Source organism: Enhydra lutris, unplaced genomic scaffold (assembly GCF_002288905.1).
Source record: "Enhydra lutris kenyoni isolate GAN:26980312 unplaced genomic scaffold, ASM228890v2 scaffoldscaffold58, whole genome shotgun sequence".
Lineage (NCBI taxonomy): Eukaryota > Metazoa > Chordata > Mammalia > Carnivora > Mustelidae > Enhydra > Enhydra lutris.
In genome coordinates, this window is record NW_019154142.1 from 19640160 (window position 1) to 19928517 (window position 288358).

Here is a 288358-nt window from a genome sequence, read left to right on the forward strand (position 1 = left end):
GAGACTTCATCTATAAATTTGCTCTATAAATTTGGTGTTGGGAAAATTGGACAGCCACATGCAGAAAAATGAAATTGGACCATTTCCTTATACCACACACGAAAATAGACTCAAAATGGATGAAGGATCTCAATGTGAGAAAGGAATCCATCAAAATCCTTGAGGAGAACACAGGCAGCAACCTCTTCGACCTCAGCCACAGCAACATCTTCCTAGGAACATCGCCAAGGCAAGGGAAGCAAGGACAAAAATGAACTATTGGGATGTCATCAAGATCAAAAGCTTTTGCACAGCAAAGGAAACAGTTAACAAAACCAAAAGACAACTGACAGAATGGGAGAAGATATTTGCAAACGACATATCAGATAAAGGGCTAGTGTCCAAAATCTATAAAGAACTTAGCAAACTCAACACCCAAAGAACAAATAATCCAATCAAGAAATGGGCAGAAGACATGAACAGACATTTCTGCAAAGAAGACATCCAGATGGCCAACAGACACATGAAAAAGTGCTCCACATCACTCAGCATCAGGGAAATACAAATCAAGACCACAATGAGATATCACCTCACACCAGTCAGACTGGCTAAAATTAACAAGTCAGGAAATGACAGATGCTGGCGAGGATGCGGAGAAAGGGGAACCCTCCTACACTGTTGGTGGGAATGCAAGCTGGTGCAACCACTCTGGAAAACAGCTTGGAGGTTCCTCAAAATGTTGAAAATAGAACTACCCTATGACCCAGCAATTGCACTACTGGGTATTTACCCTAAAGATACAAATATAGTGATCCGAAGGGGCACGTGCACCTGAATGTTTATAGCAGCAATGTCTACAATAGCCAAACTATGGAAAGAACCTAGATGTCCATCAACAGATGAATGGATAAAGAAGATGTGGTATATATACACAATGGAATACTATGCAGCTATCAAAAGAAATGAAATCTTGCCATTTGCGATGACATGGATGGAACTAGAGGGTATCATGCTTAGCGAAATAAGTCAATCAGAGAAAGACAACTATCATATGATCTCCCTGATATGAGGAAGTGGAGATGCAACATGGGGGGTTAAGAGGGTAGGAGAAGAATGAATGAAACAAGATGGGATTGGGAGGGAGACAAACCATAAGTGACTCTTAGTCTCACAAAACAAACTGAGGGTTGCTTGGGGGGGAGGGGGTTTGGGAGAGGGGGGTGGGGTTATGGACATTGGGGAGGGTATGTGCTATGGTGAGTGCTGTGAAGTGTGTAAACCTGGTGATTCACAGACCTGTACCCCTGGGGATAAAAATACATTATATGTTTATAAAAAAAAATAAATTTATTAATTTAAAAAAAAGAGAGAGAGAGAGCTAAAAACTTGCTGACTTCTTAAATGACCACTGTGAGAGTTTACAATCCATGGGAGGACCAGATACAAGGTGCTAGAAGTATTTGCTCTCAAGAGCAATGAAGGGTCTGAGATTTTACCCTACTTATAAGCTAAAATTTTAGCCTGACATAATTTCATGAATGCTGGCAGAACATATGGATTCCTGGGTCAGAAACCAAGGATCTATTACTCATGGCTTATGAGGCAGAATATGCTTTATATTCACACTAGTTTTCCTCGCCCCAAAGTGCTACAGGAATGATATAGGGGAGGCCCAAGTGGATACTGCTTTTAATAAACCAATTGAACCATGCTCAAAGCCATTTACTGGAAGATGGGAGATTCGTCGTTTAATCAGTGGCACTTGCAATGGTTTGAGAGAACTGCACTATGACTTTCTCCTTCTGAAGGAAGGCTTCGTAGGTAGTTATGAATGATAAAAGATAATTAGTGCCACCTTTACATGTTTCCTCCACATGGAGAATTGTCTTCTAACTCTTATGAGCTTCTGAACATGGATTAATACCAGATGTTCTCAAGAAATATTGGGGGCAGATCAGGAAACTTGGTTAACCTTCAAAGTAGTGCACAGACACCAAATCTCACTATATTCCAGGCCCTACATTTTTATTAAATAAATTCTTAAGCTACTGTAGAAGTAGCAGGAAAATTTCCCCAAAAAATGAGTGCAAGAGATTATGGGCAAATAATCTGTGACACAAGAGGCTAGAATATGCAATGGGGAAAAGACAGTCTCTTCAACAAATGGTGCTGGGAAAACTGGACAACTACATGCAAAAGAATGAAACTGGATCACTTTCTTAAAACACACACAAAAATAAACTCAAAGTGGATTAAATACCTAAATGTGAAACATAAAACCATGAAACTCCTAGAAGAAACCTTAGGCAGTGATTCTTTGACATCAGCTGTTGAAACATTTTTCTAGATATACCTCCTCACACAAGAAAAACAAAAGCCAATATAAACCATTGAGACTATACCCCCTCCCCCAAAAGAGTTTTTCATGATAAAGGAAACCACCCACAAAATGAAAAGGCAACCTACTAAATGGGAGAAGATGTTTGCAAATGCTATTTCTGATATCAATTAATAACCAAAATGTATAACGAACTAACTCAACTCCAAAAGAACAAATATTTCAACTAAAAAAGTGACAGAGGACTGAAGAGACATTTTGCCAAAAGACATACACAGGTACATGAAAAGGTGCTCAATATCACTAATCCTCAGGGAAATGCAAATCAAAACTATAAGGAATATCACGTAATGCCTATCAGAATGGCTAGAATCAAAAAGACAAGAAACGAGTATTTGTGAGGTTGTGAAGAAAAAGGAACTCTCATGGGCTCTTGGTAGGAATGTAAATTGATCCAGTCATTATGGAAAACAGTAGGAAAGTTTCTGAAAAACTTAAAAATATAAATACCATACGATCCAGTAATCCTACCCGAAGAAAACAGAAACAATTTGAAAAGATATATGTACTCCTATGTTTATTGAAACACTGTTTATAATAGCCAAACTAAGCAAGGAACACAAGTATGCATCAACAGATGAATGAATAAAGAAGGTGTGGTATTGTGTGTGCGTATATACAGATGTGTGTGTGTGAGTACATATACAATGGAATACTACACAGACATGAAAAGGAAAAGAAAAGAGATCTTGCCATTTTTGACAATGTGGTTGGGCCTTGAAGGTATTATGATAAGAGAAATAAGTTAGGGAAAGACAAATTCCATATAATTTTGCTTATTTATACATGGACTCAAAACAAATTAAACAAATGAATAAACAAACAAAACAGAAATAGATTCATAAATAGAGAACTAATGAATAATAGAAAGGACAGGACTGAGGTGATGGGCAAAATGGGTGAAGGGGAGTGAAAGGTACAGGCTTCCAGTTACGGAATGAATAAATCATGGGGATAAAAGGTTGAGAACAAGAAATAGAGTTAGTAGTACTGTAATAACACTGTATGGTGATAGATGGTGGCTACACTTGTGGCAAGCACAGCATAACATGTAAACTTGTCAAATCACTGTGTTATATACCTGAAACTAATGTAATATATGTCAACTACATTCCAATTCAAAAAAGGGTAGTCTAGAAAGAAATATCAGAATATGGTTAATAGTTGTAACAAAGGAACAAAGACAATTCAATTGAAAGAGGATAATCTTTTCAACAAATGGTATAGAAACAATTAAATATTCATATGCAAAAATGAACCTTGATCTATCCTTCACATTTCATACAATTAAATTTACTATATATGTTATACTTTCAATAAAACTGACTGAAATTATATAAGAACAGTATGATGTTCTTTATTTCTTTTACAAAAATATAGCCTGTGCAGATAAATATGTGTAAACACAAGGAATAGTTCAGAAATATACTCAATAAATACGTAATTCTAAGTATAATGTGACTGGAAGTGTTGGTCAAAGGAAATTGGATTTTCTATGAATATTTAACAACATTAATTCAGTGCCTGCTATATGGTAGCACTTTTCAAAGGCTTTATGCATATTAACTCATTTAATTTTCAAAGAAACCATTAAAGGTAGATATTATAATTATCTCTATGTTAAAAGGAAATTAAGGCTCAAGATAAAAAAAAACTTTGATGAGATTACATTTATTGGTAAATTGGTCATTCAAATCCAGGCAGCCTTACTCAGGTGACAGGCTCTTCTTAACTGTGAAGCAAGGTAGCATCTGTGCCACATTTCACTTCCACTCTGAACTACAAAAAATGAAATTCTAAATAGCCTATGGAATAGATAAACTGGTAAGTGGGCAGGAAAAAGACATGCAACAGTGTCTCAAAGTCTCTGAGTGGGCTTTTAAAATAGATTACCAAAAGTAAGTCCTTGAAACATATGAGCAGAAATTATATACAGACTTTATCAACCACTACTGTTGAGACATTTAGGGGCAAAAGAAATGCATTACATCAGAATTTACTGATACTAGTTTTCTTTCTCTTCAAAATCCTCAATTTTCTTTTGGAAACTTTTTTTTTTTTTTTTTAAGATCTCATTTATTTATTTGACAGAGAAAGCATAGAAATAGTGGAAGGACAGAAGGGCAAGCAGACTCTCTCTGAGCACAGAGCCAATGTGGTGTTTGATCCCAGGACCCTAAGATCATGACCTGAGCCAAAGTCAGATGCTTAACCTGACTGGGCCACCCAGATGCCCCTTCTTTTGGAAATTTTTTTATAAAAAATCAGGGTTATTGTGTCTTCAAGAACATAGTACAGTCTTGCTTGGAAGAGTATACATTCATATGTAAGGATTATAGGAGAAAAACAAATTGCTAATCTACGCACATCATCACCATAGTTTATCTATAAACTTTTAAGGAACATGCATCCATGAATTAATAGATATAATGTGTATGGTCGCCTGGATGGCTCAGTCATTAAGTGTCTGCCTCCAGCTCACAGGGATCAAGCCCTACATCGTGCTCCCTGCTCTGCAGGGAGCTTGCTTTCCCCTCTCCCACTCCTCCTGCTTGTGTTCCTTCTCTCACTGTGTCTCCCTTTGTCAAATAAATAAATAAATTTTTTTAAAAAGTAGATATAATGTGTAGAAAAACTAGATGAGCCAGTCTCAAGGACCAGAATCATGACGACAATGAATAGGCAAAGTATTCCCAGTCTAGACATCTGCATATGACATCAGGGTGCAGAGGGGAAATTTATAATGACTTTATCATTATACCCATCAATACCTTTCAGCCAAATACCACTAGGAACATATTTGGAGTTATAATTGCTTTATTGAATCATACAAAAATGGAGGCCTCACAATCATAGAAAAGGAAAGAGTTAGAAAGGACTTAAAGGATTTGGGTTTGTGTTAGGTGATTTAGGGCTGAGGTCAAGGAAAAGAGGCTTTTTCATGGATTCTATCTGGTCAGAAAGAAGCAGTACTATATAATTACATATCTACAAGGAAAGAACAACAGAACTCAGCTAAAGATATAATTGCTCAAAAAGCACCAGTCACTCACAATAGCTAGAATAGGGAATTGCTCGGCATATTTGCAATTTAGACAATGTTCTTGTTTCTGTTTGTGTTCCAACATGATTATAGAGTGGTCTTGTTTTTATCTTAATCAATCACAGTCACAGAGTGGCTTGTCTGAAGTTGTTTTGCCATGAAATAGTTTATGTTTGTCTCCATAGTCTGGCTGTATCCATCAGGACGGTATCGCAAAATGAAACTCTCAGAGCTGATAGTTCAAGATCAGCTCCCAGATGTCAGGGTAGGAGGGATTTTTTTCTTTACCAAGATAAAAGAAGAAGTCAAAGAGAATGATGAACTTGTTATTAAAAGAGAACCCCAGGGGCACCTGGGAGGCTCAGTTGTTAAGCGTCTGCCTTCGGCTCAGGTCATGATCCCAGGGTCCTGGGTTCGAGCTCCACATGGTGCTCCCTGCTTAGCGGGAAGCCTGCTTCTCCCTCTCCCACTCCCCCTGCTTGTGTTTCCTCTCTTGCTGTGTCTCTCTGCCAAATAAATAAATAAATAAATAAATAAAAATCTTTATTAAAAAAATGGTTAAAATGTGTTTAAATAAAAAAGAGAACCCCATACATTTTACTCGAAAACCTATTGAAACTAATAATAAATAATGAACAATCTGATAAACAATAGGTGTCCCAAAAATGATTTTCAATTCCCTAATCATTAAAGAATTACGAAGTCAATAATAAAAGATGACAAAGCAATGGTTTGTGTTTGGGTTCATTCTGTTATTTTTTTCTTCCATGCTATTCCCCTCTCATATATTTTGCTGCTCCTGCACATATGGTTCCTTACCCTGGGATCATTTTATTAACTACAGGAACTCGGTAAGATTTGTTTTTTCAATTGATCAATGTTCAATGCTAGTAAAAAAGCCTCTGTTTTTGTTTCTACAGAGATTTGTAAACTTCTATTATATTTTTAAAATACCTGTACTAATGTTTTTACTTTTTCTAAAGGTATAGCTCTGCATACTTTCACTGTGAAGGTGTTCCAAATTATTTGGGTCACATAGATCTTGCCCCATTCTTGCATTTTCTTTACTTCCCACTTCATGGAGGCAATGAAAGTCATCAAATTCTATTCCTAGTTAGTACAAAGAATTGTCCCCTGATTAGTCCCCAGTATGAAATTATGCCCCATGTACACAGAAAAATGAATATCTTTATTTCCAATTTCCTCAAATCTCCCTAGAGATCAGTAGGTCTTAGATTTTACCATTTATCCACTGAATGTGAACATCCTTATCCAAGATATCTCTTTAAATAACATTTTTGTCAATTTATTATTTTTAGTCTTTATTTTCCAAAGGTTAGTGTAAAATATATATTTCAAAAACCCTGATTTGGTTTCTTCCTTCAATTTTTTCACCAAATAAAAGACTTCATGATAAACTTTGCAACTTACTGTTGCACTGATATTTATAGTTACTTCATTGGCACGTGTGTGTGTGTGTGTGTGTGTGTGTGTGTGTGTGTGTATGCAAACAGAGAGTTTACCTGCATGTTATTTTCTAAGTAAGCTCTTTGGTCTTGTTGCTTATATATTCTTTAAGAAATTGATTGAGTTTCAATCATTATAGATTATCATCATATAGCTTATGTAACTTAAGAATCAAATCATATCTATAACCTGAATTATCACTAGAGGAAGAAGCTGTCACTGTATTCCTTTGAAAATGAAAGCTGATTGCCACACATCAAAATGCAAACAAATCCCACTGAGAACAGGCTGTCGCTAGGAAAGCAGGCAATTTAGGCGAGTAGCTCCGTGTGTGAGTTTGCACGTGCACAGAGGAAGAGAGGAGGGACCTGGTTGAACAACGATCTTACAGCATACATAGCGGAAAGCGACATTTCAAAAATAAATGCTTACCCAATCTAATATTCTTATATTTGTAGTTTTCAATTTGTTGTTTCTGGAAGGATCTGAAAGTACTCAAATCTTCCTGTATATTAATTTATAGAGTTTTTACTCAAGTATTAAATATTTAGAACTTCAGTGTCCAAAGTATCTCAGGAGATCTGTAGTGTATCTGGAATATTATATCTGATAATTTAGGACCTTTTTCCTGTAACATACTACTAAATCTTTGGCATCTTCTGACTCTAGTACTATTTATCCCGGCATTCTTATGATTTTTATCCTTCCATTATATTAAATTGTAAAATTGGGGGAATAAGAAAGATATATAAACCATAACATAGACATAGAATAAGACCATAGAGGCCACTGACATGTTGCAGAAAAGAAACATAAGGCTTTCAAGGTCAATACCTCCCCTGGGCACCTGCTTATAATAGCACTGAAACTAGTGTTGGTCTGATTCAGTGCTAGGCCACTATTCCATACTTTTTATCCCAAATTGGATTGCTGTTAATCAAGTACTACTCAAAATTTATACAGCTATGATATATTAAAATTTTTATCAGAGTAATTTTTTTCTGGGCCATATTTTCCCTTCTTCTTTTTTTGAGAGGTGATAAGATAAGATGCTGCTTTGAAGAAATATGTAACTATTAAAACAACCTGGACCTTTAAAATAACCTCTTTAAGATAAATGTTAATATAATATTTATTTATATCTTATATTAGTATAATACTTTAAAATACTTGACAAGACAATTTCTATCTACCTTTATTGATATAACATGAGGTTCAAAATCACAAGCAGAAATATCCCATCTAGTGATGAACTTAAACATGGGCAAATTATCCCACAGCATCCATCTAAAATTATACAACTCCATTTATTAATGATCAATCTAGTTTTAAACTACCACTTGCATATTTTTATGCTTGTATTTATATAGAACATATGCTTTTATGATAGATATCTTGAGTAAACATTCAATACTTCTGGCAAAGCACCTTACAATAGAATGAACACTTCTGAGGTAGAAATTGCTCATCCAGTAGTTCTTCAATAATTTGGCTTAATAAATTAGTTTTAATTATTACATTACAATATCTCATTTTTTGCTATTTTTTCTTACTTTAAATCATAAACAAATATTCCTCATTCTATTATATACAAAAAATAATTTAGTTGCTGCATCAGATCAGTGTGTCCTGGTTTTCCAAGTGGGTGCTTATGGTCTCTAGGTATTCAGTCTGTGAAATAAATTGTCCATCTGTTGCCCTAATTCATCTGTTATTTCGACTTCAGGAATTATGATTATCTAAAGTGTTCATAAAATTTATTTTTTTGCTTTGATACTTTAAAATTCTCAATCTATTTCTACGTCTAGCTCTTATATATTTTAATTTAAAATGGTTTCTAATGATAATATAATATTCAAGTCAGTTTACAATCAAGTAAATGTTATCTCAAGAAGAATAATCACATCTATAATAGTGTTACTTCACTTCACTGCATGACATGCTACAGAATTATTTGTCCCTTAGATTCACTCATACTTTTCTGAATAACTTTTTGTAACACCAATCATTTCTTTCTTTCTTCCTTCCTTCCTTTCTTTTTCTCTCTCTTTTTTTTTAATAAATCTCCTTTTTCTTGATTTAGTCTATCGTCATGGATTTATGCTTCTATGTGGAATTACTAGTCCTCGGATTAAGTCATTAAAAGATGAATCTGTCATTTCTAAGGGTGAAAAAAATGTGACATTTGAATTTAAAAAAAGAAGCAGGTTAAATATAGGCCAAGGACAAAGCCCATAGAAACATATTCTTTAGCTTTTCCTTAAGACATTTGTCTGATAATAAAGTAAATAATTTCTCATTAAATCTAAGCCATTTAACATATTATTTTTGTGTTTGAAAATTACAGCACTTTTGCTACCAGTTCTGCACTTGAGACTTTTTGCCTTTCTTATATGGGTTGTTTTTGATTATTAATCAGTTTCTGAAGTAACTTACACAGTTTATATAAAACCACCATCATTTTTCTGTGGTGTATTATCTCTTTATACATCACTTTGCATTATCTGGTCTTCCCATTACAACTCTACTCTCCATTTCTTGCCCCATTTCTCCCACTTCAGCTTTTCCTAGTCCCTCTTGATAAAATATTCCCACTTCAACATCCAAAAATTCAATACAATGCCCGTACTCACCACAATTTGTGGTTTTAGAGCAATTTTAAGAAGTCTCAGCACATTATGTATTTCAGCACTGAGATAGCCTTCTTATCAGTCAGACATATTAGACAATGCTAAACACATAGACATCATATTCACTCTATAATTATCCTTATTAGACATTTCATCCAAAAGCAGAGGCAGGTTTATCATGAATCAAATAAAGCTTAAGTTCTTGGGTCTCTAATTAGCACAGCGCCTTCCCAAGGTCTTGGGAAAGGCCCCAGATTTTATATTACTAATATATTTTTTCTTTTTTTAAAGGGCCTCCACCCTGTATGGGCTTCAGGTGCCACAAAACCTAGATCTCTCCCTGCCAAGACAGTATAGTTGATGATTAGACCACCATATTGTTTCTAATATGTAGCTCCCCACATCAACCTTATAAAATCACCAAATCTGATAATTTTCATTATATTTTAGAATGCAAAGCTTGAAGTTTCAGGCCTTAGACCTAGATATCTACTTTGGACCCAACTACTACAAAAAAAGGTTTTTCTTTTCTGTCTGCCAATTGCAAGAGCTGATCTGAATCCTAGCCTGATTCTCAAAACTGTATAGGCAGGGGTGCCTGGGTGGCTCAGTGGGTTGGGCCTCTGCCTTGGGCTCAGGTCATGATCTCAGGTCCTGGAATCGAGCCCCGCATCAGGCTTTCTGCTCAGCGGGAAGCTTGCTTCCCCCTCCCCCTCTGCCTGCCTCTCTGCCTAATTGTGTGCTCTCTCTCTCTCTCTCTCTCTCTCTCTGTCAAATAAATAAAATAAATTTTAAAAAACTTAAAAAAAAACTGTATGGGCAGAACATATTACAAGCAAATTTGACAATCAGGAAGAAATAGATACATTCTAGAGACATATAAACTACCAAAACTGAAACAGGAAAAAAATGGGAAAGCTGAACAGACCCATAACCAGTAAGGAGATTGAAGCAGTCATCAACAATCTTCCAACAAACAAGAGCCCAGGGCCAGACAGCTTCCCAGGGGAATTCTACCAAACATTTAAAGAAGAATTAATGCCTATTCCTCTGAAACTGTTCTAGAAATAGAAATGGAAGTAAAACTTTGAAACTCATTTTATGAAGCCAGCATTGCCTTGATCGCAAAACAAGACAAAGACCAACCCCATCAAAAAGAATGATTTGATGAACACAGATCCTTGATGAACACAGATGCAAAAATTCTCACCAAAATACTAGCCAATAGGATCCAACAGTACATTAAAAGGATTATTCACCAAAACCAAGTGGGATTTATTCCTGGGCTGCAAGGGTGTTTCAACATCCATAGATTATTCAATGTGGTATAATACATTAATAAGAGAAAGAACAAGAACCATATGATGCTCTCAATAGATGCGAAAAATGATTTAACAAAGTACAGCATCCTTCCTTGATCAAAACGCTTCACAGCGTAGGGACAGAGGGTACACACCTCAGTAGCATTAAAGCTGTCTATGAAAAACCCACAGCAAATATCACTCTCAATGGGGAAAAACCAAGAGCTTTTCCCCTTAGGTCAGGAACACAGCGGGGTTGTCCACTATCATCACTGCTATTCAACATAATACTATAAGTCCTAGTCTCAGCAATCAGACAACAAAAAGAAATAAAAAGCTTCCAAATCATCAAAGAAGTAAAACTCTCATTCTTTGAAGATGATATGATACTTTATGTGGAAAACCCAAAAGACTCCACTCCAAAACTGCTGGAACTTGTACAGGAATTCAGGATATAAAAATCAATGCACAGAAATAAGTTGCATTTCTATACACCAACACTAAGACAGAAGAAAGAGAGATTAAGGAGTCAATCCCATTTACAATTGCACCCAAAGCCGTAAGATACCTAGGAATAAACCTAACTAAAGAGGCAAAGAATCTGTACTCAGAAAACTATAAAGTACTCATGAAAGAAATTGAGAGAGGCACAGAGAAATGGAAAAACGTTCCTTGCTTATGGATGGGAAGAACAAATATCGTGAAAATGTCTATGCTACCTAGAGCATTCTACACATTTAATGCAATCCTTATCAAAATACCACCAACTTTTTTTCAAAGAAATGGAACAAATAATCCTAAAATTATATGGAAACAGAAAAGACCCCGAATAGCCAAAGGAATGTTGGAAAAGAAAACCAAAGTTGGCGGCATCATAATCCCAGACTTCAAGATCTATTACAAAGCTGTCATCATCAAGACAGTATGGTACTGGCACAAAAACAGACACATAGGTCAATGGAACAAGATAAAGAGCCCAGAAATAGACCCTCGACTCTATGATCATACTAATCTTTGACAAAGAAGGAAAGAATGCACAATGGAAAAGACAGTCACTTCAATAAATGGTGTTGGGAAAATTAGACAGCCACATGCAGAAGAATGAAACTGGACCATTTCCTTACATCACACACAAAAATAGACTCAAAATGGATGAAAGACCTCAATGTGAGACAGGGATCCATCAAAATCCTTGAGGAAAACACAGGAAGAAACCTTTTGTCTTCAGCTGCAGCAACTTCTTCCTAGAAACATCTCCAAAGGCAAGGGAAGCAAGGGCAAAAATGAACTATTGGGACTTCATCAAGATCAAAGGCTTTTGGGCAGCAAAGGAAATGGTCAAAAAATCAAAAGACAACTGACATAATGGGAGAAGATACTTGCAAATGACACATCAGATAAAGGTCTAATATCCAAAAACTATAAAGAACTTATCAAACTCAACACCCAAAGAACAATTAATCCGATCAAGAAATGGGCAGAAGACATGAATAGACATTTCTTCAAATGGCCAAATGGCCAACAGACACATGAAAAAGTTTTCAACATCACTCAGCATCACGGAAATATAAATCAAAACCACAGCGAGATATCACCTCACACCAGTTAGAATGGCTAAAATTAACAAGTCAGGAAATGACAGATGTTGGTGAGGATGCGGAGAAAGGGGAACCCTCCTACACTGTTGGTGGGAATGAAAGCTAGTGTAGCCTCTCTGGAAAATATAGTATGGAGGATCCTCAAAAAGTTGAAAATAGAGCTACCCTATGACCTAACAATCGCACTACTAGATATTTACCCTAAAGATACAAATGTACTGATCCAAAAGGGCACATGCACCCAAATGTTTATAGCAGCAATGTTCACAATAGCCAAATTATGGAAAGAAACTAGATGTCCATCAACAGATGAATGGATAAAGATGTGGCATGTATATGCAATGGAATACTAAGAAGCCATCAAAAAACCAAAGTCTTGCCATTTGCAATGATGTGATGGAACTAGAGGGTATTATGCTAAGTGAAATAAGTCAATCAGAGAAAGACAATTATCAAATGCTGAGGCCTACTAGAAGAGGGGAGAGGGAGGGATAGGGTGGCTGGGTTATGGACATTGGGGAGGGTATGTGCTATGGTGGGTGCTGTGAATTGTGTAAGACTGATGAATCACAGACCTGTACTCCTGAAACAAATAGTACATTATATGTTAATAAAAATAAAAACTATATGAGCAGGTAATGATATATTAATGAGCATTAACAATATCAAATTTAAAAAAAACTAGCATTGCAGCACACAAATGATGCAAATTAATTTATTATTAGACGAGACAAATTAGGAAAAATAAGGTGATTAGTGAAAAAATCCTATTAAATTAAAAATACTATAAAACTGTAGTACAATATTATACTACAGCTTTGTAGATTTTAAGGATAAGTCTGAAGAAACAAAAGAATGAAAACTGAAAGAACAATTGTAAATAAAATTCTGTAAAATATTTTAGATTTACCTTATTAATGTTTTAAAGGTGAGGATTTTTAAGTTTGCATTTCAACTCAAGAGGTAACAACTTTGTACTATTAATTGAGGCCAGCATCTACTACAATCATTCATTTGAGAAAATCAAAGTTTTCATTAATTTTTTTCATGTAGAAATATGTAAAAATGAAATGATTGAGGATAAAGGACTTATAAAGCAGCATAATCAAAAGACCAATGCTCAGTCTAAAAGAAATGCAGCAAAAATCAGGTCTGATTGTAGGTTGTCAGTCTGAACTGCTAGGTCTCATTAAGATTTCCCTGATGGGATAGAGCCTGCTACTTCCAGGTTTTCTCTCTCTGGGGGAGCCTGAAAGACAGGTGACAGAAAATCAGATCAGACAATCAAAATGTCAGAGGTGCTTGATTCTGCTGCTCTCATGCTGGGCACATAGTAGGCACTCAATAGGCTTTTGGATGATGGATGGCCCAGCTATATTAAGTTAAACATTCAAAGATCAAGGCTAGAATTAAGAATAAGCTTTGGCATAAAGACTTCCAGTGTAAGAATCTTTTAAAGACTTTAAGGTCTTTGTCTTGTTTTAAACTTGATGCTTGCCTCTATCTTAACTTGTACACTCCAAATGCAGTCCCTATTTTATGATTCTGAAGAACATGTCTTTTCTGCCTCTGTAAATGCTGATCAGCACTACAGGAATTTGTTTAATTCTTTAAACATATTAAAATACTAGCACATATTTTTGCTGTTCTTTTAAACCATTTTCAAGATTTATTTAAGAAATTCAGTTTCCTTCTCTGTGAATTCCAAAGCACATGTGTATATGTTTGTGTGTGTTTATGAGACTGTAAGTGTGAGTGCAAGATATTGAGAGCAAGAGGGATTTTCCAACTGGTTTTAGAAATTTGTAGTATCATCTACTTCAGTTTATGTTTTTCATTTCTGCTTATGATTGGTTTAATAATTGTTAAAAATAAGTAGTAGATGTTTTTCTAAAATCTCACAAGGTGATACTCTCAGTATATCCACATACAGAACAAAAATGAGATACTAAGAGGATAAGATGTTCACATTTAAAATGCAGTAAATCTATTTTGTTATTGTTATTTCATTAGTGTAGCTAAAAGGCTAGATAATACAACAATCAATAAAGAATGAAAAAATCTAGAATTTTTCATTACTATAGCTTGTTTTGAGAGAATCATTTGTTTTTTGATCACATTTAAAATGTGAAACACAGGGGCACCTGGGTGGCTCAGTGGTTAAGGCCTCTGCCTTCGGCTCAGGTCATGATCTCAGGGTCCTGGGATCAAGTCCTGCATCGGGCTCTCTGCTCAGCAGGGACCCTTCCTCCTCCTCCTGTCTCTCTCTGCCTGCCTCTCTGCCTACTTGTGATCTGTCTGTCAAATAAATTAAAAAAAAAAAATCTTTGAAAAAAAATTCTTTAAAATGTGAAACACTGAACTTCTATTTCTTTTCTTCCTCATTTCATGTTTTTTATAATTTTTTTATTATTTTATGCTGGTCACCATACAGTACATCATTAGTTTTTGATGTAGTGTTCCATGAATCATTGTTTGCATATAACACCCAGTGCTCCATGCAATATGTGCCCTCCTTAATATACATCACTGGGCTCACCCATCCTCCCAACCCTTTCCTCTCTAAAACCCTCAGTTTGAATCCTGGAGCTCATAGTCTCTCATGGTTTATCTCCCCCTTTGATTCCTACCCCTTCATGATTCCCTTCCTTCTCCTAATGTTCTCGATGCTATTCCTTATGTTCCACAAATAAGTGAAACCATCTGTTAATTTTCTTTCTCTGTATGACTTATTTCACTTAGCATAATCTCCTCCAATTCCATCCATGTTGATGCAAATGTTGGATACTCATCCTTTTTGATAGCTGAGTAATATTCCATTGTATATATGGACCACATCTTCTTTATCCCTTCAACAGAGGAAGGGCACTCTGAAAGGTGGTCTAGAGTTAACAGCTACATACTAAATAAACAGTTAAGGAAAATCTTTTTTTAATTTCTGCACTTATAAAAAAAATAGAAGTAAAACCAAAGTCTGGTAAATGGTCACACATAGGACTGGCTTTCACTAGGGAGGCTCTACAGAACCCAACAACATCAGGCTTGGGGAATAACAGATAAAGCCTAGGTCCCTTTCATCCTCCTCTTCCCCCACAAAATAGTGAGTTTTATAGAAGACTGAAAAGATCTGAGACCCCAAGTGTCAATGCCATCAGTATAATTCTGATAATATCAAATTTTCTGGAAAAGTTCAATCAATGTAATGTCAGGTACAACTGATAAGGATGCAAATTGCTATAACTACTTTGATAAAAGTTTGTAATTACCTATTAACTTGAAATTCATATGCTATTTTTTAATCCTTATTCTGAGTGTAAAAACATTCACCTCTTCTTATTTAACTATCTGTTTATAGTCTATCAAAATTCTTGAGTATATACACCAGGAGGCACAAAAGAAATGTTGATAACTGTTATTTTATAGAAAGAGCAAAAAACTGGAAAAACAAATATTCATCAATCATATGGATTGATGAATACTAATCATATTAGTAATCCAATAATGGATTACTAAATTGTGGTATGTACATACAATAAAACACTTTAAGCAATAACAACAAAATACAAAGTTAATTAAATGTACAGCATGTGTAGATCTCAAAAACATATTAAGTGAATGAACAGATCAAGTCGCAAAGGACATATTTCATTCATATAGAAAGATAGATTGAACCAAATACTTTATCTTTAGCAAAGGTTTAGCAAATGTACAGCTTAGGATAATGGTAGCTTTGGGGGGAATCAATAATGGGATATTTTGTGGGAAAGCACAGCAAGTTTCTAAGGTCCTTGCAAAGATTTTATTGATTACTATGGAGTGTATTTATTTCACTATTTTTATTTAAATTGTACATATTTTAAAAGTTTTATATATTTATTTAAGAGAAAAAGATTGCACAGTGGAGAAGCAGAGGGGGAGGGAAAGAGAATCTTAAGTAGATCCACACTGAGTGCAGGGCCCTGCATGGGGCTTAAATCCCAGGACACTGAGATCATGACCCAAGCTGAAACCAAGAGTTGGATGCTTAATTGACACCTCACTCAAGTGTCCCTAAATTGTACATGTTTAAAAATTTTTGTAGATGTACCATGTCACAGTGAAAATTTAAAAAGTCAGTAAATCAAGGGGCACCTGGGTGGCTCAGAGGGTTAAACACCCAACTCTTGATTTTGGCTCAGGTCATGATCTCGGGGTTGTGAGACTGACCCCAAGTTGGACTCTATGTTGGATGTGAAGCTTGCTTAGGATTCTCTTTCTTCTTCTCCTTCTGCCCATCCCCCACCTCTTTCTTCCTCCCTTAAAAAAAAAAAAGTCTGCAATCAAAAGATGAGGAGTGAAAGGAATATAAAGACAAGTAGGATAAAGAAATATGTCAATGGTTCTGAGTAGAAGAAGAAGGCCCACAAAGTATTTTGTATATTATTAGCAAGTGTATTAATGAAAGAACAAACAAAAAATGAATGAAATAGTATAAAGGGGCAAATATGACAAGAAGACAAAGAAACAAAGGATTGTAAATAAGGAAAGTAGATTAGAAAATATTAAATATGAGAGTGGCTTTTATTTAAACATGGTCGATGGAATGTGTCTGCATCCACTCTTCCTTAAAAGCCCATTGTACTGATAGTAAGCTTAAGTCCATAAAGACCAACAGAGATGGAGGAGAGAAAACACAAAATATTGCATACTAAAGCCTAGGCTCCTCTTTCTCTCTCCATACGTATGTATAGAGAGATGAGAAAGACCAAGAGGCAGACAGATCCATCTATCTACTTATGGTTTGAGAGAGAAGGAGAGAGACACATGTTCAGAGAAATTAGCATTCCTGTGGGAAGTAGACTAAATATGCTTTCAAATACATGGCATCTTGAAACTTTGTCTCCTAGAGGATGTTTCTCATGAAGACAGAAGATAATGTGGCCATGAAAGGAGGAAGTAAGGGAAGGAAACTGTTATCCAACAAAGAGGAAAGATGAAAAGAATCCTCAGGATAATGAGAGAGATTCTAGGATTAGAACCAAGCCTGGAGAAAACCAGTGCTTGACTGGAGCAGAATGTTGGAGGGTTGCTGAAGGATGAATACCCTTCCAGTGAATTGGAGGACAGGTTACTGATACATATAAAGAAAAGTAGGTAAGAAAACAGGAAAATGTAATCACAGTACACTACATGTCTTAAGTTGAATAAAATTCACATAGCCATTATTAATAATTGAAAAAAATGCCACCTAGTAAACTACATAAACAAACTGGCAAAGATGGAAGAGAGTAATACTGGTGTGTGAAGGACGGTTAAAAGAAAGGTAGATTTACCTATTTCACCTTCAGAAGCCTATAGATCCTAAATGGAGTACTATATAAAAACCTAATAATATAGTTAGCCGTACCTGGAGGGAGTGAATAGGATGGAATATCAGGACATGGAAGAACAAGCATTTTATTTTTTACTAAAATAGTATAAACTTATTGCTTCAATAAACCAGAAACCAAAGCAGGGAACCAGTGATGCATAAGAAAACTAGTTTTCATTATAAATCTTACAGAATTATTTGTTTGTTTGTTTGTTTGTTTGTTTTAAAGTGTTACATCAAAGATAAGCTCAAAATGGATGAAAGACCTCAGTGTGAGACAGGAATCCGTCAAAATCCTAGAGGAGAAGTCAGTCAGTAACCTCTTGAACATTAGCCACAGCCACTTCTTTCAAGACACATCTCTAAAAGCAAGGGAAACAAAAGCAAAAATGAACATTTGGGACTTCAGCAAGATAAAATGCTTTTACATAACAAACAGTCAGCAAAACTAAGAGGCAACCCATGGGGGAGAAGATATTTGCAAATGACATTATAGATAAAGGGCTGGTATTCAAGATCTATAAGGAATTTCTCAAACTCAGCACCCAAGAAACAAATAATCTAGTCAATAAATGGGCAGCAGACATAAAGAGACACTTCTCCAAAGAAGACACTTAGCTGACTAGCAGACACATGAAAAAATGTTCACCATCACTAGCCATCAGGAAAATACAAATCAAAACAACAATGAGATACCACCTCACACCAGTTAGAATGGCTAAAATTAACAAGACAGGAAACAGCAAATGTTAGTGAGGATGTGGAGAAAGGTAACCCTCTTACACTGTTGGTAGGAATTAAAGCCAGTACAACCACACCGAAAAGCAGTATGGAGGCTCCTCAAGATGTTAAAAATAGAGCTACACTATGACCCAGCAATTGTACTACTAGGTATTTATCCCAAAGATACAGATGTAGTGAAAAGAAGGGGTATATGGACTCCAATGTTCAGAGCAGCAATGTCTACAATAACCAGACTATGGAAGGAGACAATATATCCTTCAACAGATGAATGGATAAAGAAGATGTGGTTCACATATACAATAGAATATTACTCAGCCATCTGAAAGGATGAATACCCACCATTTACCTCAACATGGATGGAACTGGAGGGGAATATGCTAAGTGAAATAAGTCAAGCAGAGAAAGACAATTATCATATGGTTTCATTCACATGTAGATCATAGGAATAGTCCAGAGGACCCCAGGGGAAGGGAGAGAAAACTGGGAAGAAATCAGAGAGAGAGACAAACTATGAGAGACTCTGGACTCTGGGAAACAAACTGAGGGTTACAGAAGGGAGGAGGGTGGGGGATGATGTAACCAGGTGATGGGTATTAAGGAGGGCATGTGTGGTGATGAGAACTGGGTGTTATAAGCAACTAATGAATCATTGAACATTACATAAAAAACTAATGATGATCAAGCCCCGCATCAGGCTCTCTGTTCAGCATGGAGCCTGCTTCTCCCCCTCTCTCTGCCTGTTCTCTGCCTACTTGTGATCTCTGTCTGTCAAGTAAATAAATAAAATCTTAAAAAAAAAAAAAAAAACTAATGATGCATTATATGTTGGCTAATTGAATGTAATAAAAAAAATTAAAAATAAATTAAAAATAAAAACGTGTTATGTATAGAAGTGAGACAAAAACTAATTTAAGAGCAAAATGAGAAAAGAATGTTAAAGAGGATAAACAAAAGGTAGTGGAAGGAGAATCAAAACTACCATAGCTGTGACTAGGTTATGGATAGTCCTCTTCCTCTGGCTCTGATGTTATTCTTACTTATTTTCTTTTTCCTTCTCTTGGACTCTCTTCCATACCCTTCTCTCCTGTTTATATAATTTTGATTTACTAATTTTCTTTTTGTCTCTTTAATTATCTTTGCCTTTTTTCCCCATTCTCCTAATATCATAGGCTTTTATTTTTTATAAAAATTAACACTTGAAACATGTTTCAATAGCTCCCCCCAAATATTTTAATACCTTTGGATGTGCCTCTTTCATTAACATGGATTCAGAGGTCCTCAATGGATTCAGGGTAAGTATAATATGAGAAACATTATTAAAATCACCAGGAGAGTGAGGCCTGAGTGGCTCAGTTGGTTAAGCATCTGCCTTCGGCTCAGGTCATGATCCCAGGGTCTTGGGATCAAGCCCTACAATGGGCACCTTGCTCAGCAGGGAGTCTGCCTCTCTCTCTGCCTGCCATTCCCCCAGCTTGTGTGGTCTCTTTCTCTCTCTCTCACTCTCCCTTTCTCTCTGGCAAATAAATAAATAAAATATATTTTTTTTAAAAATCACCAGGTGAACATTTTCAAATTATATGTACCCTTAGCTTCCCGTTTGGACAAGAATCCCTAGAGTCTCCAATTGATAAGTATCTACAAATAGTTATAATAGTGTTTTAGAAGATATCTCAGTATGGACTATTTTAGGCTTTATCCTTTTGCTAAATTAAACTTTATGTTCAAGTTATCAAATGCTCTCAGCAGCATAACTGAGAATCCTTTGGACAGCAGGGACAAATGTTCTTCAGTCAGTAATCCAATAATGGGATCCATAAGTTCCTTTCTATTATTGAAACATATAACTTCCATCTTAACTGGGCTTTGAATAATTTAGTTCACAGAAAGCATTATAGCTATCCCTTTGTGCAATGACATCACTGATTTATCCCACACACTTTTAATCATAACAATATATTAAAATAAAAATAATTAATAATTTTAGCAAGGTAGGCCAAAACTACTTTGACTGATAAAAATTAAATAAAATGAAACATGATATCAAATAATAATGTAAAGTACTTTATTTTCAATAAAATATGTAATCTGAAAGAAACGATAAGCTCAAATTTTTCTTCACTATTTTCCAATATGTCTTATAATTTCAAAACTTCATTTGCTGCATATTAGTATTATTGCATGAAATGTTATCTTCGTTTACCATTTGGCAAGTTCATATACATATATTAAGACCCTCCTCTGCATAAAGGCCTTCCCAGTCCTCCAGATGTATTCAGTTTCTCCCCACTGTTTACAATCACAGCATATTTTAAACTTTTTATCAACAGTGTAATAATTTTTTACAAGCTTGAAGACTATACTGGTATAATATGACTCTTGAGGATGATGATCTTATTTTATTTCTTTATCATTGGAATTTGGAAAATCAATATGTTATATTTTTCACATTTTATGGAAAAATTTTTCAGCAGATGAAATTAGAATAGTATTATGAACTGTCATACACACATGACTCATAACCACCAATACTTATAAAGGTACATTTCAGTATTTATATCTAGAAGACAAGACCAGAATACCATTTTCATACCTAAAACAGTTTACAATAATTCCTAAATATCAAAAATCAAATTGGTACTCAAATACCCTCTACTGTCTTTTTTTTAATGTATACCTACAAGTTGTGTGCTTGAACCAGCTCATTCCACCTATTTTTTTTATTTTCAATAATTCTGTGAGCCCAGTGTTATAATTATTACTAACAATTATATAACCATACAATTAAATATATTATATTAAAAATTTAAGACAAGAAATACTAAAAACCTCACTTTCTAATTATATTATTACCTTTTTCTAACACCTATAATTTTGATATTATTTACATCTATTGTATCTGTATGGTGAAAATATAATATGCTATTGTACAATGGTGCATCTTTTATCAAATCTGTCTTCAGTGATGCCATGTTAGTAGCCTGAAATTAACCATAGTGAAAATACATGTGTTCCTGTTCCCAGCTGTGTGCACTGAAAAACTGAGAAACAATGAACAACTCAACCATAATGGAACACTGGTGTCCCGACTGTGATCTGTAATAACAGTTCATTAATAAGAGTCAAAGCTTCTTGGAAAATATCTGACTCCAAATCTGGAATAGAATATGTGTAGGATGAGCCTGAAACATCTTATCATACAAAATAAAATGGAAGCTATTATTACTTGTGGGCTTATATTAAACAAAACAAACTTTAACAGACTACTTAGTCAGAGATGAGGCAATACAAGCATCAAAAATAATAACTGCCATAGATTGAAAGACATCAAATATGCTAGTAACCTTGTATTAATAATCATCATAAAAATACATACTTATCACTTTTACTACATGCTTGGTAACCAATTATTATTCTGAATAATTGGCAAAATGAGAACAATTCAAAGACTTATTCTGCATTTCCTATTTGAACTATACTTCATGATACCTAGAAGAGTGTAAAGAATTCCAGATAATGAATGAGGAAGATGTAAAAGAATTAAAATATCACCATTATTCCACCATTAAAGAAAAAACGGAAGTAGACAATCATCCCTGATGGCAGTTAAAGCCCTTAGGTGAGAGGCTAGCAGTGAATTTTATATGGTTGGATCAAAATGAGAGCATCTAGATATGCTGGTCAAAATTAACCTCACAAAAAAGAGATCTGGTGAGACATCACGTGTCTCTTGTAAAGATGCTCTAAGAAGTACAGAACACCTCTCTGTTATCCTCGTCAAACTTCAGTATTAAAAGATGTGCAAGTGGATGTGAAAATAACAAAATGGAATTTGAAAAATTATTGTCTACAACTTAATGAAATCACATTTAGAACTTGAAGAGGAATAGTCAGGACATTTTAAAATGCTAAAACATTTTAAAAAATCTATTTCTTTAGAAAGTCTAATATTTTTCTTAAGTGATTCTCGAGACAGTAGTGAAAAATTTTAAAGCTAATGGTACGTATTTGAAACATTTTGAAAATTATCTCCTTGTTATTAAATAACTCTTTGAGAACTCCTTGGCAGTGAGGCTTATTAGTTGATTATAATTATATTTTAAAACCCTTTGCAGAGAAAATGTATAATAATTGTTAATATTTCACTTGCTATGCTATAGTCTTAATATATATTTATTATTTCAAACATGAAATATTTATTATAAAGATATAAAACATATTCAATCTATGAAGAATCTAAGGCTTAAAATAAAGATAGTTATAAATAAAACACTGCCTAAAGACATAATAAAAATCTTTATCTTTATCTCTCTGTCTCCTTTTACCCTTCATGTGCACGTGTGGATGCACAAATGTGTGCCCATTATATCTGTCTACCTATGTTTCTATCCATCTATTTAACTATCTAACTCATGCACACGTGTGGATGCACAAATGTGTGCTCATTATATCTGTCTACCTATGTTTCTATCCATCTACTTATTTATCTAACTTTCCTTTAGTTAAAAGATCAAACAAATTTTGCTTTTGAATTTTATTGAATTTCACAAAGTTACATTTTATAAATAAAATTATTTCTTACATGTGAACATAATAACAAATTTCATTTCCATACTGGCATGTATATATATTATTAGGAGATGAATAAAAATAATCCGTTGGTCAGTACAGTTGTTTACATAGTAACTAACAGGACAAACTCCATAAAACTCTACTTGGTAAGTGGCTTCATTTCCTATATGTGGTAGAAAACAGCTGGCTAGCAGAATCAACTTTGCTGCCTACTTGAGGCAGTTCTTTGGGGGGGCTGTAAAGAGATGGGAGGGATAAACTACATGAATGATAAGAATTAATGACAACATTACTGGTCAATACAAAGATATCCCCCTGTATCACTGGCATGGTAAATTATTAAATAAAAAATAAATAACACCTACCATAGGAAGCTAATGGTGTAGATCTTTATAAAGAAACCACCGCTTTAGGTGGTGGTATTTATATAGTCCGTACCTAGAGTGTTCAGTTTTTCCTTTAGAATGCAATGATTAGCCAAAAATGCCTTGATTGAAGGAAAGGAGACTTTAACCTTCATAATGAATAAGCCTCACGTTGCTGCTCTAATGTTCTAAGTCCTCGGTTTATCTTTGTTTCTAGCAGTGTGACTCTAAATCAAGATTAAAAAGCAACTCAACATGAGGTAAAATAAAAAGGAGGTCATTTAATCACCCTGTTAGTTTCAAATGATTATTGATTCTTAGAGGCGATGTCTAATTCTGTCAGAAAATCCATTTCAGTAATGATTACTGCCTCAGTCTTATCTATGATACCAGAGGTTATTAAAAGTGGGAATCTCAAGGGAAGTATACAACTTTAGGCCATTAATATCATATTTAATATTTTTTTATCACAGCTCTGCCCTTTAACCTACAACAGAATCAGAGTATTCATTTAGAAATATGTGCTTTACCACAATTCTAATTATTATATATAAAGGCCTTTGGGAGACAGAAGCATATTGAAATACATGATAGGTAAATATCAAACAATGTTGGACATATTGAATGTCTTATTGTTTCTTATTACCACAAACACACAGCACTCAAGTATTATGCTTAAAAATCTGATATTACTCTATTGTCTTTTGTTCATTCAAATTATTTTAGAGTCATGCATGAAATGCTTCTAGAATCACAGATTTGCTAAATACAGTGAATAGAAATATCCAAACACAGTTCAAAAAGATAACTACAGATGATATATGTGTCTCTAACACAGACATGTAAAGCTAAGATGATGCTTTATTTTAGGTTTGTTAAGGGTAGTGTCACCAAATCGGAGATTTGCTTCTTTGAGTATGTCTCCATATTTGTAGTTGTTTAGTGAAGTTTAGCAGAATAAGAGAAGAGGACATATATGGAGCCTAATCTAAAGAGTGATGTTTCAAATCTGAACTTATTATTTAAATTTCTATTAAAAAATAACTTAGAATAGGTTTAATGAGTGTCAGGAACCTCATGCAGTAAGAATGAAGAAAAGAGAGATCTGAGAGTGGAATTGTTAAATATTTGGTAGCAGATTAGAAAATAATCATATGAAACTGCAAAAGGTACTATCAAATGTTGCTATTAAGTTTTTATTCATTTAGTTTGTATGACCCGATTTCATAGTGGTTACACTGTATTCAGGAAAGACAGATCAATAACAAAATAAATAAGTAAAATATTATGTAAATAGTGTTATCTGAAATGAAAAAAGCAGGAAGGTTGAGTATATACGGATATGAGAATACGACTATTTTAAATAGAATGATCAGGGACAACCTCATTGAGAATGGAATCTTTGAGATGGGAACATTTCGCTATATGTCAGTAACATAAAAATGAAATGGCAATCCAGATAGATCAGATTTACGCAAGTTATAAATCAATGAAATCTTACTCGATGATAGGCATATCTATACGCAAACTTCAAATTTGTTTTCATTTTTCTATTGAATTACAGAAAAGGCATTCTCAAAGATTATACATATGTATTTTTGTATGCATGTATACATATATACATAGACCTATATTTATATTCATATCTATACATATGTATACAAGTTATTTTATTGTAATCTTCACAGCTTGTTTTATTCTTCTAAACAGAAACTGAAAAGGTCACTAAAATTGGCAAAACCCTAACAACTGACAAAGAAAATAAAAGTGAAGATACAAATTACCAATATTAGAGTTGAAATAGGGGGCATCACTACAGACACAGTAGACTTCAAAAAAAGAACAAAACAATATTATAAACAGTTGTACATGCATTAATTTGAAAACTTAGATCAAATGAACCAATTCCTCAAACACAAACTACTTCAACTAGTACAATATGAAACAGAGTACTGAATAGTTCTATAACTAACAATGAAATTGGATTTACAATCTTAAAACCCCCTAAAAGAAGTTGTCAAGCCCAGATGGTTTCACTGGCAAATTCTACCAAAATTAAGATAATGATTAACACCAATTCTACACAATCTCTTACATAAAATATACATAAAATATTATGTAAAATAGATGAAATGTACATAAATGTGGATTACAAATGTAAAAGTAAACTTATGTTTACTTTTACATAGTTATATATGTAAAACTATAAAATTTTTAAGAAAGAAACAGAAAATCTGAATCTAGGACTAGGCAAAGCATACTTTAATTTGACATAAAAACACAATCCACAAACATTTTTAAAGATGATAAATTGGATTTTATTAAAATTTAAAACTTTGTTCTGTGAATGATCCTATTAAAAATGAAAAATAGCCTACACTCTGGAAAAAAATATTTTCAAATCACAACCTGATTAAAAAAAAACTTGTATCTAGAATAGTTTTTTTTTTGTATCTAGAATATTTAAAGAACTCTGAAAACATAACTATAAAACAACAACAATGAAATTAGAACATGGAAAAGAAACATATAAGCAAATATCTCTCCAAAGAAGATATATAGCTGTCAAATAAACACATGAGAAGGTCAACATCTTTAACTATTAGACAAATGCAAAATCAAGTCATACTGAAATATCACTACATGCCTACCTGAACAGTTAAAAATTGACAATACCAAATGCTGGCAATGTTGCAGAAATCAGGCAACGTGATGCTCCCCAGCTTTGTCACCAAGACAGCATGGTACTGGCACAAAGACAGACACACACCAATGGAAGAGAATAGAGAGCCCAGATATGGATCCTGAACTCTGTGGTCAAATAATCTTTGACAAAGCAGGAAAAAATATCCAGTGGAAAAAAAGATAGTCTCTTCAATAAATGGTGCTGGGAAAATTGGACAGCTATGTACAGAAGAATGAAACTCAACCACTCCCTTACACCATGCACTAAGATAAACACAAAATGGATGAAAGACCTCAATGTGAGATAGGAATCCATCAAAATCCTAGAGGAGAACATAGGCAGTAAACTCTTCGACATTGGCCACAGCAACTTCTTTCAAGATACGTCTCTAAAGGCAAAGGAAACAAAAGCAAAAATGGACTTTTAGGACTTCATCAAAATAAAAACCTTCTGCAGAGCAAAGGAAATAGTCAACAAAACAAAGAGGCAACTCACATAATGGGAGAAGACATTTGCAAATGACACTATAAAAAAAGGGCTGATATCCAAGATCTATAAAGAACTCCTCAAACTCAACACACACAAAACAGATAATCACATCAAAAAAAGGGCAGAAGAAATGAACAGACACTTGTCCAATGAAGACATACAAATGGATAACAGACACATGAAAAAATGTTTATCATCATTAGCCATCAGGGAAATCCAAATCAAAAGTACATGCAAATACCATCTTACACCAATTAGAATGGCAAAAATTAACAAGGCAAGAAACAACAAATGTTGGGGAGGATGTAGACAAAGGAGAGCCCTCTTACACTGTTCGTGGGGATGCAAGTTGGTGTAGCCACTTTGGAAAGCATTGTAGAGATTCCTCAAAAAATTAAACATAGAGCTACCTTATGACCTGGAAACCATATTACTGAGTATTTACCCCAAAGATACAGATGTAGTGAAAAGAAGGGCCATATATACCCCAATGTTCATAGCAGCAATGTCCACAATTGCCAAACTGTGGAAAGAGCCAAGATGCCCTTCAACAGAGGAATGGATAAAGAAGATGTGGTACACATATACAATGGAATATTACTCAGCCATCAGAAAAGATGAATACCCAATTTTTGTATCAACATGGACAGGACTGGAAGAGATTATGCTGAGTGAAATAAGTCAAGCAGAGAGAGTCAATTATCATATGGTTTCACTTACTTGTGGAACATAAGGAATAACATGGAAGACATTAGGAGAAGAAAAGGAAAAGTGAAGGGTGGGAAATCAAAGAGAGACTGTGGACCTGGAGAAACAAACTGAAGATTTTAGAGGGGAGAGGGGTGGGGGGTAGGTGAGACTGGTGGTGGGTATTATGGAGGGCATGCATGTATTGCATGGAGCACTGGGTGTTATACATAAACAAGGAATCTTGGAACACTATGTCAAAAACTAATGATGTATTGTATGGTGACTAACATAACACAATAAAAAATAAATTAAAAAAAGAGAAAGGAAAAAAATGTTGCAGAAAACCCGAATCACTAATCTCTTATTGATGTAAATGTAAAATGGTAAAGTGACTTTGGAAAAACAATGTTGAAGTTTCTTATAAAAGTAAACAGGCAACCACCATATGATCTGACAATTGTACTCTTGGGCTTGTATCCCAGATAAATAAAAGTTATGCTAACACAATATTCTATAGATAAACATCCATATTCATTTTATTTAAAATAGTCTACACCTGAAAAAACCCAGATGTTCTTCATGAGATGAGTGGTTAATTTAATAGTGATACATTCATATCATGGACTACCAGTCCACAATAAAAAGGACCAAACTATTGACAAGCATAAGAACCTAGAAGAATATCCAAGGAATTATTTTGAATGAAAAAGTTAAACACAGAAGATTATATGCTATGTTGTTATATTTATAAAACTGTTTTCCAATGACAAAATGATAGAAATGAAAAATGGTCTGTGGTTCTAGGAGTTAAGATGGAGAGGGGTGTGAAAGAAGTGGGCATGGTTATAAAAGGGTAATATGAGGGACCTTTATTCATTTGTCTATTTCAAATGGATTAACTTCTAAAAGTTATTCATTTGGCATAGAATACCAATTTAAAAATTGTTACAAAAATTTAAAATAATTTCACTTTATTAAATTGCATGAGAGAGTAAATTTTCTCTATCAAGTAGATTATTTGTGTACAAAGTGAATTTAAAACATTCCATGAGTGAGAGAATATTTTCTAAGTTGTTCTCAGGGACGGGTAGCTATAAGTAAATCAATTTAGAATCCACAACTTGCTTATTATATCTCCCAAAATCTAATACACCACCTCAAGAATTCTGAAAAGAGTATATTCAAGTCCCCAGATGAATGTAAGTCAGACTTGTAAACTTCCTGAAAATTGACATCATTTCTTAAGTCACACACTAATCCAATGGGAAAGGTGAAAAACTCACTGGCTCAGGGTGCTTAAGCATACCCCCTGAAAGATCAGTGTTAATCATTAACCTATGCTGACCTAGGGGTGAACACTAAGAAACTAAGTTTAAATGTGAAAACAAGGAAAAAAATTGAGTATGGGCATAGGAGGTTGCATGCCATGGGAAATGTAGATTTCACAGAATCAGTCTAGCAAATTCACTGAACAAATAAACAAACAAACAAAAAGAACAATAACAACAAACCCTGAAGAGTGAGAAATAAGATCCCCAAGTTGCTACAATATATCATATAAAATTTCAGTTTTCAACAAAATATTATATGACTGTATGCAAAGAAATGGGGAAAATGACCCATACATAGGAAAGAAGCAGGCAACACAAAATGCTTTTGAGTACTCCAGATGTTCAACTTAGCAAAGATTTCAAAGCAATCATTATATGCAGTGATAGAACAAAAAGAAACTCTTTTTAAGTAATTAAATAACGTTTCAACAAGTCGAGACTATTAAAAAAGAGAGAGAAATTATGAAAAGAAACACAAATGGAAATTCTGGATTTGAAGTTATAATAAATGAAATGAAACTTTCACTCCAGGACTTAATAGGACATGTGAGCTAGCAAAGGAAATAATCAATAATCAATGACCTTGAAGACAGATCAATAGAGTTCATACAATTTGAAAAAGAGAGAAAGAAGATAACTGAAAACTTCCAAAATTTGCCACCAAAAATCAATCTGTGCATCCAAGAAAGTCAAAAACTTCCAAGCAGGATAGATAAAAAGATCCATAAACAGACACATCATAATTAAATTGCTGAAAAGCAAAGAAATAGAGACTACCTTGGAAGAAGGAAGAAAAAAACAACCAAAATCAGGAGGCAATAGATGCAATATTGGGAACACTCAAAGACAAAAACATGTAATCTAAGAATTCTCTATCCAGCAAAATTCTCCTTTAAAAGTGAAGAGTAAATAAGGACATTCTTAGATGAACAAAACCTGTGAATTTTCTGTTAGTAAACCCGTTTTATAAGAAATACTAAAGGAAGTTCTTCAGGCTGGAAAAAGTGACTCCAAATAGTAATTCTAATGTACTTGGATAACAAAGAAATTCAATGTCTTGAAATTTGTTGCTTAATATATTTTCTTAGCTTTTGATTTTTTTTTTTTCGCCTAATTTTCTCTCCTGGCCAAAAGTGTTGAGGGCTCTTTTAAAGACTGAAGATTTTGGTTACATATTGAAAGTGAAAGTAGACAGTGTGTGTGTGTGTGTGTGTGTGTGTGTGTGTGTGTGTGTGTTATGTTAACCAGCCATCTCAGTTTGCCTAGGAAAAAGGGGTTTCCTGAGATGTACAAGTTTTAATGCAAAACCAGAATGATCACAGACAAATGGAGAGTTGGTCATTCCAGATTTTGTGTTTATGTGTGTGTGTGTGTGTGTGTGTGTGTGTTTCAGCTACTTTTACTGAGTCCCATTAAGATGAATATTGTACATGTATATGCCTTTTGTGAACTGGAATTTCTAAGAAACTTGTTGATATGACTTTCTGTATCTTTATTAAATTTAATCAAATGTAATAAATATGTAATAAGTGAGAGTGATAAGACTGGTACTTCCATGTCTTTTCCTTACAGCTTTGGCATTTAAATGAGTTGCAGTAAATTGAAAAAATAAAATCTTTGACCTATCTGATTCATACAGACTCTTCCTAAATGATGTTAAAATAAGCTTTGCAGTGTCATAAATTTAGTCAAATCCATTATCTGTAACCAATGTGATCAAAGGACTGAAGTCCTTAGTCTATATTTGATCATATACTTGAAAATTTAATTTTTGTTAGAAAGTACAATAATCATATGATACAAAAATATAAAATGGCTATTTTATTTTTAACTTTTATCGGATAGAAGTAGAATCTTATGAGACTAAAAGATGTGTTAGATCTAATCTAAAGTGATCATTGCACAAGAGTTCATAATTTATAGAGAATCATAAGCTACTATTCCCTATTTCTAGGGTACACATCAGGCTCACAATTAATCAGAACAGCATGTGTTTGTTCATGTCTGATCCTATTGGACTTTACATTTCCAGTGTATGTTACAAAAATTGCTATTGACTGTGAGAGAGAGAAAAAAAAATCTCAGCTAACAAATGGAATGCATAAGGTCCATTAATGCTAACCAATACCATGTTATATGATGAAGTGGAACAATTATCAAGCACCTGACTCAAAGCTGGCAGATCATTTCACATTGTCAGTTAATTCACTGTCAGCCTTACCTGCTTTTAATCCCTGTCTGGCTCACTTTTAAGATGTTGATCCATTGCAGCAATGAGACATTTCATACTTTATTAAAAATTCCACTAACACACTAGATATTTAATCTCTGCTGTTTTGTTAGAAATCTATTTCTTAAACGTTAATAAAGATGGCATACACTGGAATTCTCAAGAAATGCTTGCCATAATGCATTATTTCTTCATGTTCTTTTTCATTTAAATGCCAAATCTTTCACAATTCTAGCTACCCCATTTAGAAGGAAGACATATTATCTTAATTGTTTATTGGCAAAGGTTCCACAATTTAAGATTACCAAAAATTTTTTTATCTGCTCAACTCACCAAATCTAATAAATGTTATTGAATTTTTTTAAAAAAGGAAGGATATACATTTTGACTATTAAACATGCCTGCAATATTCTTATCCCATTTGGTAAAGTCTTAAAATAAAGAAGGAAGTTAAAGATGGTTGAGGAGGAAAGAGGGGGCAGAACAAGAGAACACATACAGTGGAATATGGCAGACAAATTTTCCTCCAATGTACCAAAAAGAAATTAAGTTTAATAACACCAATACTTCATGCAATAGTATTTTTACACTATGGTTAACGACTTGTTTAGAGAAGGAGGCAGCGGTAACTAGACTGATGTGCATGTATCTAACTCAACAAAGTTTATCTTATATATCTAGGGAAACCACCATTGCACCTGTATCCACTTGCTTGACACACAGGTGTTACAATCTGTATTTACAAGACTGTCTGCCAGCCTGAAGACCCTTTGTTGTGAAGGGTATAAGCCATTGTGATTACAGGCACATAAAATCGAAAGAAAGCCGTTCCCTAATCTTCCTTACTTCCATCTGTTTGGTTGCTACTTCTCAGGTGTAATTTAGACAGGCAGATGTGCAATCTGGGAATCCATCCAAATTCACTTTATTTACTTCCTTTTTAAGGAAAGGGGAGCATTCAATATTGTCTTCAGAAAACAACTCTATCTATACTACTGTTCTCTCCAGTCTGTGGTTATATTTTATTCTCTAGTCATAATGTGGAAGAAGTGTGGGTCCTGAGGCTTTGACATTAATTCTCTATTTCTTCTGTATCTTTTGTCACATCAGACAGTGTTATTCTCTGGTAGGAGTCTCTAGCACTTCCTCCAGAGGAACTTTTTCCATTACGATTGTGGGTCTCTGACTGATGGCAAAGGGCTATAGGAAATTTACATAAAATTCCCTAACATATGCCCCTTCTGCTAACCTAACTGTGAAGGTAGTCAAATCTTTTGCATAGTTGACATAATGGTAAAGATTAGGGCTCTTTTAGTAACCAGAGGCAACTGGATATCCAGAAAACTTGGAGAACAGAATAGTCAATCATTAAAATCCTCATTATGAGGGGCAGAGAAAAGAGAGAGTAGATACAGATTAACTCTTCAGTTACTTGTAGTAACTGGAGACCTATGGTATCAGTCAAAATAGGTTAGGTTATTCTACGGTAACTAAACTAACCCTGAGATCCTGGCTACTCAAAAAGGCAAATGAACAATGCATCTGTCCTTTAAAAAAATTGATCAGAACACTCATATAACCTCATTTAGCAGCAAGTTTGAAACAACTCATGTAATTTTTGTAAAGTATAATTTTCATGAAAAGAGAGGCGAACCAAATATGCACAGTTATTAACAGTCTTCACCACTGACCACATTATTGACTATTAATCTGTAAGTTGATTGATTCTTTCAGTTCTTTATTGTTTCCCATTAGTCACAGGTCCTGTGAAACAAAAATTAAAACTAAAAAAGTTGATTTTATTCTTATTTCTTTATATGTAACCCTTTCAAAATTAGATATGCTTTCCCTAGTTACTAGAACCTTCAGCAAGTCCCAGAGCTACTATCCCTCCACCTAGAAAACACATTTAGATATACAGAACTAGTGGGCAAATACTGTTACCTCAGTTATGAAATATTTAATTTTATTTTCGAAGGACATCGCCATCACTGACTTAGTGATGCCTGATTTACTGAAAATGATGGCAGGGCCATGTTTGGAGAGGTCAGTTGGATGCAGGAAAATGTGGTAGCAGATGGTGACATAGTGTGTGGGAGATGGGGTGGTGTGAGGGGAAAGACACAAATAGAAATAAAAAGATTAACTATAGGTGACAGCTGCTGGTGAGGGAGTTGACAGATTTTTTTTTCTGGTGCCCAAGACTTTCACCACACTTGTTTTAGAATTAGAAAATGTGAAACCAGTGTTGGCACTTTTGATCTGTTCTGGCATCACCCAGAGGTCTTACATTACTGTCATCAATACAGTAAGCCAAGAATTGATTCTTTGAAATAACTGACAATACCAAAGAACTAATGACAACTAAGTGCTCTTGTCCGCTTTGCTCTCATCTTAGTAAACAATTATTAAAGAAAAAACACATATATCAACAGGAAGAAAGCAAATATCAAAAGTTTTATGTTCCATTGAGTTGTATTAAATCATATTATTATAATAACCTATTATTATAAATACCATGAAGAAGCTTATAATGACTCGGAATTGACATTGTTTGGCAGCGACAATATGATCATTGACTTACTATTCATAAATCATCTCAGAACAATGCACATAATAGGCACAAGTGTTTCTTATATATACACACTAAAAAATGTTTGTTGGTTAAGTCAGCATTATCTTTTTTAGATCATAAGCAAGTACATGTTTCTACTGGATCAAATTCAGAGGCATTTTTAAATCAATATTCACTGATTAAGGTGAAATTCTAAAATTTCAGGAAAATAACTTGGATATACAAGTTTACCCAAGTTAAAAAAGCTCCAATACATACATGTAATGTAGAGAGGACAAGTAACACCTCCCAGAAGAAAAGCATAAAGGGAACATAAGCAGAGTAAGATATCAACAAGATTTGCAAAGATTCAAGTTTTTGGGCCCCCCCCCCCCTTTTGTTTGATGTGATGTGCTGATATCTCATAGGGAACTGTTTGGGCAGAGAGTTTTTTGGATTTCCCAGAATAAAAGAAAGTAAAGAGATGTGGCTTAATAATCAAATATTCATTGACAGAGATGAAAGATGCTTATTTGCTGGAAGACAGAAATTCCTGACTATTTCTATCACTCAGTAAAAACCCTAGAAAGCTGGAAAGTTTGGCAAATGAAAATAGGAAAAAAAATGTATAAAGCGAGAGGGGTTGTATGTACGGTGACTGTTGTGGGTTGAAGTCCCTAAGAGTTCTCAGTATTGCTTTATATTCTTATAGCAAGTGTTCTTTCACAAGACAATAGCATTTTTGTTTCACTGTAACTTCATGGAAAAGTACACACACTCTAGGACACTGGGAAAAGACAATAAATACCCAACTCTATACTTTGATTTTAATTACAATAAATTAGGTGACTAAAAAGTTGTGTGGCTAGAAGTGCTCGAGATCAATGGATTCAATTATCCTCAGTGACCGTGCCACATTCTGGAGGTAATCTAAATGCTACAGAATGTGGCTGGATTAGAGATGTGTAAAAACATATTTAATCCTCCAGTATAATGTTCATGTTTATTGTTTTTCAGCAACTCACTGTTCTATGTCTGCTTTATTCAGTGAAGTGTACACTGGAGAGGAGTTAGGCCATCAGTAGAGTAGAGAACTATATTTCAGCAATATTATTCTTAGAAACATTATGACCCAAACTATTACTTTTATAATCATGGCACTTCAAAGTCATTACAATACTTTTATGGTTTTCTATTTTCCACAGTTAGTCCCTTTTAGACAATTATATATTGTATATTTTACATGTAGTTAACCTGGTACCCCTGAGTGCACCACTGTAACAAAGATTCATCTTTCCCTTAAGAACAGACAAATTATATATCCACTCATTGGACCAGACAAACTTACACCTGAGTTTTTAAAGATTAAACATTAAGCATATATTAGAGATATAATTTATAACTAAATACAGAGAAACAGAAGGTATCATGTACTTAGCCTTTCCAACTCTCTGTTAAGTCACACTGTTCTACAGCCTCATGCCGTAACTGCAGTTACCACTCTTGTAGTGACATAGTCACTGATGGTATCTGTATAAGATCTATGACTCTCAGTGCATTGTTGACTCTGTTTGGAATTTCTATCTCGTTTATCACTCTATCCTTATCAGCAAGCATATTGTTTAATTTATCAATTCTCAGTTTTCACATATGAATAATAGGGTATAACAACATGTACTTTATTGGAAAACAGCATGAAGTTGTAGTTAAGAGGGCTGATTCTGAAATCAGACAAACCTAGTTTGTATCTCAGCTATGGCAATTAATAATTATGTGAACCTGTAAATTCCTTAGTGAATCCAGTAAGTTTTGTTTGTTTGTTTGTTTGTTTGATTAACATATAATGTATTATTAGCCCCAGGGGTACAGGTCTGTGAATTGCCAGGTTTACACTTCACAGCATTCACCATAGCACATACCTTCCCCAATGTCCATAACCCAACCACCCTCTCCCTACCCCCTATCCCTGGCATCCAGTAAAAGTTTTATTTCAGATATTATATTTCATTCCAGAATTTCAGTTTGTTCTTTTTGGAGGTTCTTTTTCATAGATTTTATTTCTTATAGAGATCCTAGTCTATCTGTTTCAATATTGGTGTTATTTCAGACTAGTCCATTGATTTATTTTTCTTTTGAGAATGAGTTATGTTGTTATATATACACGTGTTATATATACACATATATATGTAGTCTAGAGATTTTGGAATATATCTGGAAACTAAATGATACATTGTGTAGATTCTGGGTCCTGTTTTATTTCTTTGAGAAGTATTAAGATTTTGCTTGCTTGTTTGTTTTAGCAGTTACTTTGTGGCTGAATTCAAACTTCATACTCTATCTTGTACATAGGCTGCAGCCCTTGAACTTGATGTTCAGTTCTTTATAATTAGCTGCTTGGAGTCTGCCCCATGCATTCTTGGAATAGAGATTAGCTACAAAGTTGGGAAAAGTTTACGTGGAGAATTTTGAACCATCTCTCTGTGGTTTTCTCCTTTGTACAATTTCACTTCTTACATCAGAGCGCGCTGGTACCCCTGATTCCTGTTCCCTAGTTGCTAATGTCATTAAGATTGCCAATTCTACATTCTAGCTGCCTGTCACAACTGCTATCCAGAGACTTCCTTTAGGTAAAAACTGATAAAAATAGGAAAATCAGAACCATTCTCTTCTTCCAAATGTTGATTCTTCTCCAGTTTCTGCTCATATTAGGTCACACTTTAATGCTTTGAGATAGGCTTATATATTTCAGAGTTTATAATTATAATCTGCAGGTTACTCTTCCATTACTTAACATTAAAACTTCCTCCTTAAATTCACTAATAATTATATTCCACATCTTTTTTTTAAAGGTGAATAGTAATCACAACACTTCAGAAAGTCATGGCAATTGTTGATTAAGATGATATATATCAATAACTCAGCACAAGGATTGGTAGAGAGTGTTTGATATGTAGCAATAGCAATTATAATAATTACATATCTGAAGATTAAATGAAGAAATATATATACCAATTCACAGTAGTAAAATATTATATTATCAGGATGAATTAATTAGTTTGAAGATTACTTGTACAATAAATAAAATATTAAATTGAAGATCATATTGCCAGATGTAAGTTTTAGTTAGTGTGCCATATTGTGTTCTTAAAGCACTTTCATTAATCAAAGATTCCGTGTACGTCAATCATCATAATAGCATTTTAAGCTAAATCCTCTGATGTACTTGGTTAACAAATATCATCTTTATTTCTTTATAGTAACAAAACTGAAGTCTAAATTTTAAGTAGAAATTTATCAAGATGATATAAAAAATATTTAAGCCAGTTGAAGAATTTGAAAAGTATTATAAACTTCCCATTCTCTATGTCACTTTTTATTTGTTCTCTTTAACAGCAATTTCAGATTCTAGGAAGCAAAATTCTCTTATTTTTCTGTGCTCAAGAGATGAAGTTGATCACTTTGTATGTTACATTTGCAAGAATTTCCTATTTACAGTGTAACTTATAATGTAACTTATAATGCCCTTGTGAAGAAGTCATTCCATGTGTGTTACTTCATTGTACTAATGGGGATTATCACCTCAGTCTCCTGCATTTTCTTCTGTCACTGGGAATAATGACTACACATAACAAAACTAGAAATTGCATTTGATGGCATGCTTAAATATGAAATAATTGCTAGCTTTATAGTCATCCTGGCTCTAGTTACTGAATTTACCTTGAGAAAAAGAACAGTTTTAGACAGAAATCATTTGACAAGGAATTAGCAATGCTGATTTTTACACACCTGCCTTAGAATTAAAAAGAAAAGCTAAAAAGAAAGAAAGGAAATTGTATCCTTTTGTAGAAATTTTCTGGGGTATACTCTTACTTTGAATTCATTTGGGGTATTCTTTTCTTTGACTTCTCTCAAGGTATTCCAGTTCTTCCTTTATATAAATTGCAACCTTGTTAAATAATACTTAGAAACATTTTAATAATTACAAAAGGATAAAGTGTATGTATGCATGTATATATGTATAAATATATATATGTCATATAATTTGACATTCACATACATAATACAAACACACACAGTCATGTTATACTTACACTTTAGTTCAGGTCCTTTCTAATACATGGCTTGATAATCACAATAGACATAAAATCTTTAGTCAAGGTTTCTAGCTTAGTTAACTATAAGAAGATTATAAGATGGCATCATGGAACCAAGGGGGGAGTATCAGGATTTAGGAGTGTGGGTACAGGAGGGAGAGAAATATTCTCATGTGTGTGGACATATATGTACATGTGTGTGTAATACAAGTAAACCTGGTTTGAAATGCAAACTTCACTATGTAGTAGGTATGTGAACACAAGTTCATTACCTATAAAATGAGGATATTAGTAATTGCCATAGAGGTTTAGGTGATTAAAGAAATGTAAGTGCCCATTTCGATAACTGTGATATATAGTAGATATTCAGTACAGTCACTTTTTTCTATCTAAACTCAGCTCAAGTTCCAGCTTTACTTAAAAGCTTTACCTGCTAGCCTTACTCCTGAGTGATTATCTCAGTGATCAATTTCCTTAATGCCCATGCTTTTTGCAACACTTTCTTAGCATGTGCTACCTATTATTTCCAGTTGCATATTAACATATATCTTTTATACCTCAAGTGAGACTATAAGATATTTAAGATATTGTTCAAGACAGGAATGTATCAATATATTTTTCCATATACCAAGCATTCATCCATAAGTCTGTGTCATACTTAATCAGTTTTTGGAGCACTGATCAAAGAGAACCATAAAATTGCATGAATTTAAAACTTAGAGCAATCATAGAAAACATCTAGATCAGAGGTTTGCAAACAGTTTTTATAAAGAGTCAAATAGAACTATTTTAATCTTGGCAGGCCAGATGATCCTGCCATAACAATTCAACTTCATCTCTATAACATGAAGGCAGCCATAGACACTATGCAAACAAATGCACGCAGCTGTGTTCCAATAAAACTTTATTTACAAAAAAGGCAATGAGCCACAGCTTGTCAATCTCTAATTTGAAAGATTCATTTGATTCTTATGGAAACAGTCTCAGAAAGATATTTTTCCCAAGGAGAAAGCAGTACAAAATGGCAAAATGAGACTTAGAATATCTTTAACAGTATCTAGTTCCCTTTTCAGAAACCCAAAAGCCAAAGGGGTTAGTAAATTAAATGTACAATAACATTTTAGTGTATAAATAACATAAAATTCAACTTAGTATAATGAGGATTTTTTTTTTTAATGTCTTTGGAAATGACTTGTTGTTATGGTGTAGGATTAGGAATATCCAATTTAGTCTTTTTTTTTTTAAGATTTTATTTATTTATTTATTTATTTGACAGAGAGAGAGAGAGATCACAAGTAGGGAGAGAGGCAGGCAGAGAGAGAGAGGGGGAAGCAGGCTCCCCGCCTAGCAGAAAGCCCGATGTGGGGCTTGATCTGAGGACCCTGAGGCCATGACCTGAGCGGAAGGCACAGGCTTAACCCACTGAGCTACCCAGGCGCCCCCAATTTAGTCTTTGATTTATCATATCAGCTGAACTAGAAATACAGTGTAACTTTATTCAGTTACTCATATTTTCCATTCTTTTTACCATAATCATTTGAAAAGTGACTGATCCATTAGTTTACTTAACGTCACAACCTTCTTAAGAGTAAAACATAAATTTGAGACTTAAGTGTCAAAAATACCTCAGAACAGAAAGTAATGAAAGGACGGGATTCCTACATCATTGCAGAATTGGAAAAAACACAGGTGCCTAGTTTCATTGAGCTTCTGAATCAGTGGAATCCATAAAAAATATGAGTGTTTGCATTTACAGGAAATGACTGAAAATAGTCTATTCATATTAAAATAGACTTAAGATTTCTGTGCTAGCATTAAAATTCTTATTCTGTAATGATTTCAGTAGCCTCATACAGCAAAAGGACTGCCTTTGCAGGCTTTGCAGAGCTGTATTAAATCTGCTTTTATAAAATATTTTAAAACTTTAGAGTATACTTTAAAATCAATTGTATTATTGGGCACCTGGGTGGCTCAGTCATTGAGCGCCTGCCTTTGGCTCAGGGCATTAACCAAAGCACCTGCCTTTGGCTCAGGGCAGGTCCTGGGATCAAGCCCCACATCAGGCTCCCTGCTCTGCGGGAAGCCTGCTTCTCTGTCTTTCACTCCTCCTGTTGTGTTCCCTCTCTCGCTGTGTCTCTCTGTCATATAAATAAATAAAATATTTTTAAAAATAAAATAAAATCAATTGTATTATCTTATAGAGAGGTATTTTTAATAGTCTCCTATGGAAAATATTTTACTATATTTAGGCATATAATAGATTTCTTAGACATTTCAAGTCTGTGTTTCAAGGTAACTGCATGATTATTAGTTTATCAGCCTCTTTTACACAATGTATCCCAATAAACAGAGGTCAATAAAAATATAGAGAAAATAGAAATAATTTCAATTTATTTTTTAAAAAATATTTATTATTTTAGAAAGAGAGAGAGCACATGAGAGCAGGGGTCATGGGATGGGGAGTGGGAGATGGAGAGAGAAACCCAAGCAGATTTTAGGCTGAGCATAGAGCCCAACACAGGGCTTGACCTCAGGACTCTGAGATCATGATCTGAGGCAAAACTGGGAGTCAAATGCTTAACCAATTGTGTCACCCAGGTGCCCCTGTATTAATTTCAATTTTTAATTAATCTAAATTACATATATTTTCTTTGAAAACTAGTATTAATATGTGTTAATTGTATTTGACCATGCATAATAGAAGTCTACATTCAGAGTAGTATATTAGGAGAGAAGAGAAGATTCTTTAACAGCTCCTTCCCTTACTGGGTGTGTGGTCTTGGGTGTTGTTTAATTTATTTACTCCTTTTTCCAACTGGGACTAGTATTCTCAGCTATTTCCACAGAGGAGGTTTTGCCTGATACCAATATATGTAAATGGCTTAGCATGGAATCTGACATATTATATGTATTCATAAACATTAAATATAATTATGAGTTCTGGGGATCACCCTGCAAGAGGAACACAGACAAATCCAAGCTCTTTTCTGTCTGCTAGAAAGAGAAAAAACATATGAGGAATTCTGTGCTATTTTCCATTAAAACTAGTCTGTTTTGTTATACAATAAATGTGTGTCAGTCCCTCTTTTAGGTATTTGTGATACATCAGTGAACAAAGCAAATGAAATCCTGATCGCAAATGGCAAACATAATAAGTAACTATACAGTATTTTCAAATGTAATAATATAATATATATGAATATGTATATGTACACATAAATATATGAAAAATATATGAAAAACTAAAGTAAAATAGGGGAATTTAATGATAACTGTGATGCCACAACATATGTGGTGGGATGAGCAACAGGAAAATCAGTTTAAGACTGACTTATTGAGAGTGACTTTGTACAAAGATTTGAAGAAGCTGAGTTACCAATTCAGATGTTTTTGGGAAGGGCAGATTAGATTATAATAAAGAGAATCTACCACGGGGACATTCCTGACATGTTCAAAGATCACCAGGGAGTCCAACATGCCTGTAGCAGAGTGAGTGAGAAGAAGAGTAGTTAGGAAATAAGGTCAGAAAGAAAATGGGAATTGGTATCATAGAGGGCCTTGAGATCATTGTATGAGATTGGAGTCATAGCAGGTTTTGGAACAACATGACATGATCTTTTGATGGTTTAAAGGATCAGTCCCATTGCTGTGTCGATAGGTGATCCTAAGCGAGCATGGGAAGAAACAGACCAGTTAGGAGGCAATGGCAGTGATAAAAGCAAGAGATGATGGTGGCTAAGACTTAGAGAAAAGCAGATTCTATAAATTATTATTTTCTCATAGAATGAATGTGGGCAAAGTGAAGAAAGAAAGGGATCAAGAAAGACTTTTTTTTGACATGAGCAACTGGGGAGGATGAATTTCTGTAAAATGAGATGTAGAATGCTCCCAGTGGATAACAGTGTCAGTAGGAATTCTCTTTAAGCCATGCTAATTTGAGATATGTAATAGGTTTGTGAGAATAGATATCAAGCAGGCAATGGATATAAGAAGCTATAGGTAATGAAAAAAAGACCTTGACTGGAAGTAAATATATAGGAATTATTAACACATAGATAGTATTTAAAGGCATGAAACTGAAAGAAATCACCAGAGAAGGCCAAACACTAAGCATCAGAGCTCACTACCAATAGGCTGAGAGACCAAACAAACAAAGGAAATTGAGAAGAAGTATCCAGTGTAACTCGATGAACATCAATGAACAATAGTACTCCGGAAGCCAAGTAAAGAAAGTATATCGAGGTGAAATGCCAGCAAAGATCAAGTAAATAAGTACTATGACCATTGAAATCAGCAATATGCAAGTCATTCACGAACCAGAAAGGAGAAGCTGGGGTGGATATAATTCAGAGTAGTATTAAGAGACAATAAGGAGAGACAAACTGAAGAGTTTTGTACAAAAAAAGTAAAATAAATGGGTATTGGCTGGTGGAGGAAATAACACCACATTTGTATAATGGTGTGAATGAGATAGTTTACTATGTTGAATGGCATCCCTCCTTCGAAATTCATGTCAACACAGAACATGTGAATGTGACATTATTTGGAAATAGGCTCTTTGCAAATGCAATCAAGTCAGAATGAGCCCTAATTCAACACCTGCTGTCCTTACAAGAAGTTTGGACACACACACAAATAGCCGAGAAGGCCATATGAAGATGGAGATAAAGACTGGAGTGTGTCTACAAGACAAGGAATGCCAAGGATTGTAGGAAACCACCAGAAGCTAGAAAAGGCATCAAATATTTCTCTTCCTAGAGCCTTCGAAGAGAGCACGACCCTACTGATACCTTGATTTCAGATGTCTAACCTCCAAAATTTAGAATGAGTTTCTGCTGTGTAATTTTGTTACAGTAGCCATAAAAAATATAAAAATATAATAGAGAGATTAAAGATTGTGATGAATGAGAAAATTGGTTGTGGAGAGGAATGAGAATATCTCATGTGGTAAAAGGCAGGAAGTAGTATGTGGGTATAGATTCTGGTGAGTAGATTTGGTGGTAAAGATAATTTTAATTTTTTTAAATTAAAAAAAAGGGCCTTAAAAACCTACATTGTAGACTATAAAATACATTAAAAATCACTGATCTAGATTAGCCTTCACATTTTAATATAGAAAATCAAATAGTGGTATCTGACTGCTATTTTTCACCTAGGTATACCATGTCCTTTCTCAAGAGCCTGCCTTTGCTCTCTCTTATTTTGAATGCCCTTACCTTACATATTCACCTATATATTCCAAACCCAATAGAGTATTCACTTCATCAACATTTCCAGGTCCCCTCCTGCTATAAATACATATAAATAATTTCTATTTACTCATTTTTTAAAATTTGCTTAGAAAATACTTCTCACCATTCTTTGTGAACACACATATTTCAACCACTTTTCAAGTTTTTTTGAGACTAGAAACCATATCTTAAAAATCCTGAATCTCCCAGAGCATCCAACAAAATATTTTGTACATAGGTTACATAATAAAATTTTGGTCAGGGTAAAATCAGAAGACATCGTGACCAATTCCTTTTATCAACCTATAAGGAAATTTATCCCTAAGCTCTTAAACACATGGACTAATATATTTTTATTTGAGCTAAAGTGGAGTGATATTTTTATTATACAGTGCTGTCTTCAGCATTTTCTAAACTGTTCTTTGATAAGAATAGAATTTGTATGGTGTTTGTTTAAAAAAAATTTGAAATCATATTTCAGTAAAATAAAACAGTCCACAATTGATGTGAAAATGAAACATTCCGGGGCACCTGGGTGGCTCAGTGGGTTAAGCCTCTGCCTTCGGCTCAGGTCATGATCTCAGGGTACTGGGATCGAGCCCCGCATCAGGCTCTCTGCTCAGTAGGGAGCCTGCTTCCCCTTCTCTCTCTGCCTACCTCTCTGCTTACTTGTGATCTCTCTCTGTCAAATAAATAAATAAAATCTTAAAAAAAAAAAAAAAAAGAAAGAAAATGAAACATTCCAACCACTTAAACAATTGGGTTAACTATTTTTCCTGGTCTTCTCTTCCATTTGGCTCCCTGATTTTCAAAATTCATCTCTGTTTATTATCACCTGCATGTCACGGCTAGTAGAAAAGAAAACAAGTTTGGGGTGAATTTAAAATCTGTCATTTGCTTATTTCCTGAAACCTTTGGCCAGATGTTAGGTAGGGATGTGAGCATTAATGACTACAGTAAGATCAGGGATTGAGAATTTCATTCATCCAAATTCTATTTCTCATTTCCAAGGGTAACTGAAAGTTGAATGAATCATGAAATCACGTTGTCCCATCAGTATATCTAAAATGGTTCCAGTGGATGACAGAGTTAATATTCCGAAGCCGTATCTATGTGCAACTCCAGAATTGACTACTTTACAGTTAAAATGTCCCTTCTGGATCTTTTGAGGACTGAGTTTGAAACATTTGACAGGATCTATCATTTATTCAACTCGAGGTGGTCATTAAAGTGACTAAAAAATAATAGTTTATTGAAAAATATCAACGGAAAATTGTAAAATAGAAATGACCAAAGAGTTATGTATTCTTCTACTTTTAAAGGATTGAAAAATCTTTTAAATATTTCTTGCATTTTAACCTAATACACATTGTTTTTATGTCTCCAAATTGCAAAGACTTGTACAAATATTCAGTTAATCCGAGTACAAATGAGACTCAAAAATAAACAAAACAATTAAAACACTTAAATTTAAAGCAAATTTGCTGGTGCGCCTGGGTGGTTCAGTTGTTAAGCATCTGCCTTCAGCTCAGGTCATGATCCCAGTGTCCTGGGATCTTGCCCTGTGGCGGGCTCTCTGCTCAGTGGGAAGCCTGTCTCTCCCTCTCCCTCTGCCTGCCTCTCTGCCTACTTGTGATCTCTCTCTCTTTAAAATCTTTAAACAAAATTTAAAAAATAAAACAAATTTGCATAAATTTCATTAATTTCTGATACCCTCTATTGTATTTGGGAAAGGAAATCTGAGTTTTTCATAGTAAACATAAACTGTTGATTATTAAATTATCTTATTTTATGGTATTGTTTTTCCAATCTATTTTTTTTAAAGATTTATATATTTATTTATTTATTTATTTGACACAGAGAGAGAGATCACAAGTAGGCAGAGAGGCAGGCAGAGAGAAAGAGGGAAGCATGTTCCCTGCTGAGCAGAGAGCCTGATGTAGGACTCGGTCCCAGGACCCTGAGATCATGACCTGAACTGAAGGCAGAGGCTTAACCCACTGAGCCACCCAAGACCCCCTCTAATCTAATTACAATGACATTTCAAGGTTCCTTGTAAAATGGTTCTAGAGGTGTTTCTTTATTTGATCTTCACAATATTGACATTGTGAATTAGGGCATTTATTATTGTTTTTGTTGTTGTTATATTATTATCATTCTTATTTTAAAGATGAGGAATATTTAGCTCATTTAGTGTTTTATAAAGGCAAAGCATGAACTTGAAGTGCGTAACTCAAAACACTATGCTTTTTCTACTACCCATAGTTAACTTGGTCAGTGATAAACTAAGTATTCTTAGACTTGGGTTCTAATTCTGGTTCAGTCAAAAATTAGGAGCCTGACTGAAGAAATTTTTACAAAATGCTGCAGGTGAGAACACATTCTACCTTGTATAGAATATACCAAAATCTTTTCTCATCTCAAATTGAATGTTCTATACATCATGGGATGCCTGGGTGACTCAGCTGGTTAAGTGTCCAACTCTTGATTTTGGCTCAGGTCATGATCACAGGGTCCTGGGATCAAGCCCCACACTGGGCTCTGTATTCAGGAGGGATTCTGCTTAGAATCCTCTCCCTCTGCCTCTGTCCTTTACCTCCCCACTCCCTGCCCCTCCCCTACCCACCCCCGGCTGATATGTGTGCATGCTCTCTTTCTCTCTAAAATAAATAAATAAATTCCTTTTTAAAAAGAAGAATGTTCTATACATCTTCACATTTATAATTGCATATATGGCTACATGTATATATGCTTATACCAAATATTTAGAGATATGGTTGCAATTCCAGGTTGAATAAAAATAAACATAGTTCTTTATGAATTCTCAAACATTTAAAGCATTAATTGGCATTCTGAATTTCAAACATTAGTTAAATTTTGCAATATTTATTTAATTATATATAAATGTGGATCCATTTTGTCAAGAAAGTTTATTGGTATTTAGTGGAAAAAGTAATTTCCTGAATATATTTTGGAAAAAACAGATATATTTATTATTATTATTTTTAAGTACTATCTTTTTAAGCCTATGTTGGGCTTCTTGTTGGAGTCCTGTGAACTCACAATCCAAGACCCGAGCTCAGATCAAGAGTCAGATGCTTAACTGACTGAGCCACCCAGGCACCCCTAATATATTTGTAGTTTAAAACATCTACCAATAAATGTATAAATCTGTTTTTCAGATTGACATTACTTTTATTATTTTCCTTGGGGGAAGGAAAGAAGATATCACAGCATAAGAAATTATTCCTGATTTTTACTCAATATATTTTTAGTCAAAAAATTAAAGAGTTTGAAACTTTTCTAAAAAGCTGATTAAATAAGGGATCATTTTGGATATCACTGCGGCCTCTGAATAACAAGTGTTAACTAAAAGAATATGGCTGAGGGCAAACATTATTCATTAATTGTTTTTATTCCCTTGATTATAAAATGCTATGAGCCAGAAATACATCATTTTATATACCAATTTATCCACCTACTTGTCTGATCTTAGAATGGTTGTTTAGCCTTGTAGAGCTTAGACATCAGTAAAATGGGATTTTAGTAGTCATATTGCAGGCTATCTAGAAATATTAAACATAACTTATGTAAACTAGATTATAAAATCTTCGGTTGCCCGAACCTCTGCTGTATCATATATATTGGTACTTCAGTTCCTCTAACAGCGTAGCTGTTTCTGAATTGTTAGGAGAACTGAAGAGTCAGAAGGGGACACTGAGTCAATCCAGAATTTAGTAATGGAAAAAAAAAATCTCTTCTATACCTATAGCTGGAAGTGTAAGGAAAACAGATAATGTTACCAGAGGTTAAGAGCAGGGATTACTGGCTGCATCTTTACTCATGAAGGGCAGGCCTGCCTGGAGACTGGTGCAACTATATATATATATATATATATATATATATATATATATATATATATAAAAAACTATCATGTATATAAATTATGCATTCATATATGTATCTATCCATATAAATATTTGACTACATACATACATATATATGCATATATATTACATATGTACATATATGTCCATAAATAATTATATATGTATGAAAATATTGTACAATCGTCTTTTTATATATACAAATATACATATATAAATATATTGCTTACATATATAATTTAAAATATGTTTATAATATATACATATACTGCATATGTACTATAATATGTACAATAATAATGTATAGAAATATACAAATATATATTCTGTATTTATATTTATATATTATATGTATATTTTGTAGAGATGGTTAAGTTTATTAACTTATACCTCTGGAAGGATTATATAAGATGATTTAGTTTTTTATTTCAGTTTTATTTTTTAGGTGAAAAACAGTGAGAGACTCCAAGGGCTAGAAACTCGCCCTGCTCAAAAGGCACTTTGATTGTATCAATGCTGATACTGAGAAAGAGAAAAGGTATAGTGTTATTTTTTAATGCTCTTTAGGTGTGGAAATAACTGGTCCTCCATGGCAATCCTTGTTTGTGTTTTAGCCACATTTCTGTTCAAGAAATTAATTTTCATATTCCATGTATTATGTGTTTATTAAGAGTTTACTGTACTTATTCATTGTCCCAGGGGCATTGGAAACTTTTTTTTTCTCCAGAAAATTCCTCTATTTCTAGAGCCAGTCTCATCACCTTGAATGCTACCTACTAATCCAGTTTACCATCATGCCTTCCCTGAACCATTTCAGCAGTTTTCTCACTAGCTGCCTGTTCCCATTCATGTACCAATTCACTTTAATCTAGGCTCCACAGCAAGCTGCTTTATCCATTTAAATGTAGATCAAATTGTTTCTAAAGTCAGAATCTCCCAATGTCTTAGATATTAAAATAAAAGCTAAAACTCTCACCCTGGCCTACAAGTCTCTTCATGACTTTTCCAACTCCCACCCCTGCTCTTTCTTGGAGCACATATCCTTTCACTCACACTAGGACTCACCATGGCCCAGCCACAGTGCTGCCTTGCTGGTTCTCAAACACGCCAACTGAGTCTTCGCCTCAAGTCCTTTGCTCTTTCAATTCCCTCATGCTGAGATATTTCCTCTGTATATAAAGTAATCATTTACTTTTTCACTTCCTTTAGGTCCCTTCTCAAATGAGATCTTGTCAGAGTAAGTCCTGATCATACCTTTCTATACTCCATTGTCTTGCTAGCTTTCTTCTTCTATCCTCAAGTTCATGAACATTTCCCTCTGTCATCCTCATTCAGTTATTGAGTCCATTTAAGTTTTTATTTAATCTCTCAGTTATAATATTCCCACTGCTTTTTCTTTTTATTATCTTTCCAGTTGTTGAGAGTTTTTATCTTCCCACTTATTTTAAGAGGATCACCCTTAACTTAATGAAGCATGCCTATAATATCTGCTTTAAATTCTTCAATAATTCCAATACCTGTATCAATTCAGGGGTGGTGCATATTTTTGTATTTTCTCTTGAAGATTCAGATGTTCCAGATTCTTCACATGCCAAGCAATTTGGGATTATATCCTAGACACTTTGATATTTTGATTATCAAGACTAAGTGTTGCTTAAATCTTCAGGAAATGATGTGTTTTGTTTTGTTTTAACAGGAAATTCACCTGGTTAATTTCATCAAAACAGATTTTTCCGTTTTCACAAATTTCAATCTACTCTTCTGGGCAGCGTTTCCAAAATCAGTTCCATTTTCAAACCCTTTGTAGTATTCTTCCCATATGTCTTATGTGCATACCATCCTGGTCACCAGTCTGGAACTTGGATAGTGATGTACTTTATAGCAGATTCTTAAGTCTCTGGTATACTATTCAGGGTCAGACCTTGCTAAGGTATTGATTTCCATACTCTGCCACACAGTTCTTCTACCAGTAATATATGCAGAGCCAAGCTGCAGGAGAGAAGGTGGGTGGCACAGGGATAGGGAGATATTTAGCCTACTCTGTGGGAACCACAGATCCACTGGTCAGATAAAATTGTTTATCATACTCAGAGTGTCAGATGTCAAGAGCTGCTTATTATATTATTACATATCCAGCTGTCACCATAGCTCTGGTATTTTCTGGGAGCTTGGGAGTGAAAGAAAAAAAGAAAAACCAATTGCTATATTTCACATTTTTTCTGACCCATAACACTCCTCTTTTATACTTTTTGGTCCAGAAGGAGAGGGCTTAAGATCTCTTTCAGTGCACACTTGGTGTACACAATGTGTTTGTTTTTCTTCTTCTTGTTGTTCTTTTTTGTGTGTTTTTTTAGGATTTTATTTTTTTATTTGACAGAGAATGAGAGAAAGCACAAGTAGGGGGAGTGGGTGAGGGAGAAGCAGGCTCTCCACTGAGCAGGGAGCCTGATGCTGGGCTCCATCCCAGAACCCTGGGATCATGACCTAAGCTGAAGGCAGATGCTTAACTGACTGAGCCACTCAGGTGCAATACACAAAGCGTTTCAATCTGCCTTTGAGTTAATGCAGGCAATAGCAGAGGAAAAGAAAATCTGCACCAGTTTTGTTGGACTTTGAATCTGTCTCTTCTCTAATCTATCTGCTCTTTACTTTTCAGAGTTATCATAAAGCTGCTCCAAGCATTGTGCCCAGGAGTTAGAGTTGCTTTCAGTGAGAGAGACAGGGGAGAAATGGCCTACACTAATAATCTCTGAAATTGGAAATATTCATCCCCTATTAGTATTTATTTTATTTATTATTAGCATTAGTATTTAATAAAATTTCCTTCTTTGTGATTTTATTTAGAAACAATGTTGAACTTATGTCTAAACATACATTTTTTAAAACAGTCAGCTAAAAACTCCATACAGACAATTAGCAAATCAATATGTGCTATCAGTGACTAATCCACAGATTGGGAGTATATGTTGCTTTGAGAAATTCCTGATAACAGTTTGACCATTTGACTACGCTCAGTCAATGAAGACAAACTTTTGGCTCCTTTGTACTCCTTTGTGGGTGCCTGGGTGGCTCAGTAGGTTAAGTGTCTGCCCTTTGGCTCAGGTCTTGATCCTGGGTTCCTGGGATGAGGGAGCCCCGCATCTGGCTCCCCTGCTCCAGTAGGTAGTCTGCTCCACCTTCTTCCTCTGACTTCCCCACTGCATGTGTTCTCTCTTCCTCTTTCTGTCAAGTAAATAAAATCTTAAAAAAAAAAAAAAAAAAAAAAAAAAAAAAAAGAACAACTCCTTTGGATACATAAAATGCCAAGCCTCCAAAAGAAAAGGGAAAAATGTAGTACATGGACATTTAAACATGATTAGCCAACCCTTCAAATAACTCAATTGTTTTTTTCTCTTTTTTCACATTTGAAATATGTGGTAAATAACAAATTAATAATTGGGTCTTAGAGATGTATTTGAAAATCAATACTTTTTAAGCCCTATCTTTGGGTCAATAGGGACTAAAGCCAATATCCTGTACTCCTCTATAATTTCATCTCCATTCCTATGCAACGAGAATTGATACTTAAAATGATAAGCCTGAGGCATTGCAGTTCCTGAATTATCACAGATTCAATTATCTTCAGACTCATGAACTTGTTAAGGTGGGCAAAAAGACTAATACATTTGAGAAGGATTTTAAAATAATAAGGATTGACCTGAAATGATTGGGGAGTTAATTCTTAGTTTTCATGGACTTTTATTAACCATATTAACTGAATTTTTAAGGCATTACTGGTAATCAAGATTTTCCCTACAGATAGTCTTCTGGTTTGGAATTTGCTTAGAATATTGAGGAATACTTTTGAAGAGAAAGAGTGAAAGTTTATTCTTTTGTGATAGTAAGAAATTCCTCTGTGGAAATCTATACCTATGAAAAGTTCAGTAGCTATTTTATTTGTTTTTAACTTAATTAGAAAGAAGAGTATAGCAACTATAGACTTGTCAAAATAACAATATCTGGAAAATAATATTCTTACTTATTAGTATTATCATTTACTAAATGAATGTTATTTATTTCTTCATTTTTTATATCTATAAGCATAGAGATACTTTTAAATTAGGAATTGATTATTAATTAGAATTAATTAGAATCAATTTCATTGAATTTTCCTAATATATATTTAGTTATGCAATCAAATCCCTTTCTTATCTTCATGGATATGTAGAATGAAGATTTCTAAAAATTGTCTATTTACAGGATGATATATTTTATTCCTGAAACAGAGCAAACATACATTATGTAATATGTAAATTGTAGCACAGCTTTTAAATATCAAACTCATAATTAGACATCCTGCTCAGCCAGACTTCATTAATCTTTAATCTTTTAACATACTGTGTGCTTCTTGAACATAAACTATTTCTGGCACAAACTATAAGCAAAGTCATACAGACATTTGTTGAAATAAAAACAAAATGACATGTGAATTATCTGAGAACATTTAAAAACAGAACAAAGCACATTGTTTTAACCTCTGCTTCTATTGATTTTGTCAAACTTTTGTTTACTTTTTGGAGCACACAAGAGGCAGACAGTCATAAAATGCTTGACTGCGTCCTTAAGTTGAGAATGGTTGAGCCACTTGGGACATTTCCACTAAATCAAGAATCAAAACATGCCATGTTTGAAAGAGAATAGTCAGATTTTGCTCAAGAAAGAGATTGATTTGTCTAATAGAAAATACCTGTATGTAAAGCATTTTAAACTTGATTTGACTAATTCCCCATTATGTAGTAAGTGTTCAAATTATTTCCCTCTTCTACTGACTTTTTTTTTTTCTGTAACAGAAAGTTAGAAAAGTCTTTTAAAAATATGCAGAAAGTAGAGTCGTGCTGAGAAAACTCAGTCTGAATGGTGTTTCCTCAGGTAAAGTTTCTGAGGAAAAATCTCATGTAGAACCAATGGGAGATAAAGAAAAGACCTCTATTTACCAATAAAATGTAATTCCCTAGAACAGGGCCATGTAGTTGGCCTAAAAATAGAAGGAACTTAGTGGTTATCTGATAATATGACATGGTATGGGACTCTGGGTGATTGTAGGAAATTCTAAAGGTCACACCAAAAGGTAATTATAGAACTGCAGATAATGCCCTACACCTGATTCAGAGTATTTGATTCTTTGAACTGTATCTGATTTCTCTGAATCAGTAGTTTATTTTCCTCAACTTAATCAAAATTCTTAGTGTTTTCTTTACTGCTCATGGTGATATTCTGGAGTTTGGTTCTTGTTTTTTTGTGGGGAGTTGTGTGTGTGTTTTAATTATTATTTTTGTTTTAGTTTTTCTGCACTTATCTTCACATTTATTAATGTATTTACCCATTTAAGACCTAGCTGATGGGTACATACTTTGTATCACATACTATTATAGGTATATGTAAACAAATTAGCAAAAAATTCTTGCTCATGTGTTAGAAGAAATAAATACTATGGAAAAAGGAAATAAAGTAAAGTAAGGTAATAGAGAATTGTCAGGGCCAGAGGAAAAGAAAACCATTTCAGTGCTTATTAGAGTCCGAGTAGGCCCATTGGAAAGGGGATATTTGAGGACAGACCTTTAGGACAGACCTAAAGGACATTCAGACTAAAAGACCTATAAGAGTTCAGAATGAAGATATCTGAAAGAAGTGCATTCTAAGCAAAGGAGACAGTCAGTAAAGAGGGCCTCAGGTGGGTATGTGCTAAACAGGTTCTAGGAACAGTAAGACAGTCAAAGAGGCAAGGAAGAAAGTAATGCAAGGAGAGGTCAGAGTATTATGAAAAGCCAGGTCATGAAGGGCTACAATCTTCATGGGCTAGGCACATAGGACCATCCTAGGACTGAGGTTCAACCAAGGAAACAGCATTCCTATCCCTACCATGAGACTAACAAGCACTGAGTACAAAGTGATATCAGTCTAATGTTGGGGAAAGGGCAAGAGTTTGGAGAGAGACACCATTTATGGCACAGTTTTACAAGATGACAGAAATTTGAGAGTGAAATTCTTAACAATGAGTAAAACCTTCTGGTAATTCAGCCCTCACCTGACCATTAAGTTCAAAATCCATGAGGCCTGTGGTATATTTCATGCAATAACAATGATAAAAACCAAAACTGGCCCAAGTACTGACTAAATTAATTTAGTCAGTTTAGTTAATTTAGTACAAATGTTGTAACTCTTGGAGGATTTAAAATAACCATTACAAATATGTAAAAAAAGAAATCTAGTATAAATATTGTACAGCATGCATAAACAGATGGGGAATTTCAGCAGATAGTAAATATATGAAAGTCAAATGGAAGTGATATGAATAAAATATATAGTAATAAACACAAGAAACTACTTCAAAGTACTCATCAGTAAGCTCAATATAGCCAAAGAGAAGCTTAATGAACTTAAAATAGGTCAACAGTAATTACAATACATGAAGAAAAAAAAAAAAAGGCACAGGGAAGAAGATGATATATTAGATGTAAAAACTCCAAAGAAAAGACAGAGATTATCAGACTGGATAAAAGAAGCAAACCTAATTTCATGATAGGTACAGGAAATGCATTTTGTATATGAATGCAAAGATAAAAATAAAATAATGGAAAATGATTTATTAAACAAGAGAAGGCTGAAATGATTGTATGATATAAACAAATTGTACTTCACATCAAGGAAAATTATCAGAGAAAAAGGAGAAATTTATATAAATATAAATAACTCACATCAGTAAAATGATACAATGTTTCAAAATGTATGTATATATTAATTTATTTATTGTGTAACAACACAGTTTTGAAAATTATGAAGCAAAAAATTGATAGAAGGAAGTGTGGACAAATTTGCCATTGTATTTTGAGATCTAAATATTCCCTTCTCAGTAATCATTAGAAAAATTAAAGGACATTCAGACTAAATCATACCATGTTATCTAATTGACAATTATAGGACACACAAACTTTATCTAATTGACAATTATAGGACACACAAACTTAGAATAACAAAATATATATTTTCTTAAAGAGCACATAGAATATTCATAAAGATAGAATTATAATTATAAATTATAATTCATAGAATTATAATTTATAATTATAATTTGGGGCCACAAAATAAAACAACATATTTAAAAGATGCAAGAAATACAAAATAAGATTCTTAATGACAATATATGTAATGGAGGAAAAATAGATATCACAAAATACACAAATATTTTTAAATTATATAACATGTTTCTAAATAATTGATGGGGCAATATGAAGACTGAAGTAAATTAAAAATATTTTGATTTAAATAAAAATCAAAACATATCAAAATTTGAGATATAAAGAAATGTATAGCATTAATTACTTATATTAGAAAAGAAGTAAGTCTCAAATCAATGACCTAAGTATTCATTTTAAGAAACTACAAAATGAAGAAAAATTGAACTTAAATAGAAAGAATAAAATAAAACAAATGAAATCAGAAATCAATGAAACTATAAAATAAAATAGAAAATATCAAGAAAACTAAAAGCTGTTTAATTATAAGGACAAAAAAATTAAAAAGACAAATATTTGGCCAGAAGGATCAGGAAAAAAAAAAAAAAAAATAGAGCAACCCAAATTACAAATACTAGAAGGAAACATCTCTACAGATCTTGATATTAAAAATTTATTAAGGGAATATTATAAACATTAGAATAATATATTCTACAACTTAGCAAATTTCTTGAAAGGTTAAACTCCCAAAGTTTAATGAAGAATTGAATTGCACTATCCATTGAATAAAATGAATTTATAGTTAAACTCTTCTAGTCATGAAACATTAGGCACAGAATCTTTGAAAAAAGTCCATACTACTTAACTAATTTTACAGTTATTGTTATATTCAGAGTGAAGCAGAAAGAATGAGAGAGAAAAATGAATAGAACAGAATAGAGGCTCAATATTCATCATGAATATAGATACAAAAATCCTCTATATATTAGAAAATGAAATCTCCTAATAAACTTAAAAAGATAACACATCATGGCCATATCCTGGTAATGCAAGTTTTGTTAAGCTTTTGGAAATCAAAAAAATCTAATTCATTATATAAATAGAATATTTATATATATTCCCACCCAATCACTAGAAATAGGAGAATCATCTTTAACTTGTCAAAGAGAACGTGTCTTCCTCAAAAAACAAAACAAAACATCCTACAGGTAAAATCATACTTAATGTGAAACACTTAATCTGTTCTCATTTTTTCCCAACATTCTACTTATTGGTCAAACGCTGAATTTTTTTCTCATTTAATTCTATCATATTTGCATTAGCCCCTGCTCTATTACTGGAAACTCCAGTCAATCCAATTAGGTAAGAAAGCACAGCAAAATTCATTTGGAAAATAATTAAGATTTTCTCTATTTCGAACACATAATTTTCTAGATATTGGATTCCAAAGAGTCTTTAAAAAGTTTCCAGAAGTAATGAGTGAGTTTAAGAAGATTACATAATATTGAATCATAAATTGAATTCATAAAATCAATGTATGATTAGATGAAGCATGAGAGACTGTGGACTCTGAGAAACAAACCGGAGGTTTTGGAAGGGAGGACAGTGGGGGGATGGGTGAGCCTGGTGGTGGGTTTTAAGGAGGGCACTTATTGCATGGAGCACTGGGTGTGGTGCATAAAAAATGAATCTTGGAACACTGAAAAAAATAAAATAAAATTAAATTAAATTAAATTAAAATTTTATAAAAGTAATATTTTAAATAGCACCAAAACTGAAGACCTTTAATATAAAATCCAACAGAACATATGGTAGAGCTATGTCCTAAAAATGACAAAAATTGAAATCAGAGATCAAATTAAATGGAGATATATACAATATTCATGGATTAGGAAACATGATTTCTTACTATGTCAATTTTTACCAAATTATTTTATACATTCAGCATATTTCCAAGACACATCCCAGTAGGTACTTTATAGATATCATTAAGCTGACTCTAAAATATGCATGGAAAGCAAATTTGCTAGAATAATCAAAAATTTTTTTAAAAAAACGAGGTCTTAGGGTACCTGGGTGGCTCAGTGGGTTAAAGCCTCTGCCTTGGGTTCAAGTCATGATTCCAGGGTCCTGGGATGGAGCCTCACATCCGGCTCTCTGCTCAGCAGGGAGCCTGCTTCCTCCTCTCTCTGCCTGCCTCTCTGCCTACTTGTGATCTCTGTCTGTCAAATAAATAAATAAATAAATAATCTTTAAAAAAAGAATGAGGTCTGTGGATTCACACTGTTTGATTTCAAGGCTTACTATAGAGCTACACTAATTAGTGCTTTGTGGAATTGTTGAAAGAATACACAAATTAGTAGAACAGACTCAAGAATGCAGGGATACACACACAAAAACACACACTCATATTTAACTGATTTCAACACAGATATCAAGTCAATTTAATGAGAGCTGATAAAGTATGTAACAAATGATGCTGAATAAATATCATGAACAACACAATATCCACAAAAAATAAAAAAGGAGAGATCATTTCAAACTATACCTTAAAATCTTATACCATATACGAAAATTCATTCAAAATGGACATAGATCTAACGTGCAACCTAAAATGATAAAACTTTTAGAAGAAAACATGCAAAAACATTGTTTGTTAGATGAAAATTTTTCAAAGAGGATAAAGCATGAATCACAGAATAAAATATGAAAAAATGGATTTTATTAAAATTAAAAACTTTAGCTCTTTATAAGGCACTATAAAGAAAATGAAAAGATAAGACACAGACTGGGAGAAATAGTTGTAAAATATGTATATGATAAAGATCTGGAATCCAAAATACAGTGCTGTTAAAATTAAATAAAGAGGAAACAAACAATACACTTTTAAAAATAGGCAGCATACTTAACCCTACATTTTACTTAAGATTACAAATAGCACATAAACATATGAAATTATGCTCAACATTGTTATTTTTTGGATAATGTGATAAAATTACATACCTATCAGAATGAGTAAATTAAAACAAAAACAAGGAAAAAAACAATATCAAGCGCTTGAAAGAATGTGCAGCAATCAGAATTCTCATACCTACCCAGTGGAAATGCAAAATGTTACAATTAATTTGTAAAAGTGTTAGACAATAATTATAAAAACAAACATATACTTATGACATGATTCAGCAATATCTTCCTTAGATATTTATCCAAGGAAAATGAAAACATATCCGTACAAAAACTTGTATGTGAGTAATCACAGTTACTTTAGTCATAATCATTAATACTCCTAAATTGTTCCAATGACCATTAAGGAGAAAAGATTACAAATCATGGAGACATTCATACTTTGGAATACTACTCAGTAATAAAACGGAATGTGAACGGAACTCAGATACATGTTACAAATGCATTATGAACAAATTTCAAATGCATTATGCTAATTAAGAGAAGACAAACTCAAAAGGCTATTATAGTCTTTGATTCCATTTATATTGGATGATACAAAAAAAAAATCAAAACTATACAAAGAAAAACATCAGTGAATGCCCCTGGCTGGAGTTAGGGGTAGGAGATTAACTACAAAATTTTTCAGGTTGAAGAAAATGTTCTATATCTTGCCTGCGGTGGTGAATATATGACTATAAAATTTGACAAAATTCACAGCACTGAACACTTAAATAGATTATATTTTACTACATACGGGTTATACTTCAAAAAATTCACCTTAAAAAAACTACTGTGATGAAAAATACAGCTGAAACTTGATTACAGACTAGTCAGTGATGAGGATGATGCTGACTGCTGTGGATAAAGACAATGTTGACTATTTTCATCATATTTACAATGATGATTGGGTGCCAGGCACTATGTTGTTTTATAGACATTACCTTAAGAGTTTTTGACAGAATTGGGAGTTATATGTAATAGAACCACTTTTTTCTCCACTGGGAAAATGAGTTTCATATTAGTTAAATAGTAAGCCAAAGCAACACAACTTAAAGGTGTCTGATAGGTCCATTAGATTCTAAAAGACATTGCCCTTTTTTGTTGGCAGTGAGGAAATAGAAAGGAAAAGAGCTAAAGATCTTAGTGAGAATTAAGAACCTGTTCTATTATTAGAAGAGCATGAGAAAGGTGGCAGAAAGATTAGATTCAAAAAAGGAAATATCAGAGTGGCTAATGACTACGGTGAACGTTGAATTGGAATGACAAATCAAAGCCTTAGAGATCAAATAAATGTGACATTATGCTCTTAGGAGGGTTATTAACACTTACACTGAGATTTTGAGGTTGATGGCAAAAGGGGGACTTGCTTTACATTCAACTAAATATATTACAGTTAATTGAGAAATTAGTTTTGTGTATAAATTAATTTCCATATGATTGTATATTATAATATAAAGTCACAAACAGGGTGGTTTCTCAAAAGGAAAAGAAAATATACTGGAACTGAAACACTAATATATATTTCTTGACTACTGGAAAGGAAGGAAGGAAAGAATGGGGGAGGAGGGGAAGGAAGAGAGAGAGAGAGAAGCAAGGGAGAGAAAGAAAAATTAAGCCACCATGGTAGCCTGCAAACTGGAGGAAATATGAGCTTTTTAAAAGTTTAATAAATAAAAAGTTAAGAACGAAAGTGAGTATTTTCATCTTGATCCACAGGGAATTAAGTGCATAAATCTCTACATTTACCTCTGTAGCCTGACCTTAGGAAGCAGAAATAATTGAGAAAGTGCTCACCAAATCTCATTATTAGAGAGCGAAATTACATAGAAAAACCTAATCCTGAAATCCTCATGCAGGTGAAGTCTCCTCGAAGACAAGCTCGTAGTCTACAGGGAGCTGACAAATGGAATTGTGTATGAAATTATCAGTCTCCCAGAGACTCTTGTGTATGCTCACTTTATTGGAACAGCAACAAGAGCGTCCATTTCCTGGCAATGAGAAGTGCCTGAAGAATTTATCTATCATCCAGGAGGAGTGTGAAAAATACCCTGTAATATCTTTTAAAAAATATGTTCATTTGCTAGGAAAGAAAATGGAGGACAGCTGCTACAACTGGTTTGAAATTCATTCTCTAACATGAAATGGAAAGTTGCAGACATTGTACCAGGTTTAAGAAAAAAAATAAAAATCAAGAACCCTTGATCCTGCTGCAGAAAATAAAACACTATGCAAAATAATTTTATTTTTCTTTTTTAGGACATTAGCTTTCTGGAATATGAATAATTCATAAAAGTAATAGTATTCTTAAATGTAAAATGGAGAAGGTGCCAGAATGCTGTGTTGTAATATTAATGCATCTCTACATTTTTAAATGTTAATATTATTGTAAAGTTCTAAATGTTTTACATATGTCATCTCGATGAATTATCTATGATGATGCAGGTTTTATTGCTATCCCTATTTTACAGAAGAAGAAGTGGAGGCAGAAGAGTGTGAACCACATACTCTGGAATCATAAAGAACATTTTTAGAAAATTCCCTACAGAGTTCTATAAAACTCTAGGAAAATTGTGCTTTGGCATGACCTCATCTTTAGCTGTGCTTCCTCAAAAGTGCCCTTTTGCTGGTTTTTTGGAATGACCTACCTGGGCCTATTTAGTTGAGCAAGGATCCATTCTTATTGTTCTGATATTCATGTCCCTCCTTTATCAAAATTTATTTGTTGGTATTCATTCCCTGAGGACCTAGCTAAGTAATTCCTCCTCACAGGCTAATGGAACAATATACTACCTTCCCAGCTAATAGAGCTGCGTTTCAAAAGAGCCATTTTGGAGACATTAACTTATGACATTAACTTATGGAAAAGAATTTATATTCATGAAGAGACTTTTAGGCATCAGCAGCCTCTTACTTAATATCTGAAGTACTTAGAAAGTCATTCTGTACTATTCTGCCTATAATGTACTTAGTGGCAACATCCAAGTCATCTGGGTAAAAGCTGGACTTTTAAACATCGGGACCTCTAGAGCTATTCTAAATTGCCTTATCAAATTATAAAACATCCATGTGATCAGAGGTTACCAATTTCAACAGAATTGTTTACTTTCAGGAGATGGATAGAGATTTTTGTTTGTACTTAGCAGTTGGAAACCTCTGATATACTCAACTCTGTGTGATCTTAAGTGGTGTTGCCATGAGAAATTGTACAACAGTACAGTATATTTTGTTAACTGCAAAATATGCAGAAATCTTCCAACTTTGTCTGAGCAGTCCAGGTTCAGAACTATGCATGTACTGCCATTAATAAAGAAAACATCCTCATATTCTAATGTGATAGCTTACAACATGATCAACCATAGATTTTTCTTTTAATAAAACCTCTGGCTATATACTGCAAATTGTTTAATTATATGACATACTTTTGAATCAAGCAATTGATAGTCACAAAATATAGGTACCAAAATCATAGAAGCTTATTATTCTTGCTTTCAGTATAAGTCTATAAAATCTTGAATAAATTATGCAAATGTTATCATATTATTTTGTCACTAAATAGTTATTAGGTGTTTGTTCACCAAGCAGAATGTTCACATGTCACATTTCAAAAGTGTGAATTTTTACGAAAAGAACTCTCAGAGTTACCTCAATAGCATAATTGAAAATGGATAGTCCCCAATATTTATTTTGACCTTGGAAAATTTGAGTTCAGACAATATATCCAAATTCACATTCTTTCAGTGAAAAACAGATTGAGTTCTGATCTAATGTATTCTGTACTAAAAAGGAGCATTGCATATATGGAGTATTCATATAAAATAGCATTATATCTTAGGGAAATTGTGAGGTGGATGGGACTTGCTTTTGAATCATATGTCCTGTTAATATCCACTTTCTTTTGTTTATTTCCTGAACAACAACTTAAACTGGCTTTTAAGATACACCATATACTTTATTAGGCAGGCCTATCCTGTTGCTTTTCTAATTTTATGTTTATATTATCTTTCATCTCTCTCTCTAGATATATACATATATTGAGAAAGAGATGTAGATATATGGGCTGACCATGCGGCATTACCTCAAGAAGTGGGCATCAGGTACATGTGCCAATATTACTCTGGGAAGGAGTCCTGAAAACTCCTTCCACAGATACAGCTTCCCCAGAAAGAGAAAGCAGTCATCCAAATGGAAACACCTACTAAACCATACAGGACTAGTAAGTCACAGCCCAAAGGGCAAAAGAAGTCAAATACACCCCAGAATGTAGACATGGAAGACGCTGAAGGTGAGAGCTAAATCTCTCACCCCTTCTACCAGAAGATTCTCAGCCGGAGCTAGGAGTTGCTTCAGAGGTCTTTAGAGAAAGCATTGCCCCTATTCACTCTCCTCAGATTCCTTTTCCTTAATGGACTTTAGTGACCTACCTGGAGGGTTCTGTTGACAGGAAGAAGGTGGAGAAGAAAGATTGGAGAAGGGGATCCTTAGCCCCCAGCTGCATTTGTAATCAAAGCCCTTGAGTTCTCACTGAAATAAAGGAAAAAAAAAAAAAAATCCAAGATGGCAAAGAGCTGATTTGGTGAATTATTATGTACAAGGAAAGAATGCTAGAGTTATTTCCTAGAGAAAGGTAACAAAGAACAAATCTTGAATGGGTGTTGGTATAACTAGATGGAGCAACTAGCTTTGGAAAATTTCTTACCTTCCCTAAATTTGTTTTGTCATCTGTAAAAATGAGTCATAGGTTGGCCAGATTTATTTTAGATTCAAATGAATAAATTACATATGCTTTTATACCCACAAAAGTGGGAGCCCCATGCCTGAAACATAGCACACACACAATAAATATCTTTAATTGAATTTCAGTTGAAGAAGCAGGATGTAGAGGGTTAGTGGCTGGTATTGGGCCTGCATAATGAGAAGCAAACAATAGACAGGGAAGTGGAAGATTTGGGTTTTTATGGGAAAGGTCCTGATATCTGAACATCAGTGGTTAATATGAGAAGGCAGAGGGCACAAGCAAATGCAAAAGGTTATGAAATTTTGGTTAGCGTAGAGCTGGAGCTTACAGAGTTCTGTATATTGAATTTTCAAGGGTTTTATGGGAAAAAGATAAGAAAGGGAGGAGAAGCGTAAGATTCTAGATTAATAGCTATTGGGAAATGAGATGAAGAAGCAAGGACTAGGAAATTGATGACGTGGTAGGTATTAGTAGTTTAAGAACTAGACATATAAAGAAGAGATACTTTCATAATTTGGGGAAGTGCACAAAAAGGGATAAGCACTGGCCATAAAACTTTATATCAGTGTCCAAATGTGGCTTCCATACATTCCCCCCTCATACTTTATGAGATTCCTTTCAAGAAGCAACTGATTTTCTTTGTAGGGAAAAAAAAAAAGTTCCTTAAAGAAAAATTAATATCATGGTACTTAAAATCCCTGAGGTTGAGTCTGTGTCCAGTGCTGTGTCTGCTTAATACCCAAATAGGAGCCATATGAGTTCTGTGATAGAAATCAATTATTTTATGATTGAGGAAATTAATATGTTACACTGAAAATATGGGGGTCATATGCAAGCACAGAACAGGCCATACAAATGCTGAGTAACAATGATCTTTACCTGAAGATTATGTATACAATCATTTTAAGAATCTGTTACAGTAGTAACTACATTGAGGGTTTGTTGTTGTTGCTGTTGTTGTTGTTTTTTGACACATAATATTTTATGATTTAAAAAAATATATATTTTATGATTTAAGAGATGCATATGTACTAAACCTGAAGCTGAAAAAAACACTGTGTTTATCAGGTGTTGCTTAATAGCTGAGAACCTTCTAAAATAGGCTTAGAGCTATCTGTGATACATAATCACGGACTTTTAAAAGTTCATAAAAAGTTGTTATGGTTTACTTGGAGATATCATATAATTTACCAAAGTCTCCTGGGCTTGTCGACATCCTAGATACTTTGTGAATGAGACCTTTTTATTCTCCCTTCATTTGTTTAGGTCTTTACCTAATTGATTTTCTGTGCTAATACACTAAAGGTCTGAAGAAGGCAGACAGTGCCTCAGGTGTGACAGATGAAATAAGGTGCTTTTAGTCATTGCTTTTATCCTCTGTGTCTAATGTGTTGGTTACAGCTGTGCAGTTTAACAGCAAAATCAATACATCATTTGCTGCAGGTACCTGAAAGAATTTGGAGGTCCTTCGCTATTTTAACTATTAGATTTCCTCTGGAATTTTTATGTATTCATTCATTCATTCATTCATTCATTCATTCATTCATTCATATGCTTTCTGATACTGAAGGGTTTACAAAGTTAGTGATTTTTTCTTTCTCCCCTCTTGCCTTCTCTGCAAACACTGTCTTTCCCACTAGCTGGTTAAGTTACTTTTCTTTGGGTTTTGGAACATCTGCCAATCTAAATGAATCCTGTAAAGTGTAAAATAAATGTTTAAAAAATCTTTTCCATTTTGTCTAAATCATCTTTGAGCTTAAACATTTAGCATATGTTCTACTGAAAATGGAACCACTTTGTATTGTGCACGGAAGGCAGTATGTGTGGGGGCACTTGGGTAATTTCTCATGTAAATGGATGCTTATATTGCCAGTTTTCCATTTTACATTGGCAATGACATGGTTTCAGCCTGAAACAGGAAAAAAAAAATTCTCCTGATTAGAACATTTTCCCTATTCAATATTCTCTTGCATATATTTATACTCTCTTTTATTATTCTCCAAATGTTTAGTGCATGTTAGTTTTACTTTCATACCTTGAATATAAACTCCTAAGGGGTGGGGAATGTGACCCACCTCTCTCTCACCCTATACAGTTAGCAAAAGCCCAAGATCTGGAATGAGGGCAGTTCGTGCGGCTTTGAAGACTCACATAAAATTTATCAGGCTGATTTACTGTTAGTAGGTTCCTAGAAAAACCTGTTGAGTTTGTTTTTTACCTTTTTTCTTTAAGTGTTGAATTTTCTTTCCTACACCTATCCATGCCATATATAATTTATGAAAGTAGCAGTCTTATGCAAGAATTTTATTTCAAAGTGAACTTGTTATTTTTTAAGTGCATTTTAAAAATGACTAACATGCTTATTTCAAAGAAGGTACATCTTTAGATGAAGTAGATATAATACAGTGGTGCTTAAGAAAACACACAGTTCATCAAGATTTATTCCGTAATTTAGCATGTTATTTGCAATAAACCTAATATTAAGTCTTACCATTTAAAATGTTAACATCTAGAAAGATTAAAGATTTAGAAGTCTCCTCACCCATATTTTTTTAAGAAAAGAAAAAAAGAAAGGACAAATCTTAGGATATGTCATAATATAGTATGTAGGCTAATCTCTTCCTTGGTCTGCATCAGCATATATACAAAGGCCATGTTTATTCATAGTGATAACCCTATAACAAAGTGAGGCCTAAGATTAAAACTAACCCAGTTTAGGCTAGGGCTAATATTAACTCATTTTATATTATTTTGTTAAAACTGCTTTTTAGTTTAATTCTAGCTATACTTCAAAAGTGTAATAATTCACAAATATGTAATTTCTCTCAGTTGACCAGAAAATTCAACTATATATTCTAATTATCAACCTTTCTTTTTCTTTTTTTCTTTCTTTCTTTCTTTCTTTCTTTCATTATTTATTTATTTTGAGAAAGGGAGAGAAAGCGCATGAGTGCAGATGAGGGGCAGAGGCAGAGGGAGAGAGCGAATCTCAAGCAGACTCCCTGCTTAGTATGGAGGCTGATGTGGGGCTTAATCTCATAACCTTATATCATGACCTGAGCCAAAATAAGAGTTTGGCACTTAACCAACTGATCACCCAGGTGCCACGCATTCTTATTATATTTAAAACAAAAACAAAACAAAACAAAAAACAAGTTTTTACAAGTTTTGAAAGTAGTACACCAAATTATCAAAATCATTGATTATTTATTCTTGAATAGGATTTATTGTTACTCTTCTTGGATCTCTATAGAATACTATATTTGGATAGGTAAGTAGTATATGTTCATGTAGTTACACATAAATATATTTATGTCTCAACATATTTACATTAGCAATTATTTACTATTAATTTTCTTTCTCTCATTCAAGATGTCTCCATTAGTCAACAAATGATTTTTCTTTTTTTATATTTTTATAAATATTTTATTTATTTACTTGACAGACAGTGAGAAAGATCACAAGGAGAGGCAGGCGGTGGGGGCAGGGGAAGCAGGCTCCCTGCTGATCAGAGCCCCATGCGGGGCTCCATCCCAGGACCCCGAGATCACGACCTGAGCTGAAGGCAGAGGCTTAACCCACTGAGCCACCCAGGTACCCCTCAAATGATTTTTCTAAGGTGAGGAAAATTTCTTTCCCTGAACATTCTGAGCTAGTCATACAGACAGGTTCAGTTTTATTTGTTAATTATACAAACTTGGGCTTAATTCCTCTGACCTAAGCAAATTAACAGACAGAGGCAGAATCATGCAAAGGTTCTGTCTCTGTAATAAAACAGATTCCTTACTAAAAAATAGAATTAGAATTTTTTCTAAATTTTATTATTGGTTACTTATCATTAAATAGTCAATTTGGTTCAGTTAATTGAGTAAAAGAAGTGACTCTTTATGCCTATTATTTTCATGTCTACTTGTGTTTGATTGTGTTGTTTTGGGCCAGAGAATGAAACTAGATTCCACAGAAACCTGGTTGAAGCTAACTGTAGGACTAAAAGAATAGTGAATCAAAATATGTAATATCACCTAATATAAAAGTGGGAAAAAGACTCAAAGTCCTTCATGTTTTAGCAAAACATACCCATTTAGAGACAATAAAGCCTTGTTACAGAGACGCCATATTAGCATGATCTAGACTGGAGGACACAAGTTATTTCTGGGTAGGAATAGATCTTCCCTTAAGGGGAAAGATTTTTTTACAATGCTTAAATGTAATTATGTTGGTGGGAATCAAACAGCCTCAGGCTGTCTGCATTTGCATTCCAATGGCATAATATTTTCATTGCTGTTCTCAAGCTGCTTTAATCTGTTTCATTGTTTAAATTGGGGAGGTAGAAATTTTATGGTATATTGATGCTTTGGCAATCTTGCCCAAAATTAAATCATCAATCTTCTGAAAAATATGGCCAGGAAAATTGTAGACTTGATGTGGTTGTTAGTCAAGGAAAGTAGGCAATAACCTCATGAAAATCAGAAGTAAAAATATATAAAACCTTAATTCTTTAGGGATATAAAGGCCTAATAGGACATCTATATTCTTCCTCCCTTTCTGGGAAAGACTTACCTAAATAAGATATATATGTATTATGTGTCATCTTTTAGAATTAAATGACTAGCATTTATACAGCCACTACCATGTAATTTCTTCAAGCACACTAGAAGATACAAAGATGAATAAGACTTTAGTCACTATACACTAGGAATTTATAATCTATTGGTAGAGATAGTGTTGAGCACAGATATTAAGAATTTAAGCAATGAAAGGAGCAGACAAGGGACTGAATGGAACCTTATACTGAAAAATGGGCTGCTCAGTGCTAAGATTTCCTTACAGTTCCCAAGAGGCAGCTACTCAACTTTTTTCAGCAACACACTTTATCTAGTGCATTCTTCAACACTGCTCAAAGATGGTCACACAGCCATTTTTTCCTCTGGATGTACCCATGTTTATAATTCTACATGTAAGCTTCATCTTGGTCAAATTGTTTTTACCACCTACTAATATTTTTGTAGCATTCCATGATGTATTTAAAACTGAAATAATAATTTAGAAATAAAGTCCTCCTGGTTTTTATGATATCCAATCATATTCTAATGTGGTATCTCTGTTTCTGAAATCTGTCCTTATTAACCCCTAACAAAGTGTAGTGTTAGTTATTTTTGGTGTTTGCTCTGCTTAGCTCTGTCGTGTCAGGTACGGTGGCATGTTCTCAAAACCTTAATGATTTGTGCTGAACACAAGACCTGGAATTTAGCTTCAGATCAAATTATTTCCAAGTAGGTTTTTTTTCTTTTTTAATGTAGTAGATGTAGCAGGAAAATTGGACCTTAATAGGATATCTATATCTATTCTGAAGAATTCTTGATACTCTATACATCTTTCCAGGAAAGAATAGCTCTGGCTTAAGGTATAACAGAAACATAGCTTCCTCCCCTCCAGCTATAACTATTATATAAAAAGCAGAACCTACTGATTCCACAATGGCATAAAAATCTACCAAAAACCTTGAAAGGCAGGGCAGGTAATTGATTTTTCATTCATTAATTAAAGACATATATTGATTACCTTCTAGGTACCAGCTAGGAGATAAGGGAGCTGGGGCAGAGGAGGGTATAAAAATGGGTCTTGATCTCAATAAATCTGCCTTGAAAGGAGAAGGAGAAAATCAGAGAGTCAATCAGACCAGTATATCTTTTAAGGGAGTCTTTTGTAATCACAATTTAAATCTGACAGAATGGTATATGTGATAGTGCCTTAAGACTATCCTAGTCTGGTTTCACTCTCTGGGGTATGTGTAGGGATCATATTTCTTTGAAACTGCTTTGGGTTACTTCAGTAAGTTTACTAAAGGAGGGTAGAAAACTCAAGACATGTATAGCAAAGCTTCTCCAATTCTACGACAATAAATTAGACTTAAATACATATACACCAATTTGGTATAACTGTGTATTGTTCACTCCCTATTTCTCACAACCAAAAACAAATACAAAAAGCATATTTTAAGTATATCCCTTGAAGAGAGAAGACTTAAAGATATATCGACCTAAGAGAGGATACCTAAAAAGGCAGTTCATAGACTAGCTATGATCTTTGAAAAAAGAAAATGAGTTCTTGAGAGTCTCTAGGCATTTTTAAATAGTCAGCAAATTACATACTTTTTAGACTGTCACACAGTTAGCTTTTTCATTCAAGCACGACTATTCTTTGCCAAGGTGCAGAAGGAAAGCGTGTCTGTTGTCATCTAATTTTTACCTGACTATAGCCAATCAAGTAGCCTATGTCTATTCCCACAGTGCCTTATTGAGATAATGCATTATATAGTATTATACATTCAGTAGAGGAAAAAAATATGGTTTTCACTTTTAGTTTTCAGAGAAGAAAGGGTGAAGAGGCAAAGTCTTATAGGAGCATAGGAAAGTAATGAATTTGATACAGAGAAATCCACTCTCTAATTTGTTTTTGCCATTTTCCATAATAATCCCAATTGCACCTTTCAGAAAGGTGTCTGAGCATTCAGCATATGCTGTCTGAGCATAGGGAATAAGGAAAAAGGAAAAGAGTAAATGTGTGGCAAGAGCTAGATAAAAGTAGGGGCTTATCTTTTGTTCACCATTACTATCCTCTATGGCCATACTCAGTTTCTATGAGCACTGTGCTGTTTCAGGACTTCTGTTGTGCAATTATTTGTAAGATGTCAATAAAAAAACAAAAATTATAGGAGGGCTACTTGCTTCAGTAGATTGTTTTTCAGTAAATAGTTTTTTAGTGAGCTAGATTTACACCATTGCAGACCAATCCAGCTATGGGTTCCAGCAATAGAACCACAAATGAACACAGACATCTGAATATTATCAAGGCACATAGTCATCCTATAAATGGCTCTTTTGTCTAGTTTTTCTATATATTTCTGCTTACATAGAATGTAACTCTAAATTGCCTTTAGTAATGTTGAAATCAGTTGATCTATAAACCGCATGCACTATTTCAGCAAAACCAATTGTGGGAAGCAGTCAGGTCTACTTTAATTTATAAAATGCAGTATTAATATAGTCCTTTGTAATGTGAAAAAGTCAAAGAAAATGAAAATCAACACCAGTTCTTTTTTTTATACATGCAAGCTGTCAAATCAGATAAAATGCTTGAATACCTGTTATTATAAAAGGAAAAGACTAACTAGGTAGTGAGTATGACCCTCTTTAAGAAATTAAAAAATAAAATGGAATAAAGCTCATGTGGAAAACATTTTCAACATGAGTAGTGGTCCTTTTCCTCATATTTTCTGTATTCCCTAGTATTTTGTTGCTCTATCAATTTCACTTGAGGAGGTTAGAACCCATCCCCATAGCTGGAATTGATGAAAATCTATAATATGTCAAATTCTAGGCATACATCAAATGGCAAGTTCCAAAGAGTGACGAATGGTAAATTTTGCAGTGTTTGGCAAGTAAAAGACACAATTTGTATTCTAGCAGTGCTCCCAGTGACTTTCCTCCTGATTTAATCTGAATGTTATTGACCTCTGGAATCTCAATGCAAACAAGATACAGTCATTCCATAATATTTGCAGTCACTTATGCCAAAAAAATTGTGTTAGCTAATATTAAAACAAAGTATAGGATTTCTGAGATAGGGTGTGTCAAATATTATTCAAATTAACAATCCAAGAATGATTAATGGTAGAAATGACATAGCCATATTTAACTTGAGAAATTCCAAGTTGCCCTGTAGCTGCTTAGGGACCATGGTTTTTCTGCTAAAAGTTTTGGTTCTACTAATTCAAAGCATTCTCAGGAGAAAACTCCCACTTTATGTTAATAATAGTCCAGTCAAGCATTACATTAGTCTTTGGATACTTAATACACACCTAACATAAACTAGAAGTTCTGGAATACTAAAATTGTCTTTAGTACCTAAGATCAATATCATTCCCCTGAAAACCTCTCCAGGAAGCAGTATATACTTTGTAATTCAGAGATGTGTGGTTTACTATGTTGATGTCATTGACAGGTTTTTTGGTTTTGGTTTTATTTTTCCCTCAGTTGAACAGTGATTTGGTAAATTCATCAAGATGCAGTACTATACTTGCTTTTCAGGGCATTATGTCACAAAATAACTAGAAATAGTTGTAATACTTTGGTTTAAAAGAACTATCATGTTAACAATGGATAGAGTGCACCCTATGTATATAGCCCCTTTACGATACAGTACTATATTTATTCTTATTCTTTATGATACAGTACTATAGAAGCATAATTCAGGTTATCATCTCTAGTGCTTTCCAGGGTAGAGAAGCACATTATATTAATCTAGTAGTGGATAGATGAAAGCTTTTTGAATACAGCACAGCAAAGCTGTGAATTTGCATTATCACTGATAAGTTCCCAATCTTCTATAAACAAATTGTTTGCAAATGGCCACATTCTTACACCCAAGGGAACATCTGAAACATCTTCATTTTTTTTGATAAAAGTCTGAGATTCTGTTTTAAGCAAAATACCTTTGTAGAAAATACATTCTGTGTGTGTGTGTGTGTTTAGTCAAAACTTTTATCTACTTGAATAATCTATTTTATTTTAAACCAATTATAATGATTTTTTAAAAAGATTTATTTATTTATTTATTTGAGAGAGAGAGAGAGAAAATGAGTAGGAGGGATAAAGGGTGAAGAAAAGAGAAACCCAAGCCGACTCTGTGCTGAGGACAGAGCCCCATGCAGGGCTCAATCTTACCACCCTGGGATCAAGACCTGAGCTGAAACCAAGAGTCAGATGCTAAATTGATTGTGCCACACAGGTGCTCCTATTATGTCTTTTTATCCAATCGAAGACATATATAACCTCTACCTTTCAACCTTGCAAGGAGAAAACTTAGAGCCATAAAGTAGAGTTATTATGATCATCATCATCCAAAGTGATAGAAGGGAGGGATTCCCAATTCTAGCCATATGGAGTAAAAATTTCAAGACTTATCTTCCACCTATAAACTTCTAGAAAACTAGCCAAAAAAAAAAAAAAAAAGAAAGAAAGAAATGACTGTTTTCAGACATTGAATAAAAGGAAACACAGGACTATTATCTTTGAAAAAGGGAAACAAAGAAAGTATGCTATACCTTTAGTCCAATTTTCCTCCTGGGGAAATTTCCAGATCACAGCATAAGAAAGGGGACCGTCCACAGCAATAACAGAGCCCCTTAGATTTACCAGTTAGATCTGTATAGATTTACTGTTAATCTTTGAAAATAATAATTTAAAAAAAACAATCGGTGTACACATAGGGTAAAAATTGACAAGCTGGGTCACAAATAAGTTTAGGAGAAAGAATATTCACCTGAATTCATAGTTCTGGAAATCATTTGCATTTTCACCAGCCAGTGTGGAAAATCATCTTTGAATGAATGAAGCTTTCAGCAGAGACCTCAAAAGACTTACACCCCAGTAGTAGAGTTAAACTTGTCAAAGGTTATAAGAATTATAGACCAATCATACAAAAACCAGAAGAAAAAAAAAGCAAAAGCAAAAAAACAAACAAACAAGCAAACAAAAAAAACCCTTGAAATTATCCACAAAATCTGCAGGTAACTTTTTAATTACTAGGCAGACCAAAGTGCAACATTCTTTAAAGGAATACAGAAATTTAACTCAGCATTATAAAATCATTATGTTCAGTATCCAAACAAAAATTACTAGAAATTACAAAGGAAAAAAAGTAAAACAGGAGGAAATGCAGTTTAAATCCAAAAATAAGAAAGATGGAAAATTATGTTAATGAAGTTCTCATGAATAAATATAATAGGCTTAATGATTTACTAGAAAAGATAAGCTTAGTAAGAAATAAGATATATGAGGTGTGCCTGGGTGGCTCAGTCTTTAAGCATCTACCTTCAGCTCAGGTCATGATCCTAGGGTCCTGGGATCAAGCCCCGCATCAGGTTCCCTGCTCAGTGGTAAGCCTGCTTCTCCCTCTCCCACTACCCCTGCTTCTGTTCCCTCTCTTGCTGTGTCTTTCTCTGTCAAAAAAATAAATAAATAAAATCTTTAAAAAAAAAAAAAGAAATAAGAGATATGAAAATTAAAAATGTCAAAAGATAAAAAAAGTAATATCTAAAATGGAAAACTTGGTGGATAGTGTTAAGATTAGACACTGCAGGAAAAAATATGAAGGATCGAGGTGCTTTATGTTAATATGCTAAGCAGTTTAGCATATGGTAATTGGGATAATAAGATAAGAGGTGTCAGAAAAAATATTTGAAGAAATAAAGAACAAAAAACTTGCAAAATTTGAAGTAAACTATAATCCCGCATAGCCAAGTAACAACATAATCCAATAAAGGTTAACAGAAAGCAAACCATTCTAAATCACAATATAATCAAATCATTAAAACACAGTGATAAAAAGAAAAGCAGCTCAAGAAAAAAAAAAGTGCATCACTTGTAGAAATATTTGAAAAATCACAGACATCTTTGTAAAAAATTATGTAAGCCACAAAACAAAGAAATGGCATCAGAGTGCTGATTTAAAAAGAAGAAGAAAAAAAAGAGGTGTTCTCAATTAAATTTCTGTAATGAGAGGAAATATCTTTCAGAAATTAAATATTTTTTCAGGGGAAAAACAAAGTTTATTTATCACCAGTAATCTTACACTACATTGTCTTAAAGGAAAACTTTAAAACAAAAGAAAATGGATATTAGCCCTTTACTGGATATATTATTTGCAAATATCTTCTTCCATTATATAGAAAAAACTTATATAACTCAACACCAAAAACTCAAATAATGTGATTAAACATGGTCAGAAGACCTACATAAACATTTTCCCAAAGAAGATATACAGATGGTTAACAGACATATGAAAAGATGCTCATCATCACTGATCAGCGAGGAAATGCAAATTAAAACCACAATAACTTATCATTTCACACCTGTCAGAATGGCTGAGTCAAAACGACAAGAAATAATAAGTGTTAACAAGGATGTGGAGAAAAGAAAGTCCTTGTGCACTAGTGGTGGGAATGTAAATTGGTAGAACCACTATAAAAAATAATATGGAGTTTCCTCAAAAAATTAGAAATACCATATGATCCAAAATTCCACTACTGGGTATTTACCCAAATAAAACAAAAATGGTAATTTGAAGATATATCAACGTCTACATTGGTTGCAGCATTATTCAAAATAGCCCAGTCATGGAACCAACCCAAGAGTCTATCAGTAGATGAATGGATAAAGAAGGTATGGGGTGTGTGAGTATGTGTGTATGCTTACATAAATAATATAAATTATTTATACCTGTGTATGTTTACATAAATAATATAATTATATAAATATATAAATATATATATATATATATTTCTCAGCAAAGGGAAAAAAATGAGATCTTGCCATTTGTAACAAAACAGTACATTATGCTAAGTGAAATAAGTTAGAGAGAGAAAGACAAATACCATATGATTTCACTTACATGTGCAATCTAAAAAACAAAACAAATGAATAAGTAGAAACCAAATGAAAAGTGGAATCAAACCTACAAATACAGAGAACAAAGTAATATTGCCAAAGGGGAGGAGGGTGGGATAATGCGCAAAATGGGTAAAGGGAGAAATGGGCAAATGGGTAAATGGAAGAAACAGGATTCTAGTTATGGAATCAATAAGCTGTGGGAATAATTTCAGCACAGGAAATACAATCAATGGTATTATAGTAACATTATATGGTGGCAGGTGGTAGCTACACCTGTGACAAGTGTAACATATAAACAGCATAACATATAAACTTGTTGAATCATTATGCTGAATCACCTAAAATCAATGTAACATTGTCAATTACACTGAAATTAAAAAAAAATCCTTTACAAAAAAAAGCAAAAGAAAATTATTTAACATAAAAACTTGCATTGATATACAAAAAAAGCACCAGAGATGCTAAAATGTAGGTAAACATAAAGTTTCTATTACTTTTTAATTTTTTAAAAAGTTTGTTTAACTATTGCAGATTTTACAACATATGTTGGAGCAAATAGTAAAATTATATGGTTATAAAACATGGAAAGGAGGGGAAACATACTGTTGTAAAAATTTACATAAAGTGTGGAAGAATGTAATGTCATTTGATGGTAGATTGTGACAAGTTAGAAGTGCATATCAATACCCCAAAGTTATTATCAGGAAAAAGAAATAGTTATTACCTACTAGCGATAGCAAATAGGCTATCAATACTGAAGATGAATTAGAATGGTAAATATTATTAGTCAGAAAGAAATTAGAGAGGAAAAAACTTTAAGACCAAATGGAAAGCGAGATTAAAAAAAATCATTATCATTAGCAAATTATTAGATTTGAAGCTAATTTCATTGGTAACAACAATAAATATAAATGGTCTATACATTCCTATAAAGGCAAATAGTAAAACTGGGGGAATAAAGCAAGGACCAAATACATGCTATAGATATTAAATTTAAATATAAATACACAAAAAAAGAAAAATAATGGAACATATATAGCATGATGAAATTATAAAAAATCTGAGATGACCATATTAATATGAGTGACTAGATTTCAGAACAATATATAGTACAGGGTATAAATAGGGAAAATTCATGATGATAAAGTGTCCAATTAATCAATAATAAGAATACACAAATGCAAAAAGCAGAGTTTAAAAGTACATGAAGTAAAACAGACATAGGTGCAAAGAAACTATTTCACCATTCTTGTTGGAGATTTAGCACTACTCTATCATTAATTAATAGATCAAGTGAATAGGAAATAAGTGGCTCTATAAAAGGTGTAATATTATCCACTAAATTCACCTAAGTAACATATCAGAACAAAGTCTTTATAAATGTAAAAATGTCATATCAAATATGTAATACCATTACAATAAAATGAAATGAAAAATCGATAAGAAAATACCCAAATATCCAAATATCTAGAAATTAAATAACATAAGCCTGAAAAATCCGCGAGTTAAAAAAAAAACTGTATAATATTCAAATCTATCAAAAATTAAGCAAAAGATACTAAAATTTGTTAGCCATAATAAAAGCAGTCTATTAAATTCTTTATAAGAAAAGCGTTCTCAAATCAATGATCTAAATTTCCAACTTTAGAAGGTAGAAATGGAAGAGCAAATCAAACTCAAAATAAAGAATAGCAAGGAAATAACTATAAGAGCACAAAGTACTAAAAACTAACAAACATTAGATAAAAATAAATAGACCAAATCAATTTCCTAGGAAACATCAATAAAATCTCTACAGATTCATAAAAATATGTTAAGTTTAAGAATTAAATATAACATAAAAAAAGTAAAAATAAGTGGGCTGATAAAACAGAAAATAAAATATTATTTGCCAATCTAGGAAAGAAAGAAGAGTCAATCACTACAGATCCATGAGACAAAAATAACAAAGTGAATAGTGTGGATGATTTTATGCTGATGGATTTGATATATATAAAGTGTTAGTGAAATAGACAAATTCCTTGTAAGCCATACATTTTCAAAACTGACCTAAAAATCTAAAACATCCAGAAATTTCCTATATCAACTAAAATAGATTAAATACTTAGTTAAAAAAACTTCCAACCCTGGTAAAATGAGACAAAATGATTCTAGAATTTAAATGGAAATGCAAAGAAAGAAACAAAAAGTTGGTGAACTTGCACACCTTGACTTCAAGCACTTTTATAGCACTGCAGCAAACAGGATAGTGTAACACTGCCACAAGGAAACAAATGTAGATGAACAGAGCAGAAGAGAGAATATATACTCATAACCACATTTATATAGTCAATTTTTGACAATGTTCTGAGGAAATGAAAAGAGGAAGTCTAGTCTTCTGAACAAACAGTGCAAGAACAGTTAAGTCATATACAAATAAAGAAGAAAAAAAGAACTTTACTACTACCTAATATCAAACCAATAGTTAATTTGAATAGACCTCTTATTTAAAAGCTAAATAAAATATTACAATCACTACAAAAACACAGGAGAATATATTTACAAACTTTGATCAGGAAAGTTTTTCTAGATAGAGCACAAAATACAAAAGCAAATTTTAAAAAATGGATAAATGTACATTAAAATTATTATCTTCTGTTTTAAAAATCATATCATTAAAAATGAAAAGACAAGATACAAATTGAGAGAATATATTTACAATGCATCTTTCTGACAAAGGACTTATGTTCCGAGTATGTATAGTCAATAATAAGGAGTCAAGCAGTCCAATTAAAAAAAAAGAAAAAAAACGGACAAAAGACTTAAACAGAAACCTCTTTAAAGGGGATGGGAGTGATCAGTAATTGAGGATGATTAAATTAATACTTTAAGCTATCAAGAAAGTGAAAATTAAAATCATAGTGAGACACATTGTCAGAATGACTAAAAATTATTAAAAATTGGCAATACCAAATGATGGACTGAATATGGAGCAAAGTGGAATTCTCATGTACTGCTAAGATATCTGAGGATGTAAAATGTATAAAGTTCTTTGAAAAACATATAGGCAGTTTCTTAAGTATTTAGGTATACACTGATTATATACTGCTCATCTGTTCCATTTTTAGATGTTTACTGAGAAACCTGAATAGGAATGACATGGCAGCTTTATTTTGATAACCTCAAAGTGGAATCTACTTAAATACCCATTATCCATCCATCAACAGGTGGAAGGATAAATATATTGAGATGTATCTGTAGACACAATACTGTTTGGTAATATGAAGGAACGCACTACTCAGAAACTCATACTCATACTCACTACTCATAGAACACTCTACTCATAACAGGAATGAATCTCAAAAACATGCCGAGCGAAAGATATCAAACATACTAGCATACATACCACATGATCTTATTTTAATAATAGTCTAGAAAAGATAAATTGAATATGTAATAACTGAAAACCAGTGGTTGCCTAGGTCAAGTAGTCTTAGAAGAAGGCTGTCTTGTAATTGATACAAGAAAACCTTTTTGGGGAGGATTTTGTTTTACATCTTGACTGGGATGATGACTATATGGGTATATACCTTTGTAAAAATTCATTTAACTGTGCACTAAAGATGTACTTATTATATATATAGTAAATAAATTACACATATAAATTATTGATTTAAAATATAGGGGGGGAAGTTCAATAGAATGCAAAGGTAAAAAAACTGACTTGTTTTTTTTTTCCTAAGTGTCAGTAACTCAGGAGAGATTCAATGCTTAGACCTCAAAGTTAAATAATATAGGAGGGTAACCGTAAGGCCTCTGCAGAATAGAACAATATCCTCGGTAGTTTTCTATTACAGTGCCCTGTCTCATAATTGAAATGAACTTTGCAGTCCAACATAACAGTCATTACTCCTCAAGACTGAGCAAAAATTGCAGTGAAGTTATCTCCAGAAGAACAAGTTTAAAATGAATATATGGTGCCAGGAAGATGGGTCATTGACATAACACCTTACTACCATGTTTACCAGATAAGAGGTTGTCCAGGACAGAGGATACTGTCCAAATATAGGTTAGCTTCAAGATAAGGAAAGAAAGGGAGCAATGAGGCATATATAGATACGTGAAGACATATACAGAGTTGAACTTAGGAAGCAAAATTCTTTTGTGTAGTGGTTGCCAAGGGAGCCCAACCAAAGAGTACTGATGTAAGTGAAGGTTCATGACTTTTTTTTTCTCTGTTTTGTAATATGATGTGTATCCATGTCTAGATTAGTGTACAGCACATAAGAAGCATTTGATATTTGCTGAATAAATAAATTAATTGTTAAAGTAAGGTGGTTATCAAAAGAGTAAATAAGGTAATCAAAATAAAATCCATGTAATATTCAAACTCCTTGTGCAGTTGTCAGGACACATACTGTATCCAATACAGTGTGGCTTCACTGTTATTTTATAATTTTGGCTAAAATCAGCCTAGCAACAACTGAATTGTAAAGTCATTAGTGAATATCATGAAATATTTCAAATATCTCTTTTCAAAGAAGGGGAAGATGTAAGGTCAATTAAAGCAGGACAGTTATAACGAAGGATTTTAACTATGCTTAAAATTGTTCAGTTCCCATCTGTTCACATTATATTTAAGTGCTTTAGGGGAAAACCTGTTTGACCTGAAGTTCAGAGCTAAAACTCAAGTTAAAATAAAAACTGTTCAGTATTAATTACAGTGATTAAAGAAGAGAAAAGTTAGAGAACTATGTACTTGTGATTTAGTCATTCAACTAACTATGTTATGAACGAAAGGCAGTTGTTAAGGCATCTTGATAAAAAATAGGGGGATGGCCTTCCAAAGGTGTATCAGTCTTTGACTTAGTAAGCTGTTCCTCTATTTAGGTCCCTGGCTTTAGTAGGCTCTTGTGACCTGGTGTGCCTTCCTAAACATTTTCTAAGATTCTTTCAGGTGTTCTGGGTCTGGATAGATAACATTGTAGAACAAAGCAACCCACATTCTGACTGGAACCCTTCAGAGGGCTCTGTGAACCTCTACCATAGTCCATACCCTCTGCTGTGAAGCCAACCAGATGCTCCCAACAAGCCCTGCGACCCTGTGGTTGGAATGGTTCCAGAATTATGACTTAGGAAAAAGACTGCCCCTATTGTCCAGTGTGGTACATGTTTCCAAAGACTGCACAAAATTGAACCTCAAGAATAATCCTAACATGCTGATTTGGGGTGACTAAATTGTTTATATGGACAAGGGCCCTGTTAAAACTAGCTTTCTATCTCTTTTCTTCTAGCCTAAGAGAATAAAGATGAAATGTAAAATAAGAAAATTGTAAAGTGACAATATCTAAAAGAAGGTCTAACCGTAGTGAAATATGAGCAGTCTTACTATAAACATGCTGTGCTTATAAATATAATTCCACTAAGGTGGAATTTAGAGGTAAAACTGGTAGACTTAAAATCCGAGTAACTAGATTGAAGCAAAAGTAAGGCATTTGAAATCAAAGCTGGGTAGAATCTCTAAGTAATTAGAAAATATTTGTTTAAATTAGAGACAGAAAACATAGTTTCTCTGAAGATCTAAAGTACAGAATACTCATTGAGCAAGAATGGCTATGCTCTAGAAAATGAATCAATGTATGTGTGTAACCAAGGGGTATTAGAATAGGCACATCTAAAGGTTATTTAATGAGGCATCATGTGATACCTAAATTATTTCAGTGCTTTTAAATATTAAATATTTTAATACTTTAAATATGTCTCTCACTTATTAGACATATAAGAAATACTTGTAACCAAATAGAGCTTATAATTTGTTAGATTTTTATAGTAACAATGCATTAAAATCCTGTAAGAAGAAAGCAAATTAAAAAAAAAAAAAAGAAGAAGAAGAAGAAAGCAAATTCAAAGATATGTAGGACATTTTTGAAACACAAGGCTTGCAAGTAGGAAAGATTTGTACTACCAAAGGCACTACCTGTGCAATGTCAGAGCTTTGAAAATTGACACTGTACTCCTGAACATAAGCCAGTTAGGATTTTTCAACTTTGAATGCCTCAATATACAAAAAACATTTGCAAAATAATATATGGAACACAGAGCATTCAAAGACAATGTGCCTTCTTTGGAAAAGAGAATGCAATCCTTGAAATATTTTATTTTAGAAGTCTTCTATGGAGTAGATTCTGAGAAATATTTAGGTTATGTGTTACATACAAATACATATACATGTGTCTGTGTATGTTTCCATCTTGTGGTTGCTCTTATTTTTTGGAAATATAATAATCCCAGAAGATTCTGAAAAAAAAAAAATTTTTAGATAAGATATTTCATTTGGCTGCCATTTGGCCTAAGATCAGATCAAATTCTAATTCATTCTTTTCTTATTTATATGTTATCAGTGACTGGCTGAAGTAAACATTTTATATGGCTGGATAGTTTCTTGAGCTCATCTTTTTGAATTAAAATTACTGTTACTTGTAATTCAAAATATGGAAAGGGAATAATACATTTTGGGATATTGGCTTTGGAATTATTTTGTGGCTGATAAAATGTGGTGTTTATCTAGAGAACGTACATATCTAGTTCAATTTGGCTATAAGACCAGTTAGCATAGGAACACATTCAATGGGTAGGGTAGATTCTGGGTCCTCTTAAGAAACTAGATCCATATTCATCATAGCATACATTGAATTTAAAACATCTTTTTTTTTTTTTAAGTTTGTTTTTCTTAGTATGTTTCTCTTTTGTGGAAGGTAACTTCTGAGATGTTTCTTGGAAAATATAACCTAAAGGGAAGCATTGTGGGTTAAGATATATGTGAAAGTGTGCTGGGCATACTTAAATTCCAAGTTTGTTAAAAAAAAAAAAAAAAAAACTGCTAGAAAATGCACAAATTATATTCCTCTTCATGGAGTAACTCTTATTTTTAGAAAACATGACATGATTATAAAGAAAGCTATATTGAAGTGACTTTTCTAAGGACAGAAAAATATGACATTTTCAAGATTTGAAGAGTCGATTTTCAATATTTTTAATACGAGTCAAAATATTTGAAATTGAAGAGCCTTCCTTGTGTTTACAAGGAACTTCAGTTGGAACTATTTTCAGGATGAAAAATACTGAGACTGAAGTTGATGATTTACCTTGGCAATTCCATGCTGACATTTGCCTACTAACAAAATTCTATCACCAAAAGGATTACCTGTCGTATCTGCAATAAATAGAATTCTTACCAAAAAAAGATTGAATAAATTAGGTTTTTTTTCTTTTTCTAACTACACATATCGCTTCTATGCACTTTGTGAATTTTTAATTTTTATTATCATTTTATGCTTTTTAAATGGAGCTTCTGCCTAGGAAGAGTTAGTTTCTGGTACCTTTCCTTGTTATCTCATTTGCCTCTCTCTCCCTGAAATCGTGTATGAAACAGCCTCCAAAACACCCCTACTGAGATATACAAATTACCTGTCTACTTGTAGCTTGGAAAACTCAGAGGGAAATGTGCAATGAAACCAAAACTCGTGCTTTTGTTAAAGCAAAAATTGGACAAATAACAGAAATCTAGTTATTTACTATATAAAAATTCCTATTTGACTATGAATTTCTTTAAACTAAATGAAACAACATTTTGTTTCTATGATGCTGAGGCGTATGCTTTTAACATAGATATATATTTATTTAAAGATTGTTTTTCTTTTTAAAGTTTCTACACCTGATAGGACAGCATTTCTTCAGAAGGGGAGGATATTTTTTTGTAATCAGTCAGAATATGAAGATACAAACCCAAGTGATCTCCTACAAAGCATGTTTATTATACAGGCATACTCGATAAATACACAGATGGTTTTTAAACTCTGCTTACTGCTTCAGTAGTATCATCCTTTTGATAGTTAGCTACTAATTTCCATATGTTCTCTTCTTTCTTATTCAAAAAGATGTTCTTCAGGGTCTAGTCAACAAAGGCTTTTGAGCGAATAAAACTCCTATGTCTCTCTCTTGCTTGTTTTGTAAAGGAATAAAACCCTCTTCTTAAAATATCTGTGAAGATAGCATCATTATTGTTAAAGTCAAGAGGAGATCAAATTCCTAGAAATAAATCGGTATTTTCCAAACCTGGATTCATAAAATGATCCATTTGAATTTAGAAAAAGTGACAGAAAGTATTTTTATATTCATTTTTACTTCATCACTTTTTTTAATTTCTATTTTTATTTATGTTGCATAATATTCATGTAATCCATACAATTTTTGTAGGATTCATACAATTACCTTAGAAGGATATACAGAACCAATAATATATTAAAGTGCTCAAAAATGTGCTTCTAGAAACTGAGGTCCAAACTCTCCCTTCATTATCTGTTAAACAAGGCATTTTGGCAAATGTGCTTCTCTGTGACTTATCCTTAAAACAGGGATGTTTTAAAGCAGTACCTGCTTCAAGAGTGATATGGTGATAAAATGCATTAATACTGATAAAGTATATAGAATATTATATAAAATGTTTAGCTCTTATTAAAATATTGTTGAATTTATAAATAAATATAACTGTATTGGAAGGTATACAGCTAGAAATAAAGTAGTATATGATTAAAATTTAGAGGTCATTTAAATATACACATTTCTAATGTAGATACACAGATGTCATGAGAATAGGTCTTAAAATCAATCATCATTTTATGAATGAGCAGAAAAGAAAAATTTAATGTATAAAAAGGTCTCCTGAGGAAAATGTTCCCCTCCTGAAATACGTCATAACAAAAAGTATTTTAATTCTTGAGGATAGACTAATTTGTTTCTGACTCTGTGATCTTGGACAAATTAGTTTAGCAATCTGAAAACCACTTTTCTCATCTAATGTATTGCAAAAGTAATGTTATTTCATAGGCTTGTTGTAAAGATTAAGCAATTTATTACATGTGGGGTGCTGAGTGCACTGCTTGGCACATAATTTGAAAAAAAAAAAAAAAAGGCTGACATGCTCCATCTCACAACTGTGACCCCAACTATGCTACTTATTTCATGTCAAGGCCTATTTCCAACTTCTAAGAGTGAACTGGGAAGGAAAAAACTATCTTCTCATTCCTAGGAATATTAAGCTTTGGTCCTTTGAAGTCCTGAGTATGGGTTATTCCTGTACATCTGCTGGCTTTAGAAATCTTGATATCAGTATCAGGGACCAATATCCCTTTGCCTTAAGAGACACATTTCCCAAGATAAAATAGACCTTGTACTTAGACACCTAGAATGCTCTCAGAAATGTCACTTTCTCCAATGTTTCCTGCAGATAAAGGCATACGTTTAGTTTTTCTTGAGCACAGAAGCAGACTGGGCATCCCTCACCAACACCTGAGTCCTCTTAGAAGATAAGATCTAAAAATTTAATAGCTTTCTTCTCAGCTGTGTGCTATCAACCATAATCTCAGGTCATTCAGCAATTGGGATAGTTATCTATCTATCTATCTATCTATCATCTATCATGTTCCAATATATCATATCTATATCACATAGATATCATATATATTCATATATATGTACACATGCATACACATACAGATTCACATATATGCATTTGCATTTTAATATGAAATTTGTGCATTGAAGAGCCATAGAAGAGGCAGTGGACACAGAAAAATAAGAAAATACTGAAGGGTACTAAAATATACTTCCTTCTTAAAATATATTTTTCCTACACTTGGGCCTGAATATAATAGAAAACTCAAAAGCATCAAATTATTCCTTACTTAAGATATATTTATTTTGGCAGAAAAACTGGTCCAGCAATTAAAAAATTGATGGGTTCTAATTTAAGCATGTTGGGTTTGATATCTGTGGTTATCTAGGTGGCAATGTGCATATCATATCACCAAAAAGCCATATCTTTTTATTGTAAGCAATTCATATACGTTTCATTATTCAGACTATCCTTTAAAAAGACAAACTATCTCAGCTTATTCTTAAGCAAACACTGCATTCAAAATTCCAAACCCTCTAAATATCTACTACGTAAAAAAACTTCAATATTTTACATAGACTTTATTATATATAACAATGAGGAAATTCCAATCCCGAATGCACGTTTCATAGAAAATCGTATCAATTTAACAGAGTGAAAGCTCTATGAAAGGATTCGTCGCAACTTTAGAAATTCACCATTAGTGAGTCCCTGGATAAGTGCTCTATGATGAGGTATGGAGAAATAGAGTGTGAAAGAGCAGAGATATCAACAAGGATAGACCTTAAAAGCAATAATCACTTGATGACTGAAAAGTTTCTCATATTCAAAGGGAATCTAGAAATTTCAGCAAAATCTGAGCTTAAACTAAGAAATGCAGTAAATAATATAGCAAATAGATGGTTCATTTCAAGTTAATAAAATTGTAACACACGTGATGGATAATTGTTTTAAAATTTGAAACTGAGGTAGCCTTTTCCTGATTAAAGAACTCCTTTTCTATTCAAACCTTATTATTTAAAACTTTTTACCTCTTAACCGAATATATTATTTTTAAGTATGTTGGATTTGTATTATTCTAAGACACTGCTAATCAAATATTTTAATCAGCATTAGAATGCAGTATTTACACAGCAAAAAGCAAAACATAAATAATTTAAAACATTAAAATGCAAGATACTTTAGTCTGTGTTGTTTTAAATATATTTCTTCCAGACTTCTTAAATATTTTTTGAGATTTTATTTATTTATTTGACTGAAAGAGAGATCACAAGTAGGCAGAGAGGCAGACGGGCGGGGGGGTGGGGAGTAGACTCCCTGCTGAGCAGAGAGCCCAATGCGGAGCTCCATCCCAGGACCCTGAGATCATGACCTGAACTGAAGACAGAGGCTTTAACCCACTGAGCCACCCAGGCACCCCCAACACTGACTTCTTGAAATCTTGAAGCAACTTCTCTATCTCCATTTCTATCTACATTTCAGGCTTTTATGTAACTAAAGAACTCTTTAAAAACTAAAATTTTACGGTTTTATCACAATCTCTCAAATTATTTAAAGATTTCTTCAAGGAGGGGACACATAGGTGGCTCAGTTTGTTGAGAGTGTCAGACTCTTGGTTTTGGCTCAGGTCATGATAATATGGATGGTGAGATGAAGCCCTGCAGGGAGCTCCTCACTCAGTGACGCTTCTGCTGGAAGATTCTCTTACTTTGCTCCTTCCCCTGTGCATGCTCACATTCTCTCTCTCAAATAAATAAATTAAAAAAAAAAAAAAAATTCTCCAAGGAAGAATAGTAAATATCTTTCTTTCAAAAAGTTTTCAAAACTTAAAAAAAAAAAAAAAAAAAACACTCCTTTTTTTTTTTTTTTCCTAATGAGAAATTGAGATGTTAATTCCTGCCTGGCTTTGTGGTTGAAGACACCTGTGGACACAGAACTACTTTGGCCAGTCCTCCTTTTGTGGCACTCAGGTTGCTGACCCAGTAGGAGTTGGACACTTCTGATTAATGTATCTGTAGAGTTACCACTAACAGCAGCAATGTATTACATTACAGAGCTTTCCAGATTGTAATAGGTTGTTAAGATTTATATCTTCTAAAGATGAGAAAAAGTTCAAGAAGTAAAAAGAACAGCTATCATTTTCATTTTACTTTCAAAGAAACTGGGACTTACTAAAATTATCTGAATTTATTTTTAAGCAACATAATCAGGGAAAGAAAGAAAAAAAAAGGGAAAAAGATTCCCTCTGATTCCTCATTAAGTTTCCTATCTATACCAGAGATAAATCTGTATGCTCTCTACTACATTGGGGCAAATTTTCAAGCTGGCTGATTGGGTTAAATAAGTGGTTTAAGGCTATGAAAGAAGTTTTTCCCTGTGGAATGTAATTGATGTGCTTGGTGGCTGCACTCTCTTGACCTCATTATTACCATTTTCAATAAGGTACATTGACAAACTCTAATGAAATTAATGCTTTCTGTTGAGAAAGAGGGTAGAAGAGAAAGATAAAAAGTATGAGTAGATGTTAAAAAATATTCTAGGATAAATTTAGTTTATCAGAGCTGGAGCAGCATCAGATTCCCATACTGTGTATGAATTTCCAACTCCAAAAAGTGTGAAAAAGGCTTAGAAACTTCATAGATACCTCAATGCCCATGATCCACCCACTTTAGGGTGTGATTTGAAAAGCAAATGGTGTGTTGATGGCATTAAAAAAGGTATAAAAGACATTTTAATGACAGTGTAATCAAAGATTATACACCAGCTGTCACAACCAAGGCAACCATAGTAATTGGGGGTGACCAGAAGGCTTTCCAAAATAAGCTTCTTTTAAAGATTCATTTAAAACTGTCACCAAGGGACTGTTGACATTTTAATTTTTTCTTTAGATTTGGGAGTTGTTATTTTATTTCTTTTTATCTTTTCTTTGCAGAACAGGATAGCTCAATTTATTATCAGTTCTCTCTATAGTGAATGATCAGAGAAGCAAAAAGGAAAATATACTTTTATAATGAATACTTTTATTAAAATTAAGGCCATTTTAAAGACAGGCATTGAAATAATATATCAGTTTGCTTTAACTATCACATATAGTTTGTACATGCATAATTAATACTTATATCATTAATTTTGTTATTAATATTCCTTGATATTCTGGGCTAATAATTCTATGATCAAAAAGCAATTGTTAGTATTAATATATTATCATGTTTAATTGATAATGATGCTTCTTCTTCCAAGAGTTTTGTGTAATAAATGATATGAATATACCTCATTTACAAATGGGTTATCATTGTTTTAATCTTCCTCTTAACCTCTTAATTACGAAAATTAAAGTAATATTTCATTACATCGGTACTTAGTATTTTACAAAACGTTTCCTTTGTGTTTCACATTTTTTTCTTGCAACAGCCCAACAGCATATACAGGATAGGTATTAGCAGCCAAATTTTACAGATGTGGAAACTGAAAATGAGAAAAGTTGATTATTTAGATAACATAACGAAGAAAGAACATAACTGAAACCTAACTTTGGGACATCTTTGTCAATGCATGGTATTGTCAGTCTGTTGTTGTGAGCTAAGTAAATAAGTGAGCAGTGGTATCTCATACTTGTAATTGCATTTCTCTAAAAATTAATGATGTTGAGCATCTTTTCTGCTGCATATTTGCCAGGAGTATGTCTTTTTGGATGAAATGTCTGCTCAGATCTTTGCTTATTTTTTTATTGGGTTGCTTTCTTATTATTGAATTTTGAGAGTTCTTTATATAATCTGTATATACCTCTGTGAGGTATGTGATTTGCAAATATTTTCCTTTAGTCTGCAGCTTATATTTTCATTTTCTTTACAGTATCATTTAAATAGCAGAAGTTTTTAATTTTAATAAAATCCAAATTTTCAATTTATTATTTTAGGCCTTGTACTTTTGGTATTACATCTAATAGATCTTTATCTGACCTAGGGTCACAAAGATTTTCTGCTATACTTTACTATCTTTAAGTCTATGATCCATTTGAATTAATCTGCATATACTATGTGAGATGTGGTTTAAAGTTTTTGTTTCTTTGTTTTGCATATGGAGCTCAATTATTCCCACACCATTTGCTGGAAAAGATTATGCTTTTCTTTCCACTGAATTGCCTTAACACCTCTGCCAAAATCAAACTAATATATTTCTATATGTCCAAATCTGGACTCTGTTCATTTTATCTATGTATCTGTCTTTTCACTAAAATCATACTGTCTTAATTACTGTTAATTTTTTATTAAGTATTGAAATCAGGTAATGTGGATTCTTCAACTTTGTCCCACTTTATCAAAAGTATTTTAGATATTCTTGTTGTTTTGACTTTCCATATAATTTTAAAATCAGCATATCATTATCTACAAAAATAATTGCTAGGGTTTTGACTAGGATGGGTCAATCTCAAAAGAAATGACAGGCTAATGTTGAGTGTTCAAATCCATGAATATATTTTTTTCAATAATTTAAGTCTTCTTTGAGTTCTTCCATCTGTATTTTGTAGTTTTGGGCATACAGATTCTATATATATATTTTGTCAGATTTATGTATAAGTCAGTTTGCCTGCCTGTCTTTCTATCTTTTTTCCTTCCACCTTGTTATGATTGGACTTCTATAATTTATATAGAAAACAGTCATGGCTCAAATATTAAGCCACTTATATTTTACTCTTTGGTCCTACATAAGTGACAATTGTTGCTGTGCCATTTTATCACTTGTTAGAAAAATTAATGACAGCTCATGAAATTGCAAAGCACCAGTTTGAATATGCTTTCTAAACAAGAAGCTATCGTTTATTTCTCATTCAGGGTTAAAATACAATAAATAGTGATATTTCACTTTAAGATTGTGAAACTTTTTTAGCCACTGAAGGCTAGATAGCATCAAGTTACCAATCACCTCTGCTCTAGATTAATATGCCCTATAGAAAAGAGTTCTGAATGGTGAATGCCAAAGAATCTTGTATGTTTACTAAGTAAAGAAAATTCTTGACATTATAGTCAAACATTTATAATTGTGGATATTGTAAGTATTTCATGATTATTTACTACACTCTAAATCACACCTTCCTCTTAATATGTGACCACAAACTTGTTTCAAGTTTAATTATCAATACTTTGAGTCACTCCCAGCTTACAATATACCACCAACATTGACCTTACTTCAGATCCTAGAATTTTCTTTACCTTACACTGGGTTGACCAGAAGTGAAAAATTACTCAAAGAAGGCAAGCCCTACAAAATCCATCAGCTGAGTTCTGTTTATAATTTTTGTCTTTAATATGAAAGTTATTATTAGAAGATGTTGCTTATATTATACTATAACTTTGTCCATTTCCACAAAGCACATATTGGTTTCCAAATGTCCAACAATATAGGATTATTTAAAAAAAAAAAAAGGAAAGGTTGTTACCATTATAGAAATACTAAGCAATCATTGCAAGTGACATAAATGTAAATAAAATTAGACATTGTTATTCATATCACATTACATGATAGGAAAAACATAGCATTGCACAAAAATTCTTGCCAAAAACATTAAGCGTGTATCTAATCAAACAGGTTCTAAATACCAGTTTATAGGAAATACAATAGGGAGAGGAGAATGCTAAATGACTGCAAAAAAATGAAACCAAACAAATTCAGAATGTAGAAAGTTCTATGGTCCAAAGATCAACTTACTTTTCTACAAATAAATAGTGTGCAAAAATAAAGAGATATAAATTTCTAAAAGAGAACATTCCACCCTAAAACAACAGAATACTCATTCTTTTTGAGTGCACATGGAACTTTCTCCAGAATAGACCACATACTGGGTCACAAATAAGGGCTCAACCAATGCCAAAAGATTGAGATTATTCCCTGCATATTCTCAGATCACAGTGCTTTGAAACTGGAACTCAACCACAAAAAGAAGTTTGGAAGGAATTCAAACACTTGGAAGCTAAAGACCACCCTGCTTAAGAATGTTTGGATCAACCAGGAAATCAAAGAAGAACTTAAACAATTCATAGAAACTAATGGGAATGAAGACACTTTGGTCCAAAACCTGTGGGATATGGCAAAGGTGGTCCTAAGGGGGAAATACATAGCCATCCAAGACTCCCTTAAAAAAAAAAAAAAAAAAAAAAATTGAAAAAATTGAAAAACCCAGAACACACCAGCTCTCTTTACACATTAAAGAACTGGAGAATCAACAACAAATTAAGCCAACCTCACACACAAGAAGGGAAATAATCAAGATTAGAGATCAATGAGATAGAAACTAGAGATACAGAAGAACACATCAATGAAACTAGATCAATGAAACTAGAAGCTGGTTTTTTTGAAAGAATCAATAAGATCCATAAACCATTGGCCAAATTAGTCCAAAAGAAAAGAAAGAGGACCCAAATTAATAAAATTATTAATGAAAAGGGAGAGGTCACGACTAACACCAAGAAAATAGAAACAATCATCAGAAATTATTATCAACAGTTACATGCCAATAAGTTAGACAACCTAGATAAAATGGATGCATTCCTGGAAACCTACAAACTTCCAAAACTGAATCAGGAAGAAGTTGACAACTGAATAGACCAATATCTAGTAATGAGATTGAAGCAGTGATCAAAAACCTGCCAAAATGCAAGAGCCCAGGACCTGCCAGATTCCCTGGAGAATTCTACCAAACATTCAAAGAAGAAATAATACCTATTCTCCTGAAGATGTTTCAAAAAATAGAAACAGAAGGAAAGCTTCCAGACTCTTTTAATGAAGCCAGCATTACCCTGATCCCCAAACCAGGCAAAGACCCCACCAAAAAGGAGAATTTCAGACCAATATCCCTGATGAATATGGATGCCATGATTCTCAACAAGATCCTAACTAATAGGACCCAACAGTACATTAAAAAGATTATCCACATGACCAGGTGCGATTTAGCCATGGGATGCAAGTGTGGTTCAACATTTGCAAATCAATCAATGTGATAGAACAAATCAATAAGAGAAAAGAGAAGAACCACATGGTACTCTCAATTGATGCAGAAAAAGTATTTAACAAGATACAGCATCCGTTCCTGATTAAAATCCTTCAAAGTATAGGGATAGAGGGAACATTCCTCAACTTCATAAAATCTATCTATGAAAAACCACAGTGAATATCATCCTCCTTGGGGAAAAGCTGATAGCCTTCCCTTTGAGATCAGGAACACAACAAGGATGTCCACTCTTGCCACTGTTGTTCAATATAGTACTAGAAGTCCTAGCACCAGCGATCAGACAACAAAAAGAAATAAAAGGTATTCAAATTGGCAAAGAAGAAGTCAAACTCTCTCTCTTCACAGATGACATGATACCTTATATGGAAAATCCAAAAGACTCCACCCCCAAATTACAAGAACTCATACAGCAATTCAGTAGTGTGGCAGGATACAAAATCGATGTACTGAAATCAGGTGCTTTCTTATACACTAACAATGAAAATATACAAAAGGAAATTAGAGAATCCATTCCATTTACTATAGCACCAAGAATCATAAAACTCTGGGACTAAAGCTAACCAAAAAGGTAAAGGATCTGTACTCAAGGAACTATAGAACACTCATGGAAGAAATTGAAGAAGACACAAAAAGATGGAAGAGCATTCCATGCTCATGGATCAGAGGAATAAACATTGTTAAAATGTCTATACTGCCTAGAGCAATTTATTCTTTCAATGCCATCCCAATCAAAATTCCACTGGTATTTTTCAAAGAGCTGGAACAAACAATCCTAAAATTTGTATGAAACCAGAAAAGACCATGAATTGCTAAGGAAATGTTCAAAAAGAAAAACAAAACTGGGGGTATCATGTTGCCTGATTTCAAGCTTTACTACAAAGCTGTGATCACCAAGACAGCATGGTACTGGCACAAAAAAAGACACATAGACCAGTGGAACAGGTAGAGAGCCCAGATATGGACCTTCAACTCTATGGTCAAATAATCTTTGACAAAGCAGGAAAAAATATCCAGTGGAAAAAAGACAGTCTCTTCAATAAATGGTGCTGGGAAAATTGGACAGCTATGTGTAAAAGAATGAAACTCGACCATTCTCTTATATCATACACAAAGATAAACTCAAAATAGATTAAAAAACCTCAACGTGAGGCAGGAATCTATCAAAACCCTAGAGGAAAACATAGGCAGTAATCTCTTCGACGTCGGCCACAGCAACTTCTTTCAAGACATGTCTCCAAAGGCAAAGGAAACAAAAGTGAAAATAAACTTTGGGGACTTCATCAAGATCAAAACCTTTTTCACAGCAAAGGAAACAGTCAACAAAACAAAGAAGCAACCCACGGAATGGGAGAAGATATTCACAATTGACACTACAGACAAAGGGCTGATATCCAAGATCTATAAAGAACTCCTCAAACTCAACACACACAAAACAATAATCAAGTCAAAAAATGGGCAGAAGACATGAACAAGACACTTCTCCAAAGAAGACATACAAATGGCTAACAGACACATGAAAATTGTTTATCATCATTAGCCATCAGGAAGATTCAAATCAAAACCACATTGAGATACCACGTTACACCAATTAGAATGGCCAAAATTAACAAGACAATAAACAAGTGTTGGAGAGGATGTGGAGAAAGAGGAACCCTCTTACACTGTTGGTGGGAATGCAAGTTGGTGCAGCCACTTTGGAAAACAGTGTGGAGATTCCTTAAGAAATTAAAAATAGAGCTTCCTTATGACCCTGCAATTGCACTACTGGGTATTTACCCCAAAAATAGAGATGTAGTGAAAAGAAGGGCCGTCTATACCCCAATGTTCATAGCAGCAATGGCCACAGTTGCCAACTGTGGAAAGAACCAAGATGCCCTTCAATGGACGAATGGATAAAGAAGATATGGTCCAAATATACAATGGAGTATTATGTCTCCATCAGAAAGGATGAATACCCAGCTTTTGTATCAACATGGATGGGACTAGAAGAGATTATGCTGAGTGAAATAAGTCAAGCAGAGACAGTCAATTATTATCTGGTTTGACTTACTTGTGGAGCATAGGGAATAACATGGAGGACATTGGGAAATGGAGAGGAGAAGTGAGTTGGGGGAAATCGGAGGGGGAGATAAACCATGAGAGACTGTGGACTCTGAAAAACAAATTGAAGGCTTTGGAGGGGAGAGGAGTCGGGGTGTTGGGTGAGTCTGGTGGTGGGTATTATGGAGGGCACATATTGCTTGGAGCCCCGGGTGTGGTGCATAAACAATGAATTTTGGAACACTGAAAAGAAATAAAATAAAATAAAATAGAAAAATAAAAAAGAAAGCAGTGGCCAAATTAATTTCAAACAAAGCAAACCTGAAAATAAGGAGACTTCTTTTTATAGTTGAGTAATATTCCTGTGTGTGTATGTGTGTGTGTGTGTGTGCGTGTGTGTGCATGTGTGTGCATCACATCTCCTTTATCCATTTGTCAGTTAATGGACCCTTACATTCCTTCCATAATTTAGCTTTTGAAGATAATGCCACTATAAACATCAGGGTGCATGTGCCACTTTGAATTGCTATTTTTAGAGGTAAATGCCCAGTAGTGTGATTCCTGGATAGAGGATAGTTCTATTTCTAATTTTTTGAGGAATCTCCCAACTGTTTTCCACAGTGACTGTATCAGTTTGCATTCCCACCAACAGTGCAAGAGGGTTCCCCTTTCTCCACAGCCTCATTAACACCTGTTTCTTGTGTTTTTAGCCATTCTGACAGGTGTGAGGTGATATCTCACTGCAGTTTTTATCTGTATTTCCCTGATGATCAGTGGTGTTAAGCATCTTTTCATGTGTCTGTTGGCCATCTGTATGTCTTCCTTGGAAAAACATCTATTCATGTCCTTTTCCCATTTTTTAATTGGGTTATTCATTTTGGGGGTGAGTTTCTTCATGTATTTTGGATACTAACACTTTATTAGGTAAGTCATTTGCAAATATCTTCTCATATTCTCTAGGTTGCCTTTAATTTTGTTGATTGTTTCCTCCCCTGTGCAGAAACTTTTTATTTTGATGATGTCCCAATAGTTTATTTTTGCTTTTGTTTCCCTTCCCTCAGGAGACATAATCTAGAAAGAAGCTGCTATGGCTGATGTCTGTGTTCTCCTTTAGGATTCTTATGGTTTCAAGTCTCACAGTTAGGTATTTAGTCCTTGAATTTATTTTTGTGAATGGTATAAGAAAGTTGTCCAGTTTCATTCTTTTGTATGTGCTGTCCTGTTTTCCCAACGTAATTTGTTGAAGAGACTGCCTTTTTCCCATTGGATATTCCTTCCTTCTTTGTCAAAGATTAATTCTTGCCATTTGCAACAATATGGAAGGAACTAGAGAGTATTATGCTAAGCAAAATAAGCCAGTCAGAAAAAGATAAATATCATTTGATTTCATTGATATGTAAGAATTTAAGAAACCAAACAAATGAGCAAATTGAGAGGAAAGGGAGAGAGAAAGACAGGTAGGAAAACCAAGAAACAGTCTTGTAACTATAGAGAACAAACTGTTACCAGAAGGGAGGTGGGTGTGGGGGATGGGTGAAATAGGTTTTAAGGATTAAGGAGTGTAATTGTGATGAGCACAAGGTGTTGTATGGAAGTGTTGAATCACTATATTGTACACCTGAAACTAATATTACACTCCTTAATTAAATAACAGGAGTTTATTTATTTTTTAAGGATTTTATTTATTTATTGGAGAGAGAGTAAGAGCACAGAGAGAGTGGGAGAGGGAGAAGCAGACTCCCCACTGAGCAGGGAGCCCAATGTGGGGTCGATCCCAGGACCCTGGAATGATGACCTGAGCCAAAGGCAATTAACTGGCTGAGCCACCCAGCCATCCCAAATAACTGGAATTTGAATAAAAACTTTTTAAAAAAGGAAAGTTATTAGAGACATGTAATGATACAGGAGTTAATTCTCTTAGAAGAAATAGCAATTCTTAATGTATGTATACCTATCAACATAATGTCAAACTACACGAGGCAAAAACTGATAGAACTACAAGGAGAAATAGATGAATCCCACTTTAGTAGTTGGAAACTTCAGCACCCCTCTCTCAGAAAACCCTTCTCTCAGCACCCTGCAGATAGAAACATGGTTGAACTCAACAACACCATCAGTCAACTGGAAATAATGGACATCTTTAGACTACTTCACCCAACAGCAGAATGCACATTCTTCTCAAGCTCACATGAAACATTTACTAAGACAGACCACATTCTGGGAGATAAAACACACCTTAACAGAATTTAAAAAGTAGAAATCATATGACTACTTTTAGACCACAAAGGAACTAAACTGTACATCAATAACAGAAAGATAACAGGAAAATCCCAAAATACTTGGAGATTAAGTAACACACTTCTAAATAACACATGGGTCAAAGAAAAAATCTCCAGAGAAATTTTAAAATGTGGTTAACCAAATGAAAAGGTAAAGGCAACTTAAAAAAAATTGTGGGATGCAATGAAAGCAGTACTTAGAGGGAAATGTATGACACTGAATGCATATATTAAAAAAGAAGAAGAAAATTAAGTCAGTAATTTAAGCTTCCCTGTTAGGAAACTGCAAAAATAAAAGAAATTAAATCTGAAGTATGCAGAGGAAAGGAAATAATAAGAAAATAGAAATCAATGCAATTGAAAACAGGAACTCAGTAGGGAAAAAAATCAATGACACCAAAAGCTGGTTCTTTGAAAAAATCAATAAAATCAATAAACTTTTAGTCAGACTAACTAAGACAAAGAGAGAGAGGGTTCAAATTACTAATGTCAGAAGTGCAAAATGGGATATCACTACAAATACTTGTTACTTATATTTAATGAAGCTAGAAAAAATATAAAAATCTTTGTTTAATATGAGTGACTGTATGAAAACAAATACATTTCATTAAAATAAAATTGAAGAACTAGTAAACTTCTAGGTAGTATATTTTTTCTTTTTTAAGTTCTTTAATGTATGTATGATTATTTAAAGGAAAGAAAAACTTTTAAAGATTAAAATATCTTCTGAGATGTTTCAACATATATAGGTATATAGCTATGAAAATGAAAACAGAAAATGAAGAGGAGAAAAGGACAAATTATGGCAAATTTTCTATGTTTCCAAAGGGGTAAATTATTAATACTAACTAATTTCACATTCCAATTAATAAAAAAGAAATATATATATATATAAATTTTAATTAATAATATATATTATAATCCCTAGAGCAAACACATGAACAACACCTGTACATACAAAACCTAGAATATAATGATGTCAGGAGAGTAGAAGGAAGGAAATGGAAAATACGTAGCAACAAATACTAATCAAAAGAAAACTATATTGAGTAAAGTGCATGTTTCCAAAAGCTGACTAGAGTTTGAGAATCACTGGTCTATGCAGACAGAGAAGTAAAATGTTTAAGGCATCATTATCCCTTATTTGAATTACTGTCACAGTAGACATTTACATCCAACCTTTCTCTGTTCCAGTCCATGCTATACAGAGCAAGTAGAACATTCTTTTTAAGAATTATAATGGACAGTTACACACCTGCATAAACCCCTTTATGGTTCCATATTGCCATTGCAGTATACATCAATCTGATTTACACTTGTAGAACTACTTTTCAGTCTAGCTGCTTTCCTCGTCTTGAACCACTCTTGCCTCTTTCAGGCTCCAACATCCTGATTTTGTTTGATTCCTTTCAGTTATGAGCTCCAGAATTTCACTGCTTTCATCAACAAATATTAAGACATAATTGTCTCTGTCAGAGAAGTTGCCTTCCGTCTATGGCCACACCACACTGAACGCGCCCAATCTCCTCTGATCTAAGAGAAGCTAAGAAGGGTCGGGCCTGGTTATTACTTGGATGAGAGAAGAGTTGCCTTCCCCTTTCATTCCTGTTTTGCCTTGCTAACTCCAACTTCTACTTCAATTTCACCTTAAAATTAATTACCTTAGCGGGACCTATCCTGGTCCCTAAAACTGGATAATTGTGTTCTCTGGAAGGTAATCACTGTGTACAACTTGAGTGCCTAACTCCTTGAGGGCAGAGAATGTAAATGATTTGGAATTCTACTTCATGAGAGATCTCTCCATTCTCCCCCATTAATGAATGAATTAATAAATAAATTATTCTATTTATTTCAGTGTAGATTCTTGCATGTAGATTTTATATTTTGATTATAGACCAATGGTATTTTACCACGTTGCTCAGATTGTCCCAGCTTTGGCCATTTGGAGCTCTTTCCTTTGGCTTCTATCTATCTATCTATCTATCTATCATTTTGTGCAGGTGTGTTTGTGTGTGTACTTGCGTGTGTATGTATGGGTGAGAGTGTAACAGAGAGAGGGAGAAAGGGGGAAATTTCCTTAATTTTTGGATTTGGGGTACTACAAGATACTCTAGGATCATCTTGTATATGTTCTGCCCCAGTCTTAAAGTAAGCTATTTGCCCAAGGATCCCTTGTTCACCTGAAGAATAGTATTAGAAACCAAGATCTCTTGGAACACTTGGGAGGCTCAGTTGGTTAATCATCTGCCTTTGACTGAGTCCAGCATCCTGCTCCTTGCTCGTCAGGGACCCTGCTTCTCTCTCTCCCTGCCACTTCCTCTGCTTGTGCTCTCTCTCTCTCTCTCTCTAGCTCTCTCCTTGACAAATAAATAAATAAAATCTTTAAAAATAACAAAAACATAACAAATAGCATGGAGGACATGGGGAGTTAGGGGAAGGGAGTTGGGGGAAATTGGAAGGGGAGGTGAACGATGAGAAACTATGGACTCTGAAAAACAATCTGAAGGGTTTGAAGAGGTGGGGGGGGGGGGGGGTTGGGGGAACCAGGTGGTGGGTATTAGAGAGGGCACGGATTGCATGGAGCACTGGGTGTGGTACAAAAACAATGAATACTGTTATGCTGAAAATAAATTAAAAAATGATTATAAAAAAAAGAATAATTTCTTCTCAAATTAAAAAAAAAATCAGCCATAAGAAAAAAAAATAACAAATAACAAAAACAAAAACAAAAACAAAAACGAAACCAAGATCTGGGTGCTAAGTGTACTTGTTGCTACTAGAATGTCATTGCTTCTAGGTCCTCAGCGAGGAAATATATATGCACATATTATCATGTGTATATATGTGTATCTGTAGCTATTTCTGTATGCCATCATCCATATCTGCATTAAGGTAAACACGAATTCATGCTGATGCTTCCAACATCAACCCATTACATAAGAATCATTTAGCTTCCTCCCTTGTTTATGTGTAACTCCCCAATACAAGTTTCATTTACTTAATTGCTCAATAGTTTTTTCAGAATTGTTAACCTTTATCAACTTTATCACTTACAGGATAGTGCTTATGTACAGTTTCTTTTGCCTTTAGTCTTCAGGACTCCACTTATTTCCACAGTTACTTAGGTTGGCACATTCTACCCCACACCCTCTAAGTTTTAGAAGATTTTATTTATTTATTTGACAGACAGAGACCACAAGCAGGCAGAGAGGCAGAGAGAGAGGGGGAAGCAGGTTCTCTGCTGAGCAGAGAGCCTGATGTGGGGCTCCATCCCAGGACCCTAAGATCATGACCCGAGCCGAAGGCAGAGGCTTAACCCACTGAGCCACCCAGGAGCCCCATCCCTCTCAGTTTTAAAGAAGAATTTATTTGGTTAACAAATGTTGATGCCTAACATTTATCCTCAACTCTCTCTTTCTAGATTTAAGAAAGGATTTTTAATGGAAATATGAATCTATTCAAAACATTAATATTATTTAATTTTTATGCAAGTTTTACTTTTGACTAAGAACCATGAAGCTAGATAGGCTGACTTCCTAAAAATCACAATTGGAATTAAAAGCCCTTTTTTAATTCAAAGACATGTACACAACATCCCCAAATGGATAAATATAAAAAATATTTTCACACAATAGATTTGAAAACAGTAGGCACTTTCAGGCAATTTATATAAAAGTCCAATGGCATTTAATTTTTCATTGAAACCATCTGAAGACATAGAGTCATTGAAACAATTCTCTGACCAGTATAATTACAAAAGTGGGGACACCTGATATTTCTTTACTTTCAGATGTATCAAACTACTTGTTAAAAAAAAAACAAAAAACAAAAAAACTTCCCATCTGGTTAAAAGGTTTTATTTGTAATATAAATAAACAATGTGTATACAAGTGTTTATCTTCTTGTTTTTATTTTATTATTTTATTTCATTTAGTTTAACATGTTGCAGAAATTAATGTTGGAGAAAGATGCACTAACATACAACTTTATCTCAGTTATCAACCTCCATGTTTATCTAACATAATTACACAAATGTCTATGTAGAAAGAAATAACAAGCATAGTATTTCCTATTAATTATTAAAAGAGGTAGAGTATTTTGGTAAAGTGATAAAATTTATCCCAAAATGACACTTTCTAAAACTTTGAATCAGCTTCTAAAGCTTGTCATGCATCTACATATAAAAAACAGGGATAATACTCCTGAATTCATGGACATTTTATTAGGATTAGTAAATAATGCCTGCAAAGCTTTTTCCATTGCCTAGATTTAGGCATTAACTAAATACAAAATATCATTGTTTAAAGATACACAGAGAATATTCAGAGAGTGCAGAGGTAGATTTTTTTTTAAGATTTTATTTATTTATTTGACAGAGAGAGAGAGAGATCACAAGTAGAGAGACAGACACAGAGAGAGGGAATCAGGCTCCCTGCTGAGCAGAGGTAGACGCTTGATCCTAGGACCCTGAGATCATGACCTGAGCAGAAGGCAGATGCCTAACCACTGGGCAACCCAGCCGTCCCAGAGGTAGATTTTTAAAAAGACAATGTTATCCTATGTTCCAACGTGTTACTTAATCCTGCCTATCTCTCCAAAGTATAATTTTGAGATACTAGATGCTGTAATACTTATTAATTTGACTTCTGGGCACTATATACTAAATAAGCTGAAATAATGGGCATTAAACTGGAGGCACCTAACAGAAAGAACTTGCAAAGATATGATAACATCTTTGAATTGGTAATTCCATGCTTAAGCAGGCCTTGCCAATGTTTTCTTAAAAGGAAATCCTATAGAGAATACTCTTTATTCCATACAAATTGTATACTTTGTTATTCAGATGGCTAAAACAAAACAAAACAAAACATTTGACTACATAGTCCAGCATCTTCATTAGTTTATGGTTAAGGGTAATTTTTTTTTTCTTTGTGTTCTAGCAATGCCCTCCTGTTCTAAGCCAAGTCAATGGTGGATACATAATAATTTTAAAAATGTACACATGTGTAAGAAGGAAATCTTAAATACTGGTACAAAACTGCAGAGGTGATTAGGAAGCATATCTGTTTGCTCAATCTTTAAATGGCTACTGTGTGTTAGCTATGAAAGATAAGATCATTAAAACAGTAATTAGAAGCTGCTAGGCATACGCATATCATCTGTTTAAGTCAGGAATAGTATCACATGCTGTGTAGAGCAGTACATAGGTATAATTTGTTTAGCCTTTCCCTCAAACAGCCCACTGGCACCTACCACATGCGGGTTTTAGTTTAGATGCGCTAATTGTCTGATCCATTATATTGAAATTCATGGTCTTATTTGAAGAGCTGATGAGAAATCATTATTTAAAGGATATCAAAGTGATGGTAATTGTGTAAAATAATCATTAGAGTCCATGTTTTGACAAGCATATCCTTTTCATCATTATTAATATCTATTTACTTCCTTGGGTTTATTTTTCTTTGTCAGTAGATATATTAATTTTATTCAAGGAAGAAACTAAATCCTCTATCCAAGGTTTTTCCAAAATTCAAATTCAGTACTATTGATGTGTCTTTGTAGCTTTACTGTGATATTTTTGCAGGATGTGAGCAGAATACTAAAATAAGTCTTTAATGTCTATTGCTCTTAATTTTAAATTGGGATCTGGTGTTCTATTTTTCAAACATTTGATGGTATGATGGTATTCTACATAGGAAATGGATTAAGTGGAAAAATAATTCCTAAAATACCATATTAGAAACAGTAACAATAAGATATATGAGGAAAGTAGCATGGTCAAAATCATCAAACTCAAGAACCCACAAGAAACTGTGGCACCCTGCAAAAGAAGTAAACACCTTCATTGTAATTTTTATCATCAGAATAAAATATTTATTAACAGCCTAATATTTATATAGAAATAACAGGAAAGTCCAGGAATATTCAGATACTGATATGGTAAACCAATTATTTTGACCATATCATATTTTAGTAGTTCTAAAATAGATCATAGCCAGGATGATCAGTTTTAAAAACAATTTAAAAAATACCCATGGTATAAGACCTACTTTCCTACTGTGTCAGACAGTTATACAATCTTAAATACAAAATCTAGATACTGCCAAAATTGTGTATACCTAAAAAGTAATATAGAAGTGAGAGAACACATTATTAAGTAAATTCTTAAGCAATAATATAGGAGATAAAAAACAATCTGGGGTAGCTGGGTGGCTCAGAGTGGTAAAGCCTCTGCCTTCGGCTCAGGTCATGATCTCAGGGTCCTGGGATGGAGCCCCACATCAGGCTCTCTGCTCAGCAGGGAACCTACCTCCCCCCCCCTCTGCCTTTCTGCCTACTTGTGGTCTCTGTCTGTCAAATAAATAAATAAAATCTTTAAAAAATAATAATACTCTAATAGCTGAAATGATCAATTCCACATTCCTATCCAATATTTTATATTCATTAGAGTAAAAGCATGGAGGTAATGTGGAAGGAAGACCATTATGAAGATAGAGGGACTTTTTAAAATGAGCCTCATGATAAAATTTTCAGGTGACCTTATTTTGGTGAATTAAGTCTCACGATTTCATCCTCAAAAACTAGTGTAATTTTGGCCTGAACTTTGGCATGCAGTTTGCACTTCCATAAATGCTCAGATCCACATACTGGAGCTGATATGAACTCACTTACCAGACACTATGGAGATTTCAGGCCAGAGACCTTTCAGGCCGAGGAATTATCTTAATTCTTTGGTATCTACTAACGTCCAAATAAATTAGGTTCTGAGAAATTCAGGCAATCTGGAGTCAGAAGACAAATGTACTAGATAACTTTTAATAACCATAGAAGTAATTTACATAATCTCTCTAAAATTCAGTTTCCTTTTTTGCAGAATTAAGACAGGAAGAGTAATTTTCTCATCAAGTTGTGGTGAGGTTAAAATTAAAAAAAAAAGTATGTGAAAGTGTTTGATAAACTTAAGTAAAATACAGTTGATATTTCCTTTAACAACATGAATATAATACTTTCAGATTTGGCTACAACAAAACTGATCGCCATTTTAAAAAGGCCAAAGTTACTCAGGATTCCCTTAAATGAATTTGGTGTGGCCTTGGTAGTAGGGGGAGAGCATTAAATAAATTTCCATATTGTTATTAAAGAAGGAAAGGGTTACAACAATCTTTCCTCTAGTTCTCTAAATATTCCTGAAGATATGTACAGAGTTACCTAAAATTTGGAGCTCTCCAGTATACAACAAAATAAGTGCTCTCAACATAGTAGATTCTAACTTTGGTTTTTCATTTCTATATCCCTTGCCCCACCTCCCCAGGCAGGGGTGCTTTTTTTATGAGGAGTCCACACTCAGCTAGTGGAAGGTTTCCTAGGCATTGGCTCTCTCCATTAATAATTTCCCCTCTCCAGCTAAATCAATGTCCCTGCATGTTGCCAGTACATAAAGGAATGCTACTTTATAAATAGCAATCACGCATTGAAGTAATTTAAATGAATATATCTTATTTTGGCCACATTTGCTTAGATCTGATTTTGTTTATTATTAGAAAAATAAGATTTTTTTTCTCTTAATGAAATTCAAAATTTTAGTCTTTTTTCTCTTAACCCCAAATCAATAATAGTAATAATAATAAAGATGTCCTGATAATCAGCCAAAAAGAGTCTTCGGCTAGCAAGCAATAACTTAATTTCTGTATAGCTCAGGGGGATGAGGGGGGTGTTGCAAAGGGAGTATGAGAAGTTCATTATTATCCAGCAGAAAAAAAGGGAGCATGCTAAGAAGAAAGCAGCATCTTTCCTACTGGGATTTCTCTTGGACTACATGATTTGCATGAAGGGCGCCACATCAAACACAGTGGGTGCCCTTTTTCAAATATTAATGTGAAGCTTGTTTTAAGTTCTCTCTTGACTTTGTGCCACCTTGTATCAAAGGAACTTAAAAGTAGGACTTGAGGGTGGGGGAGACTTTTCCAACTGTTTTGACACTTAGTGAAATTCTTTCTGCATTTGATCAGTGTGCCTCAAATTCAGAATAAGATGACATATGCGCACATTTTTCTAGGATGCCTATTTTCCATGATTATTTTTTCATGTTTTGTGTCTGTGTGGATTGTTTAAATATTCTAAACATTCTAAACCAAAAGGATTTAAGAGATTGATAAGTAAATGGCACACAGAACCAATAAACACAGACATTGATAGTTACTTGAATTTATTGTGGAGGGAGGACTGCTGGTTGCTGTTATTTTAAATGAGAATTTTCAGCTATTTAAGTAGAAGCTTTTAATCTCCTTCCTCTGGCATGATTAAAACAAACCAAATTTGAGGACCAGTATGGAGATGAGTCTGTCTGGATGCGGATGTGCATAAAATAGGGTATGGGTCATGGAATAAGATTGTTAAATTGATCCACTGTGAGTAAATCTAGATTTGTCTCTGAGTCTATGTGGGTCAAATAGTAATTTGATCTTGCTATTGCTTGTTAAATAATTTAGTACTGCAGCAAGATAGTTCACGTTCAGACATGTTTTTGATTATTAATTTCAAGAATTAAAATTTGAAATATTTATAGCTTGATGTCAATTTATGCAAATTTCTTAAAACACAAGATTGATAGATTTAGATTAGGAAAATACATCTTAAAATGCAACATCTGGGGGCGCCTGGGTGGCTCAGTGGGTTAAAGCCGCTGCCTTCGGCTCAGGTCATGATCCCAGGGTCCTGGTATCGAGGCCCGCATCGCATCGGGCTCTTTGCTCAGCAGGGAGCCTGCTTCCTCCTTTCTCTCTCTCTGCCTGCCTCTCTGCCTGCTTGTGATCTCTGTCTGTCAAATAAATAAATAAAATCTTTAAAGAAAAAAAAATGTAACATCTGGGTAAGAGACTCTTTAAGTTAGGAACAAGATATTTTATAATGTAATTTTAGTAATATTGATCGACATGTTATCAACTTTCTGTTCTTAGTCACTCTTTACCATGTTATCCCTCCTATTTTGCTTTGCTTTTCTCTCTTGCTTCGCCTCCCTACAGCACATTAGAAGAAAACTATCATCAGTATATCTGTCTATAGTGTAAGTAGGCTTATCTCTTTCATATGTAACATACTGCTGAAACAAGTAAAGCACAAATGGTAAACAAAGCTGGTTTTAGTTTTTTTCAATCACAATAGATAACCATTGGGTATGCATTGTAGGGATTCAGACAGTGACCCCTAGAAATAAAGAATTTTACTTCACTCCGTACTATAAATCACTTTGTAAAGAATATTTTATGTTATAAAGTACACGTTATGTCCCCCTCATAATTGCTATGTTGAAACCCTGCCCCCAGCTCCATGTGTTGGTATTAGGAAGTTAAGGCCTTTGGGAGGTAATTAGGATTAGATGAGGTCATGACAGTGAAGCCTCATGAATGGGATCATGCTCTTAAGAATCATGAGAGCTTGCTTCCTCTCTCTACTTTCTGCCATGTGAGGATGCCAGGAGCAGTCATCAGTCTGCACCCTGGAAGAGAACCTTCACCAGAACTCAACTCTGCTGATACCCTGATTGAACTTCCAGCCTGCATAATAAATAAATACATTTCTCTTGTTTATAAGCCACCCAGCCTAAGGTATTTTGTTATAGCAGCCTGAACAGACTGACACAATTTTGAAGAGTATGCTTTAAAAGTGAAACTATGTGTGGAGCACCTGGGTGGCTCGGTGGGTGAAGCTTCTGACTCTTGATTTCAGCTCAGGTCATGATCATTGATCATGACAAGCATCAGGTCACGTGGTTGAGCTCCACATGATGCTCCATGCTCAGTGCCGAATCTGCGTGAGATGTTCTCCTTCTCCCTCTGCCTCTCCCTCTGTTTGCGTGCACATGCACGCTCTCCCTCTCTCTCAAATAAATAAATAAGCAAAATCTTGAAAAAAATGAAACTATGTGCTATAGACTGAATTATTATAATAAACAAAATAGTTCAAAATCTTTTACAATCCCATATCTGTTCCTCAATATAATAAGGTAAAGTAAACAGTTTTCTGAAATTTGTATTAAATAGTCTTTATTTTTGATTATGTTACTTTTTTGTATAAATATAACACTAAAATCCACTGTATATAATTTTTCGTGACATGTTAATTTTAGCCGAGCACTTTATTTCTAAGTATCATCCACATCATTTTTTGTTTGTGTTTGTGTACAGAAGCAAATTTGATTCTTATGTGATTTTTATGTAATAACCTTATAGATAACCTTAAATGGTTCAAATATTTCTTATAAGTTTCACTATTTATTTATTTATATGATTATATCTATGAAAACAAGTTAATATTGTTTTTTTTTCCCCATCCTAATTCTTGGGATATTAATATCTATCCTCAACTAATTGTGCTGACCAGCTGTCCCCATTTAAAAAAAAAAATTGAAATTGAATATAAATGATGATGATAATGATTTACTTGAGTTAAATTTTTTTAAAGATTTTATTTATTTGAGAAAGAGAGAGAGAAAAAGAAAGATCATGTGTGTGCTTACGTGAGTGGAGGAAGGGGCAGAGACAGAATCTCAAGCAGACACAACACTGAACATGGATCCCAACCCAGGGCTTGATCTCACAACCCTGAGATCATGGCCTGAGCTGAAACCAAAACTCAGAAGTCTAAACAATGCACCACCCAGGCACCCCCACTTGACATAAATTCTTTAAGAGTTACCACAATTTCTCATTAATACATTATTACACATTTTTGTTAGATTCTTTTTAATGAGTTATTAAGTTTACTTCTGTAGTATCAATTTAACGTAACAAATGGCATTGCACATGGTCTCTGTTCAGTCAACATTATAATCCTTGGATAAATCAAAACAGGTCACAATGTCATTTTTTTCAACTTTATACTCAAAAAAATTACAGAGAACAGTATGACATAGGCCGCTATAAATTAAAATAAGCATGAGCAAAATTTTTAGAAAACACATTTTGAGAAAAAATCATGATGTTACATGTTTAAAATGAGGAAGACAGAAAAGAAAATAACTCATTAGGAAAGAGATTGCAAATATTAAAATATGTCATGGCAGATACAAGAAATCGGTATTTAGCAGTTCTGTGAACACAAACATACACACATAAAAATATACATGTAGGGACACCTGGTGGTTCAGTCATTGGGCGTCTGCCTTCAGCTGGGGTCATGGTCCTGGGGTCCTGGGATCAAGCCCCACATCAGACTCCCTGCTCAGTGGGAAGCCTGTTTTCCCTCTCCCACTTCCCTTGCTTGTGTTCCTGCTCTCGCTGTCTTTCTGTCAGGTAAATAAATAAAATCTTAAAAGAATATATATGTGTATATATATACATATATTACATAATGTGTATATATACATATATATGTATTTCTGTATTGACATGTATAGTCAATGACTATGTACGTATTTGTGTATATATGTGTATGTATGTGCATTTATATCTATTTCATATATACATATATTCATCCACTAAAAGTCAAAACTCAATGGATGAATTAAACAGCACATAAGGAATAACTGAAGTGAGAATCAGTGAAGTGTTAATGAAACCTGCAGAATTAACCCCAAATGGTGAAGATATGAAGAAAAAGAAAGGTAAAAGACATGAAAAAGTAGTGCATATTTCTGACATATCAATTTAGGGTTCTAGAAGATAAAAAGAAAGTGAATTGGAAAGATAAAATATTCAAAAGATAATGATAAGAATTTTCCAAAATTGAAGTTTTCAGATCACAACAAACTACTACTTGCCATGAAAAAAAAGAAAAAGGAAAAAAAATACCAACCCAGATATTCTATTGTAAAATGACAAAGTGCCAAACCCACAAGAGATTCTTAGAGGCAAATTTTTAGATAAATGAGATTTTCTAGAAAATAATTAAATTTTAGACAGATAGCAATTTTCACAGCAAAAATGAAAGCCAAATGTCAGTGGAATTATGTCTTCCAAGCTATTAGAGAAGGTAATTGTCAACCTAGAACTGAATACCCAACTAAATTACCATTCAAGTTTCAGAGATATATAAAAGCATTTCCAGGAAATAAAAATTTAAGACAGTTTAAAATTAATAATTAACTGAAGCAAATTCTAATAACGAACCGAGGAAGACATAAATTTACTTCCAAAATTTTGGATATATAAGAAGGATTAATGAGCAATTACATTGGTAAATAGGCACAGTATCTAAAGTAATAGATGTATAAGCTAATAATAATGTAGTTTAAGGCTTAAAACAGCATGGAATAAACCTGCTAAAATAGTTTGACATGTGAGATGGGAAACAATTTACTTGGAGCTAAATCTTTTTAAGACAATAACTTTGACTTTAATCATGCCTGACTTTAAAATTTTAAATCACGGGGTGTCTGGGTGGCTCAGTGGGGTAAAGCCTCTGCCTTTGGCTCAGGTCATGATCCCAGGGTCCTGGGATCGAGTCCCACATCAGGCTCTCTGCTTAGCAGGGAGCCTGCTTCCTCCTCTCACTCTCTGCCTGTCTCTCTGCCTACTTGTGATCTCTGTCTATCAAATAAATAAGTAAAATCTTTAAAAAAATTAAAATTTTAAATCATTAAAATAATAGAATTAAAGAAAATATTTTCCAAACCTACAAAGTAAAAGTGGACTGAAAATTTTCAAAAGAAAATCAAGAACTACCAAACTGTTTTCCAAGTGGCCATACAAATGCTCCAGCAATATATGAAGATTCAAATTTCTCCAAATCCTAGCCAATACTTATAATTCTTTATCTTTGTTATTATAATCATCCTAGTGGCTGTGAAGTGTTTAAGTGTGATTTTGATTTGCATTTCCCTCATGGCTAGTAATGTTGTGAATCTTTTCATATGCTATTACCATTTATACATCTTCTTTAATAAATCTTTATTCAGACTTTTTAACCCATTTTTAAGTTGGGTTGTCTTTTTAACATTGGAATACTTATTGTTATAAATATTTTGAGTTCTCTATTAGATACTAAAGACATAGGTCCCTTATCAGATCTATGACTTTCAGTTTTGTTTTTCCCATTTTGTGGGAGAAATGAAAGTACATGTCCACATAAAAATTTGTGTATGAATACTTATAGTGGTATTGTTCATAATAGCCCCAAACTGAAAATGGTAAATATCCATTAACTAATGAATGGATAAATAGATTTGTTATATCCATACAATTGAATACTATTCAACAATAAAAAGAAATAAAGTACTGGGCACCAGGTGGCTCAGTCGGTTTAGCATCCAATTCTTGATTTTGGCTCAAGTCATGATCTCAGTGTCAAAGGATTGAGCCCCAAGTCAGGCTCTGCGCTCAGCACAGAGTTGGCTTGTTCCTTCCTCTCTGCCCCTTCCCCTGCTTATACTCTCTTTCTCTCTCAAATAAATAAATAAAGCCTTAAAAAAAAAAAAAAAGTACTGATACATAGTACAACATGGAAGAACCTTCAAATTGTCATGCAAAGATAGACAAATCACATTTTACATGATGGCATAATTTTATTTACATAAATGTCTGAAATAGGCAAATCTATAGAACAGAAAGTATATTAGTAGTTGCCAAGCGATGGAGTTGGAAGTTGGGGGACTTAAAAGTGATGGCTTAAAAAAAAAAAAAAAAAGTGATGGCTAAAGGGTATGGGGTTTCCTTCTATGCTGATGAATATATTCTATTAGCAATAATCGCGCCTCGGATAAACCTCATTGGCTAGGATACTGCCACTGCGCAAAGCTGATGATGAATATATTCTAAAATCAATTGTGGCAATGGTTGCATAATTTTGTGAATGCACCAAAGACCACTGAACTTACACTTTAAATGTGTGAATTTATCATATGTAAATTATATTTCAACAGAGCTGTTACCAAAAATGTCAAGAAAACAGATGAATATGAATATAACAAAGCAAGACATGAAGAAACATAAAATATTGTGAAGAAATAAAGCAATCCAAATAAATCATACTTTGTAACAAATATAAATTGCATAAACTTGCACTTTAAAAACATTGCAATATTGGTTAAATATTTACTATGGAACCATATGTGAATACTTAAAAGTATATCTTAAGCTGAAATCATTGAAATTAAATGAAGAGAAGATGCATCAGAAAAATAATAAGAACAACAAAACTGTATATATCCATATCAATATCAGACAAACATTTCAGATAGAAGGTACCAACTTAAAAGGAACAATTTATAAGGAAAATCTAACAATTTAACTTGTTTGTTACAAAAATACTACATATACATACTTATACATACATATATATGATGATATGGGTTTAAATGAAATCTTCCAATTATATCAAAAATTTAAATAATTTGTTCAGTTACACATGGAACATTTCACAAAGTGATGATATATTAGGTTGTAAAACAAGTCTAAGCACAACTCAAAAATTGTTAATATAAAGAATGAAGATTTCATATACTTATCATACAAGGTAATTAATTAGGGAATCACTTTAAAAACAAAAAATAAAAACACTTACATATGGAAGTTTTAAAAAATAACTTCCAAATAATGTTTGGGTCAAAAACACAATGAAATAAAAAAATTCTTAAATTTGGAATAATATATATATTATTTGTAGAATGTGGGCAAAGATGTACTGACAGGAAAATTTATACTTTAAATTCCTAATGTAAAAATATAAAACCTAAAATAGCTGAGAAAGGCATTCAAATGATAAAATTCATTAAGAAGTATGATAAGTTAGAGTAGATGTATAAGTAGTAAAAGAAGGGAATATAGAGGGTCATATATTAATGAAATAGAATATACCAACAAAAATAATTTAAATAAAAGAGAGCCAAGCTTCAGTCAAGATTAGTCATGGAAGGTAAGGGCATCAAAGAAAACACAAATGAAAACAATAGAAATGAAAAAATAGATTTGGAATAAGTTTTTATGTCAGTAATGTTAAAACTTAGATGAACAGCATTCTAAAATAATATAAACAAAAATAGAACACACAAATAAATTAAAAACATTTACACTGTATTATATCCTTTTACTGATGAATTCTAGCAAATGTTCAATAATAGAAATTCCTAAGCTATTTCTCATGCTTTTGAAAACATTTTAAAAAGGAGGAACTGCAATAAATTTTACAAAGCTTACAGGATCATAACACTAACATCAGACATGAACATAAGAAATTAAATCACAATTCAAAAAAATAAGCCACAATTGAATCCTGTAATCATAAATTCAAATGTTTGAAATAAAAATTTAGCAAATTAAAAATAGGAATGTGTATAAACATAATAGTGACATACTGACAAATTTAGATTTATCTCTGTATAGCAAGAGGAATTTATAACACCATCCAATGTAATTCAGCTTGATGACAGGTATAAAGAGAAAAATGATAATGATAATGTATTCAAAACAACTTTTGATAAAATTCAGTGCCATGTCATGATTTTAAAAAGTCTCTTGCACAATAGAATATGAAAGAATATTAGAGACATTTCTTTTCAAATAGGGAACAAGAAAAACATGCCCACTAACACTTCTACTCATTGTTTACTGAAATCAGAATAAGAAATAAATAAAATTATAAATATTGAAGATAAGTCATCATATGCAGATAGTATAGTTTCCTACAGAGATGATGCAGAGCAATTATAAGTATTGAAAGCTTATCACCATTGATAGAAAAATACAAATTCATCAAAATAAATTATATTCCTAGACACCAATATCAAAGATATGGCTGATGCAATTTTGTAAAGCATATATATAATTTACAGTGACATAAAATATGGGTTCCTGGCAATTAACATAATAATCTATAACAATATATAAGACTTCATATTTTGAATAAAAAATATTGAAAATTATATAATAAGTATAGAAGTAAATGATGCATTATTTATAGGAATTCAGTCAGAGAGAAAACAAGATATGGGAGAAAAGGACAACTGCTAGAGGTATAGCCTTGGATAAAGATAAGGGAGTATTGAAAACACAATCCAGAGACTGGCTTTTTGTGAGAGCAGAGATAGTTCATCCATAGTAACAAAGGAGAAAGTAGGGTATAAGGGCAACATGCAGGTAGATGGTAGAAGAGAATCCGAAGTACCTGAGATTGCTTTAGTTGTCTTAGAGAAATAGGAAGAAAAATCAAACCAAGGGAGAGAATGGGGGAGAAGGTATTAGAGGTTTGAGAAAAAAGAAGTATAAAATAATTGTATAAAGCAGTGGGAGAATGAATGGGACATATAAATACAGAATAAAAGACAGATAGCTCTATGGTGCTTTTTTGATCAGCAGTCATGAAATTAAAGTGAAACCTAGCAGCATGTCTTACCATTTTTCCTTGAACAGATGAAGATGCATGGTTTTAGGCAGAGAGTTGGATTTAGCCAGAATAGGATATTGTGAAGGTTGTATGGAGAGGGAAAGATGCAGCAGATACTTGACAGCTTAAAACAATGATGGATCATGATGACAGAAAATGAAGACTACAGGTAGAAAGTGACAGATAGGCAGTCATTAGGGACAGTGTGGGAATATGGGTTTTAGGGAGAAGAAAGCATGACAATGATCTGGAAGTATGGCAATGAAAAAGGAAAGGAGGGCACTCCCAGGCTAGTGAAATGGGAGGTGAGAATATAAAAATATCTACTATGTGAGAGGATTATAAAAAGTCAAGGTCCTCAGAAGACAGTGAAAGTAAAGAAAAGGTCAGAGCAAAGTTTGAGTATTTGGAGGATTTAGAGAATGAATGAATATGTGTTTGCAGAAGTACATACATATTTTAGGAGTTGTAGGTGTAGAAATTTGAGTTAAAATAGAGCATTGGAAGGCCTACAGGCATGAAATTGTAGGAGATGTGGTGTGCTAAGAGTCCTGAATGTCTTGTGGTGTTGGATTTTAAAATGAATAAAAGGAAATAATTAAGTTGGTTTCAATTGTCTTAAAACTTATGTGAAAGCTTTTTTAAAAATCTTGTAGTCTAAGGATTATTGTTGCTAACCAGCTTTGAGTTTTAAAAACGGATGTTAAGAATATTTTATCCAGAATTTTAGATATTCTTTATGAAGATAGGTTTTTTTTTTTTTTTTAGAACTTTTAACTTATCTCAAGTCAAGAATCCTAATAAGATATTCATTTCAAAAAGATTCAATACCAATTTTGGATGCTTTATTTCTGCCAGCCATTATATCATTTGCTCTACTCGAATTTTCAAGGCCCTAACCTCCCTCTGAGTACTAAGGCACACCTGGGCATTACTCGACTATTTCTGATGGCGTTTTCTCACTTATCTACCCTATAAACAGAAATCTGTACTCAGTTATCAGTATCTGGAATATGTATAGTAACAACAGCATCTCTATATTGTTACTGTTGTTTGTTTTTTTTTTAAGATTTTATTTATTCATTTGACAGAGATCACAAGTAGGCAGAGAGGCAGAGAGAGAGAGAGGAAGGGAAGCAAGCTCCCTACCGAGCAGAGAGCCCAACGTGGGGCTCGATCCCAGGACCGTGGGATCATGAACTGAGCCGAAGGCAGTGGCCTAACCCACTGAGCCACCCAGGCACCCCTACTGTTCTTTGTTTTCATTTAAAATTTTTTTCTGTTGTTTTGTTGATGCTGAGAATGAAAGAGTGATCAGAGGATCTGACACAATAACCCAAGAGACAGGGAGGTTTAATATTATCTGCTGAAATATGATTTGGTCAGGGAGCATTCTGATGAGATTTTACTGTTTTTGTGATATGATCAATGCATATATGAGAACAGAAGCTTCAGCCTTATTGCTGTGTATAAATACAGTTGTGTGTATATGTTTGGAAGGATGTATGGATTTAGAATTTTCTCTGGAAAGCACTTCCCTTATTAATCAGGAAAAAACAATGGCTTACTTAGAGTTTGATCCAAGTGGTAAATGATATATATATTTTTTTTTTATTAAGAGAAACTCAGTATTGTCTTATTTTTTACCTCATCCTGAAAGGTAAGTAATACCTCTACCGAAAAACTTTATGAGGCTGCCTCTTCAGGAATGCACAGTAAACTATTAACAGTCATTATCTCTGGAAAGAGGGATGATCAAAGAAATGTGGGACTCCATATTGATTTTACATTGTTTGAGAAATTTAGGTTAAGCATGCCTTTTATAATTAAAAACAGAAAGCCTAAAGTTTGAAAAATTCACACTAAATTTTCCATTTTAAAAAGTGGATTGTTCATAGCATCAATGTCTACAATAGCCAAACTGTGGAAAGAGCCTATATGTCCAACAACAGATGAATGGATAAAGAAGACATGGTACACACACACACACACACACACACACACACACACACACACAGGAATATTATATAGCCATCAAAAATGAAATCTTGCCATTTGCAATTATGTGGATGGAACTAGAGGGCATTATGTTAAGCAAAATAAGACAATCATAGAAAGACAATTATCATATGATCTCACTGATACGAGGAATTTGAGAAACAAGACAGCGGATTATAGGGGAAGGGAGGGAAAATGAAATAAGAGGAAACCAGAGAGGGAGACAAACCATGAGAGACTCTTAAATCTCAGGAAACAAACTAAAGGTTGCTGGAGGAAAAGGGTGTGGGAAGGATGGGATGGCTAGGTCGTGGACACTGGGGAGGGTGTGTGCTATGGTGAGTGCTATGAATTCTGTAAGACTGTTGAATCACAGACCTGTACCCCTGAAACAAATAATATATTTATATAAATAAATAAATAAATAAATATGGATTGTGAAATTTGAGGACAAAAAGATAAACATAAATCTGGAGAAAATCAAACTGAATAGCTGAATCACTTACTAGAAAAAAATATATAAAAACAAAAGGCAAGTCAACAATCCTGCTGCCACAAAGGAAGCCAGGAGCTGGATGTAAATTCATTTCTGGTCTGTTAGTCCAAGAAGTAATCCTGGCTAATACCAAAGCACCCAAGGTGTTGGTCTAAGATGTTTCACAAAAAAGAAGTTTATTTTTTTAATTTCCATTTATCTCAGAAGGCAGGCCAGCGATCGATACTCATTTGAAGCTAATATGAAGATTAAATGTTTTTTCTTTATATTTTCTGTTACATTTGTCTGCCTGTTATATTGAGTTAGGGCGAGCTTGAAACAAAGATAAAAAGAGCAATGAGGCTGCTCTGGTGGCAGATAACAAACCATCCAACTTCAATTCACATACTTCCCTCAGTTTAATTTAACTCTCACACAAAATCACCATTCTCTTTATACACTTCATGGGCTCTCAGCACATGAACCACTGCACTATGGGTTAATGGGCCTCCATAGCCTTTTGAAAAAGAAGTTTGATTTGAAATAGCAGAAGTTTCATATATAAAGTAAAAGATGCTTTTAGTTTAGAAAAAGCAATGACAGGTGGTGGGCAATCTGAAATGATTCAATTCAGCCAATTTTTTAAAATCTATTTTTCATGTGGAACATCAAAATGATTTTGCTTTGACTCATCTTGGCTGCTACAGCAGTTTGTTTAAAAATTTGTGCAGTAAATGTCATTATAATGATAGAGGCCATGTCTTAAACTTGAATGTCATCTAATATTTGCTATGTTTTGATATTAGACATATCTGGAAAATTATACACACTAACTGAAAAAACAAATATACTTTGTTCATACAGTTCCTGCATTCAAATACCGCTAATATAAAAAAAGCTATTTTTTAACATTAAGCATATTATATAGTCTTAAGAACTCCAGTCCAAAAACAAAAGCTTGGATATTATGCTGCTGACTCAATTTCTGTACAATATTGAATATTTTCCAAGTTACAGTAATCTAAAATGAAATCACATAGAAGAGAACAGCAAGCAAAACAGGTCTAATTCTAGATATTTAAAGGTTTTTCTGTATGCTAAATAAAGTAATTGGGGGCACCTGGGTGGCTCAATTGGTTAAGTGTCTGCCTTCAGCTCAAGTCATGATCCTAGGGTCCTAGGATGGAATTCCACACTGGACTCTCTGCTCAGTGGGGAGTCTGCTTCTCCCTCTACCCTCCCCCCTGTTCATGATGTCTCTCTCTTTCTCTCTCTCAAGTAAATAAATTAAATAATCTTTTTAAAAAGTTAAAAATAATAATAAATTGGATTAAAAGATACACTTTTATGAACACATTTTTCAATACATTTGCCTCAATAGTTGAGAGAATAATAAAATTCAAGTTGCTCTGATTGCTCATCTTTTGTTTCTTACTATTAGTAAAAATATGATTTGTAAGAAAAGAAGAAAATAATTTGAGTAGAAAGAGGAAAAGATTGTCAATAAATAAAAAGTATATAATAAAACATGGGCATATGTTTATTAAACATATAGCAAAGGGGATCAGACATAAAAATAAACACATACTGATTTTCTTCTCTAATTTACACATCTTCCAGAATCTTTTTAAAATTGAGTTAGGAAAATATTAACTCTGATTAAAGTGTAAATGTGTAAAAATAAATGAATTATTTCTTTTTCCAGAATATTTTTTCCAGAATTATATACTATTAGTTATACACATTCCTTCATATTTCATGAAATCCTTTCATGTCATTATACAAAATTACAAAATTCTCCCCATTATGCAATTCATCCATGCATACCATAAAGCATGATACTGATTTCATCAGGGAAATCAGAACCTTATCTACTTGTCTCACTCACCTCGAATTTATCATTTGCTTTCCTTGGGAGCTATTGATTGAAAGTTGGAAAAAAACAAAAAACAAAACTTATCCTACTAAATTCTCCATGGCCCTTTTGGAGGATTTTTTGAGTTCTCTTAAGTGACATTCATTCCAACCTCCTAATAATATCCCCTCTTAACCCAGATTTAAAATATACCTCTAAAATCTTTTTCACCCAGCTTCCCTGGCAGTTACTGTTCTAACCTAGATATAGGTTCTTCCAATCATCTCTGTCTTTCCCTGACTTGGAAAACATATGTAAAACAGTATGAGGTCATTGCAATTATTCTGCTGCTACTATTCCTGTTGTCCAGCATTATCATGGGTACATTTCACTTTTTGTGGAACCTGTAGCAGAAGTTCCTAATGGGATTGTGAAAGAGTATATGTGCCATCCATTTTGGTGGAGTGAATTGTGAGCCTGTAATTGTATATCCATTTCCTGATTTCCTGACTTGATGCGGCAGAACTAGAAGCTCCCATGATAGACATTGCTGCTAGAAGCTCAGTCCTGATCCTGCTCCTCAGCACATCTTAAGGTACTATAAATTTTACTTACCTATAATAAATTCCTTTCTGCTATCTGCAACTTTATCCCAACCGATACATCCTTCCTCCCAGTGAGGTTACACAGAACTACATATAAAGGCCTAAATAAATCCCTCCACGGGTGAGTATGTTGGAAACCTACACATTATGTTACTAAGTGTGGAAATGATACTCAATTCAGTCTGGTGAGCTCAGATTTCCCTGAGTTTTCCTACATCAAGACCTGTAGAAACTCAACTTCTTGGCCATTGCTTCTTTTTTTTTTTTTTTTTCTTTTCGCTGCTAGAGAGTAATACAGCTGCAGCTTTTGTTAGTTTTAGAACTTTGAAACTAATCCAGGGCACAACAGGGAGATTTGCCTTTTAAATAAATTCATAGATTATATAAGTGAAAATGCAGGAAGGCACAGCTAATTCCAATAGCCAATTCCAAATTTGAAGTGTTATTAAACATCCTGTATGTTTGTGGGTAAGATTCTAGGACCCCTTGTGAGACCCTCTGTTGATTAAGGAAGAGTTTTAATATCGTATGTTGATTTATTCAGTAAATATCAGTTGAGCCCCTAAATACATCCAGTAGGGGGGCCATTGAGGTATTCTAATGAAGGAAGCACTGTGATTAAATCTGTGCTTTAAAAAAGGCCTTTTGCTCCAGTGTGGAGAATTATTTGAAGCTGACAAATACCAGAGACAGAAGACTAGGTAAGGAGGTTAAGGAAACCAATCCAGGTGCCAGTTAATTGGGGCCTGAATTAAGACAGTGGTCCTTGCAAAGAGGGGAGATAGAAACATTCTTTAGGTAAAAAGAAACAGAAGCAGTAGAACTTTAAGGATGATTAGATGTGTGGTAGGGGCAAAGGTTGAAGGAAAGGAGGTCAAGCACTGTATCTAGGTTACTTCTTAAGCAATTATTATACTGGTAGGGTGTCATATACTGTGCTAAGAAGCACAGAGGTAAGGATAAATTATTGGTCATTTTAGGAGCTGGAAAATTGTGGCACTGATTTTTAAGAATATTTATTGTAAACATATCAAATATATTTAAAAGCAGAGAATAGTGCCATAGTTCTATCTACTTTCCTCGATATAATAGTACTATTCACTGTCATACACTTCTCATGAAATTTCAGCAAGATTTTGCCTTCTTTTATTTACCTTTTTATTATTATTATTTTCATTATTAATATATTTTAAAGCAAATGGCAGACATATCTTTTATGAGATAATTCAGTAAATAGAGTGCATTTCTAAAACTAAGGACATTTATTTTTAGATAACCACAATATCATTTTCATACCTAATAAAACTGACAATAATTATTTGAATTCATCTACTGTGCAGAGCAATATCACATATTTATGATTAATTGTACTGTTAACTTTTTATTGAAGTAAATCAATTATACAGAATAATGCACAAATCCAAATTGTATAGTTTGGTGAATTATCATAAACTCACCTCACTATTCAGATCAAGAAACAGCAAATTATTACTACCTTAGATCTCCATTCTTGCCTCTGTAATTAGTTTCCCCCTAAATACAATCTTGACAATAATCTTATCTTCTAAAACATAGCCTAGTCTTGCCTCATTTAACATAAATGGAATAACATGTTGTATATTCCTTCATAACTGACTTCTTTTGTCCATTGTTCTGTGTGTGATATTAATCCATGGTATTTATGTGTAGTTATAATTTATTTATTCTTTTTACTGTATACTATTCCATTGTATGAACATGTCATAACTTATTTATCCATCATACTGATGATCCATTTGATTTATTTCTGGTTTAGAGCTATTATGAATAACTCCTTATAAATATTTTTGTTGATGTCTCATTGTACATACAAACATATGCATTTCTCTTCTTTATGTACTTAGGAATTTATACATGCTTAGTAATAGAACACATATATATTCAGATCTAGTCCATAATTCAAAATAGTTTTCCAAGATAGTTGTACTAGTTTTCACTTGTCATGAGAGTTCCAGTTGCTTCACTTCCTTTTCAACACTCGGGCTTGTCTGCATTTGTTTTTTCTCATTACAATTGTTGTGTAGTGAAACCCAGTTGTCGTTTAATTTGAATTTTCTCAAACCTTATCAAGAATTTGACTCTTTGCTCAGATATTTTTATGATTTGGATTTTTTAAATAAAGTTCAAATCCTACGATACTTTTTAATTGAGTTGCTTGTCTTTTCCATAGTGATATAGCTCTTTATTTTTTATGTTTCAGTCTTTTCTCAGTTATATGTGTTACTAATATTTTCTCCCTTCTCACTTTCTTAAAGATTATGAAGATATTATTCTATATCTTTTAGAAAGTTTAGTTTTGCTTACTTTTCTGATGATATTTATATCCATAAACTAACTGGAATTAATTTAGAGTTATGAATTAGATGTCAAGATTCATATTTTCTATGTGGCTAGACAACAAACTCAACAGCATTAATTAAAAAGATCATCCTTTTACCAGTAATTTATTTTTACTAATTTCTTTAAAAACATTAATACCTATGAAAGTATGACCATGCCTATTTTATCTAAAAGTTGTCTTAGTACCTAGTGATATATCTTATATAAAAATTATGGGCTTATTAAATAATTTTTCTGTAAAAAACAATTCACATTTCACAATAAACAAAAAAATAATAATAACTTTTATACAGTAGTTCCCCTTCCCCCATGTCACAAATACCCCAGTCACATTTACCACAATTTTCTCCTGAGACTCCAACCATAAATTTGGAGATCAGGTAAGATACATATTTATATCTGAAGCATATCTAACAAGGACTCCATAGGGTCAAAAGTGAAGAGTTAAAGATTCTGACCAAGAGAAACATGGTTTCCATATATGTATGTATGTATGTGTATATATATATATATGACTCATAAAATGCAACCAAAGACTCTGAAAGAGTTTAATAAAGATAAAGGATACAGATCAACAGATGAAAGAAAAACAGGCAAGAATTGAGTTGAAGTGACTTCCAGATGCACTTCCCAGTGGTCCTTTCTTAGGACATGCTTCATAACTGCATTAGTACTATCATCTGGGTTTTAGGACAGTAAGAGGCAATGATTTGTAGCAGAATCTCTTATGCCGCACTGATCACAAAAGCAAGTAAAGATGTAGAGCCAATTATACCAGGTGTACAGTGTCATAACTTCCTCTGCCCTATGGTCCTTTTAGTTGGACTTACAATCAAATTGACATGAGAGAGATTAACAGGGGAAATTTTAATTTAATAGGCATATGTACAGGGAATCCACACAGACATGAAATTTCAAAGACAATGAGGCAACATGAAGCTTATGAGCTAAGGAAAAAGGTAGAGTCTGAGAATACAAAGCCGAGGAGACGATTAGCAGGAAAGTGAAAGATGTTTTAAAAAACAAAGGTTGCCCGATTTGCAGATAAGTTCCTTAGATATTGCCAGTCTCTGTTAATAGCTCTATTCCTGGTATCGGGTCTCCTTTCCAGTGTAAATGTAGGCAGTTGATGTGGAGGCAGAGGACTTTTCCTGCATCTGATGAGTCTTAATTACTTTTAACTTGAAATAATCTTTATACCAAAGTGGGCCATTTTGGGGCAGTGTGTCCTTTGCCTCTGACAGTCATGAATATACAAGTTAACCATGGTGCCATCATTGGTAATTCTAACTATAAACAACAGATTATGAATGATTAATTATCCCACTTATTCTTAGAACAAGTTAGTACCCGAGTTGCAGGCATTTCTAGAGATAAGCAGAATTGTCCAAGTTGGGAAGAAAGATTACTACTACAAAACAAATGAAGACTTTCATCATCCATTTAAAAAAAAGAACATAATATTCTAGATAATACTTTAAAATCTAATTGTCACTCAAAGTCACATTTTCCTAGATTGTAATAAATATTGAATTCTATTCAGAGTTAATTAAAATTAAGTTAAGACACTGTCTTTGGAATTTTTTATACTGATTTTCTGTTGACAGGAAACCAAAGTAGAAAACAACTCAGCTTTGAAAGCAATTAGCATTTTAGAAATAATTTGGTTATGAATGACAGGGTGGTTGAGATCAGGTAAACTGTCCAGAACAAAAAAATACTAAACACCTCATATTGTTATAGAAATTGGGCTAGATTCTGGTGGAAGAACCAAACAGCACTTGGGAGACTTTGGAGGACTGGAGGTTTATTTAACACCAGTGGACTCAGAGGAGTTTGTTCTCCAAAGGTCTGAGCCCCGAGCACAAGCAGGGAGGGGGATTTATATGCTTCTACTTCCACATACTTGATACTTTTGGCACGCACAGGAAACAGGGTAGGAAAGAACCCAGAAGGACTTTGAGACAGGGACTGGAATTACCTTGCTGGTTTGGTTGGCCATTTTACAGTACAGTTTTTCCCTATCAATATCTATCCTTCAAATATTGTAAGTAGTGATATTATAAACTGTATTAGTAATTTTTCACATTAATTCAAAGGTAATTACTAGGCAAAACCCTTTATATTTAGTTAATTCAATAAAAAGCATTCAAACATTTAGATTTTGGAGGATTTATTTCCACTGTAGTTTAATAAAGTTACGCCCTACATTTTCTGATCTTGGCTGTACCTAGAATCACTTGGAAACTTAAAAATAACAAGGCTGGGTTCCACGCCCAGAGATTCTAATTGAAATTGAAATGACACCAGATATCGGTATCAATTCTAATTGATTTGAAATACCACTGGATATTAGTATTTTTAGAGTTTCCTAGTCTTTCAAATGTTAAGGCAGAATTTAACAATCTCAGGTCTACATAGTGCCAGTAACCCATTTTTAAAAACAGTAGTGCTTAAAGTTGGCTGTGATTTACTATATTCTAGGTAACCGTAAATTTCAGTATCAGGGCTCCTGCCTTTAGTCACTTTTATGTAATCTCTGGAAATTGTTGTGGTAAGGGAATTCCATCAATCTATAATTTTAAATGTTTCTTAAGTGATTTTGATTCAGAATTAGGAATGAAAACTATTCCTTTAAAATATAAACTTATGGGGTATCTGGGTGGGTCAATTGATTAAGTATCTAACTCTTGATCTCAGCCCAGGTCTTGATCTCAAGGCTGTGAGTTCAAGCCCTTTGTGGGGCTCCATGTACACTGGGCATGGAGCCAACTAAAAAAAAAAATAAAATAAATAGAAATAAAATAAAATAAAATATATGCTTTTATTTAATCCTAACACATTAATTGTTATTTTATTAACATCACCATGAATATTTATTATTTTGTATTATCTAGTATCAATTTTCTGGCTCTTAAATTCTATTTTGGCTTAAATTTTCTTGTTCTCATTCTAAACTTAACATACTTCCCTAAGCCAATTTATCAATAAACATAGCCTGTGCTGAAAATAGGAATAATTAGATTAACAGAGTTGGTGGACCAATCACACTTAGCCTGCAAAGGATTTGGTAGTATGCAAATCACTTAAGAATAGTGTAGTCAAATTTTGCAATATAATTTGTTTACAATCCCACCACTAGAAAGCAGATTACAACATTGTGAGCAGTGTTTCCCTACCATCTGGAGATATTTTTATTAAAATGAGATAAACAGGGTTTCCCAATTCCATTAATATTATGAGTAGAGAGCAAGAACGTAAGTAATGTGGAACTAACAATATTCATTGAAAAGCACCGGTCATTTGCAAGGGCATTGGGTATAAAACCTACAAATGGAGGATGAGGGAGATCTGTGGTTCATATTTAACTCCAAGTGGAATGATAATCTTCTCCTTTTCCTTTATTAGTTTCTATTTCTTTCTTATTTAAATTGCTTTCTGCTTTTTGATAATACTTACCATCTTAATCCATTAAAATTGTTATTTATCCAAATGAAGAAAACAAATGCACAAAATGCAGAGTGGAGTTGGGAAGTAACAAAAGATTTTTTTGATTGATTGATTTTGCTTGTTAGATTATTAGAATTTCCTATTGTAAATTCTATTATGCTTTTAACTTGCAAAATATAGAACTACAAAAAATAACAAGATTACCAATCTTTTGTTTTGCAAATATTAATTACACACTAGTTTGATTCCATAATGGCTTTCTAACATTCGAAATGTATAGATATAACATATACATTTTCTTATCTAACATCACACTCATATGTATTTAAGTCTATGAAATTATGTTTGTATGTAAATGAGTGCTCATGTAAGCAAACATGTATATGTTTTCTTGACTTTTTATATAATGGGAAATTTTGAAATCATATTCAAGTTGCTTTAGGAACAATATTGACATAACTTCCACGGCAGACAGGTCTGAGTTCTAATCATGTTAGAGGCAGTGCAACATAGGTTGCAAGGAAGGAGAAACTGGACATTTATTGAATAGCTGTATGTCCTACATATCAGATGTTTTCACACACAGTCTCTCATACCACCAGTCATTACGCCCTGTTGGTTCTTCCTACTAAATATATCTTGAATCACCCTTTTTATTCATAACACTACCATCAGTTTTTCTTGGAATACTCCTGTTACTTCCCAACTGCTCTTCTTTCTAAAAAGTTTTATTTCATCATTGTGCCATCAGCAATTGTCTTTCCAACTCACAGATTTAGCCATGTTTCAGTGTGTCTCTTGAAATCATAAATCACTTGCCTTTGAAATGTATGACATACAAGATTATTCCTGACCTATGTGGAGAAGCTTCATTCTCCACAACTTTTACTGACCTTTCTTTTCCTTTCCTCTTTCCCACCCAAAATGTATCCCCTGATCAAATAACTTATAATTTCTCATATATGAATACCCATATGTATGAAACTCCATTTATCCAGTTTTTTATTTTACCCTTCTCCCAAAATGCCATTTGCCCTTCACAACTTCCCCAACCATTAAAAGTTACACCCTTCTCTCCATGTTCCCATAACATCTGGTATATATCAGCCACTGCTCTACAGAGATATTTGAGTTCCCATCTAATCAACATATAGTCTTCAAAAGGAGAACACAACTTCCATATTTCTCCCATTAAGTATATTTCTTTATGAGATAAATCAGATTATTGCATCAAAAGATCTTGCCATGAGATTCAACCAAGCTATCTCAGTTACATGCAAGACAATTACAATAAACCTTACTTTTGCCATCTGTAAAATTATTGTAGTGGAATATCATCTTGAAATATCAATCTCTATTTCCCTTTCCTGCCTTCTATTGCATGTGACCCTTCCCCTATTCAAAGAAATTCATTTAGTCAGGCAAGATTAAAATTGGTCAGTTTGTCTTTAACTAATTCTACCTCCTAACAATTCTATCCTCCTATTCTGAGAACAGTTTGAAATTATGGTACAGACAAGAATCTTGAAAGTCAAATCTTTCATTTTATAGAAAGTGCAATTTATGAAATGGAGAAAATGTTTATGGACTAAATGTTTATGGACTAAAGCAAAAGTCATGAAAAATTCAGCCTTAAAATTTAGAATTAAAAGCCCTTCAGAATTTACTCTATTCTAGGAGACTAGATAAGAACTGCTAGATAGAAGAAAAACTGAGGGAGGTACAATTGAGTGAAACTCTGAGAAGGGGCCACCACCCACTCCTGGGACACATTACTTTGGAAAGATAACAGAAGGTTCTAGAAGTCTGATAATCAGAAATTATTGAACAAATTCTCAGTTGCATCTGTTCTGAATGGAGTCTGGAGCCCCAAGATTTCCCTCCAAAGTCTTATAAAGTTCTCACCCCAATATGCAACTATAGTGAATATTCTATTTCCATGATAATTATTATGATTAAATCGAATTAGGTTTGTGGACATTATGAACTCCAAAGTATAAAACTTTAACATGATTTTCAAATCTTGAAGGTAAAAATATTATAGTTTCATTTCAAATTTTTTCCACCCATATTCCATTTCCTTAATTTGTCACCATTTTAAATAAAATACTGATTTACATACAGTACATTATAAAGCAAGAGCAATGGCAAAGGCAACATAGGACATTCCAAAAAACAAGAGGAGTTTCACGTGTGTATTATCTCTAATCCTTAAATGGGTAGGCTAAGCAATACTTATAAAAAAAGTATATATTGATAAAAGAGTTCTTCCTTTATGTATAGTCCTGGTACTTCTGCTGATCACAGACCCTCACTAATTGGTCTATATTCTATATCTTTGTCAGTTACTTACTCTTTTTTACCTTATTGGTACATTCTAAAATTAACTTCTTCCTTTTTCATTATATACCCTGCTGTGCCTTCCCATGGCAATTTTCTCTTCATCCTGATTCTAGAGCAGATATTTTAAAAATAAATAGGACAAAAACATTTCCTTGGCTCAAGCTAAATCTAAACATAAAGTGACATAGAAATTTGACTATTATCAGATAAATAGATATATCTAGATATCAAAGCAATGTCAAAACAAAGAAAATCAAATTTTCTAGACTGATAAAATAAAATGGATAGTTGCCATATGCCCACTTCTCTTTCCACTTTGTGTACATCAAGCTAATTCTCAATGACAGTGCAATGTGTAATCATCTCTGTAAGCTACATATAACTTAAAGATGTCTGTACACTTGCAGAAACCTTAGTCCCAGAAACAAAAATGGAAATGTGTTTTCTATGTGCATGCTTATTCTATTCTAGTAAGTGGCAAAGCTTGTTTCAGTTTTGAAATGATGGTGATCAAATAGGAACCTGTTATTTATAAAACTCAGAAGCCTTTCTTGCAACTCTATGCAAGAAGAGATGGAGGAAGGTAGGGTATTTTCTTCCACTATGTCACTCTTCTCCTGTAGCTTTCTTTTTTCTGTCCCATGATTTGCCCACAGTTTAGGCACAGAGGAAAGGTGTCTTGGGGGCTGGGAGTGAGGGGATTAGTAATTTCAAAGATAACACAGTACCTATTAAATATTATGTCTTGCCAGAATTAAAGAGAGTTTATGCAAGACCTCATGATATAAACTGTTACATGACTATTTTCTTAAATAATTTGAACAACATTACCTACTTACTAAGTGGAAGATTAAACAGTTAAATCTTGGTTATCTGATGATTAAGTACAATGAAAATTTTTTTAAAGATTTATTTATTTATTTGAGAGAGAGAGAGAGAGAGAAAGTGTCTAAGTTGGGGGAGGGACAGAAGGAGAAGGAGAGCAATCTTCAAGCAGACTCCCCACTGAGTGTGGAGCCCAATGCAGGGCTTGATCCCAGGCCCTTGAGATCATGATCTGAGCTGAAATCAAAAGTCAGCCACACAACCGACTGAGCCACCCAGGTGCCCCATGAAATTTTCAATGTGTAATTGTTTAAGCATTTCTTTTCACTTTCTTGTCTTTGGTATCCTAGCGTTCTCATGATTTCTCCTTATAAAATGAACAAACAAAGAATACAACTTATGCTGAAATGGTTCAATAATCTTTTTTTTTTTCATTTTCTTATACTTGTATTTAGAGGCGCCTGGATGTCTCAGTGGGTTAAGCATCTGCCTTCGGCTGAGCACCTCAGGCTCCCTTATCAGAGGGGAGTCTGCCTCTCCCTTTCCCTCTGCTGCTCTCCTTGCTTGTGCTCTCTCTCTCTCTCTCTCTCTCTCTCTGTGTCAAGTAAATAAATAAAATCTTTAAAAACAAAAAACAAAACAAAAAAACCCTTATATTTAGAAAAAAAATCAAATTTACAGAAAAGTTGCAAAAATTATAAGAACGCTGCTAGTCCTACAGCCCAGATTCACCTAGTTTTAGCATTTTGTTCCATTTGCTCTCTCTATACATTTATGTATCTTTTGCCTAAATGTTTGGGAATAAGTTGCATATACCATTATACTTTACCGTAAAATTTTCAGTGAATATTTCCTAAGAACAAGGATATTCTGTTTCCTATCACCAGTATGGATATGAAGTTTGGCAACTTGAACAGTAACATAGAATTTAATATGTTGTCAGTATTTCTATGTCAGTATAGCCAGTAATATCTTTTAGAGCATTTCTCCAGTTCAGGATCCAGTGTAGGATCTGATATTTCTCAAGTCATCATATCTCTTTAGTCTCCTTGAATCTATAAAAATCTCCCAGCATTTCTGTAACTATTATGATATTCACATTTTTTGAAGAATATAGTTAATGGACTATTATTATAGTCCCTTTGTCATCAAAAATTCTCTTTCAGGAGTTGATCTTTGCTCAAACTCCAAAGAATATTTTTGCATATGGAAGCCTTAGGATTTTTAGGGTCATTCAGGGCAGAATCAGAACATAAATAATAATACTAGAGATAACAGGATGTGTAGAGGGAATATTCAGAGGGTGAGAGAGACATCCTGCAGTGAAGGAAGAATAGAAAAGGAAAGAGGGAGGCTGGAAGCGTAAGTTCTTTGATATGGGGAATTTTAGGGAACTGTTGTTATAAAAGAAAACAGGAAGGAGCCCGTCACTCCAAGCAAAGCCTCAACATGTAGGTGTGTATCAGTCAGGGTTCAACCAGACAAGCAAACTAGTAGAAGACATATATTAGGAGACTTACTGCAAGGAATTGGCTTATGAAACTGTGAATGTTAGCCAGGCAGGTCTAAAATCCAGAACATGCCATCAAAATGGGCAGGCTGAAATCTTAGACATGAACTTGGAAGACAGTTTCCACAGGAAGAATTTTTTAAAATTTAAATTTAATTAATTAAGATAAGCTATATTATTGGTTTCAGAGGTAGAGGTCAGTTATTCATCAGTCTTATATAATACTCAGTGTTTATTACATCCCATGACTTCCTTAATGTCCATCACATAGCTACCCTGTCCCTCCACCCCCTCCCCTTCAGCAACCCTCAGTTTGTTTCCTATGATTCAGAATCTCTTATGGTTTGTCTCCCCCTCTCTGGTATCATCTTGTTTTATTTTTTCCTCTGTTGCCCTATGATCTTCTGTTTTGTTTCTTAAATTCCACATATCAGGAAGATTATAAGGTAATTGCCTTTCTCTGATTTATTTCTTTTGGCATAATATCCTTTGGTTCCATCCGTGTCATTGCAAATGGCAAGATTTCATTTTTTGATGGCTGTAATGGCGGTAATATTTCATTGTATGTGTGTATGTGTGTATATATATGTGTGTGTGTGCATGTATCACTTTTTCTTTATCCATTCATTTGTTGATGGACATCTTGGCTCTTTCCATAGTTTAGCTATTGTGGACATTGCTGCTATAAACATTGGGGTGCACATGCCCCTTTGGATCACTACATTTGTTTTTTGGGGGTAAATACCCAGTAGTGTGATTGTTGTGTCATAGGGTAACTTTATTTTCAACTTTTTGAGGAACCTCCATACTGTTTTCCAGGGTGGCTGTACCATCTGGCATTCCTACCAACAGTGTAAGAGGGTTCTCCTTTCTCTACATCCTTGCCAACATCTGTCATTTCTTGACTTGTTAATTTTAGCCATTCTGACTGGTGTGAAGTGGTATCTCATTATGATTTTGACTTGTATTTCCTTTATGCCGAGTGATATTGAGTATTTTTTCATGCGTCTGTTGGCCATTTATATGTCTTTTTTGGAGAACTGTCTGTTCATGTCTTCTACCCATTTCTTTATTGGATTATTTGTGCTTTGGGTATTGAGTTTTATGGATTTTGGATACTAACACTTTATCTGATATGTCATTTGCAAATATCTTTGCCCATTCTGTCCATTGCCTCTTGGTTTTGTCAACTGTTTCCTTTGCTGTGCAAAGCTTTTTATCTTGAAGAAGTCCCAGTGGTTCATTTTTGTCTTTGTTTTCCTTGTCTTTGGGGATGTGTCTAACAAGAAGTTGCTATGGCCGAGGTCACAGAGGTTGCTGCCTGTGTTCTCCTCTCAGATTTTGATTTTTGATTCCTATCTCACATTTAGAATGGTTCAATCATCTAAAAGGCAAATGGCTTTTTTTTTTTTTTCCAGCCTGTTCCCATTCAAGATACTTTAAAGAACGTTTGGTTCCAGCTTTCTAGCCTTATTTCTCACAAACCTTCACATGTATCCTGTGATTCATAATTAAATTCTAAATTCTTTTGACAGACCCCAAAGTTTCCCTTTCCTGTGTCTTTGCTCATGCCTTTCCTTGGACAAAGTTTCCATGGTCTAGACAACTGAAGATATAACAGAACCTCACCTGATTTTCAAGGCTCATTGCACAAGCCTCCTCTTTCCTACTATCATTTTCCTGTTTTAGGCCTTTGTCAACTTTTGCTTGGACCTAGTTACTGATTCTGATTCCATCTTGGTATTATGCAGAATTATCACTTCTGCTGTTGCCTAGGTATTTTATCAGTATAGCAAATTTTACCTTGTAACTCCCTTGATTAAAATATTCCACCAACTACAGAAAAATGCAGGCTGCTTAGCATGAAATGAAGCACTTCATAATTCAGGCCAAGGCATGTATATAATCTCATGTCCCAAAATGCTCTGACTAAAAATCTCCTGTTGCATTAATCCTGAATTACTTATAGTTTTACTTTACATATCTTGATATTCCTTATCTCTTTTCTGTGTAGTGCCTGCTTTCTCCATTTCTCCAACTGGAGAATGTTCTTTTAAATTTTCAAAATACAAACTTCTGGTAGGCAGAATTTTAAGATGTTCTCCAAGATTTCTGTCCCCAATCTACAAATCCTGTATAATCCATTGGATTTAGGAATATAATGAATTTCATTTCCATAATTAGGTTTTGTGATATGGCACAGTTGGCTTTAAGAACAGGAAAGTTACTCAGCATCTGATCTGGTGAAGTCTTAAAAGACACTAGACTCTTCTTGGTGTAGGGGGGAAAGGGAAGATAGAAAGATTAAAAGCATGAGAAAGATTCAATGTCAGGGAGATTCTCCTTTGGTTTTGAAGTTGGAGGACCCATATGGTGAGGAATATGGGTGATATCTGAAAGCTGAGAAGCACATGGATGACAACTGGCAATGGAATAGGTCCTCAGTCCTACAATTGCAAGGAATTAAATTTTGCCAAACCACATGAGCTTAGAAAGAGAATCTCAAACTCCAGATAAGAATATAGCCTGGGGGTTCCTGGGTGGCTCAGTGGGTTAAGCCTCTGCCTTCAGCTCAGGTCATGATCTCAGGATTCTGGGATCGAGTCCCACATCAGGCTCTCTGCTCACAGGGAGCCTGCTTCCCCCTCTCTCTCTGCCTGCCTCTCTGCCTACTTGTGATCTCTCTCTGTCAAATAAATAAATAAAAAAATCTAAAAAAAAAAAAAAAAAAAGAATATAGCCTGGTTTCAGGGGTGCCTGGGTGGCTCAGTGGGTTAAAGCCTCTGCCTTTGGCTCAGGTCATGATCTCAAGGTACTGGGATTGAGCCCCGCATCGGGCTCTCTGCTCAGCAGGGAGCCTGCTTCCTCCTCTCTCTCTGCCTGCCTCTCTGCCTACTTGTGATCTGTCTGTCAAATACATAAATAAAATCTTAAAAAAAAAAAAAAAAGAATGTAGCCTGGCTTTTATATTTGATACATTTTTATATATAATACTTTTATATTAGCATTGTGAAACCCTGAGCAGAGAACCGCTTTAGTTGTGACTGACGTTCTGATCTGGAGATACTGTGAGATAATAAATGAGTGTTGTTGATGTTGTTGTTGTTTTAAGCCACTAAATAATTTTTATATAGCAGTAGAAAACTAATAAAACTTCAATATTATTTCTCAAGAGACCTTCTTTCCATCTTAAGACTGGGTTAAACGCCCATCCTAGGCTTTCCTTTCAATTAGTATCATAGTTAGGTATAACCCCTTGTTCCTCACATACTAAAAACAAAAAAAACAAACAAAAAAAAAAAAAAACAAACAAAACCAATGAATAAAAAACCAGACTGGATTCCAACTAAGATTTTCTGTATGGCACATATAACATTTGTAATTAGCTTGAACCGATTAATACAATGCTGAAACAAAATGTTGCAGGTGTTCTGTATGCATGCAGACATAAAAACATACAGAAAAAATATTATTTTTTGGCAAAAAGTTTGATACTGATAGCAACAAATCTACTAGCACCCAAATAATTGGTTTCTAATACCTTTCTCCAACAATAGCAAAAAAAAAAAAAAAAAAAAAAAAAGTCATGGCTCCTTGGAGAGATGCCTGTTTCTAGGACTAGGACAGGCAGTATACAAGAAGATCATGAAGCATCCTATATTGCCAAAATTAAAGCACTAAAAATAAGTAAAGAAACAAACAAAAAAGCAATAAAGACAAAAAAACAGAAAAATGAAAACAACTGATATAGGAAAGATGTTAGGGATCAAAGCCAATGGCCAAGAAAGAATTCTTGAGATGTCTTGGGTGCAAAAAGGTGGTTTTATTGAAGTATGGGACAGGACCCTTGGGCAGAAAGAGCTGCCCTGGGGTCATGAGGGGTGGTCCATGATAACTTTCAAATTGGGAGGGGGTTAGGGATAGTTTAAGTCTCTAAGGAATTTTGGAAGCAAGGTTTGCAGGACCTTGAGGGGGCTAGCTATTGTTGGGAAAATGTCATTTATTACTGTCTAATAAAACCTTAGTCATGACACTCTTCAGATGCATATCAGTGGGTCATATGCTTGGGGGATGATTGTCAATGCATATCTTGGAGGGTAGAGTTAAAGAAAGTTTCCAAAGGAATCCTGGGGTCAGGCTAAGATTGCCTTTTGCCTTCAGCGAAGTAGTATCATCCAGGCAGCTGAGTTCCTAGAGGAATGTCACTCTGCCTGTTTCAAGGACTTGTCAGTGGACTATAGGTAGTCAGGAAATTTGATTTTTCTTTTGCCTTTGTTTCCCACATCACAGTGATATGTTAAATCAAACAAACAGTAGAGCCTCCTGAAAGAGCCCTAAAGAGCCTAAACTGGAAAAATTTGAGCAACAAAATAAAGTAGTATAAGATTATGTGCAAAGCATAAAATAAAAACCCCTTTTCATATGGATATAAATAAACCACAAATTAAATAAATTAATTGAGGGAATTAGATCAGTGTCCTGATGTAGAAAATGTTGGGGTTCGGAGCCAATGATCAAGAAAGAATCTTGAGATGTCTTTGGTGCAAAAAGATGATTTTATTAAAGCATGGGGACAGGACCTATGGGCAGAAAGAGCTGCACCAGGGTTATGAGGAGTGTTCTATTAAAGCCCTAGCCAGGAGACCTTTCAGTTGCATATCAATGGCCCAAATGCTTGGGGGATGATTGCTAACATATATCTTTCAGGGAGTAAAGATAAAGGAAGTTTCCAAAGGAAATTTTATGTGTCAAAATTGACTTACAGGATTTTGGGACGGAGCTGGGGGGGGTTGTTGTTTGGGATAATGAGCTAAGATTGCCTCTTGCCCTTAACAAAGTTTTAGCATAGTGGCAGCTGAGTTCCTAGAGGAATATGATTCTGTCTGTTTCAAGGACTAGTTAATGGTCTGTAAATGGTAAGGAAATTTAATTTTTCTTTTGCCTTTGTTTCCCACATTATGTCCCATACAGAAGAATTCCAGATAATTCAAGTAGATACTCCACAATCAAAGAGGAGACATAACTCTTTACTCCTTAAGTGTATGACTTTTTTCCAAAAAAAAAAAACTTCCCAAAAAAGTAACTTTATAGTGGAGAAACTGCACAGACATTACCTAAGGCAGCTGAGCAAGGTCAACATGAACAGCGATAGGTTATTTTGATAGTATGTGTCTTGGTATAATGTGATGAAAATGACACTTTACCTTGGTGGTCTTCCTCCCCAAAATACATAACCCCAGTCTTAATGAAGAAAAGGACAATTCCAAATTGAAGGACATTCTACAAAATACCTGACCAGTCCTCCTTAAAACTGCCAAGGTCATTAAAATCAAGAAAAGTGAGAAACTGTCACATCGAAGAGGAGCTTAAAGATCATTATACATATGTGATATCCTGGATGGGATCTTGGGACAGAATATGAACATTATGTAAACTAAGGAAATCTGAATAAAGTATTGACTTTAGTTAATAAAAATGTATCAATATGGTTCATTAATTCTGAAACACTTGTGTTAGAAGTTCATAATAGGGGAATTTGGATGTAGGATATATGGTAATTCTATATACTATCTTTGCAATTTTTCTATTAACCCCAAATCATTCTAAAATTGTAAAAATTATTTTAAAAATTATAATTTTTTTCATGGGACAGTGAAGAGTAAGATTAGAGGAGGGAGGAAGTAACTGTAATTATACAGGAAGATATTGTACATAACTAGAATAAATTTTTCAGCTGATTTGACTGCCTGTGGATTCTTAAATGCTCACAAGCTGTGGTTTACAGATGACAATGTGGGTGCAATTTTGTGCCAGAGATTTGGAAGAAGCTTTTGCCAATATTTCATTGATATACACTTAAATTTAGTTCAGAAATATTTGGATCAGATATCTTTTATTTTTGCTGTTTTACAAAGAGCCATAGAACCAAGCTATCTGCTTTCTACTGATGGAAAACTGAGATGCTAATATCAACCTAACAGGTTTAGCACTTGTAATCCTAAAGAACTAGAGACAATTCAAATGTGAGAAATATGCAATTTAAAATGAGCTATTCCTTTTGTTTTGTTAAAAAGAAAATCACAGACCCAAAATGGCATTGCTTAGGCTAAGTCCTCAAACAGGGATCTAGTTTCAACCTCTTCCAGGAATGTAGTCTTAACGTCAGTCAGGAATTTTTAATTCAGCACCAGAGACAGTAATCTGCCCTTTGGGCTTTCTCCATCCTCCCTCACCCTCTCCCAAAATGAGTTAATCTGCATAATAAGATCCCCTGCACTTCCCCCTGGGGGGGAAGTTGTCTTGCCCGATCAATCCTTTCATTTGCTAATAACTTTCATTCACCACCCTCCTTCTTCTTTTTTTTTTTTTCTTCCAAGATTTTATTTATTGTCCAGGAGAGGTAAAGAGAGAACAGAAGCAAGGAGAGCTGGAGTCAGAGGGAGAAGTAGGTTCCTTTCTGAGCAAGGGGCCTGATGCAGGACTCAATCCCTAGACTCTGGGATCAACTGACTGAGCCACCCAGACATCACCCAGACCCTCCTTCCTCTATAAACCTTCCATCGTGTAAAACTCCTGGAAGCTCCCCTCTGCTTGCTAGATGGGGTGCTGCCCAATTCATGGATCATTTAAGGAAGCCAGTTAGGTCTCCAAATTTAGTCAACTGAGTTTTGTTTTTTAACAGATTATATTTGGATCTATATGCATAGCCAGTTTTATTAAAATTTCTTTAAAATCTGCTTCTTGAGAAAAAATAACACTTGTTTGTATGGCTTCATTAAGTTTTGTGTATATGTGATAAAGATAAATGCTGGAAACACAGTGATCCATTTGACACTGAGAAGACAAATAATAGTTATTAATAATTATTTGTGAAAGAAGCATTCGAAAGCTGAAACACTGCTTCTTTTGGTTTGTAATGCCCTTTTTTTTTTTTTTGGCTTGTAATGCTTTTAAGACACAATACAATTTGTTCCAATCTCTACCTCTCAGTTTATCTAATTTCTATCTGTCCCCTTGTCATCATTCTCAGAGGATCAGTCAGTTCCATCTACTACCTGTCTACTGTACATAAACTCTAATACTCTGACTATGATGATGAACTAAATTGATATTCAGATGCGACAGAGGTCATGTATAATGTACTTCAAAATATCCTGCATATTAAATTGTGAAATAAAGAGAAGAACTTTGTTTCTATCCCTGAGAGCAAGGATAAAATAATATATAGCAACACTGGAACATATACTGTCAATAATAGTAAACGTACATTTACAGTTTTATATAAAGGAGCAGAATATATACCACCAAAACATTTTCTTTTTCAATTCCCCAAGGTCATATGCTCTTCTGTAATTTTGTAATTTTTGCCATCCACCCTCCCTTTCTCATCTGACATATGAAGGTTATTGTAGATGCCTCTCTCATCCCACCTCCCAGGTTCTGTTCCTCACTAAATCCTGTTGACTATATTTCTAAAGGTTAGAAATTAGGAAAAATTGAGGTGGCATTGCATGGCATTTTTTTAAAAGATTTTATTTATTTATTTGACTGAGAGAAGTCACAAGTAGGCAAAGAGGCAGGTAGAGAGGGGAAGCAGGCTCCCCTCTGAGCAGAGAGCCCGATGCGGGGCTCGATCCCAGGACCCTGAGATTATGACCTGAGCCGAAGGCAGAGGCCCAACCCGCTGAGCCACCCAGGCACCCTTTGCAGGACATTTTAATGGGATTACACAGGGATATCTTAATCTTGTTTTAGTAGAACTACCATCCTGCCCCCTTATGTTCCTGGAAGGAGATAAACAAGACATAATGGGAAATGGAATAAAAGGTACTTTTATTGTTAGGCTGGCTTGTACCACAAATGTCATGAAGGAATTCTGAGGTACTGAGCTAAAATATGTAACTTAGCACAAAAACTTTAATTTGGGCAATATAATTCTTACTGTGCTTCTTTGCTCAGGGACATAATCTTACAGCTAATTCATTTTCTTTGCACAGAAGAAATTCATTTTCCCTCAAGAGTTATCAATTCCTAATCAGCTGGAACAACTGGGGAATCTAGCTGATACCCACATACCCACAAAGATATAATGGGGTTCTAGGCATTTCATACAACTATTTCAGAAGCTGGTGGGCAAGAAAGTAGAAAGATGTCAGATATGTAGTGAACATATACTGTCAATAATAGTAAATGTACATTTACAGTTTTATACAGAGGAGCAGAATGTATACCATAAAAAACACTTTTTTGTGGGGAAATTGTTTGCCATACATTTACTGAAAAACAACAAGTATCCAAAATATGTAATGAAGACTCATACATCAAGGGACAAAAACAACAACAACAAAAAAGGAATACAAGTGAACAAAAATAATTAGCAAAAACGAACAAGCATTTCATAGGAGATGAAACAGGTATATTCTATTAACATGAATAAACAGGCTCAACTTCCTTAACAGTCACTGAAATTCAAACTAGAACCATCATGAAAAATTATTTTATATTAATTAGATATAAAATTTTTAAAGTTTGATATATTTGGCATATATTTGCATACATGTGAGGTTTGATTTAATCTTCTTAAACACAGACACACATACAGAAGGATGTTAAAAGCTTCATGAAAGAAGACTAATGAATCAAGCATTATTAAAAAAAAGTAGAAGATGCAGTCTTGGCAGAATGAGTCACTCCAGGTCTAAGGGCACTTCACCTAGTGCAAGTGGATGGGTGTAAAAGTGGGTATGTAGTGAATTTAAGGTAAGTTTTGCTAGAAGTTGTAGATATTTCCTAGAGATTTTTAAGCAAGGATATCAACTTAAGTAAAGGAAGATAGGACTGGGGAGAGAGTTAAAATTTTGGATAACTGACAGTTATTTTCTCCCACAGTGGCCATTTCTCAAACATCCATTTGAGTATATAAAATAAAACATGAAATTAAATCCAGCCCATTACTTTCATTATGGGATATGAATTTTTATCATAAATAAGTATATATGTGTGAATTGCATGATGTATATATTACCTTATAGAGTAATATGAACAAGAAATATACAGCTTTTACCTACCAATCATTACTACCATTAATTTAAGGGTATCTGGGATTTGTTTTATTCAGGTATTTTAAGACATGCAGAGTAGAAAAAATTGTCGTGAAGAAAGAAGGGTTTTTTGTTTGTTTGTTTGTTTGTCTGTTTTAATATGCTCAGGTCCCTGGAAACAAGAGGCACAATATACCAAAGAGGACTCATCGGGGAAACACTGAGCAGAGTGGGTGAACAGAGAGAGAGAAACTGTAGGCTGGAGCCTTTCTTGTGGTTACAGCAGGAAAGAGAGAAAAGCACAAGTTTCTTAGTGGTGCATACAGAAATGAAGATAGGCTTAAAGGGGACTGGTTATTGCATAGGATCAATTGTGTGCCTCTCTGAAAGGGGCAGTGACACAGCTATACCTAATGTGGTAAACAAGGCTTATGGTTGGAGTAGGGTCCGTGGTAAGATGCCAAATCATCAAATGTGGAAACTAGAAACATGGTTATTACAATTATCTCCAAAGAGAATCCAATTTCCCCCATTAAGAGTTAAAAATTTATTCCTATTATCCTTCAAAAAAAAGAAAAGAAAGAAGGAAAGGAAGGAAGGAAGGAGGGAAGGAAGGAAAAGAGAACACAAGAAAGAAAAATAAAAGGAAGAAGGGAAAGAAAAGAGTAATACCCTATTTCTCTTTGTTTATTTTTCTACTTCTCACATTTATTCTCTAATCCTCTAATTTTACTCTTTTTACTTTAGGTATACTGACATTTATTTTTGGGTTTTTTTCAGTGAAAGTTTTTCCTGGGTCAGGAGTTCAAAACTGGGTTTCTGCAAAATTTATTGTGGTTCTATTCACTTTGCCAAATGAACTCTTCATCTCTTTTTCCTGAATAATACTGAGTTTAGAAACAAATTCAATATATGCTATTAAAAAATAAAGTCATTAATAGACCAGTGTTTCTGCACAATATTTAATGTGCATGTTATATAAAAGAGAATTTAACAAGAAGCCCTATTTGGAGGTTATTGATTTTTAAGGAAAAAAGTTTCATCAGAAATTGTTGGTATGATTAAGTGTAAACATTAGCACTGTGTTAGCAGAAAGAATAATAATCTGAATAGAAAGTCCCATCATAAAGGTACATTAAATGACAGAGCAAATATAATAATGAACTCCATACAATAGCTTTGTATATTTTAGTTTCATGTTCAGGACTGTTTATTCCTAAAAAAGAAATGTACAACATTTCTATTTTACAAACTAGAATTATCAGAAATGTCCAATATCTTCTACTTCTTGACTGGATGACTTTCCCCATGACTGATATGTTGACCTCCCAGACTCACACCAAGCTTAAACACTTTCTTCCTGTGAACTGCCTTCCAGAGCCTCTTAACTTGCTCTTGGTTTGATCTCTATTTTACATTCTCTGACTCATATTTTTAACTTTTCCCAACACTCTGAACTTCTTATCTCATTGCTCACTCCTCATTCATATATATATATTATACTTTTAGCGAGGACAATCTTGATCTGCTTGTGTGGAGATATTCTTTGAATGCCTCTCCAACAAATTTTTACTAAATGTCATATTGATCTTTTTTCACCTCATCATTTTCCCTCAAATCTCTTTCTTTCTCATCCTTGATGCTCTTCATGCAATATGCTTTAATGTATCTGCTATTTCTAACCAGTGCCTCCTAAGGAGGTTCATAGAGATATTAACATAATGACTAAGGACAAAAAGATAAACTGCTGTATGAGATTGTTTTGGGTCTTGGATATATTATCAAGAGGGTTATTTCATTCCTAGTAGGCTTTGGGAGGCATAAAAGGACCTTCTGTATTTCACTGGTACTAATAAACACATAGAAGAAAATATGTGAATAGTGGATAACTGCCGCGGCCAGCGCAACAAATCGACCAGGAAAGCGTGAGGGTAAGAGGATGGTGAAAAGAAATTAAGAGACAAAGAGATGGGGGCAGGAGGAGCACTGAGGAGGATGTCCAACAGAGCTGATTTTATTCCACATCTTACTGGCATTTATAAGGCAGACCACAATAGAAGGAGTAACCGCAAGTTCCTGTGGCAAGTTTTACATTAACTACAAACAAATCTGATGCTGGGTACTCACGGCTAATACCATTAGCTACTATTGATACAAGAAGTTACAATCAACCAGGGAGTGGATTATGGGAGGTACAGGAACAACAAGGACCAACTAATATAATCAACCAGGGAGTGCATGTGGGAAGTCAGTAGGCGAATGCACAACACATAGCACAGACCCTTTCTCAGTGCTCTCAACTTTCCTGTCCTTAACCTTGTCAAGGTGTCCGGACTTTGAAGGAGACACAAGTCAGGGCCTGGTTTGATCCTCGACTCCAACCTTGCCGTGGCCTCCAACAGATAACCATGCAAAACACATTCCTAAAGGTCATCAAAATCATTACCATTATACAACCACTGTTTGGTAGCTGGGAGATCTCCCCTAGGATTCTCTAATAATCAGTATCATACATTTTATTATATAAGTTTATTGATAATAACACTGTACAATATTAGTACAACTAATAGTTGGAACACAAGACACTCTTGTATTTAATGAAAATGTAAAAATATGTCAGGCACAAAACTCAGAGTACCTAAGAATGTAGAAGGATTGGCACCTACTTGGTAGGAGGATAAGTTTAGGTAACATGCTGGGATAAAAGTGAGATGACCTGAGAAATTCCAGACAGAAACTACAATGGTGGCACCCAGAGATATCAACCTCTCATGATTCAAATCGGGTCACAATTTTCCAAAGTGTTTCAGACTAACTGAGCATGGCCATATAATGCTTTTCCAGGCTATGATATCATAGAATAAATTATCTTATATTGTTACTTATAGAATATTTATGTTATTTTCTAATATGGAATCTCTCCACTAGATTATAATAACTAAAAGTATGCTTCATATTTTAACATTTTATTACAAATCATATGCTAATAAATATTGCACATATGATAAGCATTTACAAGAAGATTGATTTATACATTGCCAGTATCCTCTTAATTTTTATAGTGATTACAAAAGTTGAAAAACAAAAGTAAAAACGAATGAGAAAAGAGCATGTAAAGGTAAATAAGTGAAGTGGCCCTGTAATCACTCAATTGAAACAACTGTAACAGTGTAATAAAATTAAAAGACCATTTTAAAAACACTGTGAAGTATCCAAAAGTAGAAAGAAATAGCAAAGTTTGATCTCAAACAACTTAAAATAATAGGGATCAGAACTGAATCTTCTTTTCTCCAGGACACTGATTAGCCCCCAGAGCTACAACAGACTGGAAATTACAGGCATCAGTGTTGAAGGTGTTGGAAATAAAAGTTCAGGGCAACTGGCTACATAAAGGGAAAATGTGGTTGTGCAACAGTCACAGAACGAATGAGACCCAATACACTACAAGAGAAGAAAATTATAACTCCATATCCCTGATGAACATAGATAAAAATATCAACAAATATTTACTAACCAATTTCATTTAAAAGTATCATACACCATATCAAGTGGGATTTCTTGCTGATATCCAAGACTGGTTCAACATAGGCAAACCATTAAATGAGATACACTGCATTAACAGAATAAAGGATAAAAATCATACAATCATCATAATAGATGCAGAAAAAGCATTTGTCAAAATTCAATATCCTTTCATGACAAAAACTCTCAACAAACTAAATATAGAAAAAACATAACATAAAGGCCATTTTTTAATGAATAGGATAAAAGTAAGAGACTTAGAAAAGGATACTATACAGAGAACAATCATAAGAAAGCTTGAAGTATTCTGAAGAAAATAAGCTTAAAATCAAGAATTACTGTAAGAGTAACCACAGTGGTAATGAATCAGTACAGTATGGCAGTGTAACATGAACAATGTTAAGATTAGTGAGAAAGCTATGTAGATTCTGCTATGGAAATTCAGATATTTACAATTAAACTGAGATTAAAATAGTGATATATTTTAACTTTATAGTACCTCAAATACTTATACAACAAAATTGTGTGTGTGTGTGTGTGTGTGTGTGTGTGTGTAATTACATATGTAATTGTTCTATGCTTTTTATCCAAATATCATTTCACAAATTATATGTTAATACAGTTTGCCAAAGCAAAATAAAAAAGATAAAGAGCATGGCATTTTGAAGTTGTGTCAATCCTAGTTTTAACTTTATAGATGAGGAATCTTAAGGACATTTCTTAGTCCCTTTGCATCTCACTATCATTAAAGATAAATTATGAAAAATGACACCCTCCTTACATGGAAGAGGTGTGAAAAATAAGTAAAACACTTGGCATGGGGCCTCACACATATCATCACTTAATGAATGTCAGGTTTCTTTTCTCTCCATGTCTCTATCCCCAAATTAAAAATGCTAACATACCTAATCTTTATAATGATTGCTATGTTTCTTATATTTTTTACATATATTAAAATATATCTACCATTTGCTGTAAAAATTATTTGCTTTCTGGCCCAACCCTGGTTTTTATAAATGCAAAAAACTTCAATTGGCAATTTTATAAGAACAGCAAAGTTCCAGTAAAATCAAGTCATTTCAAGAGTATAATAGTTGCTAAGATCTATTTTTTAACGGGATTTAAGCTGTGATATTACAATTAACTTGGGGAAGGAAATATTAATCAATGAGCAAAATAATTTCAGGCCTAAGTCTTTCTCAGATTTAGCGACAATCAAATAAAGTAACAGGCAAAATCTCTTAGAAATGCTATGAAAAAGCAGAGCATAATTATTCTAATTGGGAAATTGTGGCTGTTCAGAGAAAAAACAATCACGATAACTATTTTATCTTAGCACTTAGAAAGTAGATATTATCTAAATTGTTTATGACAATAAAATAAGTGTAGGGAGAAAAACTTAAATTTTGGTGTTTGCCCACTGACAGCTTTCAAGCCCCACACTTTACCCTTCCCCTTTCCCCTTACACCTGAACTAGCCTGCAGGAAAGCAGCCCCACATCCTAGCCAAAATAAAAATCAAAGTAAACAACTTCCATCTCTCTTATTTCACTCCAGACTGAAGTCTGAGTCTTTCTCTTTGGAGAATCTTTTTGCTGTTTATTATGCAAGTAATGACTTGTTTTTGTTTTTGTTTTCATATTCATTGGTGCCTATGTGTTATTTGTCTGACATCTGTATAAACTTAATCTAGGGGTTGTTCAGAGGCCCCAAATACAACAATAAGACAAGCAATACGCCAGCTGGAAAATTGATTTGTAATTTCTTCATCTTCTTTGGCCGTTTATTTTTCTCCTTTTCCCAAAAGTATAAGCATGGCTTCCCTATTTCTTTTGGTCCCTTCAAAAAAAAAAAATAAATAAAAATAAATAAATAAAATAAAATAAAAATCTAAAATCATTATATATATAATGCCAATAGGGAGCAGCACACATAATTCCTAAAAGTAAATAAATGAAGTATGATTATTTTACAAATGCTATGTGATCTAGTACTTCACAGACCAGTCTCCTCATTTGTATACTCAGAGAAGAGACTAGTTCCAATGGATACAAAATGCCAAAAAAGGTGAAACACCTTGTCTCTGTTGTTTCTATCATATTGAAAGGCAAATCTGTGGACATGTTTGTGTACTGAACTAAAACTGTTCCTGAGGTTTAACAGGAGACATATGGGAGCCAGATTGTACCTGTCAAAAGTCACTGTTGAGAAAGCACTGGTGTGGGAGAATGTCTTAATGTTCTTAATTGTTAATGTTTGTTTTGTGACCTTCCCATACGCAGACATGTGTGCCTCTACTTGCTGATACATTCATCCGTCTCTCTAATGGCTCTGCCTCGGTAGCTGCTGTTAGCACCAGTTATTCATCACTGCAAGTGGAATATGTTCTACTCCTGACATGGCCTTCAGTTCCGCTGAATGTGGGATGGAACTCTTCTACATCCAGGCCGGTGTCTCATTTTTTATCTTCCATGTGGTTTAATACTACTGCAAATTTGAAATTAAGAAACAGAGCCTTCTTCCCCCTTTGGAGTTTAAGAGAAAAGATATTTTCTGAGCTAAAATATAAAGTGAGATGGAAGACAAACTTACCTTAAGTGACAGGTTATTATATACTGGAATCTATTATTACATAATTTAAATCAATGCCTGCTATACTTAGGTGGTATTAGAAATCAAATAAACATACATAAGTAGGGCATTTGTATTCTTTCTTTCTTTTTTTTTTTTTTAAAGATTTTATTTATTTATTTGACAGAGAGAGATCACAAGTAGACGAAGAGGCAGGCAGAGAGAGAGAGAGAGGGAAGCAGGCACCCTGCTGAGCAGAGAGCCCGATGCGGGACTCGATCCCAGGACCCTGAGATCATGACCTGAGCCGAAGGCAGCGGCTTAATCCACTGAGCCACCCAGGTGCCCCGGGCATTTGTATTCTTAAAAAAAAAATTGTCATATGGCAATCCTCTTACACCCTTCACCTGATTCCAGCCCATACATTTTTACTTCCTTAAAATGAGCTATTTTTGCAATATTCCCTTTTCCCTACCATGTATATTTTTATTCCATTTCTCAGGCTTAGTCCTTTATTGTATAAACCCTTCCATTCAATTTCTTAATAATTTTTCTATGGTACCTGTTTTAATAAGCCTAAACTGACTAATCTAAGATGCTCAAAAATGTGCATATTCATCTCAGTAAAACATACATACAAAAATTGATTTTAAGAAAAATTCCTTTTTAGAATGTATTTTTTAAAAAGACGTGTAAAGCCATACAAAAAGGATACATTTATGAAAAAAAAATGATTGCAATGTTGTGGAGTTTTTTTAATGACAATTACCTCTGCACAAATGTGAAAAGTACAACTGTGCAAGTTCTTTTTCCTTTTAGATTCAAATTATATGTGTGTATTCTAATGGCCTAATATCCATAGTTTGTACGAATGATTGAATGAGTAGATATTTTTGTTGCATTCCTGAAACTTAATTTTTCATTGGTATATATTCTGCCACAGTCACTTCTGATCTGGACTTGAACCATACTGAGAATTCTGTCCCACTGAATAATGAGGATTTGGGTAGGAATGTAAATAAGTAGACCAGAAACACAGTTTAATATAGTGCATCTCATGCTTAAGAGAATCTAGTGTGTCAGTGAAACATGGAGGCAGAATGTTCTAGGCATAAGCAACATGAGAGTTCAGGTAGATGGCATTGCTTTTATTCCATGTCACTAATTTGTTTTGAATAGAACCTTGTTCCATTGGATTCGTGTAGAGATAATTCATAACACTGATTTGTCTCCTATAAGATGGATGGCAAAGTGAACAGGGCTTCAGCAAATTCATAACCCAGCTTTGGGAACAGAACATATATAAAGGAAAGAAAAAACATCCACTTCTAGCAGAATGGCAAAGGTTAAGGAACAGCTGAAGGCTGGAAGAGCATGTCTAGCGTTTGTCTTATACCAAGTGGAAGTCTGACCAAATCTAGGTCTTCTCAAATGGTGGTCTTGCCTGCCCTGGTATCAAAGAAGTGAGCTTATGGATTGAAGAATCTGTCTCACCAGCAGGTCCAAGAGCCTGTATTTCAAAGCCATCTGTGTGTTTTTAAAAAGTAATTAAAGCCATAAGTAATTCAAACAGAAGGAACATATCCCAAAGGGGATGGAGGATGTTGGGCAGATACAAATATGGTGCTTTAGTAAATTTCAGCTCTTTTATTACCATATCATCATTCAAAAGATTTGGTGCTTATAAAACAGAAACTTTTTTTTTTTAAGCATAAATTTTACTAGCAAATAAAAGATGTTGATCTATTCCTATTACTGGCATGTATACAACTATGCTATTAGAAGCCACTTTGTCATTTTCCTGTTTGACACCATACCTATCTTTGTCTCTCTCTTACTCTTTTTATTTACTCTTTTAGTGCCCACAGCAACAGTGCAAGGTAGGAAATATCAACCCACCTTGAACAAGAGAGAAAGTATAAACATGTCATTTGCACAAGGTTATCCAACTAATAAGTGGGTGAACAGGGATTCAAACTAGAGACTATCTTTCTCCAAAGTCTATTTTTCCCACTACATCTCTTTTGATGTGATTTTATAAAATATAGACAAAGGCTGAATACAACTTCATAAAGCTTTTTCTTTTGATATTTAAAAATCATAATGACCTCATCTGCTAGACATAATTTGTATCAAGACAATTTGATATTTTTTATTTTAGTCCTATTTTAGTCCTATTTTAGTTAAGAACTGGTTTGCACAATATTGAAGATTGTACTCCAGATTCCACAGATTCCTGTCAATTAACACTTTCCAGGAACTTCCTGATAGTTTAATAGCACTATTGCTTGTGCAATGTACTGCAAAACCATTGACTCAAGCATTTTAAAATACAGAATATTACCTATTAAGCATTTGCTATTTTGATGGGATAGTGAAACGAATCTGTTTAGTAAGTCAGGATGTTTCTCATTTGTGCTGGTTTATAAACTTTGCTTGTATACCTGTTTTAACCATCCATGCATTTTTTTTTTTTTTTTTAAAAAGCAAGTTTGGTTTTTTTTTTTTTTAGATTTTATTTATTTGTCAGAGAGGGAGAGAGAGCGAGTGAGCACAGGCAGACAGAATGGCAGGCAGAGGCAGAGGGAGAAGCAGGCTCCCCACCGAGCAAGGAGCCCGATGTGGGACTCAATCCCAGGACGCTAGGATCATGACCTGAGCCGAAGGCAGCTGCTTAACCAACTGAGCCACCCAGGCATCCCCCATCCATGCATGTTTAATAGCTCTTTCTATAAAGTCTATCTGAAGGTTAATCTAATGTCTGTATTAGGTCAACAGATTCTGTAACAGAAATCTATGCAGATGGGCTATTAAATGATATCAAAATTACCCATGCAAGTGATAGTGGTCATTTATTTTACCTTAATTCTCTTAGATTATGGGAAAGATCTTGAAAGAGTATACAAAAATGTTACAAGAGAAGGTTGGAATCTAGGAGCTACTATATCAGTTCACTTCTTTTTTTCCCAAGTGAAAAAGGGATTTAGCTAATTGCAAGTATATAAAATATTGAAAATGAAGCTTTTCTTTTGATATAATAATTTTTGAAAGAGCAGAACTGATCTCCTGCCCCATTTATCTTTAATTCAAGCGATAAGTTTATGAAGAATGTATGTGTGTCTGTACGTGTGTGTGTGAATAATCACTGAATAATTTAGCACAATAACAAAAAAAGTCACAGGTCTTGACTTCAAGGGTCTAGCAATCTGGTGAATTATGAAATGGATGTTTAGTACAAGAGAATTTGGTTTTACAGAGGTACACTTAGTAATGTATTCAAGAAACATTTATTGAAGGTCTAATATATGTGGGCATTAAACTATAAAAATAGACTTAATAAATAAAACATTCACAGATGGTAAGGAAAAATGACAACAAACACCAATAAGTGTTCAAATAGTGCTATGCATCTGGTATTATATTATAAGAATTTGGAAATAAATCTGGTGGGACTGGAGGGGGAATGGAAGATTGAAAAAGAAGTCTTCTCATTACCCATATGATAAATTCTAAGCTAACCGACCTGCCATCTAAAGCCCTCCGTGAAAGGAACTATGCTCACCTTTCTAGCCTGTAAATGTCGATCCCCCGCCACATCCTTCATGTACACACAGAAACAAAACAAAACAAAAACAACAAAAAAAGCCTGCTTGAGGTTCAACAACCCCCTCCCTTCATACACCACCCTGCAAGTGTAGTGTTATCCATCACTTGCTTGTATTTGCTCACATAATCTCCTTTTCCTGGATTGAAACTACCTTTCCCATATTATCTCAGGATTGAGATTTGATTTGGGGTCACTTTAGTTTGGAAGATTTCCTTGACTTATTCAAAGTCTGGTTAGCAGTCACTTGGCTTTAATATATCCGAAGCCTATCCATAATTCTTTTCACACATTTTGTATTAAGATTGTTTTCCTATATGGAAAGATGCCTACGTGGTAAGCTTCTTGAACACAGAGATTATATCTCATTATCTTTATAAGTCTAGCACCTAGCACAGTTTAGGGTTACAGAATAGTTATTTAATAGATGTTTCAAAACTGAATTCTGGTGACACTTATTTGAAACTGCAGGGATGAGTAAAAATTAAGCAGGCAGATAAAAGCAATAAGAACATTCTAGGAAGAAGAAACAGAATGTGAAAAATGCAGAGTTATGAGAAAATATAGTGTTTGATCATCCTATAACATGATTCAGAAATGAGTTTCATTTCTGGAAATTACCTTAGCTTAATACCTTCCTCACAAAAGATAACAATGGTTTCATGGAAAAGGTATGCAAAATTTCTAAGTCTGAAGTTATGAAATTCAGAGACCATTATTTCCTCCCTGAACAGCTTACAAAATCCTCATTTTTCCCGTCATCAGTGTGGGAAAGTAACCCTAGTGAAGAGAGTGGGATAAAGAGAAAACAGAAAGGAAAATAAACAAGGAAGAAACCACAAGTATACGTAAAAAAGAGCTAGAAATTTACTAAGTATCTATTCCAACTTGAGCTTAAATATCTTCCCCTAGCCCTGAATATTTTTTAAAAGATTTATTTATTTATTTGAGCGAGCGAGCAAAAGAGAGAGCATGCATGACTGCAGAGGCAGGAGGGGCAGGGAAAGAGAGAAAGTCTTAAGCAGACTCTCAAGCAGGGCTCAACCTCACAACCCTGAAGTCACCATCTGAGTCAAAACCAAGAGTCAGACACTCAACCCACTGTACCACTGAGTCACCCCTACACCTGAATTTTTAGTTGTCTGCTAAGCAACATCATTTCACAGATCCACAGGCACTTTTGTTCATCCTCAAATCTTCTCCTACCTGGATTAATATCTTCAGTAAATGACACATTTATTTCTTACCTTCACAATTATTTACTGATGATTTAGATTGAATCTTTTATTCTGCTAGGGATTTGGTATATTCTAGTGAACAAAATACACATAATTTCTACATTTGAGGAAATATTCAATCTGTGTAGCCCAGAAACCTTCCTAGGTCCCTTCTTATCTCATTTTCCATAACCATTCAATTATTAAGTCACTAGTTCCTTTCTATTCTGATTGTTAGACACTATGTCCCTTAAGTTGATCTCTTCTTTATTTCTACAATATTTTGATTTGGACCCCTAGTAATTCTCATTTGAATTATAATAGCCTCTTCACAATAGTTTTTCTGCCTTGTACTCAACATGTATCTTCAACAATGTTTTTTAATACACATTGATTTAATCATGTCACTAACCTGCTTTAAAATCTTTCACTGTTTCCACTTGGACTATAGGGGGAAGTTATTTACAAAATACATTTTTCTTCCCTTCTATCCCAACAGAACACCTATTTTTCAAGTTTTCAGCCAAGTCTATGTGACTTAGGGGAAGATGACCCCAAGGTGAGCTTCTGGGGCTGATGTTGATTAAGCCAATCATGGCAGACTTGTTTTCCATTGCCACTAATTGGTTTAGGGATAGGAATGTGGTTCAGTTCTGGCAGATGAGAAACAATGAGTGTCTTTTAAGGGAATTCTTGGGAAAATTTTCTTTACTCCTAAGGAAGATTTAGGGGAGGAAATGATACCTCTTGGCGTAGTGAGAATACTGCACCCGATCAGCCACGAGCCTGATTATGAAGTGAACACTAATTGCAGTGAAACTTAACTCATCACCTGAAGTTACCATTCCGGTAAGCCACCTTGACTCTGGACAATAAGTATCTTTACTGTTAAAGTCCACTGAGTGAGGAATTTCTCTTATATACACCTTTACAAGTGCCAGACAAAGCCTTCCATGATCTGCTCCTGCTTTTCAACCTTAATTCTTATAGGCTTTACTTTGAGGATAATGGTTTCAACTAAGTTGACTGAAACAACAAGGTATGTGTGCAGTGCATCTGGGACCTTGTTAAAATACAGAGACTACTTCAGTAGGTTTGGGGTAGGGTTTGAGACTCTGTTTGAGGTTACACAATGCTGCTTTTCCAAGAATCACACACTGTTAAGGAGGGGCAAGGTGACCTGTAAGTAGACTTCTTAAACCACCAAGACAGGAAAATGACAAAACCAGCACTGACTCTGTGTATATTTTGAGGTATATTGCCAATTCTCTGTCTTGTCAGTCATTTCTTTATTAAATACTAGAACCTTTTGAACTCAGTTAAGTGTTCCAATAAAATGAAAAAAAAAAAAGGAAGGGAGCACACATTGTTAACATTCAGATCAGAAGATATAGGTATGTGTATGTATGTATGTACGTATGTATATGTATATGTATATACACATACACAGGCACAAATATATGAAAACGATTTTGATTTCATGCTTATTGTCATGTTTCCTTGTTTGCTCTGTATGTTTCCTCTGAATTAACTCTAACCATTACCTAGCTCAGGGATCTAAAAGTGGTATTTTTCCTAAATTGGGTCATTAATTTTTAAATTCTATGCCATTTAGGAAAAACTCCTTAAGAAGGAGTTCCAGATAAAGTTTAAAGTAATATTAATTACTGAAAACTAGTTTCCTGCAGTTAAGGAAAGCAAATTACCTTGGGTAATTGAAAATAAATACCTAGTGTTATTAGCATAAAATTTTGTTTTCTAAATTACTGTTTAAAGTTGTCTGGCTTTTACAATTTCTCTCTATTCTTTGGTTCTAGGATGCTCTTTTTCTCTGGAGCTGGAAAAGTTTGAAATATTGATAATTAGCTTCTACAGGATTCTGATATTTGAAATATTTAAAGCATAGGAAAGTTTCTCTGCTTTCTATTATGTACTTTTCTCTTATGTGAGGAAATGTAATTACAGATAAAACATCAGGAAGATCATATATGAGAATTGTTACTCAAATCAAGACATTAATAAGTAATGCAGTGTAAATATTTAATAATTTATGCTTAGAATAACTACAAAAGAACAAATTACTTAAACTTTAATAAGAAACTTAGTGCTTTTTACTGGGGACGAGAGTCCCAGAAGTGTCCCAGGCTATATATTTTTGAATTACTTCTTTGTCAGAAGGAATATGCAGTTAGTTTTGTGATAGTTTTTTTTTACATTTAGTAGACTATAGTTTATTTTCCTGAAACTATAATTTAAGATTACCCACACAAATATAGTTTTAGTTATGAAGGAAAATCTTCCCGAGTGAGTCTGGCCATTTTTCCCATTCTATTGAATTCAATCAAAGACTAACATGCTTAAAAAAGCAATCATGGGAGAAATCTTTTCATTCTTAAATTTGTCCTCAATTCTTATGCTTACATTATAGTAAATTAACCTTGGAAAATTCTCTTTGTAAAATTCCCTTTTTACTAGGAACATCCAGAGGTCCAATATTCATAATTATGGGAGTATTAAAATTATATTATTTTTATTTATTCAATTATCATAAGATTGTTTACAATTATTATATGTAATGGACTATGGACATGTTAATAGTGGCTAGAAGAATTATTAAACTCTTCAATGATTTTAATCAACCGGATGAACAATTAAAATAATAATGATTATAGTAATAATAGGATTATTAAATGTGTGCCTAACTATTCTACTCTTCACAGCAGGTTTGCCATCCTTTTCTCCGTAGTGTTCTACTACAGAGTACAATAAATTTACCTGAGCAAATTGTTCTTTAAAATTCCCTTCTTCCAAGAGCATGTATTGCATGGACCTCTCAGTGTTAACACGCCAACAGTGAATCATGGAACACTACATCAAAAACTAATGATGTACTATATGGTGACTAACATAACATAATAAAAAAAAAAATTCCCTTCTTCCTAGAAACATCCTGGAGGTCTAATATTCATAGTCTTAACATGAGTTTGAATAGCATGTTACCTTGCAATAAGAAAATCCATTACATTTGTTTTGTCAATAATGATGTTTGCTCAATTATGAAAATATTGCTTTATAATTATTATATGAAGTAGATTCAAGAGATATTAATGATTCCTTCAAAGATTAACTTATACAGGGATTTTAATGAGTCAGCTTAGCAATTTAAAACAATTATAATGGCAGTAATAAAAAGTAATAGACACTTTTACTATATGCTAAACTAACGGTTGGTATCATTATTTTTTTTTAAGATTTTATTTATTTATTTGACAGACAGAGATCACAAGTAGGCAGAGAGGCAGGCAGAGAGAGAGGGGGAAGCAGGTTCTCTGCTAAGCAGAGAGCCCGATGTGGGGCTTGATCCCAGGACTCTGGGATCATGACCTGAGCCGAAGGCAGAGGCTTTAACAACACTGAGCCACCCAGGCGCCCTGGTATCATTATTAAATCATGTTTTTCTCCATATTATTCTACTACACAGCCATTCCGATCCTCTGTAACACAGGATAACTCATGAAACTGTAATTTTACTTCAATACGGTTAAATCTTTAGTTGGTCTCCTCAGATGCAAGTGCTTTTTCTCTCTTTTCCTGCAATACAAAGAATGTTGGGTTCCAAAGTGACTTTTATAGCACTTTTGTAAGAATGCTTATTTATTTCCTTCTATTTTAAACATGCCCAGAGGCTCCATGTTCTATATCTGTAAATTTACATTTAGGTCTAGTTACTTAGAAATAAATGAGAAAATAAATAAAGTATGTAGGGTGGATGCAAGCAGATATACAGTGGAGCACAACACATTTTGATTCTTGACTAGAAAACATGGGAAATTTTGTCATCTTCAATTTACCTTGCTTCATTCTGACCAAAACTTTCTTGACACAAATAATGATGTGTAGAATGAAGATGTGGTTTGTGGAATAGTTGCGACTCGTGTGTGTGTGTATTTTTCCCCCCTGAAGCAGGATATAAGCACAGACGCCATTCAGTTAGAACACTGACTATAAGTTGAACACAGAGGGTCCTGACCTCATTGAAACAGTTATTTATGGTAAGACAGTGTCTGCAAATAGCATCCATTAGGACTAAATGCCTAGCGTATGAGATGGGGGAAAGGCACCTTCACACAAAAATGTAATATCCAGATTAGATGCCTGCTTCTGAAATTATTGAGTTTAGTAGGAAAAAAAAAGTTCCATTTGCTCTCAGCCCTGAGAACTACACAATGCATTCTATCTCCAAAAATCAGCCCTGGGTGGAAAAGATACAATATTAGTAATAGAAGGAATGCTAATATTGAATGGATTTATTTCAAATTTTTCTCTACAGGGCATTTTCCTCTGAAATCCTTTCATATTCTAAGACATGTCTCGGCAACACACGCGTACCTTTACATGTGCAAGTAATCCTGATATACAAATGTTAGAATGTGCAGAATAGAAAAATATTGAGTGATTAATTTTACTAAATCTGCCAAAATGTTAATACAGATGTCAAAATTCAGGCTGAAGAACATATTCCTCTTCAACACCATCAGCTCTTAAAAGGTGATAGTGGTGTTAAGCTTTAAATAAGAAGCACAGCTGAAGAGGAAAAACATGCATGTTCTAGGCACAATTTAATGATATGTTATATGCATTTCTGATTAAATATTTTAAATACATACATGTTAAATGTTAAATTTGTATTTTGTTCATAGGGAAGTTAAAATTCATATAAGTCAAATGTTATGCTCAAAAGAATTTCACCTATGAAATCTGTATTTTGAAATCAGTTCTATCTGAGGATGTAAACAAAGTTTTAAGAATAGATGTATAGATAAGAAAAATATATCATTCAATTAAGAGAAATTTATGGAGTACGTATCATACCCAGGGCTCTTACTAGATGAGGTAGAATTTACAAATAAATTTTAAAAGTCAGTAAATCCATTGACATATTGGGACTCAGAATGCTTATACTCAAATTGAAAGATAATATATATTAAGATAATATAGAAAGATAATATATATTATCTTTATAATATATATTATGTATTATATTATATATATTATATCTCTATATTATAGAAAGATAATATATATTATTGAAAGATAATATATATTCAATACTATGACTTCCAGAGGAAGGGGTGTGCTTATGCCCATTCTCTCCCTGGATTGGTCTCTTTACTATCAACTTATTTATTATAACCAACTTCTAACATGCAGAATAAATTCAGCCTTGAACGATGGCAATAGAAATTTATGTCTCTTTCTTGAACCTTTGTTACAATATTTACTCCAATCCTATATTTGTCTAATTACTCCCCCAACCTATAAAGGCTACAAAAGTACAAACTTCAGAGATAGAATTTACCACTGAATTCTTATACAGTGCAGAAGAGCAGATGGTCATTAGATTCATATATGAATGTAATATTATACACTGTTCCTTATTAAAATTGCTTCTTATGTGCATATACTATTGATAAAATATATTTTAAAATATTTTTAAAGAGAAATATTTCCTGGATTTCTTTGTTTCCCTTGTATGCTTATAGAGTGATTTTCACAAAGTAAGCTCTCAACATAAATATTTTTTTCTCTTTTTTCTCCCATCCAAGTACTAACCAGGCCCGACCCTGCTTAGCTTCCGAGATCAGACGAGATCGGGCGCGTTCAGGGTGGTATGGCCGTAGACTTTCTCTTTTTTCTAATCAAGGAGATCTGCAGAATGAATTTAGGTAGATATCTTGCTATATTAGAAAAATAGATAAAGAAAAAAGTGCAAACATTTGCTTACATATGCCCACATTTTCAAATTAGTAGTATTTCCCATGGGGTTTTAATTACATATCATCTATCCTAATACATATAGATATATATACACACACACATATGTGTATATATATTTTTATCTGTACATTCTTCCACTACTGTGCATAACACCTAGCTAGTGCTCTGAAATAGGGATCAACACAGTGGTTCAAGTCCCTTCCTTTAGCAATCTATATTACCTGGAGGAATTTGTTACATTTCTATGTACCCAGATCAGCAGTACATAAGAAATTCTTTTATATTGGTGTCATTTGCTGAAGCACCAACTTGAGTTCTTCCCATTTTCTTGTCCCACCTCTTTATAATTGAACATGAGGCACCAGCAGAGAGTGATAAATAAATTTCCAAATGCAAAATAAAATTGACCAGTGGAGTTATAAGTAAATTTACATTCTGTAGAATACACAATAAATTATAATATCCTGGAATATGAGTATTAATAACTTGATGTTAGAATCTGGCTTGACTTTATTCATTGAACACAAAGCCTAGGTTTATTATTATTATTGTTGTTAACTATTTCCACTTCTATTTATTCCTCTTCTTCCTTAACTTTTTGATTTGATTCTTAAGACTTTGAATCTTTTAAGTCTTCATTTTGATATGGACAATTGCACTTGATTTGCTCAGCACTTTAAAGATTTTTTATTTATTTATTTGACAGAGATCACAAGTAGGCAGAGAGGCAGGCAGAGAGAGAGGGGAGGAAGCAGGCTCCCCGCTGAGCAGAGAGCTGATGCAGGGCTTGATCCCAGGACCCTGGGATCATGACCCAAGCCGAAGGCACAGGCTTTAACCCACTGAGCCACCCAGGTGCCCTGATTTGCTCAGCACTTTAACAAGTTGTCTACTCTGACTTTTGGTTAGAAAAATACTTCTAAATTCGTGACATTTGTAAAATACCTGTATCACATGCTATCACCAACTTTGACTTAAATGTGCAGTTTTAATATATGTCAAGTAAAGGCAATTTTTGGTAAAATAGTTTCTCAGAGAAAACAATGTAATATTTTGAGAGGTTCAAGAGAAAGGGATTATTATTAAAATAAAAAATACATTGTGGTCCTGCTAGAAATAGTAAATTTTCACTAGAAATAAAATACAAGTTATCAATATCAGAAAGCAAATCTCTATCATTCTATGGCTAGGCTAAAACATAACATGTAGCTACCAGAAATAAACAGAGGGAACTTCTTTTAAGGGCACTGACATTTAATTCTATTTGAGGCTTGTTAAAGGTCATTCAATTTCTTTGCTTGCATTTTGCTTTCATTATCTTGCAAGCTACTTTGGTGAATTAATTCATTTAATACTGTGAAGACGATTGATTTGTATCAGATCATCTCATTCTGTAGATAACTTGCTAATTTCAGAAACATTTCATTCTTATTTGTAATGAGGAAGAGGGGGATGGAAAAAATCTATGAGAAAGAGAAGATCAAGGAAATTGGATATTATACTAAAGACATTATCTTCTGAAGTTTCTTTTACAAAATGACCATATCTTTATTTTGTTATAATAGTAAATGTAAGAAGGAGATGAGTGCTATAAAAAACAGTTTACTATAAAAAAAACTGTTTATGAGAAAGCAAGGGAAAGAAATAAGAATATAAACACTACTAGAAACATCAGTCTCAGACCCACATAAAAATATCGGGAGACATCTAAAGGATGTGTTCAAGCTGAAAGCAGCACAGCAAACATGGAGAAGGTAAAATTATCTCTACAAAACCTTATAGTTACAAATGCAAACAAAAGAGGAGTGTAAAATTGATAAGAGAATAGAATGAGCATGATTACATCAATTCTATTAAAAGCTATGAAAGACAATAAGTGATTCAATAAAAGTAATCTGCATCCAGGTTTGTTCAGGAATCCACTGGAGGTCTTTGTCAAAATCTTTTGACAAGCTAATTAAAAGCAGACAGTTATGCAGCCTTTGGTGTTTACCTTCGTGAAATGAATCAACTCATCTTCAAGTTCCTATATTCATATTTTCTCTATTGCCCTGTCATGGTGACCTTTATGGTACAATTCTATGAATAAACTGAATATTCATCAAGACAGACTCTGAGTCACAGTGAAAATAAAATGGCAGAAAAAAAAATTTTAACCAACATTTAACTCATGAAATAAACGTTCACTGAACAATGAATGTATCCTGGACATTGCGCAGAGTGACACAGATACACGCATGAAAGTCAAAGTGACCGCCCTTGAGAAGCTCCTGCTATAATAAGGAGTTTAAAAACAGGTACTCTGAAATTTTACTTGTATTTTGCTCTTTAAATTTTTTTTTTTTTTCTGAGCTAATGAGAAATATTTTCCTCAGGATAATTATGTTCCTTTTATAATACTGAATTCCACATAGCAATATATATTCACAACAAACAAATCCCAGAAAGGTTATTAAAATAAGGAAAAGATAGGGAAAAGGGCTTAAAAATAAGCCTTTTGTTTTTGGTTTTAATATATATTTTGGAGTAATTTTGCAGTGCTTTCATAGGATAAGCTGATTCCTTGAGGCTACTACAGTTTATATTTTTCCCTAGTGCCTGACAAATAAGTGGAAAATGGAATGAACTATTCTTTATGCCAGTAATGTCCTTCAGGGCCATTTTTGCTTTAACAAACTCCTCCTATCTAAAGATTTAAAGTAGGCCAACTTTTCTTCTGATAATCCATCTCAGACTCAGGCTCACAACTAGGCCAGGAAGCTTGGCCAGGCCAGCTGTTTCTGCACACTGCTGTTTTTGAAAAATTGTATTGCAAGATTTTGAGTGTGTCAAAAAAAAAAATTCTTGAATGAACATATTTTGAATAAAACAGCAATCAGAATCTGAGTGATGTGCAAGTAAAAAAAAAATTAAGCAGATCTAAGAGCTTCAAAAATAACTTTTTTCTTTAATCTTTGAATATTTTAAGTCTAGAAAGAATCAGTACAAATGTTTATGATCGAGTGATGTTTACATGTTCTTGGCATTGATTCTTCAGTAAAGATTTCAAAACAAAGCCTAAATAACATTTCTACAACATCAGTGTTCTTGTTTTTTTGTTGTTGTTTTTGTTTTTGCTATAATAGAACACAAGATAGTATTTACTATGTGCCAGCCCCAATACTAAGCACTTCACAAATGTTACCTTATTGGATTCCCTTAACAGTCATGAGGCAGATATAGCTACTTATTTCCTTTGCAGATCACAAAATTGAGGCATCAATAGGTGAAGTAACACGTTTAAATGTAACTCAGTCACTGGAGGATCTGAAATTCTAAACCAGGCGGTCTGTCTACAGGCTCTTAGCTCTTAACCAGACACATTGAAGCTGTGAAGTTTTGATACTGAGATCGTTTTTGTTATGATTTATTTTTACTTTCACCAAAGTAATATGTGTATGGAGACCTACAAACAATAATAATAACCAGCAGCCTTATGGTCTCTATTATGCATCTGATTCTTAATGACTCAAATCAACCTCTTTTAATTTTCTCTTTTTTCCTGTCATTTATCTATGTAATTCTAAAAATAAAACAAAGCCTACCTGTACTGTTCTTTCTTGACTTTTAAGTACATGGTATTTCCTACCTGCTACGAAGAGAGGAGAATCAGTACTTTCCTATCATAGACATACATGCATGCCTTCACTCCTGCCCTCCTAACCAATGATATTCAATTTTCTGTTAGTTCAGTATTCATAGTGATAGCATATTATGTAAATCTTTGGTCTTATTAACTGACCACAAAGATTACATTTTCATTCCTGTACAACTTTTAATTTTCCCTGAAGTTGCAAATTGACTCATTTCATTTGCTGAGATTTCTGAGTACCTACCATTAATTCATTCCCAAGTATCCTGACAAACTATAAATTTCCTTATAATCCAGTAAAACACAAAGTTAATCTGTCAAGTGTTTTATTTCCTATCCCTGGTGACCTACCTTTCTTGGAGTCCTTTGCCTTCTTTCCTGATCTGTACTGAAGGGACAGCAGTCACAGGAAATCCTTTCACTATGATTCTGAGCAGCTGTCTCCTGTTTGTCTGGATGTAATCATTGTTCTTTATAAGAATTTTCAATGAATTCTGCAGTTTTAACACCACTCTCAAAAGCAAGGCACCTTCAAAAGCATGCAGTTTCGCCCAATCCCTAGCCTTTCTTTTTTTTTTTTTAAAGATTTTATTTATTTATTTGACAGACAGAGATCACAAGTAGGCAGAGAGGCAGGCAGAGAGAGAGAGGAAGGGAAGCAGGCTCCCTGCTGAGCAGAGAGCCTGATGCAGGGCTCGATCCCAGGATCCTGGGATCATGACCTGAGCCAAAGGCAGCGGCTTTAACCCACTGAGCCACCCAGGTGCCCCAATCCCTAGCCTTTCTAGAAATAATAATGTAAGCAAGGGATAATAGTCTTGATTGTCTCTCACATATACCTACTCCCATTTTCATAAGCATAAACTTCAGCTTTCTCTCTTTTGCTAAATTTTACACACACACACACACACACACACATTCCAGAGAGGTTGAAACCAGATGATCCAGGTAGACCTCTCAGTTGTGACAGAGCTGAGACTGAGGAGACCAAAGTGGCTAAAATTCATAGAAGAGAGTAATAATAAATTCAGCTCTATAGAAATGTAAAATCAATTCAAAAATCAATCAGGTTTCTATATACTACCAATGATCAAACAAAAATTGAAAATAAAACAATATTACGTGTATAATAGAACAAAAACCATGAAGTACAGACTAATCTGACAAAAGACATGAAAGACTGGTACACTGAAAACTCCCAGACCTAAACATAACTAAATGCATGGAGAGCTTTACCCTGTTAATGATCAGAAGATCCAGTATGGTTAAAATGGGAAGTCTCCCAAATTGATCTCTGCATTAAACATATATCTCAAATTAAAACTCATTAGGCTTTTTTTGCTTTTGTTTTTGTGTTGATTTTAATAGAAGCAGACTTGCTGATTCTAAAATTCATACAGAGAAGCAAAGGATTTAGAATAGCCAAGTCATCTCTGAAAAAGCGTAGAGTTGAAGGACTAACGATAAGTGATTTCAAGCCTTATTATAAAACTACAGAAGATAAAAACTTCATGGTAAAGACAAACAGAGAGACATGAGTCAATAGAAGAAAACAGAGAGTCTAGATATAGATCCACACACGTGTAAACAACTGATTTTTGGTACACTTACCAAGACGATCAGTGGAGAGAGAATAGTTTCAACAGTTGATGTTGAGATTTTTCAATAATGCAAAAAAGGTAATTTTTTCCTTACCTTGCACCATATAAAATAATAAAATAGATAATAGATCTAAAGGTAAAATATAATACCATAAAAATAATGGAAGATTGCATAAGAGACTTGGGTTAAACAAAGAGTCCTTATAGATAACACCAAAAAACATGATCCTTAAAAGAAAAATATTGATAAAATGTATCCGATATATATATAATATATATATGAGATGCATAAATAAAAATGTATATGCTGATAGAGAAAGAAGAGAGAGAATTTCAAACTCAATAATAACACAAGCAATCTGATTTAAAAAATTGGGAAAAATTTTGAGCCAACATTTCCCAAAAATATATATATGGAAAGCAAATCACCACAAGAAATGATACTTGACATCATTAGTCACTAGGAAAATGCAAGTTAAAATCATAATCAGATTCCACTATATATTTATTAAAATGAATAAAATGTAACATCTGATGCTGCCAAAGGCTGCCCAGGATGGGGAACAACTTGAGCTCTCATATACTACTGATGAGAATGAAAACTGTCCAATCACATTAGAAAAGTTTGGCACCTTCTGAAATTGTTACATTCATCTGCCAGATAACCCAGACATTCTATCCCTAGGTATCTATTCAAGAGAAATGAAAGCACATGTCTATACTCAATCTCATGCATCAGTGCTCACAGCTTCTTAATTTGCAGAAGACTGAATTTAGAAACAACTGAAATATCCGTCAGATTAGTCAAGGGATAAACTGTTATACCCACACATTGGTTTACTATTTAGCAATTAATAGAATTAATTATTGACACAGCAACAACATGGGTGAATCTCTTAGGCTGAGTAAAAAAACAAAAAACAAAAAACAAAAACAAAAACAAAAAAACAGATAAAAACCAATACATTATATGATTCAATTTACATAAATATCTAGGAAATGCAAACTAATGACAGAAAACAGATCAGTGATTGCCTAAAGATAGGCAGAGGCTGTTGGTAGCAGGGAGATGAGGAAGAAAGGGATTACAAAGGCATACAAGGGATAGAATTCACTATCTAGATTGTGTTTATGATGTCGGAATGTTTCAAATCATACACACAGAGCTAAACAGGCCAACAAAAATTAAGAGATAAAAAATAAGGTGAAAAAAAGCATTTACCCTTTTATTCTCTTTATTTCTGTAGGATTGTGTCTTTTAAATCTCCAACATTTTAATGTTGTGTTTTTGGGTTTTCTTTTTTTGTTTTGTTTGTAAGGAGGCATGGAGAAGGACAAAGCCTTAGTGATGAGATAGTGAGACTGTAAGATAGGCACTGTGACCTGTCATTAGGCTACTATCGACCTGATCACCACCACCACACCATGGTTAGCTGTGAGTGAAACCATGGAAAGCAAACCCCTGGATAAGGAGGAACTACTATATAGCCTCTGTGTGAGAAATGTTATGCAGGATATTGGGAAAATGAAAGAAAAGTTGCTTTCTGATACCTTCTAAGTTACTTTCCCCCACACTTTGAAAACATGTGGATATGGTAGGAAATGGAAAAAAGTTTATAATTTGCAATGCATTGTGCAAGAGCAAGGTGACCTTGTCATTTAGCCAGCTGAAGGAAGGATATGAATTAGAACCAGGTTGTTATGGTAAGATTCGGGGATAGGCATTCTATAGGATTCCTGGAAAAGAAGCTCGGTTTTATAGTTGGATTTTTAGATGTTTGACATGAGGACAAAGGGGTCCTGGATGCTACTGGCCCTAACTCCTTAAGGTATAGAAGATAATGATGAAACCTGTATGAGCTGGGGTCATCTGTCCGTGGTACCCAATCACAAAGAAATTACCAGTTTCCTGTTAGGAGGTCAGTGCCTACTGAGTCCTCGCTTGAATCTCATTTCACTATACTCAGTGCCTATGCTTAGTGGTTAAAAGTCCTAACCTTGCATCCAGACTGCCTGAGTTTGCATCCTTGCTTCCACTATGTACTAGCTGTAACCTTTAGATATTAAGGTCATTCATAAGAATTCATGTCTTTTCCTTTTAGTTATATGATAGGATCACACTTCTTTAAAAGTTGGTGTGACTCTGTGACAAGGCTTTAATCCAGTTGTGAAAAGAGCAACATATGTCACTTCTGGAAAGAAGCTTTAGATCCAGTGCCTACTGTGTCATGGTCGTTTCCTCTTGTCAAAGTAAGAGGGAGAGCTATTGTCCAATGGAGGACTTGGTCAGCTTGGGTCACTAAGCAACAATAGTCAGCATGGAATCTTCCCTGCAAACCAATAATACGTAGTCCTAGGGAGAAGCTTGTTTTCCAAGCCCCTGAAATTTGTGTTTGTTTACTGCAGCATAAATGAGTTCATCCTCACAAATACTGTGTGTGACCTTGGACAAGTTGCTTAACCTCTTAGCTACTCTGTTACCTTGTCTGTAAAATGGGAGTGATAATTGTATTTACTCTGAGGGTGTTATGTGAATTAAAAGAGAAAATGCATGTAAAGTTCTGAGAATATGCCAAGCACATAGTAATTTTTATTAGTAACAAATTATTATCAGTATATCTTTTGAAAGATTGAAAAACCAATGATTATATTAAGCCAGTATTTAATGAATAATAACTATCAGCCTGGCAACATAATGATACTTTACGTAAAATATGAAAAATCATCATCATGGCATTGTAAAACATTTTTAGCATTATAGGAATTATTCAGATCTACAGATTCCTTTTAGGAGTACTGAAAAATATTTGTATGGCTTTGTTGGCAGCAAATGTCCTATTTTGATTGTAGCAAATGTTTTAATTTTCAAGTGTTCATTAGAAGGACTTAAGTGAATCAAAACATATGGAAATAGGTAATTCTCACTATGATTAGAGTAGATTTCATGCTTGGTTAGACTTATTCTGGCTGCACTGACACATTGACTCAAATCTATATACGGGCTTATATGCAGTAGAAGTTAATGTTTTCCTCATATGTCCATGATGCATTTCTCCTCCTCATATTCATTCAGAGACCCATGCAGAGACTTTGCCACTTTGGACAAAGGGTGCTCAGGATCACTTTACAGTTTGTCTCCATTTTAGTATTTTGAAGAAAAAATCACCACCACCACCACCACTACAAAAACAAACCATAGAGGAGTCTACGTGAAAAGTTTTTATGGGACAAGTATAAGAGTTAAATATAACATTTTGCTCATACTCTCCTGATTATGACTTATGGATTAATCACAATTAAGGGAAACCAAGTATTCTAACAATGTGCCCTGGAAAAGTAGCAGACATAGATTTGTGTGATGTATACACCATTCTTTGCCTCAGCTATTTAAACCCTGAAATCTCTGAGTAAAAAACTACCCACTCAAGGTAGCACCTAACAGAATAATCCTAACATATTTATTTCAACATTTTCAGCTTGTTAATGTTCTTTCACTTTCATTCATTCTCATTTTCCTCCTCACAACAACCCTCTGAGGGGTAAGAGAGGTGTTATTATTATTCTCCACTTAAAGTGGGAAGAATTGAAATAAGGGTGAAGAGTCCCTGGGTCAAATGGAGCTGAACTACTTAATAGAGAAATTAAGTGGATGTAGTTAAAAGGGATAAAGTGAAGCTATGCTCGATTTCCAAGCCTCAAGAGAGGGCTCAGGCAAGACCTAGTTTTAATAAGCCTTCATTCTTAGGGACATTTCGTTACTTATAACCTCACTTCATATTAAACTTAAACTATATTTTCTGTTTTTTTTTTTTTTCTTAAGAAACATGGTTGTATGAGATTAAAGTGTTACACATATCACACATTACAAATTACTGTACTTTAAAAAAATCATACATATATACAACCGGACAGAGACTTTTATTGCCCATGTGTTCTCCAAAAGTTGATTCATCTTAGGTGGATGAAAATAGGAAGGAAATTATAATTTAATGAGCAGGTCTGTATGCATGAAGCATTCTGTTGGTAGTCTGCATGTATTGTCTCATTTGAAGAAAGCTTCAGTATAATAATATTACCTACATTTTATACATGTGAACCTTGAAGGTAGAGAAATTAATGTTTCTCATGACTTACAAAGTCAGGAATGAAATTCTAAAAGATTAAATTTTTCCTGAAATAATGGTGATAAAAAGCTATGGAGATTGTTCTGGAGATTGTGAAGGCAATTTTCCATAATAATTATGGCATAAGTGGCATAAATGACAGGAGAATGTTTACATAAATCTATACCAGGTACAGTTGCTAATATTGGCCTTAGCAAAACTAGATGTTGAAGGTTAAAACATTAAAGGAGTCCTGTTGTGTTGATAGGCTGAGAAGCTAAATGATAAAATCCAATTCAAACTAACTCCATTATTAAAAATAAGCCATAAGAAAATGGAGAAGTTAATTCTTTAGTAACTTGCCTCCTTAAGCATGGTTGGTCCCTTCAAGTCCAGCTAGGTGATTCCTGTACCAAGTAATGCATGCATCCCAGGTATCCAAGCTGAGACCACAGCAGAAGGATGAGTCATTCTTCAGAGAATGGGTGGACAGCTTGTGGATGCAGATTCCCAAATAGCAGATCTAGAAGTACTCTTCAGTTGCTTGCCTTTTATTTACATATGTTTTGAACAAACCATTACATTTGTAAGAAAAACCACCTAATCTGCATTATCATTGTAGTCACCTTGTGATTCCGGAAGAGAACCTGTATGCTTTGGAATTATATTTTAGTCTCTGTCATTCACTGGCTGTGTGGTGCTATTCAAGCCACCCTCCTTTCAAGTCAAGAAGGTTAGAGATATTTTTCAAATATCAGAAACCATGTATAGCACATAGTAATCCTCACTCAATATTTATAGTTGTTATTGTTAACATCGGAATGGTAGCAATGGTAATGATGATGATGTCGATGATGGTATTTGGTCTCCAAAGCCCAACTCGTTTAACATACAAGAATAGTTTTTCAGTGGTTATTTGCATTTAGGCATAATAAGTTTAAAATTAACTTAAATTTACTGAAACCTTTATTTTTGGGAAAATATTTTCAAACATGTCATCTTATTTGATCCACAAATGATAATTCTCATTTTAGAAATGGAATCTAATACTGATGTCTCATAGCCAACATTATGACTGTTCCAATGCTATTTCTGTTCCACCTCAATGTTTCTATGACAAACATTTTCAGTACTTAACATAAATATGACATTGGGATAAAACTGATCCATCAAACTCAATTATATAATTTTACACAAAACTATGTCACTATTCTCTATCCAAAGCTGGGTGCTGCATGCATGTGGCACAAATGAATCACTGTAAATTATTTCCCCAGAATAGATTCAATGCTGAAGTGAATTTATTCTCAGTTGGAATGGATTGAATAAAAGGCCTAATGAAGCCTCTGAATCCTAGAGCAAGAAGAAGCAGGAACGCGTTTTGGATACTGCATTTGCCCTCAGAGATCAAAGAATATAATCCCCGGGGGGGGGGGGGCAGGAAAGAGTGAACATTTAAAAATCAATAACAAAGAATGCTCTAATGTAGGTAAAAAGCAGTGCTAAGAGAGCAGTATGTCCATTGTGATGACATAAGTCAGCAGTAGAGACAGACTCATAAGATACAAAACAGATACTAACAGAAATAAAACTTGTTTTGGTGTTTGCTTGATTAGTCAGTTGATTACATCTGAAAGATACAAGAGAAAGTCAGCATTTTCCTGTTACCCATTCTGGAGATCAGCAACATTGTTTACATACAGACTAACAGATGTAGTTACAAGAGCCTCTCCAATAGATACACAATCGCATAGGGCAGCCTGGCCCAAATACTTTAAAGAACAGGGAGTTTTATAGAACTTGAAAAAATATCTGCTGTTTAGGCATCCCCAGAGTGGGCACTCATACCACCTGTGGGATCTCTGCTCTGGGACCACAAACAGAAAGGCAGTGCTCATAAAATCCTAGGTATTCTCAACACTTTGGAGTCTAGTGGGAGAAGTGATGTTCATATTTAGAAGTTACTGATAATGACTAGGTTGGACTTTCCAGCCAAAAGCAATGATGTGGAATTTTGGGGAAGATTCAGTCTAAGAGGAGTGAGGTAGAAAGTACCACACTGTCTATAACCTGAGGGTCCAATACTCGTGTGTAGCATTCATCAATGTGTGACGCATTCATGTGTCAATTCCAAGCTCCATTATTCGGGGAGTCAGCATGTAATATGAATGAAACTACTATTATCCTGTTTCATTGAGTCAGAAGAAGAAAAAACCTTAAGTTTTTCAATTTTTCTGAAACCAACTGCTCAAAGTGGGAAAGTCTAAGATAAAATAGCTAGTAGATAAGAACACATGGTCACATCAGTAGACAAATAGTTCTAGTATAGGAAGAACTATAGTTTTTCGATGTTACCCTGAACCACAACTCTTTTTTCCCACTAGGAATCATGAGATAATGTTTCTTTAGGCTAAACATTAGAGTCATTTTTAGGATTTGAATGCATTTTCTTAAATATATTTCATGTATTTGATTTAATAATAACCATATGGAGTGAATGTTATTACTATACATTTCTTAGCAAATAAAGAATTTGAGGTTTATGTAGGTGAATGACAGCCATTAAAAAGGGACACTAGAACTAGAGTTTATACTCCAGATGCTTCTAACTTCATTTCCCATGCTACCTCTCTTGCTGTTTTATCATTTGCCCTTTTTCTTCTTTAAGGTTTATTTTTATTGGCTCTAATTCCCATTACAAAATGATATGTGTTAACTTGTAGTAAAATAATAAAGCATATTTTAGCAAAAAGAATATTGAAACTACATAATTTCATCACCCACAGATAATTATAAATAATATTTTGACATACTTCCAACATCTTACCTGAGAGGGTGGGTATGTGTGTGGGTGTATGTGTAGGCTTAAGAGTGCAAAAATGTCATCATAAATGCATACCAATTTGGAAACCTATTTTTTCAAAGAATATATCAGATATTTTCCACATAATTATATATTTTAGTTTTCAGAATATTTTTTACAAAAAATAATATATTATCCTATTAAAATTTCCAATAATGTAGAAAGTTATGCACAATGAAAACCAAAAACCCCCCAAATCTTCCGTTATAAACACTGTTAACATTTTCATAAAAACCCTCTGACTTTCAATGTGTATATGTATCCATACATATATACACATTTTATATATATATATATACATTATATATACTTTATATATAATAATAATGTATATAATCTATCTCTCTATATAATAATCTATATAAAGGAAAAGAATGAAAGACAAGGAAAAATGTGAACTCCTTTAATAATGAATGGAGTAATGTGAGGCACTGTCTTGTTTTGTTTTTAGGGGGGAAGGGCAGAGGGAGAGGGAGAGAGAGAATCTTCAGCAGGCTCCACACTCAGTCCAGGGTGGAGCACGACACAGGGCTCAATCTCAGAACCCTGAGATCATAACCTGAGCCGAAATCAAGATTCAGATGCTTAACTGACTGAGCCACACAGGCATCTCTGAGAAGTCTTGGTTTTAGTCAGGTTATATGGAATCAAATCTGGTTGGTTTCAAACACTATAAAATAGGGTTAATCGTAATGCTAACCTCAAGGATTTCCCATAAAGATTCAATGTGATTGTATGTAAAACCCTTAAAAGAGTACTTTTTCATGGTCATAAAAATTAACGTTCAATACATATTAACTGTTATTATTGTCATCTTTATTGTTTTCATAGCTATCATGACTGTAATTGTCATATATTTAAACAATGTTAAACTGACATTAAGTGTTTATTTGTTTTCTGTTTTTAACATTTTCATCTACACCTGATATGCTACCATAAGAGGGCTGCTTTTATGTCCCTTGGGAAAAAATAAACACTTTGACAAATAAGTCTTTTATAAGTAACAGTTACCTGCAAGAGCTGGAAAGATTCATTGTAATAAAAAAAAATAGGCTTGGGTAATCAATCAGGACTCATGAAAGAGAAGCTTAGATCAGTGGTGATTAGTTTAAAGGTGTCACCAGGTGATTAGTTTAAAGACTGAATTTCTGCAAGGTTATGGGGAACCCTAAGTGTGGCTTTCCAACATCTCAGCCTCCAAACCAGGTAATGATAAAATTCTGGGATAATTATATTTTATAATAACCTTTTATAATGCCTTTAGCAACCAATGTTTAACATCGGGTTCTAGATATAATTTCTTCCTAAACCACTGGAACAATCTTATTTTTTTCCCACAATTTATGAGAAGAAATAACCAGACATCATACATGCACCATTATATAACAGTAATGAAATGATCAGGCTGTAGACAAGACCTATCCCTATGCTACAAGATGGAAAAGAAACTGAGAACTCCAGTCCTGGTTTGGACCCATTACAACATGTATTGTGTTTTCTTTATTGCCTAAGCTTCCCTAATTTATTTGCTTGGATAAATTCCTAAAGGGGGATTTCTACGGGAAGGATTATACATATATAGTGCATGTGTTAGTATCATTGATAAAACTGTGTCAGGAAAAAGATTAAACAAATTTGTATTACTATGAAAAGTTCAGGGAGGAAGGCGTCTGCATTTCTGCTAGGATGGGTACCATGCTAGGCTTGCCTCCTACATTTCAGTGGTACACAGTTCCCCCTCAGGGAGGTTTCTCTAACCCCAAACCATCCCTCCAATCCAATTACTGTCAATGTCTTGGTTCCAACTCTTGTCCACTTTCCCTCAAAATCTCTGAAGTCTCCAGACAATCCTCTCTGGCACCACTGTAGACTCTAATTCACCTTTTCTTATTCCTAGAATTATCTAACAAAAAACACAGACAGGATTTTATAGCAAGAAAATGATTTTCTTAAATCCTTTCTGAAAATGTTGTCTAAGAAGCAAAATGTCCAACTGTATTGTCTCATTTACCCTGCAGTAACTGATATTTATGCTCTCTAAAAGAGAAATGAAGGGCATGCATTTATCGTAAAGTAACAATCAAGACTCTACCTTAAATCTTGCTATACTGCTTAGTACAGCTTGTAATTATGAAAATTGCATCTTGTTGAGTTTCATTGATTAATATTTTTGACTTAGACCCATATATTCATAAATTTATAATTTGCATACCAAAGCAAATTCTTCTGTGATAAGAAATGTAACACAGTGTCCCAAATTTATCAAAGTATATGCTTAGTCTTTTGGGGTAATACCATTAGTTTGAATCTATGCTTCTCACAAGATTTAGGGAGAACTATATACATTAAGTGCAAAAATATGACACAAGGTTTTTTTTTTTTTTTTTTGGTCTGTTGCTAAGAGAATTGGCCTCTTGAATTTTTCTCTAGGGGGCTGGTTCTCAGAGGACAGAGGCTCCCCACTTGGAAGGAAGCACTCTCTCCTTTATCCTCTTTGCTTTACATCTTTAGAGAGACAGAAAGAATAGTAATAGTAAGGTTCAGAAAGAAAAACAACAACAAAAAAAACAAGGGTGAATTAAGCCTGCTGCAATAGACCTTATTTCCCAGGGTTCAAAGGAGTCTATAGCTCCTTCAAGTTATCACCACTGTCCCCAGAACTTTAATTTATATTCTGGAATCAAATGAACAGCTTTTATGCCAATAAATCAAGTTATTTAGCTACAGACTTTGTTTCTCCCTCAAAAATCTGTGGCATCTCTATGCAGTTGGTTTAAGGAAAACTAGATTTGCTACTTTTGTTGTCTTTTCCAAATATCAAAACTTTTATATGATTAAAAAATAAACTGGGGTATAATTTAGAATCATATACTACTACAAAGTCACCATTCGTATTTCCCTTTTACACACACATGCACTTACTTGGTCCGAAACTCTATCTAGCAGCTGAATTCAACGTGGCAGCAGAGCAGCCTCAGCCTCTGAGATAGAGCCTGGACCCACACATCGGAGCAGGAGCGAAAGGAAGCTATTTGATTGGCCCCGCTGCTTAGTACTGATACAGTATCAGCTCTGTACCTGCTCTGCCAGTTTTTGTGTAGTGATTTCACTAACTTTTCTGTCTGTGCTAATGTAACTGTTCTGCATTGCTCTTTAACCACAATTTAACTAACTTCTTTATGATGAGATAATCCTATTTCTCCACATCTTTAACTTTAAATTCCTTCATAAAATTCCCTTGAGGGCTTTTGTCTTCTACACCAAATAATTATACAGTCATTTCTGTTTCTCCAAGTAATGCCAGGAACCATGTACTTAAGGTAGATACTATGCTATGATATAATCACAACATCAAAATTGAGACAGGGTGGTTTAAGAGATAAATAGAGAGTTGTAATCTGAAATGTGCTATTATTTCCTTTAGTTAGGAGGTGCTGGCAAGGCACAAATAAAACATATCTGCTTGCTCTTCACTCTAGGCTGTACCCAGAGCTGGCAATACAGCATCACTCATCATTTTCAGTCTATTATTCAGGTATTTTCAGTCACTAATAGGCACTCTTGTAGGGAGATAGCCAACAGTGCGTATGGAGATGAGAGAATATTACTGCTTTATACAGTCAAAAATTCATACCAATGATACACATAGACTGTTGGAATTTTCCTATCACTCACTGATTCCTTTTCTTTGGTTCCTCAGGTGCTCAGTCTTTTGGCTGAAACAAAAACATTAATTAGTTTCCTTGCAGTTTTTCAGTGTTACTCTTTTGATAGGATAGCCAGATGGTGAACAGTCATTATTAGACCTACTCTGTGAGGCTCCTCTTTGTCCTTTACTTAATTTTGTATTAAGAAGACTTTTCTGCAAATTACTTTTGCGTGCATCAAAAGTTGAAGCGCTAATCTGGCAAACTTGAAATTTTTCTTTACTATGAAAACTTGGGTTCCGTTCCTTATAAATGCATTTCTCTCATCAAAATTTCATTTAAAATATAGCAAACTGCGATAACAATGCAGCTGTCATTGCATTGCAATACTGTATCATTCTGTTTAAGCTGATGAGAAACAGCTTAAACAGAATGATATAATTGTTTCAGGCTAGATTATGATATGAGAAGCAGCAGGATGAACCATGATGATGACAAACAATACACGATACAGTTGAAGCAGGAACTCGGTGTGAATCTTGCACGATCTCCGGTGAGTTATTCTCTGTGTCTTGGTAGCCCAATAATAACAAACATGCCTAACTCGTGATGCTGTGTTAAGGATTAGGTGAGTTAATATGTTACGAAGAACAATAACTGGTGTTTGGAAACACGCTATTAAAATTAGCTACCATTTCTTTGTAGTTTTCAGGACTTAAAATGACAATTTGACGCTTCCCTTATTAAAGGGAATTTGGCAAACCATTTCCTGTTTCCTTTTCCCCTACAGAAACTTTCAAGTGTGACATGCACCTTCCCAGAATATGTACAGTAAGTGAGATATCTCTGTCACTGGATACATTGCAGAGTTGATTTTGTGTGTCGTGTGGGGGGGCAGGGGTAAATAATTCTATTCTTATTTCCTAATCTCTTGGACTGTTAGAGATTAATAAAGTTTCTTGTTTTTGTTTTTCTGTGTAAACAGTATGTTTACAGTCAACAGTGTTGACTTATTACTAAGTAATAAGTACTACTATGTAAACAGTCAACAGTGTTGACTTATTACTAAGAACTCTCTGAGAAGCTTCAGGGTTTTTTCCAGGCTTATGGAGATAAAATTAACATATAACATTATACAAGTTTAAGGTTTACAGGGTGATAATTTGATATACATGTATATTATGAAATGTTTACCACAATAAGGTTAGTTAACACCTCCTTCATCTCACATAATTACCATTTTGTTATTGTTGTTATGGTGAGAACATTAAAGCTCTACTATCACAGCAATTTTCAAGTCTATAATACAGTATTGTTAACTACAGTCATCATGCTGTGTTTTAGATCGTCAGAACTTATCTATCTCGTAACTGAAAGTTTGTACCTTTTGATCAACATCACCTCATTTTCTGCAACCTACAGACCCAGCTAAACTACCACTTCATGCTCTGTTTCTCTGAGTTTGATATATTTAGATTCCATACATAGGTGATTTCATACATTATTTCTCTTTTTCTATCTGGCGTATTTCATTCAGCGTAATGCCCTCAGGGTCCATCCACGTTCTTGTAAATGACCGGATTTCTTTCCTTTTTATAACTTATTTATACATACATATCATATTTTCTTAATCCGTTCATCTGTTGATGGACATTTTGGTTTCCATGTTTTAGCTTTTGTAAATAATGCTGCAATGAACACGATGCATGTATCTCTTTAATGGTGATCTTGTCTCCTTTGGACATATACATACATAGTAGTAGTAATGGATCATATGGTAGTTATATTTTTAATATTTTGAGAACCTCTATACTATTTTCCATAGTGGCTGCACCAATTTCCATTCCCACCAACAGGGCACAAATGTTCCATTTTCTCCACATCTTCACCAATATTTATTACCACTTTTTTTTTTAATATTTTATTTATTTATTTGACAGACAGAGATCACAAGTAGGCAGAGAGGCAGGCAGAGAGAGAGGAGGAAGCAGGCTCCCTGCAGAGCAGAGAACCCGATGTGGGGCTCGATCCCAGGACCCTGGGATCATGACCTGAGCCGAAGGCAGAGGCCTTAACCCACTGAGCCACCCAGGTGCCCCAACCACTTGCTTTTTGATGATAACTGTTCTAACAGCATGAGGTGGTATCTTATTATGGTTTTGATGATTTGTGATCTTGAGAACCTTTCATGTACTTGTTGGCCTATGTATTCCTCTTTTGAGAAAATATCTATTCAAATCCTCTGCATATTTTTACATTGGATATTTGTTTTTTGCTTGAGTTATATTAGTTCCCTATGTATTTGGGGTAATAAAATTTTATCACACATATGTTTTAAAAATTTTTTTTCGCATTCTGTAGGTTGCCTTTACATTGTTAATAGTTTTTTTTTCTATGCATAGCTTTTTGGTAATCTAATTTGTCGACTGTGTGTGTATGTGTACGTGAGTGTTTTGTTGCTGTTTTTTAACTTGCGCTTTTGGTGTCAGATCCCCCAAAATAACTGCCAATGGTGAAGACAAAGAACTTTTTCTCATGATTTCTCCTAGAATTTTACAGTGTCAGATCTTACTTTTTAAGTCTTTAATCCATTTAGAGTTAATTTATGTGAGTGGTGTAAAATAGAATCCTAGCGACATTCTTTTGCATGTGAATATCCAGTTTTAAATAAATATCATTTATTGAGGAACTGATCCTTTCCTCATTGAGCATTCTTGGCTCCCTTGTTATAAATTAGTTAAATATATATATATGCATCGGTTTATTGCTGGGCTCTTGATTCTATTCCATTGGTATATGTGTCTGTTTTTATGCCAATACTATACTATTTGGTTACTATAACTTTGTAATATACTTTGAAATCAGGAAGTGTGATGTTCTTATCTATGTTCTTTTTCAAGGTTGTTTCAGTTATTCAGGGTATTTGTGGTTCTGTATGGATTTTAGGATTTTTTTCCTGTTTTTGTGAAAAATGACTGTAATTTTTAAAGTGTTTGTTTGTTTATTTTACGTTCCAATTAGTTAGCATACAGTATAATATTAGTTTCAGGTATACAACATAATGACTTAACATTTCCATACAACACCCGGTGCCCATCACAAGTGTGCTCCTTAATCCCCATCACCTATTTTACCCATCCTCCCACCCACTCCCCTCCAGTAACCATCAGTTTGTTTTCTGTAGTTAAGAATCTGTTTTGGTTTGCCTCTCTCTTTCTCTTTTTTCCCCTTTGCTCCTTTGTTTTGTTTCTTAAATTCCACATATGTGTGAAATCATATGGTATATGTTTTTCTCTGACTGACTTATTTCACTTACCATAATACACTCTAGCTCCATCCATATTATTACAAATGGCAAGATTTCATTCTCTTTTTATGGCTGAGTAATATTTCATATTCTTCTTCTTTATTCATTCATCAGTCCATGGACACTTAGTCCATTTCCATAATTTGCCTATTGTAGATAATGCTCCTATAAGCATCAGGCTGCTTAGTTGAATTAGTATTTTTGTATCCTTTGGGTAAATACCTAGTAATACAATTGTTGGATCCTAGGGTAGTTCTATTTTTAACTTTTTGAGCAACCTCCATATTGTTTTCTAGAGTGGCCACACCAGTTCCCATTCCCACCAGTAGTAAAGAGGGTTCCCCTTTCTCTGCATACTTGCCAACACCTGTTATTTCTGTGCTGTTGATTTTAGCCATTCTGACAGGTGTGAGGTGATACCTCATTATAGTTTTCATTCTCATTTCCCTGATGATGAGTGATGCTGAGCATCTTCTCAAGTTTCTGTTAGCCATCTGTCTGTCTTTGGAAAAAAATATCTATTCATGTCTTCTGCCCATTTTTAAAATTGGATTACCATTTTTGGAATGTTGAGTATCATAAGTTCTTTATATATTTTGGATATTAACCCTTTATCAGATATATCATTTGCAAATATCTTCTCGCATTCTCTAGGTTGCCTCTTAGTTTTGTTGATTGTTTCCTTCCCTGTGCAGAAGATTTTATTTTGATGAAGTCCTAATAGTTTATTTTTGCTTCTGTTTCCTTTGCCTCTAAACACATATCTAGAAAAAAGTTGCTATGGCCAATGTCAAGTTGTTACTCTTTGTGTTCTCCCCTAGGATTCTTATGGTTTAAGTGTTTAATTCATTTTGAATTTGTTTTTGTGTATGGTATAAGAAAGTGGTCCAATTTAATGCTTTTTCATATTGTTATCCAGTTTTTCCAACACCATTTGCTGAAGAGACTGTCTTTTTCCCAATGGATATTCTTTCCTGCTCTGTTGAAGATTAACTGCCATATAGTTGTGGGTTTATTTGTGGATTTTCTATTTTGCTCCATTGAGCTATATGCCTATTTTTTTTTAAATGTCTGCACAATACTGTTTTGATCGCTGCAGCTTTATAATATAAATTGAAGTCTGGAATTGTGATGCCTTCAGCTTTCTTTTCTTTTTCAAGGTTGCTGTGGCTATTCAGGTATTTTGTGGTTCCATAGAGATTTTAGGATTGTTTGTTCTAGCTCTGTGAAAAATGCTGTTGGTATTTTGATAAGCATTACACTAATGTGTAGATTGCTTTGGGTGGTAAAGAGATTTTAACAACATTTGTTCTTCCAGTCCATGAGCATGGAATGTCTTTCCATTTCTTTGCGTCATCTTCAATTTCTTTTAGCAGTATTTTGTAGTTTTCAGAGTACAGGTCTTTCACTTCTTTGATTAGGTTTATCCCTATGTATCTATTGTTTTGCAATTATAAATGGGATTATTCCGTAATTTCCCTTTCTGCTGTTTCATTGCATTGGATCCATAGCTGGCTTTGGGCAGTACAAACATCTTGACAATGTTAACTCTTCTGATCCATGAACACAGAATATTGTTCCATTTATTTGTATCTTCTTCAATTTATTTCATCAGTCTTGTAGTTTTCATTATACAGATTTTTCACTTTCTTGGCTAATTTATTCCATTTCACTGTTTTTGATGGTGTTTTAAATGGGTTGTTGTCTTTATTTCTTCTTAGATATTTTGTTTTTTATGTACAGAAACAAGACTAATTTTTGTATGTTGATTTTGTATCTTGCTACTTTACTGAATTTGTTGTCTAGTTCTAACTGTTTTTGGTGGAATAGTAATAATTTTCCTTATATAAGATAATATCATCAGCAAAAAGGGATAATTTTACATCTTTTTTTCTGATTTGGATGTCTTTTTTTCTTTTTCTTGCCTAATTCCTTTGGCTAGGAATTTTGCTGAATAAGAGTGGTGAAAGTGAGCATACTTGCCTAATTCCCAATTTAGTGAGAAAGTTTTCAATCTGTTAACATTGAGTCTGATGTTAGTAATGGGTCCAACTAAAATTCACAAACAATGTAGGAACTAAAGTGTTTAAAGGTTGGTGTGGCTTCAGGTCAGACTTGAAAGCTGTTGAACACTGGCATCAAATTTCAGTTACTTTGCATCCCTGTACCCTGTTTTCCTCACAAATAACTGGCTTCATCCTAAGTCTGGCCTTACTCAAATTTCCAATATGGTGTCAGAATCTTTCATGGATACTTATAGCCAGAAGAGTGTGTATCTTTGTTGTAATATTCCCAGCAAAATGGAGGGCTTAAAAATGACTCAAGTTTCTGACTTATACAAGCATATGACAAAATATGTGGCAGTACTATATTGCCAAATAAGGAAATTATAGGAGGGGGAAATTGATCAATGGGGAACAGCTCTCCATGGGTTTCACAGTTTTGCACATCCTAGAGCAACACACTGACTAACCTTGTTTTAGAAGTATTTTTTTGAGGATTTTTATGTAGTGAGCAGCCTTGGAAGATAAAATTATATATCCATTCTCCAGTGACTCTCCATTTATTGAGCAATTTACAAAGCCTTTAGAGCAACCTACAAAACCCAACATGAGCTACACCCTCCCATGCTCATTACCTCTCTAATCTTACTCCCTACTAGTCCCCTCTCCATTCATTCTACTCCAGGCACACTGTCTACCATGCTGATCTTAAGGCACGCCTGGCATACTTCTTCTTTAGGGCCTCTGCAGTGTCTGTTCCTGCTTCCTGAAATGTTCTTCTCCCAGCTATCCCATGTTAACTCCCTTACTTTTTTAAGCATTTGCTTATCTGTCACCTTCCCAACTTCTGACCATCTTACTTACATTGACAAGTTCCCTTCACTCCCACTCCATCCTTTATCCTTTCTTATCTCTTTTTTCTTGTTTCCACATTACTGATCACTTTCTAACATGCTATATACTTGCTAAATAATCTTTATTGTTTTGCTACAACTTGAAGTCAACAGGACATATTTTTGTTTGTTTTCAAGGAAGTTTCTAAGCACCAAGAACAGTACTGCATACATCATCAATGCTCAATAAATAATAGTTTGATGAATAATTAATGGACCCCCCTCAAATTTTCTGTGGAAGAAGGCAAAACAGTTATATACACACATAATTCCTGGTCATAATTGTGCTGCTCCTTTGCTTTTCTTAATAGAAGCATATTTTAACACTGTTCCAGAATGTTCCCAGCAGGATAAAACCCTTCCTGGTAGGATTTAAGTTTTGAATATACTGTTGACCATGACCTAGGCATATTTCAAGTCTCAGATAGAAGTGACCTTTGTCCTAAAAACCACATTGGGCTGATTAGCAATGCTTTCACATTGAAGACAGAAAATATAAGCCCCCTAAGGAATTTACAATAAATGTGTCTTCTCTGTTTGCTGCACATTTTCTTCTTCCTTTCAGTAAAATATTTAGCAAGTTTCAGATTACAGCTTTCTATTTGTCTCTTAAACAACCTTGTCCCCATTTTGATTATATGATTATATCAGTCCTCTATTTTCTTTAAGTAGGAAGATTCTGTACAAGTTTGGGAAATTACAAAAATATATAATTATTTAGACAGCACAAAAGTGATTTGACTACAGTAGTAAATATTAGGGAAATATAGAAACATGATTAGCTCTTCATTGTTCTGTTATTCTAAAAGAGGAACTAAACAAATAGCCTTGTAGAAATTAAATTTCATGTTGTTATTTTAGCAAAGTGAAAGTTAAATTAATGAACTTTATGACTAATATGTGAAATGTAATACACAATGTTCATGTGTTAATCAAGGAACCATAAATCTAGGGTCCAAAGCAGCAAGCACATCTAAAAAAAAAAAAAGCAATTATTGACTTTATAAAGCACTATGAGGTGATAAGATAATTAAATAATGTATAAGATTTTTGTTTTGGTTTTTGGCTTTTGGTAGTGATGTACACTCCTACCAAACATATGTGAAATTTCCCGGCTCAAAGCGATGCTCAGTAAATATCAGCTCCTTTTATTAAGTTGCTTCTAGGCACTCCTGCCAACATTTAGTATTAAAATAAAAAATCCAATGTGAAAAGTAAAATAGGGTATTTTATTATTGATTTAATGTGCATTTCTGTGTGATTAAACACTTTTTCCACAAGTTTATTGGCCATTAGTACTTTTTAGTTTCCTTGCTTAGATCTGCCTTTTATTTTTCTAATAGAGTGTTTATCTTTTGCTTATTGATTTCTTAGAACTTTTATAGAACAAGAATCTAAAGCTTTGATTTACATATATGGCAAACACTTTCCATTTGTTTATGATATCTTTTTCTCTTTACTTTAGGAAAATTACATTTTTATATACCCAAATCTATCAATTTTTCCTTTGTTGAAATAGTAAGACCTTCTGCAACTTGAGATTAGATATATATTTTCCTACACTTTTTAAAAGCTATTTTCTGGTTTCATTTGTTATATTTAATCTATCTGAAATTTATTTTAGAAGAAACCACAAGGTAAGAATCTATCTTGGTTCTTTTCTAAGTAGACAAGCAAACTGTATGAGCTTAATGACATGATATTTATCTTATAGAACTAAAACTAAGCTGTAATTGTCGTTATTTGGACTTATTTCAAATCACACAATTCTCAATTCTTAAACTCTAAAATAAAGATGTGTACAATAAAATTTTATTTTAAGCTTTAATTACTCAATGCATTTATTTAAGTTCTGGATGAAGAAATCCAAAATGTGCACATTAAATGCATTCCATGAATGTATTGATGTGAGAATATTACTAACCTAGAAATTGATAATAAAAATGATACTTTATAGAAATGACCTCCTAGAATATAAAATAAAATTCAATGGGGTAAGAATAGACAGGTCACTCAATGGAACATTATATAGAGCCCAAATATAGACCTACACATATAGTGAGCTGATCTTTAACAAAAGAACAAAGGCAATTCAATGGAGAAAGGATAGTTTTTTAAACAAATAGTGCTTTGTGCAAATCTTTGTGCAAATCTTTGTGCAAAAACCGAGTCTATAAACGGATACTACTAGGAGAAAGAAGCCCATCTGAAAAGGCTACACACTGAGTGATTCTGAGGCAGGGAAACTGAAGGGACCCCATGAGAGAAAAATCTGTTTCTTTCTTTTGCTTCTTTTCCAACTTCTATTCTTGCTAGGACCTGCACACCTACCCAACTGTACAAAGAACTTGTAATGCAAATAGCATATGTTCTCCTTGTAAGGAACAAGGATTTAATGATTCCCTAGAGTAAATGACATTTAAGGAAGAATCATGTGAGCCAAAGCTGTCATATGTGCATTCCAGACCATTGGGGCCAGTCATCTTGATGCCAAGAACTCCTGGCTTCAAGGAATAACACCTGGGTCTTCATCTTTGTTCTAGCCATTTCCTGGATGCCTGAGAGGACATGTACCCCAGACCTCTCTCCTCAAAACAAACAAACATTGCGATGACGTGGATGGAACTAGAGGGTATCATGCTTAGTGAAATAAGTCAATCGGAGAAAGACAACTATCATATGATCTCCCTGATATCAGGGAGAGGAGATGCAACATGGGGGGTTAAGGGGGTAGGAGAAGAGTAAATGAAACAAGATGGGATTGGGAGGGAGACAAACCATAAGTGACTCTTTTTTTTTTTTTTTTTCCATAAGTGACTCTTAATCTCACAAAACAAACTGAGGGTTGATGGGGGGGGGGTGGGAAAGTGGGGGTGGGGTTATGGACATTGGGAGGGTATGTGCTATGGTGAGTGCTGTGAAGTGTGTAAACCTGGTGATTCACAGACCTGTACTCCTGGGGATAAAAATATATTATATGTTTATAAAAAATAAAATTAAAAAACAAACAAACAAACAAAAAACAGGCCCTGAACAAAATCAGGACTCCTCCTCTCTTTTCTGAGTCTCCCGGACACTACCCCTTCTGTTATCTACTTGCTCTCTCTACCTTTATCAAACTCTGCTTTCACTTCCTGCTGGTTCACACATGATTTTCCATCCTGTGTATGGCCAAGGACACTCTTAGCTGCTCCTGGAGGATCTCCTCTGGGTCCTCAGACCTGGCCTGCCAGCATTCATTCCAACTATATGACATTCTGGAAAGGGCAAAACTATGGAAATAGTAAAAAGATCAGTAGTTGCCAGGGGTTGGTGGGTGGGGCAGGGCGGGGGAGAGGGTAAGGTTGTATAATCAGAGCACAGAGAATTTTTAGGGCAGTGAAAATACTTCGTGAGATACTGTAATGATGGATGCATATCATTATATATTTGTTCAAACCCATAAATGTACAATACAAAGTGAACCTTAATGTGAATTATGAACTTTGGATGATTATGATTTTGATATGATTATTATTTTGTCAGTATTATTAATATTTGTAATATTAATTTTATTGCAACAAATATGCCACTCTTGAGGGGGATATTGGTATTGGAAGAAGCTATGCATGGGTAGAGGAAGTGGGTAACTAGGAACTCTTCGTAACTTCTTCTCAATTTTTATGTGAACTTAAACCTACGCTAAAACATAAAGTCTTCATCTATAAGGGGAAAAGTGTATTAAGATACACTACACCTTTCACAAAAATTAACTTGAAATGTATCACAGATTAAAATATAAAAGGCAAAACTATTATTAAAGTCCTAGAAGATAACATAGAAGAAAATCTAGATGATCTTGGATTTTGGCAGTGGATTATAAGGAACATCAAAGAGACTATCCACAAAGCAATAAAAGATAAGTTGAACTTCATTAAAATTAAAAATCTTCTGCTCTGCAAAGACACTGTCAAGAGAATGAGAGAATAAGCCACAGACTGGGAGAAAATACTTGTAAAAGACATATCTGAAAAAAGTGCAATCCATTATATACAAAGAACATTTACAACTCAATAAATAAGAAAGTGAACAACCCAGTTAAAAAGTGGGGAAAATATCTGAACAGACACCTCATCAAAGATGACATACAAATGAAAAATAACCATATGAAAAGATGTTTCACATTATATGGCATTAGGGAGTTAAATATTAAAATTACAATGAGGACTACATATTTATTAGAATGACTACAATCTAATATCTTGAGAACACCAAATGCTAATAAGAATGTGGGCAAAAGAAAGTCATTCATTGTTGGTGGGATATAAAATGTTGCGACCACCTTCAAAGACAGTTTCTTATAAAACTAAACACACTCTTACCATACTATCAAGCAATTATGCAACTTCATATTTACCCAAATGAGTTGAAAAATGTCCATACAAAACCTGCATATAAATGTTTATAAAAACTTTATTCATAATTGCCAAAATGTGGAAGCATTCAAGATATCATTCAGTATGTGAATGAATAAACTGTGTTACTATCAGACAATAAAATATTTACTTGCAAGTAATAGAGATTTAACTCTACATTGTGAAATGTATATTCACTTGTATGTATATTACATCTTGTTTTGATCAAAATGCAACTCCTTTAAAGGAAAAAGAAATATTAGATGGCATCTAGAGAAAATAGAAAGTAAAAAAGACAATTTAACAGAGTTTCATAATAATGATAACTAGAGAAATAAGGTGATTTCCATATATTTCCTACCTCCAAACACTTTGACTATTATTTGGGGGTTCAACAAGAACAGACCTCTAACAATTTTGTATGATCTATCAGGAAAACTATAACAAGGGAAAATCCTGTATAGTTTCCCATGTTAAACTTGGAGGATTAGTAGGAGATCAGTATCCTATGTAATCAAGGCTTAATACTGCAAAACAATCATTAATATATTCAGAAAAATGAAGAAAGAAAGATCACAAGGGAAATATATAGGTGAATCCAGTGAGCGTCACAGTAACAGAGTAGGCCTTAAAGTAATAAGCCCAACTGAGGAGAATTCCATTTTAACCAGCCTGGTGAAAGAGAAATTGGCTTAATGCTCATGCTCGGGGTGGGGGAAGCAAAATTCTCCATTAGGGTAAATAATGTCATCTAGATAAATGAAAAACAAAGTTATTATCAACAGCAGTTTAGAGTAAGCCATTATTTATGAAACTTTTACATCTAAGTGTGAGAGAATGCTATGGAATTCTCTTCTGGAAAAGGCATAAAATATAATGTATCAAAATGCCATTAATATGATATTTTCTTTAAAACTGAACACTACTGGGGGGAGGAGTCAAGATGGCGGAGAAGTAGCAGGCTGAGACTACTTCAGGTAGCGGGAGATCAGCTAGATAGCTTATCTAAAGATTGCAAACACCTACAAATCCAATGGGAGATCGAAGAGAAGAAGAACAGCAACTCTAGAAACAGAAAATCAACCACTTTCTGAAAGGTAGGACTGGCGGAGAAGTGAATCCAAAGCGAAGGGAAGATAGACCGCGGGGGGAGGAGGCCGGCTCCCAGCAAGCGGCAGAGCAATGGAGCACAAAACCAGGACTTTTAAAAGTCAGTTCCGCTGAGGGACATCACTCCTGAGGCTTAACCGGGGTGAAGCCCACGCAGGGTCAGCGTGGCCTCAGGTCCCGCAGGGTCACAGAAGGATCGGGGGTGTCTGAGTGTCGCAGAGCTTACAAGTATTAGAACAGGGAAGCTGGCTACAGAGACAGAGCCAAGGAGTAAGCTCTAAGCTCGGGGTTACCTTAAACCGGTCGCAGCCTCGGTCAGCTCGGGGCGTGGCCGGAGGCAGGGTGATGGGAGTAATTGGGTGCTGTTCTCAGAGGGCGCACTGAGGAGTGGGGTCCCAGACTCTCGGCTCCTCCGGGCCAGAGACCAGGAGGCCGCCATCTTCATACCCGCCCTCTGGAACTCTATGGAAAGCGCTCAGGGAACAAAAGCTCCCGAAAGCAAACCCGAGCGGATTACTCAGCCCGGCCCCTGGTAAGGGCGGTGCAACTCCGCCTGGGGCAAAGACACTTGAGAATCACTACAACAGGCCCCTCCCCCAGAAGATCAACAAGAAACCCAGCCAGGACCAAGTTCACATACCAAGGAGTGCAGTTTCAATACCAAGGAGAGCAGCGGAATTCAAGAGGAGGAGACAGCAAAGCACGGAACTCGTGGCTTTCTCCCCATCATTTTTTAGCCTTGCAGTTAATTTAATTTTTTTTTCAATTTATTTTTCTTCTTCTGCTAAATTTTTTTAACTTTTACCCTTTTCTTTTTTAACGTTTTCTAATTAGTTTATCTAATATATATATATATATATATTTTCCTTTGTATATTTTTTTCTTTATTGGTTTTCTTTTTTTAATTGTTCTTTTTTTTTTTCTTTATTCTTTTTTCTTTCTGAACCTCTTTTTATCCCCTTTCTCCCCCCTCACGATTTGGGATCTCTTCTGATTTGGCTAAAGCATATATTCCTGGGGTTGTTGCCAACCTTTTAGTATTTTATTTGCTCCTTCATATACTCTTATCTGGACAAAATGACAAGGCAGAAAAATTCAACACAAAAAAAAAGAACAAGAGGCAGTACCAAAGGCTAGGGACCTAATCAATACAGACACTGGTAATATGTCAGATCTAGAGTTCAGAATGATGATTCTCAAGGTTCTTGCTGGACTCGAAAAAGGCATGGAAGATATTAGAGAAACCCTCTCGGGAGATATAAAAGCCCTTTCTGGAGAAATAAAAGAACTAAAATCTAACCAAGTTGAAATCAAAAAAGCTATTAATGAGGTGCAATAAAAAATGGAGGCTCTGACTGCTACGATAAATGAGGCAGAAGAAAGAATTAGCGATATAGAAGACCAAATGACAGAGAATAAAGCTGAGCAAAAGAGGGACAAACAGCTACTGGACCACGAGGGGAGAATTCGAGAGATAAGTGACACCATAAGACGAAACAACATTAGAATAATTGGGATTCCAGAAGAAGAAGAAAGAGAGAGGGGAGCAGAAGGTATATTGGAGAGAATTATTGGAGAGAATTTCCCCAATATGGCAAAGGGAACAAGCATCAAAATCCAGGAGGTGCAGAGAACTCCCCTCAAAATCAATAAGAATAGGTACACACCCCGTCACCTAATAGTAAAATTTACAAGTCTTAGTGACAAAGAGAAGATCCTGAAAGCAGCCCGGGAAAAGAAGTCTGTAAAGTACAATGGTAAAAATATTAGATTGGCAGCAGACTTATCCACAGAGACCTGGCAGGCCAGAAAGAGCTGGCATGATATATTCAGAGCACTAAAGGAGAAAAACATGCAGCCAAGAATACTATATCCAGCTAGGCTATCATTGAAAATAGAAGGAGAGATTAAAATCTTCCAGGACAAACAAAAACTGTAAGAATTCGCAAATACCAAACCAGCTCTACAGGAAATATTGAAAGGGGTCCTCTAAGCAAAGAGAGACCCTAAAAGTAGTAGATCAGAAAGAAACAGAGGCAATAAACAATACCAGTCACCTTACAGGCAATACAATGGCACTAAATTCATATCTCTCAAATACTTACCCTGAATGTTAATGGGCTAAATGCCCCAATCAAAAGACACAGGGTATCAGAATGGATAAAAAAACAAAACCCATCTATATGTTGCCTACAAGAAATTCATCTTAAACCCGAAGACACCTCCAGATTTAAAGTGAGGGGGTGGAAAAGAATTTACCATTCTAATGGGCATCAGAAGAAAGCAGGAGTGGCAATCCTTATATCAGATCAATTAGATTTTAAGCCAAAGACTATAACACGAGATGAGGAAGGACACTATATCATACTCAAAGGAACTGTCCAACAAGAAGATCTACCAATTTTAAATATCTATGCCCCTAACGTGGGAGCAGCCAACTATATAAACCAATTAATAACAAAATCAAAGAAACATATCGACAATAATACAATAATAGTAGGGGACTTTAACACTCCCCTCACTGAAATGGACAGATCATCCAAGCAAAAGATCAACAAGGAAATAAAGGCCTTAAATGACACACTGGACCAGATCGACATCACAGATATATTCAGAACATTTCATCCCAAAGCAACAGAATACACATTCTTCTCTAGTGCACATGGAACATTCTCCAGAATAGATCACATTCTCGGTCCTAAATCAGATCTCAACCGTTATCAAAAGATTGGAATCATTCCCTGCATATTTTCAGACCACAATGCTGTGAAGCTAGAACTCAATCACAAGAGGAAATTTGGAAAGAACCCAAATACATGGAGACTAAACAGCATCCTTCTAAAGAATGAATGGGTCAACCAGGAAATTAAAGAAGAATTGAAAAAATTCATGGAAACAAATGATAATGAAAACACAACAGTTCAAAATCTGTGGGACACAACAAAGGCAGTCCTGAGAGGAAAATATATAGCGGTACAAGCCTTTCTCAAGAAACAAGAAAGGTCTCAGGTACACAACCTAACCCTACACCTAAAGGAGCTGGAGAAAGAACAAGAAAGAAACCCTAAACCCAGCAGGAGAAGAGAAATCATAAAGATCAGAGCAGAAATCAATGAAATAGAAACCAAAAAAACAATAGAACAAATCAACGAAACTAGGAGCTGGTTCTTTGAAAGAATTAATAAGATCGATAAACCCCTGGCCAGACTTATCAAAAAGAAAAGAGAAAGGACCCAAATAAATAAAATCATGAGTGAAAGAGGAGAGATCACAACGAACACCAAAGAAATACAGACAATTATAAGAACATACTATGAGCAACTCTATGCCAACAAATTTGACAATCTGGAAGAAATGGATGCATTCCTAGAGACATATAAACTACCACAACTGAACCAGGAAGAAATAGAAAGCCTCAACAGACCCATAACCAGTAAGGAGATTGAAACAGTCATCAAAAATCTCCAAACAAACAAAAGCCCAGGGCCAGATGGCTTCCCGGGGGAATTCTAACAAACATTTAAAGAAGAACTAATTCCTATTCTCCTGAAACTGTTCCAAAAAATAGAAATAGAAGGAAGACTTCCAAACTCATTTTATGAGGCCAGCATCACCTTGATCCCAAGACCAGACAAGGATCCCATCAAAAAAGAGAACTACAGACCAATATCCTTGATGAACACAGATGCAAAAATTCTCGCCAAAATACTAGCCAATAGGATTCAATGGTACATTAAAAGGATTATTCACCACGACCAAGTGAGATTTATTCCAGGGCTGCAAGGTTGGTTCAACATCTGCAAATCAATCAATGTGATACAACACATTAATAAAAGAAAGAACAAGAACCATATGATACTCTCCATAGATGCTGGAAAAGCATTTGACAAAGTACAGCATCCCTTCCTAATCAAAACTCTTCAAAGTGTAGGGATAGAGGTCACATACCTCAATATTATCAAAGCCATCTATGAAAAATCCACCGCAAATATCATTCTCAATGGAGAAAAACTGAAAGCTTTTCCGCTAAGGTCAGGAACACGGCAGGGATGTCCATTATCACCACTGCTATTCAACATAGTACTAGAAGTCCTAGCCTCAGCAATCAAACAACAAAAGAAAATTAAAGGCATCCATATCGGCAAAGAAGAAGTCAAACTATCACTCTTTGCAGATGATATGATACTATATGTGGAAAACCCAAAAGACTCCACTCCAAAACTGCTAGAACTTGTACAGGAATTCAGTAAAGTGTCAGGATATAAAATCAATGCACAGAAATCAGTTGCATTTCTCTACACCAACAACAAGACAGAAGAAAGAGAAATTAAGGAGTCCATCCCATTTACAATTGCACCCAAAACTATAAGATACCTAGGAATAAACCTAACCAAAGAGACTAAGAATCTATACCCAGAAAACTATAAAGTACTCATGAAAGAAATTGAGGAAGACACAAAGAAATGGAAAAATGTTCCATGCTCCTGGATTGGAAGAATAAATATTGTGAAAATGTCTATGCTACCTAAAGCAATCTACACATTTAATGCAATTCCTATCAAAGTACCATCTATTTTTTTCAAAGAAATGGAACAAATAATCCTAAAGTTTATATGGAACCAGAAAAGACCTCGAATAGCCAACGGAATGTTGAAAAAGAAAGCCAAAGTTGGTGGCATCACAATTCCGGACTTCAAGCTCTATTACAAAGCTGTCATCATCAAGACAGCATGGTACTGGCACAAAAACAGACACATAGATCAATGGAACAGAATAGAGAGCCCAGAAATAGACCCTCAACTCTATGGTCAACTAATCTTTGACAAAGCAGGAAAGAATGTCCAATGGAAAAAAGACAGCCTCTTCAACAAATGGTGTTGGGAAAATTGGACAGCCACATGCAGAAAAATGAAATTGGACCATTTCCTTACACCACACACGAAAATAGATTCAAAATGGATGAAGGACCTCAATGTGAGAAAGGAATCCATCAAAATCCTTAAGGAGAACGCAGGCAGCAACCTCTTCGACCTCAGCCACAGCAACATCTTCCTAGGAACATCGCCAAGGCAAGGGAAGCAAGGACAAAAATGAACTATTGGGATTTCATCAAGATCAAATCTTTTGCACAGCAAAGGAAACAGTTAACAAAACCAAAAGACAACTGACAGAATGGGAGGAGATATTTACAAAGGACATATCAGATAAAGCCTAGTGTCCAAAATCTATAAAGAACTTAGCAAACTCAACACTCAAAGAACAAATAATCCAATCAAGAAATGGGCAGAAGACACGAACAGACATTTCTGCAAAGAAGACATCCAGATGGCCAACAGACACAGGAAAAAGTGCTCCACATCACTCGGCATCAGGGAAATACAAATCAAGACCACAATGAAATATCACCTCACACCAGTCAGAATGGCTAAAATTAACAAGTCAGGAAATGACAGATGCTGGCGAGGATTCGGAGAAAGGGGAACCCTCCTACACTGTTGGTGGGAATGCAAGCTGGTGCAACCACTCTGGAAAACAGCATGGAGGTTCCTCAAAATGTTGAAAATAGAACTACCCTATGACCCAGCAATTGCACTACTGGGTATTTACCCTAAAGATACAAACGTAGTGATCCGAAGGGGCACGTGCACCCGAATGTTTATAGCAGAAATGTCTACAATAGCCAAACTATGGAAAGAACCTAGATGTCCATCAACAGACGAATGGATAAAGAAGAGGTGGTATATATACACAATGGAATACTATGCAGCCATCAAAAGAAATGAAATCTTGCCATTTGCGACGACGTGGATGGAACTAGAGGGTATCATGCTTAGCGAAATAAGTCAATCGGAGAAAGACAACTATCATATGATCTCCCTGATATGAGGGAGAGGAGATGCAACATGGGGGGTTAAGGGGGTAGGAGAAGACTAAATGAAACAAGATGGGATTGGGAGGGAGACAAACCATAAGTGACTCTTAATCTCACAAAACAAACTGAGGGTTGATGGGGGGAGGGAAGGTTGGGGGGGGGTGGGGTTATGGACATTGGGGAGGGTATGTGCTATGGTGAGTGCTGTGAAGTGTGTAAACCTGGCAATTCACAGACCTGTACCCCTGGGGATAAAAATATATTATATGTTTATAAAAAATAAAATTAAAAAAAAAAACTGAACACTACTCATAGTCATATTTAGAGGGTATAGGCAGGTCTGGAATAGAGCCTTTTTAGAAACTTTAGAAAATTAAGAATAAAATTCAGAATACATTCTCATGACATCTTCATGAAGATCTTAAGTTTCTTAAACTTAACATGTTTATAAATATAGTAAATTTACATTTATATATTTTATTAAAATGTCTAATACACACATATGTACACACACTTGGCTAAAGTCCAATTAAGATAGTAGGATCAGAATTTTATTTCTAAGAAGCAGTCATTGTGCCTTAAGTCCAACAGTACCCAGCACATTACTTATGATAGCATAAATACTCTGTAATGATCACAATTATGAAAATAGTAAGTCTGCCTCTAAGACAGAATTAGAGTTCTTTTGATGATAGTGACCCAAACTACAAGAATGATATCAGGGAATAACTGATGTTAAATAGAGAGACTTGGGTAATTGAACTGTGCTCAGTTCCTCAAAAGTTTTATTAGTATCTGTGGAGTATACTGGCATAAAGTGGTTTCTTTACCAAGTGATTAACTAATGAAGTTGATTTATATAATGTGTCTAGAACACATAAAAGTGAGATGATTGACAATTTGGTTTTATTAGAATCTACAGAGAGATCTAAAATGAAATGAGACACTCTAAGGACAAGTTTAACATTTTAGTTGTAAATGTTCTAGTTGCAACTAGATGTAACAATACATCTAGTTGCAACTAGAACATTGATGTAACTAGAACATTTAAGAACATTGGAGTACAGATGTAGATACTGTCTACCATCGGAGAGAATCTTAAAATGTACCAAAGGGATAAACAAAAAAAATCAGTTTACTTATAAAATAAGAACATTAAAATCACAGATCTCTTTTCTTGTTATTTGTAAAAAATGGCAGTAGAGAACAGAATAAAATAGAGGTAATCAGGAAAATAATTTTGAGCCTAAAATTGTTTTTCTAGCCAAAATATCATTTTTGAAAGAGAGAAGTAATTAGGTAACATATGCAGCAATAAAATAAGATGGACTACTCTCTTCTCACTTCAAACATGTAGAAATTCTGGTTAAAATTTAACCATAAAATGACTGAATGTGTAGAACCATAAAAAAAAAAATCATAGATTTCTAGGGTCTAGAAATAAAGTGTTGGAAAACATTCCCTATGGATTTCTCACATTAGATTATGTCTTGTGAGGAAGAAACTGTCATTTTTTTTCCCTATATTTTGAAGGATAGTTGTATGGCAAACAGTCTTGGAAGACAGAGATCATGTTTCCCTCTGTAGGAAAGAGCTGATTTACCTTGGAAGAAAGAGTTTTGAGAAAAACTTTTGAGAAAAAGTCAGGTATGCTAATTGCTCATTATAAAAGATTCAGGATCCATAAGGTCTCTCTCCTGTCATATACCTACGATGTGTTCAGAGTGTTCAGATTTCACTTGGACCTCTACAGTTTCTCGTGGGATTTGAGGGGTGGTAATTTAGCACAAGAAAATTCTGATACTCTGTTTACCGCTATTGTTGTGAACAGTAGACTATCCTTTACCTCTGATCCATGAATCTTATGTTTTTGCCAGCATATATGAAATTGTGGTGGGCTGCCTTAAAAGTGTGAAAGTAGGGTAAAATCTCTAATCTTTCACAGTTCTTAACAGAGGGCAGTTACTGAGCAATTATTGGGTGAATTAGTGCTCTGGAAATCCCAGAGAAATATTGTATACTGATAAACTCTTTAGAAGCTAGAAATTGGAGTTGTCACTTCACGAAGTCCACAGTTCAGCTGAAGTCACAGAGCTATACAAACAAAGAAGAGCTATAATCTGTTTTCTGGTGTAGGAAACCTTGACTCTATATGGAGTTGTGAATAAGGAAAACACTTCCACTAGTATGAACTTCATGCCAACATCAGGCATGAAGACTTTCCACAGTCTACATGGTGCTGAAATCTAGGACATGAAATAATATCACAAAAACAAGTAAACCCCTGGGACAAAAACAAGGGCAAAACTATTCTCTAGAGATGTCTCTAGAGATATCTCCTTGTTTTAGGAATATATTGGAATCTCATAAAATATAATCTCCCACTGAGAATGAATTCAACAATAAGAATGTACAACTGCATAAAGAAACAATTCTCCATAAGGAGGGATAGAAAATTAACCAAATAAGACCATTAAAACTCTAAGACTAAGAGATAATTATCTGTAAGATAACATAAAATATATTTAAGTGATTGAAAATATAAAAGAAAATAAAACAAAAAAATAAATCTAAAGAACAGAAAGCAAATATAAACACATACACATATGTTGAATTGAATAGGATGTGTATTGAATTTCCAAACATAAAATAATCATTGATATAAAACAATTTATGGATTAGTTAGAATATTAGATATAGCAGATGAGATTGGTAAACTGAGAATTCTGAAGAAATCATATAAACTATATTATATAAAAAGAAATCAAAGAGAGTCAAAAACAGTAGAATGAAAAAGCCCAACATATATCTAATTGTTAATTGACTTATTCCATAATTTATTCACATATTCATATGTGTAACTGTGTGTTTTTGCATGTTCAACTTATTTGTAGTTCTTATTAAACAACTTAAGAGTTTGAAGAAATTCTTAAACATGCACAAATATGAGAGGTAGAGATATTGCTGCAGTTTAAAGATTTTTGAGATATTTGGACTTTAAAGATAAACTAAATTCCTCTAAGCTTGAAAAAAATACTGTGGTCAATTATATTTTGTGTTTGAGTTCTAAAAAACCATCAAATTAGGAAGATAATTTTGTTTATGTTATTGTTTTGAGTGGCAATCACAGAATTTTCAATGAATGCACACAGGAGAGCATGTGATTAGAAGTAGTTTAACAGATTCAGACACATTGCTAGAGCTGAGAGAAAATTGGCTAATCATCAAAGCTAAGATGGAAATGGGAAACCAGCTAGTCTGTTCATAGTGGACAGCACTGAGAGTATGACATGGAGTTGAGGGAAAGGCAGGACAATGGTTCCTGACTGTCATTGCATTGCCATTGCACTGTAGGGAAGTGTTTCCGCATGGTACCTTGCAACTTTCTTCCTAGTATACTGATAAATGTTGTCATCAGGTAGGCTACATATTTTTTAATGAATATATATATAGCACCTTACCATTGTATATATTATATATACACTCACACACATACATACACACAGATATATATTCTATAATATATATAACCTATAAATTCTCAAACATGCTTTTAAAAATTTACCAGTAATTACTGGCTATATGTTGTCTAATAGTGTTGAATGAAATATTTATGCCATTTAAAACATAGCTCCTCTTAACTGTAGAAATAGTAGAGTGAATCACAAGCATTAGATGGGGCGGTGCAAGACCCAGTAACAAGAATAATTTACGTATGTGTATATGGCAGAGAATGATAAATAAGCATGTGAACAGTAAAATTATTTCAATACAGAGAAATATATATATGTATTAACTGTCAGAATTGACTTACATTAAGTTACAATCTTTCAGACTTTGACACTATTCTATCCTTTCTGATCATGCTAAGTAGCAAAAGGAAATAATAAAATGATCAAATATAAGAACATATTTTACTTGCTTTTTAGAAAGGTGAATTGATTAGCCTATAGATTTTCTTGATTTTTGTCCACTAAAGGAAAACAGCATATATTAAATAATATATTAAATACGGTTTCCAAGCTTTAAGCAGTGGCAATATCGTAGCCGATGAGATTTATCCGAGGCGCAATTATTGCTAATTAAATAGGGTTTCCAATGTCCAGAAACTAGTTGTAATGCTTGTATATTCTGTTTCAAATTTTATGTGTCCCTACCAAACTAGTCATACTCTAATCAGTCTACCATAACTGCACATCTTTCCTTCAATGCTGTAACAGTTTTAAGTCAAGAAAACATCTGCTTCCAGCAGAATGTTGAAATTGATTGGGCCTTAAGAAACATATATTTCAATTCTAGCAGTTTACATATGAGAGAAACGAGTATCTGAGAGTTTGAATTATTTTCCCAAGGTCGTATATCTAGTTAGAAGCCAAATTGGTTACTTTCAAAAATCACTGGAGTTGAAACAGAGTTCTTTATGTACAGCCTCAAGGAAATGCAATATTTATACCAGTGAGGAGGAAATTAGAATATTCTTACCCCTTCATATGCCTTAAAAATTTCATCTTCTTTTGCTTTTTTTTTTTTAACAAATCTTTGAAATACTTTATAATTTGGTTTACAAATTGACATTGGGATTAAAAGGAACATTTAAAATGGTCTCTTTTAATTCCCTATAGAAAGGGCCATCATTATTCCAGAGTAAAGTTGGAGAAAAGGGAGATCCCATAAGACAAATATGTACTGGATGCTTTTCTACTATTTCTTCTCAAAATAAAAGATTAGGTTTAAGCATTCTTGTTTGAATCAACTATTATCTTTATTTAAAATGCATGTGTTCATTTAAAAATAACTTCCGTGTTTCCTCTTATTTTTCATAGACCCTAATATAAGCTAAATATGTCACACGGTGCCCTTATGGCATAAGTACATGGGTCAGATTTTGAACACTTAATTACACTGAAATTGGCTTTGTTCTCTTATTTACTTTTATTTTCTTCTAGTTTGACAAAAAATTACATGTTTATAAACTGATCAGGAATTCCCTAAGGTTACACATATCCACATAAAAAGTGAAAAACAAATTAGATTCACATGTATCACTGCAGACCTAGCTTGATAAAAAGGCTGGCTGGTTCTGATATGATGCCCAAAGTTCGCCTATCAGGACAAGATCCAGAAATATTGCTTTCTTCTGTTTATAAGAATAGATTGCTTGCGATGCCTGGGTGGCTCAGTCAGTTAAGCATCAGACTGCTGGTATGGGCTAAGGTTGTGATCTCAGGTTCTTGAGATCAAACACCTGCAGTGCTACCCACTCAGTGGGGAGTCTGCTTCTTTCTCTCTCTTTCCTCTCTCTCTCTCTCTCAAATAAAAAAAGAAATCTTAAAAAAAAAAAGAATAGATTGCTTAAATTGTTAAAAAAAAAAAAAAAAAAAGCCCCTACCATGGCTCAAAGGAAGTTACAAGTGGTGTTAACCCATCCTTTAAATGGAGATGCTGCTGTTGAATAATTTTTGTAGGGATTAGCTGACAGTGTATGTAAAGTGTATAACCACATGTTTGTCACCTGGTAACCATCCTTCCTTGTTTATTTACTCTATTTATATATTTACTTTCTTCACTTCTATTTACTCTATTTATATATTTACTTTCTTCACTTCTACATGCTCAAATTCTTGTGCCACCCTGTACTTATTGAAATACTGATAATTTTATTTTACATCTCTTCACAGAAATTCCTAGTGCTTCCAGTGAAAATTACATCTCCCTCTAAGTATGTACTTTGTACACATGGTTGCATTTCTTTTGTAGTATTTCCCTTTCCATCAGTATTAAATTGTGTTACATCTGTGTCCCTTTGGAAAGTAATTGCTCCTGGAGTGCTGTATCTTATACAAACCTCCGTCATATACTAAATGTACTCATAATTTTCAGTAACTCTATATTTTTCACTGAGTTAAAAGAGTTAAATACTACAAAAGAATTAACCCTATTGAGGAGGATATTATGCCATGTTTTATATCTGATTTATACAATGTTTTATATCTGATTTGTTGGCTGTTTTGTTTGTTTATTTCCTCAATACATAGCTAGAATATACCTCTGTGTTGTCAAAACATTGGCAAAGAAGTTTGTTAATGATTTGGGTATGTTTACATTGAATTTAGTCTTCAAGTTTGCATCTAAGTTATCACAATTACTCAGTTTGTCTACTTTGCATGAATTTTATTTGTGTCTATAGTAATTTTGTTCAATGCATTAAATTTAATTTTAGTAGCATAGTCAAATACGTTGTTAATGAGTTAAAATTTGTTGTAGGATAATTCTGGTCACAACTTCCTATATAACTTATATATAAATCTATTGTAATTTCCAAGAAGCTAAGAAGAAAATTATCCTTTGGATCATATGTAATAATGGCTAGAAGCATGAGTTTTGATACTTAAGAGACAAAGCATACATATGATTTTTTTTCTCATATGCTTTATATTAAAAAGTAAATTCTCCAGTTTCACTTGTTATATCTTAACTTTTCATTGGAATTTTATTACATCTAAAGTGACAGGAAAAAAAATGACTGATTTTATTTTAGTTTAACCTTAGTTCATAGGCATTCAAATATGTGATTAACATAAAAATCTGAAAAAGAATTAGAAGCTTTAGATTTAAATCTTTAATGTTTAAATGTGTGACTTATAATACAGGAAAATATGAAAAAGCATTAGACTTGGTCTCAATATCTATATACTTTAAAGTAAATTTTAGTATTAGCTTGCTCTCAATTGATTTGCTTTCAATTATACCAGTTTCTAAACTTTCCTAAGTGTTAGATGTCATCTGCTACTACTGGAGTATACAGGTATATAGTTTAATAATGTCTGAAATGCTTAAAAAGTAAGTATATAATGATTGTTATTTGTGATAAGTTTATTGTAGAATTGCAACCTTATCTTCTTAGTAGGTTAAATGTAGGTGTTTTAAATAAATACTCCAAATAAATAGGTCATCTTAGGTCATCAGTCTGCCTTTTGCCTTTATCCTTGGAGAACAAAATCTGTTTGTAATCTGAAATAGATATTTAAGTCACTTTTGTGAGACCAATTAGAGCAGAACCAGTTGGAAGTATCTTTAAAAATAATTTAGGAATCCTTTCCATGGTATAATTCTATAATACCTAAGGTGGGTTAGTTGGGGGAATTTTCATAGCAGCAAGAAGAGAACAGTTTTTTTGCATATCTTTATTACTTATCCATATAAAAATTTCATCACCTGATAATGCTTTTCAAAGGACATAAACAAAATCCTTAGTGACTGTTAGGAAATTAACCTTTATTTTTCTCAACTTTTTGACCTTCTGAAATTGGCTATGTTATCCTTCTACAAGTCAGAAAAATCAAAAGTACGCCATTGACCAGAATTATCTACAAAGAAGAGTAGTTTATAGTAATGGATAGACACTATAGGGAATGTTAAAAATCATGGCATAATCTTAGAAATTTAAGACAATTTCTTAACAGTAACTTTAAAAACACTGTAAAATCTGGGACAGAGAAAATTCCTAACATTTCAACCTTGGTTCCTAAGATCTGTTTGACTTAATGTTTTACACATCCTTCTAATGTTGTCACTTTTTATTTTTAAAATGTTTTATTCTGTTCATTATAGATGTCTCATTCTAATATTTCCTTCACTTCCAACTGACGAGACTATGTAATTCTTTGCTATTTTTTAAATTCTCTGCTATTTTTAACTGAGCATTTGTAAAATGTTAAATATGTGTATGTATGCATATATATGTATATATATATATGCACACAATACCTCTAACATTAAATCTTTATGTAGATATATATGTAATTTCCAATTTCATATCATTTTTCACATAGGCACATTTATACAAAGAATAAATTATGAAAAACAGAGAAAATCAGCAAAATAATATGTACCTTTACAATGTGAAAAACACAGCAAACATCTTAAATGTATTTATTTATGAGTATTTGAGATAAAAGTAAAGAGAAGAAAATTACTTTTGTACAATGACATGCACATTTGGACAAATCAAATACCACACAAGATTCAGAAACAGGAAATGTTAATCTTGTTGACTCAACTCTTAAAGTGCTATAAGAAATACTATTTTAATTTCAGAGCAATGTATATATGTACAATTACTATACATCGACAATTATTAGGTACGGGATGTCATTTTTTTTTTTTTTAAGATTTTATTTATTTGACAGAGAGAGATCACAAGTAGGCAGAGAGGCAAGCAGAGAGAGAGAGAGGGAGAGAGAGGGAGGAGGAAGCAGGCTCCCTGCCTAGCAGAGAGCCCGATGCAGAACTGGATCCCAGGACCCTGAGATCATGACCTGAGCTGAAGGCAGAGGTTTAACCCACTAAGCCACCCAGGCAGCCCGGGATGTCATTTTCTTAATTTCATATTGAATACCCAATACAGATTTGCTTTGTTCTACAGAAGTACAAATAATTTTGGCACTTTGATTTCTTTCATATACATGTAATAAAAGCTATAAGTAAATTATTTTTTATGTTTACATAGCAAAGCAATGAAGTATTGCATTAAACTGTTCAACTACATTATCTTGGATGCTTGGATTACCGGTAATTTAAAATTTATTTTTCTTCATTTTCCAAATGTTACATAATAAGTATATATGGCTTTTATAATCAAGAAGTTTTCACTAAAGAAAACATTTTAAATAACAGCTTTTTTAAAAAGACTGTCCTCTCATTCAGTGTCTGACCGGAAAGGCCTGAATGGTAGTACAGCAGCATCTTGTCTCTGCCTTCATATTTCCTTTCTCCAGCATATGTTCTATTTTAACTCTTGGTTAGACAATAGGTTTTGTATTTGGGATGATTTTGACTTGTGATTTTGTGCTGATTTGAAGTTGTGACCTATTCCTCTTTTTAAATAACTTTGGTCAGTGCTGTACTTTTGACTTCTGGTCTAGTCCATTGAACAAGAAAATTAGTATATAAAGATATTCTGGACAAAATGAAAAGAGCTACAAATATCTGTACTGTCTAGATCATCAACAGTATTGTATTTCTTTTATTCAAAGTACTATCACTTTATAAACACAAATGACATCATTGACTATGACTATTAATATAAACTTCAAGTTTCATATTTTCTACCAGCAAACAAAACAATGAACCCAGTTTTGTATCCACATAGCTCTATGTAATCGTGATAAGGCGTTGTTAACATCACATATGATATCTGTAGAATTATTCTTCTAAGTCATCTGCCACAGGACGATTTGGAATTGCAGGCCACTCATCATGTAAATTTAAATGTAAATCTTATTAGAAATCATCCAAAACAAACTTCATAATTTTCTTCTCCAAAGTAGAATAAATTGCTTAGTGTGTGAATCACCTAATCTGACTAAAAATTATTGAAATGTTCTTTTAGCTGTTTTGCAGTATGTACTACACAAAAGTAATTTTTTCCCCAATCCTTTCCCCCCCACTTCAACAAAGTGCATTTATTAAGTCTTTGGATTATACTTTTTGTGTTAAGTAAAACATCTGTGAGTTACCACCCACCTACAAACCACCCCTACAAAAATGTGAATTCTGGCAAGCTAACAAGAACAAAACAACACACCATACACCAACAACTGCAGGTGGGCTGAGGTCCTCCATCTGTGGTGTATGCTCCTTGTGGTCATTTGACAAAATTTAGATAGGCTGGAATAATATGTGCAAGGCAAAATTAAATAAAACTAAAAATCTAACTTTACGATATTGACATTTTCCCCTTCTTTTAACCTTTGATTATGTTGCTAAATAATGTAAAATAAAATTTATGTGTTACAAAATTGTTTTCAAGTTATTTCACCAAATAAATACCATTACCGCAATTTTAGCAACAGAATTATAACAGAATTATAAGCTTATTCCATTTATTTAGAAATAATACCGCATTCTTTAAGGGGTTAAGTTATTGTCCTCTATGTTTTTGAAACTTTCCTATCAATATGGTATAATTTTAAGTGTTAGATTCTAATTATAAGCTTTACAAATTTTACTGTACGTAGTTTAACTGTATGAGAATGTCCCTATTCTATGGCACTGGTTATTATTATCAGATTATTATCAGAATGGTTTAATTTGATTTTAATAATCTAAAGTATATCCATGAATTATAATGTCTTTCTAATTATGTTTTTGTTTAAGAAAAATGTTAATAATGGGAAATTCAGTACTCTTGATATGTATAAATAAGCAAGACTTTCTAAGCCATATTATATAACTTAATTTCAAATATTTATTTTCATCTTATTCAAGAAATAAATGTTCAGATGACATTTATTTCTCCTTTTTTATGTATGAGTGATTAAAATGTGTAAATTAAATAACATTGGATGCTTTATTTTTTCACATTTATAAAGAAGACTTATTCATTTTTTTTTAAGATTTTATTTATTTATTAGAGAGAGACAGAGAGAGCATAAGTGGAGGAGAGGGAGATGCAGGATCCCTGCTCAGGGGGGAGCCCAACTCAGGACTCAATCCCAGGATCCTGGGATCATGCCCAGAACCAAAGGCAGACACTTAACCAACCCAGCCACCAGGAGCCCCTGTTTCTCATTTTTTAATACAAGTTTTATAATACAAAGTAATTTTAAAATGTGAGAAGCTAGACCTAATGTCGATATATATTTTTTCTGGGCCAGGAAATCATGGAAGTATTTTCTATGGCAACATGGAGCACTATTAGAATCACAGTTCAGATCCCCTTTCTTTAATTCAACATTATTGAGGTATAATCTGCAGTTAATAAAATGCATGCATATCAACTGAACAATGTGACAATTTTTTCAAAGATTTATTAATTTATTTGAGAGAGGAGCATGAATGTGCTCATGGGGGGAGAGGCGCAGAGGGAGAGAATCTTCAAACAGATTCCCACTGAGCAGGAATCCTGAAGCCAAGTTCAATCTCACAACCCATGAGACCATAACCAGAGCAAAACCCAAGAGTCTGGCGCTTAACTGACTGTACCAAATAATCATAATATGGAATATTTATATCACCACAAAATACTGTCAATTGAGGTTAGTCACTTCACCACCACTCCCAATCTCTGACCCAGCCAACAATAAACTATTTTCTAGAAACATACCCTACTTATATCTGTTCTAGACTTTCAAATAAATGTCTGTTTGTTTTTGGTGTCTGTTTGGTGTCTGTTTTGTTTTGCCATGATTTTTGCCCTAGCATTTCAAAATGTATTTTATAAATATTCATATGTATGTATCTTGTACATATTATGAATGCATTTTTAGTAGGAGATTTTAGGTATATCAATAATTTGTTCCTAAAAGTATTGAATAATGTTCCATTGTATGAATACAAGGCAATTTTTAATTCATTTACTTCTTGGTGATCATTTTTCTCTAGTTTTTGGTTACTATGGATAATATTATTGTGAATATGACCTGTTTACAGGTGTTCCTGCAGATTCATGTTTTAGGAAGAAGAGAAATTTTGGGGTTTTACAATAAATTTGTGTTTTTTTTTTAGAAAAGTGTTAAATTGTTTTCAAAAGTATATATACCATTTTCCACCCCTCCCAGCAATGCATGAGTGTTCCAGTTGCTCCTGATCCTTATCAACCTGGTATTGTTAATCTTTTTACTTTTAGATTTTAGAAGGTCTGCAGTGGGTCTTTTGTGGTTCTAATTTACATCTTGCTGCTGACTTAACAGTTGTAAGCAAGTTTTCATGTAGTTTTAGGGTATGTACATATATACGTTTTGATTCATGATGTCTCCAATTGTATCTATTGTCCATTTTAATACATTTTTTGTCTTATTTAATTGTAAACATTCTTTTTGTCTTCTAGAATGCAAATCTTTGTATTTATGCATTCTAGATTGTAGCCTTTTGTATTGTGCACATTTTACACAATTAGGGATGGTAATGTCTTAAAAAGAGTGATTTTTTTGTTTTAATATTTTTTGAAGTCCAATTTATTGTTTATTCTATACTTAGTGTTCTTTGGGGATTTGTCAAAGAAATATTTGTCTACCCAAGTTCACAAAGATCTCTCTTTTGCTTTCTTCTCAATATTTTATAACTTGAGCCTTTACATTTAGGTACATGCTATATTTTGAATTAATTTTTGTCTATGGTGAGAAGGGGTAGTGTTTATCTCCCGCTCTCAAGCATATATTTGGTAGAACTAGTGTTGAAAAAAAAACTCTTTCCTTTTAATTTAATCTTATATCTTCATTGAAAATAAATTAACCTTATATATGCAGACATTTATAGGATCTCCGTTTTGTTTCATTGGTATGTATGTCTATCCTAAAATCTATTTCTCATTATTTTGATTCCAGTGGTTTTATAGTAATACTTGAGAAAGCAAATCCTTCATATTTTTTCTTCATTTTCAAAAAGTTTTTGGTCACCATAATCCCTTGGATTTCCATGTATGTTTTAGAATCATCTCTATTTCTGGGAGAAAAAAAAGAAAAAAAATTCTTCAAGTATATGACTGCAATTACATTGAATCTATATGTAAATTGGGAGATAATTAACATGTAAATGGTACTGGTTCTTCAAACCCATAGATATTGTTTTCAAAATACATATCTTGCTCATAGTTTGTTAAGTTTGCCCTTTCAGTTCATATTTTTGATGGTTTTGTAAATGACATTAGCTTTTAAAAATTCACTTTCAATTGTTTATGGCTAGTATATAGAAATATTATTGGCTTTTATATAGACATAATGTCTTGTGTCTTTGCTATAGTTATTCATTAGTCGTAGTAGTTTTAGTTAGATTCTTTCAATTCGTTCTGCCTGTGCTATCATAAATTATGCAAAAAACAAAAGCAAGAAATACTATTTTTTGCTGTATCCTGCCCTATGTTTTGTATTAATCTCTAAGTTCAAAGTATTTTATAATTGACATGATTTCCATGATTCATCCATTAATTTAAGGATAGATACTGTTTCATTTTAAATAATTCGGGGATTTTTCAGACAAGTATCTGTTCTTTGATTTTTAATATAATTTTGCTGTGTTCAACGAATATATTTTGTGCATATTAATCCTTTTATATTTAATGAGCCTTGTTTTATTGCAGCATATGGATTATCTTAGGTACCATTCACACTTGAAAAAATAATTTGTATTCTATCATTATTGTATATAGTGTTCTTAAAAGATAAATTCATTAAATCGGTTGATACTATTGTTCAAGTATTTATGGAGTAAGAGTAATGAAATTTTGAACTAAAATAATACATTTGTCTATTTCTCTTCAGACCTGTTTGGTTTTTTTTTTTTTTTAAGATTTTATTTATTTATTTGACAGTCAGAGATCACAAGTAGGCACAGAGGCAGGCAGAGAGAGAGGGGGAAGCAGGCTCCCTGAGGAGCTGAGAGCCCTATATGGGGCTCCAACCTAAGACCCTAGGATCAGGACCTGAGCCGAAGGCAGAGGCTTTAACCTACTGAGCTAACCAGGCGCCCAGATCTGTCAGTTTTGTTTCACATACTGTGAAGCATTGCTATTAGGTAGATGTACATTTATGATTACTCCATCTTCTTAAATATTTGACCTATTTATTTTGAAATGTCCTCTTTATCTCTGGTAATAATCATTGTCCTAAAGTCTTCTTTAATCTGGTAATAATAAACTACTCCAATTTTCTTTTAATGCATCTATACTTACGATTCAAATATGAATATCTTTGCAATATATTTTTCTTTCATCTTTTTAATTTTTACCTGTCTCTTTATATTTAATGTATTTCTGTTGAAACTGCAAATAGTTCTGTCTTGATTTTTTATCCATCCAGATAATCTTAATCTTAGAGTGGATTGTTTTTTTATTGAAGCATTTAGACAACTAACATAAAACTCATCTATCTATATGACTGATTTTAAATATATTGTCTTTTTTTTTTTAACTTGTTCCATCTGTTCTTTTTTCCACTGTGGTTGTTTCCGCTATCTTTTTAGAATACTTGACTATTTTTAGTATTCTATTTTAGCTTCGCTATTGACATAAAATGTATCTCCTTCTTTTATAGTTACTTTAACTTTGTCCATATATAGCTTTAACTTATTACAACATACCATAAAATAATATTCTCAAATTTCAAGTGCAATGTAGGAAACATAATAGTATGCTTCCATTTTTTGGCTTCTGCCTTTTGATATTAATATTGTTTTCATACATTTTACTTCTAAATATTATATTATAAAATGCAAAAAGTATTGATAGTTTTGTCTAAACAGCATTTTTATAGAAATTTTGAGTTAGAAAAGTTACTATTTATCAAAATATTTATCATATTCAGAACTCTTCTTTGTCTAGCTCAAGGTTTTTTAATACTACTATTTTCCATCAGTCTCAGCAACTTACTTTACAATTGCTTAAATATGGATTTCCCTGCTAAGAAGTATAGCAGTCAGTTTTCTGAAAAAGGCTTTATTTAGCTTTCAGTTTTATAGGTAATTTTTTTATGATGTAGAATTCCAGTTTGACAGTTTTGTTTCTTTCAGCACTTAAAGATATTATTAATGTGGCTTTTGGCTAGATTGACTTTTTCATGAGAAGTCAGTGCTCATTCCATTCCTTGTAAGGTGTTAACTTTCTCTGCATGTTTTCAGTATTTTCTCATGTTGGAATTTCAATAATTTGTTTTGACACAGTTGCTTATAGTTTCATTCATGTTTGTCCCACATGGCTCATTTAGCCATTTGGATCTTTAAGCTTATAGTTTACACTAAATTTTGAGATTTTCTAAACATTTAAATACTCGCCATTCCCCTTCTGGGAATATAATTACACATGTTAGACTATTGAATATTGATCCAGAGTTCACTAAAATTCTATGCATTGTTATGTTTACATCTATTTCTCTTTACTTTTGTTTAAATGTGCCTATTGTGTCTTCAAGTTAACGTTTTCTTTTTCCTATGATGTCTAATTTGATATTAAGCCATGCAATAATTTTTTATTTTAGACCATACATTTTTAATCCCTAGCTCTCTCTTAACATCTTTTTCCCCCTCATTATGTCCATGTTTTCTTTAGTTCTTTCAACATATTTATAATTCGTGTTTTGAAATCTTTCTTGTTTTCAGGTTTGCTTCTATTGACTAGTTGTTCTCCATGGTATGAGTAATATTTATTCTCTCTACCTCTCTTTCTCTCTCCAGCTGCCTCATCTTTTGATTAGATGTTAAAATTTGTGATTGTTACATTGTTGAGAATCCTTCACAATTTTCTTACATACTATGTTGAATTTAGAGTAGACTCAACGTTATCTCCATCTTCCTGCCACCACAAATGACATTGAAATACTCTTACACATATCCCCCTATGATTCACTGTGATGATTTATCTGGAAAATCACCAGAAGTATTATTTCTAGGTTTAAGTAGTTATATCCCCAATTTGTCTAAGCATTACCAGATTGCTCTCTGGAATAGCTAGTTGAGTAAACATCCACTATCAGTGCTATGTTTGTTCTCCCCAATGAATTATATTTTTATCATCTAGGTATGTAAATTTTCCCATTCTTACAGGCATGTAATAATACCTCATTGATTTAATTTGCATTCCCATGATTACTGATGACTTTGCACACCTATTTCTTTCTGAGAGTTTTCACTTATTGGAATGATCTCTTCTGTAAATTTCCTTTTTCATATTACTTCCCCCTTTCTCTCTGATTTATAGGTATTCACAGGATCAATCTGCATATGTAAGGTCATATTTAGAAGAATTTAGACACTTGAAAACTGGCTGAAAGTATTTATTAGTATAGTCATGTTTTTGGCTAGCTTGGCTATGTCTTCAATTTGGGCAAAATGACTTGGGGATAGGAAGAACAGATCAAAATACATTGGTTAACAATGATAATATTGGGAATAAATTTAAAAAGAGAAAAGAAAACAAGTGTAAGTAAGAGCAGAGATAGCACCAATGCTCTCATCCATAATTTATCTGATATCTCCCTCACAACACAATATTTAACTTGAATGTAGATTGAATTCTATTATTACTGGAGTTAAAAGTGGTTAGTCTAAGAAAGTAGGGGAGAAAAGTGGAGGAGATGTATAAATAGTCTACAATATAATACAGTAATACAGTCTACAGTCTACATATCTACAGTCTACATATAATACAGAACAAATCTGTGGGAAACTAAATTTTAAAAAATTGGCTGCTATATGGGGTACCTGGGTGCCTCGGTTATTTAAGCAACACACTGTTGGTTTTGTCTCAGGTCCTGATCTCAGAGTCATGAGGTTGAGTCCCACGTTAGGCTTCCCACTCAGCATGGAGTATGCTTGGTTCTCTCTCTCTACTCCTCCTCCTACTCACTCACATGGTCTCTGTCTCTCTCACTTTCTCTCTAAAATAAATAATAAAATCTTTTAAAAAAGTGGTTGATGTATGAGGTCTTTACTCATTTATATTGTTCAGATTTTAAAGTCCAAGCTTTTTAATAAAAAGTTCTGTCTCATTTAACATTCTCCAGATGCTATAGTTTTTATTTTTTTCCATTCCTTATTTGAAAAAAAAATAACAATGCTCCAGTCAGTTGTGCTTACTACTTTAAAAAAAAGGATTTATTTATTTATTTATTTATTATTTTAGAGAATGATAAAGGGAGAGCATGGGCAGGGGGAAGGGTAGGGTAGAAGGAGAGGGAGAGAGATAATCCCAAGTGGACTATGTGCTGAACACGGAGTCCAAAGTGGGGCTTACTTTCATGACCCTGAGATTATGACCTGAGCCAAAATCAAGAGTCAGAGGCTTAATAAACTGAGCTACCCAGGCACCAAAAGCACTGTTTAGAAGAGCTAAATTTTCTTAATATTCATGAAAGTAAGAAAGGAAAAAGAAAACTGGTCTTAACTGTAGCTAATCTTTCTTACTATTTTTAAATTTGTGGATCTGACCCATACCTCACATAATGGAAAGTTTAAGCAATTTTACTATAGTCACAATTAAATATATTACATTGATCCATCATACTTTCTTAAATCCATTTAGAGTCACAGTGGATTACCCACTTACTACATCATTTGTAGTAAGGGTCTAAACCCTGAAAGTCTCTTCATGTCCATTTTTTTTCTTTCGAAATAAATAGTTATGCCCTGTTATCTAATAAGGGAAATCTTTGAAAAGACATCTCATTCCATTATTGCCTGCATTCTTTATTGCAATCTATCATTTGCAAACTTCTACATTATGATTCTAAACCAAAATTTTCATCAGGACATTTACCTTCTTGAACATATTCAATATTCAGTAGGTTTGAACCTACATTGTTTCATTTGATGAGAAAAAACAAACTTGCAAGGTGTTAGGTAGCGATTTTTACAGATGAAGGTAGTGAAGCTTTAGAAATGTAAATTTCATTTTCTTGAACTTGTTTGTCCTGTACATGTTGGAAAAAAACTTAAAGCCTGAACTTATATTGTAAGTTCATAACAATACACTCTACAGTTGTTGTTCATTTCTGTTTTACATCTTCATCTTTTGTGATATTCTACAAATTCTGATTTCACTACAATGATCTTCTCAATGGAATATTTTTTTGTGCTTCTTTACCATTATGTTTGTGGCTCATGAAAACATTTTTTCTTTTCTTTTCCTCTACCAGCACTAGTTTCCTTCCTTTTTTTTCCAGACATGTAAAAATCCTTACTGGAATTCAGGGCCCAAATTAATACTAGTATTCTATAAAGGTTTATTAAAAGTGTATAAATGATTTCTACAGACTTGTAAGTACAATTATATTTTATTTATGTAATTTATTTATTTATATGATGTTTAGAGTTTTTAAAGATGTATATTTGGGGTGCCTGGGCGGCTCAATCAGTTAAACATCTGCCTTCCACTCAGGTCATGATCCCAGGGTCCTGGGACCTAGCCCCAAGTAGGGCTCCCTGCTCAGTGGAGAGCCTACTTCTCCCTCTCCTTCTGCCACTCCCTCTGCCTGAGTTCTCTCTCTCTCTGTCAAAGAAATGAAATTGTTAAAAACAAAAAAGTTGTAAGTATTTGCTCACCGGGTCTCCCTCCATGTTGGACCATGAGCGTCCAAGAACAAGAGTTATCTGTAATTCTTTGTTTTCTGTAAGTTGGAAATAAATAAATAACCCTGGATATATTATTAATTGACATAATACATGACCTAGTTGCCAATGCCCAGCTTTTTAAGGCATTTTAAAAGTCAGGTATTTAGTCTGCTCGCAATTTAATATTACATATGGTTTCATTAGAAGAAACCAAGTCACTAGGGACACTCATACAAAGTTATTAAGCTAATGTTACGTGAATTATCCTAGTTAGTTAATATGCCTTAAATTTGTACTGGTTTGCATTTTGCAGCATCCAGAAAAGCATTTTACATTTACAATTTGGAGTTTTTCTTTTGTATATGAAAAGTTAAAGTTTTGATAATTAAGTGACACTAAGCAGAAAGGATAAACAATCTAAACTTACTTCTTACTTCCACTTTTGGCCAGAATGGAAGAAATGGTACTGTAATTACCTTCCAATGATACAAAATTTTAAAAAAATATGAAATGACTGTTTTTACAAATTGAAAACAGGCAGTGACAAAGGGACAGATTTCAAATTTAGGGAGCTCAACAGCTGGCATTTGTGAAGTAGATCACTAGAGAGGAGGAAGCTGTACAATGAAAGAGCTCCAGAAATCTATGTGTGGGTAATCCTGATTTTTGAGTAAATACTTAGAGGTATATGCGTAAGATAAGAATCCATAAGACCTGAAAAAGAACAAATTCAGGGAAAAGAACAGTAACTAGGGTGATTTAAGATAAGATGCCATACAAATTCAAATGGAGCTTGAAGATGTCCAAGTTCCACCTGCCAGATCAAAGAGAACTAATTGAACAAATTATATTCCTTAGAGACCCCAAAAGGATCACACCTTGTAGTAAGGCTGCACTAATCCTAAGGTAAAGGTTACACAAATCTACCCTAACACTATTTGAAAGTATCAAACTGATACCCAAGTAGCTTAATTGCCTGCCTTCACAAATCAAATTCATTTCACTTAAAAGATGCTACTCTTAGAAGCATTACATTAGAAATCTACCTAAGCCAATACATGGATCTTAAAAACCATATTTCTCAGTGAATTAAACATAAGCAACAAGATAAGTTTAATAATATAATGTCATAGTACATTTTCATAAGAACCCATAGAAACAAACAACAAAGACAATAATAAGAAAGACTGCTTTAGCAGAATGGGAAGTAGGCAGGGAGACAAGTGGAGTACATGAGTTAAAGGGAATACATGAAACTAGAAAAAGTCTTTCTGTGGACCAAGGATGATAATGACATAGTATTATTAATTCAGCCCTCTCTAGTGAGGTTAAAAATGAACAGCTTAATAATATCATATTTGCAAAAGTTTGTTAGTGAAAGTCCATAAAACCAAAGTAAAACATGTTATGGACGGTGTTTAATTTGGTTGATGTAAATAATCAATGTGTCACTTCTGTTGCCTATTAATTTATTATTAATTTACCTAAATAATCTGTATATTCACTTCAGTTTGTCATGGTTTTATTGCAGTTTACTGGCCGCTGCATTCCTTGGATGACTTTCTTATCAGTTAAGTGACCCAAGTAGAACTCACAGTCAAGAGAATGAAGAAAGCCGAGAAGAAGAATAAAAGAGAAGATGAAAAAAATGACAGAAGAAAGAAAAATGAAAGATGAAGGACTAAATTGAAAGAAGCAGCAGAAAAGTTATCAATAAGCTGGACATTAAAAATCCATCCTTTTTTCTATTTCTCCCTGTCTTTTTGCAAATAAGGAATTTATTTTACTAATCATACCTGCCCTGTATGTGAAATCTTGCTTTGTTTCCACTAAAGGAAATTTTATAGAGGAGTTTTAATTTGGCTGGAGATGAAAACCAAGAAGTAACATCAACAGAGGACATTAACTGCACCTTCATGGCAGGGCCTTGCCTTCTGACCATCCACATTCTGGCGTAAGTAGCAACATAGCTGATGATGTTGGGAAGCCCAGAGAACCCACATACAGCATCTTGGAAAAACTGACAATAAAAGTGAGCGACTATATGTTAATTTGAGTACAGTAAGGTAACACAATGCCTGAGAAGATTAGTAAAATGAAAAATACAGGTGAAGAGAAACACTGCTAATCTGTCTGGTCCAAAGTAAGCAAGAACAAGCTCTGTTAGTCTTAGAGGAATAAAAGAGGAGAAGATACAATTTTCACAAAGACATGTATTTCTGATACTTGCTGTCTTTAGCATTTCTCCCTTCTTTTATTGTATTATATGTTCATCTTTACCAAGAAACAAAAATGCAGTAACACATGTACACAAAAGCAAGCTTGGTTGAAAGGAAGGGAATTTATAGGCCTAGGGGAAGCTGGTAAAGGTGGGAAATTGACAGCAATAAAACAAAACAAAAAATCTCACAGTCCTCTTTCTTCGATCACAGATATGGGAGTGTTAAATATGTACATATATGTATATACGCACATATGTACATTATATATATACCTATATGCATACATATACACACTATTAATGTATAACTTGTAATATAACAACATATATAATTACCACTTACTTTAAAAATAATACATGTAATTTATTTTCCCTTCTTACTCTGCTCCTAATAAAGGGCCCCTCCAGCAGCTGTCTTCCCGTGAGTTCTGCACCAACCACCACTGCTAATTGCTGTGTTAAGCATAATGTTTTCACAGCTGCAAGCAGGATTTTTAAATAGCAAAGGTGCACTGAAGCCATCCTCAGCAATTAATAAATACAATACTAACAATATTTGCACTTGTGACTTTTTTACTCTAAGCATACCAAAGCACTTCACAAATAAATGTGTTATTAACTTAATTTTTTACAGATGGAAGGAAAACCCACTAGACTTAGGTTAAGGCCATATAAGTTATGATGTTGAAGACTGCACAACAAATCAGATCCGTGACCTTGAATAGAACCCAGGATGCCAGTAAGGCCTCTGCTTGGCTTTGTGAAAATCCAGCATCTATTAGCATTTGAACTTTAAATGAGCACCACTTAATGAACTTTACACATCATCATATTTGTAATAACATTTGCCATGAAAACCACTGTATCAATTATAATTCCCATTCATTTCATTTCATAAAAAAGTAAACATTACAGTTTAGATAGATTTTTACAGAGGAAAGAAAGTCTTAAGTAAACCACTCAGACACTGAGTGATGTGACTTCTCAGGAGTGAAACCCACTGAAGCAAAGGAGGCACAGTCGGTGGACATAAGGGAAGTGACCACTGGGTCCTAGATGGCTTTCAGAGGGTGGATAGCAGGAAGAGACTAACAGAAAGGTCAGAATGTTGTTTGTTTAACAGATGTGCTTCTAGCCTGTTACAAAAGCTCACGAGCCATTTTTAGTTGTCAACATAGAGAGATTAGATATTTGCAATCTCTTATCACAAGTTCACACCCAATGCACAAAGGCTAACTTGTCCACTAGTTACTAAAGTGTACTCCACTTCTAACTTGTCTATGCCTCTGCAGAAACATGAATTTTGTGATGCCTAACTATATCCATAGTTCTTTATTGTTTAAAAGACTGTAAAATTATGTTTAATTCAATATCTTAATCTTCATGAACATATATGCCCTCTAGATTGGACATCTTGATCCTTACACAGATGGTTGTTATCTGCTAGTACATTCTCCCACTGCTTTCTTCCAAGTCAATTTGTCAGACATGTTAAATAGTAAATATAATTATATATGTTTATATTTTAATATCTATCTATTCATTTTTATAATATTTTAAAGCATATTTTTTTAAAAAGATTTTATTTATTTATTTGACAGAGAGAGATCACAAGTAGACAAAGAGGCAGGCGGAGAGGGAGAGAGGGAAGCAGGCTCCCTGCTGAGCAAAGAGCCCGATGCGGGACTCGATCCCAGGACCCTGAGATCATGACCTGAGCCGAAGGCAGCGGCTTAACCCACTGAGCCACCCAGGCGCCCTAAAGCATATTTTTTATTAAAATTTGACATGCAAGGGCATAAAAATTAGAATTTCTGATGTTTAACTGAAATGTAGCTCTTGCCTATTAAAATCATACAAAGGATGTTCTTCTACTTATTTTTTTCAAAAACTAATGTTTTTTTTAAGCATTAAAGAGTAATTGAAACACAACTAAGTGGATACATATTTGCAAGCAGAATTCTTCTGAACATAAGTTAGTTTTCAGAATAAATTAGAGTTAACCGATTATAAAAGAGGGACTATAAACTTATATCATAGATATGTATATTATCATAGGACACTAGGTAATATGTGAACAATCCTATGTTTAAGTGATGTTCTGTGGAAAACACGAAGCCTACTAGATTACAAAGGTCTAATTATGCACATCATATTTAAATCCTATAATAATCCTTTAAAATAGCATTTATTGGGGCGCCTGAGTGGCTCAGTGGGTTAAAGCCTCTGCCTTCGGCTCAGGTCATGATCCCAGGGTCCTGGGATCGAGCCCCGCATCGGGCTCTCTGCTTAGCAGGGAGCCTGCTTCCTCCTCTCTCTCTCTGCCTGCTTCTCTGCCTACTTGTGATCTCTGTCAAATAAATAAATAAAATATTTTAAAAAATAGCATTTATTATTTTCTTTAAAAATCTTCTTTTGTAGGGCACTTGGGTAGCTCAGTGGGTTAAGCCTCTGCCTTCAGCTCAGGTCATGGTCTCAGGGTCCTAGGATCCAGCCCCGCATCCGGCTCTCCGCTCAGCAGGGAGCCTGCATCCCCCTCTCTCTGCCTGCCTCTCTGCCTACTTGTAATCTCTCTCTCTTACTCTCTGTCAAATAAATAAATAAAATCTTTAAAAAAAAATCTTCTTTTGCTTTTTCCTTAATAGTATTTGTAATTTATTAAAATAACAAATGTACTTAAAATATAAAATGATAATGAAATATATAAACTCAAAATTATAACATGTCTTCTTGCTATGCAATCTTCTAGTTATATAGACCTGAGTTAAACAAAGTAATACAGAGACACACATGTATTTTTTATAAAGACTACATACATACTCATATTTACATCTTCTTATTGTCATTATAAATATAAATGGAAAATAATACACATACAAAAACTTGCTTTACATTTACAATAGAATTTTGAGCAGTTTATATAAAAATATATGAATCTTTCTATTCAGATATGTTTAATATTTAAGCAATCCCCAATAGACAAACATTTTTCCAGGTTTGTTTCAATTTTAAGAAATGCTACAAAGACCAATGAACATATAACTATCATGCATTGTTTTGAACATATCTCTATAAAATTTGGACAGCAAATATATAAAATTTAGAATGAAGTAAATACCAGCAAATTGACCTCTAAAAGTTTCAGCTAATTTATAATTATTCTAAAAGTTTATGAGAATATACAAACAAATGTATCTTTCCAATTAAATAAGTATGCATTCAATTCAAAATAATATGACTAGGAGGGAAGGTGAGTAGGGCAATGAGTGAAATAGGTGTTAGGGATTAACGAAGGCCCTTGTGATGAGCACTGGATGTTGTACCTAAGTGTTGAATCACTAAATTTTACACCTGAAACTAACATTACATGGTATGTTAACTTCAATTTAAGCAAAAACTTGAGGGGAAAAAAAAGTAATATGGCTAGAAGCCCACAATATTGTCATACAAAAATTTTGGTAAAATAACTATGAACACATTGGTGTACTCTCTACACTAGATTCTCAGACAACTGAATACCTGAATCACAGATATATTAAAAGTATTTAAAGCCAGATGGAGCCAGATTGAAAAAAAAATTCGATTAGGCTTCAACTTTTTGTCTGACATGTCCAGATTCTTAAATGTTATATAGACTGCTCCAAAAAGTCAAAACAAGAATTATGCAGTCCCCTCCAACATATGTTTTTTGTGTTAGAGATTCAGAGCATGTAACAATTAGAAAACTGGACAACTTTCAATCTGCAATTTAGGATTTTGTCCTGGGGGAGTTTTTAAGCCATCAGCAGCCATCAGTATATCTTGGATACTACCTTTTGTTATCCTCTCAGAGTGAGTTAATCACAGCATATATTTTGTGCATAAGAAAAGGACTAAGGAGGAAGTTCTAAAAAAGAATTGGGGGAAAATCATTGTTTCTATAGTTGGAGGAATAGTTTCTCAAAAGCAATCAGTACTTGCGTAGTCTCAAAAATTTTAGTTTACATATTATTTAATGAAATACATATTATTTAGAAGTAGTAGCATTGCTTTTGTCTTCAGCTCTTTCTCCCATGTAATATTTGAGAAACTATTCCTCCAACCAGAGAACAATGACTGCATAACAGTACAATCACTTTAGTGTATCCAAGATGGCATTTGATAACTTAGACACAAATGTATGAAAAAAATTCCATAAATGATGGATAAAAGTTATTTATTACATTAAAAGATAAAATTATATTTACGTTTATATTAAGTCAAATTGTAACAAAACATTTGCCTAACACTTCTGCATAAATTCTTGGGTATGCACACTACATGACAGACCCAAGCACATGCATACATATACTTTAACACACATATAATTAAGCAAAATTAATCAGTGTCCTTTATAGCAGGATTTACCATAGTCTTTAATATTCTAAGATGCTTTTAAAATTTGTTTTTCTGTCATTTCTTCGATGAAGACATATTATGTATATAATATGGAAGAGGAAAAGCGTTGACATTGTTCTTATCTCTAAGTAGTTTGATTGTGCATGCTTATCCTCTTCCTCTGATCGATTCTCTATTTTCTAATTGCTCTACAACAAATATGTATTGATAATGAAAAATAATGTTTTCTTATAAAAACATATAACTGGAATAAATCATGAGAGACATTAGAAATCTTAGAATGGGGAAAATTTTCTTATGACATAAAAGCTAAAAGCTATAAAAAGTGACCGTATTAACCTTTTTATTAGGTAAATTTCAAATGTATCCAAAAGAGAAAATACTAAAATGAATCGCCATGTAAGATTATCAACATTTTTCTTATATTGTTGCCTTTATTTTATCCAGTAATGCTATTTTCCCTTTCTTCTTTCGAATTCAAAATACGTAATTTACTTACAAAAACTTCTGTTTGTATCTCTAGAAAAAGACATTACTACAAATTCAGTGTTATTTTAAAATTTCAAGCACAATGAACTTACCAAAAAATCTAAATCCATCTAAAATGTTTACAATTTGAGAACTGTCCCTTATTTAAAAAAAAAAAAGTTTTTAGTTGATTTATCAAATAAGGCAGTTTACTCAATTTAAGGCAGTTAAACCTCAATTTACTCTTAATGCACTGTTGAACAATATTGTAGTAAGCTGTAACAATAATAAAAGAATATAATAACAAAACAAGGTTTACCTATGCTTCTATATATTTTTATTTAGGTATAATTAAACATGAAACAGTTTCCCTCCCTTTCAGAATTTTTTTTTTATTATCTTCTTTTTCTACTTAAGTATAATTAACTCTAGGGGAGTACACACTATAAGTATTTAGTTCAATTAATTTTAACACATAAGTATATCCATACAACTCAAAACCATATTAAGATATAAAAACCTCAAGGTAGACACTTTTCCAATTTGTGTTACTCCAGTTAAAAGTCATGCTAATTGTATCAAAGAGTGAAAAATCTGCAAGCACAGTATGATTTCTGTGAGATTCAAGTTTTGTTGCCTATGATTTTTCTTCACTCTTGTTAATTGCTGAAAGGACTCCACCATATGGAATTTTATAATCTATCTGTTCAACCATTTTGTAATGGACTACTTCCATTTTTTGGTTTTAATTTTGTCCATTATGAAGAAAACTTCTGTTTATTTGATTTTAGAGACCATTTATGAATATGTCCTTATTTTACTTGGATAAATATATGAGTGGAAATGCTAACTCATAGGATGATATATATTTATAAAAAAAACTATAAAATAACTTTTACAAAGGAGTTGTATACTTTTATACTTTCACCAGTAATATAGGAGTACATTTGAGTTCAGCGATTTTATCATAGCCATGTTAGTGTCATGTAATAGTACTCCATTAGAGTAAAATTTGCGTTTTTTTTTCCTAATGAGTATTGTTGTTGACTACCTTTTCATATGTGTCTTGGCCATATGCATATTTTCCTTTTAGAAATATCTGTTTAAATCTCTTGATCATTTTTATTGGGGTTCTTTGTATTTTTACTTATAATATAATTTATATATGTATTTACATACACATAACATAGTAATAATTATTATGATTATTTTAGCTTACTATAATATTATTCAAAAGTAATAATGATTAGAAAATAGGAGAAGAAAAATAAATGATATGAAGATTAGAATGGAAATAAAACAGTCTTCATTACAGATATTGTATTTCATTGATATTATTGTAATAAACCATAAAAATATAAAAATGAGGAATTAGGACAAATATTTTGGAATTTTAGCAAGGTCACAGGACACAAGATCAATATGCAAATTCCACTTGTAATTCGGAATCCTGGCAATGAATCAACAGTAAAGATATCAACATTAAAATACTAAATAATACATTTAATGACATATGCATAAGTCAGGGAAGTACAAAGCCTTGCAAAGAAAAAAGAAAATGGATATGGTATCAATGGATTGAAGGTTTTTACATTGTTACGTTGCAAATCTAAATTGATCTGTGATTGCAATCAACATCCCAGCTTTTTATTAGCAATCAGCTTTTATGAAAAGGCAAGTAACCTAAAATAGTCAAAAACAACCATAAAAAAAAAGGTTTGACACATACTGTAGGATAATTCAGTATGGAATAAAGTTTATTTCACTAAATGGTGCTGAATAGCCATACAGACATCTGTATGGAAAACTAGTTGGGTCTTGGGTTTTTATTGCTGTTGTTGATTTTTAATTTCTTCTGATAATCTTTGCCTTTTATTTGGAGTGGTTTGTCCTTTAGCATTTAATCTATTAATATTGGTCGGTTTCGATATAGCTTTCTATAATTTGTTGTGCAGTTGTCTTTGATTTTAGTTTACCTATTTCTCCTTTCTTGCCTTTCTGTTTATTTGAATTTCAAAGCATGACATTTTTAGCATATGTTTAATTTTATCTCAAGGTATTTTATTTAGAAATTGACATTTTTTCCATAATTGAGAATTATAAACTTTTTTGGAAAATATTATAGAAATTAACATATCAACCTATAGAAATGTGTAATTCCAGTTCTTTTAATCAAGAACTTATCTTTTTTTTAAAGAAATAAGTCTATTGGTTAGAGCAATGATTATTAAAGCAATAATGATTACAGCAATGATTATTTCATTCAACACACTTTGTGATGTGCTACTTTGTAGTTTGTTCTTTGTCTTGTGTTATCTTGGCAGGTTATATCAGGATTACATGTACTTCATGATTATATAGTTTTCAACAATTTTATAAGTTCTATCTGTATTTATGTTTCATGGATATTATCCTCATTTATAAAATTAGAAAGCTAAGGCTCAGAAAGATTAAGTGATTTCCAAGGTCATGCAGCTTGTAAATGATGGAGTCAGAACTAGAATTTGGGCCATATTACTTCATATATATATATATATATATATATATATATATATATATATATATATTTTATGATTTATTTGACACAGAGAGAGAGAGCACAAGGAGGGAGGGGAGAGAAGGAAAAGGAAGCGGGAGAAGCAGGCTCCCCACTGAGCAGGAAGCCCAACATGGGACTCAATCCCAGAAACCTGGGATCATGACCTGAACTGAAGGCAAACACTTAACTGACTGAGCCACCCAGGTGACTTGAAATATATATTTCTATAGCAATGTATAGAATTATATCCCCACACTTGCTCTCAGAGAAATCACACTTTCATCAGCAAATTGTGTACAAAAACGACTTAAAATAAAAATTCTTAAGTAATTTAAAATAGATATAAATGCAGTACTAATACTTATATTAATAGTCTATTTTGTATTTCAAATTATCAAAATTCAAGATGCAACTTTTATTTTATTTTTTTTTAAAGATTTTATTTATTTATTTGACAGACAGAGATCATAAGTAGGCAGAGAGGCAGGCGAAGAGAGAGAGAGAGAGGAGGAAGCAGGCTCCCTGCAGAGCAGAAAGCCCGACGCGGGGCTCGATCCCAGGACACTGGGATCATGACTTGAGCCGAAGGCAGAGGCTTAACCCACTGAGCCACCCAGGTGCCCCAAGATGCAACTTTTAAATCATTCTCCAAGTTTATACAAACACAAATGCCTAAAACAAAGAACTGAGTCATTAATTCAAAATAGGACCAAGTGTTGACTTTTAAAATTTGGTATTAAATTCCAAAGTACAAATTATTTCTGAGGTTATTGATTGAATTGAGGTTGCTGTCATTTAAATTTTATGTCATACAAAGATTACCCCAGAAATGTTTCATTGTGTTTGTTATATAACTAAAGTAGACTTGTTCTTTTTAAAAAAATATTACTTAACTTTTCTATTTTCTTTTTTATTCAATTTTCTTTAGTAGTTCTTAGCAATCATTCACTGGTTCTAGAGTTTATTATCCTATAATTGAGATAATGTGAAATGAAGTACCTTATCCACTTGAGTTGTAAAACTATCACATCATTTAGTTTGGGAAATGGAATCTCTGTTCCAGAACTTTCTATTCTCACATTCAAAGAAAGCCAATATATCTGGGGTGAGTTTGTGGGGAAATATTTGAAATGAACAAGTATATAAGACTTTCCTTTCCTCTAAACCATTGAACATTTATTTCTTATTGAGAAAGGTAGATTATCATCCCTCTGTGAAGTATATTTGAGGCAAAGGCATTCAGCAGTGAGTGGGAAATGGAGATCTCTGGCAGAAGTAGATATAAAAACCACTTTTAACTTACTAGGGGAGTGGGGGAGTAGATAATGTGATTTTCTTGCTGTGAATTCTATTCTCTATTATGAATTCACAGTAGAATTTTATGAAGCAGACAGTTTTACTAGTGCCTACCTAGAGTCAGGAAACATTTGAATTTTGTTAAGTAACTCATTTAAAGATATTGATTGATTGATTGATTGATTAAGTTGTTTGATTAACAGAAGTTGTCTATCTGCCAGGGATGAAGGCTACAATTCTGAATGTATATTTTAGTGAAGAAAATATCTTCTTTACTTTTTAGGGATTTTTTTTTATTGTGAAAATGGCCTATATTTATTCAGACCTGGAGGAGAAGTGAAATGATTTTTCAACTTGGATGTAAGTTAAAGAGTGTTTTTAAAATATGTCCTAGACTTAGTGCATACAGTGGAAGTCATGAAAATACTGGGAGATCTTAAATTAGAATCAAATTGTCTAAAAGGCTCCCATTACCATTTGAGGGTAAAAAATACAAGGAGACATCAGTGGTTATAAATCATGTTAATATGTTCTTTATAGAGTATTACCACTTTGCCCAATATTAGATGTATTTATTCTATAGCATGTATCAATAATTAATCCCTTAAACATAATTATGGGGCAAAATTATTCATTTTATAATTATTGTAACCAGTAATATTTATATTTTAGCATTTAAGTAATACATATAATAAGGCATTATTCTAAGTGCCAAAAAATGTTAACACAGTTAAAACATTGCAAGTCTATGAAATAGGTACTAATATTATTCCCATTTTGAGCTGAAAAAATTAAAGAAACAATGTTAAGGAAATTTCCTTAGGTCACACAGTTACTAAGCAGTGGACCTGGGATTTGAATTTTAAAAAGCTATATTCCAAAGTTCATGTTCATTTTGTTTTGTTTTGTTGAGAAAGATAATAGCATAATGAATCCTTATGTATCCATCACCAGTTTCAATAATTAGAACTATTTGTCCAATTGTGTTTCAATTATATCCTCTTCCACATACACTCTTCTTAATATTTTTTGGTGGCATAGGTGTGACTAAGTGACAGATTACAAAAGAACCTTCTGATACTTTTCTTGCATTTACATCTAAAGCCAAGGAAAATTCCCTTTTAGGGGAATGTAATTACTTTGTTGACTTGGAAAAATTTTCTTCTCAAACTGATAGTGTAATGGACAAAAGAGACACCTCAAAGGAATGCCTTTCTCTTAATAAAAAGGAGCTAAGGAAGCCTAAGTTACAGCAAGTTCTGCTACGGAAATGTAAATGTAGTCAGTACTGAAGTTCTGAGGAACACGATGCCAAACTGACGGGGATCCTAGATTTAGAAAATTTGAGAATCAAAGTATAATGCTGGAGGTGGACAAGCAGTCTGGTTCCCAGAAAGCCAAGTGGAAAACATAATGAACATACACAAAGATCTAGATAAAGTTAAGCTCATTGAATATTACCTTAAGACAAAGAAGGGTCACAGTTATCTGAAAACCTGCAGAAAACAAAATTAAGTGATGGCAAAAGTATTGATTAAGTGAGAACAGACATCATCCTTAGTATTTCTTTTTCCCTGAGGATTAAGTGTATGTCAGCTTTAAACCCTCCCTGTCTCCACTGCAACTTAAAGAATTGCATGCTTCTCTCTAGTTAGCTGAGGTTGACAGTTGCATGCTTGGGAGATTTGCAAAAGTGTCCAGAACTTGACTTCTAAGGCCAGGACATCCAGGCTTTTCTTATTCTTACACTTGTGTTAATTTGAACATGACAATAATGAGTAATTCTACTTTATTTTAATCATTAGGGCTTCTTAACCTTGGCATTATTGATGTTTTGACCTGAATAATTATTTTTTTGAGGGAATATCCTAGGCACTGTAGGAGGTTTAGCAGCATCCATCACTTCTACTCAGTAGGTGCCAGTACCATCTCTTCAGTTGTTTCCAGACATTACTTCAAAGTGTTTCCAGACATTACCAAATGCCTTCTGAGGGACAGAATCACCTTACCAGAGGAACTACTGGACAAGTATTGGATCATTAGACAGGGCCTACACAGCATTCTGAAAATGATTGCGAGCCATTATAGCCAATTAATTTAGGGATTTGACTACTTAATGTTTTATTGTACTTGATTATATTCATAGCATTTGCTTATCTACATATGTATTTTGTTTCCTTCACTAAATTTAAATTCATTTTGCAAAGAATTTCATTAATTTTTATAACTTAAAAAAATCCCCCAAATGTCCTTTCATGAGTTAAAATTTCTTTTTAAAATACAGATAAAAAGATAGAACTTTCGGGTTATCTGGGTGGCTCAGTCGGTTAAGTGTTTGCCTTTGGCTCAGGTCATGATCCTGGAGTCCTGGGATTGAGTCCCACATCAGACTCCCTGCTCATCAGGGAGTCTGCTTCTTCTTCTCTCTTTGCCCCTCCACCTGCTTATGCTCTGTCTCTCTCTCTCAAATAAATAAATGAAATTCTTAAAAAAAAAAAACAACTTTCTTTTTATACAAAACCTTAACTTAGTAACCACAATTAACACAATTAATACTTCCTCAATATTATCTAATATATTATTGATATTCTAATGCCACTGTTTTGCAAATGTATTTTTTTAATTGCTGATTCATTTAAATTAAGATCAAATAAGATCTATACTTTGCATTTAGTTGATGAGTCTCTTTATGTCTTTTTTACTGTAGGGAACGATCCATTCTTCTTCCTTGTTTGTTGTTGTTTTTTGTTTTTATTTTTGTTTTTTTTCCCCCAAAGCCGTTTGTTTAGTTGAATAAAAGGACTAATATGTCCTGTAGAATTGCCCACCTTCACATTGGCATGATATGCCAAATGCAGTGGGTTGTGTTATAAAAAAGTAAGTTTAGGGGACCTGAGTTTTTTTTTTTATTATAGCCAGTAATTACACTTACTCATTGTTCTGGAGGAAGACATTATCTTTTTTCTACTGGATATTAAGGCATGTCTGCAATTTGCTCTTGAAAGAGATTCTATTTCTACCTTCTAAAGAGATCCTTTATATAAATGTCATTGAAAACACAATCTGGAATGAAAGAGCCATCAATGACTCACAAGACATGCAGAGACATGAGAGATCTGAAGAGAACTGTCTTCCAACAATACTCACCCCTCATTTCTACATTGTCTTGAATTTGGTAACTGTTTGAATAAGCAAGTCACTTCACTGGCCACTCTGATTAATCTGACCTACAGAGACCAGGAACAAAACCCATTCAATCGTTCCTTACAACATTTAACTAATGCTATTCTCAATAAGATTCCAAGCAGGTTAATGAGGACAACTTGAAGTTTTAACTACAAATATGCCATCCAAGGTAGCAGACACAGCTGCACAAACAAAGCCTGGTTGGTATCTTTCTCCATTTGGCTCAGCATTTACCTTTTTTGACTTGGCTTGAGGCATTAGTCCAGACACAGCAGATACATTAGTGATTATATAGACTCTGCCTTGGCCTGTGAGGAAAAAGTCTCAGGCAGTCACCCATAACAACCATGACCAGTGAGTTCAGGCTGAACTCAGTGCCTTCTAGGGTTATTACAATATAATTGATCACTTTAGTTAAAGCCAGGGAAAATTCTGTACATGGTTTCTAATTTGTTGACTCACATTATGAGACAACTGCCTTAAGGAGGACATAATTAATAAATCAGCTATCCCTTTAGGAAGTCTCCCCAAGCAACCAAAAGTCACCTCTTTGAAAAGATATTCAGTCATATATGCATTGCATGATCTCTTGTTACTGTTTCATAAAATACCTGAAGGTCTCTTATATCTACTCTTAAATTATAAGTTACTATATTTGGGGGAAAGTGTTCTCTTTCTACCACCACAAAACCAGTGTGCCCATTGTATTGATTATAACTTCACCTGTTTTAAAATTATACCCTGTACACATTAGAAGTTTTTCCAGAATTACCAGGAGAATTTGAAGTTATATCAATAAAACTTTCCAAAGTGAAATGCAAAAAGAAGAAAATGAAAAACAGATAACAGAACATCCAAGAGCTTTGGGGCAATATCAAACTATCATATGCATGACTGGCTTCACAAAAAAAAAAAAAAAAAAGAGTGAAAGGGGACAGAATAAATATTGAAAACATACAAAGCATTCCTAAAGTTAATGACTAACACCAACAACAGAACCAAGGATCTCAGGGAAAACCAGGCAAGATAAATGTTAAATAACACTTATATGTTATTATATAAATGTTAAATAACATTTTATAACATTTGATAAAAAATACAAATCAAATATCCTTTTCAAAGTACTGAAAACTAAACACAGAGAAAAACTTGAACATAGAGAAAAAATATAGAGTATCTATATAGGAATAAGGACATTAATTTTAAAAGACTTTTGTTGAAAATCATGTAGGAGAAGAAATAAGAAAATGACATACTTAAAGTGCTACATGGAAAAAAAAATCTTGTTCCATAAATCTATACATGGCTAAAATAGTCTGCAAACAATGAATGGAGAATGACACTTAGTAAAAATTGGTGGGAATGCAAGTTGGTGCAGCCACTTTGGAAAACAGTGTGGAGATTCCTTAAGAAATTAAAAGTAGAGCTTCCCTATGACCCTGCAATTTCACTACTGGGTATTTACCCCAAAGATACAGATGTAGTGAAAAGAAGGACCATCTGTACCCCAATGTTCATAGCAGCAATGGCCACATCACCAAACTGTGGAAAGAGCCAAGATGCCCTTCAACAGATGAATGGATAAAGAAGATATGGTCCATATATACAATGGAGTATTATGCCTCCATCAGAAAGGACGAATATCCAACTTTTGTATCAAGATGGACGGGACTGGAAGAGATTATGCTGAGTGAAATAAGTCAGGCAGAGAGAGTCGATTATCATCTGGTTTCACTTACTTGTGGAGCATAAGGAATAACATGGAGGATATTGGGGATGGAGAGGAGAAGTGAGTGGGGGAAATCAGAGGGGGAGACAAACCATGAAAAACAAACTGACAGTTTTGGAGGGAAGGGGGTGGGGGGATGGGTGAGCTTGGTGGTGGATATTAAGGAGGACACTATTACATGGAGCACTGGTTATGATGAGTAAAAAAAGAATTTTAGAACACTGAAAAAAAAATTTTAAAAAATGGTAAAGTATGGACTGCAGAAATTTGTTCTTTCATAATAGCAATGAGTAAACTGCCAAAAAAAAAAAGAAGTCAGATTTTATTTTTTTTAGAGCTCTACATGTCAACCAAAGGCTTGCAGCAACCCAAAGAACTTTTTTTTTTTTTTTAAACGAATGATCCCAGTAAAACAGAGAGCTTTGTGGGTGTTTTAATTTGTTCTTGTTCCATCACCTATCACCTATCTCTGTAGTTACACAGTAGCCACTATTTTACCTGTCTCTAGAAGACTCCCAGTTGCAGAGATTATATTTATTTGACATGACTCAGAACTCATTCAGTGAAGCCTTCTCTGAGGGTGTTTGTGAAAATTATCAGCAGCAATTGTTTAACATTTCAGCTGCCCAAGACTGTGATAACATTTGTAGAAAACAAGAGGTTGAAAAAAGGAAAAGCTGTGGAATGGAGGTTCATAGGGAATTTTGAAGGGTTCTGATTTTAGCCATCCTGACAGGTGTGAGGTAATATTTTATTGTGGTTTTGATTTGCTTTCTCTGATGATTAGTGATGTTGAGCATCTTTTCATCTGTTTGTTACAGTGTAATCAAAAAATTAATTAATTAATTTTAAAAATAGCTCTGACATATTCCTGAAAATTTAGAAGTCCACACACAATCACAGAAGATAAGAAGGCCCCTAGCTCTCAAGTGTGGCTTAACTTAAGGTTCTGTATAAGCAGAAAGAGAAGGATAGTACAGTGTTGTAAACTACTACTTAAACAGTGAAGGCATACCTCAGAACACACAGAGAACACCTTAGCAAATACTGGAAGACTTCTTGGTCCAGGATATTAAAGAAAATCTCTGTCTAATCAATAGCTGGTCACTAAACTGGTCAAGCAGAGACTTCAGTGAGCATACATGACAATGAAGACAAACTTTACAAAATACGTTTTTAAAAAAGTTACTAACCAAACAAACAGTAACTACACTAAACAGTAATGACAACAAACCATGGTGAAGGAGAAAAATCTGATTTTCACAATTGCCATATTATAAGATTTAAAACAACCATTTTTTAACAACAACAAAAAGGAATCAAATTATACAAATAAAGTAGAAAATCTGGCCAATACATGAGAGCATAAGAGTCAAAAGAAATAGTCCAAAAGGAAGCCCAAACACTGGAATTCAGAGACAAAACTTTAGATCAGCTATTTTAAATTTCTTCGAAAAACTATAGAAAAACCATGTCTAAATAACTACAGTAAAGTATGATAACAATGTCTCATGAAATAGAAAATATCAATAAAGACATAAAAGGCAATAAAAATGAACCAAATATAAAACCCATAGCTGAATAGTACAATATTTGGCATGAAAGCCTAGAGTGGCCATCAGACAGAGAAAGAATTGGTGCACTTAAAGATAAAACAATTGAGATTTCCCATTCTGAGATACAATAAGGGAAATGAACACAAAAAAAAATGAGCATTGTCTAAGGATATACTATATATTAGGTCACAAGTCAAACCTCAAAAATTTTAAAAGAACTGATTATCAAAGTTTGTTCTTTAATCACAATGAAATTAAATTAGATGTCAAAATAGGAGGAAATTTGAGAAGCTCACAAATATATGAAATTAAAAACACATTCCAAAGTAAAAAATTGGGTCAAGAAATCATAACAGAAATTTTTACAAAATACTTTGAGGTGAATAAAAATAAAAATATATCTAAGATTTTGGACTGTACTAAAACGGTGATTAAGGAGAGATTTATGTCAGTAATGCAGACATTAGAAAGGAATAACTATCTCAAATCTATTAACAAGCTAAAATAGAAAAGTAAATTAAACTCAAAGTGTGCAGAAAGTAGGAAATAGAAAATATTAGAGCAGATAAATGAAATAGAGAATAGAAAATATAAAGAAAATCAATGAAATCGTAGCTTTTTCCTTTGCAAATTTCAATAAAATTAAAAAAAAAAAAACTGTAGCTAGACTACATAAGAAAAACACAAAGACCCAAATTACTAAAATAAGTAATGAAAGAAGGAATAGACTCCTGATCATGTAGAATTTTAAAAAAGAATTATAAGGGAAAGCTATTAAGTATATACCAATAAATTTAGATAACCTAGATGAAATAGACACATGCCTAGAAAGACATCTACTCAATACTGAAAATTACTCAGGAAGAAATGGAAATCTGAATAGATCCATAACACATAGTTGAATTATTGATTAAAAAAAATTCTCCAAAATTGGAGCACAACCACAAGTCTTCCTTGTTGAATTCTAAGAAACATTTAAAAGATTTAACACTAATCCTTCACCAACTTTCCTAAAAAGTAGAAGAAGAAGGAATACTTCCAGACTCATTCTATTAGGCCAATATTATCCTGAAATTAAAGCCAGATTTATAATGGCAAGGAGTGCAAAATACAAAACAATATCCCTTATGAATATAGAGACAGATTTCTCAACAAAATACTTACAAATTATATCCAGCAACATGACCTAGTAAAATTTGGTCCAAGAGGACATAAGATATCCTACATTGCTATGTATCCTAGGTAATAAATAGGCAGGTAATAAATGACCAAAATCATGATCATTTCAGTAAATGTAGTAAAAAGCATTTGACAAAGTGAACACAATAGGTGGGAATCTCCTCAAGCAGATAAAGAAAATTTATTTATTTATTTATTCATTTATAAAGATTTATTTATTTGAGAGAGAGAGAGAGAGAGAGTATGAGTGGGGGGCAGGGTAGAGGAAAAGGGAGAGAATCACAAGCAGACTCCCTGCTGAGCACAGAGTCTTAAGTGGGGCTTGATTCTATGACCCATGAGATCATGACCTCAGGTGAAATCGTGAGTTATTTGCTTAACAGACTGAGCCACCCAGTGGCCCCAAGAAAATATATGAAAACAACAACCTATGGCTAACTTTAAACTCAGTGGGAAAGACAAAGATTTCATCCTAAGAGATAAATAAGACAAGGATGTCAATATATATCATTTTGTTGAACATGGACTGGATATTAAAGCTAGCACAACCAGGCAAGAAAAACAAACAAAAAAAGTGTCCAGATTTGAAAGAAAGAAGTAAAACTATCTCCATTCACATACAATCTTATATTTTATTTAGAAAAACTTAAGGAATAAATAGAAATATATTAGATCTAATAAAGAAACTCACCAAATTGGTAGGACACAAGATTAGTAGGAAAATCAACTGAGTTTTAATACTTTAATAATTCCAAAATTAACAATTTCATATCTAATATCATCAAAGAGAATAAAATGTCTAGAAATTATCTCACAAAAAAGTGGAAGACTTTTTTTTTTTTTTAAGATTTTATTTGTTTATTTGACACAGAGAGACACAGAGAGGGAGGGAACACAAGCAGGGGGAGCAGAAGAGGAAGAAGCAGGCTTCCTGCTGAGCAGGGAGCCCAATGTGGGCCTGGATCCCAGGACCCTGGGATCATGACCTGAGCTGAAGGCAGCCACCCAGACAGAGCCACCCAGGTGCCCAAGTGCAAGACTTCTACAAACAAACCTATAACAATGTTAAAACAAGTTAAAGACCTAAATAAATGGAAAAAAAAAATCTTGACTAGAAGACTAATATTGGCTACACTTTCCCAATTATTCGACAGACTCAGTACAAATCCAGTGAAAAACCCAGCTGCCATTATACAGAAACTGGCATGTTGATTCTAAAAATCTTATGGAATTTTGAGAGATGCAAATTAGCCAAAAAAATATCAGGGGGAGATAAGACAAATTTAGAGGATACTGGAGGACACAGACTTCCTGATTTCAAAACACTACAAAGCTACAATAATCAAGACAGTGTGGTATCAACATAAATATAGACATATATGTCAACAGAATAGAATTGAGAGTCCAGAAATAAACATTTAAATTTCAACAAAGTTGCAAAGACAAATCAATGGAGAAATTACACTCTTTCAACCAATGATATTCACAAGCAAAAGACAACTTGATATCTACAAACAAAAGAATGACTTGGACTCCTTCCTTGCACACATACAAAAACAAACACAGAATGAATCACAGGCCTAAATGTAAGAGCTAAAATTATCAAACTCATGGAAGAAAACACAAGGTATAAATCTTTGTGTTTTTTTTAACTAGCCAATGGTTTCTTAGGTATTTCTCCAAATATCAAAGCAAAGCAACAAAAGAAAAATAATAAAATCAACTTTATAAAAATTAAAAACCATTGTGTTTCAAAAGGCACCATCAATAATTTGAAAAAACAAACAAACAAACAAACAATACAGGGAATCAAGAAAATATTTGAAAATCATAAGGGACTACTGTCCAAATCAAATAAAGAACTCTTACAACTCGACAATAAAAAGAAATGTTTAAGAATGCACTAAACTATTGGGGCACCTGGGTGGCTCAGTTGGTTCGGCCTCTGCCTTCAGCTCAGGTCATGATCCCGGGGTCCTGGGATCGAACCCCGCATCGGGATCTCTGCTCGGCGGGGAGCCTGCTTTCCCCTCTCTCTCTGCCTGCCTCTCCGCCTACTTGTGATCTCTCTCTTTCAAATAAATAAATGAAATCTTTTAAAAAAAAAAAAGAATGCACTAAACTATTTAAATTTCTCTAAAAAGCCTATAAAAATGGCCAGTCAGCTCTGCAAAAGGTGTTAAATATTAACAGTCATTAGTGAAATGAAAATCGAAACCACTAGATACTATTTCATACCCACCAAGATTGTTAATCAAAAAGATAGATCATAACATTTTTTTGTGTGTCAGAGTACTACTAAAGTATAATACATTGCTGGCTGGAATGTAAAATCATGCAGCCACTTTGAAAAACACTCCTCAAAACATTCCTCAAAAATATAAACAGATTTACCACATGATCCAGCACTTCCCCATCTAGGTATTTACCCAACAGAATTAAAAATTATGTTCATAAAACAACTTTGACACAAACTTCATAGAAGCAATTAATAATAGCTAAAAAAGTAGAAACAACCAAATACCCTTCAGCAGACAGATGAATATCCATGGTTTATCCATACAATATATAATTATTCAGCCATTAAAAGGAAAGAAGCATTTGATACATGCTACAAAGTGATCATACCTTGAAAAGATTATCCTAAGTGAAAGAAGCCAGACGCAAGAGGCTACATTTTCTATGGCGACACTTATATACAATGTCCAGAATAGACAAATTCATAGAGACAGAAAATTGATTCATTGTTGCTTAGTGCTCAGGAAAAGGGAAAAAGGAGAATGACTTTTAGTAGATATGGAACTCCTTTTAGAAGTAATAAAATGTGGTGGTGATGGTTGTACACTGAAACCCACTGAATTGTATACTTCAAAAGGGTGAGTTTTATGATATGTGAAATATATCTTAATAAAATAAATAAATGTTTTAAGTCACTTTCATAAAAAAAGACCTTGGTTTCTATATAACACAATATGTTATAATGAATTCCTCATAGTTTTCACAACAAAATGTGCATCTTAAACTAATTTACCTTCCAGGAAATAATATAAAAAGAAAATAAAACCTTTCATGACCATGGACATAAACATCAATATTATAAACAGACACGAAAAGCAGCAACCATAAAAATTTTTAAAATGATAGTTTAAACTGCATTATTATTAATATTTGAAAAATCATAAAGCATTACTGGGTGAAATCTCTAGCCATTAAATGGGATAAGATATGTTCAATATGTTTGATTGACAGAAGAATACTATCCAGATTAAGTATCACTTACAAGTCAATCAGAAAAAATAAGTAACTTAATAAAACAGGCAATTATCAAAACACATATTAAAAAAGCATAAATGTATGATTACATATTTTACATTATTATAAAATTCTAATTAAAACTGCAATAAGGATCCCAGCGGCGTGGGATCGAGTCCCACCTCGGGCTCCTTGCTCGTCAGGGAGCCTGCTTCTCCCTCTGCCTCTGCCTGCCACTCTGTCTGCCTGTGCTCGCTCGCTCGCTCTCCCTCTCTCTCTCTGACAAATAAATAAATAAAATCTTAAAAAACAAAAAAACAAAACTGCAATAAGATGGCATTTCACATCCATGCAGAGCATTAAAACAAACCAAAACCAAACAAAACATTGACCATATAAAAAACTGCCAAATATATGGTGCAGTTGGAACTCTTAAACACTATTGGTTGGGTAGATATTGGTAGAATACACTTGGAAAGTGGCAGCTTTCACTAATGTTAAACATCAGATACCATATGACTTAGCAATTCTATGTATACTGTCCACATATACTTTCTACATATGTGCATATGTTCACCCAATTAAATGTAAGTATTGCACCAAGATGATATGCATAGAAATGATCATAGCGGTATTCTTCAAAATTGTCCCAATTTGGAAGCATCTTAGTGTTCATTAACAGTAGGTAGATAAATACATTTTGATACATTCATACAACAGAAGACAACATAGTAATGGAAATGAAAGTGACACTGTAGGGCGCCTGGGTGGCTCAGTGGGTTAAGGCCTCTGCCTTCGGCTCAGGTCATGATCCTGGGGTCCTGGGATCGAGTCCTGCATCTGGCTCTTTGCTCAGCAGGGAGCCTGCTTCTCTGTATCTCTCTGCCTGCCTCTCTGCCTACTTGTGATCTCTGTCTGTCAAATAAATAAATAAAATCTTAAAAAAAAAAAAGAAAGTGACACTGTAACATGTACTGACACAGATAGATCATATAATCGAAACATTTGACTGACAGACATTGAACACAAAAGGGTACATTCTGTACGATTCTACTATATAAAGTTCCAAACCAGGTGAATAAATCTATGAAAGTAGGAAAATTACTTACCTTTGTCTAGATTATAAAGACACATAGTAGAGGTTTCTGGGATATGAATATAGTTCTATATCATGCTTTGTTTAGTAGCTATATGGGTAAACATACAAATGAAAAACAAACAACCCTTCCAGCTGTCTTCTGATATGTTCACTTACCTTTATGCATGTTACGCATGGTTAAATATAGAGTTGAAATTAAATATTAAGAAATATTACATAGAGGGGCACCTGGGTGGCTCAGTGGGTTAAAGTCTCTGCCTTCGGCTCAGGTCATGATCCCAGAGTCCTGGGATCGAGCCTTGCATAGGGCTCTCTGCTCAGCAGGGAGCCTGCTTCCTCCTTTCTCTCTCTGCCTGCCTCCCTGCCTACTTGTGGTCTCTGTCTGTCAAATAAATAAATAAAATCTAAAAAAAAAAAAAAAAGAAATATTACATAGATTTTTACACAAATAAGTTTACCATATTTATATTAATTTCACACTACTTTTTACAAACCAGTAACTAGAGTAGAAATAAAATTATTTTCCCAAGCAACCTATTGTAGCTTATAATTCATCTTCTTTTATAATTGCCTCTATGGTATATTAATCATTGGCAAAAAAAAAAGTTTATGTTAAATTCATAAAATTACTTTTTAATAAGCTTTAAAAGAAGGATTCTTGCTTAGATATCCTTCTACATTTGTAGGCTAATAGATAATATAGTTAAGAAAAGTTAGCAATATGTATCTCCTCATTACATCAAATAAGCATTAATATTTGTGGATTCTTGAGCAATATGTATCTCCACATTACATTAAATAATAAGCATCAATATTTGTGGATTCTTGAACTGTATTCACACTTTCCTTATATACTGTACGAGAGAAAAGTCTATAAGCCAAAATGAACATCATATTCCTATAATATGATGTGAATCATTCTCTGGATGGATATGTGACCACCTTACAGAATATTTAGGCTAAACTGAATATTTTAATATTATTCTCTTTCATTGTTCTCTTTCAAACTCATTAATTTAAAAAATGTGGATGCTAATATCATTAAGCTTACTTTAAATATTGTAATATAATTTTTATGGGATTAGTTTTTTAATTTAATATATTTGGACTTTGATAAGAAGTCTGATTGCCAGTCAAAATCTTTCAGTTTTGAATATTTTGACCAATTTAGAAATGATGTTGTCAAGATAACTCGAAGCAAATTTTTACGTTATATTCAAAGTCTGCCACTATTACACAAAATTAGAGACCTTTTATCTAACTTCACAGAAGGAAAACAAATAACTGTTCTTACTTAGGCAGCACAAACAGGATGTTGCTGGCAAACCTTTAGAGTATGAGGATAGGACACTTGCTTCACTAGAAATTTATTTTGATTAAGCTGTTTCAAAATAGAAGGAATAACCACTTGGAATTTCTTAGAAATTCCATTTAAGAAAAGCTTAAGAGGGCCAGTCTAATTGGAAGAGGACTGCAGGGAACTGTTCTGAAGATATATTTGAATAGAAAGCACATTGTACTTCAATTTATATGGGGTGACCCAGGGGAACTGATAGAGATGGAAAATAAAGAACCCCAAAACATCCTATTGCTGTCACTTGATAGTACTCTGTAGAAACAGTCCTGTGGAAATAGAACTTCTCCTTAGAGATATGAGAATGTTCTCCAGTAGCTGGTTTGCAATGCAACAAATAGACTGTTATCATAAACTCATCTGGTGTGCTGGGATACATCAAGCTAACTAGTCTCAATTTTATTCAAATACTAAAGTTTTCACTTCTATGTGTTGGACTTCATGCCCTGACTCTCGAATATTAATGGAAGAAATAATCATGATGGTAAAGAAATTCCTATATTGTAGAAAATAAATATATACTTTCCCAGAATTGAGTTACTCAAACTAGTGTTTGTCCTTTGTTACAACAGCTATACATCAGAAAGTAATGGAAAACACTTTTTTTAGAGCTATTAGTATTTAAGGAAAAAAATAATCTGAGAGGAGTATTTAGAAAAATTTTACCTGTTTAGCTTAGCTTGCCCGTAGGGAACTCTGCAAAGTACATGCATTCACTATTGTGAATAATCTGTGGTAAATTTCATTTTAAAATTTCTTTTTAATTGTAACTGGCACTTGTGAGCTTAATACTGGAATCAACTGAAAAGTAATATAATTATTAGGGATAACAACATGAGATTCACGTATAAGTGACTAGTTATAGTTTAATAATCTTAAAAAGAACAAGTATATGAACCAAAAGTTTAATTTTAAATACTGAACATCAAAGGCAGCTGTGTTTTTTTTTTTTTTTTTCCTTCCCTCTCAGCAGTTTAACTACACAGTCTGGAAATTGGTTTACAGACTTTTCTTATACCCAAAGACATGAGAACAGAGATTCTAGTCATGTGGCTGCCTCAAGCTGTAGCCCTTGGCCAGCCAGAGATGATTTAAAAGGTTCTACAGAGAGAGTCAAGACTTTTTTGGTCTATGGTTATAAGTGAGTATGGTTTGGAACTGTTTAAACGAGGAGAGACCTACATTCTTAGAAACCTTGACTCTTTTTTAACTTTCTCATTCTTTCCAGCTGGCTAGAGCCTCTACTTTTCTCCAAATCAGGTGCCTGTCTAGATGGAAGCCAAATTTTTTAAGAATTAGATGGAAATAACACTTCTTATTTCATATTTTCAAATGTCAAATCTCCACTAAAAGGCAAGGGTAATTTTAGCCAAAAACATGCAGGAAGAGTTAAAGGAATAGATACATTGTAAATCATATGGTAGAAGTGTCACGTCCTACCCGAGTCGCATGTGGTTTTCTTTAATAGAAATAAGTCGCTCCTATTATGTAGAGAATACTTCCCTGTAGCTATTCACATCCATTTAGTGTTCAACAGCTTGCTGAAGTGAGAGTCTTTGAAGACTTAAGTATATTCATACATTCATAAAAATGACATTCATTAGCAATTATTGGACCAAAGGAGCTTTGCAATTTTTCCTTAAAAAAAAGGAGCCTCATGAATAGCAACTGTTTTGTTTTGTTTTTTCAATCCAAATCTTAAGTGATCATTGTTATATCCAGGCCCTTTACATTGCACCAGAGGAATCAAATTACCTGGGTTCCAAATCCACTTTCGGTTTGATCTTCAGCATATTATTTAATCTTCATTTATCTGATTTTCTTAATCTGTAAAGTTGAGAAATAATAATGTATAATTTATGGAGTTGTTGAGTATTAAATCAAATCATTTATCTAAAATTTTTAGGAGAGAATTTGGAATGTCACCCTGAGGACCACACTTATTACATAGTAGGTCCTCCATAAAGTTACTCAGTAATACCTATTGTTATTATCATCACAGTTGATCCTCGTGACAACCGTGTGAGCAAGCAATCTTATTGAAATTTGAATGTAACACAATTAAGAATCCATAATTCCTATTTACGTTCCAAACTTCATTCAGAAATCCTAAGCAGTGCAGCAGATGAGCTGGTACACAAGCACAGAGTCAGCAACTCTTAACTTCTTAGTTTCTCAAATTACATTCCACACCATACACAGGGACTCAGTATATTGTCTATGTCAGGTCCTGTGCGTGGACCTATGCAACCAGAGATGGATAAGACATGATCGATCACCTAAAGAGATAATATTCTTCACAGATAGTCATGTGTGAAAATAAGTCATTTAAAAACACATGCTAAGGGCTCTACAGAGACATTACAGTAAGAGTAAAAGCATTGCCTCATTGTAGTGGCATGGACTGTGGTCCCCAACAGATAGAATGATATTGCAAAATACCCAGTGTCTGCAACCAGGAATACATAAACAGAGTTCATATATTTAATCACATACACTTTTATAAATATTGAGATTGCTGAAAGCAAAATCTAGTAAAACTTACCCATAGTATGCATTTTCTTTAATTAATAGAATTTTTTGATACTCAGACCCATAGTTTCAGGTATCTATGCTGAAAGCCCTATTTCCTTCAAAATAACCAGTTAAACATCAAATCCTATTACTGACAACTTTCTGCTATATTTCAGAAATCTTATTCAGCAATACCTTAAATCCAGTTATTTATAGTAGTAATGGTTAATTTAAGGTATCATGCAGAGTTTATTTTCCTACTTTTAGTTGCTTTAAGATTTGCAAGGAAAAATTGAAAGAAAAATTTTGAGATTATTTGAAACATTGTGGTTGCTTTTTCCAGATAAAATTGGAAAGATTTTAATAAATTATTAGTAAACACCAATATAATAAGTCCTGTTACATTACTCTACATCACTTAAGTTATACTTTCATTAACTGCATTTAAAAGCATGTCTTGCAGTCTTCATTTAAACTTCTCCCAAATGACAAGGACTCACTGTATCTGAATCAGTGAATCAGCTAATTCAGGTTATTTGGGATGCTGGCAGTTGGTACTTTTCTGCATCTTCCCATATTACATACATAGCACTATTTACTCTCATTGTAGTGACAAATAATTAGAAATCCCAAGAAGCATTGACCCATTTTTCATTAGCAGTATAGTGGATATTTTTAAATAACTGAAAATACTCTTAGAACGCCCTGTTGGTTTTTAGGGAAAGATGTTTTGTTTTCAACATATTTGGTACTGCAATATATCAAATACAAAATGGAATGTGACTATTGCAAAGAGTTGGACTTTGGTTTCAAAAGAGCAATGAGTTGATTATTTTTGCTCACAAAAGCACTACCTATAATTCATGATCTCTCTGTTTCATTTTTTAGATCTTTTACTTATTTATTATCTAACAAAGTCTGTATCAACAGCCCACAGGATGATTTTCAATTATTTTTATTAGACGAGAGTGAAGTGAATTGCAAAATAGAACTTTTCTTTAAACCCCAGCACAGGACAGTGGACAGGGAGGACTTTGCTTCAACTTGATAAAGCAAAGTTTATTTCCAAAATCCCCCAATTAAACTGTCCTTGGCAGTTTGGTAAATTAGACAAAAGTATTACAAATGTAGAAGTGCCCAAAGGAGAGTGGAGACTGATCTCGTAAATACTGAAATAACATTCTTTTGATAATGTTAGATCTTTTTTGAGCTTTAGACTTTTTGTATTCCAAGTTAAAGACATCATTTAAATAATTTTGTAAATTTTGATTAGAGATATGCATATTATGGTAGAAAAATAGTCATCATCATAATCTTATTTTGCTTACTCTAAAAATGCTCATATAATTCACTTTCATCTTAGTATTATGAAAAATGTGAAAAATTTCCAAGTTCTAAAAATATGGAAAAAATTAAACACTCTTATAACAAATACAAGCATATCAGATTCTTTATCTAGAAATAAAAATTCTTTAACACCTTGTCATAACTGCATTATCAACTTGTTAATATCTAGATATATACATTTTTGAGCCATTTGATGGCTACACAGTGGTAATTTACTTACATATAAATCAGCATGCATTTCCTAAACAGGACATATTCCTACATAACTGCAATGCCAATATTGCATATTAGATAGGACAGTAAATTAGAAAAAGTAGTATTTTCTTAATATTTTAACATACAATCCAAATTCAAAAGTCCCCAAATATCTGCCAGTATTTTACTTGCTATTTTATTTTCAACCATGTTTCAAAAAGTTTCACACGTTGCATTTTGAGGTCTTTTTATTCTTTTTAAAATTTATATTAAACTTCTACCATTTTATTCTTTTAAGACACATTTTTGAAAACAGTAAGTCTGTTTCTTTTAGGATCTTCCAGAAACTAGATTTGTTTCATTGTTTTCTGATGATGTCATTTACCTTTTCCTCAAACTCTATTACCTCTAAACCGGAAGTAAGGCTTAAAGGCCTGATTTAATTCAGATGAAAAATTTTTTTGGCAAAAATAGGGCACAAGTAATACTATCTACTATATACTGCATCCCATCAGTTGACACACAGCATCAGGTTGTCCCAAAATAAGTAATGCTAATTTTCATTTCCTTTCTTTGAGATGATAACAGACTAGATCTCTCTATTATAAAGATATACTTTCCTCCTTTTACAATTAGCAAGAAATGTGTGGGATAATACTTTTGACACTTTAAAAATGTCTGATTCCCAATAATCCGTTTTATTGATCCCCAATAATCACTTTTTTCACACACTAATGATCATTTACTAAATCACCGATTTACTAAAAAGTAATTTTATAATCATATCATTCTTTCTATATTTTTAGCTAGCCTTCTCTAAAAAAGAGTTTTTTATTATCAACAGGAGATGAATTACAGTTTTTGATTAAAGGGCAGCATTTATGTTTAATTCTGCCTCTTTAGTTAATGAGTTTCAGATAAGACAGTGGGGGTAATATTGGTAGCAAATTAATTTTTCTTTACACTTTTCCTTTTTTTTAAATAGTCGTGGAGTCATGAATTTTTATAACTTGAATATTTTAGAATCTTTTTTATTCATTATTTTTATGCGCAAATTGTGGAAACTTATTTTGTATGGAAATAGAGAAAACATCTGTAAAAAATAAATGAATACATTCGGTTTGTGCCCCAGAACTTGTAATTAGTTTAACATATAATATCTTTGTCCCTAAAAATATGTAACGTTTTATTTATTTAAGTAATCTCTACATGCAACATAGGGCTCGATCCCACAATCCCAAGCTCGAGTCACTTGCTCATCCGATTGAAGTCAGCCAGGTGCCCCTGAAAATATTTAATCATTACTCCATGTGTTTTTCTGTTGTACATAAACTCAACAGAAATAAGTATTGTTGAAAAGGTTAGGAGATACATTCAACTGGAAATTAAATAACCAGTTACTTTTGGACTCACTCTACAACATTGCAATGGCCATTATTATCATCTTCATCAATTATTTAGTATAACTGGTTTTCTCTGATACCTGAATTCACTTATGATACTAAATACTTTTTCTAAACTTTCTTATGCCATTATCAGTAAAGAACATGACTAAATCACTTTTGCATTTAACTGCTTTGTGATTTTATTTTATAGACCTATGACATAGCAATTGTTAGAAAACCCACAAACTGTACACCTGTCAACAGAAATCTTACCTAATTAAAAAGACTTACATGTTCTACTTTCTAACCTATGCAGCTCCAGAAAGGTAGAAACTGCTTTCTATTAACAAGTATAAATACACATAACAATATCATATTTATGAAAAAAATATCTGAAAAATTATAGATACCATGCAATTCTGAAATAATATATTAGTATCATAACAACCAAAAGAAGGATAAATTCAGTCATTTTAGAAGTGGGCCATCCTGCAAAGCTGTCATATCTTGGCACATGGCCAGGTCTAGTTTAGGAAGTTCAATGGAATAGTCAGAGATTTGAAAAAGGAACCTGTAAGTAGACAAAAGAGTGTCTAGACAATGGGAGACACTAAGGATACCATATGATGGAAGAATATAAAACCTAGCATTTAGAATATGATAACCAGCTATACAGATAATAGAACACATATGGTGGCCAAAGTAGTAGGCAAATGGAACTTAACTAGCAAGAGGACGCATTAATAGAAATTGAATCCATTTAGAAATTGAATTTGGCAATTCTAGAATGGATAGTTAGGCAGATAATCAATTGATGTGGAAATCTGCCTTATGGTAATGGGCAAAAAGCCACCAGAATGAATTCAATATGACTCTAGTTCACCATGAAAATATCACAAGCATGACTGATTCCTTGCCTTACATGGACAAGGGTACTGGAAAGCTACTAACAGAAGAGATATCAGGCACAGGAAATAGAAATGGAATCTAGTAAGTGGAATTAGATTTTGAGGCAGGTCCTAGGTTTGGAGAACAGGATGAACATCCTCTAATTTTAAATAGAAAAAAAAAATCAAAGCTGGTCAAGCTTTAAGAAATTAGTTGATGTGCAGTCTGAATATTGAGCTGGAATTCCTTATTCTGTACAGACCAAGATCATAGTCATAATCCTATGGAGGGAAAGCACATTGAGGTCAAAAAGAGACAGGACTTGATGGACTATAGACCAAATGGATATAAGATGCCTTGAATTTACAGATAAAATTGGTTCTAATTAAAAACTAAATAAATGCAAGCATTTATTGTTGCTGATGGGAGTATAAAGGACAGTCCTTTAAAGAAATATTTGGCAGTTCCTCAAAGTGTTAAATATATGATACCATTTGATTTGACAATTCCTCTGGTAGGTACACACCCAAGTGAACTGAGAAGAGGTGTTTAAATGAATATTTCTACTTGAATGTTCATAGTAGCATATTCAAAATAGCCAAAAGATGGAAACAACCCAAACGTTCATGTAATGATAAGTGAATAAATAAAATGTGGTATATCCATACAATGGGATATTTTCAGCCATAGAAATGAGGTATTGATCATGCTATAACATGGATGACCCTTGAAAATGTTATGCTAAGTGAAAGAAGCCAGTTACAAAAGGCCACATATTGTATGATTCCATTTATATGACATGCCCAGAATAGGCAAATATATAGAAATAGAATGTAGATTAGTGGTTTCCTAGGACATGGTAGTGGGTAGTAGGGTTGGGGTCATGTGACAGGTTGGGGAGAAATAGGGTGTGACTTAATGGGTTTAGAGTTTCCTTTTAAGAAGTTGAAAATGTTGTAAACTTAGATTGTGGTGATTCTTGTACAATTTTATGAATACACTAAAATCCATTGAATTGTACAGTTCAAAAAAATCCTTTTTTTTAAGGTTTTATTTATTTATGAGGGAGAGAGTGTGAGTTGGCAGAGGAGCAGAGGAAGAAGGACAAGCAGACTCCCCATGGAACATCGAGTCAGACATGGGGCTCCGTCCCAGGACACTGGGATCACAGCATGAGCCAAAAGGAGATGCTTACTGGACTAAGCCATCCAGGGGCTTCTGCATTACATTTCAATACAGATTTTTTTTTATTAAGAAAGAAATTTAAAAAATAAATGCAACAGAAAAATGCAATTTAAATTATTAGAGGAGTTCCTGTATTCAAAAATATATTATCAAACCATAAACTTATATTTAGGTAACTGCAAATGTTTAAAAAGTGGAGTATCATATGGAATCATTTTTAAAGTAATATTTTAAATACCATTACACATTTTTCTAGTCCCATATGACTGTGATATTTACTGTTTAAATATTTGCATGGCTTATTTGGTATATTTATAGCTTAAGATTTTCTTTTATTCATGTGTTTAGTTTGATGAAGTGTAGCACTCTTGTGCCATATAAAAATTGCCTTTGCCCTTTTTTATGCAAATATGTTGATTTTTCCCTGAGATACATTCCAAAATGAGTATCAATTGGCATTTTGTTGATTTGTTACCGTGTTAGTTCCGTGTCTTCTTAAAGGGAAAAGATGGCCCAGCCAACCATTCTAGATGAACATCATATTGGAGACCAGATAATTAGACACTTTTTTCCTACTTAAAATTTCAATATAAGAAAGCATTTCTATAAAAGGTTAAAAACAAACAAGAAACTCAGGAATTCTTCACAAACTTGAGTGAAGCATGCATTATTATTTACTATGGTACATTAAACACATGATTATGTATAAACAGATTTACCCCATCATTTTAATAGCACATTGTTTTAATTAGTTAAACTGAATCTTGTTCATTGAAAAATGTTGTGGCAGATTGTATGGTGACACTTCATTTTTCCTGATTATATTTTTAATAATATTTTATTGATTACATGGAATACAGTTTTATCTCTGATAACAAATCTCATGGCAAGAAATCCTTCATAAATACACTGGAAGTATTATCTTTGCTAGCTTTTTAAGACCCAATTCTTCCTTTGTTTTAAGTTTAAAAACTTTTCCCTGTAGTTGGAAAATGAATTATAAGAATTTCACACATACTCAGTGGAAAGAAAAAAAAAATACTGTCAAATTTAGGGGGAGTGGCAGATCTACCAAGATTTAGAGTAATCACATTTATCATTTTTTATAGTTTATTTTAGTGTCTTATACCATGTTTTAATTCAAGATTTGGAATGGCATTGACGCTTTTGGGGTGAATCTACCTTAACAACAGTGCCAGGTTTCCCTTGGTCTAATTTAGTTCTCTTGGTGATGGCTAAACTTGTGCTTCTGATCTGAGCTCTGCTTGTCAAAGACCTTGTCCTGAATTGATAAAATAATTGACTTTAAAAATGCAAAATCTTATAAAAATTATTAATATAATTATATTACTTTATGAATCATATTAGGTATATTAATTATGATTATATGAATGCCCTTTTTCTAGATTATGGGATTATATTAGTTATTGATGTTTGGTGCTTTCTCTCTCTGTCTCATTAGCATACTTCTTCTGTATTATATTTTCTGTCTTCTCAATTTTGGGATACATCTGTCTTAAATATTCATTGCATTTACATTTTAAATTGGGTAGTTACATTATGCAGTGGAAACATAATTTTACTATGGGTCCACATGGCATAGACCCTATGAATACTGGCTAATATTTATGAAGTTCATTTATTTTTTTTTTAGTTTCCATTTTTTCCAGACAAGAATAATTATATCTTTGAAAATATGGTCTTTCAACTCTCTATATTTGAGCTCAACAATCTATATGGCCTATGGTCAAATCACATGCAGGTTCTTAAAATACCAAACAAATTTGCTCCAACTCATTTTAATGACCGAGAGTAAATTGCATGCTTTTAATTTCAAGTAGATAATTATGTCATACAGAACATCTTATGTTCACCATCTGCTTTCCTTTCTTAAAAAAAGAAATAATTCCTTGACCTACAATTACATGTTATTATTTTTGTACTTTTCATAGGAAAAACTATATGCAGTCTCCAAATTTTTCCTCTCATTTAAAAAAAATATTTCAGTTGAGACTTTTGTTCCCACAATTGAAAATAAATTTCTGTTCTCCAAGTTTTAGTAATGTAAGATCTATTTGTCTCTATCAAAAATCAGCTCTTAATTCTCATCAGTCATCAGCATTTAACCCAAATGATTATTCTCTTCTTCTGAATCCCCTTCTCATGATCCGTTCCCCCTCTCTCCTGCTCCAGCTCCTCAGGCAATTTTGCCGCTTTCTCTTCTTCATGATCATTGTGGTGGTCAGCATAACCAAGGTCTCAATCTCTGACATCCTTTCTTCTCTTTGTACTCTATCTCCTGGAGGATCCCATCAAGTTCCCTTCCATTATATGATGACTTCATAATTTACATCTTTAAACTCTCTGAACTGATGGTTTGCCTAACATATGATTTATAGGGCTAACTGTTTAACTCAATTATCTCCTTGGATGTCCATAAAGGCATTTCAAATTTAACATGTTCAAGAACAGACATTTGTTGTTCTTCATCATACCTAATCCTCCGGACTTTTGCCTGTATTAGTAAATCACAGTATCATTCTTCTACTTGCTTAGGACAAAAACCCAAAGATGTATCATTTACCATCATTCTCTCATACACCATACCTAATCCACCTGAAAAATTAGGTGGATTGATCTTTATTCATTATACATCTCAAACCACTAAATAGCACCACTAGCATCCAAATATGAACTGTTATATATCTTACCTAAATAATTGCAAAAGCAAGATTAAGTCACTTCTCCATTGCATTCTCTATGACTACATTACATCTTATTCAAAGTAATACTTCGAACCCAGCATCTTAGAGTGGCCTAAAATGTCCCACAGAATCCAGCCTACCTAATTCTTTCCTTCTGCAACACCCTATTCTTCTGCTTTAGCCACATGGACTTCTTGCTGCACAACCTAGGTTTGAAATTCTTTTCTCCCAGACTCTAATTTAATTCATTTATCTCAAAAATTAGTATAGGCATTCCTTATCCACCTTGTGTAAAGGAACAAATGGCATCAAGTTGTGATTATTTTCCTTCCTTCTTTTCTCTTTCTCCTTCCTTCCTTCCTTCCTTCCTTCCTTCCTTCCTTCCTTCCTCTCCTTCCTTCTTCTCCTTCCTTCCCCATGGATCTATCAACACAGCTAAAAAAAATTACCTAGAGTTATTTCAGATTTGAAAGATCCTTCCTTTTCTTCTTCTTCTTCTTCTTCTTCTTCTTCTTCTTCTTCTTCTTCTTTTTACCATTCCTTTCTTTCTTTCTTCCTTTTTTTCTTCTTCACTTTTTTCCAACCAAACTTCTCTTGTGAAGAGCGGTAGAGCTATAGAGTGAGAAAAGGATTTATTTGAACAGGGAAGAGCATTAATTGTGTAGGGTAAAGGATTTACACTGAATAGTCCATGAAACTTCTCATATGAAAAAGAACTCCCAGGGGTGAAAGCCAATTTAACTTCCTTCCTCTCTCAGACAATGGACATAGAGAATGTTATGAGAGAATGTACTGAGCAAATATTATGTTGCTCTCTAGGGTAATCCAAACCTATAGTCTTGCTAAAATCATAGTGTGTGCTGCAAACTGACTTTTCACAATACCAGAGCTTCTTATGAATTTCAAAATATAACTGAGTTGCATCATGGACACTCTTCATTGTTAAATATTTACTTTTATTAGATTTGTTTAAAAAATAGTAATGTACCATATTATGTTTTGCATGGAGGAATGGAAGTTGATACTAACATTTCAAATATCAAGGCCTACAGAGAATAAGTACATGGAGGAGGAGAGAAAGGAGGGTCATTTTAGGCTCATTTAGCAGTATTCCATTCAAGCATGTTCTACTTTCCCTCAGGGCATGCTTATAAAGATGGTCCCTGCTGAGTTTAGGTCTACACATCACTTGTTTTATCTAGAGGGAGAGACAGTTAATGATTTTACATACCCCTTGCTGTGCACAGAATCATATGTCTTCTCAATCAAATGATACAGATAATTAGTAATTCTAATAAAGACTCAAGCTTGACAAATTTTATAGAATTGATTTTAATTTGTTTGCAGCATGTGTAAAATTCCTAAAGTTTTAAGACAAACTTTATCAACACAAAGTCCAATGAAAAACACACTTGACCTTGCTGTTATAAAATAGGTATTAGTAAATTGATCTAGGGGCTAATGTCTAACTAAGTATCATTTTTGGAATCAGATTTTAGATTTTTAACAGAATTTACATTTTTGTTTTCTAGTTTTCTCACCTATGCTAGGGAAGTATTTTGTTAATAATAAAGGTTAGTAATTAGTATAGCAAAAATACAAAAAAAGAGAGAAAAAATGACTTTTGTAGCTATTTTATTATACCCTAAAAATTTCATTGTTTTATTTTGTAAAGTGGGATAAATGACAATGTAGAATCAAGTTTAATTAGTTTTTATTAATGTATGTCTTGGGAAAAAGAGTACAGATATAACTTTATCAAAGATAATCCTTTAATCACTTAGGACGTAGGATAACTTTTTAAGAAGATACAGCATACAAACTAAAATTTGTCAGCCTAGCATTCTTGTATTTCATGAACTGTAAGAGTGTTTTTGTTTGTTTGTGATATTTTGTTTTCCAATGAATGGTGGAAGGATTTCTGATCAAGTAAATTACAGAAACATAAAGCATTGCCTTGGGTAATTCTGTACCAATAAAGATTTTAAGCATCTAAGAATCCCTGCAACGTTTTTGTGGGCTTACCTTTGTTTAAATCAGAATTTCCAGAACTTTATACATTATAGCATACACGTCATCTATTTATATTATGTACAATACCTCTTTAGCAGGACATAGTTTGGCAAACAGAGGTAAAAATACTATTGCTTCTTTAATTTCTTTAAAATAGAATACTTTGGTAATTATTATTGAAAACTTTTACTTCCTTTTATCATGATGGGAGAAAATGGAACATTGCTCTAGATATTTTATCACCTTTTTTTAACATAAGAAAGAAAGATTTGCTTCATTATTTTCCATGTACTCTATGGATTTTTTTTTTAAGATTTTTTATTTATTTATTTGACAGACAGAGATCACAAGGAGGCAGAGAGGCAGGCAGAGAGAGAGAGAGAGGAGAAAGCAGGTTCCCTGTGGAGCAGAGAGCCCGACATGGGGCTCGATCCCAGGACTCCAGGATCATGACCTGAGCCAAAGGCAGAGGCTTTAACCCACTGAGCCACCCAGGCGCCCCTCTATGGGTTATTTTTGTTTCTTATTTCTGTTGAGTTGTTTCATTCTTACCTTCTTACTTTCTTTACCATTCTTACCATTTTTACTTTATTTTTGCAATAAAATACAACGTGATAAAAATTAGACTCACACTATAAAATCATTATACCATCCCCATCACTAAATTTGTATTAATAATTTAAAGTCACTGTCAGTGACTGTACCTTGGTTCTATATTTGGCTAAGTTTTAATGATTTTGGATTTATGAAAATAAATTACACACAGAATGAACAGTAGGGGCAAGCTGCACATAAAAAATATCATTTGTTTCAGCCTATAGCTACTTTTATATTATTCTGGATTATTCCTCTGGAAATTCACATCTTTTGTTTTGCATTTGCCGATTAACCACTGAATATATTGAATTCTCAAAATGTAAGTTTTGTTTGACTGTTTTTCATTGCTTGTTGATACACTACGAAGAAGCTGTCCAAACTACTCTAGAAGGAGAAAAGTGGATCATAAAGGAATAAGCATATTTATCCTCTCTTCCAAGGAAATGAAACAGGATGTTTTCAAGTGCATGCTAAACATATTTGTGATGCTAAACCCTGGGGCTTCATTCTATGGTCATTAACTCTTCTGGTCATATGACCATTATACATGATTTTTTTAAAGGCAGATTTAGGGACAGCAAAACATGTATAGAAATCAAAGTAAAGTGATTGGGAGTGGAAGGTGACCCTTAATCTAGGACTTTCCCACAGCAGTTCAAGGCCAACTTAGCATAAGAAAAAGCCTATGCAACTAATGAATCCTTGAACACTACACCAAAAACTAATGATGTATTATGTGCTGGCTAATTGAAGATAATAATAAAATAAATAGATAGATAAATAATTAAATAAATAAATAACAAAAATTTTTAAAAAAGAGAGTAAGAGTCTATGAGGTCGCATTCTGTAAAGTGATTGTAGACATGAGTCCCAGTGCGGTTAGTGACTTCCATAACTATAAGAACAGTGGTAACAGGAATGATTGCCCAACTTGTCATTCTTGCACTCAGACCTGCAGAGTACTCCAGCAAAATTCTATGGTTGATTACCTGTTGGAATGTGGAGAAACTTATATCTGTAATTTGATGTCATCTTATGGCATATTTGTGTATCCTGAGCTAAACAGATAAACAGTGAACACTCATTATCTGATATTTTCAAGTTTTAGAGCTCAGCTCCACACATTTTTAGATTGATGTAATCTTATTTCTGTGTGAAAGAAATGATAATTCATGCGTGCTTTGTTTCTCTTTGATATTTTAATTTTTACACCTTTGTTTAAATTACTTTATTATGACCTCTTCTGAATGACAAGGTCAAAAGTTAGGAGAATCCTTTGTGCTCTAAAGAGAAGTAGATAACACAAGTATAACTGCTTCAGATTGTTGACATTTCAATAACTCAGTACTGAATTTTAAATTAAACAAAAGTTGTTAGAATTAGCCAGTTATGCTGGGACATACAAACCCATGGAAGCTCCGCCTGAAAATGCATACTCTTGAGTTCTAAGGAGATGAACAGACATTTGGACACTTTTCTAGATTTCCTGGCTCAGTAAGGATAGTTTTGAATTAAAATGAGAGGAAATAATGAGAAAAAAAGAAAGGCAAAATCATGTAAGGCCACTAACAACAAAAGAAATTACAAAGGATGGTTTTAGTAACAACTTGAAATGCAAATTAGCGTTGAGTAGCAAACAGAAATGGATTAGTAAATGCTGAGAAACAGCATAGTGTACTGAAAAACAAACAGAAGAATAGATGTTGGTGGCAAGCACAGAAAAACAAAGTGATTAATACAACAAGATATACTGAAAAGGGGAAAATGAAATGAAAAGGAAACAACAGTCCAGTGAAGTGAAGAGAGATTATTCTTTAATTACTTTCTGATTACTTTAAAACTCTCATCTGATGATTACTGCTTCAGAACTTTCTCCTGTCCTTCTTTTCTCATAGTCACGGCCTTTCTCTAATAATGTCTTTTATCATGAAAATGGGAATGATTTTGTAACTCTTTACTATAAAAGTAACACTCTATTATTGTTTAAAAAAATCTCCAAACTATATAAAGATAAAAATAAAAATCTTTCTTCATACCACCATCCAGAGAAAATTGCTGTTAGTATTCAAAGTATATCTACTAACTTTTCTAATTATCTTTAATTTGCATAGGTATGTATTTTTGTACAGAAATCGATTTTAAATCTATACATTTAAATAGGATTAATACATATTGTATAGTCCTTTTTCTAGTGAAATTTGCCTCATCTACTTTTACATATTAAATCAAAATCCTCCATGGCATTTCTCCATTTTATGGATATAAATATATTTAATCCATTTTGGTTACATTAAAATTTTCTGCTTCTATAAACAATGTTGCAATTAATATATTGTATTAAAATCTTCCTTTGGGATGAATTCCTAGAATTGTCAATGATTAGGCATATTTTCATAACTTTATGTATATTTACCAAGTGCCTTCCAAAAATTTTATGCCACGCTCTCTCTTCCAGTCTGTAGATTACCTGTTTCTCAATCACCTCAACAATGGAATTTTTCATATATATATTTAAAAATCTCTCATCTTCCATGATTTTTTCTCAATGTTTTATAAGAATTTTGTATATGATAGACATGAATCTTCTCTTCACCATTTACATTGCAAACTTTTTTCTTATTTTTCTGGTTTTGTTTTGTTTTTGTCTTCTGTCCTTTCTTTTTTTTTTTAAGATTTTATTTATTTATTTGACAGAGAGAGATCACAAGTAGGCAGAGAGGCAGGCAGAGAGAGAGGGGGAAGCAGACTCCCCGCCAAGCAGAGAGCCCAATGTGGGGCTCGATCTCAGGACCCTGAGATCCTGACCCATGTCAAAGGAAGAGTCTTAACCCACTGAGCCACCTAGGTGCCCTGTCCTTTCATTTCAATTAATTTTTATTCTGTTCAGAAGCTGTTTGACTTTTACATTATTAAATTATCATCCAATTATTTTATAATTATTTTGGTATAATGTTTAGGATGGTTTTCCTGAATTCCTAAATCAGACACATAATCAGAAGCCAGAAAGACTGATATTAAACAAAATATTCATTTATATAACACAAGATATCATGAACAAAGAAACTGTGAGAGGGACATTTTTAGTAGTATGTATAAGAAATGATGAATAACTGTAATGTAAGATCTTAAAAATCTTCGAAAAAACAAGTAATACAAAAACATTTTTCTAAAAATGGTAAATTATTGCCAGATAAATTGCACATCAAAGACACAGATGGTTGAGATACACACACACACACACACACACACACACACACACAGAGTAGGTTGTGCTAACCCTTACTAATATGTCATTATTTATTCATCAGATTATAGAAAAAAAATATTGGTTACAGTGTTGGCAAAAATACATTTGGAAAGGAATTTACTTTTATTTGATGTACGTTTAAAGAATATGTTGTACATGTGATGCAAATATTCAGAAACAGTCCTGGTTCTAGTCAAAGAGAGATCTGGGGGGTTGAGCAACATACTCAAGGCACACTGTTATTTTCTGTGTTTTGAAAACCTTATTATTTTTATTGGTTCTAGGCTGACTTTCATTAATTAGTGGTAGCATAGCTGCCATTAACTTCAGGCTGTTTTCAATCCAGCAGAAATATGTATTTTTTCACTAACAATAAAAGAAAATTCTTTGATTTGTGTTACACTGTACAAGTCATATCATTTGCCCATGCCTAACCAGACGCTGTGCCCAGGAAGAGTCCATAATCTATTTATTCAGGTTTGAGTCAATTGACTATACCTGGGACTAGGGCTGGAGTTGACACATCTAATCCACTTGGACTGAGGTGATGGTTTAGAAATATGGGTTCTCCTAAAAGAATGGGAGAAATGGATGCTGTAAGACCAATGATAAAATGATTTGTATTATTAGGTGAGAACAATACAGCTCACAGCATGATACACACACACACACACACACACACACACACACACATATCTCTCTTACAAAAAGTAAAAGGTAAGCAAGGATTTTCTTAAAATATACACATGTGAAACCAGATATAAAAAGTACTTAAGTGTACATACAACTGTCAATATTGGTTACCTATGACAAAGGGCTGGAATTTGAATGAGGTCTTTTTATTACTTAATGTATTTCTGAAAGTGTAAACTTTTATAATACTGGTTAATAGGTAATGTTTATTGAGATTTTACTATATCTCAAACTCTGTTAACTTGCATTACATGTATAATTTCATTTAATTATGACAAACATTTCAAGAGGCAAATGTTATTTTTATAATGATGAGAAAAATGATTAAGAGAGATGTATAATTGCTCAAAATGTTACTCTGGAGTCTTTATTTTTTAACTTCATGGCTATATATATATTAAAATATATATGTATACATATATGAGAAATCATATATTAAATACATATATAAAAACAAGTGCATTATTTTGAATAGCATTACTATATATTATACTATATTATTATAAATTATATACATATATACAAAATTATAAATGTATAGAATTATATATAAATTATATATAAGTTATATATAAATTACAAATGTATATAATTATATATAGTTTATATATAATTATATACATATATAAAAATAATAAAATATATTTTTTGTTCATAGTTTCATTTGATATTAAAAATGTTGTATTTTCCATATTCATATATTAAAATAGTGACCCATGTATCTTTAAGGACTTCTAAAACTTACAACGTTTCATTTAAAATTTTAATTCACACACTGGGTGTTATATACAACTGATAAATTGTTGAACATTACATCTGAGACTAATGATGTACTATATGATGGCTAACTGAATTTAAATTAAAAAAAAAATTCACATAGAAATCATGTATAAAATATTAATAAAGCCTTATTATTTTACAAATTGTTAATTTGTCCAAATTGTTTTCCAAAAACAATTTCCAAATTGTTAAACTCTCTTGTCCCAAGAAAGTTTATTCAATAATTCTAATTTCCCATTAATATAATAGCCACTTTATTATTGTAATAAGCAATTTAAATATAAGAATCTGTGAAATATATGTTCTGCTCCATTAGTCTCTCCATTATGAACACAGAACTATTTACATTTTTAAAAAGATTTTATTCACTTAATTGACACAGTGAGAGAGAGAGAGAGCACAATCAGGGGGAGTGGGAGAAGGAGAGGGAGAAGCAGACTCCCTGCTGAGCAAGGAGCCCAATGTGGGACTTGATCCAAGGACCCAGGACTCATGACCTGAGCCAAAGGCAGATGTTTAACTGATTGCATCACCCAGGTGTCCAAGAACTATTTACATTTTTAAAAGATCTTTCTAGAATTAAATTTATATAAATTCATGAGATATTCAGAAGAAATGTAAAGTCCAAAACTTCCCAAATCCATCAATACTCCATTTTGATAGAAATATATTTATACGTTATAATAAGATTTTTTATAATATTGACTGATTATATCTATGAAAACGGTCTTTCTCTCCCTTTTTAAAATAGCTCATTTTCTGGTTTTAATTAGTTTAATATTTTTCTTCACACAGTATGTCTCATCATAGTATTAATATCCCAAGGCATTTTATATTTTTTAAGGCTACTGTGAATGTAACGCAATTTACACTACCCATTTCTAAGTGCTTATTACTGAAATATAAGATAGCTAGTGATATTTTGTTCTTTTTGTAATATTAACTCATTGTGTATTATAATTTAAATGTTATTGAAATATACTTCACTTACCATAGTTACATCAACTTAGAGTGGTTTTTAGTTTATTCACATGTATAACCATCACCACCATCTAATTTTGTGTGTCTGGTTTCTTTCACTTAAAATATTTATAAGGTCCAGGGATGCCTGGGTGGCTCAGTCAGATTCAGCTCAGGTCATGATCTCTGGGTTGTGAGATCAAGTCCAGTCTGCAGTTCCCATGGAGCCCACTTGTCCCTCTCCCTCCCCTGCCCACACTTGTGCTCTCCCCCAACCAAATAAATAAATAAATAAATAAGATGTTTAAAACAATGTTTTCAAGGTTCATCCATGTCGTAGCATGGATCATTACTTTATTATTTTTATGATGAATAATATTTCATTGCATGGATATATAACATTTTGTTTATGTACTCTTTAGGTGATGAATATTTGAATTATTTCTACTTTTTGGTTATTAAAAAGTTAGAGAGGGCTGGAGTTGGGTATTGTATTAACTGTGTCTTTTATTTTTTGTAGTTTCATGTTTCGATATTTGGGGCTTTGCTGACAGTAGAGGGACTGTCTTTCCCAGTGTTAGCTAATTTCTAGACATAGTGAACAATTTTTAAATGAGCATGCTTTTCAAAGGAAAAATAAGGTTCAAATACCCTAGTCACCTATTTTCACAGTCTAGTTATTTCACTACAGCATCCCAGAAAGTAATGTTTAGCAAAAATTTACACATTTTCATGTTCAAAAATTTAATGATAGTTAACATGCAATAATTTTTTGTTGTTGTTGTTGTTGTTGTTATATAAACCAACTTCTCCCTTGGCCTAATATTAGATGAAAAAATTAAGTTAGAGTTTTAGTGATTTGTTTTTGTTCAAATAATGTTTACAAATTTGGGGACAAGGAGGTGGACTTTAAAAATTTTTAAATAACATTTGAATGTATAAATTTTAGGACTTGACAGGGCATAAATATAACTGAGTTTCTCTTCTTCCTAAAATGGTTCTATGAATAATGAGATTGGTATCTGTGGTTCTCTCATGGCCAGAGGGTTATAAAAATGGGCCATAGTGATTCAGATAGATTTAATCTTTTGACCAGGCTCAATTAGACCACACACATATGATTATTTCCAATGTTAGATGTTATTGACATTCTTATGAACTACTGTGTTGACTACCCATTAATGTGATAGTTATAATAGGCTATTCTAAAACACCCATTGAACTTTCATTTAGTCTGATTGAAATTGAGATTATAGTTAAGATCTGTTGACTTGTTCTCAGTATAACATCTATTTCAATGGTTTTCTTTAATATATCAAAACAAAATCTTAATGTTATTCTTGTGTAATAAAGAATTTAGCTGGTCTTTTTTCCCACTTCCTGCACTAGAACCTCTAAAGCCTAGGCATTACCCCATTTTGGGGGAGTGTGTTTGTTATTTCTGATGGTCCTCCAAGACCACACCTGAGCTTATGCTAATGAGGTGACTCAGGTGGACACTCTAATTGCTTTATGTTTGGGGTTAGTCATACGAGAAAGGCTAGCCATATGATTAGAGAGATAGGGTTTTGTGTCACAAAACATCAGACCAATCCTGTGGGAAGAAATGAGGGCTGAAGGTTCAGTTCAATCACAGTTCAATCACATGATTCAATGAATTATGCCTACATAATATAACCCAATAAAAACTGTGGACCTGAAGCTTGGTTATACTTCCTGGTTAGTTATACACATTAATATGTCAAGAAGGTGGCTCATCCTGACTCCAAAGAGAATGGACATGAGACGTTCTCATCTGGGATCCTCTCAGACTTTACTCTATAGGTCTTTTGGCTTGTCCTGGTTTTTAGCTTTACAAGAAAACCGTAATCATAGGCATAGTACTTTCCTAAGTTTGTGAGCTGTTCTGATGAATTATCAACCCTGAAAGGGTAGTTAGAACACCAAATTTGTAGTCAGTTGGTCAGAAATGTGTGTGGCTAGGAAATTTCCAAGTTTGCAGCTGGTGTCTGATTTTAGGGCAGTCTTGTGCATCTTAACCTGGGAAGTTTTACCTAACTCCTGATAGTTAGCAATCAGAATCAGATTACAGTAATACAAAAATATTTTGATTATAATATGAACTACTTCATGAGAATAAATTACTTAAAAGTTTCTGCAGCAATAAGAACAAAATACTGAACAATCTGTAATAACAGGATGATTTAGTCTTTAAAATATAATAGCTCAGTGATAAAGACATTATGAATGAAACATTTTATCCAACTGAGTAACATTTTGAATAAACTAAAATACTAACAGATGTCATATTTGAAATAGGCATAAAAAGCATTTCAAGCATAATATAATTTTCCAATAAAATTAATAAAATCAAAAAGGTGTCCTGGAAATCTCTAAGGAAAACCAAGTAAGAGAAATATGGCAATAAAAATCGCTGTGAAGAGTATTAATAAAATACACAAAACTCTATTGAGCCATGATGTCTGATATCTATATCTATATCTATGTGTGTGTGTGTGTGTATATATATATATATATATATATATATATATATATATATAAAATGTAGTGTTCTAGTGTTAAAGAGGTAAAACTCATAGGTAAAATAGTATTAGTGATGGCATTCTGCATTCTATTAATTTCATAATGTCCCCATGTCCCTTATTATTGGAAATATAAGATATGGTTTCAAGAACAAAAATTACCAAAGAACAATAAACAAACAAACAAAAACACGAAGAATGCTTCCCTCAGCCTAGTGTAGTCTAATTGGCTATACCTTCAAGGACATGTGGTTTTTCTGCAGGTTGCTTTGATAAATATCAAGCATGCCTCTTGGATTGGGGAGTAAATTTTTCGTTGCCTCTTTTCTCATACATGTATAATGGTTCACATGAATAAATAAATATTTATATATTAGGAAAGAAAGATGGATAATGGATATAAGCATATCTAACAACTTTTTTCAATTTATTTTTTTAACTTATTTTTTCAATAAACTTTTTTAGACAATATATTTCAGGAACTGTGTAAAATGTTAGAAACTCAGAAATATGCCCTCAAGAAAACAACTGTCCAGGGCTAGAGACAGAAGTGTAAAAAAATAAATGCAATAAAATTGGCAAGTACTACTTGAGATAGATTGGTATAGAGGAAAGAAATTGTGTTTTATTTTCAAGCAAATATTTGTTTCAGTTTTCACTATATTTGGAAAAATAAACTAAGACTGCCATGCGTTTATTTGTGAATGTACGTAAGAAGACATAACTTTCAGATTGTTATATACAAATTTTTTTTAAGAAACTGTATGTCAATTATGCAGCTCAAGGTTTTTTTAATTTAATTTAAAAGTTTTTCAGTGTTCCAAATTCATTGTTTATGCACCACACCCAGTGCTCCATGCAATATGTGCCCTCCTTAATACCCACCACCAGGCTCTCCCAACCCCCCACTCCCCTCCCCTCCAAAACCCTGAGTTTGTTTCTCAGAGTCCACAGTCTCTCATGGTTTGTCTCTCCCTCTGATTTCCCCCAAATCACTTCTCCTGTCCATCTCCCAATGTCCTCCATGTTATTCCTTATGCTCCACAAGTAAATGAAACCAGATGATAATTGACTCTCTCTCCTTGACTTATTTCACTCAGCATAATCTCTTCCAGTCCCATCCATGTTGCTACAAAAGTTGGGTATTTGTCCTTTTTGATGGAGGCATAATACTCCATAGTATAAATGGACCACATCTTCTTTATCCATTCATCTGTTGAAGGGCATCTTGGTTCTTTCCACAGTTTGGAGACTGTGGCCATTACTGCTATGAATATTGGGGTACAGATGGCCCTTCTTTCCATTACATCTGTATTTTTGGGGTAAATACCCAGTAGTTATGCAGCTCAAGTTTTTAAAATAAATTCCATCTATTATTATTTTTTGGTTTGAATTTCTCTAGAAACATATATCAGGATATGTTCAGAGTGTACTCAAGGGAAATCATAGTGAAATAGTAATATTCAGGTTGAGTTTTAGTGATTAGCAAATCTTGTTTGGATAATATGTGGATGGCACTTAAAGCAGATCAAAGGTGGGGCAGTACTTAAGCCAGAGGTAAAGTTGAAACAATATAATTTCAATAATGAAAGTGTTCACTGTATTTAGGGAATGGTATGTTTAAAGCATGGTATATATAAAGAGTTTGTTTGGACATGCATTTCAGGACAAGGATGACATCTCTTCTAAGTCTTCAAAATAGTATACTTTAATAATTGTATTCTTCACATCTTTTTGTTGTTGTTTTTCACATCATTTAATAAGAATGCATTTACCCACCGATTTCCTGTTCCTTGAAGCAGGCAATTTCCCCTTTATCTTTGTGAAATCATAGTCAATTTAACCCATATGTGTTCTCCAACATGGGCTAGAAACCACAGCCATTGAAACAAATCTGGATCAGGCAAAAAAAAAAAAAAAATGTTATTGAAACACAGCTTGGGGCATTTGGGTGGCTCAGTCAGTTAAGCATCCAACTCTTGGTTTTGGGTCAGGCCAAGGACTCATGGGTCATGAGATCAAGCCCCACATGAAGCCTGACTGAGGCTCCGCACTCTGTGTGGAGTCTGCCTCAGGTGTCTTTCCCCCTGCTCCTCTCCCAACTTGAGTGCACCCACGCACTCTCTAAAATAAATAAATATTTAAAAAACCACACAACTATACCATCTCCTTTGCCTACAAAGTTTTGACACCTATAAATGCAGAGCTGAGTGTTTAGAGATTTTATTACTCAAAAACCTAAAATATCTATTATCTTGTTATTTACATGAAAAAAATTGCCCTGTTCTATAAAATACAGAACCTGGCACCTAGTGGATAGTCTGGCATATACTAAATTTTCAACAAATGCTAGCTCCACTACTGCCTACTTTTCTTCCAGAAAAAAATTCTCATTGTTCTTTTGAAAATGTTTACTTCAAGAGGCAATTAAACTTCATGTTGTGTATGACAGAGATCCTATAAACTTCTCTAATAAAAGTATTAGTGTTTGGGGTGCCTTGGTGGTTCAGTGGGTTAAGCCTCTGCCTTCAGCTCAGGTCATGATCTTAGGGTCCTGGGATTGAGCCCCGCATCGGGCTCTCTGCTTAGCAGGGATCCTGCTTCCCCTCACCTCCCGCCCCACCTGCCTCTCTGACTACTTGTGATCCCTCTCTTTGTCAAATAAATAAATAAAATCCTTAAAAAAAAGTATTAGTGTTTATTTTTGCTTACAAGCTTTTTGACTTTCTTCTATATTTGTGATAGATATATACAAATGTCAAAGTATATTGTAGAACACAAGCTCTTTTTGTTGTAAGAATATACAAATAATATATTTCTTCAGGCTTAATAGGCAATGCATGATATTAAAAATATGATTGCATAATACACTAAAATTAGATAATTGATTTTTATATTTGTCATGCAGACTAATTATTAAGTTCATCCAGATACAGTATTTCTGTGTTTCCCAAGTCAAAAATGGCCAAACATCATGATATACCCTTAAGACTAAAGAATTTATCATCCTAGTTTCTGGAACTATTGACAGAAAACATCCCTCAGCTGTCAGCCTGTTTTAGCTTGCTTTGGCTAAAGAAAACTGACTTAGTCAAGGTCATATATAATTCTAGAGGTATCCCTCATTCAATACTTGATAAATGAAATGCTGTAATTATGTGGTCCCCTTATCCCAACTTGGAGCAAATCTATAGATCCACACCAATTACAAAGCTCCTACTGTTTTACAGGAGGCCTTCATTAGGATTCATGATGACTCGACTTCTTACCATTCCCAGTACTGCTTGCTTCTTTTCCATGAACAGTGTTGATCCAAGAGCACTCCCTTGTGAACATTTTAAATATTAATACATGTCTGGGAGTCCACTTGGGAGACAGTATTAAATGCATTGTGAATATTCTTATTCATAAGGATTTCCCTAGTCTAGACCTTTTAACTTTAGATTATGATTTCTGTTATGACACTGTATTTTTCTATTTGATTTTTTTTTTAAGAGTAGGGAGTAAAGAGATGTCAATGTTGATCCTGATATGTTTCTCATTTCTGAATTCAATTATCAGATTGGTTCAACTTGAGAAACTAGAACAATATTTTATTTTTCATGTAAATGTAAAGGAAGGAAATTGAAATCTATCTGTTTATTAAGTTTACTGGAGAAAGAGTGAACAAAGTCCAGGCTTTTAAGAATTTGGCAGAATAATTTAAAAAGCCATTTGGAAGGAAAACCATAAGAGATTAGCTCTGATAACTGACAACAACAAAAAGGGATAAAGAAAGAAAAAAAAATGGAAGGAAGAAAGGAAGGAGGAAGGAAGGAAGGAAGGGAGGGAGGGAGGAAGGAAGAAAGGAAGGAGGAAGGAAGGAAGGAAGGGAGGGAGGGAGGAAGGAAGAAAGGAAGGAAGGAAATAAAACAGAATAAAAGAAAGAAAATAAATCAATTGAAGAGTTTTCTGTATTAAAAATTATAAAGTTACATATATTTTTAAGATATTGTCATTTGTATAAAACTTAATACAAATTTTAATGAAGTCAATATATAAATGCTAATGTATTTGATTAGTTAGTATATGAAATATCTAGCATTTTTTTAAAAAGATTTTTTATTTGTCAGCGAGAGAGAGAACACAAGCAGGGGGAGTAGGAGAGGGAGAAGCAGGCTTCCTACTGAGCAGGGACCCTGATGCTGGGCTCGATCCCAGGATGCTGGGATCATGACCTGAGCTGAAGGCAGACACTTAATGACTGAGCCACCCAGATGCCCCTCTGCCATGTTATAGTATGGTGAATAAAAGCTCATAAAATGTACTTTTGGAAATTTGGTATTTTTTTTAATAATAGTTATAGCCCCATATCCCTACTTATCCTGAGAATAATCCAAATAGATTACACATGAAATATAGAAAATAAAACTATGGGGTGAAGACCTTATGCGTAACACAGACACAAACATGCACACACACACACACACACACACACACACACACAATCATAGAGCAAAGTAAATATGTCCCCTATATACAAATAAACATTTTTGAGTGACAGTGTTATATACATAAAAGCTGAAAAACATACTTTTAAAATGATATTCTACAACAGAAAGAGATGCCCTACCTTATTAATAAGTAGATTCACATTCTTAACTATTGTATTGATAATTTTTTTAAATAATTAAATCTAGTTATGGAATAGTTATAATGATATAGAATATCTCATTGTTTTCAATTTAATGGTAACTCAAAAACCTTTTTGAAGAGCAGTATTCTTTTACTATTTACCTTAAAAATGTGTATACATTTTAACCAACCATTACAAATTAAGCATTTAGTACTCACAAAAATCATAAAATTTTGCAAATGATTCAAGTGTACAAGTCTACCATTCTGTCTTATTCAAATGTAGAAACATTACAAAATATTACATTTATACTGTGTGATGTACATATAATTTGACCCAATGATAAAGACCCATATGCATAAATAGTGAAAGATACCAATGATACATTAATGAGTAAATGAATAATTACTGAAACAATATTATAACAAACTCATTTACTCACTTATGAATTTAGTATAAAGGTTAAAAGACAAAGTATTGAAAAATACTATACGTACAATAATTTGTTTATGGATACATAATATAAAATAAAAAAGATATGTGTGGCATTAACATAAAATGTAAGAAGAGAGAAAAATGCAGAGCTTTTGTATGTGGATCAAAGTGTTATCAGTTTAAAATAAATTGTTTTAAGATGTTTTAAGTAAACCTCATGGTAACTATAAAACAAAAACCTATAGTATATATACAATAGACAAATAGAAACATACCAAAGCAGAAAATCATAGAATCACAAAGACAGGAAAAGAATAAAAAGCCCAAAATTTACAAATCTTTATCTGTAGGCTATTAGGTTTGAAAATTGTGTCTTTTAATGTGTTTTTCCTCTGGGTAGCGTCCAGAAACAGAAGAAAATATATTCTCAACCCTACATATATTGCACAGTCTAGAAGTGTTAAATGACAGACCAACAGATAAGTCTAGAGTTAATTTTATTTAGCATTCTTAATAAAGAGGCAGTTGTAATGAATTTGTGGTTTTTTTAACCACTACTCATAATCATACATTCATTTGACTTGTTCTTATTCTGACCAAAACACAACATCAGTGAAATTACTTGCAAAATAAAGATAATTTATCTCAAATTATAAGGAAGACCCCAAAGAGAAAATATGGGAGAAAAGTTTCTGGCTAAATGAAACAGTGGTACCAAAACGAACTTGGAAAATATCAGAGTACCAGAACAAACTTGGGAAACTCAGAAGACAAGGTTTGTATAATGAAAATCATGTTCTTGGGATATTCTCAAACATAAAGAATATAAATACTAATTTCCAAGCACTGCAACAAGTTATAAAAAATGTATAGTCCAAAGATTAGACCACTCATCAAAACTGCTTTTCTACTCATTTCAGTCTTTTCCTTGATTTTCTCTTATTTATTCCTTTCATTGACTATATTCGCCCAACAAATACAGTGTATTTGTATGTTTTCTCTACTATTCCCAGACTTACCTTCTCTATACTCCTGTGGTTAAGTTACATAGACTTAACAGTCCATCAAATTGTGTAGTTAGTAGAATATATACTACTTAATGTGCCAGATATATCGCAACTCAGAAAAATATATATGTAATATATATATGTGTGTGTGTGTGTGTGTATATATATATAATATATATTTAAATTTAGTGAAGTCAGCCTTAATACAAATCATAAACAAATGTGTTGTTTACTTTGAAAGGAGAATAAATTATGGTATAATATTTTGGATTTTACTATCATAGCCACTATCTCTTAATGTCTGTTGGTTTTTAAAATGACTTATTTTGGGTCATCTGGGTGGCTCAGTAGGTAAAGCATCTGACTGCAGCTTATTCATGATCTTAGGTCCTCGGAGTGAGCCCTTGTCAGGTTCCACACGTAGCGGGGAGTCTGGTTGTGCCTCTCCCTCTTTCTCTGCTGCTCCCCCACTTTCTGCTCTCTTTGTCTCTCCCTCAAATATGTATAAAAAAATCTTAATAAAATAAAATAAAGCTTTGCCTGGGTGATGCAGTTAGGTAAGTGTTTGCCTTTGGCTCAGATCATGATCTCCTAGTCCCAGGACAGAGACCTGCATTGGGCTTCTTGCTCAGTCTGCTTCTCTCTCTTTCTTTCCCTCTGCCCCTACTCCCACTTATTCTCTCTCTCTCTCAAATAAATAAAATCTTTAAAAAAATAGATTACGTATTTTACTTTGCCATTAAATCTAAATAGCTTCTGAATTCAGCAGCACACTCTTTTATTTCATTTAATGTTCAAGTGGAAATGATCCATTTATTTTACTTGCTTCAGACTATTTAGACATAACTCATGGATAATGTGTTAGAATGAAATGAAAGATTTTTAGTTAATCACAATCAGGTCTGACTAATTCATGTGTAATTTATCTGTTTCTCAGTGTGGCTGAAGAAAATGAAGATGTGATCAACACTGAAGGAGTAACTAGTGAGTTAATGATACTATTGATATTATCTAAGAAAGAATTTCAAATTAATTAGCATATCTATAGTTCACCACTCAATCTTCTTTCTAGCACCCTGTGCACTATGAAGGGTCAGATGACCTGAAAGTGTAATGACAATTGTTTGTGTTTCTGTTTCCCTGAAATGTTTGAAGTACTTAAGATGTCCCAACACTTAACCTTATCTTTTCCTATAACACTCATTTACTACATGTTGAAATGCTTTGTACATGGTAAATATCAAGGTATTAGAATTACAAAAATGAAATGAACCTATGAAGCAAAACAATCAGAAAATACAGAATTCCAACAATTAATACAAATAGTAAATTGCATTTTAAAATTTATTTGCCTTGGGGCCATCAGATATCATAGCCTAGAATTTTAAATTCATAATGATTTGAATTAATGTTATTCAAAATGATCTAAGTAACAATATTGTGATTTTCTTGTTTTACTATGTTATGCCCACCTATTGTAAACATTTTCAAACCCACAGAAAAGTTGATATTTTGAATGCATTATTTTTATATAATTTGCCTATATCATTTTTGTCATATATACAGTAGTGCTCTGTCTCTGGTTTTGCTATACTATTTTAAAGTAAGTTGTTAAGGGGCGCCTGGGGGACTCAGTCCGTTAAGCATTTGCCTTTAGCTCAGGTCATGATCCCAGGGCCTTGGGATTGAGTCCCATATTGGGCTTCCCGCTCAGCGGGGAGTCTGCTTTTCCTTCTCCTATACCCCCTCCTTGATAAATAAATAGATAAATAAAATCTTTTTTAAAAATACAAGATTTCTGCTGAAATATTTAGGGATAAATCAGCATGAACTCAGCAACTTTAATTTTTTTTTTAACAGATATTTATTTACTTGACACAGAGAGAGAGCGTACAAGCAGGGAGGAGCAACAGGGAAAGGGAGAAGCAGGCTCCCCACTGAGCAGGGAGCCCAATATGGGACTCAATCCCAGGACCCTAGGATCATGACCCGAGCCAAAGGCAGATGCTTAACTGACTGAGCCACCAAGGCATCCCAATCTTGTATTTTTTTTTTTAATTTTTTACATTCAATTTTAATTGTTTTACTTAGGAGAGGTTGAGACAAAGTTTGTTTAATCGACTTACTTACCTATAGTAAAATATCAGAAAGACATTTTGAATTGAGAACTAATTTCCCTTCAAATATATTCCCTGATAAGTCAGTCCTGATCTAAATCCTATAATCCTTTCAAAATAAAGCTCCTTGTCTGAAACTTGGGCTAGTAGAAGAGACTTCTATTGCTATTAGTCTTTTGGGTTGTCTGATTAATTTGTCAATATATCTAAACATGACATATGATGCTTTTCAAAATATAAAATAATATCCTTCATTGTGCCAAGATCAAGATATAGAAAACTGTCCTCCACTTTGAGGGAGCTATCCCAAAATGTACCAGACTCCTTTTTCTTTAGATGTTTTACTGAGGGACAAACAGTTGCATGTTAGAGGATCTATCTCTCACCCTTGAAGGAATATCTGTTATCTATTAATTTCTGATTTCCTGTTTTATTAATGTAATATATTTAATTTATAGGTCAACATGAAGGTTTATGAAATGAGGAAATGATCAAAATCCTTACAGTCCAAATTATGGCACAGGATTTAAGAATTTACTTAATCTGAAGGAAAAAATGGGAAGTATGTACGAATGTCCTGATAGATGAAAACTATTTTTATAATCATTTTTATTTAATGAGGCAGAGAAAATAAAGGCCTTTCTTGAGCAACAGCTGGATACCAGGTGCCTTTATTACCCTAGATCTGGTACCAATATCTAGTATTCTGAGTTTTCCTAGTTGCAACAAATAAAAACTGTTAATTAGTTACATGGAAAGTAAATATATTGGTCACAGAAATACTGGGATGACCGAAGAACTGGGATGGAGAAACAGACAGAAACAAAGAAAGCTATATATCCAGAGTTATAGTCAAAATCCCACCACTGGAGTTGTTCTATTTAGAATACTATTGCAGCAATTTAAACATCTGATGCAAAAATTTGCTATAAAAAACCACTTAATTATGTATTTTTGCCATTAGGAGACCAGTGGATGCTGCCTCTACTACCACTGTAATTCTGCTTGTAGAGACCAGATAACACTTTTTTCACTTCTGCCAACACAAGCGTGACTTGGTATCTTTAGCTTCCAATTCAAAATTCAAAGTAGGCAGATCTAACTTCTAGATGTAGGTTGCTACTGTGCTTTCACTGCATGGAAAACTTAAAGTACGAATGAATATCAGATCTTTTTGCCTTTAATAGTGTGAAACAACTTCTGTTGTCCCAGGAATCATGACATAATAAGAAGAGGTTTCTGAGGTTAAACCAAAAGATAAATAACAAGATGTCCACCACAAGTAGGTCAAGTTTTTTAAAAATGGTAGGTAGGAAGAAAGATTTCTAGGAAGAGAGAAGAGAAAGTGAATAAATTTAGAGACGTGAATGAAAGATATATTTGAGACATCTGATAGAGCACTTTAGATGTTCATTGTACTTGTATTAAATATATATGACTATATACTGAGTATATGATATATATTGAGAAATAAGGCAAGAATTCTTTGGAACCAAATTTAGGATGGTATTGAATGTTAAGAAGAGAAATTATAAAGATTTGTTTATTCATTATTTTTCTAATCTTGTTTGGAAGTACAAAACTCAGCTGCCCAGGAGAGAACAAAAATGCCCTAAGTGTTATAAACAAGGGGATAGACTAACAAACAGGCAAGTACTAAAATTCTGCTGATAAAACCAATGTGATTCTTAGAAAACTAGTAACATAGTCCTGTATATTAGTGTACCATAAGTTATTAAACTTTAGCCCAATTTTGTGACACGCCTTATATAATTCAGTTCTTATCTTTGAGACCAAGAAAAAGTACACAATCTCTAGAACCTGGACTGTGATCAATTAGAAGTTATAGTAATTTTCACTCCTTCTTTTTTTGTGTGTGTTAAATAACATTCTAGTTAAAATCCTGAAACTTAAAGGTTTTATTTGAGAAAATGTCATCATGCTGCAGAGAAATGGGTCTAATACAGGAAAATAATACATCTTCCATGATTGGATATAATAAAAGATTTATAAAAACGTAGACTTTTGGTGGTTACTGCTTAAAATACAGTAAGTATTATTATTATTGATTAGATATTATTATTAGATATTATTGATTAGATATAACAGATTATTTCTTTTATATCCTTAATTGAGCAATACAAGGAAAATTATGACCTCATTCTAATTAAGTACATAGTCAAAATTAATGACATCATCAAGATTAGAAATTTTTTTGAAATTAGAAAGTTGTATTTATGAAGGAATTGCCTTCCAACAAAAAGTTTATACCTGACAATCAACTGTCAACATTTGCAAGTTGGAACATCTTGCAGAAATGAAAGAAATTTCAGCTTCTTTTTGAAGAGCTTAAAGATCAGGAAAAATGGGCCTAAATACTCACCTGTAAAAAGTCAAGTATAACACTGAAGTGGAGGAAAAATGTCCCTTTATATGAAATATATTCTCTTTGTCACATTCCAAGCCATACCTCCCTCCATCCAAACTCCAAACCTAGGGATAAATTGCCATTTACTATTTTCCCCACATTCCTTTGCTTCAACCCCACCTCCTTGGCCCTGTAGGCCTTGGTGTTTTTGATCCACACACTACTGGATAAGGAGTAGTAAGTACCATGTCCTTCTCCAATCTCTCAGAGGCTACAAGGTACACTGGCTCTGGATGAGACGAATTTATTCCTATCAGAAAATATTTTCAGGACAAGACATGAGAGTCTGCCAGAGAGATTTAAGCTTTTGGAACTAAGTAAAGAAAAAGTACAATCCCTGATGTTCTGGTGAAGAATGAAGCTGAATGCTTCTAAGGTACTCCAAGCTGTGCATAAAAGGTTCCAAGTGACCGGGAGGATGGTATTGTTAAGGTGTTGTGAATGAGAGCCCTCCAGAATCTTCCTTATCAATTTACCTTTAAACAGTTCCTTTTTTGCCTCAGTATGAAGTGTCAATTCTGGTATTTTTAGAATTTTTTTCTTCCCTTGAATGGTTACCCCATCAGGCTCTTTTGGAAAAAAAAAAAAATAGCACATTTAAAAGTTTTATGTAATTACAACCTGAGGTCCACTAGCACTGAGAAGAGCTTTATAGTTAGAATGCCTTGCTGTTTGCACAGAAAAACCCTGTGGTTCACTGCTTGTCTGATACTTCAATTATTTAGCTTTAATCACATACTAAAGCAGATATTGATTTCCTAGGTATTCAAATTACACCCCTAGCTGCAAGTGCCAGTAAAAGGATATTTTATCATTTTAAATGATATACAATTTGGTGTAATGGGCTTGTTCTCATATAAAGGTATATATTCATGTATTTTTAAAGTTATATTATAAAACCCTACCATAGGGATAACTTTTAAGACATATTTAGACTTTCCAATGTGGGAGGTGTTCTTTTCATTGCTGTATAAAAGGAAAGGTACATTATGATTATAAGATTGGAACATTCATGAAAGTAAATAGTTATTTTTTTTCTTCTCTTGCAATATAAGTACTCCATGTATATTTATTTTTATTTTTTTGTGATTTATAAAAGGTATGTGATTATAGAATCTTGAGGCAAATAAAAAATGTAAAAGTAATGAGCATTAGCAAATATATAGAAGTTTGCCTTACCCAATTTTGATACTGAATTTTTTCTTTCTCAATATACCATGGACATTTCAGGGAAAGATATATAATTCTGCATATATTTGAAAATGATTGATTATTTTAGTTTGATTTCATAGCTAGTGTTTGAATATTCCTACAAATAATTCATTACTGGCAATAAAAAATATCTGACTAGTCATCACAAATTTGGCCCTGATTTTTTTTTCTACCTACTTTCTTGTATGTTTGAAAAGCTGAGGGACAGGAATGATGCTCATAAAGTATGGAAGGAAACATTTTCTAGTTCCATTGATTGGAGTAGCTGATTTGAATTGGAACACAAAAGGTATGTCACAGGAGAATGGAACTAGTACACCCCGATATGTTCAAGCCAACAAGTTAGAACTTTTTAAAATGGGCCATTTTTCTCAACTAGGAAGAAGAGTCTTGGTTAAATCCTTGGCACATTTATATTACTGTCTTGTCCAGAAATAAAAGTCTCCTATCTTTTTGCTCTTCTCCAAGTAATCAGCAATTAATGATTAAAAATTTGCCTTACTTTTTCTAAAGGCTATAGTGTTAAAGGATAAGGTCATGCACAGAATTGAATATTTAATATATTTTGTGTCAATTTTTTAAGGATTTGCTCAACCAATCAGAATTATTTATTTACAGATGCAGTCACTATCTTCATCTTGTCATGCCTTCTCATATATTTCCATTGATTAAGCAATAATAAAAATAGGGTTACATTTTTATTCCTTTTCTGAGTCTTCCATTGACTATTTCATAATAATCAATTTAATTAAGATTATTTTAAATAATTTATACTATCTATAAGGATACTGAGTATAAAATTGAATGTATTATCTTGACTTTATAAAAAAATTACTTGACATTTATTATCCCAAAGAGATTTATTGACTACCAGATCACTTGACAGGTAGAAATAATCTTGTTGGTGTCTGTCATCTTAAGGTTTTCTATTTTTATGAAGCAGTCAATGATAAACATTTATAGAGAATGCTAATTCTAGGGAGCAATTATTGAAAAATAATTCCATGATTGATTTTACATTATACTATTTTTTGTTCATTAAAAAAAATCTATTGAGGACACCAAGAAAACCAAACCCCTTACACATCTGTTTACAGCAAGGGCCTTTGCAATGATAAATATGATTTCACACAAAAAAAACACATAAAATCAAGTATACGAATTGCAGTATCTTACTGACCAAGTCTAATTATAACTCAATCTCTTTATTTATTTAATATAGCTTGCAAATTTTTATTTTGAAAATGTTCTAAATAATAAAAGCCACACAGCATTTGGCAGCAGAATGAAATGTGTTGGAATCCAGTTCCAATTTATCTATTGTATGACTCTTAGTGAATACATAACTTTTTGAGTAGCTGAGTTTCATTTCCAGTAAAATTGATGATTATTAAGCACACAGCCTAGTAGTTTTCAGCATTTATTTACTGACATGAGAGAGCTCCCATAGTATTACCTTTAGTGTCTTTCAATGTATAACTTTAAGAATTTTAAATTATCTTCAAAACAGTACCTGGTATGGTGACAAGACTATTAAAAGGTACTCAGTAAATATTTGTGTAATGATCAAAATAATTTTTTAAAATAATTATTGTGGTTAATTCTGTCCTTTCCTCCCCTGTTCAAAAAAGACAGGTTTAAGCTCTCACCCCCTAGCGTCTGTGAATGCGACCTTATTTAGAAATAGGATTTTGCAGATATAATCAAGTTAAGATGAGATCACAGCAGGTTGTGTGTTTTGGGGAGCTTAAATCAAATATGACCAGTGTCTTATTTTTAAGAAGAGAGGACACAGAAACACAGGAGAGACACACAGAAAGAGGACCACCTAAAGACAAAGAAAGATTGGATTCATGAGTCTTATAAGCAAAAGAACTCCAGGGACTACCAGCAATAACCAGAAGCAAGGAAAAGGCAAGGAAAAATCTTCTCCTAGAGCTTTCAAAGAGGGCATGTTACTGACATCTTGATTTTAGACTTCTAGCTTCAGAATTCTAACAGAATAAATTTCTATTGTTTTAAGCTATGTGGTTTTTGGTCCTTTGTTAAGGCAGCCCTAGGAAACAAATGTAATTTCTCATATTTCATTTCAATAAGTTATTTTAGACTCATAAAATAAATAAACATTGCTCACATTGCGCTGGGTGTCATTCAGGTAGATACAATTTTCTTTGGTAATTTACTTATGAAGGTATAATTATTTATATTATATATGTTAATACTGATTTTCTAATTAATATATACTTTCATATATTAACTCACTTAAATCTCAGAACCTATGGAATATATACATATCTCTATTTTCTATTTTTTAATATATTTAAATATATATATATCTATTTTTAATATATTTTTAAGACTTATTTATTTGAGAGAGAGTGGGGGGAGGGGCAAAAGGAGAAGGAGAGAGAGAATCCTCATGCAGACTCCCTGATGAGCACAGAGCCTCATATGGGGCTCAGTCCCACAACCGAGAGAGCATGACTTGAGTCAAAAGCAAGAGTCAACTGCTTAATTGACTGAGCCACCCAGGTATCCCTATATGTATCTATATTTTACAGTTGAATTAACTGAGGCACAAAAAGATTAACTAATTTGTGTTAAAAAAAAAGTCTTAGAACAAAAATACCAGGGCACAGGGTAGTATCTGCTTATAAAATTTAAGAAGTAATGAAAGAAGTTGCTATCACTATCTCAGCAAGAGATACAACCACAACTGAAATAGCATACTGAAATAGTTGTACCGGATCCTCACCTTTAATTATTCAGAAGTTAAACTGCACTTGAAACCTCCTTGACCTATGTTTTATTTATGTATTTTTCCCTAGCAATAAGGGTTTCACAGTCCTCCACCCTTCTGCATTTCCCTTCAATGGGTGGGAAAACCACATACCATCAAAACTGATATATATTAGTCAGGCCATTTATTACTATCCAAACTGCTTGTTTATTTACTCTTTTCTTCCAGTATAGTTAAGGCCATAACCAGCATGGTCTAGGCTGGTACCTGTACTAAAGAAACCTACATTTCCTATTTATTTCCTCAGGACAATTTTGCAGGTGTTTTTTTTTGTGGACTTGTTATTTTGGTTTAATAGGGTATATTTGAATAAAGAATATAGAAGTACTGGCAATCTTTTCTCTTCCCACATTTGATATATACTATCTATGTAAGGAGAGGAGTTGTCATATCTACCGCATGTGGAAGCTAATTTCATCAAGATCCTTGGCAGTGAGATATGGGGAGCAACCAGATCCATCTGGGAATTGTTAGGGCTGATCGAGTTTTTCATTCCATGTGAGCGTGCAATTACACCGTGATTCTCATTATTTGTATGGTGCTTAATACAGTGCCTGGAACATACCTTCTGTCAAGGGAATGAACATATTTGAGAAGTGGAAACATGCTACAAACCAATAAAATGTTTAATGAGATTCCTGAAAGTAGTTCTCACTAGAAAAACTGCAAATAAGAGGAATGCATCTCCAAAAGAGGGTTATCCTCACCCATCCATCTTCATAATACTCATTAATTACTATGATATTGGTTGTTGTGTTGATGGTAGGAGGAACAAACTGAAAAGGATAGGAAAAATGGAAAGTATGGAAAAGGATTATCTAATATTTTAAATATTGTTTTGTTAAGTCCATAAAATATGAGATCTTACATGACCTATTTCAATTCTAGGTTGCTCCTATTAAATGAAATGTTAAGAATCTGTATAAGAACTGACCTATTGACCTTTGTTCTCTTCAGGTTAATACAGAAATTTTACAAGTTAGAACTAGTGAGGTGGGGATATTATGGAATATTAGCATCCTTTCTCAAAATTTTTTCTTTGGTAGAGAATTATTTGCTTGTTGAAACGTGAATAATTTTTAAACTCAATTATCAAAATGATATTTTGATTATGTGATGGTACTAAACTTGCTTGTGACTAATATTGGGAGGTTATTTTATTGCTTTTAAGACTAGCAAAGCATATGTGTCTTCAAGTTTCTGAATTTAGCAGTGAAGAACCGGCATTTCAGTTCTGATACATAATGAGAATGACTGTTACCTTCAGCAGCATGGAAGCAGTTAAGATCTGTAGTGCACAGAGCAGTAAACAGTCTCTAAAATTGGCTAGATGCCAAAGATAAACAATTAGTTTTGTCAGCTAATCAAATTTAAATGATATTTATTACAAATATACTACAAGGCACCTGAGATCGTTGCTGCTCTGAGACTAACTAATACAACATGTAGAAGTAAAATTTAGGAGAATTTGGTCTTAGAGCTCCAAATGGGAACTCTTGTGGGTGATATATGGAAATTATTCCTGAATGACTATAAGCTGGTCCATAAAGCAGTGAAAATCCAAAATCAGTTACATGCCAGAGATCAAAATTTTGCTTCTTACTTGTGTTCTGCTGTTCATTTTTATTTTGTGACTAAGAGAAATCAAATTGTAACTTATTCTTAAGTGAAGTCTTAGATGCTTAATAATCATTAGTGAGTTCTGAATAACTGCCCAATTATTAAGTAGCAAGTATTTGGAAATATTTTTTTAAAAACTTTAAATGAAAATTTTATTTCCATATACCTCTGACTTAATACAGAAATATAAAAATATTCCATAAAAATAATAAAATAAAATTTTATTGTTAGTCTTTAATAAATTTTCATAAGCTGTGCACTTTACTAAGTTGATTTAAAGGTGGCAGTCCATTAGAAGTATTCCATAGACAACAACAGTCACCCTAATTCTTTTTCAGAAAGCACAAATGATAGAGTCAATCTAATTCAAGCCCCCCATTCTCTATCTCCAACAGTGTCTCCCTTATGAACCTGAACATTCTAGTACTTTGAAATATAAAATACTTTATAGCGGTATATTTTCTATGGTTTGGAAATGCTCTACATGTCCTACATTAGATAAATATTTAAGTAAATAAGGGCTCATTTACTCAATGGATTACGTGTTAATTGAAATGTATCGATAATGAAGATTACTAATATATAAATACACTTGTGTTAGTGGGATCTAGGAAAGCAGGATTTTTTAAAAATATTGTGAGATTATGACTAGTTAAATTTAAAACAAAGTAAAGTAATATAATGAACTGGCCAGAAAGATTTGGAACAGAATCTACTAATGGATGTATTTGTAATGTGGAGTTTAGGATGATTGTTTTCAACTCTTCTTCAGCCACCCCCCACCAGCCTTCTCTAAGGAAACATCATATATATATGTTTTAAGTGAATAATGCATGACTCTGGGATAAACTAAAGAGCAATATACTCTATTCTATAATATATATTACTATTCCTTATTTACTTACTCCTTAGTAATACAAAAGAAAAATAGCTTTATATTAATTTTCATCATACTTTGGAAAACTTATAGAATTTTTAAGTAAACGTTGAATTTTATTTTATCATATAGAAATAACTAAAAAAAAAAACAACCTTTAAGTTCACTAGATTTTATTTATAATCCCAGGTATGTCATATTATGGTTTCAAATCACCCATAAAACAACTAATTCTATTTTTAATAAACATTTTATGTTTCTGTAGTTTTAGATTTATAGAAAGTAGCAAAGATAGTATCAAGAGTTCATACATAGCCAGCACCAAGTTTCCTCTGTTATTAAGCCTTGCATTGTTATGGTATATCTATTTATTTCACATAAAGAATTATGCCAAATGCACTATCAGATAATTCTCTTTGAGAATCATAATTCCTATTACATTGTGGAAAAATACATTCTTGAATTTTGAAAATATGTTGTCTTTTATGGCTAGATGCTTTTCAGTTAAAAAAATTAAAAAGTACTCCAAGTTAAATTATTAATATGTTACTCATGGGAATATGACAAATATAGTAGGAAAGCCCAACTTTGGGGAAATAGCAAGGCTGGCATCCAAAATATAAAGTCATGGCATCCCCAGCATAGTCTTAATGAACTATTTGATGTCAGTAGTCGAAAATAAACCAGATTATCCGTTTAAAAGAGAAATCTCTGTAACAGAAAACACAAGCACTCTAGATTCAGAAATTCAATTAGGCAGACCATCAACTTGATATCATCTTAAGTTGTCTGTGCCCAGAAAATGGAGCCCTGGTTCCCTAGATGGAGTTAAGAGCCCTGACCTTGTAAAAGGATCAATTTACTTTGAAAAATTATGTAGAATGACTTTCTGTTTCTGGAAATGCTGGACATTTTAAAGATATGATATGATGAAATTTAGACCGTCATATTATAAACATAATAAAAAAATTCTAAAGCATAAAATAAAATTATCAAAACTTGACCTAATTAACCTTATTTTCTAATACTATTATCTTTCAGGTCTATATATCTTTCTATTTTACATTTTAATAGTACTATCATAATAGGCTTAAGAAAATTTTTATACATTTCATTTGAAAGTTTTGCATTTATTTCAAATTTATTTTTATACCATTTGAAAGTATTCAATTTCCTTTGGTGTTCCTTTAATGATTTACATCTAAGGCATGCTGTGCAGACAAAAGCAAGTTGTATTACAATTTTCATTTCTCTCCAATTAATTTTAAAACCTGAGACAGAAACAAATTCATCAATTATGATGTTGGAATCATTTTTCAGGCTTACATAGACACATAAGGGTATCATTATGGAGTTTTGGATCATTTCTGTTCAGTAAAAGCAAATAAACAAAACAAACAAACAGGGCAGCCTGAGTGGCTCAGTCAGATAAGTGCCTGCCTTTAGCTTGGGTCATGATCCTAGGGTCCTGGGATCAAACCCGGAGTGGGGCCCCCTGGTCAGTGGTGGGTCTGCTTTTCCCTCTCACTCTGCTGCTCCCGCTCCCTGCTTATGCTCTCTCTCTCACTCACTCTCTTGAATAAATAAATAAAATCCTTAAAAGAAACAAAGAGGGGCGCCTAGGTGGCTCAGTGGGTTAAGCCTCTGCTTTCAGCTCAGGTCATGATTTCAGGGTCCTGGGATCGAGCCCCGCATCGGGCTCTCTGCTCAGCAGGGAGCCTGCTTCCCCCCATCTCTCTGCCTGCCTCTCTGCCTACTTGTGATCTCTGTCTGTCAAATAAATAAATAAATAATCTTAAAAAACTCATTAAAAAACAAAAAAAGAAAAAAAAAGAAAAAAAAAAAAAGAAGAAACAAAGAAACCCTGATGTAAATCTTTGGATTGCCATATTTTAAGATAGAGTTAGACAAGGATTCCAAAGTACCAGAAAGTAGAAATGTTTACTTTTATTTTTGTATGCTTTAAAATTCTTATTTCTTATTATATCTAATACTAGTAGTTAAATTACTCAATCCAAATTAATACATTGATGATACATTCACCTATAAATGAGAGTGGGCATGAGTGTCATTGGTGTTACTCTTGGAGGAGAATGGAAAATTTACCTTTTGGGAAGATTCCTGGCACATAGTGCCTTCTTTATGAAAAATCATAACCCCATTTTCTTGTCATTACCTTATATTCTCCTCCAACTTTTGCTGAATTCCTCCCAGAGTGTGGGAGAGTCCTACTCTAACTGGCTGGATAAGGAATAAACAACCCACCCACTGGACTTATCAATTTTTTCACTCATAAAATTCTCAGGTAATGTAATCTATGATAGAATTTAAAAACTATGTAGAACTACATTTGAGATTTAAAGAAAATCTATCAGCAGAAAGAGTTAAGAGTGAAATCAATCTAACTAGAAAAGCAGGGAGAAGCAGAGACAAAAGCATGCTCTCAGGTAAAGTGAACTGGACTGATTTCTTAATTGCTTGAATGCTCTAGATTTTCTTACTGTGTCTGTGTCCTGTGAGATGGTTTTCTCACATTCCAATTCATTTCTTTTTTACTTAAAAAAAATTTGAGTGATTTTTTTATAAGAAAGTAAAACCTGAATAAATAGTAACTAACCTAGTTAAATAATCATTGATTAACTAAGATACTTTCAGATATTTTGCTCATTTTTTTGTCTCATAAAATAAGGTGGTTTAGGATTATTGGTATTATTCTGTACTAGTATTACAAAGGGGTACAGAAATTGTCCCTTGGTCATAGAATCACATTAAAAGTACAGCATGGAGGTATAGGTCAATAGCTACATATTGCTAAGATCAGTAGAGTTATCATTTTAACATGCTATGACTCAGATATAAAATTTTTCATAGATTTTATAAAACATAGGCCATTAAAATCATACCTCCATTTTCTTTTATTTTAAATTATTTTGTGGAATTCTTATATCTTCCAAACAGAGGTAACCTAAGACAAAAGACTAAGTAAAAAGTGTTGATTCTCTGGGGCGCCTGGGTGGCTCAGTGGGTTAAGCCTCTGCCTTCAGCTCAGGTCATGATCCCAGGGTCCTGGGATCGACCCCCGCATCGAGCCCCGCATCGGGCTCTCTGCTCAGCAGGGACCCTACCTCCACCTCTCTCTCTGCCTGCCTCTCTGCCTACTTGTGATTTCTGTCTGTCAAATAAATAAATAAAATCTTTAAAAAAAAAAGTGTTGATTACTTCATAAATGAGATCATATACCTATAGGCTATTGGTCAATGAAAGGAATTTTGTAAACAAAGAATATGAGGAAGGGAATCTCAAGCTGTAGGATTTAAATGGGCAAATGCTAGAACCATAACATACATAATGTTAGCTAAGCAATTAGGAACTGGACACAGTGGGACATAGTAATATGATTGGATATGAAGGTTAGGCCCCATAATGCTAGATTTCTTTGAAGGGCTGATTCTTCCATCTAACATTTGATTTCCTTCTTTCTTACCTTTCTAAGAATTCATTTCCATCAATGATCACCTCTTTCTTTTTTTGAACACTGAGATACATAACTTAAAAATATTTTTTGTTTCTTTAGTCTATGAATGCTTATTTTTCCTCAGCTTAATAATTCTACGGAATTGTTTTCTAAATCACCTATCTCTTCTCTTCATTCTCCAAAAGAATAGTTTACACTTATGGTCTTCAAATTTTGTTTATTTGTCTGTTTGTTTACATAGCTTGATTCCTGGATCATTTCTAATATGCTTTCCACTTCCCATAAGGACAGCATAATGCCATGGACAGACCACAAATTTTGGGAATTAGACACAATAGGAATTTCACATTTGACTCTGCAATTAGATAACTGACCATAAAAAGACTAGCCCATTGTTCAGCCTCATTTCCCTCATCTGTAAAAAAATCGTTGATATCATTTACACTGTGGTTTTGATATGAGAACAAGAGTACCTAATCTACATAAAATACCTAGCATCAAAGTAGACATAGATTGAGTAACTAACATGTGTTCATTCTATTTCTTCCTCTGGGGTTCTGTAAGTGTTGCTCAGAGCCTATCTCACTTGACCCTCTGTCTCTACAACCATCTCTCTAAAACACTTCCCTCATTGGCTTTAATTAATTTCAATTCCCTTTAAATTTTCCTATCTTTCCTTTCTTTGACAGAAAAAACTCCAGAATCTTCTCTGCATATTATCTTTAAGCAGTCTTAGCCATTCTAGCATACTGAATGATTATCTCTACATAGTTTTATAGTTTTATCTCTAGAGTTCCATTTCTGAGCTTTATTCTGAGCATTGGTCTAAGTATCCAAGATACGAATAACTGAATTAACTATCAACCCTTCACAAATACATACACAGTCTATTATACACACTCAGTCTATACCTTCTCCTTCATCACTAATCACATCTGACCTAGCTCTCTGCTATCATTTTGATGTCATTTTCATATTGTGGTAGAAAGAACAGTAGTCCTCTAAAGATGTCTGTGTCCTAATCTCTAGAAATTGTAAATATGTTACCTTACATGGCAAAGAGATTTTGTAGATATGACTAAGTTAAAGATTTGGAGATGGGGAAATCATCCTGGATTATCCAGATGGGCCCAATGTAATCACAAGAGCTGGAAGTCACTGAGAAGATACTGCAACAAAATTAGAGGTTGGAAAAATGCACTTAAATATGGGAGACTGAACCATGACCAATGAATTCATGCAGTCTCTAGAGGCTAGAAAAAGCAAGGAAATGGAACCTCCAGAAGGAACATACTTCTGTCAACACCTTCTTCATAGCCTGTAAAATACATTTGGATTTCTGTCATCTAGAGCTGTAAGATAATAAATTGTAGTTAAGTCAATAAGTTGGTAGTAGTTTGTTACATAGCAGTGGGAAATTAAAACACAGACATCAACAGAAACCATTCCGAATTTACTCCCTTTATGTATCTTGCCTGTTCTATTCAAAATTCCATAACATTGCTCTATTTGAAGAGTTCATTTACTCTTCATGAAGTCCCATCAAAGTGTCAGTTGCACTGCCACCAGTTAGTTTACCAAAATATATGTATTTATCTTCTTTTTTCCCAACGCAATCTTTTTCAAAGAATTATATATATGCAAATAATGAAAATTAAGCAACTTTAGTTTTTTATATGACTATATTAAATTTTTTCCTAATTATGCATTTCTTATTTCATATATTAGAAAAATAACAAAATCATTTTATTTGTGCTATAGAGTGAATGTTTGTGTCCATCTAAAATTTATACATTGATATTTAATCCCCAGAGTGATGGTATTTAGAGGTGGGCCCTTTAGGTGGTGATAGGTTATGAGGCTGGAGCCCTCAAGAATGGGATTAGAGTCTTTATAAAATAAATTCCAGAGACCTTCCTCACCCTTTCTATCCTGTGAAGACATAGTGAGAGGACAGCCATCTATAAAGCAGGAAATAGGCTCTCATTAGACACCAAGTCTGCTGTCATCTTGATTTTAACTTCCCAGCTTCCAATACTAAGAGAAATAAATGTTTGTTGTTTAAGCTGCCCAGTATTTTTGTTGACATTTTTGTTATAGCAACCTAAAGGAACTAAGACAATCTATGACTTCACAGATTTTTATAGGAAATGGAGTCAAAAAATTATCATAATATTAAATTGAGAACAGAACAACTGACAGGTAAAGCTAAATTGCAAAAAACTTAGACAAATGTCACAGGTTTGGAAAATATTAGAATGAAAATTAAACTCAACTGTGTGATACACCCAACTAATGAATCATTGAACACTATATCAAGAGCTATGTTGGCTAATTTAACTTAATAAAAATTAAATAAATTAAATTAAATTTAAAAAAAGAGAAGCTCAAATTGCTTCTCAGAAGCTCAACTACATAATGCAATATAATATTGTTACAAATGAGAAGTGTTCCTCTTAAATATTAAAGACTTTGACTTTTAGAAATGATAATCTCTTATGAGTGACTAGACTAGAAGTAATTGTTGATGATTTTGACAAAGGATATAATTACCCCAAATTAAAGAACTTCTAAAATACAAATTTCTTATAATAAGACTTGTGGTAGCTTTAGGTTTTTTTTTTAATAGTTTTACACTTTAATACATAAGTAGTCATTGTTAATTATTCTCATTTAGTATACACACACAAAAAAATCCCTAATGGTACAGGTTCCCTAGACCCTACCCCAGGCATACTGAAGGTGAGGTTGAGGGCAATTCTTTATTTGTAACGAGTTCACCAGATAAATTTTTATGATCAGTGAAGTGTGAGATAGTGGACTGTAGAAAGAATCACAAAAAGACCTATTACTTTTCTATAAAGTATACTTGGTAAGTAGATAGTTTCTATCTCAATAAAAGCACTGTACTTTCCTTAACAGTCATGCAAATATGAATATACATGTAAGATTTTCCAAACTTAAGACTTGTAAAATAAATGAGAGCAGGAAACATTATTTATTTCTTCATTTTTATTTCCCAGTTTGAAAATAAAGTTATAATTACTTTCTCTCTTACAGCCAAGTGAAGTGAGTGAAGTATTTCATAGGCTGCAGGTCAGAGAGGATCTTTGATGAATCTTGTTCAAATTATATTGTATTCATTCAGTACTAATTACAATGATATAGAAAATATGAACATTTTAACACACAGTATTATTAACTGAGAAGTAGTCAAAGATCGTGAAAATTTTTGAAAAGGGCATTGTACTTTTTCTCTTTTAGGAAACAAAAAAATTGCTGAACATACAATTCAAATGAGTTGCATTTCAAAACCTGCCTGCAACTTTATTTTACTTTTCTTTAAAAAATAAGGCATTATTCTTTCTCTTTGCTATAATAATTAAATTATAAGTAAGTACATTACTTAGAATTAGGAATGCATTTTTAATATAAATAATTTTATACAGACTATGTTTCTAAACTTTTCAAGACTACTAAATAAATGATTATAGATCCTATATTATTAATAAAATTTCCAATGAAAAAAATAATAAAAAGGTTGAATAACAAATTTAAACTGAAAATCTGACTATGAACTAGATTTTTATCTTTGTCATGAATGCTATTACTGAAACATAAATTTTAATTAAAAAAGAATGAGAAGCAAGCTGAAGACTTTAAAAGAGGACTTGTGGGCATTTTCAATGGCTTTAGGAGTTGGTGTTTTGGGTAATTTATAATCCCTAATTTCACTTTTAGACATAAATTTGCTTTATCTTTATGCAGCATTTCTCATATACTTTTCAACAAATAATAGATGATGAGAAAGAGGTAAGGAGGACCACTAGCCTCCATGGTAATTATACTGAAAGGGAAACTGAGGATTTATTCTTTTTTAGCTATTTAGCAATTTTTAATGTCCTTTTTTTTCACTATTTTTAGATTTTATTTATATTCAAGTTAGTTAACATATAGTGTGTTATTAGTTTCAGAGGTAGAATTTATTGATTCATCAGTTGCATTAACACCCATGCTCATTTTATCAAGTGCCCTCCTTAATGCCCATCACCAAATCTCCCCTTTCCCCCACCCACCTTCTTTCCAAGAACTTTCTGTTTGTTCCCTATAGTTAAGAGTCTCTTATGGTTTGCTCTCTTTCTGTTATCTTACTTTTTTCTCTTCCCTTCCTCTATGTTTGTCAGTTTTGTTTATAAAATACTGGAAATTCATTATCCTTTTAACAAAATCATTTTAAACTCAGAATAAGTGACAAAGTTATACTTTTCTAAGTCATTTTCATACACACTAAACAAGTAGTCTTACTAGTTCAAAAAGAATTCTGTATCAAGATTATCGCTTTGTTCACTTGTTCTTTCTATTGTTAGAAAATTAGCAATGACTTTTGGTAAATTCCTATCAATGAAATTAGCTTTTAAAAAGTTTTTTTTTAAGTAAAAAGGATCATTTTCTGTTGTCTCAAAATATAATTTAGATGTATTGCTAGTGATTTGGGGTTAATTTCAACTTTTTTGTCCTTTCTCTTTCCAAGCACATATGCTAATAAGTTCCCAGCAATATTGTAAAGATAAACTGAAAGCACTTTGCATAAATGAAATGGTATATAAATGCAAATTAATAGCACTAATGTATATTATAATTATATATAGAATCTTCCAATGTGAAGCACTGTCTTAAGTTAGGATACATTCCCCAGGGTAAGATAAGGATGAAAGAGTTCACAAAAGGACACATAAGATGATTAAAGTAGAATGAAACTTACACATATACAAAAGGAAAGTGGGGGAATTTAAGATTATTTAGCCTGGAAATGTGAAGAGATAGAGTGAATATAATTGAGTTATTTAAGATTTGGAAGTATTTAGTAAAGTTGATAAGATACTTTTTTATATGCTATTCCATAATATAAGAAGGAGGGATCACTCAAAAACTAATGGAAGGTTAATTTAAAAGGAACTAAAGGAAATGCTTAATATTTGTGTAGTGTAAAGTCAAACCACGTAATTTAATACCTTAGGAGATAATAGATTAAAATTATACTCTAAATATAGAAACAAATGAACATATTTTAGCCAAAGCAATTTTTCATATTAAATGTAGAAAAATCAAAACATACATCCAAACTAATTAAATGATGACCATCAGTATTAGTAATATGGTTATTCTACTCACAATTTAGGTATGGAATTAGCAATGGACAAAAAAGAATGCTGAATTTTTATCACTCTTGAATTATTTGTAATTTTATTTTCAAGGAATAAATCATTGAACCTGTCAATGTGTCTATCCCTCATCACTGCCACACTCCATATTCATGACACATTCTTTTTTCCCCTAATAATGACCTGGATTCCTTTTATTAATTTACAATTTTATCTATGCACATGATATAAGCAACTAATAAATTATTGGAAGCACAATTACAGAATCAAATGTTATATATTAATGTTCGAATTTTGCAACTGATTTTATATTGAAAAGTTATAGAAATGAATTCAGTAAGCAGATATTCTGATCTTATAATTTTCAATGTTTTTACTGTTTTAATTGCACACACCAATACTTTAGTAATTTCAAGATGGATATTTGGAAAAGGAGCACAAGCATGGGGGACCTCAGAGTGGGGTGGGAGAAACAGGCTCCCTGCTGAGCAAGGAGCCCACTCCATCCCAGGACCCTGGGATCATTACCTGAGCCAAAGGCAGATGCTTAACTGACTGAGCCATCCAGGAGTCCCTAGTAAGGTTATATATTTCTTATTTTATTTCTATTTAAGAAGTTTAAAACAGACAAACTTTTGGGGCACCTGGGTGGCTCAGTCATTAAGTGTCTGCCTGGGATCAAGCCCCACATCTGGCTCCCTTTTCAGCAGGAAGCCTGCTTCTCCCACTCCCCCTGCTTGTGTTCCCTCTCTCGCTTTGTCTCTGTCAAATAAATAAATAAAATCTTTAAAAAAAATAGATAAACTTTTCATTTAATGTAAAATTTAAATATTAATAAATGTGCCATTAACAACTATTAACTGTTAATGTCATTTTTATTAATAAATACAGCTTCTTAAATGTTTTGAATATGAAAGGCAGTTATATTTTGATGGGGAGAAAGAGTATAATTTTACTAGAACAAATGTTTGCTTTGGAAAAAAAATCAATGAACAGTCACATTGACTTTTTTTCCTACTGGAGCTGACAGCACAAGGATCAGTGCATTTTTATTTGGTTCTCAGCTCCTTTTCTGGGCAGTCTCCTGATGTTAGAGAATTATAGGATCCAGGAACAATCCAAAAGACCTGTTTTAGTTGAAAGTTGATTTTATTTTAGAGGCTCAAGATTTAGTGACTGAGGATTTTGCCTAAATGGAGACTTGAACAAATTCTCTATTGGGCAGATATTTTAGGATTTCCAAACTCAAAAAATTCAAAGCACAGTATGATAGCTGTGACTTTAACTCATATCTTCCAATATGTAAAGCCAAAAAAATGAGAAATGTTAAGAAAAAACTTGATGAACATATTGAGTCCTAATTGTGAAAAATGTGGGAGGAAGCTAGAAGTTAAGTGAAATGGTATAAGTCATGAAAGGAAGAGTAAAAGTTGTCTTGTTTTGCTTTTTAAATACATTTTTGCATGCAATAAGTACATACTTGAATTATTATCACAAACTTGAGGCATTTTCTTTTCAAGTTAGGAAAAAGATCATTCTCATGAGGGAAATTTGTAAAAGTATGGCTATATAACCCTTTTTCAAAGATAAAACAATTTTTAGTGTAGATTAAGGAAGCCCTAAGTTGTGAATATTGCTTCAACCATATTGCTAAATTTTAATATAACAAGGTTATAAAAGAAATTTAAATTTCCCAAAGCACTTCCTTACATACTGAAACTTAATTGCTCCCCATAATATCGATAATGCCATTATGCTATGATTTATATGCCAACTTACGGTTTCCTTTGTCTTGTAATGATCTGAATGTTATTCAAATACATTGAAGATACCCTTAGAATTTATACTAAGAAAGACATTAATTCAAGTAATTTTAATTCTAATTATTTCCTTTCTGTTATGAATATTATGAGCAAGTCTATAGAAAGTTAAGATGATTTAATTGATAATGCCTTAAAATTAGGGCATAGTGAATACATACACTTTGATATAAAGAATCAACTTTGTGTGTGTGTATATACACACACACACACACATATATATGGATTTCATTTGAGAGAAAGAGAGAGTGAGCACAAGCAGGGAGACAGGCAGAGAGAGAGGGAGAAGCACATTCCCCACTGAGCAGGGAGCCTGATGCAGGACTCTATCCCAGGATCCTGGAATCATGACTTGAGCTGAAGGCAGATGTGTAACCATCTGAGCCACCAAGGTGTCCATTAATTTTATATGTTTTTTGAAGAGCCACTACTTTTTAATAAGATATTATTATATTTTAAAAACAACATATAAAGGATTTATGATGTAAATTGCTTCAATCTTCAACCTTGGAAAAAACATTTACACAGGGGCTATATCAATTTACATCTCCATTAGGAGTACACAAAGATTCCTTTTTTTCTATATCCTTGCCAACATTTCTTGATCATTCTTTTTGATTCTAGCCATTTTGACAAATGTAAGGTGATTACTCACCATGGTTTTGATTTGAATTTTCCTGATAATTAGTGATGCTGAGTATCTTTTCATATGGCTGTTGGCCATCTGTATGTCTTCTTTGCAAAAATGTCAGTTCAGCTTCTCTGCCCATTTTTAATTAGATTATTTGCTTTTTGTTTTGTTTTGTTTTGCTGTTGAGTTGTGTAAGTTCTTTGTATATTTTGGATATTAGTGGTTTATTTGATACATCATTTGTACATATCTTATCTTATTTACTAGGCTGCCATTTTGTTTTGTTGATGGTTTCCTTCACGGGAAAGAGTATGGAGGCTCCTCAAAAATTAAAAATAGAAATATCACATGATACAATAACTTTGATGCTTGGTATTTACCCAAAGAAAATTAAAACACTAATTTAAAAAGATACATGCACCCCTATGTTTATTGCAGCATTGTAAAAATTAGCCAAGATATGGAAGCAACCTAAGTGTCCAGTGATAGATGAATGGATAAGAAAGATGTGAGATATACACATATAGTTCCATAAACATATCTATATGTATGTATATGATGTAATATGGAATGTATGGTGTAATATGGAATATTACACTCCCATAAAAAGGATGATCATGCCATTTGCAATAACATGGATAGCCCTAGAGGGTATTATGCTAAGTGAAATAAATCAGACAAGGAAAGACATTTATCATATAATTACACTTTCATGTGGAATCTAAAAAACAACTGAATAAACAAACACAAAAAACAGAATCAGACCTGTAAATACAGAGACCATACTGATGGTTGTCAGAGAGAAGAAGTATAGGAGGATGGGCAAAATAGGCAAGGGGGATGGGTGATATAAGCTTCTAGTTATGGAATGAGTAAGTCAAGGTAATAGAAGGTACAATATAGAGGATATAATCAATGCTATTGTAATGGGGTTGTTTGGTGACAGATGGTATCTATACTACAGTGAGCATAGTATAATGTACAGAGTTGTTGAATTACTATGCTGTATACCTGAAAATAATATAACATTGTGTGTCAACTATTCTCTCTCTCTCTCTCTCTCTCTGTCTCTCTCTCTATATATATATGTATATATATGACTTTTTAAAAGAGCATTTATAGGTCAGAAAACTGAGAGTTGGAGAGCAATAATGACAGTCTACTTTTCCAAAAAAGCCCCCATAACCCCATCATTTTTATATCTTTCATATCCCTATTTGAATTAGGAAGTAATGATAATATAAATGGGGAATATATAGAAAGAGGCTATTGGTAGAGATTATTATGACACATCAGAACTACAGAGGTAAGTTAAAATGACACATCAATATCAACTGTATTTATAATGAGTGATTCACTAGCAATTATAAATCTAATTAGGCAGTAATTGATTAGTCAGATATCTTGGAGCTGAAGAATTTTCTGACAAAACATATTGAATTTTGTTTATTTTATTAAGGTTTTCTTGGTAATATAAGTTTTCTTGTAATATTAAGGTAAAGAAGTGAATACTAATGTCAAAAATTTGCATTAACCAGAATTAAATAGGCAAGGAAGACTTTATTCAAGACTGTTACAATAAGGGAGAGAGTTTGAGCTCAATTCCCCCAAAATGAAAAGCAGAAAGGATAAACTAGTGGAAAAGTACTGGAGGACATTCAGGAGGAGATATGTAGATATGATTAGGTAGGTCGTCTATTTGCCAATCAGCACTTGTCAAAGTGAGGTCCTCTCCTTTCACAAAGACTGGGACGTAGGGGTGTATTTTTGCCCTATGATTACATTTCAAATGGATGGCTCTCAGGTTCTTGAGAAAGACATGCATGGACTGTAAAGCCAGTAGGAGACTTAGAGATAATGTATATCTCAAAGGGACAAGGGAAGATTTTACAATTACAAATTTTCTAAAGTAGATGCTCTAGGAAAAGGGAAGTCAAGGATTATAGTCAGGAAAAAAAATTCTCTCAAGATTAGTCAGGCTGAGGAGAATGTAAAGGCCATCTTGGTCACTACTACACCAATCTATTAGTTTTCATATTTCAGTAAATAAAGGGGAAGGTATGATATCTTATATAGGATAATACATATAGATTCTTGTATAGGATTGTGTGTGTGTGTGTGTGTGTGTGTGTGTGTATGATCTCCTAAATATAGGAGAAGATATATACAGAATTATAGAAAAATAGCTGTTGTAATTACAGTATCACAATGGTACATGCAATAGTGGCAGGCTTGGAAGGTTTGAACCCCTATTTCCTATGTTCCCTGGACCAGAGGTCATCTTAGTAAAGAATTGACTTTAACAAATCCAGTGCTCACATTTAGATAGAACTTAAATTTATGCCTAACAGAGAAGACAAATTATCTTACAGAATAAAAATTATAAAATAAAGAATCCATTGTTACATATTTAACATATATAAAATATTATTGATATCCTTTTCTCTATACTATCTTGCTATTGTTGGTGTTGCTTATGTTAAAGTTCTAAGTGAGTTAATAGGTTCACTCATGTTATTGGTCTTTTTAAGTTAATTTTACTTTAGATATTCTGTTTCTCAACCAAGTTTTCTACTGATTGTATGAAACAAGCTAAACATCAAAGTGGAGAGAGTTTACTATATTTCTAGTTTATATTAATATCTCTATTTCTTCATCTCTTATGTTAATGATTAAACATTTAAACCTATAATATACATACCAAAATGATTAATTAACACATTATTTAGTTTTTACAAATTACCCATTACCTTCCTTCTAGAACTACAGAGTATCCCAAAGGTTTGTTCAGTGACCACCTGCATTAGCATCACCAGATATATTTGCAAAACTTGGCTTCTTTGAGCATTTCTGCAGAACCACTGTATCAGAATCTCTTAGATATACCTCAGGGATTTGTAGAACTCCCTGAGCTGATATTTGAGAAATCATGAAAAGAGAGAGAGAGAGGTAAAAGAAAGAAAGAGAGAAAAAGAAAGAAAGGAAATACATAAAATATAGATGTAAAGTGAAAAAGAAAAATATATGGGATGGGAAATTTGCACAGTAATTATAGTACTATAAGAGTATATGTACATAACAAATATATAGTGGGTATATATGTATCTATGTGTATATACACTAAATGGAGTACAGTATTACAGTATTACAAATATTTTTTAAGTATTTATTTATTTATTTTTGAAAGAGAGAGAAAGCCCACATGAGTGGAGGGAGGGGCAGAGGGAGAGGCAGAGAGAGTCTAAAGCAGACTCCCTGCTGAGTGTGGAGTCTGATGCAGGGCTCAATCTCATGATCCTGAAATCATAATCTAAACCAAAATCAAGAGTCAGTGCTCAACCAACTGAGCCACCCAGAAACCCCAGTATTACCAATATTTTTAATGTTTCTTAAAAGTTAAATAATTATGGTTATTTTAACCAAAAGATAACTATGATTCATAAAATATAATGCCATGGTATTCATATCCAAATATCATTCATAAAATAATAAGGTTAAAGTATTTACATGCCCAGGGATCATTTTAACAAGACATGGATGCATATGCTATATTTGGTGCTAACGTCATACAATAAGATGAAAGGAAATTAGGAGGTAGTGATAGAAATTCTATGAATTCTTTCCACTTAAAATTGTTTTGGTCAGTATTACATGAAAAATAATAAGCATTTTGATCTCTTTTTATATACCTACTTAGGTGTACACATTAGAATAGACAGAACATAAAAACCATAATTTTATGGATACTTTTGCTTAGGAGGAGACTCCTGTGGGAATGTTTTAATATACTAGCTTGTTCTGACCACCTGAATTACAGACCTGGTGCTTAGGTATGTCTATGACAGCTTCAGAATCACACCAACCTAATCTTCCCACAACTATTCAGATGCCTGGCTAGAAGAAAAAAGGAAGGCTCAATTACATTTTTGTCTATGAATTTCTATGCATACAGTTGTAATCTATTGGATAATATATTGAAATAAGATTTCTAATGATACACAGATATGGCAAAAAACATGATGAACAGTAAGTTTGGTAAACACTGCATTCAGCATCTAGTAGATGTCCACCATAAGTAATATGGTCAGAGTATTTTTAACAATAAAGGCTAGAAAACACTGTAGTAATTTTTAAATCTTATGTATTATTTAACTAAATTATTAGACAAGAGACTCAAATCAGCAAGAATTAATAGTATCCAATAGCACTAATGACAATGAAAAATTTAGACAAGTTCAACAGATAGAAATATACAAGGTAACTGTCCTTCAGGTAGAATTTTCTAATTGAGAATGAATAGATTGAGGGTGGAGGTGCTATTTTTAAAGCAAGCTGGATTTTTAAAGTTTTTTTATCAAAATTTTTTTTATCACTCATGTCCTAAAAGAGCAAAATCAGAATTTTAAAAATAATGTTTTATAAGCAATTAAAATTATTAATGAAATAACTTGTTAATCATAGTGAAAAACAGGCACAGAAATTCCTATAGGTAAAAGCAACTTAGAGGGGGGTGAATTATAGATGAATGTAGAAGAAATAAGCAAAAACAAAACAAAACAAAACAAAACAAAAACCATGAGAGTTTGTAGAGGATTCTAGGTTGCTGTATATTCTAGGATCTTAGGAATTTGGGAAGAAGTGGAGGGAAAAGTAAATCTCTTTTAAAGGTTAGAGACAGACATTCCATGCTTAGGGTTGGAAGAACAAATATTGTTAAAATATTTATCTAGAGATTTAATGTAATCCCTATCAAAATACTACCAACATTTTTTATAGAGCTACAATATTAAAATGTGTCTGGAACCAAAAAATATCCGTAATAGCCAAAAGCAATCTGGAAAAAGAAAAAAAAAAAAAAAAGAACAACAACATAACTGGAGGAATCACAATTCTATTCTTCAAGTTATATAACAAAGCTGTAGTAATCAAAACAGTATGGCACTGGCTTCAAAAGAGACACATAGATCAATGGAGCAGAAGAGAACACTTAGAAATAAATGCACGATTATATGGTCAATTAATCCTCCACAAAGGAGGAAAGAAGAGTCTCTTCAACAAATGGTGCTGGGAAAACTGGACAACTACATGCAAAAGAATGAAATTGGACCACTTTCTTACACCATACACAAGAATAAACCCAAAATGGATTAATGACATAAATGTGAGATATGAAACCACAAACATCCTAGAGAACACAGGAAATAATGTCCCTGACCTCAACCACAGCAATAATTTTCTAGATATGTTTCTTGCAGCCAGGGAAACAAAAGCAAAAATAAACTATTGGGACTACATCGAAGTAAAAAGCTTCTGCACAGCAAAGGAAACAATCAATAAAACTAAAAGGTAACCTACTGAATGGGACAAAATATTTGCAAATAACATATATCTCATAAATTAGTATCCAAAATATATAAAGAACTTATTCAACTCAACACGAAAAAACCCTCACAAATAATTCAATTAAAAATGGGCAGAAAACACAAACAGACATTTCTCCAAAGAAGACATGATGGCCAATAGACACACAAAAAGATGGTCAACATCAGGGAAATGTGAATCAAAACCGCAGTGAGATATTACCTCACACCCCTCAGAATGGCTAAAACCAAAAACACAAGAAAAAACAAGTGTTGGTGAGGATGTAGAGGAAAAGGAACCCTTGTGCCCTTTTGGCGGGAGTGCAAACCGGTGCACCCACTATGAAAAACAGTACAGAGGTTCCTCAAAAAATTAAAAAATAGAGCTATCCTACAATCCAGTAACTGCACTACTGGGTATTTATCCCAAAATACAAAAACACTAATCCAAAGGGATACAGGCATCCATATGTTTACTGTAGCATTATTTACAACAGTCAAGTTATGGAAGCAACCCAAGTGTCCATTGATAGATGAATGGATAAAGAAGTGGTATAAATAAAGGAATATTATCCAACCATAAAACAGAATGAAATCTTGCCATTTCGAATGATATGGATGGGGCTAGAAAGTATAATGCTGAGTGAATAAGTCAGTCAGAGAAAGATAAATACCATACGATTCCACTCATATATGGAAATTAAGAAACAAAGCAAAGAAGCAAAAGGAAAAAAAAAGAGACAAACTAAGAAACAGACTCTTAACTATAGAGAACAAATATAGTTAGCAGAGTGGAGGTGGGTGGGGGAATGTGTTAAATAGGTGATGGGGACTAAGGAGCATACTTGTGATGAACACCAGGTGATATGTGGAATTGTTTAATCACTATATTGCACATCTGAAATGAAAATAATACTGTATATTAACAACAGTAAAATTTAAATTAAAAAATGTAAAAAAAAAAAAAAAAAACCCTCCCCTAAAAAAAGGTTTACAGACAGGCTTAAATAATTAGTGGACTAAATTAAATCAAGTTAAAACAATATAAAAAGTACTAAGTTATTAATGCCATGGGACTTATTTTTAAGAAACCTATAGAGAAAAAGTGTTGTACTATGTAATTTTTCCTTACTTATAAATATTTATTTACCCTTGTGAAACAGGGTCTTAAAAACAAATATTTTAAAGGAATTTTGCAAAACTGACCAAGTAATCATTTTACTTGTACCAGTAATTAAAACTAAGTGTGCTGTTTTATATCTATAAAAGTAATTTTGTGAAAGCAATATAAAAATTGTAAGTATTTTATTTTACACCAATAATTCTTTAAGTGCTGAAGCATGAGATATGTATGTTCTTCTATTAGTTTGCATAACTATAAAAATGATAGTGGGTTATAAAATTAACCAGAAAATTAAAGTGTACCCTTTTTGAAAATACTCACAAAATTGCATTTAACTGTGTGCTCACTTAGAGCTGTTTAACAGCTCTGAAATTTTTGATAATTATTAAATTTAAGAGTAAATAAAATTAGGTTTTTTTGTATTTAATTGATTGAATTCATGTGGATAATTGCCATTAGCTTCTGAAATACAGCCATCCAATCCACAGTCTACTATGTAGAATATGATCCAATTAGATACAAATAGGACAATTTCTATATATAGATTATACATTGAGATGCATCTACACATATAGTTTTTAAGTACAACACATAGTTTGTAATCTTCATTTCACAACTAGTATGTTTTCAATATTATTAGATATAAGTCAATGAATAATGCATTTAAGTACAAAAAACCTACAGAATAATTTTTTATAATTGTTATTATTAAAATAGAAATAGAAAGTTTAAATGTGTATGTAAGTATTATATATGTATATAAGCATAAAAACTCAAATTCAGTATTTGTAAACATATTTGGATTAACAGGATTAATCTAGTAATGCGTTTAATGTCTTTTTTAACCTATGCTCATTATGCCTGCCTTTAAATCACTGTATGTGAAGACCAAATACAAGTTTCCATGTACAACAGCTGGTATCCTGTTTACAGTGATTACACAGGGGATTGCGTTTCTTGAAGGATTATATAATAACTGAAAGAAAAAAAAACTCAAAACCTCAGAAGTAAAATGAGCTTATGTCTTAAAAATTTTAGAAAATAAGTGTGCACTGTTAAAGGATATTATCAGTTATACCATAGAATAACCATTATAATTAAATATATTTATTATTAATATTAGAATAAATAGATTTTTAAAGAAAAATCAATTTCAAGCACCTGATCACATAGTTTGTGACAAAGACATGCTTTGAAAGAAGAAAGTAGGGGCGCCTGGGTGGCTTAGTCATTAAGTATCTGCCTTCAGCTCAGGTCATGATCCCAGGGTCCTGGGATAGAGCCCTGCATCGGAGCAGAAAGTCTGCTTCTCCTTATTCCACTACCCCTGCTCGTGTTCCCTCTCTCGCTGTGCCTTTCTCTGTCAAATAAATAAATAAATTCTTAAAAAAAAATAAAGTAAATCCTCAAGCTAGATTGTGTTATTTGCACTGGAGTAAGTTTTATAAAAGAAAGCCAGAGTTAAAAATAAAATTTTAAAAATATAATACCAAGTGCAACATAGCTAATCTACTGGAACTTCCATTCATTGAGGGTAGGAATACAAAATGGTATGGTCTTTCTGGAAAACAGTTTGGCAATTTCTTATAAAGTGATATCTACTGTATTATTAAAAAAATAAAATTTTGTTCATACAAAACCCTGTATGAAAATGTCTATAGTAGTTTTATTTATAATTGCTGAAAATTTTTTAAAAATTGTCTGACTGGTGATTGGATAATCAACTGCGATACATCCATATAATGGAATACACAAACGTAAGTCACAATTTAATTTCCTTTTTTAAATAAAGAATGAGAAATTATCCCGAATAAAGACATGGAGTTATTAGTACTTCATAGAGCTAGCTCTAATGGTCCTCTAAATTTGGGCAGAAAATAACTGAATATAATTTTATTGATATAATACACATGTAATACCTATCTTGTGTGATATTTAAATACCCATATAGACGTACATGGATTGTTTCCTTAGTGCAACAAACTATGTCAACTAAAGTGAAATCTTAAATTTTAAAGTAAAGTAACTGCTTAGTGAGCTTTTGATTGTATTTTTTTTATCAACTACAATTTTATCACTATTTTTAAAGTGTTTTCTTTTGTCAAAAGATTTTAAATAAAAAGAACAGAAAAAATAGCTTTTGTTAAGTACCTGAAGGGATAGAAAATGTGTATCCACCAATTACTTATCACTTGTCTGTAAAAGTTAACTCTCCAAATGGCATTTACATCATTATAAATTGATACAGTATCTGCCCTTCTTTAAAAATTTACTCTACTCCTAACTTTTACCTTCAAATATTGGCACAATTATTTCTTTAGTCCTGTTGTCTTTCTGATGTTCCATCACTTCAGATAAATGCTTAAAATTGGAAATAACAGTGGAATTTTCAAGATAGTAATTCACTTTCTCTTACTTAAAAGCATTCTGGAGGTTGAAGACAAGGTTGTTAGGAACATCCATGAATATTAGGAATCCAGAATTTTCTTGTTTGCTGTATTTTTAACCCCCTATTCTGCCTTCTTTAGTGAGTGGTTTCTGTCTTCAATACCACATTAGTATTTCAAGGGGAAAAAAAAAAAGATTATGTGTAAAAGGCAAAACATACATCTCCCAGTTTTGACAATCCCATTAAAATAGCCTTTAAAAAACAAAACAAAACCTTCACACAGTCTTTCTTTCATTTCTTTGGTCATCTTTGCTGCAAAGGAAAATACAAAATACAACACATTAATTGTGCTAAAATCAGTGTTTCATTAGTCACATTCATCCCTCCCAAAGAGGGACAATCACAAGCTAATATCCAGTTATTCTGTGAAGTCCAAAGTCTTTTATATCTGGTGCTGGGTAATCCTTGATATCAAATATACATGCAGCTCCTCATATTTGTAAACCTAAAACTAAAATTCCATTTTTCTGCTCATATTATACTAGTTACATAATGGGAAAAGAGAATAACTTAAAGAACTCTGAGATAGTAAATTAGAAAATGAAGAGTGCAAAGCATTCACTACTTCAGAGCAGTAATGAAACCTGCTTTTACAGAAATGGAGAGAACTGATGCCCAATTGGTGATTTTCATTTAGCAAGTATGCATGGCACATAATTGACACTTAAAGACAAGAGAATCTGTCATAAAATTCATGACCAAGTGAATCTGTCACAAAATTCAAGTACAATCAATACATATTTGAAGAGTAGGTGAATGAGTATGTAAGTAGGCAGGTATTTGGGGTTTATCTGGTTTTGATGGGACAGGAGAAGAAAAGTTTAGATTTCAACTGTATTTGTGGTAATTAAATGTTTACTATTAAAGATAATTTTTGGCACATTTAGAAATTGAATAAATTAATTTTAGACTTTTCAGCTGACAATGATTTCTCTGATGTGGGTAAAATCTTCCATGAAATAGTTTAGAACACAAAAGTCTGAAATCAAAATACATAAAATAATCAGTTGTGCTTATTTAAAGTATACATATGTTCTTCATAATTGTTAGCAATAGTAATATCACTCATTTGATTCAAAGAGTTACAAAGTATTCTAAATATTTTACACTGAAAGCATTAAGGGATCCTTTTCTTTGGTGTAGAAAGTCGATAATCCACTAGTCATAAGTAGTTGCTACATTATGAATTCATTCTACCATATTTCTCTCATATAATTGCTGTGTAGTAGGAACTCTAGCCTTTTATACACACTCTAATAAGTATTTTTTGATGGTCCTCCTGTAATGTTCTTAATATCTTTGAAATTCTTACATATTTTTGTCTTTGGGTCTTTTACTCCCCTCTCTCAATCTTGTCTTAGCAAGAAGGAAAGGCAAATGAAATTAAATAGACACTGTTTGTACTTTTGCAAGTTGATAAACATTGTCTATTAAATAATCTATGGTTTCTTAACAGTGGAGAATTAAGTGATGTATTAGATATGATGAGAAAATTTTCTAATTTGTTTAATTTTCTGGATTTAATTCATGCCCCTCCCCTTCTTTGCTGGCTGTTATATGTGGGTGGTGCCTTCATTTTACTCAGCTACTTCTCTTACTCTTTCTATTGTTGCTATCAGGAAAAAAACATATTTCACATATATGGTTGTGGTTATAGATATGTATGTATATGTATGTATGTGTATGTGTATTTACAGAAAAGGGAGGGAGAGAGAGACCTTACAATTACAGCATAATTTTATATTCCTTAAAGTATATGTTCTCTAAAACCTCAGCTTTGCAAATGTTTGTTAAAACTGCTTACATCTCACTATAAGCAAATAATAAACAAAAATGCCAAACACTCATTAAAATGTTATTTATTCTAGAATAAACAATATAATATTTATCAATTATATTGGCTTTTTTTTTTTTTTTTTTGCTTTGGATAATCTGATTCCACAGCTTGTCAGTGGTTGAGTATTTTAAATATAAGCAGCAGAAAGTCTTGTCATGTGTTATTTATAATGAATAAACCTCATAGCCATGAGGATGAATATATCTTATAAATATAAGTTCTCAAAGCAAGAATATCTAGAATTGCAAAAATTTCCAGTTATAACAGTGGCTCAAATTTAAGCAGCAGAATTGACAACAAAAACAAAATATTCTTTTTTAATCCACTAATGTAACCTATAAAATGATGATAAACATAAAAATAAGAAATGGGCTTAAAATTCCCTGATCTTGAGTTATTAGAAAACATATTAATCTGCTATTACTTATAATTTTAATATCTTCAGAAATTTTAGGGTTTTAAAAATAGCTTGGAAGATGAACATTTGGTACAAATGGTCAGAACAAAGACTGATATGATCATCAGCACCTCTCACAAATGAGGAAATTAAAATAGAGTAAAATAATGTGATCTGAAATAGTTTATATCCAAAAATCTACTCTATACAGACTTATTTCAATGCTTTGTAGGATAATGTTATGAATCAACCAATTTACAGACCCACCATGCTTACATTTTGAACACCAGATCTTGAGGATATTGAATGTTAAGACTCTAAGTTCAGAGAATACTTGGAGTTATATAAGCATTTGCTGAGGGTTAGAGTTTTTCATTGATGGACATTCAGTGACAGAATGTAGACTTAAACAAACAAACAAAAAACCCTCCTCATTCCTTGTTATATTTGGGTTTCTTGTTTTAAGGTTAAGACACCACTAGCATGTTATTCCTTAATATTTTGTTTTCCAGGACACACATATCAGTTTCTTTAAACACTGCTTCTCAAATTTACTTACAAGAATTAACATTATTGTGTTGGTTTACTCTGTATTTTCTTCAGTTTGTCAATGTTTATTGTCAATTTTGTCACCTAAAACAAAGTATCATATTCTATGTTGGAGATTTTCATAGCCAGAAATCACCTTGAATATCAGGGGATATAAATAATAATGTCTGTGATTGGGACACTATAATATTTCACTTATCTGAGAGTCACTTATTTGGAAACCTCATATAGTCACAGGAGAAACAAAAACCAGAATGTCTCTTCAGGCTTCTCAGGGCAGCCGGAAATCCTGGCATTCAGTCAGAGCAGATGGCATAGGCCAGGCCTTGGCACAGTCTGATCCCAAGACAGTTGGATTTAAGAATGTAGGGATGGACCAAACACAAGTCACAGGCGGGCCAGCTAAATGTATCAGAATATACAGAGAAGAGGGGCTTTAGGGGTAATTCTGTGTGAACTGCTACTGTTGCTTTGTTAAATCTCAAAATAATTATCTGAAATCAAGGCAAGACAAACATACTGTTTTTAATCCTTGAAAAGACTAGACTTAAAGAGATCTTGATGTGCTGGACTGGAGTTTAATTCTATTCCTGAAAGGCGTTTAGTTGTATAGGCATTTATCTGGCTTTTTTACTCAATTAGCCTATGCTCAGAGGTCAGCAT